General features: G+C 34.7%; 3 protein-coding genes and 1 long non-coding RNA gene across 8 annotated transcripts; 2 read left to right on the top strand and 2 right to left on the bottom strand.

Moving 5' to 3' along the window:
- Window positions 1-27302: 27302 nt before the first annotated feature.
- Window positions 27303-107455, top strand: Fatp1 (Fatty acid transport protein 1). Its single transcript, XM_089651486.1, has 13 exons — window positions 27303-27584; window positions 37830-38110; window positions 79047-79197; window positions 92105-92342; window positions 93039-93279; window positions 97247-97448; window positions 98326-98436; window positions 98560-98641; window positions 99258-99388; window positions 102176-102326; window positions 103603-103760; window positions 104474-104627; window positions 105676-107455. The coding sequence occupies exons 1-13, from the start codon at window positions 27534-27536 to the stop codon at window positions 105831-105833; spliced, it is 2109 nt and encodes a 702-aa protein (XP_089507612.1). The 5' UTR covers window positions 27303-27533; the 3' UTR covers window positions 105834-107455.
- Window positions 68264-69543, bottom strand: LOC149424352 (uncharacterized). The gene is made up of 3 exons (XR_016305784.1): window positions 69168-69543; window positions 69009-69080; window positions 68264-68671 (listed from the first exon to the last, which is right to left on the bottom strand). It is a non-coding gene; the product is annotated as an uncharacterized LOC149424352 (long non-coding RNA).
- Window positions 107456-114991: 7536 nt separating the features above from the next.
- On the top strand, window positions 114992-188876 carry LOC149424353 (long-chain fatty acid transport protein 1-like). Its single transcript, XM_089651487.1, has 12 exons — window positions 114992-115654; window positions 150342-150492; window positions 154689-154926; window positions 158349-158580; window positions 165525-165744; window positions 176310-176443; window positions 182793-182851; window positions 183925-184068; window positions 184588-184769; window positions 185031-185144; window positions 186024-186186; window positions 186279-188876. Exons 1-12 carry the CDS (start codon window positions 115479-115481, stop codon window positions 186431-186433), a joined length of 1968 nt encoding a protein of 655 aa, XP_089507613.1. The 5' UTR covers window positions 114992-115478; the 3' UTR covers window positions 186434-188876.
- A 7183-nt stretch (window positions 188877-196059) lies between these two features.
- On the bottom strand, window positions 196060-215965 carry LOC149424354 (uncharacterized). Of its 5 annotated transcripts, none has more exons than XM_089651491.1 (13): window positions 215822-215965; window positions 215367-215467; window positions 215064-215141; window positions 214843-214981; window positions 213736-213872; window positions 212696-212810; window positions 212140-212267; window positions 210935-211081; window positions 206155-206241; window positions 202134-202495; window positions 201859-202015; window positions 201572-201727; window positions 196060-199475 (listed from the first exon to the last, which is right to left on the bottom strand). In XM_089651491.1, the coding sequence occupies exons 2-13, from the start codon at window positions 215454-215456 to the stop codon at window positions 199155-199157; spliced, it is 1917 nt and encodes a 638-aa protein (XP_089507617.1). In that variant the 5' UTR covers window positions 215457-215467; window positions 215822-215965; the 3' UTR covers window positions 196060-199154. The 5 variants fall into 5 exon arrangements, with proteins under 5 accessions (XP_089507617.1, XP_089507615.1, XP_089507618.1 ...); XM_089651489.1 differs by having other exon boundaries at window positions 215361-215467; XM_089651492.1 differs by having other exon boundaries at window positions 215580-215965.
- Window positions 215966-220093: the final 4128 nt, after the last annotated feature.

The following is a 220093-nucleotide window of genomic DNA, read 5'->3' on the forward strand; positions in this document are numbered from 1 at the left end:
ACTGATTTCACCATAATTCCGTTTCATTTTGAAAGAATTACATATTGAACTTATGTGAAATTGTTATTTTCCTCTCCCCAATTTGGGGATTTTGTGGGTATTTAGAACTTATGCATTGGCAACCCTGGCGATATTGCCAGTCATTGATGCATTATCCCAAAAATGAAAACCATGTTTCAGGGGTAAAAACAAACTTTTTGCAGGATAAAAAAACATAAAGACATGTTTTGCGCAAGATTTTTATTGAGAATTTGGATACGACGGTACGCAAAGAAAATTATATATAATGCTTTATTAAACATTCCTTTGAACAATAAAATTAAAAATTAATAGGTATTCTTAATTTATTTTATTTACTTTAAAATTTATAAAGATTTTCAGGTCTAGAAGACTCCTGATAGTCCAAGCGATGACCGTAAAAATTATATCCGATATGCCACCTCAACCAAATTAGTGCTAGGCATTGAGAGCTAATAAGATTTGTAAAAAAAACGCGTTCTAACAGATTTCTGCTCGGGAGGATTTCTTGAAAGAGACGAATTCCGGTATCATTTGTGGGGAGAGAATATCCGACATGTGACTTTACTAAAACTAATCGCAAAAGTTGACGACAAATTAGTAATGAAAAAATTTAATTCTGCCAACTTTTGCATCGGGATGAGAACCTGGCAGACGACCTGAAAGGTCACCTCCATTGTTAAAAAAATATCGCATCGGCCACCGGAATGAAACCGATGCCAAAATTTAGATATGAGTTCCCTCTTTACGAATGTATAATTATTTTTTATCATAATTAAATTTTTTTTTTTTTATTTTATTTATTTATTTTATTAAGAGTCTCAAAGGATCAACAACTGCGGATAAGCGCATATGTATCCGCTGTATTCAGATCAGTTTCACAGCTGTTATTGGAACGAGAGGGTTTCAAAGCTGATCTGGCAACAGTCAATGCCAAATTAATAGTGGCAAAGGGAGAGATCGCGATTGAAAAAGCAGAAAACCAACACAGGTTAGAAAAAATATTGCAGTTGGAGTCAGATCTAGGACCAGTGATGCGTAGAGTAGCCGATGCCACGGAAGCAAGCCTATCGTTTGCCGATATTGTGAAAAATGGCCCACAGAAGATGATACCATCAATCAACCGCTCAGGACTTAACGTTGGGACCCCCAAACCTGCTGTATGCATCTTCCCAAAGCTGGATTCTACAAAAGATAGCGACGATACGAAACAGCTACTAAAAGATACATTACGACCATCAGAACTTGGAATCCGTGTGACGGGTATTAGGAGAATCAGAAACAAAGGCGTTGTAATCCATACTGCAACACAAGAAGATCAGGATAAAATACTGAAAACCCCATGTATAGCAAACTCGGACACTCTAAGCGCTCGATTACCAACAAAACGGCTTCCAAGGGTGATTTTCTTCAACGTTCCTCGTGACCTAACGGACGAGTGCTTCCTAAAAAATGCCTTAGCAGGAGCCCAGGACAAAGCAGGCCTAGATTTCGCAGTAAAAAGTTGCAAGCTAAGTCACCTTGCTGGCGCTCGAACTGGATCAACTTGCCACCGGGTCTTCGAGGTTCCTGCCCACATTCGTCACGTGCTGGTGGAGCAGGGGAAAGTCTTTGTGGACTGGAATGTGTGCCGTGTTCGTGACTTCATTGGACTTACAGTGTGCTCCAAGTGCCAAATGATCGGACATTCCTTCAAGTTTTGCAAGGACCAGCAAAGATGTGGACACTGCGCAGGCGAAGGTCACGCCCGGATAAACTGCCCAAAAGCCGCCGCCGAGCCTGTCTGCGCCACCTGTACAAGATTTGGGAAGCCCGCTGCACATCCGACTGGAGACAAGGACTCCTGCCCGGCCTACAAGGCTGCCCTTGCCAAGGACTTTGCAACTATTGATTATGGCGTCTAATTACATTGAAGAAGATGACGAGGTAGATTACGAAAATACTCATAATTTCTGTGATTGGCTAAAGTTTCATAGCAACTACAATATGGAAAATATTAATATTGTTCAGTTGAATGTTAGATCGATTTATAAATACTGGGATACTTTGAATGTCTACTTAAATACTTGTTGGAAGCATATTCATGTGTTAATGTTATGTGAAACGGCTATAACACCGAATCTTGTCTGTCTGTATAATATTCCTGGATTTAATTGTTACAACTATTGCCGAACTAAAAAATCTGGAGGAGGTATATTGCTATATGTTCGAAATGAATTCACATTTCAACAGAAAACAATAGAAACAAATCATTTTGAATGTGTGCTTGGCTCTATGACACTTCCAAACAAGAGTATTTTAAACATCATAGCAATATACCGCCCCCCCAACTCTAGCCAACCACAATTTCTTAATGAAATATCTGCCATTCTGCATACTATAAGCCCCAAAGAAAATGTTTTACTTATAGGAGATATTAATCTAGACTTGTTAAATTGTCAAAACCCTATTATTATGGCATATGAAAATATAATGTCGGATAATTATTTAATCAAATGTATTTGTGACGTAACTAGAGAAGCAGTTTTAGCAGGAAAAGTTACTCGTACTTGTTTAGACCACATATTTGTCCGATTAAACAGTGGATGTAAACAAAGCGATTCTCTTTCCTCATGTGTATGTAATAATATTACTATAGCGGATCACTTTTTAACTGCAGTTAATATTAAATATAGTGCAAGGAAAGAAGCCCCAGAACACGGGGAAAGAATTTCGTTTTTATCGCAAAACAAAATCGACAAAAACATTCATAATTTTAAGTGGCACTCCTTGCTTGAGGAACAAGATTGCAATATACTATATAGTAAAATTAAAAACAACTTTAAGAATTTGTATGAACAGAGTAAAATCGTTATGAATTATAAACCCAAAAAAAGACCTCTGTCAATAAAACCTTGGATAACTTCTAATATCTTAGAAAACATTAAAAAAAAAGATTCATTGTACAGAAGGTGGAAGAATTTTCCTAGCAATCAATTCTTTGAATTGGAATATAAAACTTTCAGAAATAAGGTGACAAAAGAAATTATTAAATGTAAGTCTACCTTTTTTAACAATAAATTCAAAAATTATTTTGGAAATACAAAAAAAACTTGGGATGAAATAAATAAATTATTAGGACGCAAGTCCAAAAGTAGTTGTGATGAAATAATCTCGAATGTTAAATACGAATAATGAAGAAACCGTAGCAGATAAGTTTGTTGAATATTTTACAAATAGTGTTAGCTCTATGATACATAAATGTGATTATTTAGCATCGACCGTCAGGCCAAATGAAGTGCAACATAGTATGTACCTACCCAGAGCTACCTGCCAAGAAATCAATATTATTGTTAGCAAATTAAACAATTCAAAGTCACCAGGGATTGACAACATTCGAATGTTTGACATTAAGACACATATTAATATTTTAGGGCCTGTTATAACACACTTTATCAATTTAATTTTATCGCAAGCAGTAATACCAGATGAACTAAAAAGTAGCATCATTAGGCCAATTTACAAAGGGGGCAAACATACAAATATTCAAAATTATAGGCCAATAAGCATATTGCCAGCACTAGAAAAAATACTTGAAAAATACATTTCCATAAAACTTAATAAATATCTAGAATCTTTCTCTTTGTTGGATCCCAACCAATATGGATTTCAAAAGAAAAAAAGTACGGAAATGCTGCTTCAGGAATTTTCAAATCACATAAATTATGAATTAAATCTAAAAAAACAAGTTTTGGTTTTATTCATAGATAACTCTAAGGCATTTGATACCATTGATACAAATAAACTATTAGAAACACTGGAGGCAATAGGAATTAGAGGAAAGCTGCTAGTTTTATTAAAAAATTTACTAACTGATCGACAAATAAGAGTAAAAATTCTTAAAAAATTTAGCAAAAGAAAATATATCTCAACAGGTGTTGCACAGGGGTCAATTCTAGGGCCAACCCTTTATATTATTTATGTCTCAATTATGAGAAAATTGTTTTCATTTGTTAAACATTTTGTATATGCAGACGATACGGCGCTCGTAATATCGCACGAAGATCTGGTTACTGCAATGAACCTTATGCAACATGATTTTATTGCCCTACTGAAATGGTCGCATGATGCAGGCCTCTTTATAAACGCCAAAAAAACTAAAATTATGCACATCAGATCTCCACACGCCAGATGTAATGTAATTCCTTCATTATATACACACACATTTGACTGCATACATAAAAATGTTGCACAGCCCTGTTCATGTGAAACCATTGATTTTGTCAAAAGTTATGTATATTTGGGTGTTACTATTGACTGCTACATGAAATGGGATGTACAAATTGCTAATGTTTGTAAACGTCTACGAGCTATTGTGGGTAGGATTTATAAAATAAAATATTTCGTGCCTATAAGTACTTTAAAGTTAATCTACTTATCTCTGGCTGAATCCACTATACGTTATGGAATTACTTCTTGGGGACATTCTTGTAAAACTAATGTAAGCTATATACAAACATTACAAAACTCCATTATAAAATTGTTAATCCATAAATATGACAATCAACACAGAAGTAACATTAAATTAATATACAAGTCTCTGAATATTTTACCTGTCAGAGGATTATTGTTTTATAATATTGTAAGTCAACATGTTATATTGTCTGATTCATTGTATAGGGAAAGAGTTTGCCATAAACATAACACAAGATTCACTCAAAATGAAGGACTGGTAGTTCCGATATGTACTAATAAATATGGTGAAAGAACTTTAAACTATATAGTACCCAAAATGTTTAACTTATTACCAATGACAATTAAAAATAATAACATGTATACTGCTAATGTTAAATATAATCTAAGGAAATGGTTATTGGATAATAATGATCTATACTGATGCCCCTGAAATGGAATTCATATTCTTAGAAAATGGAAAAACAATTATTTTGTAATACCTGACTACCTACCTCTATTTATGAAACTATTGATGTACTTGTTGATAATACTAATTTTTTCATACATTTATTTATTTTTACTTGCTTATTTTATAAGGCTTTTATGTTTTATGTTGATAATACTAATTTGTTCATACATTTATTTTTACTTGCTTATTATATAAGGCTTTTATGCTGCTATTTAAACTTTTCTGCAATGTAACCAATTTATGTAATTATGTACCGTTCAAATTGTATCTTATGAATGTATAAATGTTGTCTCTATGTCCCTGCTGACAAACTACATAAGTAGTTTAGCGGGTTTAAATGTGAATAAATAAAAAAAAAAAAAAAAATTTAATATTACATTTAGTTACAATAGTGACGTATTGCCCATCTCACTGGGTGTGGAACGCCTGTGTTGAGATGGCAATTTACATAGTGATTGTTAACTAGGTTTTAGCTAATACAATATTTTGAAAATGCCAGATAAAATAAAATCAGTATTTTTTTGTTTTTTTTTTTTAAATTATACAATTCAAGAGTGAATGTAGAAGGTGGAGGCGAAGCAATAATAATTTTAAGTAATTAAGTAATAAAGTTTCAGTTTGACCAAAAGGCGTATTATACATTATATACACAATAGGCACAATTTTTAGTATGTTATGAAATAGTTCAATGTATATTTTTATTGGAAGTAATCGATGATTTTATTTTTAAATAAAGTTTTGATTTGTGTGTTTCTAATGTCAATAGGTAGAGAATTGAATAGCTTAATAGCATTGTATTTAAAACTTTTTTGTCCATAAGAGGTTTGACAAACTGGGATGTTAAAAGATTTTACAAGTGAATGTCTCAAGGCTCTAGTGCTTGTTCGTTCTTCATACATATGGGTATTTTTAAATTGATGAAGCAGGATATTTTTTGAATATAATTTTTTCAGATTTGGAACATTTAGGACGGGTTGTTTCGGAGAATTTGAACAATTCATCAAATTTCAACGTTCATTTACGGGTTCTGTGAAAGTCCTATTCAAATTCTGTTATTATATCATTATAGGCTAGTTGCTTGACAAAACTGAAATAAAAACAGAACATAAAAATATCTTTCACAGAACTTGAAAATTAACTTTGAAATTTGAAGAATTGTTCAAGTTCTCCGAAACAACCCGTCTTAAAAATAAAATCAGTATTCGTTCTTAATGGGACTTTTTCTGTCAGGTCTTTTTAGGTCCATGGGCAATTGGGCCAAGTAGAAAATTTATTGTTTTCATTCAAATCTGTATGGAAGATACTTCTAGCGTTATTCTATATTCTATGCCTACGAGTACCACAAACAAACTAAATAATGATATTTTGGTACCCTACCTCCAAGGTTCGAAGAAAATATATACAACTATCAATATATTTTACGAACCTTGGGTAAACTTTATATGCCTACCAAAAAAATGATATTTTGGTACCCTACCTCCACGAGACTGTTTATAGCGAATAGGTAAAGTAAGTAATAAGGTAAGTATTTGAATGAATTTAATTTTAACGAACGTAATTAATTAGTGCTAACAAAATTAGAATAGATGTTATGATTTTAGCGTGGGCTTGGTATCCAAATCATTTACTGTTTTTAAACTGAAATAACTTACACAGGTTTGAATTCGAAAGGACCTCAACAAATGAAATGTAAAAGCAATAAAATAAAATGTAATCACTTGCTTTCTTACGCCAACTACGCCTCCTTTTTTACGAAGGAGAAAAATAATTTAAACACATAAATTATAAACTAAACTTACACTTCTCAAATTATACCGAATCCATTAAATTTCATAATTTTAATTCCCTCTAAAAACGACGTCTAATTTTTGATCTAATCTTACTATTTAAAATCCTAAATAATGGTCTGGACAAACCAGAACTTACCAATTTAATAAATCTTCATATTCCTTCTAGATCAACCCGACAATCTGATTTATTTTATCTACCCTCGTGTAGAACAAACATTCGAAAAAATTCCCCGATTCCTCGTATATGTACACAATATAATACAAAATTCTACATCATTGACATTTTTGGTAACAACCTAAAGAAATATCGATATGAAGTAATGCGTACGATCGATTATTAATATGAGAGTATGGAATGTATCGGGAGCATCTCCTATCCTCTTCCTATTTTCCTCTTCCTCTCCCCTTCCTTTAACACCAAATTAATATTAAAACTTCATTTCTAATGAACTTTAACATAAGAAACTTCTGTGGCTTGACTTCAGTTAACTTTTTATTTAGTAGGTACCAAATTTTAACATCTTTAAGACGGTTAAAATTCACCGATTTTATCAGCATGTAAGTACCTACCTAGTGGTTAGATTTACCGATATATTGTATTGTTATGCATTGTTCTTTTGTTTGGTTTTAAATTTTGCATTTTTTTTATCAGCCAATGATATAAAAATTCCAAACGCTGTAAAATATGAATGTATGAAAACTGTTTATAACACAAATAAATAAAATAAAGTATCTCGATAGGTTATTGACGCTACGTTTACAGGAAATATTTTCCTTTTATTTAAATTTCCCCTCCACTATCTTCAACACATCAATGCAATGTACCATAGAAATGAGCATGCATTTGTGCTATATGTTTTTTATGGATCTATGGAATTCAATCACAATTTGGAAGGCGGATTTGGGTACCGTTGCGCCGGGAACCATTTATTGGATAACCAACATTTCTAAAACAACAGCTGATTCTGACAGATCCATATTTAATGACAAAAGTAGTGAAATTTAAGCAAATTTAGCAAATAATCAAAGTTGAAACATATAAACTAGTGAAAAATTTATCAAAATAATAGTGTATTTCGTGGTGACAGTGCGAAACAACTTTACATACACTCAATTGACGCTGTTCAGTTAAAATTAGATGCGCTGTCTAACGAGTGGAAGGATCAATACACAAAAATTCTGGGATGTGTGAGCGTTCTCCAAGAAGAAAACTCTAACCTCCGGCAAGAAGTCCAGTCACTCCGAGATGCACAAGATGAGATGGAGCAGCGCAGCAGAATATGCAATGTAGACATCCATGGGATTCCCGAAGCAAAGGGCGAAAATTTGATGACATTAATAGAAAAAATAGGATCCAACATTAACGTCCCGCTTCCAAGTAGCTGTGTGGTTTCTGCGCATCGCGTCGCTCGCGGCCACTCCTCGCCCTCCAACAGTCCACGCAATATAGTCGTCCAGCTCTCCACAAAGCGACTTCGTGATGATGTCATCGCTGCAGCAAGGACTCGCCGCGGCCTTACCACGGAACAATTAGGATTTGGTGCTCCCACCACCAATTTTTATATAAATGAGCACCTTACATTGAAAAATAAAATCCTATTTGCCAAAACACGAGCCGCCGGAAAAGCTAACGGCTTTAAATACATATGGGTGCGGAACGGCAGTATTCTGGCGAAGAGGAACGATCTCTCTCGGGTTTTCACCATTCGCCGTGAAGGAGACCTTCAAAAGATAATCACACATGAAAACATGTGACTACAAACATGTTAATGCTGTCTTCGGTATCCGCTTTCTCACAGTATTCTGTATCCTGTAATTTGTTTCTTTCAAAGCTACTTTATATTTTTGTTTACCGCGCAATATTCCTATAACTTTAAACCAATACCATGTTTCTCACATATTCATTCACATTCTAAAATGTCAACATATTTCACATTCCTTGATCTAATAAGTAGTTTTTTTTTTTTTACGTAATTTCGAAGCCTCATATGCCCTGCATAATGTATCACTCGTGCGATTGTGGAATATGTCAAACGGCACTCCTACTCTGGTAAAATGATCTCATCATCATCTATAACCGTTTATTACCAGAACTGTGGTGGTATTAGGACCAAAACCCAGGAGCTACTAATTAATGTATTATCGAATAACTACGACGTTATAGTTCTAGTTGAAACATGGCTTGTAGCAAGTATAAATACGGCTGAATTCATAGATTCGCGTTACACGGTGTTCCGACGTGATAGGGACCGTACACTCACTGGTAAAATGGACGGAGGCGGTGTGTTGGTAGCAGTGCGCAAGGAGCTTGCATCTTCCCGGCTCGATGACTGGGAAAATGGTCAAATCGAACAAATCTTCATTTCTATTCCGGTAAGGTCTTTCAATCTCATCATATGTGCAGTATACATACCTCCTGCCTCACAACCTACGGTCTATGATACGTTCTCCGAAAACCTGGAATCGGTATATTCATCACAACCAAATAATACTTTTTGTGTACTAGGAGATATGAATCTACCAACTCTGACTTGGTCATTTTCCGAAGACAGCAGTCAAGGTCTCGCCTCCTCAAATACGGCTGCATCGAAAACTTTGCTTCAAGCAATGTCATTGATGGACTTACTCCAATATAACTGTATACCAAACCATAATGAAAAATACTTAGACCTCGTATTCTACAGTCGCGAAACAAATGTTAAACGTAGCAACAACCCTCTCCTCTCAGAGGATAGACACCACCCAGCCCTTGAATTTGATATATCCTTCGTAATTCAACCAAAAATCAAAAACAAAATACAGCGTAGGCGCAATTTCAGGAAAGCTAATTATGCTCAGATTAATGAGGACATTAATTGTATTGATTGGTTATCTGAAATCGCAAATTTACCAGCCGAAAAAGCAGTAGATCGATTCTATTTAAAAATAAACAGTGTAATTGATAAGCTTATTCCAGTATTGGCACGACGAAATGACAAATTCCCCATATGGTTTACTCCAGAACTTATTAGGTTATCAAGGAAAAAAGATAAAGTCTGGCTCAAATGGAAGACATATAAAGGTCTTTCTGACTATCGTGAATTTTCCTTCTTACGTGCTACATACAAAAAATTGACTTATGAAACCCGAAGGTTATTTTTTGACAACATCGAAAGTTCATTGCAAAATAATATCAAAAGCTTTTGGTCATACATATCCTCATTAAAATCGTCTGATGGATACCCTGCTGCAATGTCCTTCGAAGGGCGCAAATCTAACGATGCCCAGGAAATTTGTGATATGTTCTCTGAATTCTTTAAGTCAACATTTGAACCTTCCTCTATCAATGACCCAATTATTAACATTGACCAACTCGAGGAAGTTCAGGACTCTGGACTTGCGCACATTCACACAATTAAACTAACGGAAAAAGAAGTGCAATCGAGTTTAAAATCGATAGACGTAAACAAGGGTGCGGGTCACGATGGAATACCGGCGTTTTTCCTTAGATCTGCTGCGTCGTCACTGTGTGTGCCGCTTACCATAATATTTAATAAATGCCTGAGTGATGGGGTTTTCCCTGATAGGTGGAAGTTGGCCTATATTATACCGGTCCACAAGGGTGACTCGCGTCAAAGAGTGGAAAACTATAGGCCAATATCCATTCTCTCGGCGATCCCTAAACTATTGGAAAGACTTGTCCATGACAATATATATCCCCAGCTTGCTGCCAAAATTACTGAACAACAACACGGGTTTGTAAAAGGCAAATCTACCACGAGTAATTTACTTATTTACTCAAATTTCTTATTTACTAGCATGGATCGAGGCCACCAGGTAGATGCAATATATTGCGATTTCAAAAAAGCTTTCGACAAGGTTGACCACCTTATTCTTATTAAAAAATTATGTACAACGGAATTAGAGGAAATTTACTACGTTGGTTTATCTCATATTTAACAAAAAGACAACAAGCCGTATCATTACGAGGACAGACTTCTACATGGGAACCAGTTACTTCTGGCGTGCCACAGGGGTCAATCCTGGGTCCGCTGTTGTTTATTCTTTTTATTAACACTGTTACTAAATGTTTCATGCATTGTTCATATCTTTTGTACGCTGACGACATAAAAATATTTGCCATTGTTCGAAATTTAAACGATTGTCTTCTCATACAAAGCGACTTAGTAAGGTTCGAAACGTTTTGCAATGAAAACAAAATTTACCTAAGTTACAATAAATGTAAACAAATAAGTTTTACTAAAAATCACAACGCTATCAAACACAATTATTGTATTGGTAATTATTTACTCGAGCGCGTTTACTGTATAAGAGATCTAGGCGTACTTTTTGATTCCAAACTCCACTTCGATGCGCACATAGATAATATTGTAAATAAAGCTTACAGCATGCTAGGATTTGTCATCAGAAACAGCCGTGAATTTCGAAAACCTGAAACATATCTTCTTCTTTACCACACTCTGGTCCGTTCTCAACTTGAATACTGCACCTCCATATGGAATCCACTTTACGATATCTATAAAGAAAATATTGAAAATATTCAAAAGAAATTTCTGCGATGCCTCAATTACAGAATGAGCGCACCCAAACGTGGGTACATAAATATGCTCTCGAGTTATAACGTCTCCACTCTATCTAACCGGCGAACATACCTTGATCTCATGACTCTGTATAAAATCTGTAACAACGTTATTGACTGTCCCGACTTACTGAAATTGATAAACTTCAAAGTACCACCCAGAGTAACAAGGCTTAACGACTTATTCCACATTAGCAGGACGCGTACAAATGCTGGTGTCAGGGATCCAATCAGAAGAATGTGCGAATCACTTAATCAGAATCAAAACCTCAAGGACTTTGACTTATTTTTTGATACACGCACTACTTTTAGTAGAAAAATGAAGACTGTTTTCCTACAAAGTTCAAAGTAAACAACTTAGACATACTTCGTTTAAATATATTTATATATTTTTTACTTTCTGTTTAACATTGTTTATCTATTTATATATATATATTTTTTGTTTTACCATCTAAATTTTTTCAAAAATAATTTGTAATTTCTTAAAAGGATATTGCGCATTTCTTTCATATCTCTATTTGTAAAATAATATTCTTATGTATATATTTTTCCCCTATTTATAAGTGAAAATATTTGTAAATGTTTTCTGCTGTTTAAGTTAATTCGTGAGAAATAGTTTGGATGCAGGTGAATTCTCTAGTTGATGTTTCGTATATATTTTTGTCAATTGATATCTGTATCTGTTTTTTCTCCTTAATAAAAAAAAAAATATATATATATATATCTCTGCTATAGGTCACCCCAAGTGTTTTGCAACATTTTTGGTGATTTTGCAGGGGTGCCCGGGTTTATCGGGAGAGATGTATTCAGGATTTGCCTGCCCACCATCTGCGCGGCGTGCCAGATCGGGAGAGCGAGGGTTGGAGAGACACTTTGACCTCTACAACTAGTCTCTCGAACCATCGCCTTGCGCTGCAGTGGGAGGGATATATTCATATGTCCGTTACTCCTGGACAAACTGATCCCTAAATTCCTACTCAACCCTCATTCCGTTAACCATAACAAAACTTCTTCTCATTTCTTTCCTTAAAAAAGACCCCCCACACAACATAAGTCCCGTGGGAAATTATTTTCCTCAGGGCCTCCTGGGTGGTTAGTATAAAAATTTAAAAAAAATATTTATTTTTTCTGCATATCTTGTGACCTTTGTTATATTAAACAGTTGAGGTAGGTAGGTACCTACCAATCGATGATACTTTTAATTTTTAATGCACGCAATATAACATTAATTTTCTGTATTTAATGATCCTTTCTGATGACCATGGCATGATTACTTAATTATTTCAGAGCACGGGCAGATCTAAAGTTATTTTATTTTATTTTATTTGGGAAACAAATAGTTACACAAATATATTTTAATACAAATCATTTTTACCAAGTTGCATAAACCAGTAAAGTTTCCACAGAAGATTCATTTTATATATAGGTAGAAAAACATATGAATATAAATAATACAATACAATATAAATACTAACTAGTAGAAAAGGAAAATCTCAAAAAAAATAAAAATAAAAAGACTACAGATTCAACCCATACAAAATCAATACACACACTAACACTACTAAGTTTCCCGCAACGATCGAACGCTACTCTCTTAGGAATGCTATGAATCCTGCGAGGCTCGTATTGAACACATCGATATTTGTGCATAATCTGTTAAAGGTGCTACAGCTTCTTCTTATAAATACATTTTCAAGATAATTAGTATTGCTCTTGGGAATATAAAATGTGTCCGGAGATCGAGTTACTCTTAATGGCATCTGAAATGAATATTTTGTAAAAGGTATGGGTTATCAATAAAATAGTGGATTATCTTATATAGCATATAGGTCTCTGATATCTCGGCGTTGATCAAGAGTTTTAAGGTTCATGGACACATTGTTTTCATCATTTCGCATGTGATAAGAGACATATTTATTTCAAAAACTTTTTCTGAACTCTTTCTATGTTTGATTTATATGTAGAACTATGAGGGTTCCACACTGTTGATGCATACTCTAGGTGGCTTCGGACGTAAGATATGTAGAGAATCTTAAATGAAAAAGGTATCATTATACCATTATGAAAATGGTCTCCTGTTTATTTCAGACCCAGCGGAAATATGAAATGATTTGTTGTTTTTGACACCTCACAAGAGCGGCACTGTCTGTAAAGTGCAAAGATATTAGATATTTTTACAATCACTAGCCTTTGTCATTTGTAAGTATTGCTAATAGCGCAAGTTGTCGGAACGTGTAGGCACGGGAATATGCTCTAGTGTTAGTGCAAACGAAATTGAGACGTTTCATGCGTGTGTTTGGAAAGGGCGCACAATTTAGCGTAAGCGAAGGCGTGCAGTAGTATTGGTTAACAAAATTAGCGACATACGGTCCCATATTAAAAATACTTGACAGCATATTTCCTCATATTCTAATATCTTTGGTACATTGTAAAGGCAGGCGAGCCATTTCCCCACTTACCCAACGTAAATATGATAATATATAGATATTGTATTTTAGATTATAAAGCTCTGAAATCGAAATGGCTATAAAATTCTATGTTCTAACTTTGGAACAATTTCGGGTGCCGAGTCTCGTGAAAAACCAACTAGAATACATTTGTTATTACCTAAGTGTTTTTTAAGTTACATTAGCCTTTCCACTGAAAAACTGACTTTGCGACAGAAAGCGATTTAACACGAAAAAAAGTGTTAAGCGTTTTGTAGAAAACAGGCGCATCGTTCATCTCAAATGATACAGGATTCCCGACAACCTCGACTATAGTATAAAAATGATAACTATGCGTTCATAATGCCTGTGACAGACTACGCTATAAGCGCGCTATATTCGCCTAGTTTCCCAATGGGAATGTATGGCGAGCGATATGCTGAAATAGGCCAAGCCATGAGAGTATAGCGCAAGTCTGTCAGCCCCATTATAAGGTTTTATATACAGTTAGTTAACTCCTCTGCTATTTTTGTATCCACAGGGTCAACTCAGTAGGTATTTTTTTAAATTTTTTTATAGTGAATACCTCACAAGAATCCCAACTGCTCCCGTCTGGAGCCAGTGAGACTATGGCATCCCCAATTGGGGGATGTTGTGAGGCTGAAGGTAAGTGGGGAAGGGAAAGAGGAAGGTGAGGAAGTACCTGGCTATTCAGATCTAGTCACTAAACACGGCTAAAGCTATTTGGAGCAACGTTTCAATTCTGAATGGTGGTCTTACACCAGGGCGATACTGGGTAACTATTAAATTTATAACTATTTAACTATTGGATACTATTAAACTGAGCCAGACTCATAACGAGACATATGAAAAGCAGTGTTCGAAAGAGGCAATACCACGCTTTGTATTTGCATCCAAAAGTTTACTATACACTTTCAAATAATTGTAATATATTCCAAAAAGTCATGACTAAAATTTTGCGGGTTCGCTAAAGATTTGTCAAAGTTTGTGATTTCATGCAAAACGAAATAAGATATTTTTTTAAGTTTCGTATAAAGTGGTACTTCTACATTTTTCAAGAAAATAAGTGAAGTGATGGTAATCTTTATAAATCATATTAGTAATAAAATATGTTTTTTAAGTTTCGTATAAAGTGGTACTTCTACAGTTTACGTGAAAAAAAAATGAAGCGATGGTTATCTTTATAAATCATTTGAGTAATATGATATGTTTTTAAGTTTTGTATAAAGTGGTACTTCTACAGTTTGCAAGAAAAAAGTGAAGTGAAGGTAATCTTTATTAATCATTTGAGAAATAAGATATGTTTTTTAAGTTTCGTATAAAGTGGTACTTCTAGAGTTTACACGAAAAAAAATGAAGCGATGGTAATCTTTATAAATCATTTGAGAAATAAAATATGTTTTCAAGTTTTGTATAAAGTGGTACTTTTACAGTTTACAAGAAAAAAACAATCGGTAAGCGACAAAATAATCCTCAATTTTTGAAATTAGAATTTTAATACTTATTACTTATTACGTAATCTTTCATCTGCTTTAAAAAACGTTAAATAAGATTCCGAAATTTCAGATGAAAAAATAATTTCACCTCACTTAGTTTAATGTTATTTCTAAACTTTTACTTTAAGAATAATAGCAATATTTATAATAATTTCGGTGATTGGGCGATTTTCCCCTTGATAATATCCTAGATATGCGTTATTAAAAACATATATTTTCAAATTCATATTTAACAATAATATATAGCTTAAAGTCACCTAAATTAAGTTTAAAATTTGTAAGAAGTAAACTAGAAATATATAAAATGAAAACAAAACTCACAAACAAAATATTTCATACAAAACCGGAATCAAATGGTATCAATCAGAATCAACAGATTCAGTCCTGCCAACCAAACAATGTTTTAATGTAACGGTGTTTGATTTATTTTGAATTATCAATTTATAAGTTCTTAGAATAATAATATATAATAAAAATTCTTTATTCAGAATCAGCGATTGTTGATCAATATGAATGGATGTTTTTAAAGTAATAATATTTTTCACTGGAGTTCCTTAATTAAAAAATTATTATACATATTATATTATTCTCAATGCACACAATGAAAATTACATCATTTTCATTATATATTCGTTCGGCGCCTTTAAGACGATTTTTTCACAAAAACGGCGCTACACAAATCGTTCAAATATTATTATTACTAAAACGTTGTTTGTTTTCTCGTGTTTAATTTATTCATCGGATCATTTTTCGATCGGTGAAACACAACCATGAGCACCCTTTTCCTTTATTAGAGCGAACTTTTCAAAAATGGAACTAATGGATGTATTGAGAAAGATATTATAAAAATAATATCTTAAAATTCAGACAAGCAATTAAGTCAGTTCAAAGAACTAAAAGTACATACGCGTAATATATTTTACTAGAAATATTCTATATTTGAAATGTGCGTACATAGGTAGAATCAAATTATTAGAAAATGTCAGTAGGTATAATATAATATGTACCATGAACCTCGGGTATAGTTTATTTTTATAGGCCATTTTGAAAGTTTAAAGATAAGATTTTTCGGGGGTAAAACGTAATTATTTTTGTAGTGAAAACTAGCAAAGACCCGTGAAAAATCACGGGATATTACAATTGTATGATTTAAAAAAGTCTATTTTAAGTCCAAACGAGAGAGAAAATGACTAGATAATAAAAAAAAATGCTAATTTCGATAGAATAATGTCTCATTTTAAAGGTGAAAGAACTTGTGTGGAATTTTAACATCTCTTCATCTCTTGTGGGTATATTAGAACATATGCATTAGCAACACTGCACCCCATTCACATTTGAACCGATAAGAATGGCGAGGTTTTTAAACACCGGTAAATGATTTATCAGGTGCGGTCATGGATGCATTTTGGTTTAATACGATAACATTTTAGTAACGAGATGCTAACATTTTACCTAGTATTCTTCGGTGACCGGATAAATCATCAAAATGATAATTCATCAAATCTTTAAAAAGTTATATAAAGTCATGGAAAGTGATGAAACAACAACTTTATTAACTGGGTTAAGTAGGTTAGGTTAGGTTAAATTTTTTTTTCATCGTTTCTAAATAATTTATATCACTTTTTAAAGTGTGTTGAATTGTCACTGTGTTGAGTTATCATGGAACCGAAGCATACGGACCACTTTTGCAGGGGTACAACTAAGCAAAAATTATCATTATGTTTTAACCTACTTAAGGTTAGGTTAGGTTTTTTTTTCATCTTTTCTGACTTTATATCACTTTTTAAAGTTGTGTTGAAGTGTCGATGTGTTTATTTATTATGAAACCGTATTCTTTAATGTTAAAAGCGGGTAATCTTAAGAATAAAAAGGGCTCCAGTCCTATTCAAAATTCTGCGCCCCGGTTGAAAAAAAAGTAAGTTTTTTGACTGGTGACATCACGGGTCACGACCATATGTTTGATGCGTTTTCGAGAGACCTGAAAAATTACAACTACAAAAATTATTACTAAGTTTTAAAAGTTTTTTTTTCTAATATTACATTAAAAATAAAATGAGTTAGACTGGAGTTACTTATTATTTATTAAAAAAATAAAAAAAAATCTGATTACAGGTAGGTACCTTAATTTATCGCTTGTCTGAACAATCAGTACCAATTTCAAAAATGGTACATACATTCAAAGCAACGTTGAGTTTATTGAACGTGAAATATTTCACGCAGGAATAACTACCGACTTATGACTTATGAAATATTGGCACACAGAGCTCCGGGCCAAAAAGGCCCCTTTCTCTTTCATCATGATTTTAAATATTGGTTGTAGGAAAAATAGAATTAGTTTTTAGGTTTTTTTAGAAAAATTTATTTGCAAAATACATGGCTGCAATATAGGGGATTTAAGATTTACGGAGGATTTGTTTTGGTTTTTTAAAGGTAGTTATTTCATTTTCATCGTACTATGCGAGGCAGTTGATGGACGCGTTTTCATGGGTGGGGATGCCCGAATAAAATGATTCCGCGAGACTTAAGATGTGATCTTTAAGGAGGGGAACTTCAGAGTCCCGGTGTAGTTGAGCAACCCTCATCCATCTAGGAGCTCCCAGGGCAATGCGTATGGCTTTATTTTGAAATGTTTGTAGTCTTTTTAACTGAGGCTCTGAAGCGTGTGCCCAGATAGGGCTAGCGTATGTGAGTTTAGGTCTTATAGTGGATTTGTATATTAGTAATTTATTCCTTGGAGATAATTTTTTGTTATTTTTGGATATCATGGGATAAAGGGCTGCAAGAGTTCTATTGGCTGAATTTAAAATTTCGGTTATATGCTTTTTCCAAGTTAATCTACTGTCTAGAGTTATTCCGAGGTATTTAATTTTTTTTTCCAAGGTACGTTTTCGCCAAACAAGTGGATGTTAGGGGGTCGTTTAGGGCGTCTACTGGAGAAAACACATGCGGCGCTTTTTGAGGGATTGATGCTAATTCGCCATTGTTTAAAAAATGATTCTAGTTTCGACGCGTGGTCTTGGACGCGTCGTGTAGCGGTCATTTCGCTTACTGAAGTCGACATGACTTCAGTGTCGTCTGCAAATTTGCCTATTTTGGTTTTTTTGGTGCGAAAGTTATAGATGCTGGGGCGGGGGATATCGCTTAGGTATATATTGAAAAGAGCTGGCGAGAGAATCGAGCCTTGAGGGACACCTGCTCTTAGCGATCTCAATGTGGAAAAAATTCCATCTAATTTGATTCTAAATTTACGGTCTTTAATAAAATTAGCTATGAGTTGGAGCATTGAAAGGGGGATACCGAGGAGGTACATTTTATAAATGAGACCTCTGTGCCAGACTTTATCGAATGCTTTGCAGACGTCTAGGGAGAGGACTACAGTGTGTTGGCGAGAGTTGAATCCGTTTGTAATTTGTTCGACCACCCGCAGAAGTTGGTGGAGAGTTGAATGGCCCGATCGAAAGCCATGTTGAAAGTCGGGGATGATTTTTAAATCGTCGACTATTTTTTTCAGTCTAGCGAGGATTAGCTTTTCAAGAATTTTACCTGCACTGGGAAGCAGGCTAATCGGACGGTGGTTTATGGCCTGAAGGGGGTCTTTACCAGGTTTTGGGATAAGGATAACGTCTGCAGTTTTGTAGTCTTTTGGGAATAAACGAAGTCTAAAGGATGCGTTGCTGATGGCTGTGAAAGAGCAAATGGCTTTGGAGGGGAGACATTTTAAAATTTTATTTGATATTAAGTCGGGACCGGGAGATTTTTTTGTTTTCAATGTTTTTATAATTTTGGAAATTTCTTGAGGGGTTGTGAACGGGATTGGATTGTCTGTGGGGGTTTCTGTCAGGATGGATGAGACTGTTGATTCTACGGTTGAAACGAATTGAGGGTCATCGTAGGTCGTGGTCGGGGAAAATTGTTCTTCGAGACTGTCGGCAAAAGTCTCGGCTTTGTCTCTAGAGGAGTACACTGTGCCTTTTGGGCCCGCAAGGGGACTTATTCTGGTCGGGGGTTTTCTAAGAGTTTTGGAGAGTTTCCAAAAGGCTGTTTTGTCGTCGTCGAGAGTGGAGATAAAGTCGTGCCACTGTTCGTCTCTGTATTTTTGAAGTTCGACTTTCACCTGGTGAGAGAGACGATTCATACGAATGCGATCGATCGGGTTTGAGAATCTTTGCCATTCCTTTCGGGCGTAGTTTTTTTCTCTTATTAATTCTTTCAGTTCTGCGGGAAGGTCGGGTCTGTGTTTATCATTCGCGACTTCGACGGTGGCAAGGTCTACGGCTGATTTTATATCGTTAGTGAAATATTTAGTGGCTAAATTGAGGCTTTCTTCGTCGGTAATTGAAGTTTGAATTTTTACTGATTCTAGTAGTTTGGGGAGTTTTTGCCATTGAATTTTTTTACGCGTAGATCTATGAAAAGGTACTGAAGGTAGGGAGCCGTCGGATAAAAACAAAAGTATAGGATCGTGGTCAGAAGATAATTTTTTAACAGTTTGAAGGGTGTAGAGAAGGGGGCAATTTTTCATTATTATTATATCTAAGACGTCTGGGTCATGATTTGCGTTTTTGGGGAAAAATGTGGGAATATCGGGGGCAGATACTATGAGTGATTTGTCGGCTACGTAATTAAAAAGAATTCTACCCTTAGTGTTAGTGGTTCGGGAATGCCAAGAGCCGTGTTTTGAATTTAAATCGCCTGCAATTATAGTGGGTAAGGAGTTATCAAAGAGTTTGTCGAGGTCCGGGGCAGTGAATTTTCTTTTGGGGGGGCTATACGCTGAAATGAGTTTAATTGGACCATTATTTAAAGTATTTATGACTATAGCGGTAGTTTCGATATTTTCTGAAGAGGGACAGTTTATGATACAGTGGTATATACTACCGTTGGAATAACTACCGTTTAACGCACAGACAACCAAACTTAGGACGGGTTGTTTCGGAGAATTTGAACAATTCTTCAAATTTCAAAGTTAATTTTCAGGTTCTGTGAAAGATTTTTTCATGTTCTGTTTTTATTTCAGTTCTGTCAAGCAACTACACTATGCTGATATAATAACAGAACTTAAATAGGACTTTCACAGAACTCGGAAATCAACATTGAAATTTGATGAATTGTTCAAATCCTCCGAAACAACCCGTCCCAAGTATTTTTTGATGAAATGAGGCACGTCTGATGTGATGAGTGAATAAGTAGGGATTAAATTGATCTCATTGGATTCAGTTACCTACGTGCATTTGACCTTATATGTATAAAATGACCGGACAACCTTGACATAAATATTTGGCGGGAAAAGCGGTGGATATTATTTATTGTTATTGTTGAAAAGACTTGGGTCTTAAAATATAATTAAAATAAATTACCTATATTTATCACTCAATTAATAGGTACTACAGATATCTATCTAGTTAAAATAGTTCGAGTGGGTAATTTATTAGTTCAGATACATTATTGTCTCATTACATGTTCATGAAGTTACAAGAAGAGTGCAGTCTTAATACTGCGGAGAAATGGTGGGATGATTAGTTACCTTTTACGTTCAAAGATAGAAATCTATCTATCTTTCCATATAACTATACAAAAAAACGTGAGTGTGGCAGACGGGCTTTCAACTGATTTTTATAAAAATCTACAGTTTTATTCCGAGATTGATGAAATTTTGCACACTTGATTTGAATAAAAATCGTGCTTAGCTGGTGCTAAATCTACAAATCTGTATAGTAAATATATGTTTTTAAATAATAATATGAAGTTAGTGTGTTTATTGCAAGAAACAGACGTAACGCATCGTCTTGATCAGGGCCGAGAGATCCCGTCTAGAGACTCAACCTCGGGATAGGGGGCCCCGGCCAGGAACCGAATTAAATAATACTAAAATAGTTCTATTTAAGAAAATACCAAAGAATTTTCAACTAAATAATTTTGGGATATGTACCAGGTACTGACTCTCCGAAAAATAAAAGCAAACCAGCTTCGACCTAGAAAACCTTTCACCCGCGCCATTTTTCCGTGTCTTTGTCAATGTAATAATTCATATTTCACTCCCTTCACCCACACCACATATCTGCACCAAGGGGATACATTAAAAAAATTGTATGTGTGAAGGTAATCTATACATAAAAAAAATTCAAACGCAAAATAATATTTTGGACCGCTTCACGGCTTAAAACGGCCCTGTTCATAGCCCGGAGCAACGCCGGGTACTCGTCAGCTTGTATGTAAATATATTTCTCGTTTATTCTGACTACTTCGTTGTTCTTTACTTGTAAGCTCTATAAAAAAAACTCCTTAGAAAACCAGTAAAACTGAAAAATAATTTGCTCGTGAGGTATATACTAATATTATAAAATAGATGAATAAAAAAAGAAGAAAAATAATATCAGTTTTACCTATGTATAGAAATATACTACATACGTGTCTGTTTGTGTTTAATATAATAATAATACCAATGCTGTAATTAATATCGAATTTAAATAATACGACCTGAAATGGTAAATAAATCAAAGTATAAAATATTAATCAAGTATGTTCGTACATGCATACAGTTTTTAATATGTGTTTTTAAAATAAATAAAATTAAAAAGGAGTATGCGATGTACCCGTAGGAAGATATAGAGACCAATAAACACACTTCGAGTTGTTATGTTCTACAATATAAGTTAAGTAGTAAGTGCTTGGTTTTTTACCTCTCAAACTGGTCTCTCGACCCATCGCCATCGAAGGATATATTTATAAGTTACTCCTGGACACACTGATCCCTAGATTTCTAACCACCGCTCATACCCTTTTCCTTCCCAAAACTTCATCTCCTTCCTCTCCTTATAAAGTCCTTCCACACAGCATCCCAAAAGATGACATAGGTGCCGAGTGAAATTATTTTCCTCAGGTCCTCCCGTGTAAAATTAAAAAAAAAATGTAAAACTGTATTTCTATATTTTAATAAATATTAAAAAATACTAGACGTAGTTCCAGAAGAAGTATTGTTTGGACATTGGACGGGCAGTGCGCAAAAGTGACCAAGCAGTTTGACATTTTAATTTTGTTGATTTTTCTTGATACATTTGCAATAAAGCTAAAACATAAAAAAAACAGTGATACATCCTTTCGACAAAGAAAGGTTAATATAATGCAAACAAATATTCGAATCTCGTGCATGTTTGCACGTAGGTACCTTGTCTCCAGCAGCCAACAAGATCACGGTTTGGATATCAGTTGAAAACACGTCCATATAATCAGCCGACCTTGCGAAGTCAATTAAAATACAAACAAGTTTTATATAACCTGAGCAGAATCAATAAAAAAGCCCTGATCCAAGGTCCTCCCTTTGCGGTGAAATAAGAGTCCTGTGGCATCGGTATTGCCTTGAGCTGGGCGGGTGGATGCACCTTGCTGAAAGGAACAATGAACGAGGTCGAGAGGCCGTCTCAAGTCTCAAGGTGAAGCCAGGGTCCCCTACTGTTGAGCATCGAGGTACAGGTCCTGTGACCTCGCACTGCCTCCGTCGAATTCTCCTCTCACGTAGTCCTCGAGATGTACCATACCACTGTCATGTTTTATATCACCAGTTTTTTTAAAAATTATTATTGACCATTCATCCCAGACCTAAATATATATTTTTTTTTTTGGTAAACTAATGTTTAAGAAAAGATTTTTTTATGCATAGTACAAAGGGTAACAATTATTTTACAAGCAATGATTATTCGCCTGAAACACTAAGGGACACGGGTTCGAGTCCCGTTGGCGTCATGTATCTTTTATCAGGAGATTTTTCAATGTGGATGAGTGTTTCAGGCGAATAATTATTGCTTGCAAAATAATTGTTACCCTTTGTGCTAAATATTTATGTTATGGATTACAGACACAGACACAACAGCCAGCCTATTTTAACCTGCTAATAAATATGTGTTTATCAGACGTGCTAATAAATAATGAAAGCACATATTTTCGACTTAAAAATTGAATAATAAATAATATGTCAATACTGAAAGCGAATATTTTTTACGAGTAAATATTGAGTAGACATTCCAGAAGTTTAATCCCGGCTCCAAAAGTTTTGAACCTTTTAGGTGCCGAAAAAATGAAAAAAATAAAAAAAAGTCGAAATTCTCAAATAAAAACTATTTTTGGCTTCTCCATGTTAATGACCAGTTTGTCGCTTGTACTACGAGTTTCCAAACACAGTATACACGTAATCCTTAAAATTTCTACATGTTAATATTAATTCCTTCCTAATTGTGAAAATTTTCGTGTTTAGATAGTTTATGTACTACAATATAGGAAATATTTTTATAGTTTTAACTACATAAATCTTTTTGTGTGATACCGCACAAGAATTTTAACTGCCCGGAGCTAGTGTATCTTCCGCTATGGAACGAGCGAATGCAATAATATTAAATAACTCATGCTAATAAATTAAATTAAATTTATTTACCCACGCCGGTTTTCGAACCCACAAACTCAGTGTCCAGAGTCTAGAAGCTTACCGCTCTACCACAAAATTCGCTGTATACTATTTAGAGACATCCTCTATTATGAAATCCTCTTGCAACTGCAACTCAAATATCCATTAATTATCTTTATTAACCTAATATTCCGATGCAAATAATTTGTTTTCAAAACATTGTTTATTCATTCATAGTTTTAACATGCTAGGAAGTTAGAAAATTGTGTTTTTCCGCACTAGGTATTACTAGGTATTTTGTATTCATAACTATTTAAGTACAAAGTGTACGTATTTCAATTGTTACGTTATTGATAATTATGCCCCTTTGACACGAATCTCCACTTATCTCGGACTTCCCCATCGAGTGCATTTAATGATGCAGCAAACAATGCAACAAACATTGTTTCCACTACTACATTCTGTTGCGTTGACATATATTATATAGAAGTGCCAGAAAATGCACTATATTATAGTATAATGGTAGGTACCAGAAAAAAGAAAAGAAAATTAATTTAAAACAAAACTTTTTTCACTGTGATTTTATAACTCAATCTTTACGAAAAATATTTTATAACAAAATAATTTGTAAACTATCTTTGTACCGTATTGCTTGTTTCCTTTGCTGAGGATACAGGGGCGCATGGAGAAATGTGCCGAACTTTCGGACCGATTTTAGAATATTCAATGCATGGGGTTCCACATAAAAATCCCAAATAAATGAAGAACTTAAACCTTTCAATTTTAACTGTATTTTCATCACTATCGCGTAAGTATAAAAATATTATTTCAGAGCGCTTGAACTATTATGATGAATCTAAAAAAAATATATAATTTTTCGTGCATTCGGTGAATAATCTAATAAGTCGTTTTTTAACGATATTATGGTGATTTTTAAATCTCTCTTCACTTCCTAGGTTCCAAGGTAATGCTTTTTTTAAACAATTATAGATACCATCATTAGATAATAATCGCCTTAATAAAAGCAACATAAAAAACTTATTTTTTTTACAAAAACTCAAGAGTTTTATTGAACACTAGCGTAGACCCGTAAAAGTTACGGGATATAAAAGTTAACATTTTTTTAAATACAAATAAAATAAAATAAATATATAGTTCTCAAATAACGATGCATGAACTGAATTATTTTAGATATTAATACTTAGTAAATAGTGTGAATTTTAACTGTGTATTGTAAAGGTATTTGATTTATTTATTATTAAATTTAAGTAATTACAATTTTTCGTGATTTTATCAACTACCGTACTTGGCTCATGCGCCTATTGTGGTAGTCGTACATGGTTTTAATTATAGTGTATGAACTAGGAAAATAATATTTTGTACAAACAAATAATAAAACATAAGGAAAAAAACATTAATTTAATTTCATATAAAAAAAAACAAAATTCACACATAATCCATAAAAAATTATTATAAATTGCGTATTTAATTATGTATCGAAACGTACTGTGGATACTGCACACGATCCCACAATGAGTTCTTAACTCTTTGGAATACAATGCGTATTGGAATGTAATGTATACTTTAAAAAATATATATTATTGCGACGGCTGAGAATCGAGCCACGGTCAACTGCTTGGAAGGCAAGAACGCTGACCATTACACCACTAACTATTTAAAGAGCGGCGGCATAAATGCATTATAATTATTTATTGCACTTCAGAAAGTACATATTATAACCAAAACAGTTTTCAAATTCTGAAGCAATGATGGCTATGTATACTTGCTTCTAAAAAATCTAAAAAGTCTGAAATTGAAAACGCCTCAGCTGCGTGGACCCCGTATCAGCAAAAATTCATTGAGAAATTAGAACAGATTAAAACAAAAGTTGTACAAAAGTATATGAGAATGGATGGAGAGCACCCGCGATTCATGTATCACGAAGTCTCCAATCGAGTGAAGTTTCCAAGGAGTGGGACCCTTGCAGTAACAGCGTACTAATAGGTAGTCCATACCTCCTGGAATGCTATAAGTTGTTCGTGCCGAACAACTACAGGCAGATACGGCACCATGATCTGCTATATATCCCACGTAGCAGAACGGACGCACTGGCTCGGTATAGCATGACACAAGGTATATAATGTTTCTAAGACTGTTAACGTTGTTATTCAACACTCTTGAAGGATTCCAGGTGCATGTAAAAGCCATACATTACCCGTTTTAATAAAATGTAGTTTATGTTACATGTGTATTGGAAATGGACGCAGTCTGTTGTGAACATTTTTTTTAATGAATAAGTTAGTTATGAAATTAGAATTTTTCAATTGAATTTTGGAATGTTACGTATACAAAACCGAAATTATATTGTTTACAATATGGGTCTGACAGGTCTGTACGAAGGGTATTTAAATCCTGTCGAACAGAATAACATATGAAAATCACCAAACATTGAGCATTGATGTCATAAACCTCAAATTTTATTGATGATATTTTTCAGGTTTTCCCAAAACTACGTGCTACCTCAATTTTTATTTTAACTGAAAATTACTTGTATTTCATGCAAATTATTTTAAATTTCACGCCTAGCTGGGCATTTACATGTTTCTTTATTTTTACACAAAGAAGTTTATAAAAAGTTTTCTTTTTAAGTCAATCGATAGAGATTGGGTACACACTGTTTTAATTTCTTCGTTGTTTTTAGAATTTAAAATATTGAAGTCTTAGTTTATGGAATATCTCAACAAGATCTGTCAACCAGAAACAAATTGTTCATCTTTCAATCAAATCAAATGACTATCGGCAAACGTCTACATCGCTGAAAGATCATTTCGTATCCCTCCTATGGGCCCAAGAGTGTACATGAAGGCCTCTTGAGCCCTCGATGCGGTTCTGCCTCTGCAGACAACAGTCTACCAGCAGTATAATAGGCGTTGTGCTTCACAGTAAGCTGAGTTAGCAGTAAACACCACAGTCTTTACCCATCCACCGAGTAAAGCGGCCGCGCAGTGCCCACCACGGTAGAATAGCGCCTACCGCCTGCTACCTACTAAAACTGTCTTCCACGACCTCTACCCGAGACCGAGAGAAGCAACTAGAAGTGTGTAAAGCCAGCGCGAGTGCGATGAACTTCCGAGGGGCGGCACTCGTCTCCCGCGCTCCCTGCTCCCGGTCGTGACGAAAAAACACCGATCGCTTCCGTTCCCGAAAGGACCTACCGTTAGACCGAACGCGCTAACTGCATACTTAAATTACCAAACTGTGTATTCAAATTTAGAATAATAATTTAGAAATTCACAAGTTCAAATATTGAATAATTTTTCCTAAAGTTCTAACGGAAGCATTTTTACGCGACGCGATATTTTTATTGATTTTAATTTTCTCGGAAAAATTAAACTAATCGGAAAATTGTAATCATTGTCAATACGCATAAATTGAATCATTTTTCCCAAATCTCAGTTTTTCCAATGTTGAGGTTTGCCTACCTACATCATTTTAAAAATAAGTATTTCATACTGAAAAAAATACATTTTGTTAATACCTATACCTAGTTCATTTGAATAATATGAACCAAGCAACGTTGATACATGCATTTTTAGACCTTTTTGTCTATTAATTTGCATTATTCAACAATCCTGTGATAACAGCAGCTCTTAAATATAATGTAGGTCTGCCAGGATTGTGAAAATTCCCTAATAATATTATGTCACTGAAGAGCTGGAGAGGTTATCATAATAATAAGTGCAGCTTATTTGTGTTTATTTTGGAATCGCTAAAAATGTGATTGCCTTAATATAATAAAAAAACAAAGTGCGTGTTTTAGCCCGACAAAGGATTTAATTAGTTAGGTACCTACCTACCTATTTCGAATGAATTATTTTAAGAATCTGTGTCAGTGAACCATCAAAATGATGACCGAAGAACCCAGTAATAACAACAAGGAAATCCAGATCAACAAGGTAATTACAGAGTTAGTAGAGCTAACTTGATGGTACAATGTTTAATTAATGAAACAATGGCTTGTTGTGAAAATTTAATGGGCATAGAAACATTGTATTATTTCCACCAACCATTTCCCATTTCACATGAAGCTGAACAATGTGGATCATGAATTCAAAACATTTTGTTGGCTATTAATGTTATTATTAACTAACTTATTTTACTTACAAAAAACTAATATGAATTATTAAAAAAAAAATCGTTCGCATCCAAAATTTTAATGTATCAAAAATTATTTTTTATTTACAATGGTAAAATTTGAAAGCGCGTTTTATTATCTTTCAAAAACAGTTTTTAGTTTTCGGATACGTTCAGAAATTTTCCAATAATTTTGTTTTCATTGCAAAGCGGAACTGCTCCGACCTCGTGTCAAAATATCACAGAGGCCTAAGGATTTATGTTATTTGAGTTAATGGTAATTTGATTGAACGATAAAACTAAAAACTCCGTAAAAAAATCCAAATGAGTTGGTAGGTAATGCTTTTTTTGATAATTTAAAAATCAATGGACATTCGACAAGAACATGATATTAATTTAATTTAAATATTATGTTATTGAATAAATTTTAAAATATTCATATATTTTGATAAATTTATACATATATTATCTATTATATTATTTCCTCATCGCTGTTGAATATTTACAAGTAATATTATATTATATGAATACTTACGTTCGTCAATTTCCGCATGCTCAAAATATTACAAAATTATGCAGTACTCAAAAATATACTGTTTAAGTTTGAACTTTGGACGAAGTGAAAATTAATGAGCCACTTTATTGGTCTGCTGTTCAAACAACTCCCAAATGATGAATTCAAAACTTCACCACCCTTGTGGTGGTTTTTCACAAAAAGGGCTCAATACAAATAATCACTATAAATATCCTAAACATATTTTTATTTCTATGTTGATAGTTTTTTTCAGATTGTTCTAAGATTCATTACCATTACTATTAGGTACTACTGAGTACTGAGTGTTGATATATTGTCATGTTATTATAATGTTCTCAATTAATTATCATAGTATGTTATTGATTAATTGATAACTTCTCTCAACTCTTAACACTCTACTAATTGCTCTACATAATGGGTGCCTCCGTGCTTTACATACCATTTGCGTGCAGCATATTTTTCTTAATATTGTACAGAAATAAATCCATGTGATCATTTTTATATTTATATGCATACATAAAATAATTTTTAATCTTGAACTATGATGAATAAATTACCGAGACAAATTTCAAAGTAATTACAAGTCCTTCGTATAAATAATCGAGACAAATTTCAAAGTAATTACAAGTCCTTTAGTATACATTATCGAGACAAATTTATCTGCAATAATTTATTTATTTTAATCAAGTTACTAGCGAAAGATTTTCCCTGGTAGTATTTAGTGCAGAAATGTAAATTCTTTGTTTTAAGGCGAAGCTTAATGCCAAATCACTATTTTGATTAATCTTTATAACGAATTGGTGTACATTATGAATACCACAAAATATGATTTAGATAAATTGAAGGTTTTCCTATCGCTTCGCTTGTAGAATACAAATAAAAATATAAATTACTCAATAAAAAAATTAAAATGAAAAATACTAAAAAAAATTTTTTTTAATAGAAATGTATGAACGCATAAAGGAAACTACTTTTAAAAAATACAGTATTTTAGCTAAGATTATCTGTGACAATTTCACTTGATTAACTTTTTTGCTTTATTATAAAATTATTTACTAAATAAATAAAAACCAGTTTTTTGCTTGACATCGAATTTTTCTAGACTCCGTTTGTCAAGCGATTTTAATGCCTATTACCTGCGATATAAGGTATACCAAGAATATACACATTTTTGGCTTGTAGCTTCCTCTTAAGAGAACGTACCTGTATAAGATAGATACCGATTATTATATAGTATGGTTATAGTTTCTTAGTTTATTTGGGAAATGCATTGAGGTATGCTGCCTTGGTAAATAAAAATACAGTAATCACGATTGAAGTAAATCTCCAGAATTACAATTATTATGCATTGGAAACTGGTTACGATGAGAATTGAAATAATCGGATACTAAATATAAATATCAAGCAGAAATTTAATCATCGAAATTTTGAATAGAAACGAGATTTTTTCACACGAACTTGATTTTGTTTTTACATATTGGTCACATATAATCCAGTTTGTAGGTACTTAACGGCTTATTATTGTGCTATCTAAAAAAAGTATACAATTACTTTTATTTTGCTGCTACAAATACACAATGTGGGAAATAGTAGTGTCATAAAATGAATGTGCCATCATTTTTCAAATGGCGACAAATATCATTGTGATTTGACATTTACGTTGCAGACAGATAGAGAATTAGTTGACAACAAGCAATGGAGCGATACACACCTGAAAAGAACGCAAAATTATTGTTACTGCTTATTTGACCAATTTCCGGTCTGTTGTTTTAACCCACCGTGAATTTCGTCGCCATCCTGCACCTTAAGCGTTTAAGCGTAATTAAGCGTTTGGCTGAGCGTCCAGTGCAAACCTTCAAATAAACTTTTCGTGATAACAGAGCCCATTTTTTTTTTCATTTCTAACAAAATGGCACCAATTCATATTATGACAATCTTTTACCCCACCTGCGAATAAATTAAGTATAAGTATTTATTTATTTGTTTTATATTTTTTTACAACTGTTGAAAAGAATGTGACCTTAAAGTCACATTTTACATGATTATTTAATTTGTGAATTATCAATTATGAACTAACGAACGACTGTTTTTTTAAATTTGTATTTTTTTAATGTACACAAAATCTTCACTAAATACAGCGCCTTCAAGAAGTCAATAATATATTTTGTTTCAAGTATCGAATAAACCTAATCGATTAACGTTGTTAGGAGATCTAAATCGTTTATGCAATTAAAGTACTTACCTAATAATAAATATTTCATAATCGCCACACTCGTATTACTGTAGGAGTGATGATGAATGATGACTCTTATAATCGGGCATTATTTGTGAAAGGCACACCTTACAATCAACTCATAACTATTACCAAACTTCTTATTACAGAACCTACTTTTTTCATAACAAGGAAGTATTTCCATGTTAGGTAGTCACATTAATATATTATACATACGAATACATGTAATGTACTAGAAAATTGATGGTACCATAGATAATTGTATATTTTTTCTCGTGAATAAATTATTAGGTACACACACATATTATATATATATATATATATAGTTTTTTATTTATTTTTATTTATGTCTACAGTATAATTTTATTTCCCGCTTCGTGAATTTCAATTAATCGAGATGAAAACAAAATAGTTCTTAAAAATGTGACCATTTTTACACCTTAATATGAAAAAAGGGAACATATTTTTAAAATGTTTAAAATTTTTAATAATTTAAAAAATACATTGCTTGGCATAGGCAAACTTTTGTTCTGAAAAGAATCGCCAAAATTGGATCCAGCGCGCACCTGTTACCGAAACATAATATTATAAAATTCAACTTTCAAGGTTTACAAATCTAAAAATGATAACTAATTTTGATCTTCTGATGTAATGAAATTTAACAATAATGATATTTTTATCGGAAAAATATCATTAATATAATTAATATATATCCAATTCAAACATTTTTTGTGTGGCTTGATTTTGATACACTGAGTAGAGAATTTCGTTTTATCTACGCAAGCACTATTTTTAAATTTGATGCGTAGGTATCAAAGATATTAGAATATTGTATTCTATTATCTTTGGTAGGTATAGATATACCCGTCCAAAGGTACGCCAATAATATAAATAATGCGAATCATATTTTAGAGATGATTCCCATTTTAAGTCCAAATATAATATTTAATGTATATTTCATATTTAGCTAAATTATACCTGTTACCTTGACACGTTTTTCATAATATTATAAATTTATTAGAATATTATTGACCATGAATTAATATTGAATGTAGATCGTAGCCACAACCTCTGCAGCCAGGGGTGCTTATTGGGGATGTGTCCAAAAATATGGATCTTTTCGCTATTCCAGTTATGGCCGGTATTTCAGTGGCTTTTCGAGTTCGCTTTGATTTAAGTTCGCTAAGTTGCTCCCTGGTGGGAACCCTGTCAAGATAAGCGGACTGAGCGTATTGAAATACCGGCCCTTATCAAAGCCTTGTGTTTTCGACTGGTTAAAGAAGGCAAATCATTTTAAAGAGGACACTTTTGAATGTATTTGTGCACACTGATAGTAAAAAGTTTTTCTGACTAGCTTGTACTTGGACTGGCTTCGAGAAATCGCTGCGCGGGAGTGATTTTGAGTTTCATGCGCTTCGAGTCCATGACAATTTTCGACTACTCGTCACAAGAGAGTTGCAAGAGCGAGAAACAATAGTCAAACATGTAGGTACCACCAACCACAAATAATAAAAGTTACTTAAATTGCACTTTGTACGGAGCTCTAGTCCCTACCTAACTTGCAAAAAAATATTTTTTTGTAAATTTACGGCTGACCGCTCCAACTGAAGATGCCATCGCAAGTCAATAAAATTTTGTATTTTGGTTTTCTAATATGATTTACGCTCAATTTAGAGACGTGGAAATATTCAAATTCTAAAAACACTCCTATAATACATATTATAATATACATACCTACATGTATTTTTTTACTTAACCTTTATTGTTTAGAAATAGGATGTACGGAAAAGCTGTACCATTTTTTTTAAATTTCAATGCCGAAGTTTGTACATGGTAGGTATAAAGGATAATACAAGTAGGTATTCCATTTTTTACAGTCCTCCTTACTGGGGTTTCCTGATCTAAGGCGGCCTGTAGTTTTTTTAAACTATTGTATTTAGTTTCAAGTTGTCTTTACATCGTCTTCATAATGTTTGTAAGTTGATTATCAATTATAACTTTGTTCTCTCAATCTGTTCTCTACGCGGGCGCATTCGGAGCAGTCCGCTTCTGGCGCCGTATTTTAAAGGCGCAAAGGCGCTAAAAATACCTAACACCTAACAGTCCTAACCCAGCCCTTGATATTATTTTTTTACAAAAACATATAAAATTATACAATATTTTACTCGCGCCAGGCGCATTTGGCCAGGGCCGGCCTAGGCCATGATTTTACTTTATTTTGTTTGAAATATATTCATTTCCGTTATTTGTCGTTTGATTTGGTAGAGCAATGTATTGTTTCGTAGCATGAAATTTAATATTTCTCTGTCCAAAAGATCCATTCAAACCAGTATTGTTGGCTTATTGCTCTGGTAGAGCATTTATGTTGGGCAATATATACATATATTTATATATTTATTTATGAATGTTCAGATATGTTTTTTTATCGGCTTAAATAAAATATTTTTCTATTGGAGTTCTAACCGGAACTTTCAGAATTGTCTTTAGTAAGTACTTGGAACTACTTTTTGGGCTATGTTGAGCCGCTATGTGTGAGTTCTCAGGGCAGACCCCCATCCAGTTATTCCGTACACTGTTAGTTATTGACGCAAAGCGTAGTACATTTTTTAATGTCGTTTAGGCTCAGGATATTTACGGATGTTTCTAAAGTAGTATGTACCTGATGAGTTTTTTGTAATTACGTCAGTGTGTGAGTTTCATCGGAGAGTATTATCGATTTCAATTCCAAGATATGATGCCTTTTGAGTGTGCTAAAGTGGGACAGAGGCATGATAAACCTTGATTATGTTGATAGATTCCTTGGCATGTATTTAATTTGAGATTAAAGTCATCTAACGGCTGTCCTCTGCTTGTTATGGCAAATTTCAGATATTTTGTTTTATTAACATTAGGTGTGAGGGAATTTCATTAAGCAGGAGGCTTAGTCCATGTTCCGCTTCTTTGTAGGTATTTATCCAATTTCTTAATTAAATAATATTACTGAATCATCAGCAAAACTTTACTGACTAAGTATATTAGTATGTTATTTGTACTTTATAATATTATTTATTTATTTGTAGATATCTACAATAAAGATTATTTGTATTTGAATTTGATATTGCGTCGAAACTTCAAGCGTTAATAAGGTAAAAAATAGCATTTCCATAAACAGTAGAAATATTTCCTGGTTTATTTAAAATAAACGATAATAATTAAGCAAAACACGACTCGTTTGAAATAGAGCAAAAATATCTCGACGAATGCTTTAGTTGCATTTAAATATACACTGTGAATTTTAACATATAACTTATTACTTAAATAACAGAAAAAAACGTGTTTTTAATAATTTTCAGAGCTTACTCTGCGATTTTTTTTCCATCGAGGGAATATCATATAAATAACGTTTCTACATAACAAATGTATAGATATCAATTTCAAAAATAACATAAATTTTTTTGGAACATAAAAACTAACGAGAAATTTGTTATAAATCGGTAGAAATCGGGTAGGCGGGGGAGATTTAAGAGGAAATTTGAATTTCGATTTATTAAATCAGAGAAAATAAGAAACAGTCTAATGATATTATTTCGACTTCTGGTCCTTCAACATCAAAGTATCCAATGTAAATTACTAAAATATGACATAACGTGAGCATCTCGTCGCAAGACGTAAGTGAGATCGTGAGAATGAAGCACAACAAAATATTAGTAATCTATTTTTATAATATGTACATACATATTGTATTATATGATATCAAAACGTATTGAATCAACCCGGAATAAAAATGGAGAAGAGGAATGAAAAACTTCATTATTTCACAATGTCGGTTCATAACAGCAAAATAATTAGTTTTTTCGAGGGGAAGTTCATTTTTACCTTTTTCAGAATCATCAGCACCACCGTTTTCAATATTGAAATGCAGAGACTGAAGGGCGTTCATTATAATTATTTATTATATAATTATCTGTGTATTATAGGGTACTTATAATAGTTATTATCAAGTTGTTTTCCTGATCTTTGGAAGGAACCTTTTAACCTCCGTGGGCTAGATACTATAAAATGAACATGATTTACTTGTACAAAACGACTGTTATTAATGGTTGATAAATTGTCTTAAAAAGAAACACGCCATCACTTTATCCACTCCTTTTCCAGTCAAGACAAGCCAACACGTCGACAAGAATAGGTAATACTGCCCGAAAATATTATGGAAACCTTGAAGACAACTAATTAATTTAATCTTTTACTTGTGGCGGCCCGGATCGGGAGAGACTGATTGAGAGAGACCTTTTGACTTTTCAGCCAGACTTCTTTCTCGAACTTTTCTTGACTTGATGGGTTGGGATAGAGAATGGATCGGGAAGAGAGGCCGGGATGAATCCTCCACACGTCCGTCACTCCGGAAGCATTAACCCCCCGTTTCCAACCCACCTTGCATACCTTTTTCCTTCCCAGAACATCCTCTCCTTCCTTTCCCTTAAAAGACCCCCACACATCCCCAAAGACGACATAGGCCATGAGGTATTTTTTTCCCTCCTAGACCTCCTGTGTAGAGCAAATGTAAAAAAACCTACAGGCAAGAAATAGCCGTAAAAAGTTGCTCTTTTACAGAGCCTTTAGCCAGAACAACTGATATTTCGGGCCGTCCTACATCAATGCCGATATCACAACTCTATTCTTCAGAAATGCAAATTGTTATCGGTACCCAGTGGTGTAGTTATAGCATTTACATGGGGGGGTGATTCGACCCTGTGTGTTCTTTATTAGTTTTTTTAAGTTTTTTGAGACCTATACTTACCACAACTTATTATTTACATAACGTTCTTCAGGAATAGCATCATTAGGATCGAAAATTCATCCACACCTAAAATATGAAATAGCTAAAACCTTTTACTCTATATTAGAATCAAATTCGAATCCCTCCATCTCCATCCTCGGCCGCTGGAACCCCAACACCGACCGCCTCCGTCTCCCGAATTCCATCTTATACCCTCCCTTACCGCAGTGAGCGGGTTTATATAATAGATTGCCATAAACAAAAAACAGTTTATTTCACTTTAAACATTTTGATATAAATATGTATATAAACAAAAAGCCCTACAGTAGTAAAAGGCCGCCCGCTCACCGGGTAGAAAAGATTATCACCTGTACCCGCAGTTGACGCAAGAGGAAGAAATTTTCCCTGGCACTGTATGATTTTTTTTTAAATACGATACATAACGTTTATAATTAAAGAGATGGTGCAAATAATATTATTGTTATTTCCAGGAATGCAAATTGCGAGTACTATTATCTTTTTTCCTACGCAATACTTATTAAGGCCCATGGAGGATTCGACCCCCCCTCTCCCCTCACATACGCCCTTCTCGGTACCCACTATTTTTTTTTTACATACAATACTTCAACGATCAGTTGAAAAATAATTATTTACGTAGAAGTCCAGCTTATACCCATGGCGATAACCAGTTTGGCCTAGCATAGAGTAGCATAAAAGTATTGAACTTGACCTAATGTAAAACTAGTTACTGGGTTGTATCCATTGATGATGGTTGTATCTACCGATTATTCTTGTGAAATAACGGCGAACTTGAAATAATGTGAACTCGAGCACGATCGCTAGAAAGGTTATTATTAGAATTTTTCTTAATTTCCAACTGCTCTAAAAGATTGAGTTTACGGCCTTTGTTTTGTATGTGTAACGGAGTTCGCTTATTATTATTAAAATTAATTGGAGAAGGTTATTTTTGCGTTTTTTTTTACAATTTTTTTCTGTACTTTTCTACTCTTGAAGCCATTATTGTTAGGAATCGTTAAAATTGTGTTTCTTTCCGACTCGTACGCTTTATTGTCGAGCGGGTTGTTAGTAAGCATATATGTCATTAGGGGTTCCATGATAAATCAATACATGGACAATTCATACCTTTAAAAAGTGGTATAAAGTCATTAGAAACGATGAAAAAAAAATTTAAACCTAACCTAACCTACTCAACCCAGTTAATAAAGTTTTTGTTTCATCACTTTCCATGACTTTATATAACTTTTTAAATATGTGATGAACTATCATTTTGATGATTTATCCGGTCCCCGACATTAGGCTCTGCCACACGTGCACTTGACACTTTTCCGTCGCACAGAAAAGTCTCACAATGGACTGCGCTATAAACCGTTACCTTGCTTTCGGACTTTTTTGTACTGTAGTGTACGTGTGGCAGAGCCTAATGTCTGGTAAGCGGGCAATTTTTATGATCATGGGTCCAAAGATCTATAATAAATGGTCGTGTCTGAAAACGAATATGCTTACGGAAAATTTCAAATGTATGTTTGTTATTTTCTCTATCAATTGTTATGTCTGAAATATTAATTTTCTTATAAGAGTGTACTCTTTCAATCGCAAAGCAGATTTTACAGTTGATGGAGTTAGCTAATTTAAAAAAAAGAGATCTAATTGTCTGTTGGTACTTTCCAACAGATCAGAATGTCGTAAACAAAACGAACATAGTAAATATTGTGTTAATTAACGGCTGAATCTAAAATTTGTTTTTTAATGTAGTCCTTAAATATTCTGCAAGATGTGGGCTATGCGATGAAACCGTCGTTTTGTTGACAAAATGGATCATTAAAGTATCTAGTTGGTTTCCACGCAGATTTTTATTAATAACCGGTTTTATGCTATATGTATCTAATGTATCTTCAATGATTTTAAGGCACTATTGGATACGGACATTGCTAAATAGGTTTACATAGGTTAAAAATAAAAATTGGTAATTGTCCGGAAGATCTATGTTTTCATCTTTCTTGAAAATATTTAATTAGGTACTTAAATTCATTGTTAACTTTTTTTTAATCCGCGAGAAGAATGAAGTGAGCACCAAGATATTTTTTCGAACTCATTGTTATGTACAATAAATTATTAACTTAGGAAAGCAATGCCATAGTAAACGCCACTAAAGGTTAAAACTGTAATTTTTTGAATTGTTGAATTATTTGGCAGCAATAGAAGCATTGCTTTCCGAACGGATTTAAAATTTCGAGGAAAAATATATATTATTACTCGAAATTATTATCAGATAATTCAAACACCCTTTTCCCCACTCCTAAAGAACTACCCCATATTAAAATGTTCAATATAGGCGTAGATTTGTTTTTCTTATCTTGCAACACTGAAACAAAATGTCAGATGTCAAATCTGAAGTTTATGTCACCGTGAATGTGTAGATGTAATAGTCTTGTTTCTTTGTCAAAAGTGTTTCACGTGCATACATTTTAAATGCATATTGGACTTGGACTATATTAAATAGAGCGTTTTATTTTTATTCACAGGGCAGCGATCATCCATTCCAAGTTGACGCAGAAGGCGGTAAAGGAAAACCGGTAACGGTGGCCGGACCGCGCCGCTCGTCAGTCCGCCGCTTGTTGTGTCGGTTAGCGGTCATGTCCGTCGTTCTGGCTGCCGTATTCGGGGTGTTTGGAGTCTTGTGGTTCTATCTGGGATGGATCAGTGTTGTTCAATTGGTCCTGGTGGCCCTTGTGGCTTATCTGGCAGCTTCCGGAGGATGGCGGTGGTTCTACGTGGCCGGGAAGACTGCCCCAAGAGACGCTATGTAAGTAGTCATTAACTCGATCTTACTATCGCGAAATTGTAAATAACTTGTTCCGTCATCAATTATTTAGATATACATTCTAATTTCTTTTCTGTTGCACACAGCCACATTCCGCTATGGTATTTGCGATTAATAATTCAAATTCCAGCACCGATTGAGTGCAATTTTTTTAACAATAACATTACAGTCTCTTGTTTACAGTTCCAAGGAGAAATGTAATACCTCGCTTTAATGAGCACACAAGACAGTTCTGAATCAAAGCTTCAGTTATTTAGGTTTCAGATCAATTGATGACACAAACCTAATATAAAATGCAAAGATCCGTTGTTTTAATCATTGAATAATCTGCTTAAATTACATTTTGCAAAAGCGTTTAACATCAAGTATCAAGAATAGCCTTACTATGGTGTTAATAGCATATTTATTAAATAGATTAAATGAATACACTTGGCAGCTTCATATTGCTGTCACATAGCAAGTAAATACAAACCAGTTCCATCAAGTTGGCTTGATAGTGTCCATCCTGTATCATGTGCTGTATGTGTAGTGAAGATTTATGATCATCCTGCCGTAGTATATAGTTGCTATAATTAAGTATTTATTGACCAATTAACCATCTTCCATGCATATTCTGTGGCATTCAACTTGACATGAACATTAAAAAGTCTTTTAAATGTTAGGATATTAAGAGCGCAAGTAGCTGAAACTGATTTTTTAAAGGTATAGAAATCAGAATTGTCTATTTTTCTCTCTCTTCTTGTGTTAGTTTTATTGATCAGATATTTCCAAGATTGACAGTGCAGTGCTCATAACTAAACTTAACCGATTTACTAACGATGATGATACAACATATTCTTGAGTATTCTGCCTCTGAAAGTTATGTTGTTAATACACTCTTCGTTTAATAAAGGGAGAATTACAATGGATCTATCAGCAGTGTAAATTTAAGGTTTGTATTAGTGACTTACAACTAATAATTATTGATAACTACTCAGACTTACATCACTTACATCTAGACTAGCTAGTGACTTACATCACTTACATCTAGACTAGTTAGTGATTTAAAACTAATACTTGTAAGTAGTGACTTACAATTAAGACTTATGAGTAGTAACATAAAACTAATATTTATTTATTTAAACGCTATAAAATGGCTTTTACAATAGAATGATACATCGGATTATAAGCATACAGTGGTACACAGGAGAATATAAGTAATAAATTACAGAACAAGTAATGTGTACACAAAAATATTATTGCAATTGATACAGCTGTTAATAGAAGTGCAATGAGACAATACATAATTAGAAGAAATATCTACTCTTGTAATAATAGTTGAATGAATACTAGGTTAGTATAAGACCTGACATAAATCGAGGTATGAGGTGTTTATGATAATAGATAGTACAGTAGTAGTAGTATACAGGGTGTCCAAGGTAAAGTGCACAAATTTCGGGACAGAAAAAAAAACTTATTAATTATGCACAAGCAGCACAAGACCTACATCTATGGCTTAAAACTAGAGACTTACATTTAAAATTACAAGTTATACCTTTATTTAAAATGGCTTACATGTCTATACTCTCATCAAAGTCTTTGAACTCCATTGCTTTTTATATTTTACATTTTATTCTAAGCAGGAAACAATTTTGCCTAACTCAATGTTTAAGTATGGAGCATGAGTACCAACATAGTATTAAATTTTCTATCTAGGCTGATTTTTTGTCACTTTGTACTACTGAGTCCAGTGTGATAAAAATATCGTTTATGCAGTGACCATTGGTCTGTAATTCCACCATATTAAATAAAGGAGAAAACATTTAATTTGCATTGAACTTTACCCCGAGACAATAAAACAACTGTATGTATTGATCCATTGTAAAGGTCGGAGCTTTACTAAATTTAACAATAACCTTCCTGTATTATTTATTTATAAATATGTTTTTCCTCATCTTAAACCCTTTACGTTTCTTCTTATTTTAAAATATTATTTTAATAGTTAGTGTAACCATACAGTGTCTGTTCACAAAAGAAAAAAAACCCAAATTAAATTTTGAAAGGAACTTTTACATGGAAATCGCGGTTAATGTAAATTAATTTTTTCTTTGCCTCTGGTACAAAAAGGTCCTACCCTTATCAATCAGTATTTTATCAGTTTCTCTTTTGTGTAGTTCTACATAGATATTATTAATTGGTTTCATTCTGATATTATCTTCCAACTGAGCCCATTTTTTCTCGTATCATATCTCGTTGATTGATATGTATTCTAAAAATATCACTGAAATGTTGTTTGATTTGGATCCATAGAATAAAGAAAAACACAAGAAATGCGACGCGGGCGTGTTTCGTGATCCAAAAGTATGAAATTTCTATAAAATCTAATGGCGATATACACAATGTTAGGCAAGAGAGATAGAGAGCTTGCTAAATAATACAAAATGTACCAAGTCTGTGGCGACATCGGTTTACATTCAAATCTACATGGAAGGCATTTAAAGTGTGAATTATCTAATTGGTTCTGATTTTTACTGGTCGTACATCAAACCCACATTTTATTACACAGTGCTGGGGAAAGGTGACATTTTTTTTATTAGGCTTCTACAAAAACTGTAGTTTATTGATGTATGTACTCTTATTTCCATCTAGCCTTTTCCGTGATATGGATTTTGTATAAATAACTATGCCAATTTCAATAAAACGGCCGAAAATAAATTGATACCGAGAAATAGCGAAAAAAATAAAGTTATTTTTTTTTAATACCTTTTTTTTCTTCACAGTGAAGATGATTTGTAAAATGTGGAGCAATATTAATGGGTCATTCAATTTTGTTGACAGTTCAATGATACTTCAAGGCTCTAGAGTTCACGATGGAACGTCGCGAACCGAAAATATTTGTGTTTGACCTAGAAATTCCACACTGTATCGTAACGCCAGATTTCACCGTTCGAGATTTTTTTCTACTCAGTGATACAGGTTTTCTGCTTTATGGTTAAGATTCAATGTATACTTGCAAAGGTGCAAACTTATTGGATTTCCGCAAAACCACTGTTTATTAATAAAATTAGTTTTTATAAATCTTCTCTTATATCTCACCACTGGAGAGATTTTTGGCATATTATGCCAAGTTTGCAAAAACATTTTGTGCGATCGCTTGTCATGAGTCATATTTATGGAACCTAAAAATATGGGATAAAAGGGGAAATCTAGGTGGATTCATTGGCCTTAAACAGCAGTAAACAGTTTTATGTTTCCATGTTAATATTAAACAATGGTATTAATTAAATAATATGAAAAATGTATACATATGACACCAATCGTTCTAGCGGATAGCCCTAGTCCCTAGTGCAATATGACTTATTATTAACTAACCTCGCCAAGATCTGTCGCGTATCGCGTTACTGGAGCCCGTCTTGCGAGCAGGAAACCGGGAATAAGATACGGCTTGTCAAGTAGAGTAATTGCGAAGGGGGGAGGAGCCGGGGGCCAGAGCCGGGGGGGGCCCCCTCCTCATCCGGATGCAGAGGCCCTCGGAGATTAGCGTCTGATGTGGTCTGATGTCTGATTGTGATGACGGTAGCCGCAACGAGCGCCAACTCTCCGTTTTTCTCATTTATCCGCCGACTGCGGTGGCCGGAGAAAGTTCCGCCGCCAACCTTTGGAACGAAGCGTGCTCCATCCAACCGCTGCCACGCCACGACATTACCACACCACCACACCACCACACCGCCACACCACGATACCACCATACACGCTCCCATTATTTCGCCGTCATATCAATTTACCATTCATTAATCAGATCAATTTAATCCTCGCCAACCACTTCCTTGGGGCAAAGACTAACCTACTGCTACTCACACTCTTCGATTATATATTTATCATAATCCCGCATGTTTATCAAAATGCCTTCTTTATAGGCGTTATTTTAGCATCTTATTCTCTAGATATGAACTCAAGTCTGTGAAAGTAAACAGAGTTCATCAGCCTGAGGAAAATAACTTTGTAAAAGTCATGCGGATCGCTGACTGCTAAGTGCTGCAAACTTTCTTTATCATTATTGTACAGTTTTATGAAAACGAATAATCATTATAGCAATTTTAAGTTACCTGTAAGCTTTGTACGTACGTTAAAACGTTGGACATTGTTCATGGTTTATGAATCCTAACGTGAACACGATTTTCTGTTATTTATTGATCGTGTGCGAGTTTGTTTTTCACTCCTTCCTTCTGATTAAATAATCCCTCCGAATACCATCATATATATCTAAACCAGCGCAAATGGAGTCAGCATGCAAAAAAAAACTGGAAACATCATCTAGCCGCTCCAAGAGTCAAACTGGAATCTCAGTTATGAATGTGTTTTAAATCGTTTCTTCCGATTAAAAACCAGTCACACCCATGTTTTTTGTAATGAGCACGTGTTAGATTAATTAGCGCAAAGTGTGCCACAGGGATTGACTTTACGGCCACTCGTAATAAATATGCCAGTCTACAGACGTAAAATCTAATTAAATAATCGCTCATCCCTCACTCAGCAATAGCTCATTCTGGCTTCCGGGTAGACCAACGGGTAGGCTAACGGGGAAACCATTATTTAAAAACCGCTTGGCTCCAGGGATAAAGCTGTCAACTTTCTCTTTTAGGAGAGTTATGTTATTATTCTTTCGACCGGTCGGTGGCCGAGTTGATATCACGCTTGGGTCCCACTCAGGCGTAGTGTGTTCAATTCCTCGGCTGGCTAAGTCCTCCATCACAAGACAAGCAACGTTTTCAGCTTACCGTGGTGGTAGTAGGAGATTTTCAAATATTGTCAGGTTATTCGTAACCCGGGAAATTTGTCTTTCTTTTAAAAAAAAAAAACTATTTTATCACACAAGTAATGATCACGCACTTTGATTTACTGAAATGTTAATTTCTGCAACAGGTATCAAGTCTAGTACCGAGCAAGTATGCAATATTTATATATTCAAGTATGCAAATGAAGTCATTCCAATTTTCCAACAACCGGTTCTAGAAAGGGTATTTCATAGTATTTAGTTTTATTCAAATGTACCACAGCCAAAAACATTATACCATTTGTACCGTATTGTTAAATAGTGACAACAGGGTTTATGGGAGTACCTACCGAGTTTTTTTACATTAACCCCACACAGAAGGCCTTGAGAAAAATAATTCCCCTTAGGTTAAATGTCATCTTTTGGGATGCTGTGTTTAGGGTCTACATGTAACTCAGGCGGTATAAAAAGGTGGTATCCGCCACGGCCATCTTGAACCGGAACCGAAACACGTAAAAAAAAATGTACAGACAGATGAAATGCAAAACGGTCAACTGCGCTACGCTTGTGTAATAATCAGTGTTGCCAACTCAACTACTTCAAAATATGCTAGAGTGATGGGAAAAATATGCCAGAAATATGCTAAATTCCTTTAAAAAATGCAAAAAAAAGCCAACATAAATTTAACTTAGTATTTATTGAGAAATAGAGTGATGGGAAAAATATGCCAGAAAAATGCTAAATTATTTTAAAAAATGCCAAAAAAAAGCTAACTAAATTTAACTTAGAAATAAAATCAGTGAAATAAAATATCAATATCTTCATCTTCATCTTCTTCTTCTTCATTAACAGCAGCTGATGTGGAAGGCTGAGAGACGGAGTCCTAACTTTCTTTTTTTTTATTTTTATAGTGAATACCTCACAAGAGTCCCAACTGCTCCCGTCTGGAGCCAGTGAGACTATGGCATCCCCAATTGGGGGATGTTGTGAGGCTGAAGGTAAGTGGGGAAGGGAAAGAGGAAGGTGGGGAAGTACCTGGCTATTCAGATCTAGTCACTAAACACGGCTAAAGCCATTTGGAGCAACGTTTCAATTCTGAATGGTGGTCTTACACCAGGGCGATACTGGTAGTATCTTCCACTCTGGAACGTGCCGCAAATATACTATATATTATTTTAATTAATTAATTGTGAAATAACACAAATTAATCAAATAAAATTTATTTGCGCACGCCGGGTTCGAACCCGCGACCTTCGGAATGGCAGTCCAATGCGTTACCACTGGACTATGCCGGCCGTCAAATGCCTTTGGTCCCAATGCAGCGTAGTACTTCGTCAGGAACAGTGTAAGAATAACAGCACTTCTCCTGCTCTCTTTAGGCCAAATCTCACGTACAAAATGGCATTCAGGGTTCTCACCGCCAAACGATTTCTGAGTTTTGTTTTGACCAGACTCATTTGGCTAAATACACGTTCAATGTCCGCATTTGAATGCGGCAATGATAAAATAGAAATTACAAACTGACATAAATCACCGAAGGGGTTATTATTAGCAACATCTTTATATTGCATGACTTCATTCCAAAACTCTACAGTGGAAGTCAAGGATTCCCATTTAATGTGAACTATGTTTCTCCATTGAGACACCAGTTTTTCAATCGTAGGTTCATTTAGTCAGAACTCTTGGGCTATTTTTACAATGGATGGTTTTACTACTTTTAAAGTATCTTTATCTTTATCGCCCGAAAAAGTGTTGTCCATAGTGCAAGTGAGGTGGGGAGACCGACAAAGTTATCGATATCATTATTGTTAGTTAAAAAATTGTTTTTTATTATTTTCATGTTTCTGTAAAAATAAGCCAAATAAATATGCTATATGCCAAGAGCATAATAGTTATTTTTTTATTTATTTATTTAACGCCCAGAGGGCTTTTACATGGTTGGTAGTATAATTTTAATTTGACAAATACTTTCAAACATAAAAAATAAGAATAAAATTACATTTGATAAAAGCTATGTAACAAGTTATACAAACACAAGAAACAAAAACAGAAAATTACAGCTATTTGTTGGTTTACATGATGTGTTTAGGAGTATTGTTGAAATAAATGTTTTAAATGATCCACAAAACTTGCCAAGTTGGTATTGAATATGTCAACATCACCCAAGTAATGATTTCCCATGGTGTGAAGTCGTTGTATCGGAGAGTGGGCAATGTAGTTACGCTTATGTGTGCTGCTGTAGAATATTGTATTTTGTCGTGTTGTTACTGTGGGTGTATGTATGTTTATAAGTTGCAGGAGTTCACAACAGTCGAATTTAGAGTTAAGTATTTTGAATAAGAACGTTAAATCGTTTATTTTACGTCTATCTTCTAATGTATGTATTTTTAGAGTATTTAATAAGAAATTGTATTTTAAGTCTTCGACAGGGATATTTAATTTAAAATTTATAAAACGTAGAAATTTTTTTTGTATTCGCTCAATGTTGTTAATGTGAATTGTATAAGATGGAGACCAAACTACTGAGTTATATTCAATTAGACTTCTTACTAGAGATACGTATAATAGTTTAATGGCTTGCAAAGAATTAAAGTTTTTAGTTGTTCTTAATACGAAGCCTAGTGTTTTCATACCTTTGTTCACAATTTGATGGATATGATTGGTGAAACTTAGTTTTTCGTCCAAAATAATTCCAAGATCTCTCATTTCCGTGACTCTTTCTAAAGCTATGTTATTGATGGAATATTCGAATAAAACAGGATTTTTGTTTCTGAAGAAAGTCAAGGTTTTGCACTTTACTACATTTAAATAGTTATGCTAAACATGGAGTAATTATGCCTAATTTAGCATATAATATGCCAACTTGGCAACACTAGCAATAATGAATCAATATTATCTCCAGTATCATCGATACGTATTGCCATTTCAACAGGGATGTTTAATGGGATATGGATTTAAAACTATATTTACTTATCTACATATTATTTTTCTTTACCTTTTGATTTGAAAAACAGGTTCGACCATCTCTAATTTTAACACACGGCTCTCCTAGTCAGTTCGTGGGAATCGGTTAAAACCTGCAAAATGCCCAAGTACTGACTCAGTACATACAAAGCTTATTATGGGTTTTGTTGGTACTGTACGCAGCCATCATTCGCTTTCTCCTTATTTACTGAGATATTATTATACTACAGAAGGGAGTCATGTTTAATGTCTTAATGGTTGGAAAGTTTCTAACCACTGAATTTCTATGTAAATAGTTTGATATTATCGTTGTGTGAATGCATTCAAGCATAATCCAATATGATTTTTGTGATAAACATTTTCAACTAACAATAGTTAAGATTTACTCTCTCAAGTACCTACTGTACATTTTATAAGGTTTATGGTGAATATGTAAATGCTATGAATAGTTCCATGATAACTCAACACAGTGACAATTCAACACACTTTTAAAAAGTGATATAAAGTCATTAGAAACGATGAAATTTTTTTTTTAACCTAACCTAACCTAACCTACATAACCCAGTTAATAAAGTGTTTGTTTTATCACTTTCCATGACTTTATATAACTTTTTAAAGATGTGATGAATTGTCATTGTGATGATTTATCCGGTTACCGGTATGAATATGCCTACTTACTTAGAATGTTTGCGTGTATATTGAAATAAATTTTAGGTATACATAGTTCTATAATAGTTTTATTGGTTTGTAATAATATCTAACTAACTAACCATCACGCCGTTTCCCCGCAGGGGTAAGCAGATAGGATGGACCGCCAACAACTCCGTCTTGGCACACACTCCTTGAATCATTCACATTCATACATCGTCTCGTACATACTTTTCTATTATTCTGACTCTTAACATGACCCGACTCAAGTATTAGATTCACTTGATCGTGCCGTGTCTTCCTAGGGCGTCTTTTAATAATCGATTTCGGATAATGATATGAGTTAATCCCTGTCAATTTAGTTAACTTTCTTTTTCTATTTTGAGTTAGTTTGGTATTGCAATAATTAACGCCCCGTAAAAATGACGTCATTTCAATGTACTCAAATGTAGGTACTCAGTCTCGTACATTCGTGATTAGTTTCTTAGAGCAGGCAACTGCCTAAATAGAAACTAATGTTGACTTATTCACACATATACCTACAGGGTGCAGCAAAACAGACGGGGCAGTTTTGAAGGGCCAGTACATCACGTGTAGGAGGGTCGTGCCATTTTCAGTCGCTACCGTGGTTTGTCAGGGCTTCACCGTCCGCACGTTTCTTGAAAATGGCCGTTCTTTTGTCGCCACCCAGCGGGCCTTCCGGCTGCAATTTGCGACTTCTTCCTGTGGGGCTACCTGAAAGAAAATATTTTTAAACATCGGCCTCACGCATTGGAAAAACTAAAGGATCGAATTCGGGGGAAATCGCCGCTATACCCGTCGAGATGTGCCAAAATGCGGCCGAAAACTTCAGAAATCGCATTCAATTAATTTTATTTATAAATTTAAAAAAAATTACAAAATTCTTCATTTTAATTCGTTTTTAAATACATTTGTAATGGAAAATTCTTACATAAATATAGACGGTGGGTATATCAACTATACTAGTAAAAAAAGAGCTTGCCTTTTAAAGGCAGCATCGTTGATGCTAAAAATGTTAATATCCGAATTTATTTTATTAACAGCAAGATTGCTCTCCCCTCCGGCATGACCATTAGCATGTTAGTCCTGCAGGCTGGAAGATAGAACAGTCTATGTTGTCGGTGACTGAGATAACCATCGGGAACATAGAAATGAATCACTGCTGGGGGATATCATATTTCTGGTGTCATCTCCAGGACTTGATCCATGAAACGGCATGATGTACCGAATGAAATAAAACCCATTTCTTTAAGTTGCACCTTTTTTAATAGCCCTTCAAAACTGCACGGTCTGTTTTGCTCCACCCTGTACCTAGTCCTATTGTCGACGTACATTGCATCTACTTGTCATATTATTGTGCGTATTATATCCAATATCCATGTAACTACTAACCCGAAAACTATTTGCCCTAGGAGTAAGAGATAACATGCTAAAATGGTTTACTAGCTATTTATCAAATCGGAAACTATTTGTTAAAATAAAATCTTTGCTATCGAAAGCTTTCTGTGTGACCAGTGGCCTACCGCAAGGTAGTCACCTTTGTCAGGTTTTGTTTCAACAAATTGCTTCGACGATGGTATTGCTGTTTACTGATGACATCAAGCCATACAAAAAAATAACTGATGTAAATCATTGCCAAATTCTACTGTCAAATATTAATAAGTTTAAAGATTGGTGCGTACAAAATAATCTGTTTTTAAATGTAGACAAATGCACAACCTTGACTTTCTGCAGAAATAAAAATCCTGTTTTATTTGAATATTCCATTAGCTTTGGAAAGAGTCACGGAAATGAGAGATCTCGGAATTATTTTGGATGAAAAACTAAGTTTCGCCAATCATATCAACCAAATTGTAAACAAAGGCATGAAAACACCAGGCTTCGTATTAAGAACAACTAAAAACTTTAACTCCATATAAGCCAATAAACTGTTATACATATCTCTAGTTAGAAGCATAATTGAATACAACTCAGTAGTTTGGTCTCCCTCTTACAAAATTCACATTAATAACATTGAGCGAATACAAAAAAAAAATTCTACGTTTTATAAATTTTAAATTAAATATCCCACTAGAAGACTTACAATATCATTTCTTATTAAATACTCTAAAAATACACACATAGGAAGACAGGCGTAAAATAAACTCCTTTTTATTCAAAATTCTAAACTCTAAATTCGACTGTTGCGAAATTCTGCAACTCATAAACTTACGAATACCTACAATAACAACACGACAAAATACACCATTCCACTGCAACACACATAAGCGCAATTACATTGCGAACTCCCCAATACAACGGTTTCGCACTATGGGAAACCAATACTTAGGTGATGTCGATATATTTAATATTAACTTTGCGAATTTGTATTTTTGTAAACCAGTCAAATCGCTATATTTTTTTTAATTTATGTTTTTGTTCTTTTTATTTTGTTTCTTGCATATATTATTTTTAAATGTAATTTTATATTTATTATTTCTTTTAATATATTTCAAAATTGTCTGTCATCAAAATTATACCACCTACATGTAAAAGCCCTCTGGGCGTTAAATAAATAAATAATAAAAAATATACTGTATACATTATAATACTGTTAGTCTAAGATCCCTTAAAGAACGACCGTCACCGAGATGTTTATTTGATGAAACGTATTTTATATTTAATTTAATATGTCAATAAATATATTGCATATCGGTTGCCTAGCAAATTTTAGTCCAGGGTATGATTAATTAATAATTAAAAAAAAAAAAATTAAACATTGCACCGGTTTGATTATTATAAAAATTCTATTCCAATCGAAAGTATGAAACCCATAGAATATGCAAACGAAAGGTTGCCTACTCTTTTCCGGTCACAACTCTCAGGTTGCCATGTATAAACAGGTAAATCGAAAAAGCATTTTGCACCGGTCTGATTATTGAATAAAAATTATATGAAATTAAAGATTATTTCATTATGAACACGATGGTATAAGGTTGCCTGCTAAAAATCAGTCCCGAATTCCGGTTGTCGAATTTTGAAAACTAAAACTTTTTGAAAACTAGGCGGGAATTCTCGTGTGCGACTGAGAGGTCCCAACCAACCATCCCATGCGATAGAAGAGGACAAAGCATAGCAGCTGTCCGTCCATTAAAACAAAGAGAGTGCGCATGCTATTTGTTCTTGAAAATGAAAAGGATAGCGATAGACTCGTGCAAGGTACCATCTAGTCTAGAGTGCACAGAGTGCATCCTGAGAGTTGTGACCGGAAAAGAGTAGGCAACCTAACGTTTGCATATTCTATGGGTTTCATACTTTCGATTGGTATAGAATTTTTATAATAATCAAACCGGTGCAATGTTTAAATTTTTTTTTTTTAAATTATTAATTAATCATACCCTGGACTAAAATTTGCTAGGCAACCGATATGCAATATATTTATTGACATATTAAATTAAATATAAAATACGTTTCATCAAATAAACATCTCGGTGACGGTCGTTCTTTAAGGGATCTTAGACTAACAGTATTATAATGTATACAGTATATTTTTTATTATTTATTTATTTAACGCCCAGAGGGCTTTTACATGTAGGTGGTATAATTTTGATGACAGACAATTTTGAAATATATTAAAAGAAATAATCATCAAATAAACATCTCGGTGACTGTCGTTCTTTAAGGGATCCTATACTATGTAACCTATAATAAATAAATTCCAACAGTGATTTCTCGTGGGTAGTTAATACGCCACCATCTCGGCACCCATTAACCGAATCAGTAGGACGGATTATAATATTAATAATAACGTAATAATTAATCACAGTTTTGACCGTTTTAATGTTAACATTATAAAGGTCGTGTCCGTCTGCTCAACCTCCAGGGAATCTAATTTAATTGTATCGGTGTCATCTATTAAACAATGTAATATTTGCATGCGTGATTTATTGTAATGGATTCAATGGATGGGACGTGTCGAAGGTCGTTTTATCGGCTACCTACCCGTAAGCCTAGTTTAGCCACTGGCTAACTTGTGCCTGACTATATACTATTACCTGACTCCGATAGTTAGGTATTACATGCACGTGCCACAACTGCACGGATGACTTTGAGCATCAGCGGGGTAATACCGTGAATTCAGATTACGTCTCTAGTCTTTACTACTTGTTCTTAGTATTGGCGACGGTCGGCTTCACTCTCGCTGATCGTGGACGTTTTATATTTACTAATTTAATTCAGTTGGTGACCATCTACCTGTAAGGTGCTTCAACGACTCCAAAAGAGATTTGTTTTAATTACTGATACTAAACTGGACCATACATCAATACATAGTAGTTAAATTTGCCAGGAACCAGTAAACTGTGACATTCTCGGAATGTTATGAGTTAGGAAGGAAGGGGCGAGATGAAATAAAGAGGAGAGGAATCGTAAGTTTACTAGAAGCTGGTGGAACTATGACATTCTAAAGATGGGGGGGGGGGGGGTGAATCGTGAGATTCAGAAGTGAAATAAACAGGGAATCACGGGAGTTTAAATTGCTAGGAGATAGTGGAACTATGGCATTCCCATTTGCGGAATGTTAACGTCTGGGAGAAATTAACTAAAGATGATGGGGGGGTGAATCGTGTGATTCAGAAGTGAAATAAATAGGAAATCATGTGAGTTTAAATTGCTAGGAGCTAGTGGAACTATGGCATTGCGGAATGTTATAAGTCTGAAAGAAACGGGAGGAATGAAGTAGAAAGGGAATTTAATGACCTTTCACTTCTGGTTACTAAACATAGCTAAAGCCATTTTAAGTAACGTTTCGATTCTGAATGGTCTCTTAGGGCGATAATCAGGAATTATTCCACTCTGCTGATTAGTACTACGACACTGATTGTCTGCTGATATAGAAATCCATGTACCTTTTTTATGCAAAGAAGAAGAAGTGAACCTGGATTTTGAAGAGATCCATGTTATATGAAGACGGAAACACAAAAGTCGTGCTGTAAAGCCATTTTTGTAAAGTCCACTAAAAGCGGTCAATTAAAAAATTAAATGAACAATCCATGTTTATATTTTATCCACGACCTTCCGACTCAACCTCGCACTTGAACAACCCGATTCGAGTTTTCCTAGTGAGGTGTTCACGAAACATAAAACAAAAATAGATAATCTCACGTATGTTGAACTTACAATGCAATCGTTTTGTTTAACTATTCTTTATTTTTAGATTCTTACTTTAAAGTAATAATTAAACCAAAATGCCTTGCCACGATGCATGTAGGATGTAAAATAAGAAACATATAATATAATTTTTCGTAGATATGATTCACTTTGTGTTTTGACTAAACTTTGTAATTTATTGTGCACGTTGAAGACTCGTGGTACCTACGACAGCAAATATACCTGCAGTACACGCAGAATCCTAAAAAAACATAAATTTTTCGAAATGAAAATTTTACATAAAAAACTGTTTAAAAATACTATCCAATTCCGACGAAATACCGCCCCCCACTCTGATGCCCATTACTTAAAAAAATCCTTGCTGCGAGTGCTGTTGAGAATGTTCATTTTACTGGAAAAGCTGCAATAATATGTATTTGAGTTACACTCGATTTTGTATCATCTTTTTTATCGTTTTGCATTTCTTAATGCTAGGCGAAGATGGACGATGTTCTAAAGACACTAGGTATAAAAAAATATATAAACTAATATCTAAGTATTAATGGAAAGGACAAAAGGGGCACGATATATGGGGGATCCTAGTGACCCCTTTCTGGTGGTACGTGGTTTAGCGTAGCCCTTAGCGACCGAATATTTTGAATTTTACCAAAATTCCACTTTGTACTCGATTTACCCGAAAACGATAGCTCAAATCAAAAAAGTTATTGTACGAAATCGAATCCAAATTAATGTGGTATAGATCCACCAGTTTCCCCTTTGCACCATGAGTTTCCGGACATTGTATGAAAACATATTTTTTTATGAACCACATTATTTAATAGAAATATGTTTGTTGCCGAGCGTTTTCTCGTGTACGTCAGTATCGTGAGAGCCATGTTTAATATTGTCAGCGGTTTTATTTCGTGATCATATTATTTTTCCTATGTACTATGTTGTAACATTGGATTAGTTGAATGGACGCTCAGGACATATATTTCCCCTCTCTAATAACATAATTAATAGTTATTAAATAATACCATAGCTGTATCATATTGCATGCGATTCGTCCATGTAAGACCTTCCACACTATTACTTAGTCCTAGAACCGATCTGTTCTTTGGTCACACTATTAATTATTAATTTTCCACCATCATTGTTTCAGTATTTCCCGTATAAAATGTGGTATATATTTGGGAAGAGAAGTGCGGTACTGAAGGGTTAAAAGTATTAATAACGACATTAAAAATAATCTCTATAACTGGATAATAGCGTAAAACTGACATTGAACAAATATGGTATTTCCAGATATTGCGGAAAAACTGTCAAGGATGATAATATTAATGCATATATATTTATGTAGAAGATACCCAAGAATTCATATTGCAAAAAGTAAATAACTACATAATGCATTTCGTTGCCCTAACCTGATCGAATAAATTATTTTGTAAACAACATTTCAAATCGAAATACGCACAAAATTCTTCGCTCGGATGTACAATGTTATGCATTTTCTACGAACCTTGGGACCTATCTATCTGCAAGACAATTAGTCTAAGAGATATTGATTTTTTTCCATTGTACTCTTGAAACATTTAAAATCAAATTAATCTTTCAATGTATTTAATTCAAAACGTTTTTTTTGCTATTATGTGATATTATAACTTTTAGTATATATACCTATGTATGTTATGGTTGAGGTTTTCACGGGTGTAAGATGTAGAATAATTTTCTCGGTTTATAAGGCCTCTGAAGATGGACAGTGGGATCTGTCCGAAACGTCAGGAATTAATGAGTCCTTTTAAGGACTACGTTACGCGGGTAAGCCGAGAAAATTACTCTACATTTATATCTATATAAATACATAGATACCTATCAACATTCTTATCGCAAAAAAAGATTAAGATACGTAAATATGAATATTTCATAATACAATGATCACATATATCATATTATGCTATCTATTCAAGTTTTATTTTGATCATAAACAATCACAAATGCGTACTTAGATTTATTGACTTTTTTATTGTTTTATTTTATAAAGTACGTAGGTAAAGCTGAGAGTTGGTAATTATAATAATTATGACTCGTATCCACTAAAGATCAATAAAATGTTTTAAATCATAATTAAACATTTTGAATTGATTAAAATCTTTTATTTTTGTGTGAATATCGCAAAAGAGTTCCAACGGCTCCCTGCTAAACGTGGCCAGTGGGATTATAGCACTCCTAATTGGGGTATGATGTGAGGCTGAAGGTAGCGGGGAGGAGATAAGTAAGAGGAATGTGGGGAATTACCTGGTCACCAAACATGGCAAAAGCCATTTCAAGCAACGTTTCAATTCTGAATGGTGGTCTCCCACCAGGGCTATACTGAGAGTAAGTGGTTTGCTCCTGTTGAACCTTCGTCCACTAGTCCAACAGTCACGACCGGTGGCTCGTGACTTTTGACTGTTGTAAAATACAAAGTTTGAAAATAACGGCGTTATAGATTATGTAGCCGATGTTTTAAATCAAAAACTCGATTCTGGAATTTTTAGTTTTTGGAAGTATTTGATTTTTATACAAATTACAGTTTTATTCTTGGACTAAAGAAAATGTTCATACTTGACCTTCAAAACAAGAGTCAAGAGACAAGGTCACTGTCCACGTCTGAATTCGAAAAACTCTGCGTAAAACCCTGGTAACGTCGGGGACTTCAGCTGGTTGTGAAATGAAAATCAAAAGTATTGAAAATCGCCAATACTTTTTCATCCGCATTATTTATTAAAATTGCTTAGAAAAACTATAAACAAAAATATTTTTATTTTAAATAATTTATTTGAAACTAGCTGACGTGTACCTGGCATTGCTCGACTTTTCTCTATTTTCTATAAATATACTTTGCATGTATTATATATGTATATAAACCTTCCGGAAGATATTCTCTAATGTATTATATATGTATATAAACCTTCCGGAAGATATTCTCTAATGTATTATATATGTATATAAACCTTCCGGAAGATATTCTCTAATGTATTATATATGTATATAAACCTTCCGGAAGATATTCTCTAATGTATTATATATGTATATAAACCTTCCGGAAGATATTCTCTAATGTATTATATATGTATATAAACCTTCCGGAAGATATTCTCTAATGTATTATATATGTATATAAACCTTCCGGAAGATATACTCTAATGTATTATATATGTATATAAACCTTCCGGAAGATATTCTCTAATGTATTATATATGTATATAAACCTTCCGGAAGATATTCTCTAATGTATTATATATGTATATAAACCTTCCGGAAGATATTCTCTAATGTATTATATATGTATATAAACCTTCCGGAAGATATTCTCTAATGTATTATATGTGTATATAAACCTTCCGGAAGATATTCTCTAATTGTAAGAACTAAAAATCCGATTGTTTTCGAATACAGACTAAATAATAAATACTTAACAACTGTTCAATCTATTAAAGACCTTGGTGTCTCTCTTGACAGCAAGCTTTCTTTTCGGGAACATATAAATGTTATTGTTAATAAATCTCTCAAACTACTTGGCTTCATCACTAGAATCACTTCTGACTTCAAAAATATAAAAACCCTTAGAACTCTTTACTGCTCCTTGGTTCCCCCCCATCTTGAATATGCTTGTGTTATATATGGCCTCCTTTTTATGCTATCCATATTCGTCATATTGAGTCCGTTCAACATCGGTCCCTAAAAGGGATTGCTAGGAGGCTAGGATTAGAAAGAGGCAATTACTCGTATTATGAAATTGAACAAATTCTAAACCTTTCACCTTTAGAAGACCATCGGAAAAAAGATCTGATCTCATTTGTTTCTTTTATTGACTCACCTACATTACTATAACTCATTTCATTCAATATACCTTCTCGTAGACTCAGAAATAAAGAACTGATCTTCCTCAATCAACACTCGACTAATTATACTTATAATTCACCATTGTCCAGAATATGTAGAATGGTCAACTCACGTCAAGACCTTGATTTTTTTGGTATATGTAAGAAAGCTTTTTGTCGCTCACTACGCAATTGAGGATATTTTGTATCACTTTAGTTTTAGCAAGGTCTTGATTTGACTTGACACTTCTATCTCATTTCTATTTTATTATGTTTTCCCTGTTTGTCTCTGCTTTTATATACCATCCTTTACTCTTGCATTGTACATTGTCCCAAATCTCGTGTCGCCTTGTAATATATTGGACGTAAGTCCGTTAATTAATTAATAAATAAATAAATAGTGAAAACCCTATAAAAATCCGTTGGGTAGTTTAGAAGAACTAAGCACACAAACTGACAGAGACTTTAGAGATAAAATGTATTGCTAAGAACAATTTGTGGTTCGGACCCATTTTTGGTGCGGGCCCATTAGTGCTGCGGGCTCTTGGGATGCAGCTTTGGTAGATTGCACATAAATATGGCCCTGCTGCTAACTAATAATGATGCACATTCCTTCATCAATGTTCGGTTCAGGGTCTTGAGACCATTTGTCACTGTAAGTGCTCTTTTGTTCACAGCAAATTACTCCTTTAAATGAACACTAATCACACCTGCTATTAAAGTCAATAATAATGATTTTTATTATTTTTATTAATAATAACCTTACAATTATTGCACGTAGCGCATACAACTGGTTTTATTGTTCTTATGAATGACATATTTTTGTTTAAGTAAATGATCTAATGTTTACGTATTTTCGTGTATATTTTTTGTTAAGTTGACTTCTTTTGTTTATTTCATGTTACACGGAGAAAACTTACTCATATAAAATATTTCATATCAAATAATTCGTATTCCTGTTGAAAACGGGACTGCAGGCCTTCGAATGAATTGACAGATTTCCAAAAAATCTATCAGTGAAACACGAATGTGTTATTAGGATGTCGGAACACGTGTTCATAAACATTATAATATTTTCGCATTGCGTCCTTATATTTACTAAGATAAGCGCACCTGCAAGAACACGTGTTCCGATGTATTCTGAATTTACTTACATTTTGTTGGGAAATGGCGTCCCGTCACGTTTTTAACAGAATTTTAACAATTTGAAGAGATTTCTATCAAATTAGCAATACTCATTTTTCTCCGTGTATAATAAACAGATTGAGTCGGTATTTCACCATCTTTTGATAGCTTATCCATGGGATAACGAATATTAATAAATAAACAAATAAATACTCTCCCTAGGTGGAGAACTCGGCTAACTATTTGTTATTATTAATAAAAAGACAAACATCCCCGGGTTACGAGTGACCTGACAATATTTAAAATCTTCTACTATCACCATAGTAAGCGGAAAATATTGCTTATGTCGTAATGGAGGATTTAGCCAGCCGAGGAACTGAACCCACGACGCCTAGGTAGGACCGATGCTAACTCTGCCACTAACCGCTTATGTATCCTTTATATAGCCACTATTCATAGGTTCGAGTACCAAATAGTATCGAATAATAAAAAAAAGATATACCTACGTTATCCTATGTATAAGCTATCGAGAGGATTGTGAAAAACCGCCTGAATATATTATTTTTTATACGGAGGATACATTCCACACGATACCTCGTTAAAATGGTAAACAGGTACATAACGTATAGTATTCTGTTGCGTGAAAATCATAGTATTGTTTATTGCTATATCAATATAATAAAATTGGGTAGTGTAAGCACGAGGGTTGGAAAAATCTAGCGTACTGATAAGAACGAAATTCTCGCTGTTTGTCGACCGTTTTTTTATCGTGTACAAACAAAATTGACTATAGTTATGTACAGGGCCGGCCCTACGCGGGCACAATTTCAGCAGTACGTTCTCTGTTTTTTTTTTCATTTGCTTCGTTCCTTTCCCATAAGTTGAGTTAGGCTAGCGCCACACTTGACGGAAATTCCGTCGCGTAACTTCCGCGACGGAACGCCAATACATGTAATTGCATATAAATTACAAATAGCGGGCACACTACGCGGAAAATCGGTCGTTCCGTCGCGGACGATCGGTCGCTCCGTGGCGGACCGCCGACACTCGCGTCTGTTCCGTCCTCCGCGCACCGATCTTCCGTCGGCGGAAGATCGGCAAAGTCACATTCCAAGTAGTTGTATGCATCGCGCCACATTCGGCGGATAACACGCGGCGACGACGAACGCACAGGATGTTCGACACTGAAAGATTTATTATCGAAGTGCAAAATAGAGTTTGCCTTTGGGAGAGATATAGCCGTTCTAAGTTTTGTATTTTGCTTGGTAATATAGTCCTTGGTTAAATTCAGCAATACATCAAATGATTGTATGGACATTCGATAATATTCGAATACTTTATCTGGATAATTTCTTAGTTGCATATACAAGGTATGAAATTGCCCAATTTCTAGTCGAAGAGTATTTATGGGATAAACCCAATATTTACGCTTTCTTTTTCTTTCTTCTTCTAATGCCTCATAAATAGCTATCACTTCTATCGGATCCATTACGACCACGCTGTATAAGCGTTTGCAGTCGACTGATAATCCGCCACTGAATATTCAGTGTGGCTGCAACGTATGGTAACGGATTGACTCCAGCGGAAGATCCGCGACGGAATTTCCGTCAAGTGTGGCGCTAGCCTTACAGTTCGGCAGTTCTGCTCGCGTATGTATACGTAGCATAACATTTCTAACACATCGCACTTGAGATTATTTTTCATAAAGTCGGCGATGCGCGAAAAAATAAATCATCCGAATATTATCGATCACAGGGATCACCTACCTAGGGTTTACCTACCTAGGGTTTACCTACCTAGGGTTTACCTACCTAGGGTTTACCTACCTAGGGTTTACCTACCTAGGGTTTACCTACCTAGGGTTTACCTACCTAGGGTTTACCTACCTAGGGTTTACCTACCTAGGGTTTACCTACCTAGGGTTTACCTACCTAGGGTTTACCTACCTAGGGTTTACCTACCTAGGGTTTACCTACCTAGGGTTTACCTACCTAGGGTTTACCTACCTAGGGTTTACCTACCTAGGGTTTACCTACCTACTTTTTACCTACTAGTTTTACAGTTCGGTTTCTTCCCATTTTCATTTTCTGTTCTTATTGAAAAAATTGGTACTAACAATATGGAATTTTTAATAAATTAGCTCCTTAGCATATGATTGAAATAACCGTGCATATTACAAATTGACAGTTCATTTCATGATCCCAGAACTCACCATTGGAGATTTTTCTCTTGAGATCCGACAAGCGAACATAGTTTTTTCTTTATATTTTTTTATTTATTGTTGAAACCTTTACAACTATTACAGTAATGAAATTGCCACTGGGATGTGCATATATATTAACACTCCAATTAAAAATGTCAACAGCATGTGTAAATTAATGTTTGTTGTAAAGGTGAATATTATTAGCGCCATTTTCCATATTGTCTCTTTGATCGTTTGAATCGTATGCAGTCTTTCCACCTGTACATATAAATACCTATTTATTAAATAGGCATCTAAAGGTTATCACATACGCTTCAGGAATCTCGTAAGTGTGTAAAACCATGTATGATCGTGTGAGAAATATGGAGATGCGCAAAGAATGCAAGGCGTAATAAATAAGATTAAGAAAGGGACGCATAGATGGTTTGGGCATGTTGAGCGAATGAACGTAGAAAGGAGTGTAAACAGAATATATGACACAAATGTGAATGGAAGTAGAAGTCGGGGACGCCTGAGGAAGACATGGCACGATCAAGTCAATCAGATACTTGAGTCGGGCCACGTCAAGAGTCAGAATAATAGAAGAGTATTTATGAATGGGATTGAGGCAAGGAGTGTGTGCCAAACCGAGTTCTTTGGAGGCCTGTCCTCTCTGCCTACCCCTGCTGGGAAACGGCGTGATGATTACTTAATTATTTAAGGTTACCATGTCCTGTAGCTCCGACGGATTAGAAAATCTAATAAATTTCTTATGTTTTACTGCAGAATGATTCTGAACCTGTATTATATTATTTATAATATATACACGCAATCAGTCAGTTTTTTAATATTCATTTATAATTCTGCCATTTTTTAAAGTGTTATTATTTAATAATTTTATTATTTATTTTATAAAAGAACAGTTTATTTATAAACAAGTGTCCAATGTAATTATTATAATTACTACAGATAACAATTATTAATAAATAACTGAATTGTTGTTATTGTCAGATAAATTAATATCTTGCGCGCCCCATAAAAATAACGCGTTGGACCACATAATGACCGCAGGCCGTAATTTGCCTAGATTAGCCTTTGTACCTGCGTAAAATTTTACATGTTAGTTTTTATACTAAAAATTTACCTAGTTATAATATGCACGCTGTGGCCATAATTTGACTAGATTATCATATGCCCTATTTAAAAAAATATATAACTACGAATTGGTTTATAAATATAATTTGAAAAAATGTTTACATTGTTGTGTTGAATATTCGTTTTCCGGGTTTGCGATGTTTTTCAATAAATTATTTAGTTGCTTAACCTTGTAAAGGGTACGTTGTAACCTCGAACAAAGCATTTGAAAAATAAGGTCAATTAATTATTTGTTAATACCATTTTGAAAAGGCAAGCCAATTCTTACGTCGTATTGTTTTTTTTCTTTATCTTCCAATGTTTCAATGCTCTTGTTCAGTTCCTTTCCCTTGGCATTTTTCTCTAGTTTCCGGAAGTTCCCATTCTTCACCTTCGGTAACTTTTCAACTTAATAATCATAACTGGAGTCTACAGAACCTTCAGTGGTTTTAGAATTCCCAAATAGTTCGATTCATGGCAAAATTTTAATTTGTAAGTTCCGTTTTCTTTCAAATAGATACTGCGAATTTAGTTTCTTCGTTTTGGATTGGACCTTGTTTTAGTTTTACGTTTTTTATCAGTTTTTCTTTGTCTCTTCATATTTTTAATTTTAAAAGTCCTGTACATGTATGGAAGCATCTGTTTCTTGGTTCTTTTTAGTAATTTTATTTAACGTGTTCAAATTTTAGTTCCAGGGTGTAAGTCATATTGTTCATTTTGTCAAATAAAATTTTATATTGCCTAATACTTCTCGTTTCCTTAAAAAAACGTTTCGGCCCCATATTTGCGATAAATTAATGCAAAATATAAATGGGACAGTTTAAATTGATCGCGTGTCCTCAGAACCAGTAGATATAATATGTACTTGTCACCTACCTTCATTTATAATTCTTCGACTTTTTTTTCATATTGGCTTGTTCTGTAAGTGGAATAATGATATTTTAAAATGATTTGACCTTCATAAATGAAGCTGTTTGTCCTCCCTACGACCTCGAGATTATACCTAGTACCTACCGTTTCTGGTCCACCTTTTGCTTGGTGCCTTGTAAATATCATTATGTCTACAAATCTACACGAAAATAACACTCAGTACATTGTTATCCGGCTGCCCGTATCGGGGTAAACAAAAACCGAGCAGAATACCAAATTATAATATCGTACACTAATCTCATTTTGATAAAGACCGTGATTGAACCAAGTGAGGCGTGATGATTGATCATAGTATTATTAATATGGATCGGATAATGTTTTTAGCACCGTGACAGAATTTTGATAATTAGAATATTTAATGTCTTTGAATCTATTAATTTCTTTCATGCATTATGATATCATATCAAACTTATAATTACACTTATAGTTACATAAAATTCGTTAAAACCATAAATATGAATGATATGCCTCAAGTATTGTTAGTTTCTCCCCACTTCCAAGTCTAGGGAGTAATACCTTCGTACCACTCACAGATGAAATTTCTAACAAAACCAAAAAAAAATATGATTACGGAATCTAAAGCCCTGTGTTTTAAAGATTTTTTATGCTTTTTCTATTTTCTTTAATATTTCTTTTACATGTTATAAATTTTAATTTTTTGTTGAGGCCGTTCTTCTTGAATTATACATCCTTTTCCGGCCTCCTATACCCGCGTCATTTATCAAAATCTGTATGTTAAAAAATGCAAACACATACAAAGTTATTCCGTTAACGAATGGACTTATATAGTATTATTTCAATTTTAATATAAGTGACCATTTTAAGCATTCCTAGAACTTATGGGTCTGTTAACCGATATTATTTAATGACGTAATATCGAAGATAACGGGTTACTTTTCGAAGTTATAATAATTGATTGATTGATCAGTGGAAATGGAGCAAGTTGCAGTAAAATAATTACATGCTTCACACTTATAATGAAGGTGATTCAACCTCAACTATTTAATGATGTTTCACCTGCTTTAGATATCTTGTAAGTGTATGTAATGTCGAAGACCTAACGTGCATTCAAAAGTAATCTATTTTATTATCTAAATTGCACGCTTCTCCTTCCAAACTGGAGGAAAGTCACTGTCTACACAAGATTTCTAAAAATCACTCCTATCCCCTTTTCTCACCCCTTAACCCCAACAGATTCCTAAGAGATGTACATTGCGAAATGTGCATCTCTCAGGAGAAATGTCAGTAAACGTATTCCGCGGAAAAAATGTGTTCGCATTACATTTGATTCCAGATAAATTCGCTGTTTTTAAACGTATTTCTAAATAAAATACTGTTCTTAAAGGCAGATAAAATACTCTTTCAGATTTTAGTATTACAAGTATATATCGATATGCAATTAAAAATTGTAACAATTTGAACTCTAACAAAGTTTTTAAAGTCACTTACAAATAGTTTTTATTTTGTAAATTGTAATTACTATTTTACACGAAAGGAGAAATTAATTTCGGTAGCTTTTTACACGACACAGGAATTTAATTTCGTGAGCTTTTTACACGACACGTGAATTTAATTTCGGGAGCTTTATACACGACACTGTAATTTAACTTCGGGAGCTTTTTACACGACACGGGAATTTAACTTTGGGAGCTTTTTACACGACACGGGAATTTCATTTAGGGAGCGTTTGTGGTATTTTTTCAAAATATAAAATGAAAGCTAAGTAAGCTCTTTCTTTAATGCTACATTGTTTAAATAGTATTTCTCACCATAATACAAAATGAGATACCATAAATTTTATGAAATCGTGTAAGGCTGGGATATATATCTCCCAAAAAGTCTCTACGGTTGTTTCGTGCCTACGAAAATTATCTCCCAAAATTGCCCAAGGGGTTAAAGCTGAATTTTAGCTTGATGAAATTTTGCATCTGATTTCGAAAAACTGTGCGAAACCTGAGCAACACCGGGACTTCAACCATTAAAAATACTAATTTCGATTGTGGCTCTGTCTGTAACTCCGGTTAAATGAACACTAGAACTCTTGCATTGATTTTAAGTTTGGTTGTCAATACATTATTTTGATTTCCAAAACGTTTAACTTTAAACAATCCAATAACACCACAGTACGCATATAATTTTAAAATTCCCACTTAAATACCTCAGAGCAGTTTCTCAGATGACGTGTTCACGAAATGTAACAATTCAAAATAAACATTTTCAGTAATTAATTCACATGTTTATCCCGCACTCCTCGGCAATGTACCTACGCCATTCGCTGTTCCTTATGTCGTTCCAATAATTGTACTCTGGATTATAATACACTCATAAGCTTGTCCCGTGTTTTTTCTGTTGTTTAGTTTTCCCCTCTTTAATAATTAGGCATAGTGCAATCGCAAATATTTGCTACGAGCACGACATAGTAGTTTCCTGTTTAAAAATAAAATGATTTAATTTAGGAAAAAAACGTTGAATGTATGTCATAGTGTCATCATTCATTGTTTTATTTGAAAACATTGAGCAAATTTCGTTAAAAATGCTTTGTCGCAATTAAACAAGTAATATAAACACTTCGTAACTTTTGTTATTGTATATCTATATCTACCTGCTATTTCCACAAATATTGCCAATATCCTTGTTGGTTAATTTTGAAATATTTTGACTTGTCGAAATATTAAAAATAATGCCGATTCTTTACAGGTGAAAAAATGTAATAGGCAATAATTTTTTAATGAAATACCACACATTGAATTATTTGGCGGGTTGGGAATAAGAAGGGTGTGGGTTCTTGTTAACCTTGTCTTATAAAACATTAGTTTATCATTACAAATAAGAGTAGGAGCTGATGCTAAATGCGTGGTCTTCAAATGAAGCAAGACCCGAAGCGAGGTACGGAGGTAACTGACTACAATTCTGTAATAGGCCCACAAATAGGCCTGTCAGTTTGACTCTAGTACGAGTGTGAGTGAGTGAGTCGCCCCAGTGACCCCCTTGGAGGTCCCACTGAACAAGTGAGTCGCCCATTGTCTACCGCAGTACCTGAGTCTGTACTAGTCTACTATATACTTTTGCAGTGCCCACTCCCTATTGTCAAGTCTGTCTCTTCCCATGCTCTGTGGGAGGAAGCCGTTCCATCGCACTTTCTAGGTCAGATCTCACTAAAAAATGAACTATTTGCCTACATTTTCTTGTAATTACGGTAACGGCGCACGTTTCATTGTGTTTCTTTTCGTTTGTAGCGGGCGCCTCGACTTGAGTATTTAGTCACGGAGATAATATTATAATGCTTTTAAACTGCGGAGAATAAATGAATTTCTTCACTCTTTTGGTTTTAATTATACCTCAAATCCCCAGGTACAAAAGATCTGATTCTGTGTAACCAAAGATAATTCTATTATCTTTTAGGTAACTCTGGACATTTCACCGCTGCGCCGCATAATAAATCGTATTTTATCGTCAATATACGAGAGAAATTACCTGCAGTATTATTTGAATATACCGGGCAATCTTATTGTTATTTTATTTGAGATAATGACCGTAAAACCTGTGTATGTGTATGTAACAGATTATTTTTTAGAAGAACGTCACGAATTTATTTTATTTTCGGCTTTATCAGCGTTCAAAGTCCAAAGTCGGTAATAAAATTATTGCGTTGGTAATATTATTATTTTAATACAACGAGATATTTAAGTTCTAGCAGAGAATAAAACTGTTTGCTGGGACAGGGTTTTTGCCAAATAGCAGAAACACAGAATGGCGAATCAATTTTTCTAAATTAGGAAACCCGAACAGAAAAATATCCGATCTATTTAATGGGCTTAATACCCAGAATTTTATGGTGTTTTCAATTTTTAACATAGTAAATAGTCGTAAAAACAAAATTATTGAAAAATATGGTCAAACGGTTCCATGATAACTCAACACAGTGATTATTCAACACACATTTAAAAAGTGATAAAAAGTCATTAAAAACGATGATTTTTTTTTTAACCTAACCTAACCTACTTAACCCAGTTAAAAAAGTTTTTGTTTTATCACTTTCCATGACTTAACATAACTTTTTAAAAATGTGATGAATTATCATTTTGATGATTTATCCGGTCACCGGTCAAACATGCTTAATTGTTGTAAAACGCCCTAGTGTGCCCTACTGTCGAATTTGGCAGCCATCTCTGGTCCGGAGCCCCTAAATACCTGAAAAAAACCCTTGACTCTGTGCAGAAACGGGCGGTCCGTTTGATAGATTCCCCAATCTTAACAAACGGACTGCAATCTTTAGAGCACAGGCGTTAGGTAGGTATGCTGTCCTTGTTCTATCGGTATTACAATGGAAGATGCTCTGAGGAACTAGCGTCATTGATCCCTTCGGCACCGGTGCGTAGTCGGGATACACGCCAAACGCGCGCCCAACATTTGTACACGGTTGCCATTTATCACATGAGAACGGGTCGCTTCTACGATTCGTTCTTAAGTTCAACAGCTCGGCTGTGGAACGAACTGCCGGCCTCTGTGTTTCCTCCCTCCTACAACATGGGACTCTTCAAGACCCATGTTCACTCCTTCCTCTCCACAAAAAGACCCTCCACACAGCATCCCCAAAGATGACAAAGGCCCTGAGGGAAATTATTTTCTTCAGGGCCTCCTGTGTGGAGTTAATATAAAAAATAAAAAAAACATTATTCAATCGCGGAAATAAAAAAAATATGGCAAAACTGTTTATTTTTATGAAAATAAATCACTTTATATCTAATAATATACATAAATACAAATATTTCATCAAAATAATCACATGTTTCGAAACCAAAGGTTTCTTCGTCAGGATAAACATATAATGCAATTTAATTTAGAATACACAAATAAGTACCGTAGGCAAAAATGAGTACAATGAAAATTAGTTATTGTTATAAAAGATAATTATATGAAATAAATAAAATTATTAGAAAAATTGGTAAACATTGTATAGGGTGGGGCAAAAGTAATCACCTTTTTTTTAATTTTTTATAGTGAATACCTCACAAGAGTCCCAACTGCTCCCGTCTGGAGCCAGTGAGACTATGGCATCCCCAATTGGGGGATGTTGTGAGGCTGAAGGTAAGTGGGGAAGGGAAAGAGGAAGGTGGGGAAGTACCTGGCTATTCAGATCTAGTCACTAAACACGGCTAAAGCCATTTGGAGCAACGTTTCAATTCTGAATGGTGGTCTTACACCAGGGCGATACTGGTAGTATCTTCCACTCTGGAACGTGCCGCAAAATACTATATATTATTTTTAATTAATTAATTGTGAAATAACACAAATTAATCAAATAAAATTTATTTGCGCACGCCGGGTTCGAACCCGCGACCTTCGGAATGGCAGTCCAATGCGTTACCGTCAAAATCACCTGATGTTCTTTTGCTGTAATTTTTTTTTAATGATAAACTTTGGTACTGCTTGTTATTCCGCGTTCTTGCGGAGTAAACCGATTCATGTCTTGTCGATTTGTATTCTGCGTTTGTTTACTTCACAGATGTCAAAACCAAATTGACATCTGGCGCCATTTGCAAAAGTTATAGCGTTTTCCAATAGGGTGATTACTTTTGCCCCACCCTGTACTTATATAACTTTTTTTTAATAAATTAACATAACCGAATCAAGGATGCAGGTAAGATGTCTAAATAACAAAAATAAATTAATGTGAATAAAGGTGAAAATAAATTTAAGACAAGTAGGAAGATGAAGTTCTGGGAAGGTAAAAGGTATGAGGGTTGGGTAGGAATCTAGGGATCAGTAGGTACGTCCAGGAGTGAAGGATGTATGAATATATCCCTCCCACTGCGGCGGAAGGTGATTGGTAGAGAGACCAGGAGAGGTCAAAGGGTCTCTCCAAACCTACCTCCCGATTAACCCGGCCACCCCTGCTATATCACCAAACGTAGCGAACCACTTGGAGTGTGCTATGGCAGAGGTTATGGTTTTTCCAATAAATGCTATTCCCGGGGCGGCGGTACCCAAACCTGCCTCCCAAATTGTGATAAAAAATTACCCATAATATGACTATTTAAAAAAAATATCTGTTTATTATTAATATTTTATTGACTGTTAATTTTTGAAACTCTTATGAAATCACAAATAAGGAGGAAAGCAAAGCAAATTTATTCATATTTTGATATCACTAAACATGTCAAATCCATGCATTGAAGAATAGTGTTTTGTGGTTAGCAAATTTGCAAGTTTATATGCCAAGCAAGTCCATAAGAGGCGTTAATGTATTTATTATATTTAGATGAGACATGAAGCGAAAAAATTCGCTTTTTTACCTCCAATTGACCTAGAACGCTCTAACTAAAACTACGGAATCCGGGTCTACGCGCACTGCTTATCGCGTTCTAATAGTGGTACAAGTTTCGATGAGATATACGCAATAGCGCCTCTAATTGTATAGTTCTATGGTACGAGGCCGCTTTCCGCGTGAAGAATTTAGATTTGGGCAACACCCTCAAAATAAACAATATTTAGTGTTAAAAGAATCCGACAGAGGTGTCTGAATTCGTATTAGGAATAATTTTGGGGATTATAATTTAAATAACGAAATTAAATTACCGACATCTATTGCAATTTTAGAAAAACAGAACCATTTTTAGTTAGCACCGAGCGAATTATAACGATGTCGAAATGAAGATGGTTCTCAAAATATGGGTTTTATTACGGATTTAATTAATTATTATTTTTTTTTAATTTTACAAAAAACATTTACGAAAGTTATTTGAATAGGTATAAAAATTACTTTACTATACTAAAATACTATTATCACTTTTATAAAAGTAATTTATAACTTTTATAAAATCAATAAATATATTTTTACATCAATAAGGTTTTTCTTATATGGTTATCTTTATAGGGTGTCCGGGGGTAAAGTGCTCAAACTTCAGGAGGTTATTCTAAATGCTAGAAGAAGTAAAAATGAAATGGAAATTATTCGAATTTCCAAATTTTTTCCACAAAAATTTATTTTCCGTAGAAGAAATTGTTTTTTTTTCTAAAAAAATTAAACTTTTTTACTCGAAAACTATCTTAAAACGTTGGAATTCCAAAAAAAGTTTTTTTTTCTTTTTTACTTGTACTATCAATTAGAATCACCTCCCGAAGTTTGTGCACTTTACCCCCGACATCTTGTATAATATGCGCAATATAATATTTATACACGTGTAATATCTACTTTTGTACATTTATATCAATTATATACACGTTTACATTTTTATGCTCATCAAATTTATTATATTATAAAGATAGATAGAAAGATCCTTAGTGCTTCCCGAGGACTTACAAATCAGAAGACTTTTTTGTAAGTATTTATTTATTCATTTAAACAATTCAATAATTATAAAGAGTAATAAAACATGTAAGCAACATAAAATTACATTCTAAAATGTGAAAGGGGCTCTATTTATTTACATTTTTATGAAATTACTACTTTTAATAGTTTAAGCTTTCAGTGAACTTTCAATTTTATTTTTAACTTCTCTAAATATTATTTGTTTAAATTGTCAAATATAATTTAATCACAAACACAAGATTCACTCAAAATGAAAGATTGGTGGTTCTGAAATGTTCCCATAAATACGGTGAAAGAACCCTAAACTATAAACTTATTACCCTAAACATGCTTCGAGCGAAATGCGGATCTGGAAACCTTATCGTCAATCTGAGCAAAACATACCATGAACGTCAATATAGCAACAGCCTTTGTTCTGCTGCAGTTTCATTAAATGCCGAGAGATCCGTTTACAGTCTCCAAAAAGCAATACTGGGGCACAACCCTAGAAGCAAAGCAAAATGATTGGAATACAGAAAGATAAAAACACACCATTGTCAAAAATATCTTGGCCGTTAATGATTAAATAAAATTAGATTTATTCAGGAAGGCAAGCATTACGGTGATCGATGTGAAAAATCTAACATAGCCCTAGAATAACTCCAGTATCTTTAAGAAACCTTTCTCTTAAAGCTCAGAAAAAAACTTTCCATGACAGTTAGATATACCACTCTACAACAAGACCGCGTACGGTAAAACTGTAAAAAAAAATAAAGTAATAAATAACAAAATAAATATTTCACAACACAATCATTTCATCGAAAATCTTAAATCCGTTTCACCTTTCTACATTTTCTATATTCTCCTTAAGAGTATAATCCTTAGATAATGCCTTTTCAGATTATTCGTGGAAGCTAGAAAAAAATAAAATCATTGATTATAACTGCACTTCAAGTGACCTTTTAAATAACAGTAAAGGGCTCAAATGATTTTATTATTACCTCCGTGCCTTTGCATCTTTACAAGACTTGGGCAAAACATTCTGTAGCGGAGTATAGATTTCACATCTGAAACATAATTAAAGAGTTTATTGAAAATAGAACACCAAGGTACGGTTAGTCAAAAAACGTACAATTAAGTTAATTCTGGGTAGAAATTGTACAGTTGACATTCAGGACAGGTTCACTCCCTCCTCCTCAAAAAAGACCCTCTATACAGCATTCTCAAAGATGACACAGGCTCTGAGAGAAATTATTTTCTTCAGGGCCTCCTTCCGACATGAAAAATAACATCACTGAACTTAATTATATTATTGTAGAAAGCAATCACTTTGTGGTTTGACATATTTAATAAAATAAAATACTTTTTTGTTTTAAAACCACGATATTTATTAATTTAAGAACCGACCGGTTTCGCTTTACTTAAGCATCATCAGGGTACAAATTAATACTAAACAAGAAGTACATAATGTGTGCATATATATAACAAAATATAGAGGGAGACAACATGATACAAATATATTATAGAGGGAGACAACATGATACAAATATAAGCAACACAAAGACGGTCATAAAATACATTAACATAAGTGTACAAGTAATGGAAAACCGCTAGATAATTATGTAGACTAATGGGTTATACGAATAAATCGGGAAAAACAAAACATCAATAAAACCTCAATAATAACGGTTTTTTCCGAATTTGCAAATCAATTGATCGATAAAGATCATACATTCTGTCATAGCACCGGTGCTAACATCTTACATAAAAACGGGCATGGTAACAGACTAAACAATTTAGAGGCACTAGAAATTAAAAAAGCTGTAAAAACCAAAAGTCAGATACTTAATAATCAATTAGACATATCAAGTAGTCCAATATTAAGTCTGTTTCCAATAAACCCATAAAAAATTCCCAGTTCTCCTTACCTCCTTACCACCTTGCCAGTTGATGTTTTGTTTCTCCCGATTTATTCGTATAACCCATTAGTCTACATAATTATCTAGCGGTTTTTCCATTACTTGTGCACTTATGTTAATGTATTTTATGACCGTCTTTGTGTTGCTTATATTTGTATCATGTTGTCTCCCTCTATATTTTGTTATATATATGCACACATTATGTACTTCTTGTTTAGTATTAATTTGTACCCTGATGATGCTTAAGTAAAGCGAAACCGGTCGGTTCTTAAATTAATAAATATCGTGGTTTTAAAACAAAAAAGTATTTTATTTTATTAAATTATATTCCCCACAGTTTCAGAACTTTCAATAGCTTTTTTCGCTGGCCCGTTCATTATTTTTCTGGATTCCATGTTCGAGTATTGTTATTTGAAACAGGTGGCCCTTATTATTATTACATATTATATTATATTTCGGACATCGTTGCATTGTGAATCATTAGAGCAGATCTTAGAGTAATATTACTCTAAGGAGCAGATGTAAAGTGACGTGTGTATTTGTGTACGTAGAAAGTTAATTCGCAAATAAATCACGATCGTATAGGAACAAGAAAAGAGACAAGACAACAAGAAAACTAAATTAATAAAAATTTACCCCGTAATTTCTAATGCATTGGAATTAGTTTTATTTCCCAAAGTACCTATTCTGAAAAAAAAATAATAACTTTTTACTACACAATACATAAATAAAAATATGAATTATTAATTTTTATAGTAAATTATCGTTTATAATAATTATAAGCTTATAAATCAAAAATTGTATTTTTTTCTTCTCACCTATTAGATAGGATATAATTTTATGAGATAACATTTTTTCTTTGAAATACGGGATATCTTTCGTGTATTTCCCATCTTTGAAAAAACAATATTTATTAACTCATAAACTTTACACGCGTAAAAATTATCTTTATAAATTCAAATATTTGCACGTAATCGCACGTCTGTAGATCATAGAACGATGAACGACACGTCTGCCCCCAAAGCCCTCGAGTTGGCGAATGAACTTTTCAAATAAAGATAGGTTAATCTTCAAGTCGGAGCGAGCGCGCTATAATAAATATGATTTAAAAGCAATAGGCGTAAGCGACAGTTGTGAAAATGTTTAATAAATCACGGCGTATTTCAAAAATAGCAAAAATTACTTTTGGGGTCTATTGAGTAGCATTAAAAGAAGCATTGTGATTTTTTTCATACATATAACTTGTAAAATAACAGAAATAAAAGTGTTAATAATATTTTTCGGAGCATACTTTGCGATTTATTTCTATCGAGGGAATTTCAAATAATTACCGTTTCGGCTTTTGGAACAAATAGATACTATCTTAAAGAATAACATATATTTTTTTAAGAGCTTAAAAACTTCAAACTTTTAAGAAAAATATCTCGGAAATTGGATGAAATTCGAATAGTGGGCCCTTAAAGTGCAATAAAATGTCACTTTTATAACCAATTATTTATAAACATATGTTAAATTATGCCAGTTGGATTTTGCAAATTGGCTCATTTACGTACAAATAATAAAATGAGTGACGACACTTTTTATAAAATACAAGCGTTTGCATTTCTTTCATAAAATATTATTATGTAGGTACATATGTAAATTAGTAATACTATTTTGTGCGTTTTTTAAAACGGAGGGGTACGATGCACTTGCAACCAATAAGACCATATCTATACCCGGTTGAGCGACGTTGTGAGCTGGGTTAAGGTAGGGACTTTAGGAAGATGTAGGTATGAGGTGAAAAGGCGCATGCCGGTAACTCATTCGTATAGAAATGTATTATGTAGTCTTTGTGAGAAAAGATCCGTTCGCTTGCTGCCGACGTCAACTGTATGTAAACGGTTGTTCGCTTTTTCCGCCGAGTTTCTTGCTGGTGGGATCAATTGATCTCCGAATTTTAACACGATTATGTTTTTCTGTTTCATTGTTTTAATGTTATCGATATTGTTTCAAATATTAATATAATAATTTTTCTTCTTCGTAAGGTTGGTTATACTATAGCTGGCGGAGGTTAAAGTGGGAGCTGACATTATTCAGCTAGTCGACGGCATCGGGAGTCACTTGGTTCAGCACAGATTTGCCATAGAGAAACGAATTTATTTCAAAAATAGTATAATACAATAAAAACAAAAACCGCTTACCTCACCAGGTAATGTCAAGATGTGCAGCTTTACAACTATATTAGAAATGAAAAAAGACATTTGAACTTTAATACAATCAAATAAAATCTTCGAAATGATTACGAAAATAAACGTTACAGTTATTCAAACAAAATTTGCAGCTGGGAAGTAAGTTTAAAGTTGGAAACAATAACTTTCTACTGACTAAATAAGTATTACAAAGTACCAGTATTGGCTTATCTTTCGTGTTTTATTTACTATCGTGGCCTATATATAACATTAAGCCATATATATTTTTTTAAATCGTGATATTTTTACTATCTAGCTTCGTCTAGATATTTATATAGCTATTTTTTAGACTTTTTTTGCTTATTGATCAATAGAAATAAACATTATTCGCCATATTTTCTTGACAATGAGGTGGATAATCCATAGCTTTACAGCTTGTAATGGATAAGATATGACGTTTCGATATGAAAATTATTTATTTACTTAGTTATTATTTATTTAAAATAGTTGCATTGACAGAAAAAGATTTGCAAATTTAATGCCGCCAGAGCTTTTTCCACTTTATTAAGTACCTATATTTATTAATAACGTTAGCTCATTTGAAAGATTGTATGTTTATTACATTAATTTTATTTGTGTAATTATAAAGTAATTTCGATTGTGTTATCTGGTTCAATGAACTCTATAACTCGGATTTGCTTTGAATTGTGTCGTTTTTTAAAATGAAAACTGATTTTATGAAAATTTCAGACAAGCCATAAAGTAGGTACCTATAATACAATGAAATATTTTTTCACAATTTTTTATTATTTTTTTAAAATTTTATAATATTTTCTTGTGATTTTTCACGGGTCTGCTGTACCATTAAACAGCATTGACGGGTCATGCAATCCTTCAATTATTTCTTATGAGACGATCTCGTGACTAGACTAATGGCGAACTACGTCATTGGATGGACTAAGAATGATGAGGAGATAACATGACTAATGGCTAATGAACATTCTTCCGGCAGACCAACTGGGCAGCGAAGGCTTTTTGGGATTGTTGAGTTTTGATTGCTTTACCTCTGATGATACCTCTGATCAGTTATTACATCTACCGTAGTTGCATCATATACCCCAATCATAACCATATGCCATCTTTACGGTTGATGTTTGCAAACATTGTTTTGCTCCGCTCGTTAAAATGTCGAGTGCTGACACACTTTCGCGGAGAATATCCGATTACGTGGGGGTTTGATCATTATTTCATTTTCACAATGGTATATCCTCAGGAATATTAATGTTTGCGAGGAAATTCTTACATAACCACTATGAGGGAGTCAGATGATTTCAGCCATATCCATCTATAATATCTTCTAGTATTCATATGCAATGTCTCGTAACTCAACATCCCACACTTTTGATAATTTGTGTCGATCATCTGTAATTATAATTACGAATTAATATCAGAACTGTGAGAATGATGACTTTTGCCTTTGAAGGTTGTGGGTAAGTAGTAAACCGTAAGTATTAATCCAAAATCTATTTTTGGTGTCATACAAAGGGAAAATAAAAACCACGCCAAGTTTCACAATTTTTCTGATTGGTACAGATTGTATTCAGTCTGCGTAAATCCCTGCTTTTACAATCAACGATTGTATCTGGACTTGCGTTATTTCTTTCTTACATCCGTTGTTTTTCATAATTTCCGCTTCTGGCGTTCAGACCTCTTTTCTTCAAATTCTACCGATATAATCTACCGGGTCCCGTGAAATAAAATACGACGTTTCGTAACCTCAGGTCATATTGCTCCAAGAAACCTCATTTCACAAGGTAAGGCTGTCTCCCGTCATGCCTCTAAAGGTTTCTACTCATCCTTGGTAATGTTTAATGGCACCCTGTAGTGACTGTAGTTTCAAAACCTTCTAACATAAATGCCTGAACACTAGAAAACAAACCCTGTAGTGACTGTAGTTTCAAAACCTACTAACATAAATGCCTGAACACTAGCAAACAAATCCTGTAGTGACTGTAGTTTCAAAACCTTCTAACATAAATGCCTGAACACTAGCAAACAAATCCTGTAGTGACTGTAGTTTCAAAACCTACTAACATAAATGCCTGAACACTAGCAAACAAATCCTGTAGTGACTGTAGTTTCAAAACCTACTAACATAAATGCCTGAACACTAGCAAATAAACCCTGTAGTGACTGTAGTTTCAAAACCTTCTAACATAAATGCCTGAACACTGGCAGACAAGATACATGTAAATTTATTTATGGTACATACATGTACGAATTGTGTATTTCCACATTTCAAAGGTTTTTATTTTCTACGTCAGTTTACTGAGTGTATTGGATTGGTTGTTGGTTGTGTTTCAGTGTTCAGTCCACGACAGCGAATGTGCATTTATTTTGTCCGAGTGTCAAATGTAGAGTGTCGCGCGGCCCCTTTGCCCGCACCGACGAGGTCATATCAATAGGGATTAGCTAAATGGTCGGTGTTGGAGCACTTCCTCCGGACTCTAACCACGCGGTTGTGGTCGTGGAACTAATCCAGGGTAACATCACGCCATAAACACTCCTAATTATTCATGTTCATGAGCGAAACGTATTGACAATCTAATTTCGAAACAATTTAATTCATAATAATAAATGATTTGTACAGCATCGTTTTTGTGAAAAATCACATTAAGGTCCAACTAAAGTTTCGAATCAATCGCTTAAATTTAACCCTCTCCGGCAAAAAAAATGGTTTTTTCTCTCTGCCCCAAAAAAAATTTATTTCATATGACCTATGTAAATTGTATACTTTGACCTTTTATAATATTTCTACTACATTCATTTGAACGAAATAATTAGAATCGATTATATCGATATTATAGAATATTTGTTCATTTTTAAATGAATATCTCTAATATACCCATCGCTACTCATACTCAATTTTTCCGGGGGGGGGGGTGTGTTGTTACTTCGAGTTAGTAGGTACCAGATTATCATCAATGTAGTTTTTAAAATGAAATTTTAAAATCAGACCGAAATAAAAAAAAAATTATTTTATCATCCTGCATTATTATGTAATATTTGCGTACAACAGACTGCAGGTGTATATGTATATACAGATGTAACTCAATGACACATGTATGTTTTTTTTGTAACTATCCAAATATGATCAATGTGTTAATTTGACATTTTCATTCTTTGAATTTGACCAACAAGTTGAAACATACTAACACGCCAAAACTTTTAACCAAGTAAATACTTTTTGAAATAAAAATGTTGAATCTGATGGGGACAAAGTGCGGTTCAGAATTCATTGGGAAGACTTGGAAATCTTTATATTATTTTTTTTATTACGTCATATGCCTAACTCGTTTTTTATACCTTCACTTAATAATATAAATAGAAATGCGTATATCAATAAAATATTGATGGCAACAGTTGCGAATTTGCCCACGGCCACCTCTGAGTTTGCGAAGTGGAATATAATCATATTCAATACATCTAACAATAAAGTGTTTTTTCTCCAAACTCCTTGGCCCATACAAAGAATAATAAATTAAGTGATTGATTGATCTTGACTCAAATAAAAAGTCCGGTACAAAGTCACACTTGGTTCATGTTGCATAATATATACCTGTCTCTTCTGCAAAGAGATGGAATTTTGAAGTCTAAAGTGTTCAGATCCAGGCCCGGTCTTTTGAAGTCTAAAGCGTCCAGATCAATGCCATTTCTTTTGTTTCAGGCTCAATAATTAGAGTAGGCTAAAATTCAAGCTGTTCCAAGAGCCATTTGAATCAATTGTCCAGCTAGGCAGATGCCAGTGGAACTATTGCATCCCCAATTGGGGTGAACTTGGAGGCTATAGGTAGTGTGGAGGTAAAGGAGATCGGAATACTTGGCTAGTCAGATCTGGTCACCAAACACGGCTAAAGCCATTTACAGCAACGTTTCGATTCTGGTGCTGGTCTTTCACCAGGACGATACTGAGTTATGTTCCGCTCTGGAACGATATCTGCTGTACCTATAATACCGTCATTATTTTAGGTCTTAAAACAATCATAATTTTTTATTCTACCGTCATCAAACGGCGGCGATAACAATACAAAAACATGCATCCTGGAATATTTTATTGTAGAGTTTCGTATCCATGGATATTTTTATCGTGTTTCTGTGTCACTACTAGACTAAAATTGATTTTTAGATTGCCAACACAGTGCTCAACAAGGAGTTAAAAAAATATATTTTCATTAAACTCCCAAATTTGTATCACTCATTTAATTTATAGGAAGATGTACATGTATACTTGTTTTATTTGCGTTAAAATCACGTCTCGATATATTTTTAAATTAAATTGAATAACCGAGACCTAGTTTATGTCAATGTCTAGATTTCCTAGTTTTATATATGCTGCGTTCTCTCGTTTGGTATGGAAATGCACAGAATTATGAGGAACTGAAATTCAGAAAACACTGCGAAGTTTTGTAGGAGAAGTCGGGGACGGCAAAAATATAAGTGAACCAGAAACTTGAGTCGAGTTAGCATAATAAAATAGTATCTATGAATGTGAATGAATCAAGGAGTGTGTGCCAATACTGAGTTATTTGGCTGTATGTCCCTCTGTCAAATTAGTCAGGCCTTTATCAATAAATTCAAAAATTATACACGATTTTGCTCAATGGAAATTATGTCTATTCTCTAGAGTATTTTGCTTTTTAAACCTGCACAGCATGATGTAAACACAATTATTATTATCATTCAAAGGCACGTACATGACTGTGGTCTCTTTTCAGTAATAACAGATAATTTATTAAATAACTAGTGCAGACCCATGACAAATCACGCGATATTATAATTCCCATTTTGAAAATGACAGTTAAAATAGTTAAATAAATTCTGCTAAAAATATTAAAAAATAAAGGTAAGTATTTTATCGCCTATCTGAATTCTTCAAATAAATAGTTCCAATTTTTAAAATAACACAAATACAAAGCAAATCCGAGTTCTGAAGTTCATTGAACCAAGGTTACGTAGGACAGACACAACCGAAATTAGTATTTTTGATTTTGATGATGGATTATGGACACAGATTAGGGTAGACCGAGGCTATTCGGATCATTTTTTATGTTTTCTTGAAAAAAATTAAAACTAATGCATTTTCGAAAAAAAAAAAAAAAATTATTTAATATTAAGCATTTGACATTTTTATATGTTTTAATTTTAATGATCATAACATAAAGTAACTTTAAAAAAACATATGACTATTACTGTAGACCTCTCCACTGATCCGAATCACCACATATATATGTGGTGATTCGGATCAGTGGTGGGGCTACTCGGATCAAACCCGAATAAATAGTTAAGTATGAAAAAAAAACAAAAACCAAAAATATGTTTTAGAACCCATAACTTTTATGAAAGTTTCATGACACTTATTACACTCTTATTGGCTTACCCACCGCACAAATAAAAACTTTATTAAAAACTTTCTTGTCGTAACATTTTTCGTGGCACCATTCTTCGCAAGAAGAATATTGAATCCAATCTTCCTTTTGAGGATGTACAAAAGCTTCATTGCAATAAATGCAAAACCACTTTCTTGAAGCCCCAGCCGATGAAGAAGCTGTTACGGAAGATTTTTTAACTTTAAGTTCCGGGGTACCTTTTCCTTTGAACTGTAATTTTGGACAGTTTTTGGCGGGAGATCTTTTGATTTCCTTTGCGTTCGAGGCTTTTATTTTTTCTTCAGTATCTTTACGCAATTTGGAAACGTTTACTGGAGATGTAATATAAAAAAATTGGCACCTTTGCAACGCGGGAGTTCTTTTTATCCTCCTGAAAAGGATGTGCCTACTAAAATTGTCGTGTATTTGATTCCGTAGCTCACAGCAGCACTGCGTAATCCCATTTCACCGGATTTTACTTTCCTATCGGTTTCATCCATCGCAATTTTCGACCATGATTGATTAGTCGTCTTTTTCACATAGTTGCACACCATCTGTTTCAAATAAAAATATAAAACAATTAACGCATCGAATTTTAAAAGCATTAAAATATGATCCAAATAGCCCCCCACCGTCGGTCCGTTAAACCTCACATTTATTAATATGATATTTACTCAAAGTAAAATACAAAAACCTACAAAATGCAATTTATTGCGCTTTAATTCTGTTTACTGTGCATTTGATTGATAAATATATAACATATGAACATGACTGAATAGCTTACCTTTTCAGAAAAAACACTAAGAACGCAGAGAACAATATTACATCAGGCATTTATTTGAGACGAACTTGTACGATCTTCACACATATCGATTTTTAGCAGTCAACCCACGCAATCTGTAAGATCGGTAATTTTACTATTATGACATACGGTAGATGGGGACGCTATGTCCAAATTCTTTCATTGTCATTTGGTTACAATAGCCGAGATATATCCATATTGCTTAGCTTGATCCGAATAACTCACCCGATCCGAATAGCCTCGGTCTACCCTACAGATACCAACTTTAAATCCTATTCAGTATGGTCTTTTTTCAACAAAAAATAGTGAAAAGGAAAATATGTATCTGTCCTACGTAACCTTGGTTCAATGAACTTCAGAACTTTAATTTATGTACTTTCGGAGGGCGTTTGTGACGTCACGCCGGCCAACGCTTGTAGGGGCAGCCCCGGGTACCGGTGACAGTTGTAGCAGCAATTAGCGCTACCTACGTCATAGCGGTTCTCACGAGCTACTTACTATAAAGTGGAGCCTAGTGTAATATAATGACTAGTGACTAACTTTGTTAACCTTCTTGTTACAGGGCAGTGTGGGGGTACATCAAGATGCTGATCCAAGTGAGGAGGTTCAACAAGAACAACATGACAATCCCGGACATCTTCGACGAGGTGGCCGCTAAGACGCCCGACAAGGCTTGTTTCCTATTCCAAGAAGAAGTCTGGTCCTACGCTAAGGTAAAATTTGACTTGTTACATCCCCTCACCATTCCAGAACTGTGTTATGAAAAACAGTTTTTCATAACATTCTAATGACATGGGTTCGCTCGAGGCAAATTTTTTTTAAACGGTTTTTAAATATTATAAAACGGTTTTTCAACGGCAAACGGTTTTTTTCGGCGCCGAATATTGTTTTTACACGACTTCATCACATACGTTCAATTCCGGCGTTATTTTAGGGTATTATCTCGTCTTAAGATGATACAAAATCTGATAATCGAGTTTAATATATAAATTATTTATTCCAGAATGTGGGAAGGTTAGTATTAGCATCCCCAATGACATGGAGAAATGTAAGAAAAGAACACACTTCTAGTGATTTTCTATTCAGTGATTTCAGCGGGCATTGAATTCAAGTTCAAAACTCGTCAGAAAAATAAAATTGGTGGCCAAATTCTTATACATAAGTACTCATTTCTCAATGTTGCTCTCCAATTGAAGTGTTTATTAGCTCTGGTCTACAGACATAAAAAGTTATAAGTTATGAATTATAAATTAGTTAAACATATATTCTAAAGGATAAAAATCTCAAAACAAGTTGACACAATCCTTAATAATTTTTCGGTCTGCTGATATGGTAAATAATATTATTATGTACATTAATACTTATTTTCCAAGTGCTTAAGAACCTCCAGGTTTTATGTAAATCGTTATCTAATTTAAATATTTATAGTTTTCACGAGATACAACATTTATATATTTGATACCGTCTTATACTATAATTTAATAACAAAAAATGTAGGTACTAAACCCGTCATTATTCCAGGTGCCTTGTAATAATTACGATTGTTGTTGCTGTAACTTGTATTTTATGAATACAGACTACACCATGGGTGTCTATTTTAATTTGGACAAAAATAAGTTTTAATAATTGAGCATTACGATTACGACACAGGCTAGTCCTAGTGAGGTCAATAATTAAAATGTAAACAGTAATACCCATAGACTAAATTAGACTACATCAATGGTGATACCGCATGTAAAGAAACAATAAATTCAATATAATTAAAAATTCGAACGAAATCACGTATGCAAAAAACATCTCAAAATTACATGTTTTGATCAGGAATAATTTTAATATTAAAATGTTTCCGCCATACTCTAAACAACATAATTTGCCACGTTATTAAAATAGCAAATCCGAAAAGTGAGTTTTTATATGGACAAAACTATTTATTCATAATAAATTATGTACGGGCGCAAACAAATAATTCGTCTTACTATTTTAAAACATAACTTGCAAAAAGTTTACGAAAGAGCAGATTATGAATTCTTATATGTTTACCCTTAAGGCGATGCACTACGTCGTGTAATATTTTAAATTGAGCCGCTATCAATAACAACCCTTACGTAGATGGCGATAAGGTTTAAATTCCCGCTTAACACCATCCGCCTGTTTTGATTTATGCAAGAAAAAAACATGGCCAAAAAGTGCCTTTTATTTTATTTTGTGGATGTTCAAGCATAAATATTTAATTTTTTTCGATCATTTTATAAATAACTTAATATTCCAGATTATACAATAAAATCATAACCGAAAATGGGTTCGTAAGTAGGACATTTTGAACTTTAAAGCAGTTTTCATAGGCCTTTACATTATTTTTTTCGGGGCTTATAAAAAGACTTATCTAAAAAATACTCGATTATTTCAAAGGCCAAGATGTATTCAATTAAAGCATCTGAAACATTTCTAGGCGACCAAATTTTCAAACCAAAAACACATGATTTTGCATTACCACGTATGGCATTGCCTTAATGTTTTTTTATAGGTTGGAAAAATCGCAAAATGTGCTTTATATCTATGTTTTTTTTAATTTTTTTATTTCTTTTTATTTAGGAAGCAAACAGTCGTACAGTAAAAATTATAACAATAAACATTCATATGTTCTAGACCAATTAAGTTCCATTAAATTAAATGTAGATTTAGTATTTTTTACCTACACAACATATTAAATGGCAAAAAATAAACATAATAAAGAAATACATAAATATAAAAACAAAAAGAAAAAATACAACTTTTCGCATAGTTATACTATTCACTACGGGTGATAATAATGTACTTTTCACAACAAAAAAAATTGAGTAAAATAAAAGTATTTTAATTTATTAATTTATTAAGCTGAATTTTATATGATATTAAGTTATGGTTGAAAATGTCAACATCTCGTAAGGCATTGTGAGTTTCACAGATACGTACTATTACAGAGTTTTGCGCGTATTTGGATTTACAATGTGGTATTCTAAATAAATCATTCGATCTGGTGTTTTGCTTGGGGCAACGAAATGCAATCCTTTCTAAAAGATATGATGAATCAACTAGGCAGTTTACGATTTTGTGTAAGAATAATGCATCAGAGATTTTTCTACGTTTATTTAAAGTGACAGGGACAAATCGATGGTCACTAAAACGATACGATAGGTGTTTCATAAATTTGTTCTGAATATTTTCAATGCGATCAATATATGTTTGATATTGAGGATTCCAAATTACTGAGGCGAATTCTAGTTGTGACCGTACATATGACATATATAATAGAATTAGGGTGTGTGCTACCGTAAAAGGCTTTGTAATTCGAATAATGAAACCCAATTGCTTATAAGCTTTTTTTAGAATATTTTCAATATGATCCCTAAATAACATTCTAGAATCTAGTATTACTCCAAGATCTCTTATTGTTTCTACTCGTTGTAGAGGTACATGGTTTAGTTTGTAAGTATAATAAATTGAATGTTTTTTTCGTGTAAAAGTAATAACATTACATTTATCTATGTTTAGATATAGTTGATTGTTTTTGCAATATTCCTCAATTTTACCAAGGTCTTCTTGTAATTGGTCGCAATCATCTATGGAGCTAATACATTTATATAATTTCATGTCATCAGCGTAAAATAGGAAACAAGAATTACTAATAAGACGATTCATGTCGTTTATGTATAAAATAAACAAGAGAGGCCCTAGATGGGAGCCTTGCGGTACCCCTGAGGGAATAATTATAATTTGTGACATGTAACCTTTTAAAGCAACAGCCTGACTTCTATTTTTAACATATGAAGAGAACCATCTCAGAAGATTTCCACATATACCAATTTTCGAGAGCTTGTTTAACAGTATGTCGTGATTAACTTTGTCAAAAGCCTTAGAAAAATCTGTGTAGATGGAATCTACCTGTTTCCCATTATCCATAGAGTTAAGAACAAAATCAGTAAACTGTCCTAGGTTCGAATCAACAGATCTGCCTTGAAAAAAACCATGTTGATGCGGGCTAATAATAGTATTTTTGCATAAGTCAAAAAGTTGGTTATACACGATTTTTTCCAAGATTTTACTTAAGATACATAGTTTAGAGATAGGTCTATAATTTTCAATGTTGTGTTTGTCCCCTTTTTTAAAAACAGGTGAAACAAAAGCTTGTTTCCAAATGGTAGGAAATACACCTTCTTTAAAAGATTTTTGGAACAGTAGTGTTACAGGAGTAACTAGTGTTTCAGCACAATTAACAATAAAAATTGGGTGTAACTTATCACAACCGGCACTTTTTTTAGTGTCCACATTTTTGAGATGTTTTAACACTAATGGTGCAGTTATATCAATTGAATCAAAATTAATTGAATTGATGGTAACATCATTACTTGTATCAACAATATTTGTGGAAGTATTATTAGTAGTTTTATCGGGGATAAAGACAGATTGGAAGTAATCGTTAAAAAGATTGCAAATTCGTTGACCATCACTTGAGGAAATGTTTTTGTGATACACGTTATTAGGTACTTCAGAAGATGACTGTTTTGATTTCACGAAAGTCCAAAAATATTTCACATCTTTCCTTATATTTACCTCGGCTTTCTTTATATAATTAGTATAACACTCTTTTTCTGTTCTTTTTTGGCGAGTCCTGAGTAATGAGAAGGTATGATAATCTGAGGGGTGTGAATAATTTTTAAACTTTCGGTGATACTTTAGCTTTTCTTTGATGATTTTGATTAGGTAGGGAGTGTACCATGGGGGATATTTGGGAGACAGATAAATGGTTTTTGATGGTACGTAGTGATCAATAGCTTCATTAATAATTTCGTAGAATTTATCAGTTGCTTCTTCCATACCCCTTGAAGAAAAAATATTCGACCAGTCAAATTGCTCCAAAAACTCGTTAATCTTGACGTAGTCAGCTGAATTAAATAATAAGACTTGTCGTGGTTGATGTATTAAATAAGGTTCGTTTTTTAGTCTTATTTCTATTTTGAAAGATTTGTGATGCAAATCTTCAGTTAAAAGGGGTGGAATGCAAGGTTGTAATGAGCAGTTCATGTTGCTAATGGCTAGGTCAAGAACACGTTGATTTACATTTAAGATGTTATTATATTGAAAAAAGTCACAAAGAGATAAAAAGTCTATAACAGTAAAGCTGGCTTCGTCAACAGGTATTTGTGGTATCATCTGTCTTTCAGAATTTAGATTCCAGATAAGTCTAGAAATGTTATAATCACCTACCATAAGAAAGTCATCATCAGGATAGTTCAATCGGAGCTGACTAGCGGACTCAAAGTGAGCTTTAAGATTTCTAATATGATTCGTACCATGGGGATGGTAAGAGCAGCAAATGTTAATATTTTTATTAGAGGTAGTTGAAGTAATAGTTACCCATATATCTTCAGCTTCTAGTGTGGACCAGCTAGTTTGATGAGTAACATTATATTTGGACTGGACAGCAATAAGAACACCCCCTCCCAATGTTTGACCTGTGAGATTATAGTTTCTGTCACGTCTAAAAACATTATATCTGTCGTCAAAAATCTCCGGATCACAAATATTATCGAGAAGCCAAGTTTCTGAAATACATATAATATCAAAGTCATTGTTTAGAACAGCCCTTAGAAAATCATGCGTCTTTGTGCGCAAACCACGTACGTTTTGATAATATATAGTTAAGGAAGCCATATTGTATTACAAAGATAAAATATCAGAAAAATACATTTTCCATAATAAAAATAATAATAATAAGTAAGTATGTGAGTTCGATTCATATAGATAAAAAGTGATCGATGCAGATTCAATACCTCACGAGATGTATAGCATGCCATAATCTGATTGAAAGTAGTTTGTTTACTGACAGTTAGTATATAAAAAATGAAGTATAGTTTAAGTTTAAGTTCTGTATGCGATTTAATAATATTAAATGCGAAACTAAATGAAAAGAAAAAAATACTTTTTTTAGATAATGTAAGTGAAATAAAATTAAAATGCGAAACTAAGTGAAAAGAAAAAAGATTTTGTTTGAATAATATAAGTGAAATTATTACAGTATTTATAGAGAGTCATGCTATTTTGCTTATATCTGCTTCAGAGGAAATTCGAATGACAGGAGAGCTGTCACTTTTTCTCATAAATATATTGCAATTTTTTGTCCACAGATATTGATATTGTTTTTCAGCTTTAATTTCCCTGGCTTTCTTCATCAGTAGCTTGTTAGAAGGCGTGAGGTGGTCGTTGAGGAATATGCGCATGGCTGCTCCTGGAAGACCAATGTCTGCTGAAGTCAGGGTCCGGTGGCGTCGAGCAGCTGTCAGCAAAGCATCCTTATAATCTCGCCGAATGAGACGTAGAATAATGTTGGACGAAGATGTAGGTGTGGGTGTGATTTTGGGAGTTGCCGTTGACCTAGGCCATTGGCGAACTCTATGGATGAAATCAACGTCTTCTCTTTTTATGGGGAATCCTACTTTTTGGGATATATTGCCAATAATGTCGTTTAGATTCTCTTTTTCTGAGGTCGGGACTCCATTGATTTCAATGTTACAGGATCTGTCCCATTGATCCTTTAGATTGTTTTTGAATTCTAACATCTTTACACGTTCATTCAGGGTTATTATTTCACAATCAAGGGTTTTGACTTTAGCTTCATAATCGTCAATTTTAGTACAGCAGAAGTCAATCGATGTTTTGAGGTCGGTTAATTCGTTTTTGAATTGTTCTTTAATTGATTTAATAAAGAGTTCACTCATTTCTTGAAATTTCTTATCTATATATTTGATTAATTTGTTTGAAGAAACATCATCTTCGTCTGTGTCACTCGATGTCACTGTTTTTTTCTGCATTTTTCGCTGTTTACTCAATGTTATCCACTTTGTTTTGAATCTTAAAAAAAATTAATGTTCGTTTGATCAAAATCCTAAATTTCCCAATGTTCTTCACCGATTGTTTTGAAATTTTGACATTCGAATACGCGTGTGTTTTTTTAATATATTTATTATATAAATATCAATTGTGACAAGTAAAAGCTTATTTTTTAAACAGTGCCTTATGTTAGACAAACATGTTTTTAAACAGTGCAATCTGTTGAAAGTAAAAGCAACACGCACTATTTTTCCCCATCTGCACAGATAGACTGATCCACAGCAGTGCGTGGCGGGGTACAGCTAGTGATAATTAAATTAGGGCTTAACCTATTTAAAAATTAAGTAAAAATGTGGTTAGCGTTTTTGACAACATTTTTCACGTTTGGTATAAATTTTTTTTTAGAAAGTGTCCGAAAGAAAAATAAAATCCAATTATTTAATAAATGAGGCCCGCAGAGAGTGCGGAGGCGCGAACAAAAAATAACGTTTGTGCGCGACCATAAATAATAAAATAACATTATTGCAAAAAATAATAACACAGCTTGAAAAGATCTTTCAACCCTTGAAACAACCCTATACCATGAAAATATTATCGTTTCCCTTACTGTCGTGGTCAGAAACATGAAAAGATATTTCTGCAAATCCATCAGAAAAAATCTGCCTGTCAGTAGTTATCCCAATGGTTATCCCATACAAATAAAAATCGGATATGTTTATCCGAGACACTATCTAGGTTAAAAACGAATTTCATCAGAAACATAGTAATCATTTTAAAAAAGGTAGCTGCCAAAAATATGGTGAAAATTAGTTGTAAGATGATTTAGTTAATTCGGAATTTGATCGACAAATATGATGTTTAATAAATAGGTCCCAATGGTCGAGTGGTTTAAGACGCCTGTCCCGGTAAGACAAGAGATCCTGGGTTAGATTTTTCGTGTTTCGTTCAGATTTACTAGTATTATTTTCTTCAGTAATAAATTTCATACTAAATCATTTAAAAATGGCCATTCCTCTGAGTTGTGATAATTGTGTTTGATTGGTTTGCGAACAAAAATGTACAACACGCAGTATTTTTAAAATCTATCAACCCTACCGCAATGATTTAACTAGCTGCCGTTTTCTTGCCGCGTTTATACCAAAGTTGACAAAACATTGTTACCTAAAAGTTGCTAACTAAAAGTTGCTCTTCTCAAATTTAGAAAACTTGTTGCCAAAGAATTGGCGCGAAAGGCAGTAGTGTCAAGAATTAGTTATTATCTCCAAGAAGATGACTTCGATCTGTTGAGTGGTGAGCTGAGGTACGACGGGAGTGTCAAAAACTTTAATGACCAGTAGTGACTTTGAGTATTTGATTTCAATGATCGGACATAAAATCAAGAAACGTGACACAAACTACAGGAAAGCAGTACCTGTCCAAGAAAAGCTAGCAGTTACATTACGTTTTTTGGCTACTGGTGATTCGTACACAAGTCTCGGTTACTTGTTTAAAATCTCAAAATCAACCATTTCACTGTTTGTTATTGAAGGTTGTAAGTTTGCGTGGAGGGGGAACAGTTCTCCACATGTTGCTAGCGCAAAGCGCGCAGCAACAAATCTTCCACTTTTAGTTGTCAAATTTCTTTGATCTTTACCGTCACTCCGCGGGAAACCAAAATTTAGTGGAAGATTTGTCTCTCCACAAGTGGAAGACAGAAAAAGTTGCTGTATTTTGTAGAAAAAGCAACAAATTGCCGCAACTTGTGGAAAACTTAGAGGAAGACTTTGGTGTAAACGCAGCTTTAGCATGCTCAGTTTGACAAGTATCTCACAAGAAAGACTTTTCTCGGCCGAGTGCAGTTAGGAGATATCACTGATTTACGGAAATTACTCTGTAAATAAGTTTTATTTTTTAATTTTTCCAACGTTTAATGGATTGTATTCAAAATACTGCCCAATTTTGTAAACATAACTTTAAGAAACATTTCCCAACGGTAAGCAAACTTTAAAATAAAATCACCCATTTGCAATAAATAATGAACTAAAGTGGACAATTGCTAATGTGCAAAAATAATTATGAAGGTCTTTCTGACGTCTCGTCGGTTATTACTTATTACAGAACAAATAACACACCCATCGGCATCTTTTGTAGCACTTTTTTCAAGTTTTTCTTTCGGTTAACGTTGATTGATTACGTCCGTGAGACGATATTATACGAAACTTATGCATTAGTACTCGTATGTATTGTATTAGCTAAATCATGTTATTTATTATATGTATAAAAGATGATGCGAACCTTGAGAAAACATATTTAAACGATTGAGCAAGCATTTTTTGTAGATATTCGCAACGTTGTTGACAACTAACAAAATATTAGCAACATGTTTGTGTATTCAAGTAGTATAGGTATAATCTTCTTATCTTAAAAAATAAAAATAAACGCCTGCATATGTTTGCGTTCGCATAACTCGAAAATTAGTCGACCGATATCGCTGAAAATTTAAAAGCTTGTTCTTATTATTGCCAGGTGTGTTTAGAAAGTGTTTTGAATAGTAGAATAAGTCGGGGACGCCCGAGGAATACTTTTGCTCAATATCGCTGCACCGGAATGAGATACGGAGTCGAATAATAATTGATGTAATGTAGTTTTGTAACAGTAACATTGTGGTATACAGTAGTGAATGGTGGAAGAAGTCAGAGAAACCCGAAAAAGATATTAGCAATAGCGATGCATTGCGGAGTCCACTAGTATAATATAGTATGTTACTTGGTCGAGTGGTCCAAAACGTCGGATTCCCACACAGGCGTCGCAGGTCCAATGTACTGCTAGCTAAGTTCTCCATCGTTCTAATAGCAACATTATACGATTATTGTGATGGTAGTCGGAGAAATTTAAATATCATCATCGTCGGGTTATTCGTAACTTGGGAATGGTTGTCTTTCTTTAAAAAATAAGAGATTTATTTTTTAGTTATTTTCTAATCTTTTATTATATAGCGCAGTCAGGTCGAATTGCTTAAACTTCTGTTATATTTGACATCGTCAAAAAGCGCCATTTGATTTGAACGGTCCCCGTTAATCTTAGACTCTCGGCCCGTGTTCAATCAATTTTTGATCAAACTTGGTAGAGTAGCTAAAATAATTATTTGAAATCCGTTAGCTTTAATGTTTAACTTTTATTTGTTTTTTAACCACATCGTGAATTTCTGATAAATAGTATCTCTAAATTTCCGGCATTTTTTATATTTTCATGTGGGGGTGTTGCCAGCGAAATTCTTTAATGGTGGAGAATATGTGGTACGATATTTTCACGCGGGGGTGTAGTCAGCGAAATTCTTAAAAGGTGGAGAATGCGTGGTACGATATTTTCACGCGGGGGTGTAGCCAGCGAAATTCTTTAAAGGTGGAGAATGCGTGGTACGATATTTTCACGCGGGGTGTAGCCAGCGAAATTCTTAAAAGGTGGAGAATGCGTGGTACGATATTTTCACGCGGGGGTGTAGTCAGCGAAATTCTTAAAAGGTGGAGAATGCGTGGTACGATATTTTCAAGCGGGATGTAGCCAGCGAAATTCTTAAAAGGTGGAGAATGCGTGGTACGATATTTTCACGCGGGGGTGTAGCCAGCGAAATTCTTTAAAGGTGGAGAATGCGTGGTACGATATTTTCACGCGGGGTGTAGCCAGCGAAATTCTTAAAAGGTGGAGAATGCGTGGTACGATATTTTCACGCGGGGGTGTAGTCAGCGAAATTCTTAAAAGGTGGAGAATGCGTGGTACGATATTTTCAAGCGGGATGTAGCCAGCGAAATTCTTAAAAGGTGGAGAATGCGTGGTACGATATTTTCACGCGGGGGTGTAGTCAGCGAAATTCTTAAAAGGTGGAGAATGCGTGGTACGATATTTTCACGCGGGGGTGTAGCCAGCGAAATTCTTTAAAGGTGGAGAATGCGTGGTACGATATTTTCACGCGGGGTGTAGCCAGCGAAATTCTTAAAAGGTGGAGAATGCGTGGTACGATATTTTCACGCGGGGGTGTAGTCAGCGAAATTCTTAAAAGGTGGAGAATGCGTGGTACGATATTTTCAAGCGGGATGTAGCCAGCGAAATTCTTAAAAGGTGGAGAATGCGTGGTACGATATTTTCACGCGGGGTGTAGCCAGCGAAATTCTTAAAAGGTGGAGAATGCGTGGTACGATATTTTCACGCGGGGTGTAGCCAGCGAAATTCTTAAAAGGTGGAGAATGTGTGGTACGATATTTTTGCGAATCGATCTGTGACTGGTTTTTCAAAAAATATTCGACCTTTACATTTTGTTTTGTAATCCCAAAGCAATTCATTTTGCGAACTGGATGTATGTCACGACTAATCAGGACAAAGAACCAAAAACCAGAACTGTACTAGTTAGTAAAACCATTTATTCACCTTCAAATCAGTATCTCATCAAATCAATAAATATGATTTTACCTCAGACTGGATTGAGATACGAGTATGAAAGCCTCGAGAAGGATTATTGCACTTTGACTCCATCTTAATCCTTTTGTGCGCCATGTGTCATGGTCATCCAAGTCGTGACTTTTCCCCGTCTTTGTGTATGAAAAATTACCTTGTAATTTTATTTTTGGAACTGTCGAAAAAGTCGTTAAATGTCAATGCTGAGGACGTGAAAAAGAGGACCTAGCAGGAGGTCTATCAATCATAGTTGACTTCATCACGGTACTCACACAGATACATAAATTACATACAGCGTGTTTCGTTTAGAATTTAATAAAAATAAAAATAATTAAGACGAGACAATACCCTAAAATAACGTCGAAATTTTAACAAAGTAAGTGAAGAAGACATGCACAAAAATATGCGACGCGCGGCCAGACCTAGGGTATGTAAAGTCTAAAATAAAGTGAGAATTTGTATTCCTTTAATTTTTAATAGTAAAAAAATCTGTACATTTGCATAAATTCACACTACATCTAAAACGCTGCAATATTATTTCTTATGGATATCCCACTTCGAATAGGTTGGTTGGAAAAATAATCCACTTTACAATGTGTATGTGGTTGATTGCGTGTATGTATCAATTTAACGGATTTTATTACAGATCAACAATGTTGATGGCATTTTTTCCTTATGCTACGATTGTTCGATTATTCATTAGACATTCTAAAGGTTAAAACGTAATTAATTCATTGAAATAATTGTTAAAATAATAACAAAACAGTGATGCACATTACGCAACGTGCAGTGTTCTGTGCAGCGTAGCAATCCTATTATATTTATAATTGCGTATTTATGGAAAAATACTACCAAATGAGTTTCATTCAAATGTGAAACAGATCGATCCAAGTGTAATAATTGTACAGAATATTACGAAACCCCATGATCAATTCGTCATCAGAAAAACTAAGGACAAGTTCTTTCATAGAATTTGAACAATTCATCAAATTACAAAATGAAAAAGTTTTTTTTTGTTTTAAACCACTTTATTTTATTATACAGGGTGTCCGGAAACTCGTAGTACAAGCGGGAAACTGGTGAATCTACATCACATTTGGAGTCGATTTTGTAGTATATTTTTTTTTTATTTGAGCTTTCGTTATCGAGTAAATCGAGTTTGAAGTTGATTTTTTTTTTTTGTTTCTTTTTTTTTTTTAATCAAATTCTTATAAATTATTACTGAAGATCAAAGTACCCAACTAATTAAAACTATTTGAAAGTAAAACAAATGAAGAAACTCGGATTTGAAGCATTATTTTGAAATCACCCTTCATTTAACCCGGTGTAATCATAAAATATTTCTGCTCTGCAGGGTTAAAACATCTGTTATTCAACCCTAAACACCAGAAAAAACTTTAACCCTAAAATAGCCGAAAAATATTTTTTTTTGTTTTTTTTTTTTTTTTTTTTGAAAATGCTCAAATCAAAAAACTTAATGTTTTTTTGGGTTCCCCATGTGGTGTAGATTCTCCAGTTTCCCGCTTGTACTACGAGTTTCCGGACACCGTGTATACGTCGACCAGTTTCGGTTGTTCACAATCTTCTTCAGGACAATAAATATATAAAACGGTCTACATCAATCGCCGATTCTCGGCCCGTCAGCGTTTGATCAACCTTCAGGCATACCGATCATGCTGTTGTGTGACAGTAGTTCAAACACCTGACCCTTAATTTTCGTCTCGAAAAATTCCAGAGTGCTAGAGGCTCTCAATATTGCAGTAGTTATTACCACTATTCGGAATCGAAAAGTTGCATTAGCCGTATTTAGTGAACAGATCTGAATAGCTGGGTACTTCCCCTTTCCATCTCTTTCTCATCTCCACTTCCTTTAGCCTTACAACATTAACCAAATTGGGGCTTCCATAGTCCCACTGGCTCTGGGCAATTGAAAAAGAACAAACCATTTAAAAAAAGAGCTAACGATTGATCTGATTTATGACAATGACAAGTGACAGTGACAAGGTTCAAACAACCCAAGGTTTAAAAGAAAAATTAAAACAGTATCATCAAATGGCCAATCAGCGCCATTTTCCTATTTTGATATTTGAAAGGTCCCCTTGTGTGCCCCAAATATCATGTTGTTATGGTTGCCAGCTGTTCACAAATTGATAGATAGCCGAAACAGACCTAAAATCAGCATTTAACGTAGACCTTTCAAATGTCAAAAAGCAAAATGGCACTAATTGGCCATTTGAAGATATTGCATTATTTGAATTTCTGCAAAACGTCCCAACCTTAGTTTTTCTCGAAATTTTACTAAAAATATCTGATTGTTTATTCCAGGTCCAAGAATACTCATACCGCGTGGCTGCGGTGTTCCGCGCGCACGGCTACGGGGCGGGTCAATCCGTGGGTCTGCTGATAGGCAACTGCCCCCAACAGCCGGCGCTTTGGTTGGGCCTGTCCCGCCTCGGAGCCGTCACACCGCTCATCAACACCAACCAGCGCGGTCGGGCGCTGCTGCACTCGCTGACCATTGCCGACTGCCAAGCGCTCATATACGGCGAAGAGTTTGAAGAAGGTAAATAACAGGATATATCGAGGATTATGGTTGCGACTCTATGACTTAGCTTTCCCTCCTAATTACCTGCTCCACTCTCTCGACAACAAAATCTTTCACAGGGCTAGAAACACTTTTATACTCTTTGACTGAACACTTACATGGCATCTTGAGTATTTATTTAATAAACTTTATATTGTTTTTAAGCCGAATGACAGTTAAAAAGAAATGGTCTATCAACAATGGCATCACACGTAATGCTGGACAGACAATTGTAATTTGACAATGTAGTCTTAAAAAAAGAACTTAAGGGATAAGTTCTTTTTTTCTAAAAAGGTTCTTGACTAATAAGGGATGCGCGATGGCAAGAGAAGATTGCAACTAAGCCTTATAAACCTAATAAATAGTTGTTTTTTTTTATCTCCATTATTAGGACTCTTCCTCTGTTTATTCTCTACTCAATAATTTTACCGACAAATGCATTGGGTCTCACTCTGGAATCGTGAGTTCAATGCGTCTGCTAGTAAGTACCTACTCCATCATGCACATTACAACATTGTTGTATGTACAACGGTAACCAGTTAAAACAGAACATGATAGAAGAATAGGTTAGGTTGATTTGTTGTTTGTTTGTTTGTTCTTTTTCTTCACTTTTCTTCAGTGTTCTGTTTTGTCACGGAATCATTCATAATTATTATTTATTTTTGTTCGACGCAGCTGTTCAGGACATTGTCAAAGAACTGAGCCCCACCATATCTCTGTACCGCTGGCGACCAGCAGGGGCCAAAGAACCAGAGAAGGCCACCGAGGGAGTGAAGGACCTAGCCGTCCTCCTGGAGGCTGCCCCCTCCACCCCCGTGCCACACCCTGCCGAGAGGTCCTTCCACGACAAGGTGCTCTACATCTATACCTCGGGCACTACCGGACTGCCCAAGGCCGCGGTCATCACACATTCCAGGTAATATTCACACACAAATATTCTTTTGTTGACACTGTGGGGTTCAATAAACTAGACCTGATATTCGCACACTTCTGATGGTACCAGGGCCGGCCCTGAGCCAAACGGCGCCTTGGCACAGGGCCGGCCCTGGATGACATTTACTAGTGATTTCAAGAAGCAATGACTCTGATATAGTAGTTCCAGGAAGAGGTTGTGTGTGATGTCACCATTCTAGTATCTTCTTACAAGATGTGTGAGAAGGAATAAAATGATATATCTCTCTCTGTGACTACTTTACGCTGATGTGTGGAATTTGCTGAGTTGGTTACAGCCGACTGGCCATTGCCTCTCCTCAATACCACTTAACAGATATTCGCTAGGAGTGTGAAAACTCATACAAACACATTTCGAGTGCCCACTCAGGCTAATGAAATTGATTATCTTCCGAGACAACAAATTCGAGATTTAAAAATGATTCAAATTTGTAAAAAGCATTAACTTTGTGGCTCGTCATAATTTACAATAAAAAATATTTCCCTTTCTTCGTCAGGAGAAGAAAGGGTGCTTTCGAAACCGGTAGAGTGTAATTCAAATTAAAGTGGTCTAAAACAAATTTATATATTTTTATTGTTAAAAATGTTTGTTCAATTTTACCGAAAGCTTGGAAAGTATGGGAATATTGAGATTCCTTTAGGCACAACAAATCTCTTCATAGTTTCATACATACATAGTTTTTTTTTTATTTTAATTTTTATCATTAAAAAGAAATCAAAAACCAACAGTATTTTTATTATATGTATACTTATTTAATTTTTTTTCGGGAATGAATGATTGCAAAACTTGGAAGTGGAAATTATCCCACTTCCCGACATTCGATCGAGCTGGAACTCTGCAGATAGACTCGTTGTCGATGACAATGCATTCAATCAACTTTTGGTGACAATCACGCGTACAAACGTGGGCTTATACGCCTTTCTCTGAATTTGGATGTTGAAAAGTTGAATTCACGGTGTTTCCAACAGACTGCATATTCAATAACTGAAACTGGAATTTTCTTACATGCAGAATGTGGAGTAGTTTATTCCTCAAAATTATGAAATAAATATCTTTATGTACCTAACTAAGGCATGACAATAGTAGCGAATCAAATACATAAGTGAAAGTCATAACATTATAGCTTGCTTGTGAAATGTAATGTCTTTTTGTGAGTGTTCGCGTTGGTTTATTAATATTTAAGATAAATACATAAATTCTTGGCATTTTACCAATAATACTTTTTTCCCATTTCCCAATCGATATACAGTGAAAATTTCTTACAAGGTTTTCCAAGGGACGGAAAAAACTTCTTATTTGGGAAAATCTGTTTTCAAATGCAGCCTTCTTGAGACTGATAAAACCAATACTTCTTAAAGATGAAACTTCTTAACCACTTAATGCTTTTGAACGAGTCACGCTCGCGCGCTAAATGCGTTCCAATTTCTGCTAGCCCGAGTGACACTCGCCGGTTTCGACTCGTAGCGTTCTATTTTTAGCTAACACGAGTAAGGCTCGTCAAAAGTTAGCGATGTATTTTACGCAGTTTGAATTTGCCTGCAGTTTGCCTCAGAGATGGGTCGTGTTTTTGAGCTGCTTATTTCGTTTTTACTATATTGTTTTCACATTTTCGTGTATGTATGAATGCATCGTTTTATTAAACCTGATTTTTTTTAAACACTTTTTATAAAAAAACCCTAGCATTAAGCGGAAACGAGTTTCACTGTGAGTATTTATTATTTTAGGTGTGACGATTAGCAAATATTTTGACTTCAGATGACACTTCCGAATATTTCAGATTCTACAACTCTAGAAATAATTGTATTAGTGATACGGTGTGAAATTCTTTGCAATGTGCATTGAAATAATTGATTGTGTCGATAAAACTTTGATTTTGTTTGAATAGTTATAATATTAACATCGTTAGGCATACAGTACCACAAATGTGACATTTAACAAATTGTTAAGGCGAAGCTTAATGCCAAATCACTATTTTGATTAATCTTTATAAAGAATTGGTGTACATTATGAATACCAAAAAATATGCTTTAGATAAATTGAAGGTTTTCCTATCGTTTCGCTTGAGTAGAATAAATAAATAAAAAATACTCAATAAAAAATATAAATGTAAAATAATAAAAAAAATATTTTTTCAATAGAAATTTATGAACGTATAAAGGAAACAACTTTAAAAAAATACAGTATTATAGCTAAGATTATCTGTGACAGTTTCACTTTGATTAACTTTTTTGCTTTCTTATAAAATTATTTATAAAATAAATAAAAACCTGTTTTGTGCTTGAAATCGAATGTTTCTAGACTCCGTTTGTCAAGCGATTTTAATGCCTATTACCTACAATATAAGGTATACCAAGAATATACACATTTTTGGCTTGTAGCTTCCCCTTAAGGAGAGTGAAAAACCATGACACACAATGCGATATTTTCCTTAAAATATTCCACATTCTATGGACGTTCTCGGATAAAATGTTTACTAATCGAATGGCATTAATGTCACATTTGAAAAAATTGTCACATTCGAGGCATCAAATTTACAGATCTCTGTTTTCTTGAGATAATAAAATTAACACCATATGGTTATCCAATGTGACATATTCACATATTATGTAGGCAAACAACGGTGTGTTTATTTCTCTTGAGTAATTTATTTGCAGTAAGTATTTTTTTCTATTGCAAAAAGCACCACATTGTTTGTCAATTTAATATTTTTTTATTACAAAACAGTAAATTTAATATATTTTTTTAACAAAACTGTAACTACTTTTGTAACTCTTGTTGTTTTATAAGGTTAGGTAAGGTAAAGTCTATAGTTTCTTTAATTTGTAACAGACTTTCTGTTGAGCGTGATGAATATTTTATACAATTGATAAACAACTGTGTATGTAAAATCCTTACTGATATAAAAACGATGTTTAACGGCCGTAAAATAGTTCATGGAAAGATATAAACATTGTTTATTCAGCCAAAGAAGGTCGTTTATCTGTTGTATAAACATGAAATTTATTGTTGAAATTTGGAATATTTTATGTCCTATGTATTTCTTCTTTTTGAAGATGGGGTATAAGCAAATAACATTTTTAGAAACTAGATAAAATTAATTTTTAGATTTTTGTATTTTAAATAAGCCATAATATTTATGAATTGGTATATTTTAATTTCAAACTTGAAAAAAAACACTTATTTTTACTCCTAACGTCGAAAAATTGTAGAAAATACGAAATTTTGAAAACACGTTCCTTTTATTTAAGGAATTTGCAACAAAACTATCACCCCAATTTTTATCTCGTATATACATTAAAAACTAGTAATAATAATTCCCAGAGTAACAAAAAAAAAATTATCTTTTTGGATTCATTGTTTGCGCAATATAAACATTGATTTATATTTACCTACAAATGCATAAGGCATTTATGTTATTAAATAATATCACTTTTGCGGAATTCTTGTTAGTTTCACTCGGTAGAAGTCAATTAGAAAATAATATGTCAGAATTAACCTAAAAATTTCAAGACGGGAACCTCATGGGTCAGTCTGCCAAAACGCGACGTTGCCAGTTCTTACGCAGCCAGTTAAAGACATTTTTTATTAGTAATAATTCGAAACCGAAATTATACGGTCTTTATTCAATTTGGAAAAAAACATAAGTAAGGCTGCTTTATGTTTTTTTACCCATAGTTTTCTAACGGTGCCTAATTAATACTCGTTTAATTTATATAATATTTTTCCAATAACAATGTAATGTTGCTTGAAATTACTTTAGCCGTGTTTGGTGATGAGATTTGAAATGAACCAACGAGATGCAGTTACGAGAGACATTTTTTGGGTCTGGGGTCCTTCTTCAAAACCTGGGGGACTGGTCAAATTCTTGGCTCTCAATCTTAATGGACCTTGGTGATGATGGATAAGTGATATCTAAATATATTATTTGCAGGTATATGTTCATGAGTGGCGGCATCCACTTCCTGAGTCGCCTGACGCCGGACGACATTGTGTACACGGCTCTGCCGCTCTACCACACGGCCGGCTGCGTCACAGCGATCGGGCAGGCCATCATCTACGGCAACACGGTGGCCATACGTAACAAGTTCTCAGCTTCTAACTTCATCAAGGACTGCATCAAGTACAATGCCACCGTAAGTATTAAACTTTTTAAATGTACTTTTGAATGTTTAAATCTTTTTGTAAATGCACCATTGTCATTCAAATATTTTTACCTCCCAAAATCAAAATGAATTAAAGTGCATTTGGCTAATTTGTAATATTTATTTGACAAAAACAAACTTATTATTGTGGTAAAGATGTGTTTTTTTCACCGTATTGTACAAAAAAGTTAAAATAATTTACAGAATGTCTTTTTACATATTAGACTTCTTTTGTTGTGTTTTTATATTGACTGGCGGTTTTGCACTCTTTTTTTTTTTTTACATAAACAAATTTGAAAATTTTAGTGTTCTTTCTTGAAATGATTATTCTTTGAATATTTAAGGTGTAAAAATTATCTATCCTCGTTAATATTTTTGACAGTATGTACTATTACCCTGAAATAATTATATTTTCTCTACATGACATTGTGCGCAATTGTCTAATTTAATAAGAATGTATCTGTTTATTTTCACATATCTACATTATGTGCTTTTGGTACACACAAATATTATGAAAACAGAATATCAATACACTCAACTTCTTGATTGCCGACCCAAAACTTTCGCTGTGCGCCAGCTTATTCTATTTTCGTAATATTTTTTTGATTTTAATTTTAATTTATAATTTCGCAAAATTATGTTTTTGTAATTTGTACCATCTTACCAGATGATCTGTTTATAATTTTATAAAAATTGTTTATAATCTACCATAAGTAGTTTCCACAGAAGAGCTAGCTAGTTAAATTCAGAGAAATGATTGTTTAATAGTATTATGCGCTGGCAAACAAGACGTTAATGAGGCTTTATTTTTCAGTGTAACAAAAATGTTGTAAATTTTGTTGTTTTCATGTTTATTACTCATTTATAGATTGCTAACTACATTGGAGAGATGTGCCGATATTTACTCGCCGTACCGGAGAGTCCTATCGACAAACAGCACAAAGTTCGTCTCATGTATGGAAATGGATTAAGACCACAGGTAAAATTATACAAACATCACAAAATATTATAAACATTATATGAAAAATATTTATTTGAAAAAAATTTATTATTTGTTTTGTACGAAGCGTGTTGATGATTAATTGATTATCGTTGTTTTCAGATTTGGCAAAAGTTTGTTGACCGTTTCAACATTGCAAAAATAACCGAATTCTATGGAGCGACAGAAGGAAATGCCAATATTGGTAAATATTACTCTCAATAATTTTTCTAGCTCCCATAAACAGAATCATAATACATATTATAAAAATATGAATAAATAAAATACTGCTTTTTGCCACTTTGTAACCTAATGAGCAATTAAAAAACGTGCTTCAGAATAAACAAATCCGTTTTGGCAAAATGAAGAAAACTGTTTTCATAGTTTGAATAAATTATACTTTTAATATTGTATGCTTTTTCACACTTCAAACTCCGTTTAGGTTTCGAATAACACTTCACTTCTCATGAACACATATCTTTTTGAACAACACATTCATAGTAATAGCATGACAAGTGTACTTATATACATATTATGTAAAATATGATTACAAATCATTGTTCACTTGTAGATTTTCTGTACCCAGAATAAGTGTTTAACTAAAATACCTTCTCTTAGAATAAACAAGTATAAGTTTTTGACACATGGCAGTTTGGGCAACATTTGCTTAGGGCCACTTATGAACCAGATTGAAGGTTTTCACACTTATATGTTTTTCACAGATAACCATATGCATTCATATAACCATATACATTTAAAATATTTGAAGTACATGAATCAAGTATTACATACTTATTAACTTGTATAATTTATGATTTCAGTGAATATTGATGGAACCGTGGGCTCAATAGGATTTGTGTCAAGGATTCTTCCAAGAATTTACCCAATTGCACTGATTAAAGTCGACGAGAGAACAGGAGAACCTATTAGAAATTCCCAAGGACTTTGTCAGGTAAATATTGTGAATATGCACATAATATACTAAATTTCTAAATTCACCTGTAAAGGTATCTATAGACCTAATGTAAATAGCACTGGTGGTGACTTTTCATTGAGCTAGTGTGGTAAGATTGAAGAATACGCCATTATTAATGTTGTATTTTTCAATCTTACCACTCTAGCTCACTGAAAACTCACAGCCGCCACTGTTAGATAGGTAATTATACTAAGAGTGATTATTGTCTTTAAGAATTAGGCTGGAAATAGTGCCAATCGTACGTCGATCGCATACGGTTATATGTAGGTGAAAGAATGAAGAGCTGTGGTGCAGCACTGCGGTCAGCTGCATGTGAGTCGCTATCATCAGATCAATCCAGCTCATCAGATGTGCATGTGTATAGCCTCATAAAATGAATATTGAAAGAGAGTGGGTTATTTCTAACGAAAATTTCGCACTTCTCTTTGAGACTTTTCCATTCATTTATAAAAACTCAGAACGAGACCAGAGTTGACATTGTGTTTGGGTCTCACCCAGGCGTGGTGTGTTCAATTCCTCGGCTGGCCAAGTCCTCCATCAAAACACAAGCAACATTTTTCGCTTACTGTTGTGGTAGTAGGAGATTTCCAAATATTGTCAGGTTATTCGTAACCCGGGAATGTTTGTCTTTCTTTAAAAAAAAATAAAAATTGCTAAGCTAGAATATTGGCTAGAAATGTGTGAGGTATTTTTCTAAGGGCTTAGGGGATGATCGACCGTGGTGGCAGGTCCTAGAAAAGTGACCGGAGACTGTCCCTCTATCGTATAAAAAAAATCTTTGGCGGTTTCTATTACATGGAATCCATGGGATGTGTCAATATGTAAGTCTGAGAAAGGAAAGAGGAGTGTAGTGATTAGTAAGTATTTATATCATACAATCGTGTTGTGACCTGGACATAAGTTCTGCCGTTCGAGCCCTCTGGGATTTTGTTCTATTGTTATGATCGATTTTTTTTATTTTCTTAGTAGCAAAAACCCTTTTCTTTATTTGGCAAGCTTTCTCATGGTTTTCGCTGGGGGTCCTCTCACTTTTAGCATAGCATGGTTTAAAATTCCATCGATGTCACTTTACTTTGTCATTTTAAACAAAATCAACAAGAAACATGGGCAATTGGCAGTGGCAAAGAATTCCCCCTGCGTCCAGCCGAGTCCTGAGAACTTCAACAATGGTTCGTTATGAACATTAAAGTCCCCCAGAAATACAAACTCAGCCGAAGGGTAGCGGGGCAAGAGATCATCAATAGTTTCGCTCAAATGTTTGAATAGCTCGGATTTGTCTGATTCTCTGGAGTTCGGAGAATAGTAGAGACACGCATAGAATCTTACCGTACTGGCAAGACTGACGAAAACCCACATTATGTCAAATCTGGAGTCGCACACATATTTGACGTGATCTCGACTTAGACATACAACTCTACTACATCTGAACTTGCCTACGATGGTGAAGCCCGGACAGTTCAGATAGGAGGCGTCTAGAGTCTCGGCTATCTGCGAAAACCAAAGGAAAAGAAGGTTGGGACGTTATGAGAGAAGGAGGTGATGTATTGAATTTAAATTTGTGTGCAGGCCATGAAATGTTGGCAAAATTCACCGACAGTTTTAGTCCGCACCGAGGACTCCTTCTAGGGACGTTAATTGTTGTTGTTTGTTTCGTATTCACGACGTTATTAAACTAATATATCCGGTTTTGAGTTTCGGAGAACTGAAAACTCAAAATAACATTTATTATGAGTTTGTCATAAAAAAGTGAATCCGCATCGCAAATAAAGAAGTATTTATAACTGATAAAATGATGCTTGAACATTAAAATGTAAACTGAACCCAAATTGAGTAAATGCTGTCCAAATTTAATAAACCCAATTTTGGCGCTGACGTTGCCCCAACAAACTACAACACTTGCAATAAAATATAGGTCAAGGATTGGTCAAATGAGCATTTAATAAACAGCGTGAAACATATTGCTCATTCACCAACAATTTCCTTAAAGATGTGGACGGAAAGTTACCAATGGGCAAAATTACCGAAAAAATGCCATTAAAGTACAGCACTGACTTGGTCTGCTCTTATAGAGTTGCAGCTGGTGCCAATTTGGAGTGCAAAAGTGATGAACAATACAATACAATACACATACATGATAGAGTAGGTAAAATTTAGGGGGTCTTATTGGTACGGCAGCAATTTCTATCAGGCGTCATAATTAGACTACATTTTGGCATTTGGCAAGATTTAAAATAGGCACCCTGATCTATATATTTGACAATCAATTAAAGAATAAATGCTATTTAATAAATAAATTCTTTTTTTTTAGGAAACAAAACTTTTTTAGAAACAGATATTTTATTAGAGTAACAAAAGGGTCATATTTAGATAACATTTCAGAATAAATTGGGGTTCAAATTTTGATAAACATTTACTGCTGGTGGGAAAACGGTATTATTTTTGGTGTCAGGTACTTTATTTGACTAAACTTAAATATATTGGTAACATTTTAGTATAAAACGGGGTGTCAAATTTTGGTGAACCCATTTTGGGTTGAAATGTATTTTTTTGGATGTAACTTTTTACTCTATTTGGTAAGCAGTTAAACAAAAGCCTTTGATGTAGAGATTCCCTATCCACCAAGTCTTTTCGAATGAATACCTACCAATCCCATGCATATTGCATGAACAAACAAAAAAACAAATTAAGAAATTGTATTTTTAACTACAAAATAGTAAAATTATTATTTTGTAAATCGCTAACAAATATTTTGTTTTCCTTCAGATGTGTGAACCAAATGAGCCGGGAGTGTTTATCGGCAAGATCCAGCCCAGCAACCCGACCAGGGCTTTCCTCGGATATGTGGACAAGGCTGCTTCAGAGAAGAAGATAGTCCGCGATGTCTTCACCCATGGAGATTCTGCGTTCATTTCAGGTCCGTGAAGAATTTCGCTTTTAAATTGAAAAAATTCCTCTTGACTGAATATAAAGATCATTGATAATAGAAATAAAGGGAGATATTGCATGGAAGTGTGCTGACTCTCGCCGACCTACAACCAGATAGCACGGACTATCAAAGCGTTAGATAGATAGACGCCGCTGTACGTAGATACGAATTTTGGTGGTATGGGTAATGATGTTGGCGACGGCGCAGTTTCATACTAAAGTTTCATGGCCCTTCTCCCCCTTTTCTACAATCTACGAGAAACATACAAATATTTCAAAATTATTTAATTTAGTTGTGAGGTATACTATAGTTTAGTAAATAGCATTGTGGAAGCGGCTCAATAATATGGGGACCAGTGGATTTTACGTACTCTCTAATGGTAGATAGAAAAAATATAAAAGAAGTTTCCGAGACATTTATATCTTAGACACTTGGTGTATTATTATCCCTGGTTATATCCATCAATCTTTCTGTCCGGTATGCTGGGTATAAATAGTCCTGCCTATAGAAGGAAAACTGCTTTGCTGATAACACCACATAGTCTTCTGAATGGTCAAATCTGTTTTATGTTCCCGACAATTTCACAAGAGCATGCAGGCACAGTACTTTTGTTGTTCCGAGAGGCAGAACTAACCTACCATTGGTAATGGTAAAATGATTCTGTTTTGAAATAACCCCTGACATATTTTTCAATTGAACATTGAAAAATTAAAAAAAATCTTATTACATATTACTTACCTAAATATAATGTAAATTCATTACTGGTTATGTTAACCTTAAATGTATATTTAAAATAAATTAAATAAAACAATATATACAATGCGTAACAATAATATAGTATCATTAAATTAATATGAGAAATATATGTATGTAATGTTTTGACTCAAGCATTTTTCAGCTACGCGTACATATTTCCAAATTTTTGACTTGAACCTGCAAAACCTTAATTTTTGTGTGCATGAAACACTTCCTTTACTTTATGATAATATATATTACCACTTTAATAATCTAAAGATATATAAATATAGCAGTTTCAGCTTATTTTAACTCAAAATTACTTCTGTTATTTCAAAACAGTATTCTTAACCATTGACATGCCAAGATGCAAAACAGAATGTTATCATTTTAAGGCTATACATATTTATAGGTTTTGTAAGAATACAAAAAATACCAAAACAACAAATTGACTATGTATTTAAACTTATGCATGGAGACCTCTCTTGGTAACAGGTGGGTTAAAACTACTATTGATTTTCCGTTGCAGGAGACATCCTGGTATCGGACGAGTTTGGCTACCTCTTCTTCAAGGACAGAACCGGAGACACCTTCAGATGGCGCGGAGAGAATGTTTCCACCAGTGAAGTAGAAGCCGCCGTATCTCTCATTGTGCAGCAGAGGGATGCTGTGGTTTATGGAGTTCTGGTGAGGAATCACTATTTTTTAATGTTTTCACAGTTTTTGAACGATAACTGTATCACCTCTTTTTATACTTCTTTCAGCAGAAATTTTGTCATGTTTTATTTGTATCAATTTTTATGATCTGTTTTTCCCACGCCTTGTCAGATTTCACGGTTCCATTGGAAAAAAAAGATATTTGATACAATTGTTATGAAATATTTTCTTTTTCATCATGGAAGAAGTCACTTGTATTGACGTATATTATTTTTATTTGGACAAAGTTTTTTTTCCTTCTATACCCAGAAAATTTATAATCTCTTCTGTTTCCTGAAGACCTTAATAACTTGACTACTTGCCTAACCTTTAATTAGTTTTATCATTCTATTATTATTAAGCTTGAGTTTTAATTTTCCCTTTACTTTGTACTATCATTTAAAAATATGTATGTACATGCATACTTGTAATGTAAAACCACCTTACAATAAGAAGTTAAGTACTATTTTTACTTTCGAGGCAGCCAATCATAACTATGAAGTTAATGCACAACTGTACGATTCTCAAAGTTTCTTCAGCAAAAACCAATTTCGTCTACCGGCACTATGTTTTTCTTCTATTTGACGTTGTCTGGACAGTTTTTATCTATGTGGCCAAGGTATTCATCTTTTATAATATAGTATGCAGTCATCATGACTTCTTTGGATTGTGGCTAATCAATGACTGAAATGATTCATTTTCAGGTACCACATGTAGAGGGCCGTGCGGGAATGTGTGGCATTGCAGACCCCAACGACAACCTGTCCCTGGACTCCCTGACTGAGGGGCTCAAGAGGGACCTCCCCCCCTACGCTCGCCCTGTCTTCCTGAGACTGCTGAAACACGTTGACATGACGGGTAGTTTACTTATTTCTCTCATTCATCTTCTTCCCCTATTCGGGTCGGGGACCCGTCGTATTGACAAGGTGCCTCCTATTGTAACTATTGTAAGCCCATCCTCTCCTCGCGCAGCCTCTGGAGTTGCTTCTCCCAACTTTGCCTGAGGCGTCCCACTGGACGGACGTCCCAGCTACCCCAAGCCACCTGACTTGCGGCGTAGTTAGGTATAGAGTAGCTGGGGTCTGATGGTGCATAAATTCAATACAACAAACAACCTTTTAATTGGTACAAGTTACCAATTATCTACCTTTATTTATGCTTTATGTTTAAATGTTGTTTCAAATTATTTTAAAACCAGAAATTTGGACAAATTTGTTATTTATAGTCACTAATTATTCATTGAAGAAGAATTTAATGGCAGAGTGGTTAGAGGCGTTGTCCCAGACAGGTAAGCCAGAGCTCCTGGGGTCGTTTCCCAGTTGAGACCGTTACCTTTTTTAATTTCTGTGTCTTGTTCTGTTTCATGTTTCTTTTAGATTTATTGCTATTATCTTCTTCGTCAGTGATATATTATATTGATGGGTATAACCTTCAAAAGTTATTAACTCTTGACAAGCCAAGATGCCAAACAAAACGTCTGTAACCATGTGGGTCTTCCGATGACCCCATTCATTTTTCTGTCTTATGGGCTTTTAAGCTATAGAAATCCCAATTATTCAGTCAATTATTAATGGTAACTTATGTATTTGCGCAGAAATATGTAAAATACTAAAATGATATGTGAATTATTTAAGCTAATATAAGGATAGTAATTTTGGGTACTACCCTACTCCCCCACATGGCTGCAGGATAGTTAATAAAAAAGTTATTCCAATAAAATTGACTAATTATTCACCTCAACAACTAACAGGTTACTGCTTGACTCATGCGTAATGCGATTCCTAAACATTAGTATTCAGAATTCAAATCTCAACTTCCAGTTATGAATCTTGACAAAAAAAAATCATATTTTCTTCTGTGGAAATACTCAACATTCATGTAGTTTATATTGTGTTTTTCTTTCCAGGTACCTTTAAGATGAAGAAGACTGACCTCCAAGAAGACGGCTTCAACCCAAATGTAATTAAGGATAAGTTGTTCTATGTGGATCCCAAAACTGGCAAATATGCCCCCCTCGACCTTGCCGCCTATGAAAAAATAAATTCAGGAGACATTAGGTTATGAATACAGTCAGCAGCTGTGAATATATTATTAGTAAAATGGTTCTTAAAGAACAACGCGGACATTGTGTGGACGCAGGTTGGAGGCAGCTGAAAAGATATTATCCATTTTGTATGTAAGTCAAGTAACATTTATATCAAGGTGTTGTGTTTTGTGATCTTTACACACCAAGAGACGTGAACTGTACTGGGATATATGAATGCTGATCTATTTAAATAAGATCCATCGGTGAATGGGCTTCATAATTATGATTATGTTTAATCGTTTTTAATAAAACATTTCATTTTACTATACCAACCGTGGTGAATGGTTTCCTAGAGATATCCTTTACTAGAAAAACATGTGAGTTTATTATGATTATCACCAGTTTCCATTTTTGGCAACAGATTTCCTTTATATAATATGTACCTTTAGTCTTTCAAGCTCAAACGAGATATCAAATGCGATATCTTGGAACAAACTCACTGGCAATATTCTTTGCCAACTGCCTGAGAATGTTTTTATGTGTGTTTTCCATTATTATTTATTTTGCATATAATATTGAATTCCTTTTCAATGCCTTCCTATTTCGCTGAAATAATATACTACATAATAAAGAGTTGAGAACATTTGCCTTTGTCTGCAAAAAACTCTTATATTTGTGTCTGTGATATCACCTAAACAAAGAATCCATTTACGAATATGAAACGGGTTTAATAATAATTGGTCAATCACCACTAAACTGTGCTTTATAAAATTAAACAACATGTGTATATCACTACATAATACACTATGTATATTATGCTTATCCATATATGTAGTTACATATTATAATATCATATTGTTTGTCTCCAGAAGGTATCTAAAAATTTTCACAAAAGTTTATAAAGTGAGATTTGCATTAGTTTGATGTGGAAATGTTCTCCATTTTGAGTTAATGTAAGCAAATTCAATTGTTGCAGTTCTTTAGTTAAAACTGTTATATTCAAGTGCAATTCCCTAATTGAGTGAAGTCAGTGTGCTTAATGTGCAGTTGTTGCACTCCTTACTCCTGTACACTCTGTTTGTGGGATGATTACCCCCAGCACACAACAGGTTGCAGGAACTTGTCATTTCAAAGCAACTTTTCATTTCATATTATAAAAGATCAATGATACATGAATTTATTTTAACTTCGTGGTTAACTACATATCTATAAATATATCCCCTGCTTTGAACATTCCTGTGATTCTTGGGCCTCGGTAAAGAATAATGTTATATATTATGGAAATTCACGTAAGCAATACATATTATCATTAGGTAATATGCAATGTTTAAGATAATAATATGTACTAGGTTTTACAAATGAAACAATAATTATTTTAATTAATGCTTGCAATACATAAGAGCTCAGTGGATGATTTCGTTAAGTTATAAATTGTATAAATATGAACAAATTTGGTTAGTGGATAAGTTTTATCATTTTAAATGTTGCTAAATGTTTTTTTAAAAATTTATGTTTTTTTATACAAATCAATATTTTTATAATTTATTGTTCATAATAAATTTGGCTTGAAGATTTTTTGTGACAAAATAAATGTTTTTTGCAAAACTGGAATTGTCAGCTTATAAAAATATTGTTTATTTAGGAACTGCACAGTAAATATTATTTAGATTGTCTAATATTTTTGTAATGGTTAAAATTGTTAATTATTTTTATAGTAAATAAACTGTTAATTCGATTTTCTAAAAAATTGCTTTTTTTAGATTTATTTTTCTTTTATTTAGTGTGGCCCCTCACAATATATTGGACTTTTATTATTTTTGCTAGGTTATTTCTGAGAAAAGGAAGGAGTGAACATTGGCCTCTAGACCAGAGGTTACCAAACTTTTTTGCCCCGTAGACCACTTGCCAAAATTTTTTTTCTCCATATACCCCCGCCTGCTGAATATTGAATTTTCCTAAAACTATTAACGTCCCATGTGATAATCATTTATTTTTTTCGTAAAAAGATTCCCTTCCCTTGCCTGTCCAACAACCGGGTGGCGGTATACTGTTTTTACACTGTGCAGACAGGGGCGCCCTTGTGAGGTATTACACCAAATGAAAATGAAGCAGGATAAGCAACGGGAATTTCTTTCTGTAGCTGGCCCTACAGAACTGGTTCTTTGTCAGTGCTTATTCCGGTCAGTTCTTCTTGTCACATGATATCCGATTCTTCAATGTTCCATTTCCATAGTCAAAATGTCCTCAAACTTAGTTTTGTCATTATTACCCTGGATGTTTTTCAAAAACAAGTTGGGGAACTAGGAAAATTCGCAGCTTCCAATGTGCAATGTTTTTCTTGAATATATTAATTCTGACGAGAAAAGGAACGTAGACTCTATTTATATACCTCAATTAACAATTTTACGAAATATTAAAATACAAATATCAAATAAGTAATTTCTCAGTCTATTATATTTGTGTTAGGTCTATTGTGTCATTTACGGAACTTCTAAATGTTGACTTGAGGTAAATGGGGGTCCGCTCGTATGTACCCCCATTTGAATCTCGTGGACCCCCAAATTTTTTTCTCGCTGACATAGACCCCCAGCAAGCCGATATTGACCCCTGGGGGTCTATATAGACCACTTTGGGAACCTCTGCTCTAGACCCTACACAGAGATACTTAAAGCTACGTGACTTTAATGCAACCACAAGTCGCCTTCTCCGCTAATTTCTTTCTCATGTTTTGCAGTAAATTATGGCTATGTAAATATTAATATTTTTAAACCTTTAGAACAAATTTAACATTAAAATATTGCTCGGATACCATTTCTGCCAAATAAGTAGTATATGCTAATGCAACTAGTGTAGCGCGATACCAGCACTATCAGTAGCGGGCAACTGAAGTCAAACCTACGCGCACAAAACGCTAGTCACTTGTAGATATCTCCGTGTATGAATAATCTAAGACCTGATGTCTGTTTCAAAGATTGCAATCCGTTCTTTAAAATAGGGGAATCCATCAAACGAATTCTGTTTTTTCACAAGTCAAGTTTTTTTTGGGTATTTTTAAATTCCGGATCGGAGATGGCTGCCAAACTCAACAACACAGTCAGCAGTTTTCGTGTACTTTTGAGGCAGCGATGCACAACCGGCGACCCTCTAGTCTAAAAAAATTAAATAATAATTAACAGCATTTGGTTTTCCTTGCCTTTCTTGGTCCGTCCATCGTTATTTTGAATCGGTTCCATTTTAAAGGGGTACACATTGTATGTAACCAAATGTTGTTTCTGAAAAATTAATGAAAAGTTTTGATATATCTTATTTAAGAATCGTTCAGATTTCCAGGTTCTTACTTACTTAACCTTATTGCTGTTTTTGCACATTCATAAAAAAATATTAAAGCGGTTATTAACACTAGTGGTTTAGAAAGGTAATAAAATATTTATAACCTAACCTAACCTACATGCGACCTTACTACTGTTTTTGCTCATACATAAAAAATATTAAAGCGGCTATTAACTCTGGTGGTTTAACCTTTCCCTTACTGTGCTAAAAAAATCCACGCGTTCCGGTGCTGTGTAGTCAATACACATCTCAAAATAAGCGATTTAATTTCGGAAAAATATGAATATTCATAGCTAATCGCTAGAGATGGCAAAATTTAGCATTAATTTTCAGGTTTTTTAGCATTAACGATTGGAAATTTATCATTTTGAGGCATAATTTAGCGTTTTGTAGCAAAATAGAAAAAAATGTATTTCCTGAATGTTTTTAGCGCATATTTTAAGTATTTTTGGTAAAATATATGTTTAACCTTCATTTGCAAGTATTTCCATGTGAAAGATTATAAATAATTAATTTTAATATTAAATTAATAAGGAAGGAAACTCAAAGTACGGGTCAAACAAAAACACAACAAATGCAGATTGCGATTAACATCAATAGGCGTAATTTATTTCGCACAATTTGTGTAATGTCAAAAAGCAATTTTAGCCTACAGTACAAAAATATTAAATATTTACACATAAAATAGTAATAAAATTATAAAAAATCGTAATGTAAATATCGTTTTTTTGAAATTCTCATATATTATTTTAATACCCGGTATTTTCGGGAAATTCGCGCCTATTTCGCTAAATAGAATAATTTAGCTGAAATACGGCCAAAATCACGTTTTTCGCGTTAATTCGCGAAATAGAAATCAATGGAAAAATTTTCAAATGCCTTGAAACGCAAAGAAAACTTATAAATTCCCTATTTTCGAAACATAAATATTTTTTCGCGTTTTTAGTTAAAACGAAATTTTGCCATCTCTACTAATCGCTTATGTTATGTTTATTATATTTTATATCAAAAGTGATAATAATTGTAATTTAATTGCTCAAAACATGAAAAAACCATCGGCAGATGTTAAAAAAACGTGCGAGGAGTCCACATCTAACGACGGTCTGCGCCCGACTGGCTGGCGGCTGGCACACACACACAGCTATGCGGTCGTAGGTATCGATGGTCTAAATCAAAATACAACAGCGGACGTGTGGATTTCTCATGTTCCCGCATAGCGAACTAAAGCGGGACATCAATAGCGTGTCATTTCCTCGCACACTCTTCGCGTAGCAGTGTCATACGGTTGATTGTATTGGTGTATTTGTTCCTGTTTTTTAACAAAAATCACTGATTATTAATTGAATTTGAAAACTATGTAAAATATTATTTTTTAATTCAGTGTATAAATGTATAACGGAGGAATACCTAAAATCTGAACCCAGAATTTATTATATTTATAGAGTTATTAAAGTTATTAGAAGCAATGTGTAGTAAATACACACCACAGATAAGGAAAGGTTAAAAAAAAGTAATAAAATATTTTATAAATAAATATAACAATTATTCTAATTAAGTAAGCTTTTATGGAGACTAATTAATATTATAGAGTATTTATTATTTATTGTAATTAATTATTAATTCAATCCAATTTTCACAATTATAATTAATCTGTTAACGTTTTTTGACATCTTGAAAAATAACTTGGAGTGCTTTTGTGTTTGTAATTATTACATCCGTAAACTGCACACAAAGAACCTACTGGGACATTTTAATGTTTTTTTATCAATATTGATCAAAATACAAATTACAGAGCACAAACACCGCCACCAAGTACTAAATAAATTCAATGTGGCACCATCGAAAGGAATTTCAAAGTCAATACGCTACACTAGCTCCTCTGGCAACCAGAGTTGTTGATATTGCCGATATTTTACTGGATCTGGACGTATTATTAATATTATAGGGTATTTGGATATACTCAGAGATGTGCTTTATTTCAAATAAATCCATTTCAAATGGAAATGCAAAATGCAAAATGGGTATTTTGCATTTTAAATGCTTTTCTAAAAACCATTTTGCATTTTAAATGCTTTTCTCAATGCATTTTTCATTTTAAATGCTTTTTTGCAACATTCTTCCTACTTTCTCCACTCATCTTTTTTTCATAGGACCCAAATGTCAGTCGGTCCTCAACCTCGCTATGAGAGATAATTTACATTTTTCAAGTTGCTCCCTGGTAGAAGCCCTGGCAATCGAGTGATACCATTACAAAAAAATACTTATTCAAATACTGAACATGGGGCCATGTCGCTGTAATATTAAATGTTAGATAGCAGTTTCTATGTTTTTACGTTTTCAACATTTGTCCCGCGCAAATATTTTGTGGTTCATAATCTGTAGTCGTGGCATTTTTTGATTTACCATCATGTAATATGTTTGTTCTACATTGATGTCCATTATTAAATGACAAAACTGTTTAAAAATTCTATAATTATTTTAATTGTTTGACCTGAGAAACCATTTTGGTAAATATTTACCTACGACTACCGTTTTTACTACTACAAAAAATTGCCCCTTTAATAACGCCTGCTCGCGTCCCCTTTAGAGTTATATCCCAGTTTTCAAGTAGTTTGTGGGCTACGCTAGGTTTGTATAGACTGGTTTGTGATTTAATTCTACCTAATCCAACCTAACCTAACATGTACGGAATATTTTCCCAAACGGTAGTCGTAGGTAAATAATTACCACCATTTTGCATTTTCAATGCATTTTGAAAATAGGTATTTTGCATTTTAAATGCTTTTCTAAAAACCATTTTGCATTTTGCATTTTCAAATGGAAAAGTTTTGACCCATTTCCATTTTGCATTTCAAATGGTTTTGGGTACCCATTTTGCACATCTCTGGATATACTCATGATAAACTGAATATACAACTCACGCATAAATAAACCACTCACCTCACTTCACTCACATTCTCACGATTCTCACTTACTTAGTAAAGCAGGCAAGCACCAACACCAAACCTGACCAAACCAAAACATGTCACAAATTAATAATCTCACTGATAAAACGTCCTTAGGACGGGTTGTTCCGGAGAATTTGAACAATTCTTCAAATATCAACGTTAATTTTTCGGGTTCTGTGAAAGTCCCATTCAAGTTCTGTTATTATATCACTATACGCTAGCTGCTTGACAGAACTGAAATAATAACAGAACTTGAAAAATCTTTCACAGAACTTGGAAATTAACATTGAAATTTAAAGAATTGTTCAAATAATCCGAAACAACCCGCCCAATGTCAATAAACATAAAACACGTCCCAAAAATGAAATGTCATAAAAATTAGAGATGGACGTTATTTCTGCCCCGGTGACTTTGATGTCACTGGATACATCTATGATCTATGTAGCGCGATGCCCACCTACCGAAATTTCGGTAGATCTACAGATTTCGGCAAAAATATACCGATATTCGTAGAAAATCTACCTATATTTAGATAAAATAAAGGAGAGGGGGTTCTGGGAAGGTAAAAGGTGTGAGGGTTGGGTAGGAATCTAGGGATCAGTGTGTCCAGGAGTGACGGACATATGTAAATCTCTTTCAAAACGAGAATGAAAAAAACTGATACATCAGCAGTTTTAAATAACGGTATCACCATGCTTATCTAGCAGGGCTCGTATCTGAGAGCAACTTGACAGATGTAAATATCTCTTTTAGCCAGCATAGAGTCTGACACATTACGTTATTTTCTGCGTTAGTTGAAAAATTCGTGATAATGTTTTAGTATCACAAAGCTCAGTACTGCCTAAGTTTGTTTTGGGTATTTTAGTATTTTTCCTATTTTGAAAAAAAGTCACGATTCTCTAAAATATACGAACATGAAGACAGTGACAGTAATGATAATTTTCATTCACATGACAGTGATCAATCTAAGTGGAGTGACTATGAAGAAATAAAAAGAAATCGAAATCTAATGCTTATTTACTTGAGTGACAGTGAAGATGCTACAAGTTTTCTTATTTTTTACAACATATCATTTACTATGAGAAAAAAAACTCATTCCTGGAATGTATATTTATTATAGAAATATCCTTGTTTGTGTTCCCAGAATAAATTCAATCATATTATGGGTATCCGAGCTCGGAAATAGCTTTGCTTTTTTATTACTATTTCTAGTATCTGTTCATTTACATAGTTTTAATTGATTTATCTCAAGATAAATCAATTACAACTATGTGAACAGTGCGTGTTTTAATATCTATTGCTTTGAATGCTTGTTGATAATCTAATCATATCAATCAGTCCGTTGGTTTTGGATTAAAATGTAATATTACTTTTTTTTCAAATTTGGAAAAGCTTTTCTTACTTTTGATTGCATCCGGTACGTCGTTAAAAGCTTTGCTCCTAGGTATTCGTAGTGGTGTTGTGCAGCTGTTGTTACACCTAGGTACATATACATTCCTTTATTTTCTAGGTCTTACACTTTGCGTTGAGGACATTTTGGATTCATTAAAAATTTTTAAGATAAAATTTTTTTCAAAAAATTTTACACCTGCTAGGACCTTGACCTTTCAGGCCTCTGGCATATTGACCGTTACATTTTTAAAGATGCTGTCAGAATGTTTGCTGGAGAATTTGTGCGTATTTCCGCTTCTCAATAAAATCCAAATAATGGAATATTTCTGAATGTATCAAAAATCTAAAATCTGTTTTTGAAAGTGAGGAAATACGCTTTCCAATTTTATTAATAGAAATAAATATATATTTTTTGATAAACATATTCTTATTTTAAATCAAATATAAAAATGGCTATCCTTAAATTTTTCCGTCGAAATACTAACTTAAAAATACTGAAAACAAAAAGGACACATATTTAATTATATATACACAAAACGAATATTTCTTTGTTTGTCCCATATATAAAATGTCAAAATTAGTTCTTATAAGTGCCAGGAGTGTTTGGAGAGTGTTTTAAATGGTAGAAGTCGGGGACGCTCGAGAAAGACTTTATCACGTTAGACTATGACGCGTTATCTCTGCCCTGCATTGAGATACGATGTCGAATTAAAGTTTTTAACAGTAACAATGTAGATTCCATGATTCTACTTGAAGTGAATGATAGAAAAGTCGGGGATGTCCAAAGAAGACATGAATCAATAATTATTTGTGGTTAAATGAGACAAGTGATTAACAAAGAGAAGGGTGTAAGGAGAATGTATTACTTGAAAGTGAATGGTTGAAGAGGTCGAAGTAGCCCTTAAGGGGACATGGCACGATCAAGTGGAACAAATACTTTAATTAGAATACAATAATTTTATTCCCACCTTAAAAATGCGCACAGTTTTCAGGAACTACTTCTACATTTAAATATAAAGCTCGATGTTTTATCTTTCTAACGCCGTTTAGTACACGTTTTTAACTATGAAGGTAATGGAGACACATTTATTTCTACGAGACCATATGAGCTGTTCCGGAAAGCTAATACGGGTAATAGCTGTTTGTTTCCAAAATTGAACAAATTAGCCTGAGGAGTTATTTATAAAAATAGTTCACTGGTTGGATAATCTCCTTTTTTAATAATAATTTTTGTATCACTTATTTTTTTATCACTTTTTGTGTTATTACTATCGGATACAAGTTAATGTTGAAAATGCTTACCTATTGAAGTAATTGCACTAATACTAATATCAATAAAGTGAAGAAACTGAGGAATCTTAAAATATTACAGACAATAATAATAAATACGAAATACCGATATAATCTTTATTCAGTTCCATAAGGAACCGGTTACCGCTCTGTCCTCTGTCACCGGGACAAGAATGTGGTTGACCATCTCTGATTCAGATTTTATTCGCTGAAATGCCAAAAACAAGTCGGTGGCTCTCTGACGTTGACGTGCGCGTGTGCTCGTCGAGCTATTGCTTACCCATTCGTCGTGGTTTATAACAAACGTAAACAATAGCGGTAGTCTTCAAGAGTTTGAGACGCCGCGCCAGTTTTATCACTTCACTGAAATTATTCTCGCGTTGTAAGTGATAAAACATCAAAAATATTACCTACTTACCGAGCCGGTCGAATCGCTGGTATTTTGTTGCGCCGCCGCTCTTGACTGTTCGTAAAATCGACCCCATGCGCAAACGTCAACCCTTGTCGATTTTTCTGCCCTGACAGGCGTATGACCGTGATAGTATTATTAAATCAACTAAGCGGTCGTGCCCGTTTTACTTTTAATACATACTCTAAACAAACGTTAAAAACTGTGCTCGGAGTGCCAAATTAAAAATTATCGGTTTAAGAAGGGAAGTTATATGTTGAAAGCTGTCGGTGGGCGGTGTTCTAAGTTCCCTTGTGCACATTGAAGATTGTAAGATGCACGCTTTACTAGCGTTGCTGGCGGCGGTGATGGCTGTTTCTGCTGTGGCTGCGGGGATAGCCAGTGCCTTCTCCAAGGCGGCTATTTTCGCCCTTCTGGCCCTGGCCCCCGTTCTCTACAGGTACCACGCGCGGCTCTACGTCATCTTCAAGACTCTACCACGTGATGTCAAGTAAGTAAACCATTTTAGAAGTGGAAGACCCTTTTCACTTTTCTGGCTGGAACCATAACCGTGTAATGTTGATCATGAAGCGATTGTCGTCCGGTCCCAGTGGCGTATCAGAGACGAGTTCGTAGGAGTCTTTGCTATTGGAACCTTGGCAAATTTATTAAATTTTAATTGAAATATTTGACGATTCAAGAGAATTCTGCTGTTATCAAATATCGATAACATTATAGTCCTACATGGGATAGTGAACGCAATAAATTATTAATTATTACTAGTACACGGTCGTATAAAAACTGGAAGGTTTTTCAAGGACCTGGTGAGTCAGTTTCTTCGCAGTACCTAATTAAAGATACCACTTTTCAATGTATAATATTCCACAGTAACATTTGGTAGGTCGGTTGGTAGTATTCTTATTTTTTGGCGATCACAATAAATTCCTATCCAGTTAAAAAAGTATTGCTCGGTCAGGTAAGTAGGTGCCTACTCAATTAATGTGCAGGTCTTCTACCTTCGCAGAGGATGTCTTGTGTTGACGGGAAATTCCACGACTGTAGGCAAAACCTCCTAGATCACAAGGCCGGGACACTCATTCAAAGCCGCCTCCTAACTTGTATGGGATTTTACAAAAAAATCGTTTTATTTTATTTTTTCTATTTATTCTTAAGTACTAAAACTTTTTAAAATGTTTTAGTTAATTTAAAAAATAAATAAAAATACATTTTTTAAGGTTCCCATGCAAGTTAGGAAGCTGATTTGATTCAGTGTCCCAGCCTTGTGATCTAGGAGGTTGTGCTGTAGGTCGATGGCCAAGTCGCTAGTTATACCAGTCACGCCATCATTAATAAGTAGTTGAGAGGGAGAGGTATAGAACTATTATCCATACTCTTAGGGAAGAGGAGTTCAGAGGAGCATCACCGTTGTACACGGAGTAGGCGACACATTACGCTATACGTATCATGGCTTGGTCTATTTCAGCATATCTCGCCATACACTACCAATGGGAATGTATGGTGAGCGATATGCTGAAATAGGCCAAACCACGAAAATGTAGCGCGCTTCTAGCATGGTCTGTCACAGGCTTTTTAAGCTATTTACCATCGCAAAAAAATATAAAACACTTGAATCTCGGGGTAGCCGGGAAATTATTGTTGGAAGGTAAGTATTTTGGAAATGTGTTTATTTTAGAGTAGCAGACCTTCACTCTAGATTTTTTACGATTTATAGCTTAGATTTTCGAATATATTTTAGGGCCGGTGTATCAGTTGGTCTTTAGCTCGCTAAGAGAGATATTTACGTTTGTCAAGTTGCTCTCTGGTAGGTGCCCTGGCAAAATAATCCATTACTAAAATACTGGTATACCGACTCTTACAAGAATTTGGTGTCCTGTTCTTTTTTATGAGTTTAAATAAGGATCATTATTAGTAATTCCCATACCTATGAATAATGACCGTCTAACTTAAATACCAGTATATTTTTTAATTTTATAGTTACTTTTAATAGTTTAAAAGATTTTAAAAGTATTTATTTTATCTTAAGATTACCCGCTTTTCACATCGAAGAACACTAGGTCAAATATTAGCATCTCGTCACCAATGTTATTGTATTGAACCAAAGTGCAAAAATACATCCATGGCGGACTTGATAAACAATCTGCTTGTGTTTAAAAACTTGCATTATTACGAAAGAAATGGCTCGACGTCATCAAACTAACCATTAGAAAAATGAATTAAGTCAACTGAATTGTTCCGAGGATCATTTTGATGAAATTACAATAGTTTAATTTAGGTGATTTAATAAGGATGATTTGTATATCACCGTTTTGTGCAAAATCACCTCAACGGCATTATCCATTATTATACCATAATCAACAATCATAATATTTTGTAAGCAGATTACCATATCAATATTATTGTGTTTTGATTTTGACACTAACCTCAAAATATACTTTATAAATAATACACCTATTACTAACGATCAATTGTACATCAATACTTATCACCATCATTAATTTTCTAAAATAAAAAAATACTAGCGATGCTGTGGCTCAATCTGTCTGTGCAGATAGAGAAACAATAGCGCTTGTTGCTTTTACGCCCAAAAGATGGCGTTTTTTTTAAGTACAGTTGTTTTTACCTTTCACAGGTGACATATACATATATAAAAACACACGCGTATTCGAATGCACCGTTGTGTCACAATTTCAAAGCAATCGGTGAAGAAATTTCGGAGATTTAAGATTTTTAACATTAACTTTTATTTATTTAGAAACTAGATAGATTTTAGGCGTCTAATAATGTTTTAATTCCATCAACAATGAAACAACAACAACGAAATGTGACATTGTAGCATAAATAAACTACTCACCATTGTAGACTGTAGATATATGACTCACGTAGACTGGTTGTGATGTCAGAATCAGCAGATTCAGTCGTACTTACCAAGCAAATGGTGTGTTAATGTGATGCTGTTTTATTAGTTTCTAAATGACTATTAATAAATTCACCGTATAATAATATGTACCTATATTATGTTAACTAAAATAAAAAAATATACAACTAAAATAAAAATAGGAAAAAATATGATAAAACTTAGGTATTAAGAATCAGCGTGTACCTGTAAGAATATGTATATACTATATTTTTTTAGCCATGATATTTTTACTGGAGTCGATAATTTGTGTTTTTAAATGATTTATTATCTTTATAGACATAATAAAAATACATTGTACGGTGGTAAATTAAAAAAAACTTGGCGTGGACGGTATATTTTATATGTATGTTATGTATACAATAATTGCACTTTTTTGTAACGTCACATTTAGCAACTTTCGAACTTCGAACCGGTCTAGCTTCACGATGCAATTTAAAAGCTCGAGGAGATCATCGACCCATTACCTATATCGATCATTTATTTTTATCATCGATGCAAAGTGAATGGAAGTAATTTGTTTGTGGAGAGTGAACACGTAAGTCCTGACGTGGTTCTCTGACTCAACTCGTGACGTTGTCGACGAAATAGTCTGGCAATTCGCGGGAATAGTATGCGGCAATTGCGATAGGACCACGTCAGGACTTTGCGCTTCGTCATGTCTGCGTCGTAAAGGCCTATGTGCTTTTATTTGTGTGGACTGCACAATTAATAGTCTCGATTACTCACAGCCAATGGAACTATGACATCCCAATTTTTATTGATCGTGTTGTGAGACTGAATGAAGTGGGAGAGGGAAAGAGAAGTACTAGGAATTACTTGTTATTCAAAGTATGTTTCCAAAGTAGAACAAATTGCAAGAAATAATTTGAATTAAGCTGAAAAACCCCTAGCACTTATCTTTAGCCCACAGCTAGAGTTTTTGCCGCATGCCATTGAGGTCGTCACTTCTATAAGATGAGAAGAATTTTCTTTATAATTTCTTCGATTTTCTGTAATAATTTCAAATATAACTATGCCATTCTATTGACTAGATATAAAATTAATTGAGACTGTGGGTAGACTACTTGCTTATTTTGTAATTTCTTTATTTAATATAGATATAAGTGGGTACAGTGGTGTTATATAAATTACATATGGGTCCAAATATATTTACAATCGCAATCTCACCAAAGAAGAAACTGGTTCTTGTGATTGGTGAGCGAGTTAGACTAAGTATAAGAAAATAGAATAACATTATGCAATAGGTATATATAGGGAATGCAATCCCGCAAGAAAATAATCCTGGTATTTGCGGGACTGAACAATCTTAGTCCCGCTGGATCCAGGTATTTGCGGGATCCAGCAGAGTGGACTTAGATATCTAATCAATCGTATAATAAAGACCTAATACCTCGATCTACCAACCTTGTTTTTAGAGTTTTAAATTTATACCCATAATAAAAAAAGTTCTTTAGGACATTTTAAATGATTTAAATAGGTATACCTTTAGTTAGGCATAGGTAAAGTTTAAGTCATAAATTGGCAATGAATAAGATAAGACATAAATTTACATAACATACCCGCCTCGGAACAGACTTTGTCTAGTGAGGTGGGTAAAATAAATCTATGTACACAAATTAAAATAAAATAAACGCCCGGATTTCCGGCACTGAAACTGAAACTTAAATTTAAATAATAACGTTCACACGATAAACAATATTCTTGTACAATGAGCATCATAAGTTTAATTAAACATTATTTTGGAAATAGCTTCGTAAAAAAGTTAAAGTATTAATTGTGTCATCTGATAAACGGCTTCTTATATTGGACACAAGGTAGCCAGCGGCTGAAAAAGCTCGTTCAGCTTCCACGCTGGTTGGCACAATAGTCATTAGCGCATTGTAAGTGAATTGAAGGTAATTCTCTGTAATCCCGCCAGTCCAGCGGGATCCCGCAAAATTTTCGACCGAGATTAGTCCCGCTAAATGTCTGCGGGATCTCGGTATTTCGGGATCCCGGTATACCGGGATTGCATTCCCTAGGTATATATAATAGGAGCAATTGAAACTTCTGGATCATCTATATGTGTACGTGTATATATAGGATTCTATTACCTACTAAATATTGAGCCATTAAGAGAGAAATTAGAAACATCTAAATAAAGTAGAGATGAATATAGAGTAATAATAAATATAAAGAAAGGGAAAAACAGGCAATTATTTAGTTAATTATTCCTGACAAGTATAACTTCAGTTTTAGTTTCAGTTTGTTGATATCTTTTAATTTCTTTATTTCAATCGGAAGGTTGTTGAAATACTTTATTCCTAAATAGATAAAGTTGTTTTGCATTAGTTTGGTATTTTGATGTTGTATTGATATCTTTTTGTGGGTTTCAAAGTTTTTGATGATATTATCTTGTAAGATATCCTCTGGATATTTGGAGGGTTTCTTTAGAATTACTTTGATGATTAGCTTCTGGACCACTTGATCGGGGTTAGAATATTGTTGTTTGACCCCCCCCCCTCCATCCAATGTTTCCATATTGAATTAACGACTGGATTAGTGCGCAGTACTCTTTTTAGGTTACTGAGATTCAAAATATTGCTTAATCTCATGAATATAAAATATAAAATTTATCAATCGTATCTCACTTGAAACTTTGACCTGGTCTTCATAATAATTACACAATGCCCTATTGCAACTCGCGGATTTTAACTCTAGACCAATCTGTAATCATTATTAATTTGTCGGAATTTGGAGTTTGGCTCGGACTACGAAGTAAATAAACACATTTTATCAATGTTTTATTTACTGTAATAATAGGAATACGATTTAACCCCTAATCCATCCATTTGTTTGAACAGTAACGACATACAAGTGCCAATTCAAAGATAGTGAATAACACCGGAATATTTCCATAGATAAGGTTCACAAAACAACACTATACAGATCGAATATTCCCCATATTATTTGTTACTATCATATTACATACTATCATGTCGAATGTGACTCCACGATGCGACACTTATCCTGTTGCAACTGTTTTTATTGAACGTTTTATTTGGAAATTTATATTGAAGATGCAATGAAACTTTTTTTTGTCAAGTTTAATTTGTAGAACTGCATTTTAAAAAATGCAATGAAATTTTTACTAATATTAAAAAAATATATATTTATGTTGGTAAAAAGATCTGCCTTCATCTTTTTTTCTCTGCTTAGCTATCAATGATCATAATAATTATTTTTCGAGGATTGCTTATTATTATTGATTACAGGAGATCAAAAGAGGAAATATCGATCCCTATATGTTTTTTTTTTAATATCGGGAGCAGGGTTGCTATTATTCTAAAATACCCACAAGTTCCTTTACCTCCCAAATGAACCAAATTCTATTGAAATCAGCATTTGTTTTTTTTTTTATTATCTAGTCATTTTTGGGTTTTCTCTTTCGTTCAGTGTATAAAAAACAGCTTTTTTTAAATTTGTTGCGAAGAAAACGAAATTTTAGTACATTATCACAATAATTATTTTTGAATATTGTTGGATATCAAAAATTGCCCAGAAACCCTGCGTTTCCCCACAAAAAGGTTCTTCTCGCAAAATAACCAATTCTTGAAATAATCTTACAAATTCCCCTCAATTTGGGGAATCAATACCCCAACGTATTGGCAACCCAGGCATGCAGTCGAGGCCTGTTTTATACAAAACTTATTTTTGGATTTGAGGCGAAAATATCAAATCAAACTGAATGATATTTTTTGAAATCAAAAGGTATAGCAGTTTTGCAGTTATTTTGGTTTATCGTTTTAAAATACACGCTATTAAAGAATACATAACCTTGTTGTAGGTACCTACATTCTGAACACCATCCACGTCTTCGTATGTATTACGGACTAAATAATATAAAATATTTATTTGCTTATAATGAAATTTTGGAAGAAATTGCCATGCGGTGACAAACCTAATGAGTAATTAGGACTCCCGGAGGCATTGTTTTGGCTTTAGGCCTCGAGTCTATTTTTAATGTCGATAGTAGTTGTTTATAGTGACGCACAGAGAAATCCGCGTTGCAAACGGTCGTGTTGGTTATATAAATATAATATTCCGATGGAGGCTTCCAGGAAATCCAAGCCCGAGACGGCTCAATCCGTTAATTGGATAAAACGGAGAAACCTCGGTCAAGCGCGAAGCTCCACAAGCGTGGTGGCGTGGCTTCTGCAGCGCACGGGTGCGGGCGACCAGGCACCAGGTAAGCACTGAGCAATAAGCAGTAAGCCCGGCTCGGTAACCACTGATCAGGTGGTCAGGCTATGCTGTCACCACGTGACAACAGTCTACAACAGCGGTTTCCTAGTGCCAGCGAGTCACAACTCGGAACTGCAACTCTCGCCACCAACTTGCCATCTTTGATGCTTGAGGGCAATTCACTACATTGTCAATGATTCCGCTTCACGAATGGAGTATTTTCACAAATGAGAAACACTTGAAAATCTGTAAAATATAAGTTCATTTTTCTGGTTTTGATCATCGGAGTAAAAATGTTAAATTTGAATATTTTCAACAATAATTATTTAAAAAATAAACACTAATTCATAAACGGTTCATATTTGACTATGACGTAGGCAACGCGTAAAAAATAGAGCTATCGGGACTCGGGACTGTCCCTACAAACGTTTGTCTGTATGACGTCACATAACATATTGTTCTTGTGGTAAATAAAAAAATGGCTTATTTTAAATCTATATAGAATTATGCTAGTAACTAGCTACCATAATTCACCTAATATTATACAAGTTCTGGCCTTTGATGGCCGTCCAGAAAACATTGGATATTTTTACCCTACCTGCTTATGATTGCGTAATACTTTTATCCGATTATGAAACAATTATGTTTTTTCAGATGGTCTCCGGAGTACACTCGAATAGCAAAAACGCCACCCTTCAATTACGTAATAAACTTTATGTAATATGAGTACTCTAGGGGCATGTCGATAAAAGAATGATGTAGCAATTTTTCTATCTACTTATTGAATCCTATTTACTATTATTTTTTCAAAAGCCGAAGAGGCCTTTTTGGTGACAAACATCCAGGCTCCTAACCAACAAGTTTGTTGACTAGAAACAAACAGTAAACCCTCTACAACGAAATTTACGTAATTGAAAATAGTCACGATATTTGAAAAACATCATAATAACGTTAATTGAATGAGGCAACCAATGCTCCACAGACCGAATGAATGTATTATAGAAATTTTAAGCCTTTTAGCTTTGTTAGCAAGATTGTTGAGCTTCAAGGATTATGAAATTACAATTAACTGGAGTAGGTTAGGTTAGCATAATTTTTTTAATACATGTGTATAAGGATTGTATTATGACGTAGATAACTATATACTTAATACCACAACTAAATACATCAATTATGGAAGGTTTTCGAGAGAAACTGATGGGTGGCCATTCCTAGGAAGGTTTATCAAAAATGTGAACGTGTGGGTCATGGTAACCCACAGGGACCTCTTTCGGGCTCAAATGGTATCTACGATGCTCTGATATGTATAACGTAAATAAATAAGTATTGGCATACCCGTCAAGTCGTTGTTATTTCAACTTTTGGAGGCGTCCACATTTTGTCTCCCCTTGTCAATTTGAGTCACGCTTAGGACGGGTTGTTTCGGAGAATTTGAACAAATCATCAAATTTCAACGTTCATTTTCGGGTTCTGTGAAAGTCCTATTCAAGTTATGTTATTATATCATTGTAGGCTAGTTGCTTGACAAAACTGAAATAAAAACAGAACTTGAAAAAATCTTTCACAGAACTTGAAAATGAACGTTGAAATTTGATGAATTGTTCAAATTCTCCGAAACAACCCGTCCTTAGACTCCTTTCCCTCTCTCAAAAAACTTAACTTCACGCCAGACCGAACCACCTCCTACTTTATTATTACTGAAAAATACAAATTTATGTACTATAGTAACTATAGCATCATCGCCGCATTTGCCTGTGAAGAGTGGATTTTTTTAGTTCATGAATCCCATCTCCCCTTTATCACTCCCAGTCCTATTTTCACCTCCTTATAACGTGACGTATTTTATGAACGACTCGTAAGTACCCCTTTCCAGTCGTATACAATCATCTCGCTAAAGCGGTGGATTAGAATTAGCTGATGGTTGAAGTACAGAATTGACCCCTGAACGAACATTGAACCGTACTGCCTTGTGTGTGTGTGTAAATGTAGCCGGTTCCTTCTTTTTTTTCGTCGGGGACAATTATTTTCTTTTATTGATGGTAACGTCAAAGACACTCTATTCAATTATAATACCGTACGGAAATTCTATTTCTGTAATATCTCAGAAATATCTACTGGATGCTGTAAAATGAAATCTCTTCGGCGTAAGACCAAGTGCCATGGACTGTCGTACAACGAATGTAGAGATTGGAAAATAATGGAAAGGCTTAGATTTGTGGGTTAGGTTTGTGTTTTTACATTATTTGGACTGCCTACAAACGTTGGCCGATGTGACGTCACGGACGCCTTCCGCGCGGACATAAACAAACAATATATACATATCTTTTTATTTCCCAGCTACGTTTATGATCGTTTTGGCGGCAAATCAAATTACGCCTAATTTTGCTCATTCTCGAAAATTTATTCATTAACGAAAAAATAAAATATAAAAATAACATGCCTTTCGTAATATTTTTTCTTAATTTTTTTCAAAGAAAAAAAGACGGTGAAAATACCTTATTCTGTATGGCTATCTTTTATTCAAAAGCTGCCCACGTATTGGAGAAATATGCGCATATTGTTCGTGCCGATATCGACCCGACTAACGGCTGAGCAGCGAGAATGAGAATGTCAAACGGTTTTCTGAATTATTCAGTATTGAGGTTGATTAAATAATAATGATGATTCGTTCCGCGGCTTGGCGAATATGTATGCATTCTATCATTTCTCTTCTAAACTTAAAAGCGTAAAATCTGCTATCTCACTAAACACTCTTGAAAATTGAGCGCATCGTTTCCACAGGTTTTGTTGTTCTGGTCTACTTTGAAGGTCAACGCAGCTATGTTCGGTTTGTAACGTCCTTGCTATCATAACCTAGTTTAAAAAATCTTCTCTTTTTAGAGTAGCACTATAGCATGATGTGCATTTTATGTATTCATTTGAATAGGTAAAAAGCGCATGACGGCAGCTTGGCAACTTCGCGAAATATACCGTAAACTGGATGTTCATAAATGCACTATTTCACTGTACTGTATTAAAGATGGCGGTGATTTTATTTTTTCATTAAAGCGGCTATTAAAACATTGTACATACAAAATATGATGTTAAATATATGTATAGTAAGTTGCATTTCTTAGACCTCTCTAGGGTGACCTGTGCTGAGGCGGACTAAATTTATTCATTTCTGTTTTATTAGTTTTCTATGTCGTTCTTAATGTTTGATTCAGAGTTTTTTCATTAATCTCTTTCAGCCAGTTTTTTATTCTTGATTTGTAATCATTCAAATTTCCTATTAGTTTCATATCAGGGGGAAGGATTTTGTGGAGTTTTTTTGTGCAAAATTAATATAATTTCTTTGTCCGGATGTGGTTTTATGACCTGGAATATTTTTTATGTCATTGTGATTTGACCTTGTTTGATTATTTTGTTTTTTCTATTACTATTTTATTGTTCCTACACGTGAGCAAAGACGGTTATGCACTGAGGGACGTTTGAATAAATTTACAAAACATTGTTGTGGATGATATTCCTTATTCAATTTACTAAATTATATACGTGTTCGAAATGTCAACTGACCGTACCACATGTGAATGTACCACAAATTTTGTTATGTTTTTATGTATTGTACGCATATTTCGAAACAGCATTTGTTCCCATTTAATAATATATGTTAACATTGTGCCATACATACATTTTTATCATCTTTTGTCCTTTCTTGAACATTTTTGTTATTTTTAGGAAGGCCCATATGTGAAGAATTATTGTAAGCATTAAAAAAGGGGGGATTAAATGCGTATTCTGTAAAATCAAAATAGTTTTTTTTACTAAATATATAACAAAATAATACCACATATCGAGAGGTTCTAACATTTTTAGCTTTACATTTTACTGAAACAAACTATTTTTAATATACATAATTAATTAACATAAGGAAAAAGCTGTAGATACATTGTAAACTTTAAAAAGCAAAATACATATACTTATAATGGTTGCAAGAAAAAAATAGTCGTATCTAAATTTTCGGATAGTCCTTATGAATTCCAGTCAGCAGCATATAAATGAGTTCTCGGAGCTCGGGTAAAAGTTGTGCTGCTGTGAACAGTTACTAGTGTGACTTGTTTAACGCGTTTTCACCTCGTTCGACACCAGGAATATGTCAAGCTTCCGCATTAAAATGTAAATACCTCCTTAATCCGTATTCACCAGAGGCTCGTTGTGAGATTTAAGTCGACCAAAGAACAATGCAAAGGAAAGAAAGGAAGCAAAAGTCAGGTGTTTGAAAACGTTCTTTCCGTCTTATGATTCCGTGAAAATAATTAAGCAAAAGTGCTTACCTAAAAAACAAAACTATTTCAGTAACCGATGGTTTTGTGGAAGTTAAACTCCAAGAACCTGTCGATCATTCGGCCACTAGATTGTGAGAAGTTCTAAAAGAGGTTTTGGAATCAGTTTAATTGATAGACCATTTTTAAATGTCGCCTTTGCAAATTATATATAAATGGGGTTGTGATGGTTGTGTTAGTGACGGAGTATTGATTTAGACTGATGACAACGAAGACGCCTTTGGCACATAGATTTTCAACCATGTTTCTATTAATTGTATGTAACCACTTCTTTCGCGTGTTTTGTGTACATATCGTCGCTGTTAAATCAAACCGGCATATGTGCAAAAATGGAGCTTTTGAGTTATTGGTGTCGAAAAACTTATTTTTTTTCCATTCTATGCTTATGTCGAACCGGCATGTCGTATAGTTGAATAAAAATCTGTCAGATGAAGTTGGGCCGGTATGCATTTGCGCGGGAATCGCCATTTTTTTAGCAGAAGACAGACCTATTCCGCAATACGCCAGTTGCTTCAAAACTTTCAAGGGGGAAATGCGTCCATCATGTAAGTAAAACTGAATTATCTCACAATAATACATTTTTATTATTACCCAGATATGACTTATTGTATGACTTATTGGCAGATAATCCGGTTTGCACTTAACAAAAGCGTTTATAGCAGCCTCAACTAAAACAAACAGGCATATATGCCAAAATGTCTGACCAGGGTAAAATTTCTCCCGGTTAAAAAAATAAATTAAAAACTTTAGCAAACTGAAAGATGCGAAACTGCGGTGACGAATACGAGTCTAAAACCCGTGGAAGAGTGAACCAACGAAGCATTAAGCCTCCTTTCCACAACTATAAACTCAAGTGTTCCTAGTCATTACTACAGATCTCAAAGTTCTCGGGAGTATGTCGATGGTGGAAAATCTATCGCCGATCACAGAGATTATCTAAAAGAAAGAAAGGAGTCAAACCTTGCAGGAATCAGCTACTACCAGTACAGAGGTTTTTTCAAGTCATACCAACTTTCACACCGAAGAAAGATCAGTGTGATGTTTGTCTCAATTTTTTTTTTTATAGTGAATGCCTCACAAGAGTCCCAACTGCTCCCGTCTGGAGCCAGTGAGACTATGGCATCCCCAATTGGAGGATGTTGTGAGGCTGAAGGTAAGTGGGGAAGGGAAAGAGGAAGGTGGGGAAGTACCTGGCTATTCAGATCTAGTCACTAAACACGGCTAAAGCCATTTGGAGCAACGTTTCAATTCTGAATGGTGGTCTTACACCAGGGCGATACTGGTAGTATCTTCCACTCTGGAACGTGCCGCAAATATACTATATATTATTTTAATTGATTAATTGTGAAATAACACAAATTAATCAAATAAAATTTATTTGCGCACGCCGGGTTCGAACCCGCGACCTTCGGAATGGCAGTCCAATGCGTCACCACTGGACTATGCCGGCCGTCAAAGAAAATACGAAATACAAAATACGAAATAAAATACCATATAATGGGAGGAGGCGAAGAAAAGGAATAAACGGGGCAATGGGAGCGTGAATCCTGTTCTGATGCAAGCTTATTCCAAGAGACCATTGATGAGAAGAAGAAAAATGGTATCCTAAAGTTAGTTACCGCCGGGATAATACCGTCAATTTATTCAGATTTCCATAAACGATTGGGAAACTTTGAAGTTACCAGCAAAGGGAAGAGTAGTATTATGTTAATTGTTTATAAAAAAATTGTGAAGTAATAAATTATATTTTCATTGACAACATTATCTTTTTTTATACCTAAAACAGGTTCCAAAAGAAGAAGCCACTATGACACAAATGCAAATATTACACTGATTTTAAAGCCATACTGGCATATCAGCATTTTACTCTTAATTTAAGCAATTTTTGATGTATTTGCAACTACTACTTCAATAAGCAGTATTCATCTAAATTTTATTCATTCATGAGGTGGCTTTGAGGTGAACCAAACGGACGTTAAAAGGAAAATATCATATGCGAAATCTTTAAAGCGCTCTGGTGAAAAACAAGCATTTTGCAGATATGCCGGTTTGATTTCACAGCGACGATATGTAGATATGAATTAAAATATGTAAATTAAAATGAATATTTGTGTATTTTCAAAATGTACTATATTTTTATGTTGTCAATTCATACGTAAGAGTAAATTAATAATTTTAACTAAAACATAATGATTATACATCAATATTAACAAACAAAAAATTGCATTACTACATACTCGACAAATAATTAATTCGTGTTTTTCTTCATTCCGTTCAGTGTGCGTCGCCCGTGTCAAAAAATAATAATAACTTGGCGAATCGTTGGTGAATTTCGAATTGATTTCATAACGCTACTTCCGATCTAATCCGCCGCCTTCCGTCCACCAATCAATCTCCGGAACGTCGACTTTACCACGAAACTCACGTGTAATTTTGTCCACGGAATCGACGCTATTTTGGAGTTGATTTTGCGGCAGGTATAACTTTTTTGGTTTGAGCTTTCGATTTCGAGTAAATCGAGTTCGAAGATGAAATTTTGAAAGTTAAATTTGAAAAAAATCGGTTGCTACGGTACTTGTTACTGTCATCTGCTAATGCGTCGAACCGTAGCTGGCTCCAACAAATTTTGAACCCTCTAATTTCCGATAAAAAGGGAAAAGTAGAAAGTAAAATATGCGTTCTCTGTGATAATGAAAAATTGGGCACATTGACATTGACATTTGTCACATGAGAACGGGTTGTTTCTATGAATAGTTATCGAGTTCAACAGCTCGGCTATGGAAATATTTGCCGGTATCTGTGTTTCCTATCTCCTACAACATAGGTCTCTTTAAGACCCATTGTTCACTCCTTCCTTTCCTCAAAAACATTCTGAATTCAGCATCACCAACATGACATAGACCCTGAGGAAAATTATTTTAACATACATATTTATCAGAATACATTATGATCTCTTGGAGATAAAAATGAATCACTTTATCTCCAAAATAAACGTTTGATTTTGCTTTATTTATTTTATAATCATATTACCTATATAATATTAATATTAAATGAATTCTTGAATGCCCCTTGTCTCTATGACGACAGACCAGGTGGCCGTTCTGTTATTTAAACATTGTGGACATTAAATTATATAACAATAGGGTCCAAAGTAAACACTCACCCTTTACAACAGTATAACATTCGGTCTAGTAAACGAGTCATTTTTTGATCCATTGAAGTTATACTAGTCGTGTAGGTTGAAATGTGTTCTATGACATTTTTTTTCTTTTCGGGTATGACAACAGAGGAAAAACATTTGGCAGTCGATTTACGATTTATTGAAAACTAATCTTTTATAAACAGTCGGAAAATAAGAAAGATATTTTTTAACCACACTTGTTAATTGGTAATAAAGAAAACGCACGTGTGTAAAAATTTTTTATGTTAAACATATTTTTTCCGAGGTACTGTTATGGACACAGCCGACTTAAAAAATGCACAAAACCATAAAATATTGAAATATCCCTCGTGCCTTATTAACCTACGAATTTATACAAATGATAGAGATCTGCAAATTTTTTAGCAAAAGGGACGCTCTGTCTGCTTATTTTTCACACCTCCCCGGGCCACAGAGTGGGGGAGGGGAGGAGTTAGCAACATTCTAGGGAGCAAACCGGTTTTAATTTTTTTTATTATTTAATGTTTCCACCAGAAATAGTTAAGATGTCATCTGACTGATGTTTCTCACAAATGTAAGCAATTCTTTGCTGATTTATACATATAGCAATAATACACTAGTGTAATATGCCACGTAGTTTAAAAAACATTTAACTGATAAAACAATAACCTCGACATTATTAATTTGTTATTTCATTGTTCTTTGACCATGCCAATTCACAATAAAACATAGCAGACAGAATTGTCATTATCACGCACGAATTATAAATGTTTCCATTTCCTCGGACGTGAGTCAGGAGTCACTTCTGCTAACTGCATACCGCTGCAACTAAAGGTCATCCAGCACCAGCAGAAGTGTTACTTGCCAGCTAGTGTATTTATACATTTTGTAATTCCTTTATTCCAGACTAGAGATGGGCAGGATCGAAATATTTTTTATCGGAACATCAAAAGAATCGAGTGATTAACCGATTTAATCGTTGGTATAGGAACATTTTGATATGTAAGTACTGCATTTGAAAATATGTGCTAAACCTGTGTTTTCATACTGGCAATGATGTTTATTGTTTACTTGCGGATAGCAACGTAATCGTAATATAATGATGTGAATGACTACGAATTTGAAAGCGTTTCATGTGACGTTGAATTTATAATATCTGCATTTAAACTGAATATATAAGTTCAAATATACTATATAATACAAATAAGTTTCGTACCTACTTCCGATTGTAAGGAAATACAATATAAATAAACAAATAACAAAAATACAATATAGTTGAATATTCCTAATGGAGGTTTGAAATCTCATCACATTTTTCATTATTCCATAAAGTCCTTCAATAGAAGAAATAATGAAAATATTTCATCCTCGTAGACATAAAATCCTGGACACTAAAACAATACCATTTATAATATTTATATGTCGGGCCGATTGCATCTCTCACATAAAATATACATACATAACCTTAAAATACATTCAACATTAAGATTATTTATGTAGCGCCCTCGAGGTGATTTTGCACAAAAAAATATAATATTAGTAAAACGTAAGAGTAACATGAAGTAAAAAAAGAAATTACAACAACAGTCTGATAGTTTGAATGTCTAAAATTTGACAATCGTATACATTTCGTATTCTTTTATATATTTTTAAGTCGTCAGCAAATAGCATGTTCTCGTGTATGTAGCAGTGGCGTGCTGTGCAGTTCATAAAGCATTAAAATCTATGCCTACCATAAAGCTGGAGACACACGGCAGACCCATTTGGCCCCGAACTTTGAATGAATACATTTGGACACATACTAAATTAGTATAAAAATATTATTTAGTATATATAATGCACTGTTACATGCGCATCGTTTTGCTGCTGCAGAGACACGATATTAAGTAAATAACTACGTAGGTATTATTGTCCCGAAGAACTTCTTTGTAACCTCTCTTTCTGTTACACGCGAACCAAGAAGAGGTTGCAACGTAGGTATCAGCGGTACGCCCATGGATGCAAATAAGCGTACATAACACACCGGTTCTTGCAAACGTTGCACTTAGCATGCATACAAAACTCTTTGTGTACGTTCCTTTGAGGGGGTCTTTGGGAGGATTGCGAATCTTATTCAAAGCCGGACATCGAGCGCCGTTCTTTGTTGCGAGAACTCGCTTATATATACGCAAACGCGATCATTTTATTTTGCAGTATTTGCACTGTATGGTGTTTATAATGGCAGGGGTAAATTACTTAAATTTGGGTAAAGTTCTCATAGGTAAGGTTTAATAAACGCCTTAATAAAATGGTAAAAAAACTTTTTATCTAATCAATCCTTAAATATATTTTGTGGAAAGAGATAATTTTTGTATACTTTCTGTCTTCGTTTGATTATTTATTTATTTTTTTGGTTCTATCATAGTTATACATCACAATATTAAAATTAGCAGGAAAACCCAAACATTTTTCAATAAAAATTGTAAATATGTTGAAGACTTGTGTATGGAGAATTAAAAGTATGAATAATAGATATACGTATATAATGTGTGTAGGTACTACGTATTGCTCGTTTGACTGTATTCTTCTTGCATATGGATTCAATATACTACAGGTTTTGAATTTGAATGTTGTTATTCCTTACTTAAAAGTCTAATGCCACGTATACATACATACGCGAGCCGGACTGTTTTTGAGTGACAGTCGATGCTTACAGAAAGAGCTCTGCCGCTGTTATAAATGAGGAAAGCTGACAAATCAGACATGAATCATCATAAGAAGTTTTTTGTAAGTATATCTCGTGGGGGTTGTCCCCGTCAATACCTGCGAAGTATCGCCGCTGCATAAGATGTTACCTATTCATCTATTTTGAAAGATACAATAACAATTCCGGTAGCTTTATTTTAGCCGCAGGGTCCTGCATTGGGTTTCGCCCCTTTTCTGAATATTGATTGTTTCGGTTGATGGACCTTTCAAATAAGACTGCTTAACTGTCCCAACTACGATACTATATTTTTAACCGATCTTTTGCGCGTCACGCGGATGAAATATAACTTCATAATATAAGTGTAACCGTCACAGATATATTACATTACCCGTCTATGACGCCTCTACAGGATTGTATGGCGAGCTATGTGGTGTTGTAGGCCACGCCCCCTATATTATGAGGTTATATCTCTCGTGTGTGTGACTAGCTTAATAAGAAAATAACCTTCAAGTATTCGTGTAGGTATCTTTTAAAGTTTCGCGATAATGTAATATGGTTAAATGTTATATTGATAGGTTACTTAAGCCCTGAAATATCAGGACAAAATGGGAAAATGATTTCGGAAAGTTCGATTTATAAGGTATCCTAAAATTTTTCCCATGCCTTCGTTAACCTACCAAACTAGAGTTGTATGTGTTGGTTTAAATACTCTAATTGGCTAATTAAAAATTGCACAATTTTTGCATGCATGTCAGGAGTGGAAGAAAAAGTTGAATGGTATAGGTCCCTACGGAGAAACCTATAATTAGCAGGAAGCGAAACATACAAGATTCTAAAGTTTTTATGCAAGAGTTTTTCATCCATGGTCCATTCATTCCTAGTTTATCAGTTGGATTCTGTTTTTTTGTAACCCCTGATGACGATACCAAGATATTAGAGTCTTACAATATCTATGGAGCACTGGGCCATTGGGCTCGACAGTTTCGTCAATGGCATCAACGATATGACGAATTGGTCGGAATCTGTCGCTAACCAACCTCACTGCAATTAACACCTTTATTATTTTTATCCTGTTGGAATTTCACAAGTTTTGGCCACTCGATGATAACTGCAACATTAGTCTAAACTCAGCACTCTACAGCTACATCGTTATTATGTTATGTTGGGTCGACATTTAGATTTGTTACGTTCTGGGCCTCGATTCTCGTCGAAGTCTTTTCACTCGAACAACGAGTGGAACGACTTTTGGAGCATGTAAGTATGTACCTCCGACGAGACTCAAGAATAAGAATGTCGACCAATGTATTTACTTTAAACGGCGATTGCGAGCGGCCTGGATTGGAGAATCGATACCCTAGTTAGTAAGCGACTCGAATCCCCCAGCTGCACATGAAGCCAAGTAGTATAGTACGCCCTTTCGTTGGATTAACTAGTATTTGTTTAAAACTTTTTACGAAGCTTCTTCGTAAAGTATGGATTTTCTCACAGCTCCTCGTTCAACATAATATATATTATGTAAAAAAAACTACTAAAAGTACTTTTGACTTACGAAAAAATGACGAACTTATACTTCAACCCATTAGGGACATACTAATTTCTTAAACGATATTAATATTATTTAAATAACAATATATTTTTAATAATTATGATAAATGTCATATTGTGCTTGTAAGAGCCAGGACTGTCAGTAGTTGCTACCTGATGAGAATAATGAACAGTTTATTTAATTTAACTTTCCTAGTTGGACAGGCAAAGCATCCATTATGTAATATGTACTTTCTTTTGATAAATAAATAAATAAAATAAATAAATAAATAAAATAAATTAGGTACTAAGATTTCGTGTCTGCGTCTGCATTGACCGACCTCGAACTCTCTGTACGCTAGTGTTCTGTATTCCACCGATTTCACCGGAGACCCCTTCACTACCAACATTCAGCATCTTTGTAAAAATTAAGTTATGCCACAAAACCGTAAACAGAGATATGGGCTCTCTTATTAAAATTATTGTTATACCGAACTTTTTTCGAAATGTCAGTAACTTCTTTGATAATATAGGTATGAACATAGTGGTTTAATGACTAGACATCGAATTATATGCATTCTCGTGGCTTGGCCTATTTCAGCATTTCGCTCGCCATACATACCCATTGGGATTGTATAGCGAGCGATATGCTGAAATAGGCCAAGCCATGATGCGTATAGCGTAATCTGTCAGTCCTATTAGAATTCACAATCTACCTGTTTTGCCATGATCCAGTAAATAAGTCATTATGTCAACAACAACTTTTTTATAGCTAATGAGGAACTGCAGTTTTTTTTTTACAAAATTGACCTTCTAACATAAATACCTGTATATTTTTTTTATTGCTGTACTTAGTTTTAATAGTTAAAACAATATGCTACAAATCGATGTTTTTATTCATATACCCGACGAATTCACTGGTAGTGAGGGGTTAATTTTCAGATGATTGACTTATTAAAAAGTCGGTGAAAACAACTATTATATAGTACCTACTTTCGTGCCCATTTTAGCTAGCTGTCTGTCTCCTCGTGTCGCCATGAGATATCTCCGGATTGTATAAGTGTAGATATCATAAATATTCAACACCTTGGCCTAGTGTGTGGATGTGGCTCACGTGGCCAGAACTGCCGCTGCGCCACTGCGCTACTGCGTCACTGCCGTTAATATAATATTCAAGTCGGTTTTCTTGTCCGAAAATCGATCGCTTTGGATTGTTTTATGCCGTTTGAATATGGCTTTGTTAGAAATATGTTTAAACTTTGATAAACTCCCTTCGCTGAGAGCTCCATTCTAACGGACCTCCAAACTAAATAACAAATTCTTGTATGGAGTCAATGAGTATTACGATTTTAAAAATTCAATACAAATATATTATTTCTATATTATACGCCCATATGGGCTTTTACAAACATGTGATAATATGTACATAATAATTAACAGTAATTAAAAATAAAATAAGATTTTAAAATTATACAGAACCCACGCAGAAGAATAGCATAATGCTAACCTCAATTGTTATTATTACTAAGGTATGTTATTACAGCCTTCTTGTAACTATATTCTGTACAATTGAACACATTTAGAATTTCTGCGAAAGTATTGCCAACTGCATTCAATCTAGGTACAAGCGACAAGACCCTAGAAAATAAATTGTACAGCGCCCTTGAGGTGATTTTTCACAAAAACGGCGCTCTACAAATTATCCAATTATTATTATTATTAAGCGAGTATCTAAATGACTCAGTCCGGAAATTATTGAACAATTAAAAAGAATTTTCCAACGAGTAGTTCTAGTAGGTATATTGAAGTTGATTATACTCCGTAAATCGGGTTAATAATTTAAAAATTAAAGTCAAGTCGGAATCAAGTCTTCTATCCATAGACTAAATACTAAATGCTTCTATCTGATAGTTTAAATAATTTAAATTCTTTCAAGTAATTGTAATTCCCAAAAATATAAATAAAACTCTGTCACCCTACCCTATCCCTAGCATACGCATTTTATATAGATTTACAATTCGTAATACCTACTCCATTAAATATTTTCTTCACTACTGTCTGTGCCGTTAACATAAAAATTCTGTTAAATATGACGTAACATGTCAGTTATCAGAGTGGTAATAATAAATAATAAAAAAAACGTTTTTGTAGGCACTTTAATCCTATTACGTTATATTCCGTAATAGTATCGATCAGGTCGCCAATGTCTGCGTTCAATTTTATAAATGATCACGTCAACGTTTGTTTACTTAAGCACTAGCCATACATAATAATATAATTGTTATTCCTATGCGATCCGGTTTGTACCCAAGTTTTACAACCCGACTTCGCCCGAGTTTTATCTTTTTATAAATTTTATTTTTTACAAATATGGAACAAACAGCGTTTCGTCTTGTAATTTGTAATATTGTCAGTTAAAACTGAAAATACAAAACTCATGGTGGAAATTAAAAAAAGTTGCGCTGACCTTAAATTTCCAGATAGACAAATTTCATGACGCCAGGGGAAACGTTCGAACGTTTTACTGCTCCAGATGCTTAAGATAAACAGGCAGATTACACGCTTTACGGTTAAGATAGTCATATGTCAAATGAGAAATTGTCTCACTATTCTTTTATAGGACTACCTGCTTTTTCTTATGCACGATATTAACCCTTTAGGTGCGGTATGACGAATATCATCTGAATAAGGCTGGGTCATAGAAAACGTATCGCGTTATCAACCGGTACGAAATTTGGCACCGCGTGGAGAACACGTGACGTGACGCTATCACTTGCTCAATCCCTAATTTTTCTTATCTATGATGATACCCCTTAGGTGCGGCATGCCCTATATCATATATAAGGCTGGGTCATAGAAAACGTATCGAGTTATCTACAGGTACGAAATTTGGTCACCGAGTGGAGAACACGTGTCGCTATCACTTGCTCATTCCCTGATTTTTCTTATCCATGTTGTTAACCCTTCAGGTGCGGCATGCCCTATATCATATTTTATATAAGGCTGGGTAATAGAAAACGTATCGCGTTATCTACAGGTACGAAATTTGGTCACCGAGTGGAGAACACGTGTCGCTATCACTTGCTCATTCCCTGATTTTTCTTATCCATGATGATAACCCTTTAGGTGCGGCATGCCCTATATCATATATAAGGCTGGGTAATAGAAAACGTATCGCGTTATCTACAGGTACGAAATTTGGTCACCTTGTGGAGAACACGTGTCGCTATCACTTGCTCATTCCCTGATTTTTCTTATCCATGATGATAACCCTTTAGGTGTGGCATGCCCTATATCATATTTTATATAAGGCTGGGTAATAGAAAACGTATCGCGTTATCTACAGGTACGAAATTTGGTCACCGAGTGGAGAACACGTGTCGCTATCACTTGCTCATTCCCCGATTTTTCTTATCCATGATGATAACCCTTTAGGTACGGCATGCCCTATATCAGGGGTTCCCCATGGCGCCCGCGGAACGATTCGTATGTGCCCGCAACTATTCGACATTGAAATATTTTTTTCACAAACATTAATTAAAAATGTGAATTATTTTTATTTATTTGAAAGAGTTTTAATTTTTTTGAGTGCCTAGGTTTATTAAATACGTTCGTATGTTTGCGATATTGTATGTATGAGTGGTTCCTTTGCTGACAGTACCTGTCTAGCGGCGAGCCAGACTGCACTCTTCACGCTAACCTGGAACGGAGAGTTCTATTTGCACATCACTCATTGTACACGCAGAAAACCCGAAGTCCCCGCCTGGAACCGCGTTTTTGTCATTTTGATTGCGATTGCTGCCCCGAGTTTGTCGATTAAAAATAGGTGGTGCCCGCCACCCTACCGATATTTATGAATGTGCTCTAGAGTACAAAAAGGTTGGGAACCCCTGATAACTGTAGATAACGCGATACGTTTTCTATGACCCAGCCTTATGTATGGTATAGGGCCTATATCATATATTATAAGGCTGGGTCATAGAAAACGTATCGCGTTATCTACCGGTACGAAATTTGGTCACCGCGTGGAGAACACGTGTCGCTGCCGGCCTGCTCAGCTGATTCGATATTGGAATCATTGAATTTAACTTTTTATTTAGCATGTTTTTGTCCAAACATACAAAATATACATATATATTTTTATTTTTCTTCATTACCGCCTTGATTATCTGTATTTTATTTTATTTCAGCTCTGTTGTATTTTCAATTTATTATTTCATTTCATATTTATCATCCTTTCATTAATTATTTTTGAAACTGAAAAATGGTGGCCTCGGCACGGGTAAGGACCCAGTGAAGCCCATATTATCAAATAATAATGGTTAAAATAAGGGTTAAAGTACTGTACCAAATAAAAAAATAGGTAGTAAAATGACATAAAAGTAATACATATCATTACTTACTCTTTTCACGGATTATTGAGACTTTTTATGAAACTAGGAAAATACTATAAACGCAGATGATTCTCTGGTTAATTTTAAACAAACAAACGTTTTCAAGGATTAGATTTAAGAAAGGAGTCCGTTTTCATTTTATACACTTAGTACTTCCCAGGAGGCGGATTCCCGTTCTTTAAGCCTGTGACACACCATGCTATATTCTCGCGGCTCATGAATTCCCATTGGGATTGTATGGCGAGCGACATGCTGAAATAGGCCAAGCCACGATGCGTATGGTGTAATCTGTCAACCCCATTATCCTTAGCTCAAGATGAAGAACGGGAATCCTGGAGCGTATACAGCAGTAAAATCTAGGTACTAAGTTTAAATTCGCAAATCATACGCACTTTACAAATGACACATACCTTATCACATTTTTTTATGGAATGTCGTTACTGGTAGCTGGTCGGATGTTGATATTATTAAATGTTTTACAATCCGCAATGCGCTGAATAGCGAGCGAGCAACATAAATATTAGTTTTTCTACGTTACATTATATCATTGGATTCATTAGGTTAGCATTATTAATTCGATACGCAGGGCCGGCCCGGAGCCAAAGGGCGCCTGGCACGAGTAAAATTTTGGCGCCCTTTGTCAAAACCAGTAAATGGCTAGGTGATGATTTGTATTTTTGTGTGCCGCCGTTTTTGTGAAAAATTATCACATGGGCGGTGTTTAGGACAGTTAGCTGTTAGGTATCATCACCGCCTTGGCGCCTCGACAATTCGGCGCCCGGAGCGAACTGCTCAAATTGCGCCCGCATAGGGCCGGCCCTGTCGATACGGCTAGTCAGTAGTCAATAATATTCCTGGTGATTTGTATTTTTGTGTAGCGTCATTTTGGTGAAAAATAATCTCAAGAGCGAGGTGTTAGGTATTATCAGCGCATTGACGCCTTGACAATTCGGCGCCCGGAGCGGACTACTCCAATTGCGCCCGCGTAAGTCTGGCCCTGCGGCCGTGATGACGGTTTGAATGTGGTAATAAACTAATTATTCTACTACAGGACTTAAATATCGATTTATGTTATAATATTCACGATTGTTGATTGATTAACTCTTAAACCCTACCACTCTGGGAATGTAATTATTCCTACCACGGGGTACTGCAGTACCCCGCGCAAAAAAAATTAATAAAATAAAAGTCTTTGATATTTTTTTAAATATTATTTTTATTATGGCAAAGTAATAAGTAAAGACAATAAAATTTATTAATAAAAACTAATAGACATTTTTGTCGTTACATGAAGGACAGATTTTGTATTGATGGTCAGCACAAATATGGCGGCGACAAGTGTTACAGACAGATCGAGATTTTCTGTTCTTTGTGCGCGGACAAAAATATCAGCGACCAGGTTTGAGATTATTAGGGACCGGCCTATGATCTTCACTATGAATATTAAAGACTGCACGTATAGTTTCTCTGATATCCCGGGGTAAACTTTGCTATTGTAATTTTGCTCTCATATGAGGCTTTATGAGTGCCATTGACAAACTCTTAAGAAATTCACGCCGCTTGGTTATTTTCTCTTCATCAATGTTAGTTAACAGCTTGAATAAGACCCAAGAGTTGACAATAACGGCATTTAGCAACCCGTAGAAGAGACACATGGGCCACCTTTCGATGTTCCTGGACGTCGAGTATTTCTTACAAAGTTTGTCGAACACATCCACCCCGCATTTGGTTTTACTATAGAAATGTATTATTTCTGGAAGGTACACTTCATTATCCTTTTCAGGGCTGTCATGCATGGTGGACAGCATGATTACAAGTTTCTTCTTAGCTGACTTCAGAGGACAATACGACAAAAGTGTGAGAGGTCCGTCGTAGGCAAACATTGATGTGCATCTCTCTCGATTTTTAGTGTCCAAGAAAACAGGAGGAATTTCTCGTTTATTCTTCTTTACTGTTCCAACTAATGTTATAACTTTGTCCAGTAACTTCTTGGCTGTGGGTATAGACGTGAACCAATTCTCACATGTCAGGTTTCTGTTAAGACGTTACCAGGTGGGTGCAACAAAATATTGCGGCGAGGCATTTTTGAGCGAGAAGGCTTAACACCAGTCCACTTTTGTCGATTATTATGACCTTTTCCATACATAACTAATGGAGAATCAACCAAGCGCCTACCGTCTTCATTTATACCAGCCCAGTCATTTTCAGGCACTAAATACTCTTCATCTCCTTCCACACCATCTTGATCACCGTCTTCACGAGGTGCGACTTCAGAATGGTCCCGGAAATCCTCGATAACACCGTCGGGCTCATCTTCTGAATCTTCTCCTAGGTTGAGCTCTTCGTCATCAGATACCAACAAAGCAGCTGCAATTTAACCCTCCCCCCCAAGACTTAGAGTCTGAGATGCCATATTTGAAAACAATACAGACAACTTATTACACTGCATACACTTTCATTACATTCATAACACATTATTAGTCCATGAATGTCTCGTTATTGGGCGCAGGCCCTCCCTATCAACACTGTACTCTAACCATTATCACAAAGTAAAGTAAATCATAAATAATGTGTAAACTTACCAGAGAGATGTCGAAAAATACCTTCAGTAATTCAAGCTACTAATAATAACTAACAGTATTCCTACCACGGGGTACTGGGGTACCCCGGAACACCTGTGGACGCGAATGCACTTGCCGGGCGGTGACGGCTTCCTGACGTACTTACGCGCCAATTATCGAGAGTAGATTAGCTAGAGCGATTTTTGCAACAGTGCAATATTGTTAAAATTGTTGATATTTTAAACACCAGGGGGGTACTCCAGTACCCCAGGTAGGGTTTAAGAGTTAATATTCAAAGATTGTTACTGAGGCATTTTAGTTATGCATAATAAATATGTACTGTGTTAATATATATTTTTTACTATTCATTTAAATAAATACAATATCGAGCAAAAGTTGAACTCTCTGGTTGGAACATATAGAAATATCTATGGAATAATATTTATGATTGTGTCAATTAATTAGACGAATGTTTAGGTCGGATTGTTTCACAGAATTTGAACAATTCAACAATTTTTTTTTGTTCTATGAAGGTCCTATTCAAGTTCTGTTATTATCTCAGCACTGTGAAACAACTGGCCGACGTTGACATAACACAATTTGAATAAAACTTTCTTAGCACTTCTTAACTTAAATTTGACGAATTATTCAAATTCTGTGAAACAACCAGTCCTTACGCTTTTAACAGATAAAATATACAATATCTACATAATATTTTTAAAATGTGGATTATTTACAATATTATGTACACCTAGAAGTATGGAATATTTACGATTTTCACAATTCGAGGTTAAGAATTTGAACGCTCTGCAAATATTATATCTAACTAAAAATGTAGGAACTTATTATATGGGAAATTAAAAATTTAAAAAATAATGTTATTGGGTTACATGAGATGGAATATTTACGATTTGCACAATTTGAGGGCAAAAGTTGAAAGCCCTGAAAGATGATGTAACATATAGAAATATGGAATAATATTCAAGAAGTATGGAATATTTACGATTTTCACAATTCGAGGGCAAGAATTTTAATTTGAACGCTCTGTAAATATTATATCTGCAATAATAATGTAGGAACATGATATGGGAAAATAAATATTAAAAAAATATTGTATCTGAGTTACATTAAATGGAATATTTACTATTTGCACATTTGAGGGCAAAAGTTGAAAGGCCTGAAAGATGATGTAACATATGGAATAATATTCGCGTTTATATATAATTTGTAAGTATGTATTCCGTCTATCTATTTCGGTTTGGAGTTCTAAATCGTTCTGCTATTCTCAGGCCCGTCAGTGTCTCAAGGCTATGGCAAGTGTGTATTTCCGTAAATCAGCTGCTTGATCTTCGTTTTAATTTTCTTGGTTATATTCAAAGTTTCGGCGAGTAATCTGTGAAGACCTTCCGCGAAAACGTATCGGAGTTGGGAGTCGGCAGTCGTCAGTCGGCAGTCGTCAGTCGGCAGTCGGCTACCACTGTCTTGGACTGTTGACTGCTCATTGATTTAACTTCACGCAGAATAGCGTAATACGCGCTTTTATCTAGCTAAATATGACTTCATAATATTTGTGTAGTGTATTCTTACTATTTATATAGCGGCCGCTACACTACTCGCTTCGACGCTTCGACGAAGTCCTCGACGAAGTTAGCCGAAGTTCGAAGTGCGTGCCCACACACTCGTGCAACTTCGCGAGTAACTCAGTCCAACCAGTCAGTGATTGGTTTATTTATGCCGTGACGCTTCGAGTCCTTTGACTCGGGCGCATTTACCGACAACAATCGGAAGTCGGGCGAAGCGAAGCGAAGTTCGTGCCCACACTATCGTATTCGGTCAACTTCGATCAACTTCGCGAGTAGTGTAGCTGGGCTTTATGAACACTGTGGCCATGCACATACAGCCGGCAAAACAGGGAAACCGGGATTTTCGAAGTTCGAAGATTAACTTATTAATTATTATTTTTTCAGTATAGAATATAATACCGACTAAAAACAATGCATATTCGTTTTTTTAGATTTTTTTCCAGAATTTTTACCCGGTTTTGCAATAATTATTCTTATTATGTTTTCCTTAGGGGAGTTATGCAATTTTGAAAATCAATGAAAAATAGTATACTTACTCTTTTTTTGGGGACTTTTATTTCATTTATATAATCTTAAGAAATAGAATCGGTGGTCTACGCGAATGCGCTAATATTAAAAAAAAAACTATAAAAATAAAGCGAAAATGGTGTAAATATTTAATAAAACACGACTCATTTCAAATAGAGCAAATATCTATCGAAAAATGCTTTAGTTACATTTAAAGATACACTGTGAATTTTTTCATGACTAACATATTAAACAACAGAACAAAACGTGTTTTTAATAATTTTCGAAGCTTACTTTGCGATTTTGTTCTATCGAGGGAATTTCATATAATTAACGTTTCGTCATAACATATGTATAGATATTATCTTAAAAAATAATACATATTTTTGTTGGAACTTTGTTGTAAATCGGTAGAAATTGGGTATGCGGGGTCTTAAAAGGCGGGACGTCCTAAAACTCTGGTGGCCACCCTAACAATGTAAGAAAATACATCATCATTCATGCACAAAGTATAATATATATCTTCATAAATAATTACCATCGATTGTAACTGTCAGTGTTGTTCTGCTGGTTCCGTCTTTCCTTACTGGCTGGTTATCAAACGAAATTATTTGTACATGAACATGCCACATCCGTAGTGGTTTCTACTAAAGAACTAACTGAAGCCTTATACTTACTTACTTACTTACCTAGTTTTTCTGCCAATAAAAAATGCTCTTAGGTAATAAATAGATAGGTACATACTTTTGAACGTTCTGTGTGAATCACCATCTGTTTCGCAGTAGCTACCAATTTGCAGTAATTTAAATAAATACTTTATCCAAATACATAAGGGTGCGTATAAACAGGACAAAATTTCCGCGAAACGCCGTTTGCTGTTGCTTGGTTCCTTTCTCATAATTCGCAGCTCGGTTCGCGGAAATGTTGTCCTTTTTATACGTAGTTAATGGCGCGAAACGCCGCACAGTGAGATTTTTTTTTTTTAATCCTCAAAGTTGAAAAAAAAAACTTTTTAATGTTGATGATTCATTTTAATGCTTAAATGCATCTTGTATGCTTTGTCTAGTTAGCAATATTTTAACACTGCAAGCCTACTCATATGTAAAACATTTAAGCATTAAAATGAATCATCAACATTAAAAAGTTTTTTTATCAACTTGAGGATTTAAAAAAAAAAATCTCACTTTGCGCCACAATACGAAGTATGTCAAAAAATTACAAATAAATAGTAGTATATCTGTGTGTAAGGATAGAATGGCCAACCTTATGATTCCAGAGATAGCCTCATTTTTAATGTCAGTGCCATACAATTTTTTCTTAAAAAATTGATAACTCCTTCATTTGTACACGCAATTGCTTCGTACGAAATTTTATAGCATAGTAATGATCAGCAGAATCCATTTCTAGCCAAAAAAAATACCCTTGAAAATTCAAGTCTCTATGTCTATGAAAGGCGATTTTCAGCCCACTGTGCGCCGCTTGCGATTGCTTCGTTCCTTTCCCTTTATTCGGGGCTCGGCTCGCGTTTCGGCTCGCAAATGTATACGCAGCTTAACCTGTCCGGTGGTGAGTTTCTGGAAAGAAAACGGTCCCGCTGGAGGGAGTTTTTTCAACAATCAAAATATAGAAAAAAATAAATGCCACCTCGTAGAGTATAAAAAAATAAAAATAAAATCCTTAGAAACTAGCACGAAAAAACAAATACTAAGCTATTTAGAAGGAAAAAATAAAAACAATTTTGCAGAAATCGCCAACCATCGAAATCGGAGCAGATTTTTGTTTTTACTTAATAAAAATCAGATTCACTTACCACAATTTTAATGAAGCCAAGGGGGGAAGAACGACTTTTTATACACACTAACATATACGTATTATTATTTACACTTATACTATTGTATTTTCATTATAAAAATTAAACATAGGTATACAATGTATATGCAGTCAATAATTACGATAAAAATAACACTATTCTAATTATTATGTACACTATCTTAGGAATAAAATTGTCTTCACTAACTAATACTGCTTTTTCGTATGGTAGTCTTCGAAACATGGATATACGTAAAATGCAAGATTGCAGTCGGTGCACATATATTTCGTGTCACTTCTTTTTTGAGCTCGAACTGCTGTATGTCTACACACATGGCATTGTCGTTGAGTTCAGTTTCTAACGGGAATATTTGCTCTTATACCTGAGTTAGTTGAATCGAATTCATGAATAATGGGCGTAAACTTACCCTGATCCCATTTACGATGATCAACTTTTCTCTTTTTGGATGTTGAACAACTAGGGAAAGTTTCATCCCCATCAGATTCGTCGGATGAGCTATCTGAATGTATTGGCAAATCATAAAGATCCTCGTAAACATCTTCATCTTCACTTTCGATTAAAATGTCAGCAATGTCTTGTTCATTCAAAGGGTTAACCATTTTTTTATAAAAGTAAAATATATAAATTGAACTAGTTATCAATACGAATCACAAAGTCAAATCACAGTAAAACACTGTCCAAATTATGAATAACCTAAAATAATAAAATGTCAATGATAATAACACTTTGTAGTCGGGCGTTTCAAACAATAGACTCTAGCCTATAGCGGATGTTTTTCGCGATTAGCACAAAAATATATCCTCATCCCTTTCGTTAGTATCTAAAGAAATTTTTGAAGGGTAAAAGAAAATATCAATTAAATAAATTCCACTAAAAACACGTCTGTTTTGTAACTCTGTATATCATAACTAAAGCACGTGTATATTAGCGCCACTCTATCTTCACAAGTAACGAGTACCGGGAATACATCCAATTGCTAAACAATTTTTGTGTTATCTCTCATTCAGGAAATGATTATTGTCATAACATCCTCGGGATTATCTCATAAAAGTAAAGGTCCAATGAATTTATAAGACGCCATAAAAATATAATAGGTACTCATATTCCCAGTTCAACTAACAAACAATCTTTGAAATTTAACACGATAAAATTGCCTAATTATTACGCGCAATCTCTCATTGAGCTGCGCAAAAGTATGTGTGTACATAAAAGAAACAACGGCTTATCTTTTTTTTGTTACATGTGTGTGTAGTTTGTAATGTCTTCAAGCGTTTAGATTAAATAGTCACGGGAAATAATGGGGTAACTTTACCTTCCTCGCCTTTGAAGTGGAGCCGGCGTAAAGGATATTTTTACCCGTCCCGCCGATAAGCACCAGTCGGCCGCGAGGAAAAATACCATTCCCGCTCATAGTATGTATACAGTATAACGAATAATATTTCAAATAGTTCATAACACTAAGATTCACTATTGAATTTTGTTCAAACTGTCAAAAACTGTATTCAAACTGAAAACAAACACTGTCGGTACAATATATGTAATAAATATTCACATTCAAACACGTGAGGTAATTTTTAATGCAAGATGATTAGGTTATTCAGTGTAAAAACAAACAAAAACCACAAATTCCACTTCACAAAAGACGTCGCTCGCAATAAAAATGTTGTTTACCACCAACTGCCAGACGGTGACGTCACGGAATATTTTAATTGTGAATAACTCCGTTGGTAATGTACCTAAATCGATAAAAACTTTTGCAAGTTATGACAAATTGTCCCTAGATAGCAGTAACTATCGGTTTTCCGGAAGAAATTCAATAGTTAATTAATTTTAGGCGCAACCGTACGGGTACGGTCATACTCCTTACGAGGATTTTTTTTCTCACCGTACCTGTACGGTCATACCACCGGACAGGTTAACAATACATATTATTATTATTTTTATCCTGAATAACAAACTTGGACCTTGAACATCGGAACAGAATAATATGAATTATATCTACCACTTTATCAGAAGTGTTTGTCATTTGTGTTGTTTATTTTTTATCTGAATGTTCTTTTTGTGTCTCCTCACTAGGTCAAGATTCTAGTTTATAATAAATGTGGAGTATTTCAATATAATTTATTGGTGACCGGGTATTTCATCAAAATGACAGTTCAGCAAACCTACAAAAAGTGATAAAGTCATGAAAAAAATCTAGGTTAAATAGGTTACTATTTAACCTAGTTTTAATCTCTTTTTAAAGGTGTGTTTAATTGTCATTTTGATGAAATGTCATGGAACCATATATTTTTTTAAAGAAAGATAATCATTCCCCTGTTACGAATAACCTGACAATATTTGAAAATCTCCTACTACCACCACAGTTAGCGGAAAATGTTGATTGTGTTGTGATGGAGCACTTTATCAGCCGAGGAATTGCCAAACCCGATGCCAACTCAGCCAATGACGGGTCAAATATATGCATCAGAAGCTGTTGCAAAATTTACCTCTTCTAAAGTGTTTTTGTGCTCTTGTGTTTCTGAGATGATGGCTTCCTTAAGACCCAGAATTTCAGTTACATTTTAAGCTCTGAGTAATAATACGGGCGTGTGTCTAGTGTGGTAGTCGAAAAGCATGTAAAAACTGTACACATTAATATTTCATGAATAAAGGAAAAAAAAAAAATAAATAAAAATTAGGTTCAAGTTGCTCTTTGGCAGGAACCCTGACGAGATAAGCTGACTGATCATCATCATCATCATCACTTTTGGCTCTACAACCCCTGGTGGGTCTTGGCCTCCTCAAGAGTCTTCCTCCACTCATCTCGGTCCCGCGCCAGCTCTCTCCAGTTTCGAAGCTCCAAGGCAGATAAATCTTCGAGGACGTTGTCGCTCCATCTTAACCTTGGCCTTCCCAGGCTCCTTCTGCCTATCGGTCTTGAGCTCAGCAGGGACTTTGGTTCTTGATGCTCGGTCATTCTCTCCACATGACCTAGCCACTGAAGTCTACTTCTTGCTCTCACTGGGGGTCAGCGCACTCCCCTGCTGGCACTATCTGGGGCATATCGAACCGTTGCTTCGGACGCTTTGCCAATTTTGGCTGGTATATTACCAATCGATCTAGAAATTAGGGAGGTGTTAGCGAAGCAGCGATTAATCCGTGGATCCCCGGCCAACCACCTTGGTGTCGTCCTGACACCGGGTGGACCAGGAACTCTCCCAGGACTGCTCCGAACGATGAGGGACCTGTCGCTCAAAGAGTGGCAGGTCCGTTGGGATAGGTCGAGCAAGGGAAGATGGACCTTCTCCTTCTTCCCTTCAGTTAAACTCAGAATGGAAGGGGCCTTCCTCAAACTGGACCATCACGTTACGCAGCTCCTTTCAGGACATGGGGAATTCAGGGGAAGGCTTCACAGCTTTGCCCTGTCCACCCACCCCAATTGCGCTTGTGGCAATAATTACCAGTCGGCCGAGCACATTCTGTGGCACTGTGAGATTTTGAAGGATGCCAGAGACGAAATGATAGAAGGTCTGAATGTCCCCATTAGACCGGTGTGGAACACCGATCTTGTTTCTAACAGTGTGAATTTCGAATGTTTGAGGAAGTTTACTAGGATCTGGGTTGAGAGATGGCCTGTGCTTAGAGTCGTTGACTAGTGTAATAATTGGGAACTCCCGGTGTACTGCTCCTGCGCCATGACTTATTCTTTTGCAACTCTTTCATTATTGTATATGCTATTCTGTTTTTCTTATTTTATTATTCTTATCTTATTTCTTTTTCTTACTGTACCAGCTGTTGCAGATGATTTCCATTCGTTTATATTTTGTTTTTTTAATTAACTTGTCTTGTACTTTTTAATTCTTATTTTCTGTTTTCTCTTCATATGTTTCTTTTTCCCTGTCAAGGTTAACACACTGTTTTTCTTTTTACAGACACTGTAAGCACTCTTATATATTTGTGTTTACTAATTATCTCTCTTACTTTACTTTGTTATCTTATTCAATACTTACTGTCCTCTTTACAGACCATGCAGATCTTATTTTTACACTTTTACTTTTGTTTTTACTTATTTACCGTTGCCCTTATGTGGCACTTTTTGGATTGATTATTGTTTTTCATTTTTCCTCTTATTTTCTCTTCTTTTTACATGTATTTTTTCCGGTTTTCTTTTCTTTTTTTTTTTAGTAACAGCAACGAGTTTACAGGCGAGAACTGAACTCCGTTGTCTGTTTTGTTTTGTTTATTTTCCCCATTAGGGGTTGGATAACGGGCCTCGTCCCCGCATGCACGACTGGAGCTTCTTATTATTCTTTCTTACCGGGGGACTCCGCCAATCACCTGCGCCACCCCTGATGAGCGTTGGTGGTCAGAGGGGTGACTGTGCGGGCTGGGGTAACCTCCACCCTGCCTCCGACCTCCTGACGCTTCTTTCCCCTAGGTTCTTTAGGGTTTTATCCCTCTTTTTCCAATACTTATCTTCAGGGCACCACCGGGTGGTCGGCTAAGGGGTGTGGAAGTCCTGACCTGCACCAGTCGCCCCAACCACCACCAATTTCTCAACAGGACTGCCAGTCGTGGTTCGGCGAAACTCCCCCGTCACTCTATTGTTTACTTTACTTTTATGTGTTTACAGGTACTGGAGTGTGGGTCCCCTCCACCAACTATCTGCCTGACACTTGAACTTGATTGTTTTGTTGTTTATTTTTCTGTGTTGTCCTTAGTTTAGTACTTGTAAGCGCTTGCATACCGCTTCATAACACCGTATGCGGGGACTTTGAAGGCCTAGCTTCATTTATATAAATTGTAGAGCCGTTTATTCAAAAAAATTAGATTCATGCGAGAGCTCCGAAGGGGTGACCATAAGTCACCTATACCGGGGTGGGACAGGGTGGGTGTACCTTCAAAGCCACTGAAGTCTTCCCAGTTTTATGAATTTTGTGACGTTTAGCTCCTTAAACAGAGTATAGAGCTCATTGTTATAACGGCTGACTGATACGTTACTAAAACTTATTGAAATACTGCTTTTACTGTTGATGAATCTGCAGCAATCCCTGAATTTCTGGGATTAGTATTATTGATCTTGATGGATATCATCAAAATACTAAGTTAGGTTGTCTGTGCGTCCTGCGTAACTCTGGTTCAATGAACTCAAATTTGCTCTGAATTTTAGTCGTTTTCTAAATTGGACAAGATTGTGAATAATTCAGACTATCCCGTGATTTTTCGTGATTATGAAGTCTGATAATAATGTGGTTCATGCCACAATAAAGGCTTGAAAAAGTATATTTTTAGAGTTTTGCCACAATAAATTGTCTGTCATGCACATTTGGCAATAGTTTTACTTTCATTTTATCATTTAACTTTTTTTATTGTCTATTTACATTCTTCTTATTTGTGTAGCTACTGATCGTAAATCAATCTTGATTGCGAAATAAAATTGAATAGACCCAAACCCATTCTAACAATCCTTCTATGATTATTTGCAGATTCCTGTTCCGCTACTTCCGCGGCATCCTACGTTCCAAGCGCTGGGACCGGCAGAACGCCACGGTGGCCTCGCTGTTTCAGCAGCGCGCAGCCAAGTACCCCAACAGCCTCTGTCTGGTCTGTGAGGGCAAGTCCTGGACCTTTGCCGATGTAAGTCACTTTTATCACTTTCCTACTATTCATATCTCTTGCTGGCTGTTGCTGCTACCCGGCATTACTCGGGGTTAGGATGGTTTGGATTGGAGTAAAGTTAGTGTAGTTCTCCTTTTTACTGACCGGTTAAAGAGTTCTCCAGTGGTGAAAGTGACGTGATCGCCCGGCAATCAGTTAGTGAAGTTCTCCTTTTTTTACCTACATTTTGGTGAAACATACATACTTCCTAGTCATATAGGCTATTGCGTACTAATATCTCACCACTATTATCACTTCAGTAGCAGTGCGCGGGGACTGGACTCGGTAGTTTCTGATCGTTCGGCGTGGCCTTAGAGCGTTGGGAGTGTTAGAGATGAAATTAGAGTAAAAAAGTGGAACCATTTTTTATGCTTCATGTCTCATCTATGGGGATAGTTTGAATTCCCACAAATCAGTTCCATTTTTTTTAAAATATTGTACCTGTTTTTTCGCTTCTGAATTTTCCAAACAAACTCTTCCAATTTTCAAAATGACGACACTAGGAGTTACAGACTGACTCACAACCGAAATTAGTATTTTTAATAAGATTATCCTTCTGCGCTATCAAAGGGTGCAACAGTACGCTAGAGGTTTGCTAACTTTGGATAAGTGAAAGTAGTTATGTAGTATGATAGTAGTATGGGACAAAGTGAAGATATTTGATCCAAAATCTGATCCAAGACCACGAACTACCAACTACGAGAAACTCTTGAAAATTTTTCTCAGTTTTTTCTACTATCCGTTGATATTAAATGGATAAACTGACAAAAGTTTATTTGCCCAAAATAATCTCATTTATTCCTTACTTTTGGTGAAATGATAAAAATATTGAAATTATTTCTTGAACAAAGATCAAAAGATCTTATGTAAATTGGGTACATCAGTTTTATTTCAAATCGGTAAAGATATCATACACTTTTATAGATTCTGTATCCAGTGGTTTGCGAGAATCATTTTGATTCAAGGTTGAATTTTAAATCAGGGCTTTGACGCACATCCCGGAGATGGGTTTCGGTAATTTAAATTTATTTATTAACTTAGGAACATGGAGCGAATTGGAAGCAGGCAGTTTGATGTCAAATTAGATCGATAAATAAATTGGTTTGCTTTAAATTACTGCTTGAAATAATAAATGTAATAATAATCACTTCTATTATGAAGCCCATTTTTTGTCAAAATGGCAAGGGCACTTTATTAAGTTACCACAATTAAAAGTATTGGGTAGAAAAGAGGAGTTATCGCTAAAATTGCATTCTGAAATAATCGCTTTCAAAGTATGAAGCAAATTGTATTTCGATGAATTTTTATATTAGAATGATGTGAACCCAACGTTGCTCGGGGTTATGCAAAGTTTTGAGTTGTGAATTCTAGTGTACCTGAAAACTGTTAATAATATTATTCTAAAGCATTGAATGAGTTTACTTCTTTTAACCTGTCCGGTGGTGAGTTTCTGGAAAAAAAACGGTCCCGCTGGAGTGAGTTTTTTCAACAATCAAAATATAGAAAAAAATAAATGCCACCTCGTAGAGTATAAAAAAATAGTAAAAAAATCCTTAGAAACTAGCACGAAAAAACAAATACTAAGCTATTTAGAAGGAAAAAATAAAAATAATTTTGCAGAAATCGCCAACCATCGAAATCGGAGCAGATTTTTGTTTTTACTTAATAAAAATCAGATTCACTTACCACAATTTTAATGATGCCAAGGGTATCAAGGGGGGAAGAACAACTTTTTTCACACACTTACATGTACGTATTATTATTTATACTTACACTATTGTATTTTCATTATAAAAATTCAACATAGGTACACAATGTATATGCAGTCAATAATTACGATAACAAAAACACTCATCTAATTATTATGTACACTGTCTTAGGAATAAAATTGTATTCACTAACTAATACTGCTTTTTGCATGTATGGTAGTCTTCGAAACATGGATATACGCAAAATGCAAGATTGCAGTCGTTGCACATATATTTCGTGTCACTTCTTTTTTGAGCTCGAACTGCTGTATGTCTACACACATGGCATTATCGTTGAGTTCGCTTTCCTTGGGCTGCAGTTTCTGGTACAAGACGGAGAAAATGTTTTCCTAAAAGGCGAGTTGATTGATCCACTACTCTCCTTCCTCCAGATGATGCCGGCCTTGGCGTGTGATATTTTTCGATCATTTGAGACACTAAGTTTTCCCGGAATTCGTTAAATGATAAAACCTTTTACGTTTTCAAACGATGCAAAAAGAAAGCATTTAGTGTTCCAATGTCTATCAATCTGAAGAAAATTTTCTTATACCATTTTAGAGACTTCCTGAAACTGCTTGCGAATCCCAATATGCGGTCCACTTTGTCAACAGCTCCCATATTCTTGGTATAATCTAAAACTACCTCTGGTTTTTATTTTATTTTTTCCCGTGGGGAAGTAAATTTTATCAGTAACAATCATTGCAACTGTATGTATGTTACTAAGCATAAGTACATCCCTTTTATCCTGCCATTTCAGCGCCATGAGATTGTTCGAATTCAAAGACTTCATTTCAGTTAGTTGAATCGAATTCATGAATAATGGGCGTAAACTTACCCTGATCCCATTTACGATGATCAACGTTTCTCTTTTTGGATGTTGAACAACTAGGGAGAGTTTCATCCTCATCAGATGTATCAGATTCGTAGGATGAGCTATTCGAATGTATTGGCAAATCATGAAGATCCTCGTAAACATCTTCATCTTCACTTTCGATTAAAATATCAGCAATGTCTTGTTAATTCAAAGGGTTAACCATTTTTAAAAAAGTAAAATATTAAATTGAACAAGTTATCAATACGAATCACAAAGTCAAATCACAGTAAAACACTGTCCAAATTATTAATAACCTAAAATAAAAATGTCAATGATAATAACAGTATAACGAATAATATTTAAAATAGTTCACAGCACTCAGATTCACTATTGAATTTTGTTCAAACTGTTAAAAACTGTATTCAAACTGAAAACAAACACTGTAAGTACAATTTATGTAATAAATATTCACATCCAAACACGTGAGGTAATTTTTAATGCAAGATGATTAGGTTATTCAGTGTAAAAACAAACAAAAACCACAAATTTCACTTCACAAAAGACGTCGCTCGCAATAAAAATGTTGTTTACCACCGACTACCAGACGGTGACGTCACGAAATATTTTAATTGTGAATAACTCCGTTGGTAATGTACCTAAATCGCTAAAAAATTTTGCAAGTTATGACAAATTGTCCCTAGATGGCAGTAACTATCGGTTTTCTGGAAGAAATTCAATGATTAATTAATTTTAGGCGCAACCGTACGGGTACGGTCATACTCCTTACGAGGAATTTTTTTCTCACCGTACCTGTACGGTCATACCACCGGACAGGTTAAGTATTTGTTTCACTTGATTGTCTTCCTCGGGCGTCCTCGACATCTTTTACCATTCTCTTCCACTTCCTACATTCTGGTTACACAACTTTCTGCATTCATCTTCATCACATGTTCCACATTTTACCACACACAAGTATTTGATTTATTTGATCGTGACATGTCTTCCTCCATATTATATCGACTTTAATTCAACCACATATCTCATTCCAGTGCAGAGTTAATGCGTTAAGTCTTCCTCGGGCATCCGGACATTTAACCTAGACAAAGCAGCTGGCCTTTTCAATGCAATCAATCCATAATGCGGCATGTTTTGACACAATGTTAGAAGTTTAGTGAAATTAAATCACACAAACTTGTGAAGTAGGGGTAGGCAGAGAGGATAGACCAAAGATATTAGAAGAACGAGATGTGCTATGAGCAGTTCATACTGTGTGGAATTGTTTTGCCCAGTGTCGCCGGTTTTGTTCACCAATACTACTGCACACCTTCCGCTTACGCTAAGGTATCCGCACTAATACATAGAACAGATTTCTGTGCGTACACGTCCTGACAGTATTCAAAGTACCCTAATTAGGTAGTACTCCGCCTACGGTCCGGCGGCCAACATAGCATATCTCGTTCTTCTAATATCTTTGGGATAGACCAAAACAAAACTCTGTCTCGGCACAACTCCTTGTTTCACTCACATTCATACAATATATTATCTTCCTGTGCATACCCTTCTGTTATACTTTTTATCGTAATAAATGGAGTCATCTCACGTCATGTTTGCAGGTAGAGGCGTACTCGAACCGCGTGGCGCAGGTGTTCTATTCAGCAGGCGTGCGTAAGGGCGAGGTGGTATGCGTGTTTCTGCCCAACAGCGCCGAGTATGTGTGCACGTGGCTGGGTCTGTCCAAGATCGGCGCCGTGTCCGCCCTCATCAACAGCAACCTGCGCCACCAGCCGCTATTGCATTGTGTCAAGGTGGCCAATGCCAAGGCAGTCATCTTTCACAGCAGTCTGGGAGAAGGTGAGACATATACTCTTATTAAAATTGTCTGTTAGCGTTCAGTGAAATTTTGATACACTTGTTGAACTGAGTTTTGTTACACTTGACGACTTGTCAACGATGGATCAAACAGCCCAGCTAAAAATTTGACAAAAATTTAATGGGCTGAGAATCTGCCGTTAAATGGGACCATTCAAATGTCAAAAAAAAAACAATGGTGTTGAATGCCGATTTGTGACGACCTCAAAGGTGACAGGGGCTCGACAACTGGCCCCCTAGCATGAAAACGTTGAAAAAGATTTTGTCGATTGTGTCGGTAAGTTGTGTTTGTTCCCGAGCACGACTGCAGATCGCCAACGATCAAATAACAGTATTTTGTTTGTACTAGGAGACCTGGGCTTGAGTTTCTCCATGATTTGTTCAACATTATTGGTGCAAGATTTTAGATATAATTGTACAACTACCACTAACATCCTCTTTGATGAGCGTTAATATAAGTGAAGAGCAGAAGTTCTTTAATTTTTTTCATTGTGAAACAGTTTTTTGATAAAAATGTATGCATTATTTTGTTTTTTTTTTTACTAAGAAAAATGCCAAACTTCACCAAAGGCTCTTTGCTCTGACTCGTATTATCAACAGATTTTTTTTAGGGACACAATCGGCTAAGAATTCATTCATTCGATCTTTTTCACTCATGTTTCCTTTAGATATAAAGTTGTGTACATATGTATGGAGTATTCCTAGAGAATATGCATTTAGGACAGGTTGATTCACAGAATTTGAACAATTTACCAAGTTTCAAAGTTATTTAAAAGTTCTGTGGAGGTTCTATTCAAGTTCTGTTATTATATCATTATTGGCCAGTTGTTCCACAAAACTGAAATAATAACAGAACTTCAATAGGACCTTCACATAACCCGAAAATCAACATTGAAATTTGATGAATTGTTCAAATTCTCAAAACATTTGAACAATTCATCAAATTTCAATGTTGATTTTCAAGTTCTGTGAAAATTCTGTTATTATATCATTACGGACCAGTCATTTGACCAAACTGAAATGATAACAGAACTTGAATAAAAACTTCATAGCGCTTGAAAATCAATTTTGAAATTTGATGAATTGTTCAAATTCTGTGAAACTACCCATCCTTGTTTCTACCAAAGTGAAAAACACTTTCAGAAAGGCTGCTCGAAAGATTCTCTGAATTGGCTAGTTTTTTCTGGCAGCGTTTTAGTGACCAGATCCAAATTTGCAGCAAACCTACTTATTTTATGTAATTCTCCTTTTGTAGTGTCTGTCCCACTATCTCCAGTCGGCATTTTCATTTGTCAGTTTTATGCAGAACTAAAATTGCTGTATATTCAATGATTACTTAAGCCTTTGTATTGTAACAGAAAGGTATAATGTAATCATCTGTTGACATTGTTTATTTAAAATACACTTCATCATGTCTAATTCTAATCAAGCAAGTAAATAACTGAACACAAAGCAAGTATCATGTTGATACACTGTGTTTGTTTGTTTTCTTATCTTTTTATAAAATAAAATGTTTCTTGCCTACTTGATACACCAAACCTTTGTCAATACTATCTACTGATATGTATAGTATAACATTTTTGTAAATTATTAGAACTAGAAACTGGAAAAATACTGATTACAATGTAACTCCCTTAACGCCTCAGATTAATTTGTTCCCTTTTGGGAACAGCTCATATGGTATATATAGAAATTGTTGTGTGTCCTTCACTGTCATGGTGAGAAATATGATGGTGCTAGATAGAGAAAACACCATGCTTTATATCCAAATCTAAAAGTTAACACACAGAAGAATTAAAATGTACCTCTCCATGAAAGCAAAGGTTCTGACCGCAATTTGAGGAAAAATAATTTTTATTAATACTTTTTATACGGAACGACAAAAAAGTGAGGTGATAATTATGTTCATAATACATTTGTACAAATAAAATGTGTGTGTGTTTTTTTTTCATTATCGGTAATTTTAGTTTAGTGTATAGAAAAAATGTGAGGTGAGCCATGTTTAAAATTTTTTATGTTTGAATTAAAAAATTTTATATTTGTGGCAACAAGTCAATGATTCCGCGCGAAACATTCCGGCAGTCGATAAGGAAACACCTACACAGCATTATCATTTTCAGACAGCCCTGCGACGTCTTCTCGAAAGTTTGAGTTTAATCAGCATTTCTCAAGTTACGTGTCTGGAACATTCCCGCCTTTGCGAGAAAAATGCGATTCTATGTAAGCGGAGCGCGCAGTCCTACCGGGCAGTGTTATTTTAACCACACGGTGTATTAGTTCTTAGCACTCAGTGTACACTGCGGGAACTGGGAGTTGCGCCAAAGGCTTGGCGGCCTGCGCCTCCTGCGCATAGGCCTTGCGACACCTTCGCCAGCCTGCGCTTAGGCCTCGCGATATTTTCGCCGGCCTAAGCCCGCACTTCGAGCCCACTTGTGCTTGCGTCATCCACCGCATTTTCTGCACTTTCCTTACTGGAGCATCAAGAAGACCCATGGTCTTCAACACCAGTGAAGAACTTCACCGCTCAGTCTGGTCTCCGCTTCTACACCGTAGCTAAAGACATTGTTGCCATGATGTGACCTGCATGCATCCCATTGTGATGCACACCGGATACTACAATGACAATGTCATTCATCCTCAGCAACAGACCACTAATACACTGGCTACTCAATTTGGACTCTTGACTACTTCAAAGTCACAGTGATACTACAATCATCTTTCATTCGTCTCTCACTACCATCCCCAAATATTAAAAAAATATATTTTTTCATTTTTTATGATAAAATTTGGAAGCTGTTTTCATCACCTTTCTAAAATAGTTTTTATTTTTGGATACATTCAGAAATATTCCATTTATTTGGATTTTATTGCAAAGCGGAAATACACTAATTCTGCAGAATATGTCAGAGGCCTGAGGGGCTAAGGTTTCTCAAATAACTGAATAAATCTGAACTTCTGAAACTTGTGGGAACCATTTATGTGAGTTCATTTATTTATCGTTCATCTCAATAGTTAATTTGAAAATATTTTAAGATTCGACATGCATGATAAAAAAAAAAATTGTGTTACCATGAGGGGTTCTGAAATACCCCACATATGTTATTATTATAAGACTATGTTTATTTAGGGATACTAAAAATACCGATAGAATTATTTCACTATTTAAGATGATACATGGAAAGTTAAAGTTACGCATTTGCAAAATGTTTTATTTTGCATATATGAATACATGCACACAATTTTAGATTCAGTACAGAATGCAAGAACAATATATCTGTAATAATTTTGCAAAACATCTGTAAACCTTAAAAAAAATATTATTGTTTGTATTTCATCTTTATTTACATTATTACTGTTATTTGGTTGTGGGATAAGATTAATGAATACTTAATTTTTTATTTCAGCTGTGAGCGAGATCCAAGAGAGCCTTGAAGGAGAATCTCTGTACTGCGTTGGGGAGGGCCCTACCGCCTCTCGGGAGGGCTGGATCCCCTTGAGCCCCCTGCTAGCCGCCGCCCCCCCCACACCACCCCAGCTGCCACCGCAGGAGCGCCCTGGCTACAAGGATGTTCTGCTCTACATCTATACATCGGGAACTACGGGCATGCCCAAGGCTGCTGTTCTGCCTAATTCTAAGTGAGTGCTTATCAATGGTGGTGACTTTGCGTACTAGAGAGTGAAGAAGTTGAAAAAAAAAAATTCTCACTCCAATTTATTATTTAACCCATTGACTTCTAAAGATAATTCAAAAACGCTGTGATGACATTCGTGTAGCAGATGATTTGTATCCTTGGAAATATACAAACTGTTGGCGTCGGTAGAAAATGAATAGTGTTAAGACATGACGACCCCTTGGAATAAGAAGGTTCCATCTGACATAGTAATGAAAAGCGATAGCAAGCTCTGGAGAAATCTAGTCTAGAGTTCATTATCGCATAACATTTATGGAAACGGTCATATAATTTCCATGTAGGTTATAAAATAATTCCTTCATGGCAGTACATTTTTGACATTTGTGTCTACGCTGACCTTGAATAAATTAAAAAAAAATCATCTTTATAATAAATAATGTCTCAAAGTCTCAGAAACTTAAATTATTAATTTTTTTTTAACTAATTTTTTAATAGAGCACAAGTATGAATTTGTCCATTAGGTGTGACTAATATATTTTTTAAATTGCTGAAACAAAGACAGAGTTGGGACTCAATGGGTTAATACATTTGTAACAACTTATTAATTAATAATTGTAATAATGTTTTTTACTCGGCTATTAGCACAAAAAGTCACCAACTGCGCTTCTGAATCATTCATTATCTTATTGTAATTATTTGTACACAGATGCTTGGGTTGCGCAAGCAAATTTGTAGAGTATTACAATGAAAATATGATTTAAGATTTTCACGGCCAAAAGTATTTTTGTTATTTGTTTTTGGGGTATTATGCCGTGTTGCGCTAACTCCTTCTTTAGCCAACGTTTCGGACAGCATTGCAGTGTCCATCATCAGGGCAGATGTCTTATTTGAGGTTGTGTTAAAATGTGAGCTTAAGTATGAGGTTGTGATACCGTGTTGCCAGCTCCAACCCTCTGAGCTAACATTAACGTATCATTTTTTATTTAAAGTGGTTTTCTTCGTTTAGTTCTGGTGTATCCGTCAATTACCGGATACCAAGAACTATTAAGCTTAGCTCCATCGTCTCTATTAATGTTTACGGGATTTTTATGAATTTCAATGGCCTCCGTAATCAGCCGTGCTCTATAAGTTTTCGGTCTCCCCAGGATTTCAGGAACAAATCCAAAGTAATGCCCGGTGTCAATCAAATGCTCGGCAATTGCCGATTTGTCAGGGTGGCCGAGTTTACAAGCTCTGAAGTGTTCTGAAATTCTTTTGGAGATAGTCCGCTCTGTCTGGCCTACATAGACCTTGTCACATCCGGAACAGCTGAGTTTATACACTCCATCTGTTTCCAGAGGAAACTTAGTCTTTGCAGACCTCAGTAAGTCCTGTATCTTTGTTGTTGTTCCGAAGACAGTCTTGATATTTTCCTTTCTCAAAAGCCTGGCAATTTTGTCTGTCACATTGTGCACATAAGGCAGGAAGGCACAGCCTTTCGACTCTTGTTCAACTCTGTCTTCGTTTGGTGCAGATTTGGCTCTTATGATTTGCCTTGTCTGACTTGCTGGGTAGCCGTTACGTTCCAGTGCATCGGTCAGCTTCGTAAGTTCCGCTCCGATTTTATGTTCTTCGCATATTCTGGTCGCTCGGGTCACCAATGTATGGATAAGTCCTCTCTTCTGCGCTGGGTGGTGGTGCGAATCAGCGTGTAAGTACCGATTCGTATGGGTTGGTTTCCTATATACAGTATGCCCTAGGCTACCATCGTGTTTCCGCATCACCTCCACATCTAGAAAGGGCAGGATTTTATCTTCGTTTTCCAGTTCCATTGTGAATTTAATTTTGCTGTGGAGAGAATTAAGATGGTCCAGGAATTCGTTTAGTTTCTCCGTTCCATGAGGCCAAATGGCGAAGACATCGTCGACGTAGCGCCACCATACTTTAGGGACAGCCGAAGCTGTGTCGAGTGCCACTTCTTCAAACTTCTCCATAAAAAAGTTGGCTAGTACTGGCGATAACGGACTGCCCATCGCAACTCCCTCCAATTGCTCAAATAGTTCACCCTGAAACGCAAAGTATCCCGTTTTGAGGCAGTGTTCAAACGTTGGCTAAAGAAGGAGTTAGCGCAACACGGCATAATACCCCAAAAACAAATAACAAAAAAAAAGTATTACAATGCTTTTTTAACAACCTTACCAAAGCTCATTAACTTCAGTTCCGCCATATACATTTTTTGCTTCGTAACGGCCAATTGTGTTTTTTTATGTGTGCATTAAAGTGAAATCACTATTTAGATTAATCTTTACTACGAATCGGTAAAGGTTATAAATACCAAAAATATACTGTGGATACATTGAAGCTTGTTCTATCCCTTGACTTGATCAGAATTAAAAAAAAAATGTTAATTACTTCATGAAAAATATAAGCGTAAACTACTAAATAGTTTTCTTTTTCATGAGTTTTCTATGAACTCGTATAAGGAACAACTTAAAAAAATACTGATTTTATGGCTAAGTTTATTTGCTACCACTTGACTTGATTAATTTTTTTCTGTTACTATTTAATTTATCAAAAAATAAATAAAAACCACTTTGGCGCTTACGTCAACCATTTTTTGACTGAAACACTGTATTGAATTCTAATATTTCTTCAGAAGCCCGCGGAGAGTGGCAACGAACAGACGTTAGATCTGTGATAGTTTTTTTAATGGTTTTTTTCATGTTGACATAACTTTGGCTACCAGCATTTTTAGTTCTCAAACTGTGAGGGTAAGCTTGTGTTTTTTCTGATATTATAATTATTTGTGAACAAAATATTATACCTTCTCAATACATCTATTTGAAATTCACTTTCGTTTTCTTGAAAGAATTCGGAGATTAGCGTGTACGAACACAGTAACACGTGATTTTATAATACTAAGATTATGTAAGGTCTTCTTCTGCAGCACATTTTTTATAAAAAAATACAATGAAAATATAATATAATAGTTATAATAAAATATATTTAACATAGGTATGACGGGTCAATGGCTTAGTTGGCATTGCGGCTGGGTCCCACCCCGGCGTCGTGAATTCAATTTATCGCCTGGCAATCAATTTAAGTCCTTCATCGTGACACAAGCAACATTTTACGCTTCTTGTCATGGTAGTAGAGATTTTCAAATATTGTCAGGTTATTGTAATTCGGGAATTTTTGTCTTTTTTTTTAAGTACTATACACTTCCGGCGAGAAGGGTAGTTTTACCTCTTAACGCCGGTCCTATTTGAATGGCGAGATATGCATTGCTGTCCGATAATTTTATACTTATATTTTATAACAATCTCTTTGTAAGGCTTCCAACTTCCAACAATATGTATATGTATTTAAAGAATTTGAACAAACTCTTCAACTTCTTGTCTTTTGTGTGGAAGAATATTTTATCAAAAGGAAACTGTATATAAACCCGTAGAACGGGTAAGACATCCTCCCACTTGTCGCACCAGAGATGCGGAAGTTTTTGTTTGTTTTGTAATGATTTGTGCATGATAAAAAAATATATAGTATAATACATACACTTTTACAAATAAAACATCACTAAATGACTAAACATTGACTCACACATATTACGTGCTAATAATGCTCTTGTTATTTTTAATGATTATAAAAGCATGAAAACATATCTAAAAAAAATAATTTTAAATACTTCTTTTAAAAAAAAAATCTGTGTAATTATATTAATCAGTAATCACAAGTGGGAGAATTATTGGCTGTTGAAAGCCAGTCCTCTCACCAGTTGAAAAGGATTTTAGCAAGCATGCAGAAGCATCAACGGAACAAGATCTTTCCGGGCGCTTCCTACCTATAGCAGGTTCATAGTGCACGGCAAATCTATTATTTTACAATTCCTTGCCTCGCGCAGACAAGACATACAATCTGAGTTGCGTGATTATTTTTATGGAAGGGGTAAGAACTAAAATACTTTTGGCTTTCATATTCCTCTTAAGTGCATATAAAAAAGTGCAGTTAATTTATACAAGGCAGACAATCATCAGTGGTAATTAAGTCTTTAATAATAATAGCCCATATCACTTAAATTTGTAATGTGTATTCTTTTAATTTCCTATTATTAATTTCATGTCTTTTATTATGAACTAGCGCAGTAAAAAAATCACAGGATAGTCTGAATTCTTTACGTCTACTTTAATTCTTTCCAATTTTGAAAATAACAATTAAATTAATTTTCTGTTAAATATATACAGGGTGTCCGGAAACTCGTAGTACAAGCGGGAAACTGGTGAATCTACATCACATTTGGAGTCGATTTTGTAGTATTTTTTTTTTTTATTTGAGCTTTCGTTATCGAGTAAATCGAGTTTGAAGTTGATTTTTTTTTTTTTTTTTTTTAATCAAATTCTTATAAATTATTACTGAAGATCAAAGTACCCAACTAATTAAAACTATTTGAAAGTAAAACAAATGAAGAAACTCGGATTTGAAGCATTATTTTGAAATCACCCTTCATTTAACCCGGTGTAATCATAAAATATTTCTGCTCTGCAGGGTTAAAACATCTGTTATTCAACCCTAAACTCTTCTGGCGTTAGTAAAATTAGATTGTTAATATTAATTTTAGTTGTAAGTTGCTAAATATGTAAATACTCGTATATATGTCGTTAAGATAGTAGTTATAGGCCTTAGTCGTAAGTCACTAGATATAAGTCTTAGAGATAAGTCAGTAGTTCTAGTATTAACTATTTAAGAAATATATTTGTACAGCGCCCTTGAGGTGATTTCTCACGAAAACGGCGCTATATAAATTAGCCAAATATTATTATTATTATTATTAAACACCAGAAAAAACTTTAACCCTAAAATAGCCGAAAAATATATTTTTTTGGTTTTTTTTTTTTTTTGAAAATGCTCAATTCAAAAAACTTTATGTTTTTTTGGGTTCCCCATGTGGTGTAGATTCTCCAGTTTCCCGCTTGTACTACGAGTTTCCGACACCGTGTATAATGTTTTAGGTATGTACTTTTTCACTTATCTGAATTTTTCACACAATTTGGGAGGCAGTTTGGGTACCGCAGCCCCGGGAACTATTTATTGGATAACCAACACCTATGCCATGGGTCACCCCAAGTGGTTTGCTAGTTACAATTTTGAAAATGATTTTAATTCCTAGCAAATCTAAGTTTATAAAACCAGAGCTATGCCGGGTTCACACGCGGACAGGACAATACTGTCTTTTCCCAGCTCCGGACCCATTGTCCTAGTGTGAACAGCAGTTTGGAGAACAGGAAAATGAACTAAGACATTGTCCCAGAGATAGACGGGCAAGCTATCTCTGCAGTATAGTGTCTTATCCCAACCACCACGCCTATCCGCGTTTTCGGCATATACAAGCTTAGACAAAACAGTAGGACAATAGCCTGCCGCTCGGCACTCGGATCTTGTATACGGCTTAAAAATGTCGCGTAAATGGAACACTACAACTCTTGGTATAAAAGATCTAATATTTGTCGCGTACTCGCTTAACACACGTTGTCATGTATCCATTTTTGCAGTGTTTCCATGCAGTGTTCCACGTTTGAACTACGGTCGAATTGTTGTATAGTACCATTGTTCTGTCTTGCACGGTCGAATCTGTTCACGGAGCTGGGGCAGGACAATATTGTATTGTCCTCGTGTGATCTCAGCACTACATGGACAGACACACAACCGAAATTAGTATTTTTGATGATAAATTGAAATTAAATTAACATTTTCCAGTCCTCCTGAGATGCGCTAGCTTTAGTTACCCATGTTTTTTTTTTCAAAAATATTTGTGTTGCTTTGAGGTTGTCCTGGCTAGAGGCCTTGTTATGTGCATTTGTGCATTGCACTGCTCGTCCTCAGTCATCACATAACTTATGACATCTGTCCATAGTCATCGATATACAAAAGTACGCTCCAGAGATAATTCCCGCCATTGGAAAAATGTGATATCTTCTAGTACAAGATTATCGCTCAAGTGCAAACGTCTTGCATATTGCAATGTGCACATAACTTTGTTTTACCATACTACAGAAACAGCATCAGGCGGTATTGAGACAGCTCGGCTGGCCGAAACGGTGACATGAGCGAGACAGATTACACTCCTGACGGCAAATCGTGTGTTGGAGCAGTGCAGATATATAACTCATCCCATACACTATCGAAACATGCGCGAAGCGCCTCGAAGGCCATTTAATTTTGCACAGCTTTGATTGTGAGTAATCCAATGCAAATTGATTATTTTTTTATTTGGAATAACTTAATGACTGAATATTGTATTTATCCAATTGAACAAACTAAATGCAATTTATCCAGTTTAAATTGAATTTAGTTCGAGTTGATTCTTGCCATCATACATAAAGATAGCAGCCAATAAAAATGTGTAGTGACAAAATGAAGATAATGTTGGTAGTTCTTATTCGAAATATGATACAGTTAAATATGGCAAAAGGAGATACGGTCCCATTAGCTCAGTTGGTATAGCGGCACCCCGGCAAGGTGAGTGTCCTGGGTTCAAGTCCTGGATGCGACCGTATCTTTTCTGATTTTTCTGTTTCAAATTTTAGTTTACGAATCACCAATATTGTCTTCACTAAACAAATAGATTCGTTTAGGAATACTAATTTACAATGTTAGCGCTATAACATTCACACTTTTTTCAAATTTACTCTCGAGATGATGTTGCGGATGCTGAGCAGTATTATTTATTCAATTATTTTACAGATGTAACTTAGTGGAGTGAATGAATTATTGCAGTTCACCTATTAATTAATTTGCTACACCTATATTACACACTAGGAACATTGAAATGCACTGCTTGCAATTTTAACCACCAGCCGCCTCTGGTCCTGGCTCCCGATTCTCCATCCATTCTCTCTAGATGTAAAAACCATCCAAGTGTCCCTTTGGTAATACTACTAAAATTAACCTCATCTATCTTATGGTATCTTTTAGGTTCCTGCTGGTGACAGTGGCCACGGTACACATGCTGGGCCTGCGAGGGTGGGATGGGGCGGAGGAGGGTGACACCCTGTACAACCCCTTGCCGCTGTACCACACGGCTGGGGGCATGGTCGGCACCGGGGCAGCCCTGGTGGATGGCATTCCCAGCGTCATCCGGCCCAAGTTCAGTGCCTCAAACTACTGGACCGACTGCATCAAGTACAAGTGTACTGTGAGTAAATTTACTTTACTCAAAAAATTTATTTAAGGGGATGTTACCGCAAGCGCAGCATAATAGCGGTTTTTGACGCGGTTTTTTATAAATTTCCATATTGTTTATAAGAAAATAATATTATGTTTTGAACAGATAATTTATTCTTCTAAACAATGAGAAAACAAAACGCTTTAAAATGTTTAAAACAATTGCGTAAAAAAATATTTACAGAACCTCTAAAAATAGCTTTAAGTTCGATTATATCCTTTAATTCTAAATGCAGAAGAATTTTAAATAAATACATTATCACCACGTCAATGTCGTCTAAACGATGAGAAAATAAAATTATTTTGAAAAGCATTAAAACAATGCTTAAATAAATAAAAACAGTTTTTTAATACTAAGATATTGTTCCTTGTATCACCGCATTATATAAATCACAACGCAAGTTATTTATCTTCAGTAACCGAGGTGAGTTCGGCGTGAGAGCACGTTTCATTTTACAAAAAATAAATACGTAAATGTGTAGGCACATGAGAAAAGAGATCACACTAAAGGCTAGTCGTTATGTTATTATGTATCATTTCTAGCCCAAGTTGACTTTTTTACTATAAATCTCGTTTTATGCAACACTTGGCCAGCTGGCTAACTACCAGCGGCACAGAATATTAGAGAGTGCCCCTTCACTAGAATCGTATTCCTAGTTTTATTTATTCACGCCCTACTGTGCATTTACATAAATTTCTAATTATACAGTTATATTAGTTGTAACAATAATTTATCTAAAAAGAATTTCAAATACATGTTATTTTCAATTGACGTAAATAAAGTCAAAGTTTTGTTTACACAGGAAAAGAAGAAACCCGTTATTCTGGAAGGAAGAAGAGTAGTAGTTATACATTTTTTTAAAAATCAATTAAACAAAATTTCGCAGCACCACAACTCTCTTTATGAGTGTACATTATCTAACTTGGAGATAGTTGAAGAGAAGCAATCAGGATTTAATTCAGTATTGACATTTATTTGTAATATGTGCAAGAACAAATTTAGTATTTTTACCTGCGAAGACGTGAAAGATGATATGAATGTTACTGATTCAATGGTTTCTGGAATTATAAGTATTGGATCTGGCTATTCTAACCTAAAAGAACTAACAGCAGTAGCAGGGATCCCTTGTATGAGTAACAGACAGTACAGCAAATCACATGAAAGGGCGTGTGAATGGTGGGACCGTACTAAGGTTAAGACTAGTGATGCAACGGAAGTGTCTTAACGGAAGCAGAAACGGAAACAGATGTCAAAAGTAAATCTTAGCGGATGCGGAAGCGGAAGCAGAAGCGGAAGTGTTAATACTATGAAGAAAAAGCACAATTTTATATTTTAAGATTTGTTTAATTAAATTTGTATTTTGTACTTTTAGTACTCGAAATTAAACAGTGGTAAATTATATTTTATAAAAAGTAATTTGGCTGCCTTTTCACCTTTGAGTCTGTTTCGGTGTTCTTCATATATTAAACCAGCTGCACTAAATAATTGCTCACTGGCTACACTGCTGGGGGGAGCTGATAAGTATTAGCGAACTATTGGCAACAGATGGGGGTATTTGTGCGCATTTACTTTCCACCACATAAGGGGATCCTAATTGAGAGGTAGTCTCTTCTCTTTCTTGTAATCACGAACATGTGACTTTATCTCTAAATATAAATTGTCACCATCGTCAGTTGTAGAAGAGTTCTCATTCTGGTCTTCATTTACACTTAACATCGATTCCAATATTTGTTTCCAAGTTTGACAGCATCATCTAACTTCTCATACTCTGCAAACTGTTCGGCATGAATCGATTTTAGGTGACTCGTAGTCGTGCGACCTTTTTGCGAATACACTTTTTCACAGAGTTTGCATTTGGCACTTGAGTCATCAATCTCAACGAAATAGTTCCGATTGCACTAAATACAACATTAATAAGTAGAGTAGAATAACAGAAGATTTACTAAACGTCACGACTGTCACGAGGTGCGATGATGCGCAGAATGCAAATAAACCCAGTGTTGCCAAAATACATAAACTATAAACAAACCAACTCGTTGTGTCCCGCCCCCTGTCCAGTCGTCCCCGCGCCCCCCGCCTCCGCGCTCCTCGCTGTATTCTCCGTTTAGAGTTCTGTTATAAAGTTTGCGGAACCAGAAACGGAAACGGAGGTGAAAAACTTGCGGAACTTCTGCAGAAGCGGAAGCGGAAGCAGAGCTCTGTTGCATCACTAGTTAAGACGATGGCAGAAGCCGCCAAAGAGGAGGCTACTTTAGCCCAAATTGCCGGTGATGTTAACAGGGATGGGGTTCCAATGATTACAGTTGTGGCAGATGGGTGTTGGTCTAAAAGATCGTATAAGACAAAATATGCTGCTTTATCTGGCGCAGCTGTAATTATTGGATATAGGACAAAGAAAGTTTTGTATATGGGTGTCAAGAATAAGTTTTGTATGACTTGCACTCGGGCCTCAAATAAAAGCGTGACCCCACCCGAACATAAGTGCTATAAGAATTACGTAGGCTCTTCAAGCGGCATGGAATCCGAAATAATTGTTGAAGGATTTAAAAGTTCATTAGCCACACACGGATTGATATATTCCAAGTTAATAGCAGATGGCGATTGTAGTACATATAAGAAAATATTAGAAGCTCGACCCTATTCAAATATAACCGTAGAGAAAATCGAATGTCGGAATCACCTTCTACGTAATTATATAACTAAAATCAGTTTACTTTCATTAGATACCCAGTACCCTATACGCCTATACGATTACGCAAAATTATCAGTGAAAGATTACTCCGCTTGCGTAGATCAATCACATCTGCTATTAAATATAGGATTTCAGAAAAGTGTTTGATGGATACCAAAGTCGGGAATTTGAATAAAGATATCCTAAATAGCATTAAACATGTGTTTGGCGACCACGCTACCTGTGACGACTATTACTGTAAGCACGTGGATGAGAAAAACTACATTCAAGATTTAAAATTGTGCAACTTATTTTCCAAACTCTCCCAACTTTATTCGCGTTTAGCTTCAAATTCCCGCAGCTTAATATATAACGTTGATAGCAATATTGCGGAATCATATAACAGCGTTGTCGCCAAAATGATAGGTGGGAGAAGAATAAATTTTTCAACAAAACAGTCTTATACTGGGAGGTGCGCAGCATCTGTTGTTGCGTTTAATACAAAACGGCCACATTATGTTCTCCATAAAACGGTTTTTGATAGCAGCCCGCGAAATGTCTTGAAAAGTTTTGAAGCAAATAAACGTAGAAAACTTAGTAACCAAAATTATAAGTACAAAACAAAAAAAATAATAAAACACTAAATTCATTAAAACTAGATTCCGAATATGGCGATGCATGTCAAAAGCCGGATATGGATAATATATCATTTGATGCTGCAAAAAGGCAGTTTTTCAAAGATTTGCAATGTTCTTCCCCAGAACGTCGGCGAATTGAAAGGGAAACCATTTTACAGTCTGAGAGTGGTGAATGGTTAGAAAGGCGTCGAAATCTTTTAACAGCGTCGTGGTTTGGTAAGATTTGTAAGAGAAGAATGATAAGTTGTGCGCCATTAGTTAAAACTTTACTATATGGAGGTTCTTTGCAAAATATTGAATCAATTAAATATGGGAAAATAAATGAGCCAATCGCAATTCGGCAGTTATGTGAACAAGAGTCCATAACTATTGAACAGAGTGGCTTATTTATAGACCCTGAACATTGTTTTTTTGGAGCTACACCTGATGGTCTGTCCGGTAATAACTGTATCGTCGAAATTAAATGCCCATCTTCTGCAAAGAGTATGTCTGTTGAAGACGCAATTGAAAAAAAAATAACATTTTGGAAATTAGACAACGAAAAATATCGCGTAAACCAAAATCACGATTGGTATTTCCAGGTGCAGGGCCAATTACACATTAGTAAGAAAAGTCATTGCATTTTTGCCTTTTGGACTGGCTCACACTTCCCTCTAAAAGTTGAGAGTATACTTCGAGATGACAAGTTCTGGGAAGAAAAAATGCTTATTAAATTAACCAATTTTTAAATGGATTGCATTCTTCCCGAGCTTATCGATCCTCGAGTCACAAGGTCTATGAATGTTCGTGATCCTTCATATATCTTAGACGCAATAGTATGTAAAGAACGTCAATTAGGAAAGCGCCGTTTAGATTTCGACGAAATGCTAGTTGATTGAATATTTTTTTTTAGTTTTTTATATTAATGTTATTGTTACAAGTCATTTGTAAGATTTAATAAATATGCAGAGGCAGCTTCATACTTGAGCGTACGGAGGCATCATAAGGATGCACTATTCCTGTATAAAGTAGTTAACGATAATATTCAATGCCCAGAGTTGCTAAACAAGATTCCTTTCAATGTACCTGCGCGTTCAACACGCTCTTCTGTCCTGTTCAGGGTTGATTAAAGCAAAACGAACTCTAAGCAGAATTCTTGCCTGAACAGACTATGCAATAATTACAATAGCGTATTATCTAAGGTTGATATTTTCAGTTACGAACTTTATTATTAATATATATATAATATATATATAAATATTTCTCTGATGGTTTGTGAATAATGTTTATGTCTCTATTGTTTATATATCAATTGTTATTTGATTTGATATCTACCACCTCTCTCCATGGCTATAAATGTATTGTTTTGTAAATTTTTCGTTTTATATAATCTTTTGTTTTATATAATTTTTTTAATTCATATTTCTTTCTCACAAATTTAACCACTCGGAACATTAGAACGTCAAAAGACGTAAATATGATAATAGCGGTCAAGACATTAGTACGTCTTTTCACGTAAGCGCGCGAGATTTTACAAAAATCGATTTATTTCCATCACTAGTATACGGATTGCCATGATTTAAAAAACAGAGTATCGATAATGAATAACGCTACGCGTCTGCATTCAAAAATATCTATGGAATCTTGAGGTGCATTATCTGAGTCGATTGAATCTGTCAGCTTGTTCGTTCGTAATTTATTGCGTTTTTAAATAATTTATTAAAAATATTTTAGTTTGGACGGTTAATATTTTGAGGTGACCAATAGTTTTTAATTATATTTCTTCAATATATAAAGTGTTATTTCTTTATGATACTCAGAAAAAAGTACATTTTTCACAGCTTTGAAATAATGGTCAGCGATTTTTACATATTTTTGACGTTTTCAGAAAATGTATATTTAGAAACGCAAATATTTACGTATAACAAAACAATACGATAGTGAATTTCATAATCTTTCCAAAACATTTTTTAGAATGAGGCTACGTTTCCCAAGACGTGAGTTATGATGCTTTTAGCAAAAGTCGTGAATAACACAAAAATTTCCGCGTTTTGACAGTTCGCAAAGGAACACATAGCATACAAATGCCTTTGTCTGAGAGGTTAAATAACTTATTCCATATTATGCTGTCTCAGTTAAAGTCACAAGGAGGAAATTCACAATTGGTTTTATTTTACTATATAATACTTATGTACAAACTGATTAAATGTAAACTGTCGATTTCCCAAAAATGAATACGCTCTAATGGGCTTTTACAAAAATAAGTAACAAGTAATACAGTTGTGTTAGGTACATAGTACTATATAGTATATTATACTCTCGGGCACGTCGCCATAACATAGTATATTGCCGATTGAGTCGTACAAATCTGTACCCGAGTTCGCCCTTGGGAAGAGCGATACGCTATTTAAATATATTAAATAAAAATTTCGACATATTCTTCGGAAAATTCAATGAGTTTGTAAGGTTTTTGGCACTACATTCTCACTGTGAAAATGGTACTTTTACAATTAGTTAGATAAAATATCTGTAATGTTGTAAAATTTTTTGTACACAAATAAAATTATATATAGTGTACAATAAATAATGTTTTATGATGAAGTAAATTAAAATTAATAGTGTGGATTATGGAAAGCAAAATATGTATCATGAAAGATAGAAATTTAAAAATCTTAAAAATATGTGCTGTACCCTTTCTATATTGTCAGAAAGCGTTTTATACAATGGAGATCAAATAGGCGAATTATACTCTAACTGGTTTCTTAATAAGAAGTGTACAATGTTTTCAAACATTCAAGTGACTTGAAACCACTCGCTGTTCTGCATATGAAACCAAGCATTTTTATAGCTTTCTTTGTTATATCATTTACATGCAGAGTAAATGTTAACTTTTCATCAAATATAACCCCCAAGTCGCTGATCTGAGCGACTGATGTCAATAGTACATTATTTAAAGAGTATTCATAAGTAACATGACTTTGGATTTTACGAAAACGAATAACTTGGCACTTTTGAATATTAAGAAATAATTAGTTGATCACACACCAATGCTACAATTTACAATTTATCCAAATTAGATTGCAAAATATGGCAATCCTCTATACTACGTATCATTCTATATATTTTCAAATCATCAGCGAAGAGCAGAACTTGTACATCTTTAAATACACCAACAATGTCATTTATAAATAATAAAAACAGAGTTGGTCCGAGGTGAGATCCTTGGGAAACTTCACATATGGATTCGAAGATGTAAGATTCTACAGAATTTATTTTAACACAAAGCTTTCTTTTACTAAGATAACTGTTGATCCAGATCAATAAGGTTCCTTTAATGCCCAAAAGACTTAGTTTATACACAAGAATATGTCTCCTAACTATATCAAAAGCTTTGGAAAAATCAGTGTATATCGAATCCACCCGATGCTTGTGGATAAGGGAATCAGTTACATAATTTTCATAAATGATTAAGTTACTTAAAGTGTTTCTATCTGTGATAAAGCCGTGCTGATTGGGAACGATTATATTTTTGTTTTGTAATGACATCTAGTAAATTATTATGTAATTTTTTTTTACTATTCGTAACTGATAAAATAATAAATGATGGCCTTTATATAAAAAATTGAATCTTATGCTTTTTACATTACATAATTATTTGTTTTATGTAACTTTTTTGCAAAAAATAATAATAAATATTGAAAATGACCGATATTTTATTTATTTTGCCAATATAAAGATATAATTATGATCAGATATTATGAAAATAAATACCGTATTGTTTTGACATCTGTCAATGAAGAACACGTCGGTTACGAGTCATAAGGTACTGCTTACCGTCTAGCAGTGTAGTTGATAGTATCGATAATTTATCAAACAAGTTTGATAGAAATCTGATAATCTCATCTAAATCTCATAAAATCATGAGCTCCTTCTGCAATTCTTCTATCGAAATTTACCTAAAAAATGCATACTCAACTTAATAAACTTTATTTGAAAGACGCTCATTATTAAGCGTTTCATGTTCAAACCTTACTCATGGGTACCATCTAGTGGATTTCATCGCTGCTCTGTTCGAACTGAGTTGACCACAGCACGTCGCCGCGTGTTCCCCGTTCCAACATACTTCATTCCTCTCCGCCCCGAAATATTATTTCGGTTTTTGCAAATACCCCCTTAACAAAATTGAGTCAAAAACATCATTATGTGAAAAAGTGATTTCTGAGATGTTGGCTGGTAAACATTTCATTTGACTATAGTGAGCATAATATACACATTGAAAATCAAATAAATTTATGTGTAAAAAAGTATTTTGATTAATATACGTTAACACGTTTTATGTATTTGAATCAATTCATTCATAAATTTTGAGTACAATACACGTAAAAGAATAAAAAAGCGTAATTTTTATATAAATCAATATTTTTTAAATTTCCATGAAATTTAGAAATTAAAAATTCCATACACGTTACAACACACATATTAACACACTTCCCATGGGAGGGGTAGTTCTACCTTTTACGCGGTCCTACTTGAATGGCTGCAAAAGCACTGTTGTCCGATAATTGTATCTGAATATTGTATACCAATCTTTTTTTAAGGGTCCTATCTATAAATATGTATGTATATAGTAAATCCTTGCACTTATGCCACTGGAGATGCGGAAATCGTTTTTTTTGTAACAATTTGTGCGAAAGTGAAAACCAGATTTTTTTAATGCAATAAAATACATTTACACATAAAACATCACTAAATGGCCCAAAACTTAATTTAACTTCAGTTTATGGAGTTGTATTACAAAGTAGGCTTTAATTTCAGACATTACTTTAATAGTTGGGGTTCATTCAAAGATATAGCATTTTAAAGCAAAATCCATTTTCTCGAACGGGACCCTATTGTCGACCGCTTGAAGTGTGTCAACAAATAACACGATGTTGAAATAAAACTTTATCACCATAATAATGACAAATATGCCCTCAGTTTCAATTAAGTAATGACCAACTTGTTTTGAGAGCGCGCTGCCAGCTGTCACCATAGGCCTTGTACCTTTGACCCGTGGTCGAGGATTTAAAATGATTTTTGCTGTGAACGTAGTTGGATGTATGGCGCGTAATTAGAATGGATCTGCACAAAAACAGCATTTTTCCGCATAAGGGCTCAATTGTGAAGAGTTATAAATTGAATATGTTCTTAAGTGACCTTAGAAACTGCTGTGACTGTGGAAGAGAACAAAAATAGTGATGGTATGAACCACAGACTTTAGAATAAATAGACCTGCCCTAAAGCAAAAATCTGCATACCATTTCGACGGCTGGGGGGGGGGGGCAACAAGGAGGAGACAACCTATCTGACACTAGCGTAGTTTGTACATTTCTTCAATGAACCACGTCATCATCCCTACGTTGAATCTTGTCTAGCGCTCATCGAAATATTTTATGGAATAACGCAGCAATTATGGTTTCCTCATCTTAATACATTTCACATTGCTTTTCACAAGTTAGCGTTAATTTTCATTTTGAGCTTAAGAACAGTTTTAGTTACACTACTACTCGGAATGTATTGCGATGCAAAGGCGTTCACGTGATCGTTTACTTAGTTAATAAATTATAAAAGTCTAAAACTAAATATTCAGTTTTTCTAAACAAGCTGAACCATTTTCATCTGATCTGGGATTTTTAGTTTTGGCTAGGGACGGATAAATAAAGCGAGGAATTTGCACCCCATTATAAAAAGGACACCTTGGTCATAAGCAGATTTTATTTTCGAAGACTAAATGTATGTATGTTTGTACCAGAGACAGTCTCTGCCTTAGTGCATTTGTGCAATGCACTGCCGCACATTCATGGTAACATTAGATATACGAGGGTGGTCTGAAAAGTTTCCGACCTAACAATGAAACAATTTTTTTTTTCTTAAGTTTTTTATTTATTTTTCTACATAGTATCCTTGTAACTCTACACACTTCTCCCAGCGATGCTCCCATCTCTCTAACCCGTCCAAATAGTACTCGACGTTTTTCTCTGAAAAATAATTCTTCACAAAGGTGATTGCCTCCTCATTTGACGAAAATCTCTGTCCTCCGAGCGCAGTTTTTAGATTACCCTAATGTACCCTACAAAAAGAAGTCGCTTGGGGATAGATCTAGTGAGTAAGGCGGATGGTCAAGCAGTTCAAACCGTAATTCGTAGATTTTTGCCATGGCAACCGCAGGTGTGAGACGGCGCGTTGTCTTGGTGAAACAGGATTTTCTTTTTTTTTCAATTTCTGCCTTCAGCTTGTCAAGAAATGATGCGTAGTATGCTCCTGTAATAGTTTTTCCTTTTTGAAGATAATCAATTAAGATAACTCCATGACTATCCCAAAAAACAATCACCATCACTTTCACAGCCGAGAAAACAGTTTTGCTTTTTTTGGATCCGGTTCCCCCTTTGCAGTCCACTGTTTCGACTGTATTTTTGTTTCGGGCGTATAATGGTGTATCCAAGTTTCATCTACAGTAATTAATTGGCGCTAAAAATCGGATTTATTGCACCTAAACTGTGCCAACAGAGCGCTGGAAATGTTCATTCGAACACGTTTTTGGTCTAACGTGAGTAAACGCTGCACCCAACGCGTGGACAGTTTTCTCATGTCTAAATCTTGATTTAATATGTGACAGACACGTTCTTTGGACATTTTCATAACCTCTGCTATCTCTCACTTTAATTCTGCGGTCGTCTCACACTATTTGGTGAAGTTTAGCAATGTTATCGTCAGTAGTTGCAGTTTTTTGACGTCCCGAACGTTCATCGTCTCCCAAGCTCTTACGGCCATGTTTAAATTCATCTCCCTATACACAGAGTCCAACTCATCTTTGATTTGCGTAGGCGTATTGCCTTTCAAAAACAAAAATTTAATAACAGCTTGATACTCAATTTTTTCCATTTTCACAAAAACACACACATCGACTCACTCAAACGACTGTCAACTAAAAACTGCGCGTCCAAAATGGCCGAAACTTTGGTGAGTAACTGTCAAAAGATGCACAGCTACATTCACAGTTTTATTGACGAGTACCACCATCTTTGCGTTGAGGTCGGAAACTTTTCAGACCACCCTCGTACAAGAACAGAAATAGAATAAAATGTATAATATCACTGTAATAACTAGAGAATATGTGTTCTAAACATCGATATACTTTATTTTTAACAAAAATGATGCTGTACAAATCCCCCATATATTATTATTATAATATTGTTTTTGAATTGTAGGTTGCTCAATACATCGGGGAGATGTGCCGCTACCTGCTGGCCCAACCCTCGCGCCCTGAGGATCGCCTACACTCCGTACGCATCATGGTCGGCAACGGCATGAGGCATGCCATATGGCAAGAAATGGTTGACAGGTAACACACACACACACACATTCATCTTACCTAATATTATGGTCATACTACTGAGAGCTCCATTGCTTCTCTTTCTAAAATGTGGATCATTTATGAGAAAGATGGAGATGTTACAACAGCTATCAGCTGTATTGAACAAATCTATATTAAAGTCTGCATAGGTAATAAATAGATCTTTTAAAGAATTACTACTTATGTAGCTTTCATTTAAGGTGTATCTTTGGGTACGTATACATTTGCGAACCGTACCACGAATTACGGGAAAGGAATGAATCAACTGCGAACGGCGTTTCGCACCATTTGCGGTTGCTTCGTTTCTTTCCCATAAGTTGAGGCATTTCAGTTCAGTTCGGCATTTCGGCTCGCGGCTGTATACGTAGCATAACATCCATAGAATAAAGAATAACACAAGAAGTGCCTTGTGGGCGTTGTTGCATCCGAAACTGCTTACGAATCACAACTTCAGATGAACATGAAAGTGGACTGTAAATAATTTAAATGAGACGAAATGAAATGTTGTTTGCTGGAGTTGGGTGATAGTATATGTAGGATTGAACATGGTATGGAAAGAAGGAAAACAGGAAGACCAATCACCTACAACTGTATCTCTGTGAAGTAGCACACAACACAATCACAATATAGTGAGTTCCACCGCAATACCTCGAGGTAATTATCACCACAACAAAACAGATGAACATTTAAACAACATTATGCACTTTCAAAATAGTCAACTTCCTTCTTTTCAAAGATTATGTACATGAAAAAACACCAACAGCTTGCTTCCAAGGTAGTCGTAATCCCATAAATAAACCACTCACTAGATGTGCCAATATTTAGACATATTTTATGCGTGCAATTCTTCTACATCACACCATTGATGAGGATAGAGGAATCTCAAAAAAAAGCGCGACCATAGACAATATAATTCTCATTAGCCTAAAATATTATTTAAAAAATAAAAATTGTTAAATTTCAAAATATTCCCTCACAACAACAAGGTTCTATCTGACAAATTACAGTACTGAGAAAATGAGCTTTATCTTTCTTTACAGCTCATTTACTAGGACAGCGTTTTATAAGATGGAAACATGTCCTGTTTTTTTTTTTTTTTTTTTTTTAATCTTTTTTTTATTTTTATTTATTTATTAACATTTAAACCTGCTAAACTACTCATGTAGTTTGAAAAACAATTGAGCTGTCATGAAAATTGCTTAAAATTTGAATGAAAATTTTCAAATATGATTGCTCTTTACTAAGGACGGGTTGTTTCGGAAAATTTGAACAATTCTTCAAATTTCAACGTTAATTTGCGAGTTCTGTGAAAGATATTTTCTAGTTCTGTTATTATTTCAGTTCTGTCAAGCAACTAGCCTATAATGATATAATATCAGAACTTGAATAGGACTTTCACAGAACTCGCAAATTAACGTTGAAATTTGATGAATTGTTCAAATTCTCCGAAACAACCGGTCCTAAGACAATATTGACTTTTGACATCTATCTGCAGGTAACAGAAAAATTAAAAACTAGTTTCAAGTATTTTTACATATTTCAGCAAGACAATAAATTATAGATAACAGGTTAAATTATGAATGAATAAGATAGAATTATATCTTGCATCCAGTAGGCCTCACAATACGCACAATCCTGGCAGGAACACGGATACTGTCTGAAAAAGAATATAGATTAATTTCTGGGGTGAAGTTTAGTTACGGCTATTACAAATTAGGAACGCACAAAGAGAGATTCTTACCTGTTTTTTTGTTGCAAACTAGTGTTCGGGATGTCAAGATTAAGCGTTGGCAACGCGTTATTTCTTAACGAACCACTCAGCCTTTTGCTTCCGATTGAGAAATGAGAGCAACAAACTGAAGGCGAAGTTTGAGTTCAAGATATAAAACAGTCATAGATATCCCGCTCCGCCTGCACTGAACAGTTTTTCCATAGAGTTTTTCATTGGTGGATGTGGTTATTCAATTGTGTGACATCACAAGCCACGGAGATTACCTTGTCTTTTTTCAGTTTCAATTTTCGTACGGTGTACCCCCTTGTCCAATCCTTATTTTGTTTTCAAAACAAATGCACTCGAATTTGCACAATGTTCTTGCCATTGTTCAAAATTTCAAATACAGTAGAACCTCGTTAATTCGAAATCCACGGGATATCAAAAATCAATTTTCGAATTAACGAATTCCCACGTAATTCGAAATTTTATGATAAAAAAAATACGCCGAAAATCGATTTTCTCGGCCGCCTCTTCAAATCCGGGTGGTATTTTAGGAGTAAATTCGTATTAATACCAATTATTTCTTTATTTTCGCGGCCGATTACCGTAGCAGCCGGCACTTTAAATTTAGATTTTCGCAATAAATGCTATATATTTACCCGTAAATCGAGATTTCGGGGCCGATTTCGGTCGCGGCCTACCCTTTAAATTGAGATATTCGCAAAAATACGATATATTTCCGCGTAAATCGAGATTTCACGGTAGATTTCCGTCGCAGCTGGCCCTTTATTTCGAACATCTGAATTTAAATTCGTAAAAATACGATAAATTTCCGCGTAAATCGAGAATTCTCGGTCGTATTCCGTCGCGGCCGGCTCTTTAAATTCAGATATTCGAAATAAATTCGCAAAAATACGATACATTTACGCGTAAATCGAAATTTCAGGCTGAGTTTCGTCGCGGCCGACCCTTTAAATTCAGATATTTGGTGTAAACTCTTAAAACTACGACATATATCCGCGTAAAACGTATTTTCTCGGCTCTTCTAACTTGGATATTCGAAATAAATTTTGAAAAAATACGACATTCCAGTGTAAATCGATTCAGATTTACAAAATAATAATACTAATTAGGACGATGTATAACCACGTAAAAAATACATTTTTCGGCGTTTTACCGCCATGGCTGACTTTTAGATTCAAATTTACGAAATATTATGATTTATTTTCGTAAAAATTAAATTATTTCGAATTACACAAACAAATTTTCGTGCGCGGACAAAAATAAATTTCGAATTACGAATTAACGAATTTCGAATTAAAAACCATTTTGTATGAAGAAATTTTTTTGGCGAAAATTTCGATTTACGTGTTTTTTTTAATTATCGGGGTTCGAATTAACGGGGTTACTTTTCCAGCAAGGTGATGGTTGGGGATAGGTAGGATCAGGATAAATGACATCCCGGTAGGAACTAAGCATTTTCTCAATTTCAAAACTAAACAGGCGTGTTTTATGACTTTTTAAATTATTTTCATACAAAACTGTGTTTCACCACGATTACGAAATTCAAGTGGGATGGCAATATATAATTTCAGGCAAGTGTAAGAGAGGCAGAATATGTGCTAAATGGTCTAGAACCAAAATGTACTCAAGTCAGTGGCACATTTATTTCTATTTGGTAGAATAACTCATCTTTTACCAACAAAAGTAAAGAGGGGCTATACTTTAGCTTAATCCAGTCCCACCTATATTATCTAATAGAAATATGGGGAAACACACACATTACATACTTAAACGATTTACAAATATGTAATACAAAATAATGTTATTAAAAAGTCTTTAACTATAACCCAGATACCCCCACGAAAAAACTACCAAGAAATGAACAAATTGAAAATTATGTGAATAAAACACATGGCTTTTAATCTCCAAAATTCAAAATGGACTTATTCACGAACACAACATTTATAAAACGTCACAAGTACCTACATGAATACTATACAGGACAACACAATAAATTGTACACTAATACAGTAAAGACTGAAGGTATTAAAAGAAGCATAGACCATGGGGTAGTGTATACACATTTAAAATCTCTTTCCTGAGAAAAAAACTGATTTTCTGTTTTGCCTCAAAACAGAGAATCAAATGAATACATTAAAAAAAAAATCCCCGTCAATCTTAAGATACGAGAATTGTCCCAGAAGTACCTGACCTAACAAAGAAAATGCGAAAAAAAATCTGTTTATAGTGAGAACCGTTGAGTTCCTTAAAATAGCCATTAACCGCAGACTCCACCTCTTCACAGTTGGCAAATCTTTTATAACCGAGCCATATTTCAAGTTCGGAAAGAGAAAATAATCCAAGGGTGCTTAATCTGGCAAATAGGGTGCGCGAGGAAGCAATTAGAACTTTAACTTATTGATATTGGTCATCGCAATAACGGATGTGTGAACTGGTGCAATGTCTTGATGAAACAACACTTTCTTTTTGGCCAAATGCGGCCGTTTTTTCTTGATTTCATCACTTAAATGCTGCAATAAGTAAGTAATAAGTTTGCATAATATATGCTGTTAACTGTTTTTTTGAAGAATCCATGAAAATTATCCTACGTGCCTCCCTAAAATCTGACACCAAGACCTTTCTAACAGATGTAACTGTTTTCGCCTTATTTGGAGCTGATTTGGACTTTTCTTTCGTCTCAGGTGTGAAGTGATGGACCCATGTTTCATCCATGGACTGATGCACAAACTCGGCTTTATTGCATCGTCAAACTCGTCTGGCCTCGTTTAAACTCTGCCACCCAATATTTTATTATTGTAAATGAAGAATCAGACTCCCCTACAGTATAATCTAGCTCGGCTTTGATATTGGTTGGACTGACACTTTCAAATGAAAGTATTGTACCACATAATGATGACCAATTTTTTCCACGTTTAAATTCGCTGAGAGCCTTCACTATTGATGGCAGTCAAACAAAAACAAAAAAAACAATTTCTTCAAACTTCGAACTTACGCTATACACGGTGTCCGGAAACTCGTAGTAGGGAAACTGGAGAATCTACACCACATGGGGAACCCAAATAAACATAAAGTTTTTTGATTTGAGCATTTTCACCAAAAAAAAATAAAAAATATATATTTTTCGGCTATTTCAGGGTTAAAATATTTTCGTCATTCGATCCGAGACGCCGACGCAATGGATAGGAATTATTATTAGCATAGGTAGGTACTCAAAATTTGTAGCGATGTTCCGATCTCCAATTCAAAACACAAACACGTCAAATTATTTTAAATGTTCACCGTTAACTTCCAAGCACAGTTGGGTCCGTCTGATGATTGATTATTGCACTATTTGAATCATGTCGGAGTTAATTTTTACCTCGTCGAAGGCATCGATGATAAGTCTCAAAATCAAAACATTAAAAACGTATAACTGTTTTCAAACACGTCGAACGCATCGATGATAAATCTTGAAGTATCACTATCAAGACAATAATAACGCGTATTAAAACACACAAATTTCGACCACAATTCGCTTTTATGTTTAAATTAACGAGAAAACTTCTTAAAGCAAAATGCAATGTAAACAATGTATAAACAATCACATAAATACGGCCACCTGCGGCAACCCATAAACCAAAACTGACCTACTTACGATTTAACAGAAATGGGACATCTGCTTATCGTGCGTCTCTTTCCTTCATATGTTATTTTAACCCAGCATACTAGAGAAAGCTATATTTTGCGAATATGTCAGAGATAGGTATGAATTTTAGAACAATAGATGTTTTAACCCTGCAGAGCAGAAATATTTTATGATTACACCGGATTAAATGAAGGGTGATTTCAAAATATGTAATGCTTTAAATCCGGATTTCTTTATTTGTTTTACTTTTAAATAGTTTTAATTAGTTGGGTACTTTGATCTTCAGTAATAATTTATAAGAAATTGATCAAAAAAAAAATCAACTTCTGGCTCGATTTACTCGAAAACGAAAGCTCAAATCAAAAAAAAATTATACTACAAAATCGACTCCAAATGTGATTCACCAGTTTCCCGCTTGTACTACGAGTTTCCGGACATCGTGTATAATGTTAGTACTTTCGACCACAGGAATTTTTTGAACAACGACCGCCATCTATAAGTCAGGTTGGGTACTTCTGGGACTATCCTCGTAAATGAACAAAATGTTAATGTACAAAATGTTAATGTACTTTAATATGGAATAATTGTAAGATAAGATATAACATATGAATTATTGTATAAAATTATTATTTTTATATTAATTTATTATTTAGCTTTGAATTATGGAGTTAGTTAGAAAGCGAAATATTTATATATTTCTAGTATCATAAACTATAAAAAAATCTAATTTATACAGAAGGCACTTCTAGTTTTCTTCTTTATTCTATGCTTAAACAATGTTGACCATTTTAGCATTACATATTACTTGTAAGATTTTCATTTTTATTGGGCAGTTTCATTTGATCCTCTCCAGCGTTTTAAAATGACAACACTTTCATGGATGAATTTCTCTTCTGGGGCCAATGTGCGCTTAATAGGGTTAATTATAATTACAATCTCTTTTCTAATACATTCTTAACTTACATTGTTTTTAGGTATCAAATTGCACAAGTCAATGAAGTGTACGGTGCTACCGAAGGAAATGCGAATATTAGTGAGTATTTTAGTGTTTTATTTATACTTACAGTGTTTCAAGATTGTTTACAAACTATATATAAATATGTATATTTTTAGCAATACTTTCATCTTAGTTGTGTTATGAGTAAAATAAACGGTGACCGGGTATGTCATCAAAATGACAATTCAACACACCTACATAAAGTGATATAAAGTCATGAAAAGTGATGAAACAAAAACTAGCTTACATAGGTAACTATTAAACCTATTTTGTTTCATCACTTTTAATGACTCTATATCACTTTTTAAAGGTGTGTTGAATTTTAATTTTGATGAAATATCATGGAACCAAAATAAACATGTAGTTAAAAATGTATAACCTCAAATAAGCTTTCTAGAATATATAATATAACCCACCTTTGTAATTCATATACATTAAACTAATTCTGGGAAAAAATCTGTTGTTTTTAGCGGGAATGATGACATTCTCTAAGCATGTAGAAATATGTTTTATGTTCGTAATATATATTTTTATTATGTATGTATATATTTTTAGATACATATATTATCAACTCCACACAAGTGGCCCTGAGGGAAATTATTTCCCTCCGGGCCAAGGATTTCCCTCAGGGCCAATGTCATGTTTGGGGATGGTGTGTGGAGGGTCTTTTTTAAGGAAAGGAAGGAGAGGATGTTCTGGGAAGGTAAAAGTTATGATGGTTGGTTAGGAATCTAGGGGTCAGTATGTCCAGGAGTGACGAATATGTGAATATATCCCTCCCACTGCGGTACAAGGAAATGGGTCTAGAGACCAGGTGGAGAGGTCAAAGGGTCTCCCCAAACCAGCCTCTCCCGATCTGGCACACCACGCAGCTGGTAGACAGGCACATCCTGAACACACCTCACCAGATGAACCCGGGCACGCCTGCAAAGTCATCAAACGTAGCGAAACACTTGGGATGACCTATGGCAGAGGTGATGGTTATCCAATAGATGATTTCCGGGGCGGCGATACCCAAACCCGCCTCCCAAATACTAGTCTATGTTAATTTAGTGTTGTGTTGTTGTTGAGTGTATTGGGAAAGTAATTTAATTACTCCCGTGTTTCAGTTAACGTGGACAACACGGTGGGCGCTGTTGGCTTTGTGCCCTCCATCCTACCAGTGAGCCTTCACCCAATGGCTGTGATTCGTGTGGACCCTCTTGGAACGCCCGTACGAGGAGCTGATGGATTCTGCATCCGTTGTGCTGCCAGTAAGTTGGACCTATCTACTACAATACAATGAAGTGAGGGTACAATTTGTTGCTGGCTTGGGATTGGAAATTGTAGGTAACCTTTCAAAGTCACACAAAAGAGATGACTTTATGGTAAATGATCGTTGTGCAACTAATTTCACATTCTTTATTGCTTTTCGTTAACTTGACTTGACTGCATAAATTGTCTTTTTTGTTGTTGTTAAATACCATCAGAAAAGGAGATCGAAGATGAAAAGTTATTTCAGCTGCAGAAAGGACCGATGGTAAAAAAAAAATTTAATTGAAAGAGAATTTTAATTTTGATCAGACAACAAAAACATCTACATTTTTTACTAATGCTGACATACTTTTATTTATGTTAGAAGGTCAATTATAATATTTAATTATTTTAAAATAGAATGGAATTCTTTATTGTATCCTTAGCATTCTCAACACATTCATTGGTACCAATTTGTACACGCACATTTTCAAAATTACATAAAAAATACATAATTGCGTTTTGTTTGTTTGTTACAGACGAGCCAGGAATGTTCATCGGCATTGTCCAGAAAGGAAATGCCAGTCGGGAGTACCACGGCTACATTGACAAGGAGGACAGCAACAAGAAGCTGATCACAGACGTGTTCCGGAAGGGGGACAAGGCTTTCCTGTCGGGAGATATACTAGTTATGGACTCCATGGGATACTTGTTCTTCAAGGTATTGTAATAATTGGTGATGATGGTCATCCCAAGCTTATTCCATTTATTTCAGTCCTTAGTGTTGTTTTGGGATCTTGTGTTCTATTTTCCATTAAACATTCATTAGAAATTTATAAGTCTAAAAGTGGAAGGAGTGTTAGGAGACATAAATGAGATGACTGGGTACATGAGGAAATGGAGGGAGAAGTCAGATTGTATTAATTTTTACCTACTTTTTAGGTACATTAAAAATAACAGTGTGAATTTATTTATTTTGCAGGACCGCACTGGAGACACCTTTAAGTGGAAGGGAGAGAATGTTTCGGCCACGGAAGTAGAAGGCATTATCTCCACCATCTGCGGACAGCGAGCTTGCGTCGTGTATGGAGTATCCGTAAGTAGTTACTTATTTAGCATACAGTGTGTTTGAAGAATAATTATTCTACAGTAGAACCCCGTTAATTCGAAAAAACACGTAATTCAAAATTTTCGCCAAAAAAATTTCCGCAGAAAAATTTTTTCATACAAAATTTTTTTAATTCGAAATTCGTTAATTCGTAATTCGAAATTTATTTTTGTCCGCGCACGAAAATTTGTTCGTGTAATTCGAAAAAATTTGATTTTTGCGAAAATAAATCATAATATTTCGTAAATCTGAATCTAAAAGTCATCCGTGGCGGTAAAACGCCGAAAAATGTATTTTTACGTGGTTATACATTGTCCTAATTGGTATTATTATTTTGTAAATCTGAATCAATTTACACTGGAATGTCTTACTTTTTCAAATTTATTTCAAATATCCGAGTTTGAAGGGCCGAGAAAATACGTTTTACGCGGATATATGTCGTAGTTTTACGAGTTTACAATAAATATCTGGATTTAAAGGGTCGGCCGCGAAACTACTTCCTCTCCTTAAAAACACCCTCCACACAGCATCCCCAAAGATGACGTAGGCTCTAAGGGAAATTATTTTTCTCGGGGCCTCCTGTGTGGGGTTAATGTAATAAAAAAACGTATAGTACTGGATTTTGTAAGCCAAATTCGTTCATTATTATTGTTTTTGCACTGTACCAAAGTGTTGAAATTTATCGGTTTGCCCATGAATACATCCTATTTAAGTCAAATTGAGTTTAATTTTCATGAATGAAGGGAGGTACGGAGTGAGTTTGGTATGGCAAGCAACCAACGAGCGCTAATATTAAAGCCCTTTCTGCGCATGGCAATAGACATGCGTCTGCGTGTAACCTAGCAATAATGTATATTGATTGTGCAGATCCCCATGGTGGAGGGGCGAGCCGGCATGGCGGTGGTGGCAGTAGGAGAGGGCGATGGCGGCTCGCTGGACCTTGCGCGCCTGGCCGCCGGTCTGGACCGCTGCCTGCCCTCCTATGCGCGCCCCCTCTTCCTGCGCATCATGGAGAACATCGAGATCACAGGTAATATCTCATTATAAGTACACGTGAGAGAGGTGGCAACTTGTTTACAGCTTGTCCATGAATAGATTTGAATCTTATCTCTGCCTCCTCAGGAACTTTCAAACTGAAGAAGCTGAGCTACCAGAAGGACGGTTTCGACCCCGACCTCACCAAGGACGCCATCTACTTCCGTAATGGCTCCAAACCGTGGGAGCGTATGACCACCGCCATACACTCCGACATCTGCCACGGCCGCATCAAGCTGTAGGCCTTACCGGGCCGCTTACATCAAGCTCCACGCTTCTCTCTTCGTTACTTACTTATCTCTTGTCTGTAGTTCTTCTTCTCCCATATAACATTACATAGTGCATCCCTTTCGACTACTCAGTTTGGTTGGTCATCTTGGTGGGCGACTGGTTACTGGTTAGGTGCAGTATTTGGTAGGAAGGCGAGTAGAAGCTCTGTGCGATTAGATCTGATAGGTGGAGCAAGTTTGACAGATAGAATCTGAGCCGGAAAAGATGTGTCTGGGGATACATCTATATCTGTACATCTTTGGCTGTCGATCCAATTAGAGAATTGTTAGTAAATTTTTAACCCCTGTAGATATTATGTTAGCTATAATTTTAGAGAAAAATTGGCGAACCAAAGGAATTAATGAGTTTATACTTGGTACTAGAACTCATGCGTTTACATGCGTGCGTGTTTTTTGACTAAATGTGAGTACGTATTTGTGTGTAAAGAATTCTCGCAATACGTTGCAACGAGATTTTTGACGTTGCAATTAAATACTAATATGTTAATATTGGTGCACTGCTTACAGTCACAATTAAATATTATATGTTAAATTATCGATCAATAAGTGCAAAACACTACTAAGAAACTTGTAAAAAGTTCTCACGCAATAAGTTTTAAAGTTAAATAGAAAGTTCTGTCACTTTTCCTCCCCGTAACAATACAATATAAATAGTGATTCCAATAGTTATATAACATAATCTTTAAATATATCAAAGTAATAATCTTATATAGTTTTGCATACGTAGGAACAAATAATATTACACCTAAAGTAGGTACTGTTTCACTCTCTGAAATTGACTTTTACAAAGAAAATTTACCATTCTGCAAATGATAGGGTATGAAGGATAACTTTTAAAGTTTGATCATTTGTGGTTTGTGCATTTGTCAAGACATTGAAAGCTCTAATGAAACAGTAATCTTTAGCTATATTCTCCTGCAGATAGCTAGTGATACAGCCAGTGCAGCATTTCAAATTATTTACATTATTCCTCTTTGTTATTCATTGCACTTTTTTCACTGTGAATAATTCTAATTTTAAAATTTTGCTATTAAAAAAAAAACAGTTGTCATAGAAAATGAATGTCTAATGGAGAAACTATTATAATAAACAAACCACCTAACAGAAAATTGACATGTTTAAACACTACATGTATTATTCATACTTTGTATTTTGTTGGGGACCAATGGAAGCTCTTTGTAGCAACATTGTGATCTTTTTAGTGGCGGCATTGGGTTGTTCTTGAACCCAGATTTGAATGGGATTTAGGTTTTCAATTTATTAAATGATCTTAAATTCATGTGTAATTATGATTAATTGAATGAAAATTTTAGATTTCAACATGTACAGTGCAATCTTCGATATCCAAATAAATAAGTACTTCAGAAGCTGGAATGAATTGTAATACGTACCGAGTAGGTTATAAAAGTTTATGTGATTTAATAAATGTTTGGTTTAATAAATGCATAAACCAATTAAACTATTGGATACAAACAGGTTGTGCTGTAATTAATTTCTATTTTTTGTCATAAAAATAACACGAGATTGTGGTACATACGAAATTGTTAGTTCTCACAAAGCAATAAATAAACTGTACATAATGGCAAAAACTAATAATATTTATTAAAGCAAAGTGAACAATGATGGCATTTGTTTTAGAGTTTAAGAAACTATTGCAAGTAATCAATTTCCGTACATGCACTGTTTGATATTGTGAACAACAGAGGTTACAGTGAATGTTTTTTATATTAAAAAAAATTACCTGATTTGCGAGAAACCTGGTGAATCAGTTTCTCAAGTGACTTAGCAACTGGGAACCCAGTTCTTAACTAGAGAAATACACACTATGTAATAAGGTTTCTCAAGTGACTTAACAACTGGGAACCCTTTTCTTAACTACAGAAATACACACTATGTAATATGGTTTCTCAAGCGACTTAACTACTGGGAACCCGGTGTGTAACTAGAGAAATACATACTATGTAATATGGTTTCTCAAAGTGACTTAACTACTGGGAATCCAGTTATAAATCAGAGAAATACATAGTACATATGCTGTCTTATGTATGTTCTAAAGTTATATAATGGCTGGGAAGCCACTTAAACTAGAGAAATACACGCTATATAGTATGTATGGAGTATGTTGTCTCGAGTGACTTAATGCCTGGGAACCCAGTTAAACTAGAAAAATACACACTCTGCTATTGTGTGGTTTCTCATGTGACTTGACATCTGGGAACCCAGTTATAATCTAGAGAAGAACAAATGTAGTAGGGTTTTTCTGGTGGTTTTGAACAACACATGATCTTAGTGACAGCTTGAAATGATTACTTGTCTAATTATTTCCATTGGTGTTTTTATTTGTTGCTAATACATTGAGATTTTCCAATTCGGACATTTTATTTGGGCAATTAAATTTGACTTATTTTTGTTATCATTTGTTTTAATTACTATCCCATCAATCTATCCTCAAATTCCTTTATTCCTGTAATATGTATTTTTTAAATGAACAAAAAGGAACCGAGTGTGGAAAAACATTTTAATACATAATAATTATCTGTGGCTTGCTTCTAAAAGGGCCAATGTCGGTTTATTTAAATTTACGAGTAGTATGAAAAATTTGCTATTTTTAGCAAGTTTTAATTTATTTTAAGAAAGCGAGACCCCCAGGTTAAGAAACAATGCACTAAAAAATGGAGGTCGCCCTCCTGGGGGGTCGAGATCAGGTATGGGCGTGGCCGCAATCTGTCAAAAAAATAAATCACATATATAAAAAATTATTTTACCAAATAATGAATTTCAAGTTATAATCAAGCATGGTGGAAATCACATAATCATGTGTTACTGTATCTAGTTCCTAAGAAACTAAAAAAATAATGATGTATTAATATGTTTTTTTTTATTATTTATTTTACATAGGTTTTACAAAAGTGAGTAAAAATCTCTCGTTTTACATATTTATTAGACTGGCGTGGACCAAACGTCCGTTCGCCGCCTTGTCATGGCAGAGACTGACAAAATTTCGGCTTGCGCCGAGTTAATACAAATGCACAAACGTGAATCGAAATTAATTACTATTAAAAAAATTAAAAATTTAACGTCTTGCTTTAGTTGATAAAATAACGATCTTTCGAAATCAATTTGTGTTTTTTTGTAGAAAAGTGTCCATACGTCTAAAATTGGCCTAAAAAATGACAAATTCCAGGTCGAGTCTACCTATTTCGCCTTAAAGTGACAGTTGAGTTTGTTTTCACGATTTTATATACATGGATCGACATTTGAAACACACATGATTAAATTGTTTTCAAATGATGATAGACGATTCTGAATTTAGTTTTTAAAGTTACCATAGATGACAAACCTTTTTCGCACAAGTAAGATATGGTAAATGGGATCAATGTTTAAAGCAGAGGTTCCCAAACGTTGTTGCCCCGTAGACCACTTGCCAATTTTTTTTTTTTCCGTAGACCCCCTGCCTGCCGAATATTGAATTTTCCTAAAACTATTGATAATCGTTTATTTTTTCGTAAAAAGATTCCTTCCCTTGCCTGGCCAACAACCGGGTGGCGGTATAGTTCCTCTGTCTTTGCATTGTGCAGACAGTGGCGCCCTTGTGAAGTATTACACCAAATGAAAATGAAGCAGGATAAGCAACGGGAATTTCTTTCTGTAGCTAGCCCTACAGAACTGTCCCTTAAGTTCTTTGTCAGTGCTTATTCTGGTCATTTATTCTTGTCACATGATTTCCGATTCTTCGACGTTCCATTTCCATAGTCAAAATGTCCTCAAACTTAGTTTTGAAGTCTGTGTGAAGTACATTTAAATGTTGAACGCCAGTATTACCTTGGACGTTTTTCAAAAACAAGTTGGGGATCTAGGAAAATTCGCAGCTTCCAATGTGCAATGTTTTGTTTCAATATATTAATTCTGACGAGAAAAGGAACGTATAACTGTGTTTATATACCTCAATAAACAACTTTACGAAATATAAAAATACAAATATCAAAAAAGTATTTTCTCAGTCCAATATTAGTATTACGTAAACTGTGTTATTTGTGTTAGGTGTATTGAGTCATTTACGGAACTCCTAAATGTTGACTTGAGGTAAATGGGGGTCAGCTCGTATGTACCCCCATTTGAATCTTGTGGACCCTATATTTTTTTCTCGCTGACATGGACCCCCAGCAAGCCGATATCGACCCCTAGGGATCCATATTATATCCATACACTTTGGGAACCTCTGTTTTAAAGTGATACTAAGCTTCGGTATTCACATCGTTGTGCGAGCCAAAACTTATCTAAATCCCGAGACAAAAAATCTGGTGGTAGTGTTTTGTCAGCCAATATTTCAATTAGTTGGTTGTGAGTCTTTCATATCAGTAATGTAAAAATTTTATAAACGTTAAATGTAATGAGTGGTTGGTAAGTGTTTATTTTTTTTTTGGATTTTGAGGGGGCTGCGACACTAAAAAGGTTGAGAAACGATGTTCTAGTGTAACATTGGCCTCTGAAAATCGAAAAATCCTTACTCGAAATTGAAGGGTTCTTTTAGAATTCGGAAGATAATCCAATTTTGAGAAAATCGCAAAAAAAACCCGACATTGGCCCTTTTAGAAGTGAGCCACAGACATTATTTGTACTATTTAATATTTGTAATATTTGACCATTAAAAAAATTAAAAATTTTCAAAGGACTTAAGTTAAAATACTTCTGAACTGAACCTTCTTATGATGATGCAGGGCTGGCCCGATGAGGGCGCAATTGGAGCAGTCAGCTCTGGGTCTCGAATTGCCAAGGCGCTGATACATAATACCTAACACCGAACACATTATCCTTGAGATTATTATTCATAAAACGGCCCTACACAAACATAAAAACATCCAAATATTATTGATTACATTGATCACCTACTTACCTACCTACCTAGGTGTCTACTAGCTTTGAGAAGGGGCGCTTAAATTTTACTCGCTCCAGGCGCCGTTTGGCTTAGGGCCGGCCCTGAGATGATGATTATTAATCATTTATTCAAAATTATACTTTGTCAGTTTATATTCTATTCCTAGATTTCATCCTCCGGAACTTTACATCTTCTATGAAAAGCCAAATTAAAGAGCCATTTGTAACTCCGTTTTATCACCTCTCCTACGCCAAGAAAACTATAAATAACTATAATGTTTGTCGTTCTTAACAGTACAATAAAATATAGGCTCCAATATTTAGTATAATATATGTACAAGTACAGCTGTAACGGACGTTGTTGGCCACATTTTTTCAAAAATATGTTTTCATTTATAAAATGTGCCAACTCCACGCCACTGGCAAATTCCTCACTCCCCGGAACTGCTCATTTGTATCCCGTTTCGGCCAAAATTGCCCAAAAATTCTGACCCCGAAAAGCATCGATACCATATCGCGCACGTACCCCGGCCGAGCGGTACGATGTTCAGATTTTTTGTATACAAATTTTACTAACAAATTATAATTTACAAAATGTTACTAATACCCTGTCTTAACTTGTACATTTCCTCAGCGGTAGTCAAATAAAAACTATTTGCGATATGCTACCACTGAGGAGATATTTAAATGTAAAATATGATTTAATGTAACCATTTTTTATAATTATTATACATATTTGTCTCTATAAAAATCCAGGAACCTTGTAGCATAGTGAATCTTTCCTCTTTCGGAGAGCTATATTACGGGGGACGTGCGAAAAATACTGCCATAACCCTTTTACAAATTTGATCGCTTCAAGATCATTTTTACAATTTTATTTTGCAAACATTTCTTATTTTTTGTCGTATCTTGACAAACTAAAAATCTAGTTGTCAAGATACACATTTTTATAGCTACTATGTAATAAAACTATGTAATTGTAATACAGGCGAGCTTGCAAAATCTTTGCAAAGTCTCAAATTCAAGCGTCTGCCTTCAGCTAATCCACCGGCAAAATGAATATGCAACGTTTTATGGTGGCTTATGTATGCGTATGTGGTGCGGCTAAAATCCCCACCCTTTTTCGGTCGACAGCCAAATGTCGGCTGCGAGTCAACCTTATAGAATCAGTTCAACTTTACCATAAAAAAACAAGTGTTTTTATTTCTACAAGTGACTCTTGCCTCCAACTGCCTCACCTCGCCTAGTCTTCTGCTCCAAATCTTCTGGTGTTACCTCTTCAAGACCAGCCGGCCCTGCCTAGGAAAACCACCAACGCCAGAAGCGAGCAGAGACGACAGCACACCCAGCGTCCAACATTCATCGAGCACCGGGTGCGGGAGGCAGATTGCAATAATTAATACAACTATCATCATCATCGTCTTCGCCCAAATCTACAGTCTTGTGCGGACTCCTGTCCAGTACAACAGCTGGTATGGCAATTAAAAATGGAAAAGGCTCTTAAACACGCTTACCTACTTGCTTTTTATAGCCTTCTTTCCATCTTTGACTTTTCAGTGAGCTAGAATCCTAAGAGAAAAAAATAAAACATTATTGTTGTAGCTGAGAATGTATTTTTTGAAAAATTAATTTTTCAATCTTATCACTCCAACCCACGGAAAGCCTAGAACCGTTCCTGCTTCTTTCGCATCGTACATCAGAGACTATTATTTTTCCATAAACTCCGACCATAATAATTTTTTTTTTTACATTCCATTCAGGAAGGATTTCTAAGGAAGACAGTAATATTTTTAACTTTTAGCCCGCCGTCCCATGTCTCGGAAAGGGTAAGGAATCGGTATGAACCGTAAGATCCTGCGCAGAAAATTCTTACAATGGCTGCGCTGAAAACCGTATCGAACTTTAATTTCTGCGAAGGGTCTCACAGCCATCAGTTAATGTCGATTCCTTACCGAACCGAACCGAATAGGGAGATGATGGGTAGGGTGTATCCATTATTTTAACTTTTGAATTCAGAAACGCACAATATCGCAAGGAAAATGAAGACTGCATTTAAATTTATTTAAAAAACAATTGTTATTTGCTCGCTAAAACGCCTTGAAAATATGTAAAAAATCCAATAACACATATTTTAAAATTATACCATTTAATATGTTCTTCATAATAATTTTACTTTTTAACGTTTGATTACTATTTAAAACTACGTCAAAAACAAACAATATTTAAAAGTTTATAATTACAAGTTAGTCTACAATAAATCTGAAATCAATAAAAAATTCCATAAAAACTTAACCCGTCCCCACTTCCAATTTGATTCAATTTCAACTTGTTGGGCTTGGATTGATATAAGAAGACTCAAATTAACAGCTCTTTTTGTCTGCTCCACCACCCCCTTCTCCTGCTAATGTATCCCTCCCCACTCCTGCCGTTATAGTGATGATTGACATGTTTGTCATTTGGAAAAACATAAAATGTTTGTGCAGGCGCTGGCTGATCCTGCGATCAGTGTATCTCGGACACAATACGACGTCATCTACTAAAGATAGCGAAAATTACCTTTGTTTCTTTTTGGATGATGAAAGTCACAAATGTAGAAAATTGATTTGATAAAAATGAATTTATTTTAAGAACGGAAATGAGACTTGGAAGGCCGCTGCAAAGGCTCATCTGCCAGATGCACACTAATGAACTACCATCGCGAAAGTCTAGTGTCTTCTTTAGATGGACTGATCAGCGGACTTGTAGCTTTCTCGAGACCAATTATTGGAAGAAACTTTAAAAATTGTGAGAATGTGGAAGTTAAACGGTTTGTTCCAATTGATCATACATCCCACAAAATTTAACCGGAAAATAAAGCACAGACCAAGATTTCTTATAGAATATATGCCTGGCTGGGTCAATTGGTATGAAAACTGCAGATTTAGCAAGCAGACGACCAGGGAAAATGTCTCATGCTAGGTCGTCGCTCTAGTTCGTTTTTATCCAACAGACCAAAACGTAAATCGGGAGAAATAGGGCTTCAAAGTTTTTTTTACAAAAAACGCATATACAATGAAATTAGATCAATTCTAAGCTAAATAATATGATTTATAGTGATAGAAATTACTATTTTTAAGTAAAATTCGTTCCAAATGTTTAAAATTACGCAGAAAACACGTTTTTAATTTTGATGTAGGGCAAAGTGTTGGATAAACTCGCTCCGAATGTTGTTTAATTTTGGTGGACTTAAGACAAACTGCGTCTTGAAAACACATAAAAAATATATTTTTTCACTTGTATCATATAAATAAATGATTTCTGAGAACAAATGCATACTTAACTCAATTTCGCCAAAAAAAAGGTCTGTTGGACAAAAACTGAACTAGAGCGACGAGGTGGCTATAAACTGCAAACAGTGATTATATGCTCCAACATGGTTAATTATTATAATTATTAGTTATTTTATTATCATCTGTAAGAATGCGTTTTTTGCACACCAATATAACAATATTCTATCAATTCTAATCGAATCAAAAGATAGGGTCCTTCAAACTTTAGCAAAGTTAAAATCATTCGGAAAATTAATTTGAACTGCAACTACGTTGAATTACTTGACTGGTAGGCCACACATTTAATTTTGACATATCCTCCACTCCTAAACGGCATAAAGACGGACGAATTGTTAAAATTATGTAACGAAAGAAGTACAAAAAGGTTTTGTTTACCTAAATTTCCTTGCAACACACAAGATGTGTGTAGTTGACTCCAGAGGCATCATCTTCTGTAGCTGGCTATAATGCCAGAAAACATTATATTTGAACCAACCTACATTCTATAAATATATTGCAAAATTTAAATCTAAGCAAGATTTTAAGTAATAACTGTATACTACTTTACCATTCAATTTCATACAACCTTTATTTTTTATTTGTTGTATTTTAATAAAAAATGTTAGTGTACGGTTATTGTTTAATATCTTGATTTTATCCAGAAAACGTGTTATTTTTCCCTTTTACATTTTTAACAAGTAGATCACATGTTTTTTGGTGTTCTTTGTACTGTAGTTATGGAATAAAAAGTAATTTATCTACAAAATATAAAATGGATCCTTATTTAATTTTTTCCCAAATTACGAAATCTAATTTTTTTTCAAAACTTCGATCTGTTTTAGTGAGCTAATAATGAAAACTAATTAAATTTATTTTTATATTTTCGAGTAGCTACAGATCAAACGCAAATTTTGAGACATCACCATTTTTTAAATAAGGCACTCTTTTTTCTCTCCATGGAGAGCGACACACGCTAATGATAGGGTCTGTCCCCACCAGATATTCCCGAATCCTAATTAAAGAGAAAAATAGTTAAGACTTGTATATGTAGTTGTAATTCTACATGATGGTAGGAGTAAAAAAGATAAATAACTTTTTCCGAAATTCAACGTGTTTGCTTGAGTTAGGGTGGAAAAAATCGGATCTTCACTGGGATAAATTGAAAAACACTCTTTAATGAAAACATTTTCAAGTTTATTCATAGTACAATAAATAATAAAAAAAGATAAATAAATATAAATTTATCAAAATAAATAATACTTTCAGCAATTTCTAATAAGAATAAGCACTATCACAGCAAAAATATAATAGGAATGTTCTGAAATATTGCAAATTTACAGGAAATATACAATCAAACATAATTTTATAATACCCACAAATTGATAGTTTGTCATGTGTATTGATTTAATTATGTTTCTTTAAATTATAATCAACTATCTGAATTAGGTATTATTATTGTACAAATATAAACTAAATTACAGATATGGACATAACATAATATCTCCGTTTATCAGTGTGTGTCGAAATTTTTTAAAAATTACCAGAATTAAAAGATTTTGGTTATTAAGTTATATACTTTAAAAAAAAATTAAATTCTATTAAACCGTAAAATCGTCTTCAGCTTTTTCATCAAAAAATTATATTCAAATAATGTTTGTGACCCTATTTTTACCACTATAGGAGTCCCTATCGTAGTAAAAAATATATTGTATAATTATTTATCTAAAGATTTGTGCCATCACTATGAAGAAAAATACTGAAACTTATGAGAAGTACGTAATCTTGTAATAAAATATATTTAAAAACAAACACAACAGTAAAATATGATTGCTCAGTAAATGAATTAATAAGAGGAATCTAATAAATAAAAACAATTTTACACAGAGCAGAGGCTAGAAAATATTTGAATTTTAAAAATCATTATAAATAAAAAGCGTGCAAGATAATATTTATGTAAAAGATAGGAGAATAATATGCTATTTTGCATGTATATATGTGACAGGGCTTTGATGCCCGGTAATTTCGGTTCTGTGGGAAATTTATTTTGTTTTCACTTAGATTTAGTTAGATCAATTTTGCAAAAACTTTGTAAAAAGAATGCAAGCACATTAAATTAAATACAATAAATTAGTCCTCAAAATTGACATACCGTTGTCAACGATTTAATTTTCTTTCACAAAATATGGTTATTGCTTTTTGTCCCATTTAAAATTTGATTTAAGTGCAAGAGTGAGGAGTTTGTTGTTCAGAGGGTGATTAAAAAAATGGATTTATGTAGACCGAAATTCACCCTATTAACAGACAACAAATCAAAAAATCAGATCAAAAATGCCCACCTGCGCAGCTCGATTTCAACTTTTTTATTTATAATTGTTTTAGCATGTTTTTAACATTTCTGGATGAAGACTGACCTAGAAAGTCATCGAAAATTTGATTTGAATCTTGTGGGATCTTTGAATGGGGGGCGGTCGGTCGCATATGCTTGGGACAGCCGCGCAATGGATTTAACTTTACAAATCACATACGTGTGTGTCAGCCGCAGTTAAACGGTGACCATTATTCACCTTAGTAAACATGTCAACTTTATCGATAAAATAATAAAGCTGTGTTTATGTAGACGTTAATTGGACACATTCAGAAGCTAAGAATTAAGATTACTGTTAAGGTAACTAAAGGGACATTGCCTGACTGGTAAAACCCGCCTGAAAGCTTAATTGAGTTTTGTATCACTTGGCGCAACTTGGTAAAAATTGATACATATTACCAATATTTTTGCTCATACATATTATGGGCAAAACTTTTGCGTTATAAACAGCACTTTAGTATTGTGGCATCAATATGTCTGAATTTTTTGTGATTTATTCTGTTCAACAAGATTAACGGATTGTCACATTAACAAATTGGTTTCTAATGTAAGTCGATTGGGGCTTAAATCTTAAATTACGAATTATGTATAATATGATATTGTGGAATAGCTATAAACAGTCTTGGTCGAACCTATACACAAGATATTAGATATTGGGAAAAACCATACACAGATTCAGATGAAAATGGTCACAACATATGTACAAATTATACACATTTTTGAAATTTGTTTATACAAATTCGGCAGGTTTTATCTTCTGGATATATACTGACTGATAGATAACGACTAGATTATTTATGGGTATTTTTTTAAAATCAATATATACTATAACACTAATACGAGGGTTTTCTCAAAATTAAGTAACACTGTTTTTTTAAAACTGCGCGGTATACAGGATAAGTCCAGGAGTCGCAGGGAACTTTTGCTAGGGTGGGTGGCAACACTGCAAAATTCCTATTTGTCTACTTTTACTGCTCAGACAGTTACGCGCCAGCAACCATCCACTTGCTCCTACCGCCAATTGCAAAGTTCATGCTGTTATTCGTTTTTTTACGGCCCAAAATGGCGATTGAAATTCATCGCAAGTTGTGCAGTGTGTACGGTGAAAACATTATGTCAAGGCCAATGGTTTCTCATTGGCGTCAATCATTCATTGAAGGGAGAACAACGTTACACAATGAACAACGAAGCGGCCGAACCTCCACTTCCCGTGCTACGAATGTTGTCGACGAGATCCGAAGGGTCATGTACACCGATCAGCACCTTACGCTTGATCAAATTCTTTCTCAACTTTCTCCGAATATTGAAATAAACCGTGCAACAGTTCACAGGATCATGTCTGAGGATCTGTGTCTATCAAAAGTGCGTACTGATGGGTTCCTTGAGAATGAATTAAAAGACAAGGAGATTATGTAGAAAAATAACTATTAAACATACTCTTCAAAATATACCCTTTTTTAAATTAATTTTGAGACAACCCACTTACAAATTAAATTTAAGAAAATAACACCATGGTTGAAGCTTTATAAGTATTTACAATGGTTTTATGTATATCCAAAATATCTGTGTTCATTTAACACTCGACACTGTATATTATTATAATATAGTAAAGGAATTATATAATAAATTATAACAACCTAAGGTTAATATAATTATTGACTGCCATTTTTTACATTCAATAGATTTAATTTATATGTATCTACGTAGGATAGAAGTTTATATTATTACGTTCATACAAAAGTAAATAATATTACATGTATAATGTATACATGATATTATGAGAATCGCCAACCAATTGAATTTTTTTACTGTCTGCATTCACAAAAGTAGCAGGAATTTATTCATTAAATACTAAACACGGAATATACAATTATTATCGCGTACAATAGTGATAATCTCTGTTGTAATGTTGATTCCATTCTGTGTACAAAAATAATATAAACTGTCCACCAGTGAACATAAATACTTCCCTAAATAATACTGTTTGATTTTATTTAAGACAGATATAATTGCTTTCCTAAACCATATATGTAATTATATCATGACGTATTTTAGAGTCATTGCTCCCTGTAGAAATGCTCCCTTGTCCGTTATGTAATTCCGTGTATGTATAATGCATCTAAGGTCATGTGTATGAGATGCGGGGGTGAGGGGTGAGCCATGCGCTGAGGCCCCCTCTCCAGGCCAGGGTATCTCTCAGCTGGGCCTCCTCTTGTTGCGTCAGCCCTAGAAGGGCTGCCACAGCCCGCGTCAGTTGGCGGGCCTCCATCTCCCGTGAGGTGAGGAACTTGATGAGGACGTGCTTGAGGTACTTCTTGGTGACGTCGGGGTCCTCTGTGGACCCCTCTACCACACTGGAGCCCAGGGGGTCCACTTGTCCCCCGCGCAGCTCTCGCTGGAGGGTCTTCTTCATGTCTGTCAGCCTGTTCTGCAGTATCCGCATATTCTGAACAGCATTTAAAAATTTGTTAGCATATAAATATATACAAAATGAAACAAACATTTTGTTTTAAACCACTTTATTTTGAGGTATAATCGTTATAAATATAAATAATAATAAATATATATTATTATTTATTACAGTGGTTGAACACAATAAGGTTGGTATGTTATTTAATGTCCTAACCTTTCCCTTTCAGTGCTGTCAACTGAGTTGACATGGTCCCTAATTATTAAAATATCTCTGTAAATATACTCATCACAGAGTTTCTATTTCAGGCATTCCTCCGCAGTACATTTATGTATGTATTGGATAATTATTTCAATCCACATATAAATATTAATCAAACGTAACAGTAAAAAACGTTTTGTCGAGAAATCGGGCAAAAGTTAGCCAGTACCATGTGTGTCACGGAATGGTGCGGTAGTGAGCGAGAAGAGTGCAAGGTATTCGTCCATTGTACCGCGATACGCGCTGCTCAGTTGGAGGCGGTCGGCCAACACTGATGGATGTATTATGTGTTTTATTTATTTTTCTCATTTTCAGCAGTGAAATGCAAGATATTATATGTATATTCACATCATATTTTAATATAATAATATATAAGATGTACCCCTATATACCTACATGAATATTATTATAATGCTATTATAATATTATTAATATTAATATTATTATAATATATTATTACTGCTTTCCAGAACCACCAAGGTATTAGTGTACAAAACACTAATTAGACCAGTGCTTACGTACGCAGCTGAGACGTGGGTTCTAACTAAGAAGAATGAGCGAGCACTGGATGTTTTTGAAAGGAAAATTATGAGGCGCATCTTCGGACCGGTTCTAGAAAATGGATTTTGGCGCAGATGTTATAACAATGAGCTCTATACTCTGTTTAAGGAGCTAAACCTCACAAAGTTCATAGAACTGGGAAGACTTCGGTGGCTAGGTCATGTGGAGAGAATGATCGAGCATCAAGAACCAAAGTCCCTGCTGAGCTCAAGACCGATAGGGAGAAGGAGCCTGGGAAGGCCAAGGTTAAGATGGAGCGACAACGTCCTCAAAGATTTGTCTGCCTTGGAGCTTCGAAACTGGAGAGAGCTGGCGCGGGACCGAGATGAGTGGAGGAAGACTCTTGAGGAGGCCAAGACCCACCAGGGGTTGTAGAGCCAAAAGTGATGATGATGATTATTATAATGATTACCATCCTAACTAATATTATAAATGCGAAAGTGTGTTTGTTTATCCTTCTTTCACGTTGCAACAGAGTGACCGATCAAAGTGATTTTTTTGCATAGAAATAGTTGGAGGACTGGGAAGTGACACAGGCTACGTTTCATCATGGAAAAACATTTCATTCCCATGGGAAAATTCTTAGTACAGTAATAACACAAGCGAGCGAGCGAATCTGCGACTAAACAATAAATGTAAACTATTCACAACTTAAAATCAAAATACTCTATGTGCACTAAGGCTGATTTTAGTGTCACGCTCACCGTCAGCGCTCATAGATCAGCGCGTAGTTCGTCAGCGCTGAGGCTCAGCGTGGCTCGTTTCAGTATCGTACTGACCGCCTTACTGTACAGTCGAAGACCAAAATGCGGAGTGTATTAGTTATTACTGCTTTGTACTACCTATCCCAAAAAAATTAAAACCAGCGACGACGAAGACTCCATGTTCATCCATTGATTGAACAGAGAGCCGTTGCTGGAGACTTTGTCTTGTTATATGGCGAACCTCATCGATAACTCGACCTGTATCCATTTCGCGATTCGCCATGACTGTACACGCGATGACGTCTGCTCCGCTCGACACTAGAACGCTCGCTGAAAGCAGAGGCGCTCGTGCGATCGTCAGCGCCGACAGCTACGCGGCGCCGACGCGCGACGCGTACGGCCGCGTAGCCATCAGCGCTGACCACCTTGGCGCTGATAGCTACGCGTCATTCAAAAACGCTTCCTAGAAGTTCATATATCTCGACCATCAGCGCCGACGGTGCGCGTGCGGTCGGCGTGACACTAAAATCAGCCTGAGTGTATAGCACCAGAGTGTGGGGAATTTTTTCACATTAAGGTAAGTAAGGGAAGAGTAAAAAAGCTTACCTTGGTTTTTTCCGATAGTTGGTTATTTAAATCTTTTATGCAGTCTTGTAATTGTTTTTCTGAAGCGACGACGGTCTCCTTTTCATTCAATACTTTCTCTAACTCCACTTGACTCAGTTTCTCTGCTTCCTGTAGCTTTCTGATTGTACTTTGTTCCTGGATAAAAAGTGTTATCAATTAGCTAATTTTTATACACATACATATTAGGTACAAATAAATAATCGGCACAAAAATATTTAGCTGATTGAGAATGACATGCATGACTTTTGGTGTTGTATTTTACAAACCTCTATATTTTGTGAAAGGGTATTCTCTAGCTGTTTGATTTTTCCCTTGAGGTCTCCTATTTCCGTCTCTTGCTGCCTCATCTCTTGGCGGTATATCTCTAGTGTTTGGGACATGTGAGCATTACGCATGAGTGATTCATCTTTATCTCGTCTTTCCCTGGAAAATTTAAAAAATAATACATAAAACACTGAAGCAATTTTATACACCATCTAATATTTTTGAACTAATTATGTAATATGTTCAAAATAATAATATTATGTCAATGGGCACTTACTTATCATATCGTTCATGAATCTCATTTAATTCATGTTTCAAGCTATCAATTTGTTCTTTCAAAAGTTCATTCTCTTTTGTGGTTTCATTAAATCTGTTCTTTTCTGTTTCTAATGCGATTTGTGTATTATTAGATTGAAACGTATTCTGTTGGATTATTGCATTTAGTTCTTCTTCGTGCCGCATCGATTGAACTTTATCAGCAGAGAGAGTGTCTACTTCAATTTTTAGAACTTTGACATTTTTATTTTCTTGTTCTAGGCTTTTCTTTAAACCGGCGTTCTCAGAGATTAGTGCTTCCAATTGTTTCTGGGACGAGGCGAGCTGCTTCTCCGTGTCGGAGAGTTTGCCAGATATGGAATCCTGGGTTGCCAATACACATCAGATTAATTATTTTCATGGAAATCTCGGGAAAATCAATCTTAACTATGTTCTAAGTTATAGATTTCATGAATTAAGAATATATTATACCAGCAGCCGTTGAATCAAACCAATATTTGAATAATATATTTAATGTTTTATCAATTATAATAAACAAAGCCTTTATTTTACGAAATGAATGCATTCAAAAGGTATGTTAGATGGGTAGGGAGTCTGTTGAGGACATAACACACGAGGAAGGAAAGTGATTGATAGTCATGTTAGATGGGTAGGGAGTCTGTTGAGGACATAACACACGAGGAAGGAAAGTGATTGATAGTCATGTTAGATGGGTAGGGAGTCTGTTGAGGACATAACACACGAGGAAGGAAAGTGATTGATAGTCATGTTAGATGGGTAGGGAATCTGTTGAGGACATAACACACGAGGAAGGAAAGTGATTGATAGTCATGGGGGGTTAGTTTTTCAGTTCTTAGAAAAAAGGCAAATTTGAGCATGCATAGTTATATTTCAATATAATAAGTACAAACATGGTTAGGATGAACACAAACCTATTTTTACTAAATTAAACTAATGCTCAAATATAAAACGTGCAAAAAAACAAGCAAAGTCAACAATAAAAAAGGTGGTTTACATTTGATAGCTGCTCATTTCCCAGTCATATTAACAATCAACATTTTTGAAATTAACTCCCATAAATGCATTTATGCGAAAGTGTTAAAATCAAACTAACTAACTAGGAACTGTGTGTGTATTGATACCTAAGGATATCTCTAGGAAAGCAATAATTCATTAAAATTAGTAATGTGCGTATGTAAAACATTGTAAAAAAAGACATGCCAATTCGCAAAAGTTGGTCATATTATCATGCATGGAATTGTCTGTTATGCTGTCTATAAAATATACAAGCTAATTTAAAAAAATAACATTGAAAAGAATATTTATTACATTTGTAATAACAATAACACTGTATAAAATAATAATAAAATAAATTTAATTCAATGTATTAATACACTGATAATAATATTGTTTAGTTGTACAATAAGGAAATGGATTCACATCATAGACATAAGAAACAGTAGACATGCCAAAACAGAATATCTGAGCTGGAGGCAAATCACATGACAATCATTTTGGCACCAAGAGGGATCTAGCATATCTTGAATAAACTACGGTATTATTCATACATTGACAGCTGGCAACTGAACATTGAAATAAACAGACATTGCTTAAAGTAAAGTAACGGTTTGCAGTGCAGCCCATTGAGGGACTTTTATGAGCAGGGTCTGAATGTTAATTTCTAACAAAACTGACTAATATCACATCGGGTTGCATAGCAATACAAAAGTACGAAGATATTTATAGAGAGTCAGGGATGTGCTTTGTGCACTTTAATAAAATACACAGATAATAATTGTTCCTTTTGCTTTCATAGTGTTATGTACTCCTCCGAGGTATTATGTATTTTATGTTGCTTAATTTCAATATTTATTTATACACGGTATAATTATTGTATCCGTAATAACTTTTTCAAAAATACATAAAAAAAATATTCTTGTATGAGCTTATAGCTAAGGACTTAAGTGCTTATTTATTATTTTAATTAAATTATGTGTGAAATAATTCACATAAATTAATTATACTTAAGAGGTTGCGGACTATGGCACCCCACTCCATTTCGTACAACCAGAGCGATACTAGTATCTACTACAACTAGGAGCAAATAATAATGAATTTATTTAATAACAACAGTATAAATCTACAATATACTATCTACCTGCTATAAATTATATTATTAATGTGTAAAATAATTAACATAAAATAAAAATAGAAGACTGTGTTATTTTTATGATAGGAGCATTTGTGACAACCCTAAATGTCTCATAGGCGTTCACGCAGTGTGCGTTATTGCGGTAAGTAAATAAACAAAATATTAAATTTGGAAACAAGCAAAAGTTTTTGGCTGGATTTGCATTAATGTTTTTTACTGCTGCTAGCAATTCACGCGCCATTGTAAAAAGTACTAGTAATTCATAAGCAGATTTTATTTTCGAAGTCTTAATAGTGATATTACGGTGTAAGTTGCCTGTAAAGTGTTGAGTTCATTAATTGACCAGTCATTGAAAGGGTGACGCCTAAGCCACCAAAGCCACCTCCCTGCTCTGTGCAAATAGGTTTGTTCCTCTCACCCTTATAGGCATATCTATGTTTTTTATATTTATGATTCACATCCATAATTTATACAAAAACATTGAGTAGCATCTGTTGTTCATATAAAATTTTAAGAAGGTTACAAAAGTATAAAATCTCTTTATCAAACTTAAGTTAGTATTTAGTATGTTAAGTAATTTGATGGTCAGTTGTTCGGCAAAAAACTGGGTACATAACACCGGTCCTGAAAGAAGAGAAGTACTTTGAGAAGTCTAGTGATGATGTGTGAGCGCTAAATGTAAGGGAATGTTTGGAGCAAGCACTTCATTGGCTCCACAGCGTCTGTTCCAGTAATGCGCCCTACAATAGAAACAGTTCTAGTGATTCCTGAATAATTATTTTGCAAGAGGGTTTTAAGCTACATAAGAGAAGTCCAGAAACAAAGACAGCAGTGTCCGCCATTGTCCAAATTATTGTTTGTAAATGCAATGTTTTTATTACATAATTCGTGAATGCATCAGTTCTTATAGGGTTCTTAAGGGTTAACATTCTTAAATTTTTTTAAACTCTGCTCTCTTTTATAATTTGAGATTTTCATGGCCAAAAGTAATAATGTGATTAATTTTTGAGTTATTTTTCTTTAGTCAACCTTTCAGACAGCATTAGTGTCTGAAATGTCAGCTAAAGAAGGAGGAAGTGCAACACGGCATAATAACCAAAAAGAAATGAACGATAATCAGCTGTCTTTGTTTCTGTGTAGATACATATTCTTATAATTTAAATGTATTAGTATTGTTAATGATTAAACTCATGCATGGTATTTTAAGGTTGAAAAAAAGAAGTCACAGAAAATATAAATCACTGGAAAGAAGATTTCATGACAAAACAGTTCTTTTTTGTCCGCTTTACAGAAATAATGATGTTGAAGAAAGTCATTAGTCTCTTTGGCCTCAGAGCGCTGATCTATCTGCATAACTAGATCGTGCCTAAATTTTATGCATCATAAGAAATTCGAAATACAAGAAAATTCACAAAGGAACCATTTCTCATACAAATAAATCAATTTGTGAATTCGGGATATATACTGCTGAAAACTGGTTGCGATAAAAACGGTTTAATATGGTTATATTCACAATCCGTGCCCATAATGATTTTAATATTTTCTGTGTATCTTCACAATCGTGCACCCTATAATATCAAAATATTCTTACAATCACCTATTCGACCCCTTAGAATAATAAGGTTCTACCTGAAACATGCAATTTCATGCGATAATGGGTTCCACATAGAATAATTAAGTGTTTATACATTGCATAAAATTGTTGTGTCTGATGGAACTTTGTTATTCTAAGAGCTCGTATTGTCAAAATAATAAAGAATGCAATACATAAGTGAGTAAAATAAATACAGGCGTGTCCCCTAAGTTTGCGGTGCATAGAGTGAGATACTACTTATTGCAAGGGGGTATGGCGGGGAATTGGGGGACTCACAGCCGCTTGGCGCTGCTCCTGCGCCTCAGTGCGCGCCACACGGCCGCTGCGAGACGCTTCCCCCGCTTCGGCCGCCAGTAGCGCCATCTGTTGCATTGCCGGAGCTATTACTCTCAGTACTCTTCTACTTACACCCCACTGTGAAACTCCCTTGTAAGGTTTTTTTAAGGGAAAAATTAACAGGCCTGAACCTTGAACCTAAAGGAGGTTTCACTGTGAAATCCTCTTAAAAGGTTCTCTAAGGTAAAACCTTATATGTTGGATCCATATAAGGGGTTTTCACTGTAATGTACAATTCTTACGCCTCAACCGTTATATAAATAAGGTAACCATTACTTACTCCGTACATGCCGCATTATATTGTTTACTTTAATGTATATATTTATACTATTCTCCCAGATCACAATACATAATTCATAGATACAAGTAGTACAAAGTTAGTAGAATAATATTTATACATATGTATTAGTAATTTATGAATTAATATGTACTAAATGTAAAAATGCATGGTTATGTGGTTTACACATGCAGTTTTGTTCAGTGTTATAAAATATGCAGTGGCGGTTTTTCACAGGGGGGAGAGGGGAGAGACAATCTCTACCAAATATTCCCAAAATCTACTAAAAAATGAATGAATTATTTAAATATAAAAGCAATTAACATCCATAGATCTCTATCTATTAATATATTAATAAAAATGTTTGTTTGTTCAAAATCTATAATCTCTGAAAGTTTTTCACTGATTGGTTTGAAATTTTGACACAACATTGAATTCGAATACGCGTACGTTTTTATATACCTATATTGTATGGATGTCACCTGTGACAGATAAAAACATTTTTTTTAAACAGCCATCTGTTGGATGTAAAAGCAATCACGCGCTATTGTTTCTCTATCTGCACAGACAGATTGAGCCACGGAAAACAAGTGGCAAAGTACAGCTAGTGTAATATAAAAAAATTATTGTGAAATATTTTAAATCTCTAAATTGTTTTTATGCTGGGAATTGGACGAAACCGCTCCTGCGCACTTAATAATAATAATAATAATAATTGGATAATTTGTATAGCGCCGTTTTTGTGAAAAATCACCTCAAGGGTATGTAGATTCCATAGATCTCGAGGACAAACTTATAAAACCCCTCGTGACGAATATTGCACCGTTTGTAAACAAAGAAAGTTAGTTTTTGGCGGGAATCCCGCTTGTTCGAATAAGTTCAATGATAATCTTGCGAGATATATTGCATCATTTTGTAATTAGAGATCTGATTAGGTGCATGACTTGTCCGTGAACATTTTCATTTGATAAATTTTATATTTTCTCCGGGTAGCGAGATACCAGTAAACATAAAAAATGTTGGTCCCCACTATTGAAGAAGTGCTCGAGCCGCCACTGTATATATGTATTATAATACTGGACTGCAAAAAACTTTTATCTTAGTTTTATTCAAAATTTGGGATTCACAACATGCGTTATAAAATTAGTAATGCAAAAATAATTCAATTAATAAAATTTAAGACATAAATACGAATAAAGTGTTTTACACGTGAATCGAAAAAGTAATGATTTGAAATATTATTTATTAGCTAATTACAATATGATTAAAAATGTGTGTTGCATTATTTTCACCCACATCCCAATGTTCATAAAATGCTTCCAAAAATCACTTGTCTAATGTTTCAATATACACAAATAGAAAAAAATAAATTATAAATGGTCGGAGCTTAAATTGATTGTGTAATATGGATTACACTGATATTGCGAAAACGCAACGGTCAGCTTACCAGTTCATATTTTGAGAATTTGATAAGGAATCGCTGTTATTTCTTGAATTAGGTACCTAATCATTAAAAGGGTCTTACTATACTATTAGAAGAGAAAAGACAAAAACAAATTTTGTTTCGTTCAGAGACATATGCCTTCAAAGTTGGACAAAATACGGCACTCAGGTAAGCTGTTTTTGAAAAACTATTATTGTTAATGTATGGCAAAATATTTTGGTAGCTTTTAGTAATTTATAATATGAGGTGTAATAAATAAATACACATCTTTTTAAGAACGTACTCATTTACATAATTTCTTTGAGTTAACGCAAAACACAAGTTTTTCAATAATTTTTAAAAGTTATTTTATTTTCTTAATGGTGTTTTTTTATATCACATAGCTAAATTTCATAAAATAGCCTAGAACAGTTATGAGCAACACGCGGCCCATTTCGTACAGCCAGCGAGGTTTTTTGCACGCCTTTATGTTTTAGGTTTTAGTTAAATAAAATATCAAAATATTAGCGGTAAAACGGTTTCTGTTCTGTGAAAGGGTTTAGCGGAAAACTATAGTCTTGATATTTTGCATGGGTTACGTTTTTAAGGTTAGGTATGTTTCTGAAAACATATACAGTCGAACATGTTTTTAACGATCACGGCAATACCGAGTTCACGGCTATAATAAGCAATTACAAAACGATATTTTAGTTCAGCCTTATCTTCAAATAAGACTGTTATTACGAGGTCGATTCTCTGATATACCGAGCAAATAATTTTGTCAACACAATTTCTAAATACATGAATGGGTGAAAAAATAGTTGGGAATTATTCAAGAATTTCCTATCCCGTTAGGGACTGATACATATTCTTATAGCACTACCTGTGTAAGATTGTCGGCTATGTGAACCATTGCTATCCATCGGGCACATAGTAAAATTATCATAAAAACTGCGAAATTTGAGGTTCGCAAATTTGTTCCCTTTTTAGGACTTCTTTTGTATTACAACCCGTCGTCAATTTTGTTTTAAAAACCAATAAATATGTTTTATAAAGGTACCTATTTATGAATACCTAAATTCCTGCATGGGGTGAATTTATGATAGTGATGCACAACTTTTTTAGCAAAGGGGCCGCTTTGCCTATTTTTCAAAAAGGCCGCGACCTACCAGCAGATCTTTTTAGTTTTCGAGGAGGGGGAAGGGGTTGACGGCGACATTCAAGAGTTAAGGTTTCTGTTGATTTTTTTTGAATTTCGTGTTATGCAAACCAGTTCTTCAAATTTGGTTCCATTTAGGAAATGCAAAATAACCAAAACTCTATAAAAAATGTTTTCAGACAGGGTTTTCAAGAATTACCCCAAACATTTATAATCTTCTCTATAGCCATTGACAATTGACAATTGGTATGAAATTGACATGCGGGCCGCAAGAATGGGGCCGCGGGTTGTGCATCACTGGTTTGTGATAAGTAAAATTTTACAGCCGAAAACCAAAACAATCCAGCAAGCTAGTTATTTATGACAGGTGCGATTTTACAAGCGGTAGGTACAGTACGCACGCAGGTAGTGATAATAAGATTGATTGTTTTTAAGAGGAAATTGAGAAGCATGAAAGTGAAATCTTTAAAACAATCATTGATAATAAATTTGAGTAATAAAAGTGTATTTTTCTAATATACTTTTTTAATAAGTAATACCTACTCGTATTTTGAAAATATACTGTATTTTTACGAATATAATGATAGTAGAGGCAGTTAGGTAGGTACATACGACTTTTAAGAAACCTATTTTGAATATTACGATTAACGGCTAAAAGGAGCAAATTTAATCGGTCCCTTCGTGCTCGACTAACCAAGTTCGACTGTATATTACAAAAGAGAGTTTGTAGTGCGCGGGATATTATTGCTAATACACTATCTCTCTTTCCCCATATGCAATGTCCCTGTCACGCTACACTGAGGCGACGAGATGCGCAGAATGTTTTCTACGCATCCCCCCACGCGGCTGACCATCCCTTACGCTGCTGACACGGGATGAAACCCTTAAAAGCAGCGACTCGCCCTTACACGACACAGTTCTCCTGTCTGCTCGCCTTGGCTAGTACCCTCCGTCAGCTGGCTCTCCGTGCTCCGCACAGCCCTCTGAGGACAGCTATCTACTACCATTGCTAAGCAACCTACTTGAAGGTTAGTAGACTCGCTAAAGGCGCGCTCCTCTCCTTGGCTACGTGTGCTGCGCACAGCCCTTGACAGGCAGTAATCCGCCCCAAGCAAACCTAGGCTACTCCCGAACAGTTGTGCCGCGGCTCGATTCTACTACTTTGTTGTTTCCATGTATTATCCCGCACGGATCCTATATAAATCCTTGCCTATTCAATAAATGTTATATCAAAGTGTATTTATATTGTGTAAATTGTATACTGTGACAATTGTACTATATGTCATCTGTGTAAACTGAACAATAAATCGTGTTTTAAGCCACAAAAATTCTTATAAGTTTTGATATTTCTTACTAGCAATCATTCGGATTTCCCGGTATTTCAAATATTTAACATTTTCAAAATCTGTGTTACAAAATACGAAATGGTTTCACAAAAAACTTTTGTCTGTCTCTTTTGAATCAGCCGCCCAAAATTGTAACTATTTTTTATATGTTGTTTAATATATTAGAATAATAAAATCGATAGATCGACAAAAATTTGCCTTTGTTTGCAGCGCTTTGTTTTCCGTTCTATGTTTATTTTAACAAAAAATACGGTTCTATAAAATATAATAAGGTTTGCGACACCACTGACTGCAAAGTTAACCATGTCAAGCTCTATTTAATCAACCTCCTGTGGCATCAGAACAAATTGAAAATGAATAAATTGGCCCTCCGCATAAAAAGGTTGCTCATCACTGGCCTAGAAGCTTCTTATAAATTGCAATATTTAATTTTAGTTATTAACTATTAAATTGAGTTTGTATTCTAAAAAGAAATAGTTTCAGGTGACGAGTCAACTCATTTCAGATACACATACCTTGGCCTCCTTGTCTTCTAGGGTGGCCTGCGCCTGCTCTAGCTGTGTCTCCTTCTCGCGCACACGCTGCAGCAAGGCGTCCCTTTCTTTCTCCACTCTCCTCCTCTCTGCACCCTCTTCCCCAGCCTGGCGGGATAGACGCCCCACCTGGAATACAAATATGTACATATTTATATGTAATTTCTGTTGACAGTGCATGGACGCAGATTTAAACTGCGTATTACATAAAATTATTCATATTCATGAATTTAAATTTTTCAAATTGGAACTGATAAGTATAAATCATATCAGTCAAGCGATAAAGTAGGTACCAAAATAACTTTATTAATTAATAATTCTTTATTTGAAATGTGTATTTATTTTGTTTAAATGTTTGACAGATGCTTAGATGAATTAATAGATGTCATAATTTTTTTAAATATCTATTTTAATTTCACGTTTATATTCTTGAATGAATGAATGCAAATCTTGGAAGTAGAAATTAACCCACTTCCCTACATCCGATTGAGTTGAAACTCTGCAGATAAACTCATCGTTGATGACAATGCATTCTATTATCATTCGGCGGCAATCACGCGTACACACGGCGCACCAATGATAAGTATAAATCATATCAGTCAGTCTTTCTTTCTTTAATATCTTGCACAGATAAGTGGATGTGCCGCACACAATATGGAAAAATTAAGAGAAAATTTTGACACAGACATATAAGCATTTCTCTGAAATTGGATCACATTACAGAAGTTAATATACTAAATAAATGTCGGTCCTACTCAATCGGGATTTGGCGCAGTTGTTAGCACGGTTGACTCTAGTGTCTAGATTATTTTTTTAAAGTTTACTAACATTCGAAAGGTAAATTTCTTATTTTGAAATGCAATAATCCTGAGGTAAATATTTTTTATACAAATCCTACAATTGTACATAACATCCTGTGGTGTTTCACAGGTCTGCGCTAGTGTAAAATAGTAACCGTACATGGCTATACAAGTCAGTCAACTCACAAATTAAACAAAGAAAAATAAACAAATAGCCTGACCAATATTTGAACAAATAATTACAACAAATTAAATAACTCAAGGGCGCCATATTAGGTGTTAGGTATTATCAGCGCCTTGACTCCTTTCGGCGCCCGGAGCAGACTGCTCCAATTGCACCTGCACTACAGAGGAATTGAACCCACAATGCCTGGGTGGCATACATACCTGAGTTTCAAGAGCAGCAATCTGTCCACTCCAGGATGTCTTGATGTCATGCAAATGTAGCTGGGCTTCTTCTAGTTTCCGTTTCAGCGCCAACTCATTGGAAGTCATTCCGTCAGCACCACTTTCATCTGAAATAGATATTCATTGCATGAAGACACTCTTAGCTAAAGTAAGTTTGAATAAATGGTACATGACTGTTATTTAAAAATACAAAATAAAACTTCCAAGTTTTTGCATGACTGTATCACCATGCTGACAAACGTGTCATTGCGTATTACGCTCTAAACCTGACCAGGGTGACGACGGAAAATCTATTTCAGAATTCTCTGATATCATAGTCAAAGATATAAAGCGAACGTAGGATTGCTCAAATGAGGATAGGTTAGGTTAAAAGGGGCATGCACAAAACAATTGTGAGCATGTCGATATAGTTACGCAAAACTTACAGTATTATTTTTAATTGTATTTTGCTTCTGTAAACAGCACTGAATCAGAGCAAATACTGGGTGAAAAGCATGGCTTGTAGAGCAGGTGTAAGATTAGGGTGTTTGGTTACCTATTGCGGAGTTTAAGGGCTCCGCCAAGGACAGGTTGTGCAGGGCTTCTTCTGCCTGGGCGGCCAATCGGAGTCTCTCTTGGGCCCAGCCCCGGCGCTCCGATTCTATCTCCTCCTGCATAAACAAACTAATATTTAACAAGCCAGATAAACATAAAACTGAACGGTTGATGGTACACCGAGATTAGAATGGCAAGCACACCAATCTAAATAAACATCAAATATTATCGCAATCCATAAGCCATTGCCAATACTTGCAAAATCCTATTTTACAATATCATAGTAATGACAATAGATATATTTTATTTGTAATATATGTGACAAACAATTTAATACATTGGAGAAGTTTTTAGAACCTTGAGCGCTTAGTTTTTGTTTTTGCCCCAGTTACCTTGCTTTTTACTCTGTAGTCGCTTCAGCGACTTCAAGGAATGTTGAGGTCACAACTCAATATCTAACAGTTCTGATTCGTTGACAGATTTTGTTTTTTTCTGAACCTGTATACTTCGTTGTTTTGCTTTAAATATGTATGTACATACATATCTCAAAAACCATCCAATTTTGCAAACATCATTTCTGACAAATTTAAAAAAGATACATAGATAAAAATATAAACAAAATAACACATCTGTTCTGTACTTTTTGTTGATGGGTTTAAAGTACCAACCTTTCAATGAGTAAAGAAAATAAATTTTTGTCATATAAGTTGGCTCAAGTTATAGCTGTATCTGAACTGAATTCTGCACAATTCTAGATTAGGCACAACTCTGACATATTTCAGGAAAATTGCACCTGCACTACATTGTGTAGTGTGAAGTGCTAAATTTTAGACAGTTTTTACATTATTCCTTCCAAATGGTCTTATACAAAATACAATAAAAGTTATTGCTAATAGATGTGTGATTATTTTTTAGGGGTTCACAGATATTACCGGTGTAGTGAGAAAACAAACAAGACTGGTCATTTTAAATAGAATCTGTTAAGATTAAAAATATCCTTGTTTTCAGAGTGTTAAAAAAAAAGTGCCAGTGTAGTCTCACCAGAGCCTGGTCCAGGCGGTCCTGGGCCCGGGCTGCAGCGTTGGTGGCGGCGAGCAGCTGCTCTGCGCGCGCTGAGCTTTTCCGCACTTCCTCGCGGCACTCTCGCCTCGCAGCCGCCGCCTCCCCGCACCACACCTCTGCAATAAACACATTACATTGGAGTTGCCAAACCGGCTATGGACTCATATAATACACAAATCACACTTCATACAAGATATTTTTTATGTTGACCTGTGCTATTTCTCATACCAAATTAACGCAGCAGTCAATAAACTTGTGTTAATATTTTTATGTTGAATGATAATTTTCTGGCTAATAAAATAACTTTTATTTAGTTTTTCTTTAGATGATTTTCAAAAGGTATCTTATTTAGAGTCATGACTAACATAAAATATAATTAGTTTTTATAGCATTGAAAGTTAATTTATAAAATAATCAAAACTGATAAAACCCTTTGCTGTTTTGCTGAGAACTACTAAAAGGGTGAGGAAAGCACCTCTGTAGTAATTCTTCTCTATTAAAACAAACTAATTTATTGTAAATCGCTCGTTAAGTAATTTATCGCAAATACAAAAACAGTGCAATATAAAAAAATATATTTTTACTGTGTCAACTGATGAATAGTAGGTTTTATCATAACTAACAAAACAACATTCTTATCACAAGCTTACACATTTATAAAACTCACCTAAACAAGGAGCACATTTCTCACACTAAATGATTGATAAGTAGTTATCATTTTTCTGTTTTATTTGAACAAGTATTTAGTTTCAAATAATACAGCATTCAGTTGATAACTAGTGTGCAGTAAATTGATGCTTAATTTATAGTCCATGTAGTTGGCATAGCCACATAAAGTAGAGATAAGGAAACGGTAACCTGGCTCACTAGGGGAAATGGGACCTGATAAGACCTATATGATAAGGTCCACCTGCGTACGGTAGATATATTATGCTGTCTGAGGTTAGAATATTAACAGCTTTTTAAGGGCTTACGAAAGTGGTATGGCATTATGGAGTTAGTTAGGTCATTAAGGAGTTCAGGCCACACCAAAACATAATATAATGGCAATTCTTTGCATAACTTGTGATGTGGAGGGTTTATTACCTTGAGCAGCTTGCATGTTGTTTTGCAATGAGGTGACTTTCTCCTGCCATTCTCTGTCTCTCTCTTCCAGCTGTCGGCCATGTTCTCGAGTCAACTTCTCTAGCCGTTGGAGGAGCTCCTTTTCCCTCAATGTGTAATCCTGTAAATGATTTGAGTGATCAATGTATTGGATCTAATCTGACTGCATATAATACATATTATAATATTGTAAGACGTCTTACTTGAAGACTTTCTGGTGTTGCCAGGATATTCCCATCCATATCACTTGAGACTGTGGAGCCCAGACTGGAATTAGATGCCTGAAACGATACATCTTGTATTGGTACTATGAATTTATAACACTAATTTTAGCGTTACTGTGAAATTTCATCTAAAGGGCGCTTGTTATATGGATTAGCACAAACATATATATAACTGTTAAGTAGATTCTGACACTAAAATATAGTTTTAAGTCAAGGTTTAGTTTATAAATCTTATAATAAATATGACACGTTGTTAGTATTGAAGAATGAAAGTACAGTTACATGATGCCGTGGTGGGAATCTTCTAGGCACATCGCTGCCAGTCTCTTCTTTGATCTTATTCTTGAGAGATGTGAACATTTTGCTAATCATAGGTGACAGACCTATAAAAAACACATCACTTAGATAATCAAAGTTAGCACAAACTAGAGTATTACACTGAATTGTGAGAAGAAGCCAATTCACAGAATAGCAGGAACACAAAAATATACATACATTATATAGAGGGGATAAACAATAGATCCCTTCCAGAAACCCTTGGAAATTGGAAAATTAGCAAACGAACCACGCTTTATGTAAATGCAGATTCCGAGCTACATAATCCTTTATTTTAACGAAGGTCCTTAGTACAGCAGAACTTTTACTATACGGAACAGATGGTTATATGTCTACAATAACAAGTTTTTACATTACTACCGAACACATTACTACAAATCGAAAGCATAAATTACACATACCGTGTGTCTCCGGATAAGAATTTATTCGATGTTCGAAGACATCATTCAGATTCGTTTCTTGTGTTTCAAAATACAACCAAAATTTAAATAAAAATCAAGTAAACATATTTATTTGACATTTACACCTGACACATCTTTGCCATCTTTGCCTTTGCATATCTTGTCCAGTGTTGCCAACAAGATTTTTTAAATAAAGCTAGATGTCACTCGAAAAGGAGCTAAAAAAAAGCTAAAACTTGTATAGCCGATAAGTTGGGACCGAAAATTCACAATCCTGGGGGGGGATAATTCCTGAGCCCCAAGTCCACGATGGCGCCAAATCGCCGCTGCCAAAGTTAGGACCAACGTTCGGGATGGTTCGGGACAACGTTGGCCGGTTAAAAACGGTCATATCGTTTAGGCGGCAAACCGAAAACGGCACAGTATAAATCTTTATAGAAAGTTTATTCATCAATATAAAAATAAATTAAATATACCTTCATTATCGTAATTATTTTCCTCATATTTTCGGAAATATAAATAAAAAAAAACAATGAAATAACCCAACTCTGCGTTGGCCATTTTACCTCCTTTTTTATGTGAATACCGCACATGAGTCCCAACTGCTCCCAACCGTCTGGAGCCAGTGAGACTACGACATCCCCAATTGGGGTAAGCTGTGAGCAGTGGCGTAGCTAGGTAACCAAGGGCCCTGGGGAAAATTAAAAAATGGGGCCCCACTGCTATGTAAACTGATTAGGTTTTATCAAATAAAAATATGAAATATACAAACACTTAAAAAATGCTAAGCTACTTAAGCTCTTTTTTGTGCACTGCAGACTGCAGGGCAGGTAATAATAATATTTAACAGTAACAACATAAATTACAATTAATACTTGGTGTAGGTTTGGCTAATAAAACGAAATAGAGAAGATTCAAGGGTTTATTATATAAAGGTCGGGCTTACCAACTGACTAAATAACTATTATATTTACAATTTTTTCCTAGCTTTAGTTTTCGCAAAAGTATCAATGACTTCGTTTAAATCCAGGTTTGATGCGGTTTTGTTTTCAATTGCTATTAGCGATAAATGTCGGAGTCGAGTTTGGCCCATCTTATTTCTTAAATAATATATATTTTTTTTTTGGTAAACTAATGTTTAAGACAAGATTTTTTATGCATAGCACAAAGGGTAACAATTATTTTTTATAAGCAATAATTATTAGCCTGAAACATGACGCCAACGGGACTTAACGGGTTCAAGTCCCGTTGGCGTCATGTATCTTTTATCAAGAGATGTTTCAATGTGGATGAGTGTTTCAGGCTAATAATTATTGCTCTTAAATATTTTTTTATTATTTTTAATTTGCTTAATGACCTTTCAGCTGCTGCAGAAGTGACAGGAATTGTAAAGAATAATAACATTGCTGTAAATACTTCCGTTAGGTCGCATTCTAGCACTCCATATTTGTTCATTATTTCCTTACATAATTGGTGAACAGTCCATGCTTGAGTTAGTTGAGGTAAAACTAGATCGTAAATATTAATAAATTGAAGTGAAAAACTATGGCCTATTATATCTGAATATTTTCTTTGGAATTCGTCACACTTTTGTAATAAAGTTGCTTCATCAACATGTAATAAAAATGTTGGTGTTAGAAAATCGAATATATGACAGACTGCACTCATACCAATAAAACGTGTATCTAATTGAAATATTACTGTGTCTAGTACATTATTGAAAATCTCAATTTTAAATATTTTTCTCGGTTTGGAAATCGGTGATCAGCAGCTAATTAATCAAAATGTTTTTTCTTTGAAAATGCCTTTTTTCTTGAAAATGGGTATCAATACCATATTTTCTTGCAGTTTCACTGGCTTTGCACTTGAATAATTCGAAATCATTTCTATAAATTTGCAACTTTGCTTTAGTCTCTGCTAAAACTTTACTCGCCTCGCCCAAATTGATGTCGCATTTTTGTAAAGTTTTGGATACATAATTGATGTCGTTCAATATACTGTGCATGAATTCGCAAAGCAAAACGAACTCGAAATTTAGCATTTTTGTTTTAATACTCTCTGCTTCACTACGCTCATCTTTATTAGGACTCTTTAGAACTATTTCTGATAATGCTTTGATAATATCAAAATAACGAAGTTTTATAGCAGATATTGTATTGACCCTACTGGACCATCTAGTCGGATTTAGTTTTTTTTAGAGTGGTGTCCGATTCGTACACATTTTCTAAAAATGTAGAGGTCTGTGGTTCCTCCAAACTGCTCCAAACCCTCCGCTCTTATGTGTGTCATGCACGTTCACATGATCGGCGGCGGAGGTATCTCCAACTGCAATAATCGTCGAATCTTCTTCAGTAGGCTTCTCAACCAACACTGCAGTTACCACATTATTTGAGTCACTATCAATGGAAATATTTTGGCCAGATGTACTTGCAGAAGGCTGACTAAAAAACTTGGCAATTTTGGGCAATTTTTGTTTACTATCTTCTCTTTCTTGGCGTTGTTTGCGTTTAAATGCACCACTGGGTTACTTCTGTTTATCCATATTTTAATACGTTACAAGTGTCGTTGGGGAATGACGCACATATCCATAAATATACCACTCAACATATCCCTATCCGTCAAATTGACAACACTGCCAACCTACAGAAAGAATTTAGGGGAATTCCCTAGGCATAACTTTTGAATTTCTCTCAACTGAGTTGTCATGATTAAAGTTGGGTTGCAAGTTGCAACCTGTCATACTTATTTTGAAAATGGGATAAATTTCCAAAAGTTCAGTTTGGTCGAGATTTCTGGTAAGGATTCGAGGGCCCCCTGAGCTTGAGGGCCCCGGGGCACTGCCCCGCGTAGCCCCTAGGTAGCTACGCCGCTGGCTGTGAGGCTGAAGGTAGTGGAGTTCAGTGTTCAAAATTTCAGTCTATTTGGCAACATTTTTTTAAGCGGAGACGGTTTACACGTAGTTCCGTTTACACGTAGTGCACTTATGCGCCATAGGCCCATTGTGCTATCTCCCATTTTACCTCAATCCTTTAACAACAACCCAGTCCCTTTAATAAAGTTCACCAGGGTTGTCATTGGTTATGTGGCTATGTCTTCTGGTTCTACTGTATGTCTCCCCAGGTATCTGAGCCTAGTTCCCACCAGGGCAGGACATTGGCACCATAGGTGAATTGGAGTCTCTTCATCCTCTTCACATTACCTGCATCTATTGGTGTTTTCTACTCCCAATATCTGCATGTGTCTCCTGAGATGGCAGTGTCCCGTTAGTAGTCCTACCAGTTCCCTGAGTTTCTGTCCATATCGAGTAGTTTCTTGGTTCGTCTAGGGTCTGATCCTTTTATGAGTACTTTGGATTGTCTCATTTCAGGTGCCCTCTCTCATTCTTTGCGGTGGTGGGATTTGAGTGATTTGACCCACCTATCAATATGTAATTTTGTGTGGCAAGCTGCTACTCCTGCGGCCGGCTCGGATCCTACACGTGGTGCTTTCGCCCCTTTCCTTGCTAGTTCGTCAGCCCGCTCGTTGCCCTCAATATATTTATGTCCTGGTACCCAAATTAGGGTTATTTTATTAAGAACAGTCTTGCATTCCATCACCAGTCTGGAGTCGTATCGGTTACTTCCTTCTGCCCACTCCAGCCTGCTCCAGTTTGTACACCAACCTGTGCAGTGCCGCATCGACCGACTTGCCTGGCTGGTACGAAAATTGTAACTCGTGGAGGGGTTTTGCCTTTAGTGCCCCGTCCCTTATGTGTATATCCATTAGTCTCTCCATTTTCTTCAGAAGGAAGGAGGTGAGACTAATTGGACGGAATGCGCCTGGTTGGTCGTAGTCGGTTCTCCCAGGTTTCGGTATGAACACTACCCTCGTTTGCCTCCATGATATGGGAATGTATCTGAGGGCGCAGCACGCCCTCAGGATCTTAGTCACCGGAAGTAAGATTGAATCTAGGCCCCTCTGTACAAATGCTGGAAAGATTCCAGCCTATAATCCAATAACCTATAATGATATATTAACAGAACTTGTATAGGACTTTCACAGACCCCGAAAATGAACGTTGAAATTTGATGAATTGTTCAAATTCTCCGAAACAACCCGTCCTTGCATTTATGCCCGTAAGAATGATGATTTTTCCACAAATGCTACTATAGGAATATTTGGCTTAACTTCAGACAATAATTCTTAGGACGGGTTGTTTCGGAGAATTTGAACAATTCATCAAATTTCAAAGTTAATTTTCAAGTTCTGAGAAAGATATTTTCAAGTTCTGTT

The sequence above is a fragment of the Hesperophylax consimilis genome, chromosome 4, assembly GCF_061612785.1.
Source record: "Hesperophylax consimilis isolate HC1 chromosome 4, BYU_Hcon_1.0, whole genome shotgun sequence".
NCBI lineage: Eukaryota > Metazoa > Arthropoda > Insecta > Trichoptera > Limnephilidae > Hesperophylax > Hesperophylax consimilis.

Coding starts and splice junctions, on each gene's coding strand:
- LOC149424353 (XM_089651487.1), top strand. CDS start 115,479: ATGCACGCTTTACTAGCGTTGCTGGCGGCGGTGATGGCTGTTTCTGCT. Junction 115,655..150,341: donor ACTCTACCACGTGATGTCAA/GTAAGTAAACCA, acceptor GATTATTTGCAG/ATTCCTGTTCCGCTACTTCC. Junction 150,493..154,688: donor AGTCCTGGACCTTTGCCGAT/GTAAGTCACTTT, acceptor TCATGTTTGCAG/GTAGAGGCGTACTCGAACCG.
- Fatp1 (XM_089651486.1), top strand. CDS start 27,534: ATGATGACCGAAGAACCCAGTAATAACAACAAGGAAATCCAGATCAAC. Junction 27,585..37,829: donor AGGAAATCCAGATCAACAAG/GTAATTACAGAG, acceptor TTTTATTCACAG/GGCAGCGATCATCCATTCCA. Junction 98,642..99,257: donor AGAAGGAAATGCCAATATTG/GTAAATATTACT, acceptor TTATGATTTCAG/TGAATATTGATGGAACCGTG.
- LOC149424354 (XM_089651489.1), bottom strand. CDS start 215,456: ATGATTAGCAAAATGTTCACATCTCTCAAGAATAAGATCAAAGAAGAG. Junction 212,811..213,735: donor ACCGCCTGGACCAGGCTCTG/GTGAGACTACAC, acceptor TTGTTTATGCAG/GAGGAGATAGAATCGGAGCG. Junction 212,268..212,695: donor GCCCTTAAACTCCGCAATAG/GTAACCAAACAC, acceptor TATCTATTTCAG/ATGAAAGTGGTGCTGACGGA.